Source organism: Aotus nancymaae, unplaced genomic scaffold (genome assembly GCF_030222135.1).
Source record: "Aotus nancymaae isolate 86718 unplaced genomic scaffold, 86718_ANA_hifiasm-v0.15.2.pri h1tg000029l, whole genome shotgun sequence".
In the NCBI taxonomy this organism is placed as follows: Eukaryota; Metazoa; Chordata; class Mammalia; order Primates; family Aotidae; genus Aotus; species Aotus nancymaae.
The window spans coordinates 50,957,097-51,245,454 of record NW_026988442.1 but is presented as its reverse complement, the minus strand read 5'-3'; the positions used below and the strand labels follow the sequence as shown (position 1 = coordinate 51,245,454).

Sequence of the window (288,358 nt, the reverse complement as noted above, 5' to 3'; positions counted from 1 at the left end):
CTTCTGACTTACCCACTCCCATCTCCTCACTCCCTCCAGGGTACACTTTCACACACACACAGGTAAGCACACTAGTGTGCCTCCAAGCATTAGCCACAGAGCCAGAAGAAGACGTGGGGTTGCAGACCCAGTCCAGCCTGCCTGATGTTCCCACCCAGCAGCCAACTGGGGCCCTAGAGCAATGTCTATAGTTATTTCTTTTAAACACTTCTGACCATGACAGAGATAACTAAGTAGATGATTCAAAATAAATAAAGCTCCCCTGAAAAAGTTCTGATTAGAATTTCATGAAACTTATACACGAATTTGAGGAAAGTGATCATCCTTATAGCATAGAAACTTCCTGTCTGAATATTCTATTAATATGTTTCTAATGCGTTAAGGTCTCAATAAACATAAAATTTATTTATTTATCATGAAATGTATTCCAATATATTTTGTTTGTCTTCTTGTGTATGTAGTAAAGGTACTCGATAGGGATATTCATTCCACTCTATTTTCTAACTAATTATTGCTGGCTTCTTAATTTCACAATTTTACCTTCCATCTAACCATTTTATTTCCCTCATTTGTTCTAAATTATTTTAGGAATTCACATGTGATGCCTAGACAGAAAAAATATAATTATGTATTATCCCTTTTTATCCTTGCCACATTGGCCAGAATTTCTGGAACAGTGTTTAATGACAGAGAAGAGAGCAGTCAACCTTGTCTTGTTTCTGATCTCAGTGGGAATTTCCCTAGTGGTTAACATTAAGAATGAGGTTGGCTGTTGGTTTGAGATAAGTACATTTATCATAAAAACCAAATAATTGCCAAGTACTTTGTTTACTAGAGGCTTACATAAGAAAAAAAATAGAGACTTCATGTTAAACTATACTCAATGTCTTTTTGGTATCGTTAGAAACAACAGTATGGTTTTTCTACTTCAAACTGTATAGTGCTCTGTTGTTACACGAGGCAGTCATTGCATTTTTTAAAACTCCATGTCATCAAAAATACTGTTATAAAAATGATTGCTTTGGTAATGAAGGTAGGTTTATAGTTATAAACTATGTTTTGTTGTTGCTCTGATTAAAATAATAAATTGGTAGTTCAAAAGAAGCCAACCAAACCTACACATTTCCTCTTTTTCTTTTCAATCCACATGCTTAGACACCTCTTCTCTATTATTTTGGCTTCACAATTCTGTTCACAACTCAAACTAACAGAAAAAGAATGAAAACAATGTGACATAAGCCAAGGAACCCTATCCAGGCAGAGCAACCAGATAAACAAGCAGCTGTTCCTATGCTTTGTGCAAAAAGCCTTCTTCCTATGATGACAGTGCTAGCTGCAGACTGCAATTCAGTTACAACTGTGGTAAGCAAAATGTGTGTCCAAATCGATTAATCTTATATCGAAGTTATAATAAGAAAATGTATGCTAAAGAGAAATGTTTGAAATTTGCTGATAATTTCTAATAGTCATATTCACAATTAGAAATTTAGTCTGTATTTTTATTTTTGTACTCGTAAGTCTAAAAATTAGTCTGCATTTTTATTTTCTAGAACATATCACTGGTAGATTTCGGTATCAAAGTGAGACTAGCTTAATAAAGCAAAATGATAAAAATACCAAAATGTTCCAGGTTCTAAAACAAATTCAATAGGAGTTATCTGTTCCTTGAAATGTTTAAATAACAAATCCATAATACTGTTGGGCCTTGGCATCCCCTTTGAAAATAATTCTTTAAATGTTTTTACAATGTCTTCTATTATTATTGATCTACTTGGAGTTTACGCTATTTTTTCATGCAGCTTAGTTTATTTGTTTTTGCTTAGAAATCGTGCTTTTAAAAAATTTTTCAATTATATTGGCACACATGGTTTTCTCTTGAACTCTTTAAACCATCTCCAAAACTATGTGGGTAAACCTTTTTCATGACTCATTTTGTCCATTTATGATTTCTCTCTCTTTTTTTTCTGATTGGACATGTCCCAGAACCAATCTCTTGGATCTATTTCTTCTATAGTTAGCTCTTTGTAAAACTGTTTTTGCTTTACTTTATTAATATTTTCTCAATGTCTTTTTTAGACTATTTTACTTTTCTAAGTTTGTGAGTTGAATTCTTAGTTCATTTATTCTTTTTCTTCTTTCGTAATGAAAATATTTAAGGCTAGGAGTTTTTTAGTACTATTTTAACATCTTACAACTTCTAATATATACTGCTTTCACATTTTTACTGTTTTACAGTTTTTAATTGAAGTTTTATTTTCCCTTTGATCTGAGTTATTTAGGACAGTAAAGTGTTTTTTTTTTTAATGAATAGTCTATCTTTTTTAAAACCATTTTAGATTTAGAGAAAAATCAAGTGAACACAACAGAGAGTTCACATATACCACCCTGCCTTCCCCCACCACTCACAATATTCCCTATTATTAACAACTTGCATTAATATGGTACAATTGTTTCAATTTATGAACCAATATGGGTACATTATTATTAACTCATGTCCATAGTTTATTTAGATTTTCTTATTTTTTCCCTTTTTAAAAACTGAGGTGAAATTCACATAACACAAACCTAATCATTTTTAAATGAACAATTCAGTGTCATTTAGTACACTGACAATGTTGTATAACCACCACCTCTAGCTAGTTTCAAAAATTTTTACCACCCCAAAAGGAAACAGTGTACTATGAAGCAGTTGTTCTGCATTTCTCGCTCCCCTCAACCCCTGGCAACCACAAATCTGCATTCTGTCTCTGCATACATCTATTCTGAATATTTCATTTAAGTGAAACCATACAGTGTGACTTTATTTTCTTTATTATTTTACTTTAAGTTCCGGGATACAAGAGCAGAGGGTATAGGTTTGTTACATATGTATACGTGTGCCATGGTGGTTTGCTGCACTTACCAACCTATCTAGGTTTTAAGCTTGCGTGCATTAGCTGTTTATACTTCCCTCCCCATACCCCTCAAACCCTGACAGGCCCCAGTGTGTATTGTTCCCCTCTCTGTGTCCATGTGTTCTCATTGTTCAACTCCCACTTGTGAGTAAGAACATGTGGTATTTGGTTTCCTGTTCCTGTGTTAGTTTGCTGAGGATGATGGTTTCCAGCTTCATCTATGTCCCTGCAAGGGTCATGATCTCATTTCTTTTTATGGCTGCATAGTATTCCAGGTGTATATGTACCACATTTTCTTTATCCAGTCTATCATTGATGGGTATTTGGGTTGGTTCCATGTCTTTGCTATTGTAAATAGTGCTGCACTGAACATATCTGTGTATGTGTCTTTATAGCAGAATGATTTATATTCCTTTGGGTATATACCCATTAACAGGATTGCTGGGTCAAGTGGTATTTCTGGTTCCAGATCCTTGAGGAATCACCACCCTGTCTTCCACAACAGTTGAACTAATTTATATTCCACTAACAGTGTAAAAGCATTCGGATTCCTCCACAGCCTCATCAGCATCTATTGTTTCTTGTTAAAAATCACCTTTCTGACTGGCATGAGATGGTATCTCATTATGGTTTTGATTTGCATTTCTCTAATGATCAGTGATGTTGAGCTTTTTTTCATATGTTTATTGACCACATAAATGTCTTCTTTTGAGAAGGGTCTATTTGTATCTTTTGCCCACTCCTTGAAGGGGTTGTTTTTTGTTTGTTCGTTTTCTTAATCTGTTTAAGTTCCTAGTAGATTCTGGACATTAGACCTTTGTCAGACAGGTAGATTGCAAAAATGTTCTCCCATTCTGTAGGTTGCCTGCTCACTCTGATGATAGTTTCTTTTGCTGTGCAGAAACTCTTTAGTTTAATTAGATCCCAATTTGTCAATTTTGGCTTTTGTTGCAATTGCTTTTGGCATTTTTATCATGAAGTCCTTGCCCATGCCTGTGTCCTGAATGGTCTTGCCTAGGTTTTATTCTAGAGTTTTTATGGTGTTGGATTTACATTTAAGTCTTTAATCCAACTTAAGTTAATTTTTGCATAAGGTATAAGGAAGAGATCCAGTTTCAGTTTTCTGCACATGGCTAGCCAGTTTTCCCAGCACCATTTATTAAATAGGGAATCCTTTCCCCATTGCTTGTTTCTGTCTGCTTTGTCAAAGATCAGATGGTTGTAGACGTGTGGTGTTATTTCTGAGGCCTCTATTATGCTCCATTGGTCTATATGTCTGTTTTGGTACCAGTACCAACCTGTTTTGGTGACTATGGCCTTATAGCATATTTTGAAGTCAGGTAGTGTGATGCCTCCAGCTTTGTTCTTTTTGCTTAGAATTGTTTTGGCTATATGGGCTCTTTTTGAGTTTATATATAAAATATAAAGTAGTTTTTTCTAATTCTGTAAAAAAATGTCAATGGTAGTTTGATGGGAATAACATTAATCTATAAATTACTTTAGGCAGTATGGCCATTTTCACCATGTTGATTCTTCTTATCCATGAGCATGGAATGTTTTCCCATTTGTTTGTATCCTCTCTTATTTCCTTGAGCAATGGTTTGTAGTTCTCCTTAAAGAGGTCCTTCATGTCCCTTGTTAGCTGTATTCCTAGGTATTTTGTTTTCTTTGTAGCAGTTGTGAATAAGACTTCATTCATGATTTGGCTCTCTGCCTGTCTATTGTTGGTATATAAGAATGCTTGTGATTTTTGCACATTGATATTGTATCTTGAGACTTTGCTGAAGTTAGCTTAAAGAGTTTTTGGGATGAGATTATGGGGTTATCTAAATATAGACTCATATTGTCTATAAACAGAGATAATTTGACTTCTTCTCTTCCTATTTGAATATTCTTTTTTTCTTTCTCTTGCCTGATTGCCCTGGCCAGAACTTCCAATACTATGTTAAATAGGAGTGGTGAGAGAGGGCATCCTTGTCTTGTGATGTTTTTCAAAGGAAATGCCTACAGTTTTTGTCCATTCAGTATGATATTGGCTGTGGGTTTGTCATAAATAGCTCTTATTATTTTGAGATATGTTCCATCAACACCTAGTTTATTGAGAGTTTTTAACGTGAAGGAATGTTGAATTTTATTGAAGGCCTTTTCTGCATCTATTTATATAATCATGTGGTTTTTGTCATTGGTTTTGTTTATGTGATGGATTACATTGATTGATTTGTGTATGTTGAACCAGTCTTTCATCACAGCGATGAAGTCGACTTGATCGTGGTAAATAAGCTTTTTGATGTGCTGCTGGATTCAGTTTGCCAGTATTTTATTGAGGCTTTTTGCATGGATGTTCATCAGGAATATTGGCCTGAAATTTCTTTTTTTGTTGTGTCTCTGCCAGGTTTTGGTATCAGGATGATACTGGCCTCATAAAATGAGTTAGGGAGAAGTTCCTCCTTCTCAATTGTTTGACTAGTTTCAGAAGGAATGGTACCAGCTCTTCTTTGTACCTCTGGTAGAATTCAGCCATGAATCCAATTGGTCCTAGACTTTTTTTGGTTGGTAGACTATTAATTACTTCCTCAATTTCAGAACTTGTTATTGGTCTATTCAAGGATTCAACTGCCTTCTGGTTTAGTCTTGGGAAGGTGTATGTATCCAAGAATTTATCCATTTCTCCTAGACTTTCTAGTTTATTTGCATAGAGGTGTTTATAGTATTCAGTGATAGTAGTTTGTATTTCTGTGAGGTCAGAGGTGATATTCGCTTTATCATTTTTTATTGTGTCTATTTGATTCTTGTTTCTTTTTTTTTTTTTTTTTTTTTTTTTTTTTTGAGACAGAGTCTCACTCTGTCACTAGGCTGGAGTGCATTGGTGCAATGTTGGTTCACTGCAACCTCCGTCCCCCAGGTTCAAGCAATTCTCCTGCCTCAGCCTCCTGAGTAGCTGGGACTACAGGTATGTGCCACCACACTCAGCTAATTTTTTTATTTTATTTTTTTTTGGTAGTGACAGTGTTTCACCATGTTGGCCAGGATGATCTCGATCTCTTGACCTCGTGAGATGAGCCACCACACCCAGTGTCATTTCTTTTTTATTAGTCTAGCTATCCCACTATTTTATTAGTCTAACCATCCATCTATTTTGTTAATTTTTTCAAAAAACTACCTTCTGTATTCATTGAGTTTTTGAAGGATTTTTTGTGTCTCTATCTCCTTCAGTTCTGCTCTGAATTTAGTTATTTCTTGTCTTCTGCTAGGTTTTGAATTTGTTTGCTCTTGCTTCTCTAGCTCTTTTAATTGTGATGTTAGGGTGTCAGTTTAAGATCTTTCTAGCTTTCTGATGTGGGCATTTAGTTCTATAAATTTCCTTCTTAACACTGCTTTAGTTGTGCCCCAGAGATTTTATGTTGTCTCTTTGTTCTCATTGGTTTCAAAGAACTTCTTGATTTCTGCCTTAATTTCATTATTTACCCAGGAGTCATTCAGGAGCAGGTTGTTCAATTTCCATATAGTTGTGTGGTTTTGAGTTAGTTTCTTAATCCTGAGGTCTAATTTGATTGCACAATGGCTATAATTTCAGTTTGTTATCGTTTCAGTTCTTTCACATTTGCTGAGGAGTGTTTTACTTCCAATTAGGTGGTCAATTTTAGAATAAGAGCCATGTGGTACTAAGAAGAAGAATGTATATTCTGTTATTTTGAGGTGGAGAGTTCTGTATATGTCTATTAGATCCACTTGATCCAGAGCTGAGCTCAAGTCTTGAATATCCTTGTTAATTTTTTGCCTCATTGATCTGTCTAATGTTGACAGTGGAATGTTAAAGTCTCTCACTATTATTGTGTGGGAGTCTAAGTCTCTGTAGGTCTCCAAGAACTTGTTTTATGAATCTGAGTGCTCTTGTATTGAGTGCACATATATTGAAGATAGTTAGTTCTTCTTATTGCATTGATCCCTTTACCATTATGTAATGCCCTTCTTTGTCTTTTTTGGTCTTTGTTGGTTTAAAGTCTCTTTTGTCAGAGACTAGGATTGCAACCTCTGCTTCTTTTTTATTTCTTTCCATTTGTTTGGCAAATTTTCTTCCATCCCTTTATTTTGAGCCTATGTGTGTCTTTGCACGTGAGATTGGTCTCCTGAATTCAACACACCAATAGGTCTTGACTCTTTATCCAATTTGCCAGTCTGTGTCTTTTAATTGGGACATTTAGCCTATTTAGATTTAAAGTTAATATTGTTATATGTGAATTTAATCCTGTCATCTTGGCGCTATCTGGTTATTTTGCACACTAATTGATGCAGTTTTTTCATAGTGTTATTGGTCTTTGTTGATGTTTATATTTTGTGTGTTTTTGCAGTGGCTGGTACCAGTTTTTCCTTTGCATAGTTAGTGCTTCCTTCAGGAGTTCTTGCAGGGCAGGCCAGGTAGTGATGAAATTCCTCAGCATTTGGTAGTCTGGAAAGGATTTTACTTCTCCTTCACTTTGAAGCTTAGTTTGGCTGGATATGAAATTTTGAGTTGAAAATTCTTTAAGAATGTTGAATATTGGCCTCCACTGTCTTCTGGCTTGCAGGGTTTCTACTGAGAGGTCTGCTGTTAGTCTGATGAGCTTCCCTTTGTAGGTGACCTGCCTTAATCCCCAGCTGCCCTTAACATTTTTTTCTTTATTTCAACTTTGGAGAATCTGATAATTATGTGTCTTGTGGTTGATCTTCTAGTGGAGTATCTTAGTGGTGTTCTCTGTATTTCCTGAATTTGAATGTTGGCCTGTCTTGCTAAATTGGGGAAGTTCTCCTGGATAATATCCTGAAGTGTGTTTTCCAACTTGGTTCCATTCTCCCTGTCTCTTTCAGGTACTCCAATCAATCGTAGGTTTGGTCTTTTTACATAGTCCCATATTTCTCACAGGTTTTCTTCCTTTCTTTTCATTATTTTTTCTCTAATCATGTCTTATTTCAGCAAGATGGTCTTCATACTCATATCCTTTCACTTGGTCGATCCAGCTACTGATAGTTGTGTATGCTTCATGAAGTTCTTGCACTGTGTTTTTCAGCTCCATCAGGTAATTTGTGTTCCTCTCTAAACTGGTTATTCTAATTAGCAGCTCCTGAAACCCTTTATCAAGGTTCTTAGCTTCTTTGCATTGGGTTAGAACACACTCCTTTAGCTGAGTAGAGTTTATTTTTACCCACCTTCTGAAGCCTACTTCTGTCAATTCATTCATCTCATCCTCCATCCCATTCTGCCCCCTTGCTGGAAAGGCACTGTGATCATTTGGAGAAGAGGCACTCTGACCTTTTGCGTTTTCAGAGTTTTTCTGTTGGTTCTTTCTCATCTTCATGAGTTTGTCTATTTTTTATCTTTGAGGCTGCTAAGCCTTGGATGGGGTATTTGTGGGGGATTTTTTTGTTGATGCTGCTGTTGTTACTGTTTGTTTGTTTTTCTTTCAAAGGTCTGGTCCCTCTTTTGTAGGGCTGCTGTGGTTTTCTGGGGGTTCAGTTCAGGCCTTATTTATCTGGTATTTGCTCCCATACCTGGAGATGTCACTCAAGGAAGCTGGAGAACAGCAAAGATGGGTGCCTACTCCTTCCTCTTGGATCTCTGACCTCAAGGGGCACCAACCAGATTCCAGTAAGAATGCTTCTATATAGGGTGTCTGATAACCCCTATTAGAGGGTCTTACCCAGTTGGGTGGCATGAGGAACAAGACTCATTTAATGAAGCACTTTGTCTCTTGGTGGAGAGGGTGTGCTTTGCTGGGGGTAAACCCATTCATCTGGGCTGCCTGGATTCCTCAGAGGAAAGATTAAGTCTGCTGGTCCATGGAGACTGTAGGCACTATTCTCCCTAGGGGCTCAGCCCCAGGGAAATCAGAGTTCTGTCCCTGAGCCCCCTGGAGTTAATGGGGCTTCTGGAGGGAGGCCCCACCCAGTGAGGAGGAATGGGTCAGGGTCAGGCCTGAAGTGGATCTGGCTGCAGTCTGCCACAGCTGGTGTGTTGGGCTGTGGGAGATACCACTTGGGACCAAGCCATCCAGCCTCCCTGACTCCAGCAGGGGAAAAGTGCAGCTTGGAGCTATAGAGATGGCTGCCACCCTTCCCCCGCCCTAGGAGCTTAATGTGTTAGATGGCCATCAGTCCCAGTGTTGGCTGCCACCCCTCCTCCAAAGAGCTCAAACAGCTTAGACAGCAGGCAGCCCCAGCTGTGGTGCTGCTTGCCCCTCCCTGTGGGAACTCAGCAGGCTTAAGCAGATTCTAGCTGAGGGGCTGTTGAGAATCTGTGCAACCCCATGGTTGGGACCCTAGGTCCCTGGTGGTATGGGCTCACAAGTGAGACCTTCTGATCCATGAGTTGCACAGTTCCATGAATAAAGCATGGTTTCCCAGGCTGGGTAGCACACTCACTCACTGCCTCCCTTAGCTGGGGACTAGGGACTCCCCTGAGCCATGTGGCTTTCAGGTGGGCCACCACACCATACTGCTGTTCTTTCCACTCCGTGGGTGGAGTGCTCTAAATGTCTGCTAGGTCTAGTTGGTTTATATCATCGTTCAAGTTATCTATTTTCTTTTGGATCTTCTGTTTTTCTATTTATTATTAAAAGTGGCATAATATAGTCTCCAGTGACTATGGTAGTACTGGCTATTTCTCCCTTCAAGTCTGTCAATGTTTCTTTCATATATTTTGGGGCCCTGTTCTTTGATGGATATATATGTATAACTGCTATATCTTCTTGATGAATGTTTTTGTCAATATATAATATCCTTCTTTGTCTCTTGTAACTGTTTTTTTTTTTTTTTACTTAAAGTCTATTTTCTTTAATATTAATATAGCCATGCCATCACTCTTTTGGTTACTATTTGCATGAAAAATATTTTTCCATAATTTCACTTTAACCAAGTGGTCTTTGCAGCTAAAGTAAGTCCTATGCAGATAGCATATTGTTTGATCATTTGATCATGCTGTATTATCCATTCTGCCAAGCTCTGCCTCTTGAAGAGGTTAATCCATCTACATTTAGAGTAATTACTGATAAGGAGGGTCTTCTGCCATTTTGCTATTTGATTTCTGTATGTTTTATGCCATTTTTCTATTCCTCATGTCCTCCAATACCGTCTTATTTTGTATTTAGCTTATTCTTCATGGTATACCATTTTATTCCCTTCTCTTTTTCTTTTGTGATTTTAAAAAATATTTTCTTAGTCATTACCATGTGAATTACAATTAACAACCTAAATTTATAATAACTTAATTTGAATTGATACCAACTTAGTTTCAGTAACATATAAAAACTCTACTAATAGGTAGTTTAATCACCCCTTATGTGTTATTGTTACAAATTATATCTTTATAAGTTGTGTGGAAGATTTATAATTATTTTTAAGCATTTGCCTTTTAAATCGTGTAGGAAATAAAAAGAGGAGTGACAAACCGAAACATAATTATCCTAGCTGTAATATAGTTACCTATGTAGTTGTCTTTATTGAAGTTCTTTATTTGTGTGACCTCAAATTATCTCCTAGTAGTCAGTCTGAGAGACTCCCTTTATCATTTCTTTAGGCTAATTCTGCTAACAACAAGCTCCTTCTGCTTTTGTTTATCTCAAAATTTCTTAATTTCTTCTTTATTTTTGAAGGATAGTCTGGCCAGATATAGAATTATTGGTTTACACTTTTTTCTAGCACTTTTTATATGCCATTCTACTGTTTTCTGCCCTTCATAGTTCCAAAGCAAAATTGGCTATTAACCTTATTGATGATCCCTTGCACATAATGTGTCACTTCTTTCTTGATGCTTTCAATATTCTCTCTTTGTCCTCAATTCAAAAATTGCCTCAAAAGTTGAGAGTATCTGTACAATGAAATAATGTATGAACAAGACCTGGCCTACAGAAGGACCTCAAGAAATATTAGGTAATATAAATAATTTGTGTCATTTAGTGGGTGATTCTACATGCAGTTGATTTTTAATTTAAATAAATAGTCATAATTATCACTTAAAATGTCTTTAAAAGTTCACACTGAGAAGGTCTAGATATTAGGCTTACTAGAAAAAGACTTTCAGTCAATTGTCTTAAGTATGTCCAAAGAGCTAAAGGATAGTTTGATTATAATGTGCTTCAATGTGGATTTCTTTGAGTTCATTCTACTTAGAGTTAATTAAACAACTTGAATAAGCTGGTTCAGACTTTTATCAAATTGGGAAGTTTTCAGACATTGTTTCTTGAAATATTTTTTCTGCTTCAGTTCTGTCACTTCTCCTTCAAGACTTCCACAATGCATAGTTGGTAAGCTTGGTATTAACTATCTTATCACAGTCTCTGACTCTTTCTTCTGCTTGCTGAAATCTGCTATTGAACCCCTATAATTAATTTTCCATTTGTTATTGTACCATTCAGCTCCAGAATTTCTATTTGGTTCTGTTTTATAATTTATATCACTTTTTTGATATTCTCCTTTTGTTCATAAATTATTTTCCTGATGTCTTTTAGTTCTTTGTCCATGGTTTTCTTTAGCTCTTTGGGTGTATTTAAGGCAACTGATTGAAAGTATTTTTCTAGTAAGTCCAATATATAGACTTTCTCAGTATGAACTTTTAAAGATACTTTAAGTGATAATTATGACTGTTTAAATTAAAAATCAGGCTAGGTGTGATTCCAATTCACACCTGTAATCCCAGCACTTTGGGAAGCAGAGGCAGGTGGATCACTTGAGCTCAGAAGTTTAATACCAGCCTTGGAAACATGGTGAAACTCTGTATATTCAAAGAATACAAAAATTAGCCAAGCATGATGGCGCATGCCTGTAGTCCCTCCCAGTTACTCAGGAAGATAAGGTGGAAGAATCACATGAGCCCAGGAAGTCAAGGCTGCAATGAGCCAAGATCATGACACTGCACTCCAGCCTTGGTGACAGAGCAAGACCCTGTCTCACAAAAAAAAAAAAAAAAAAAAAAAAAAAAAAGAAATCAACTGCATGGCATGTAGAACCACCTACTAAGTTATAGGAATTGTCTATATTACCCAGTACCTTAGGATTTGCTGCAGTACTCCTGTAGGCTAGGTTTTATTCATTTATGATTTTATTGTACAAGTACACTCAACCTTTGACAGGAGAAGAAACTGAGGCACAGGATTAGTAAAGTCATATGATTAGTTAATGGCAATACCAACATATGAATGAGCCAGCTTTAACACAGAACTCTCACTTACAATCATCATGCTTTAGCTTCTCTCAGCTGCAGCTTGCCTTTGTGGAGGCAATGATAATCTAGGACTCTGCCTAGTCAGTGTAAGTTTCTTTAACATCAGTCAATTAGACTATCCTAACCTTAAAAAATCCAAATATGTATCTTGAAATTTCAAGCATAATGCATGTCATAAAGGGGAAAGGACAGGGTGAAACAGGAGCCCATAACTGAGCCCACAGTCTTAACCTGAAAAGGAAATCAAGTGTGGCCTAGCTTAGAATCATATCCTTCAGCAGAGGCCTCAACAGACCAGGTTAAATATAAGGGAAACATGTTCTAGGCTGAATAAAGTAGCAAATAACTGAAAGGACAAAACAGGTATCATTTGAGGTATTAAAAGAGGCCCAAAATCACCAGGAAGAAAAACGAGACGTAAGTCTGGAGAGTTAGGAAGACACCTCATTCCAGGAGTAAGAGTTTGGGTTTTATCCTAAAGGTGGGGGGAAGACATTTGATGGTTGTAGATGGTAAAGAAACATAACAACATAGAATCAGACAAGGGAGAAAGTGAGGCTAACAATTAGGAGGCTAGCATGGTAACTATGAGTTGATGGTGGCTTGAACAAGGGGTAGGAATGGAGATAGAGAGTGGCAATGGGAACATAAAGTGTTAAGTGTGCTAAAAAATACTGCAGAGGATTACTCACATGATATACCTGATTGAGTGACTGATTGAAAGTTGGGAATTAAGACTTGTAAATTTTTGGAGAGAGATCCAAGATAGCTGATTACTAGCAGCTTAGGATTGTAGCTCCCAGTGAAAGCCCAGAGAACGAGAGGACACCACACTTTCAGATGAATTTTTGTTGCTCACGGACCAGGAGATTCCCAGCGGAGGAGCCTCACGGGTCGCCAGCGCGACTCTTGTGGCCGGCACGGCGGTTCCCGGTGCAGAGTAAACAGGACTGGGTCCCCTTTTGGTCAACGTTTGGAGCTCCGGGAAGGCAGAGTCGCCTATTTAACTGATTGAAAAAGGTACTCAAGAAGGAAGCCAGACCGGAGATTCCCAGGCAGAAAAGCACCATGAATCTTAATGCCATTGTTTCAGCCGGAGCAGTGGGTTGCTCAGATTTCGGTGCTGGGAATCAACAAGTTGGACGTCTACTCAGAGACATAATTTGAAAGTCGGTAATTACAAAGACAACAGGTGGATAAATTTACAATGATGGGAAGAAACCAGCGTAAAAAGGCTGAGAATACCCAAAACCAGAATGCCTCTCCCTCTACAGGGGATCACAGTTCCTCATCAACAAGGGAACAAGGCCTGATGGAGAACGAGTGTGTTCCATTAACAGAATCAGGCTTCAGAAGGTGGATAATAAGAAATTTCTTTGAGTTAAAAGAACATGTTCTAGCCCAATGTAAAGAAACTAAGAACTTTGAAAAAAGGTTTGACGAAATCCTAAGGAGAATAGACAATTTAGAGAGGAATATAAGTGAATTAATGGAACTGAAGAATACAATATGAGAACTCTGTGAAGTATGCACAGGTTTTAACAGTCGAATTGATCAAGCAGAAGAAAGGATATCAGAGGTCGAAGATCAACTTTATGAAATGAGAAGACAAGATTAGAGAAGAAAGAGTAAAAAGGAATGAGCAAAGTCTCCAAGAAATATAGGACTAAGTGAAAAGATCTAATTTACGATTGATAGGTGTACCTGAATGTCACGAAGAAAATGAATCCAAGCTGGAAAATATTCTTCAGGATATTATTCAGGAAAACTTTCCTAACCTGGTAAGGCAGGACAATACTCAACTCCAGGTAATACAGAGAACACCACAAAGATATTCCTCAAGTACAGCAACCCCAAGACACATAATCATTAAATTCACCAGAGTTGAAATAAAGGAGAAAATTCTAAGGGCAGCTAGAGAGAAAAGTCAGGTTACCCATAAAGGGAAGCCTATCAGACTCACAGCAGATCTCTCAGCAGAAACGTTACAAACTAGAAGAGAGTGGGGGTCAATATTCAATATCCTCAAAGAAAAGAATTTTCAACCCAGAATCTCATATCCAGCCAAACTAAGCTTCATAAATGAAGGAAACATAAAATTTTTCGTGAACAAGCAAGCATTCAGAGATTTCATCACCACCAGGCCTGCTTTACAAGAGCTTCTGAAAGAAGCACTATACACAGAAAGGAACAACCAGTATCAGTCATCCCAAAAACTTACCAAAAGGTAGAGTATCTCCATAATGAAGAATCTATATCAACTAATGGGAAAAATAGCCAGCTAGCATTAAACGACAATATTAAACTCACAAATATCAATATTAATCCTAAATTTAAATGGATTAAATGCCCCAATCAAAGACACAGACAGGCAAATTGAATAAAAAGTCAAAACCCATTGATACGCTGTATCCAGATCTATCTCATAAGCAAGGACACACTAAGACTCAAAACAAAGGGTTGGTGGAAGACTTACCAATCAAATGAAGAGTAAAAAAAAAAAAGAAAAGAAAAAACAGGAGTTGTAACTTTCGTCTCTGACAAAATAGACTTTAATAGTAACAAAGGCTAAAAGAAACAAAGAAGGACATTACGTAGTGGTAAAAGGATCGATGCAACAACTGGAGTCAATGATCATAAATATATATGCACTCAATATAGGAACACCCAGATACATAAGACAAGTTCTTAATGACTTATAAAGAGCCTTGGACTCCCGCACAATAATAACGGGAGACTTTGACATCACATTGTTAATATTTGACGGATCAACGAGATAGAAAATTAACAGGGACATCTATGATTTGAACTCAGACCTGGAACAAGTAAACTCAGTGAATATTTATAGAATTTTTCACTCCACGTCCACAAAACATACATTTTTCTCAGTATCACATTACACCTATTTGAAAGTGACCACATAATTGGAAGTAAATCACTCTTCAGCATTTGCATAGCATTTCACAGACTTAAGTGAAATATTGTTTGGCTGTTTGTTTGTTATTTTCTTCCCTTATTCCTTCCTGTCTCCGCTGTTAAGCACAATTATCAGCATAAAAGAGGTTTTTAATACCTATTTTTAGATTGCATTCCAGCCTGGGCAATAGAGCAAGACTCCTGTTCTCTCTCCCGCTTTCTCTTTCTCTTTCTTTCTTTCTTTAAAAAAAAAAAAGAAAGAAATCCAGTGTTTTTTCCGTGGTGCTCTGGGATTCCTCAGAGCACAAGTCTGGGACTCACAGCCTCAGGGCTCAAATGCCAGAAAAAAAAAAGACTTAAATTTTTATTATGTAGACAGTGTTTTCATTTCTGTCTTCCTCTGTTAACATAAAAATTAAACATATACTTTTTTTTTTTGAGACAGTCTCACTCTGTTGCCCAGGCTGGAGTGCAGTGGTGCCATCTCAGCTCACTGCAACCTCTGCCTCCTGGGTTCAAATGATGCTTGTCCCTCAGCTTCCTGAGTAGCTGGGATTACAGGTGTGTACCATGACACCTGGCTAATTTTTGTATTTTTAGTAAAGATGGGGTTTTGCCATGTTGGCCAGGCTGGTCTCAAACTCCTGGCCTCAAGTGATCTGCCTGCCTCAACCTCTCAAAGTGCTGGGATTACAGGCATGAACCACCCTGCCTGGCCAAAAACAAGTGTACACTTTTAAATTCTACTTGTAGTTATTTATCTTCACGTTAAAACAACTAAAATGATACATCTTCAATTACTATACTTAGAATGAGATTCTATCATTTTCTTATTTCTATATGTAGAAGATGAGAAAATGAGTAAAATAACAGAACACGTTTACTTCCTGCCACCTCCATCCCACCCACCTGCATATTTGTTGCTGTAATCAGGAAATGGTGACCATATTATTGTTATTATTAAATTATTTATTAGGTAATAATTTGTATCTTATGTGTCAAAAATTACATTTTCTCATTGTTTTGTAATTGCAACATGTTTTTACTTGATCTATGTTTAAATTATTTCAATTTTTTTCTATTATTTATTTTATAGCAGAATTTCACCTTTCTTGAGTTTTTAATTTTGACTCCTTCTTAAGGGAAGTATATCTTCAATTCTTTCAGAAAATAGGTGGTATGATTTTGAACCTTGAGGTATCTGAGAATGTCTTTGTTTTCCTTTTCTTGAATGAATGATAACTTGAGTAAACAGATGCTATAGGTCAAATCTTTGCCAGGCAACTGTAGATGTTGTTCTATTCAGCTTTTGAAGTTTAATGCTGAAGACAAGTTAGGTTCTTTTTCCTTTGCAATTAATTTATTTTTTTCCACCTAGATTCTTATAGAACTTTTTCCATACTTTAGATACCAGAAGCCTTCCCTCTCCCTCTCAAGGCTGGACTATGTCCTTTCCAATGTGTTTTCAGAGTACTATATATTACCCTAGTGTAATATCATAATACCACATTGTATAATAATTGCCTGATTCTTGTATGTATGTCACCCACTACAGACACCAAGTTCTTTTAAGGATCACTAGGACTGTGTCTTAGTGATCCTTCTATCCCTAATTCTTAGCATATAGCAAATATTCCCAAAATATTTGCTGAGTAAATTAATGAATTGATAGAGCATTTAATAGTGACATTTTTAACATGATAGGTCATTAATGTATTTCAAAACACACTGAGTCCTTTTCATTTCTAGGAAGTATTATATTGATTCAAAGTATTACTTCAGATAGGTACTGATATATCTGTGGTTGCCATCTCTGTTCTATTTATCCCAATCTCTTCTTCAGGAAGAAGTTGGAGCATAATCTTCCCGCCATTTCTCTTAATGGTTGTCACCTATTTGTACTCTCCATTCATAGTTTGAAAGAGTTTTTCAAGCTTTTACTCTAATCATTGATTTATTATTCTGTAATATTGATTCTGTCTTTGATTATGTCCAAATTATATGTGAATGTTGCCATTGCATGTTCTGTTTACAGCTTAACTTATCCAACTTTGGTTTTATTTCACCTTGTCTTTAGTTCCCTCCTTATCTTAGTCTAATAGCTTATATTTCATCTCTTTTTGCACAGAAAATACAAAGCAGAGTCTCTCAATATACTTCTGCTTCCGGCAAATCATTTTCCAAAGTATTCACTTTCTTTGCATTTTAAAGACTCTCTTTCAGACAGCATAATCTTTTCAAAGGGATGCTTTCTCTTGTATTTACTCGTTCCAAGTCTTGTGTCACTCTTACTACATGAATGTGTGGATTTTGGTTCTTGGGTCTTCTTATTATCTCTCTGATTGCTATTAGTTCCTCAGCATAGATGTTGAGCTGGAAGACATATAGACATGCACAGTCAACAGCGAACTTTTTGGCTTGAAGCTGACATTTCTCAACTTTGTCACTGTGGGTGTTGGGCTGAGGTGAGACTCCTTACCTTTACTAGCTAGTTACTTTACTGTTAAGAGGAGAATTCTTGGTTAATCAGAAATTATTATTCATTTTTTTCTTGATAAAAATCATATATAAAAAACTAAACCCCAGAGAAATAAATGTCTAGTTCTGTCTGCCCAACCCCTTTCATTATTAGCTTCACAAGCTTAGATACAGAGCATCACACCTACCCACTCCCTTTGGGATATTGCTGGTATTTACCAGGCCATAGCTAAAAAATGGGTCATATAGAGAGGTACTAAAGGGAGAGATTAGGGCAAAGAGGTGTAAAATACTTCTTAGCTGTCACACATACTAGTGGAGTTACCAGTAGGGGCCATACGGCAGGTAGCTTCCTTACTATCTTCCATACTAATGCCTTTGCTTGCCTTCCAGCAAAAAAGTACATGTTCATTTCAGCTTCACAGTTCTTGCAATAAGTGCAATATTCTCAAATTCTGGAATTAAGGTGTTTGTCAACAGGGTTCCAGCTGCTCTTATGGTACCTTTCTGTGAGTTAGAAAAAGCACCTCTCTGAGAAGACACAGGCTGAAGGAGGCAAGGCTTGGCAAGTGAGGACAGCCTACTCAACCATACACAGTAGCCCTGGTTGTCAGTTGTCAGTCTGCCTTCTGAGGCCATTATGAGTTCTCATGTTTTTCTGATTTTTCATAGGCATTTTAGTTGGAGAGTCTGCAACATAAACAGCCAGTCCAGGTGTCATCGTAAATCAGAAGTCAACCAGATTCCATTAATAGTAATATTTCATATCAAAGATTTGACTGAGAACATACCTGACATTCCAAGTTGTAGTAAGTGTTTATATTGGCAGGTTTTTGTCCCTAGATTTATATTCAGAACTCTCAATAAAATATTAAGCAGTTTTAAAACTAGATTCTAAAATATTTTTGAGAGAGTCTCTCTTTGTTGCCCAGGCTGGAGTGCAGTGGCACAATCCCAGCTGACTGAAATCTCTGCCTCCCAGGTTCAAACAATCCTCCCGCCTCAGCCTCCCGTATAGCTGGGATTACAGGTGTGCACCACCACATCCAGCTAATTTTTGTATTTTTAGTTGAAACAGTGACCCTCCCAGAGGGTCACGGAGGGAGTGGGTGGCCAAGGCAAAAAGAACAGAAGCAAACCCCGCCTGCAGTGGGAACCCAGGCGTTAGGTAGAGTCCCAACGCCGGTATAAAATGACGAGCTCGTCTTGAGCTCCTGACCTTAAGTGATCAGCGCACCTTGGCCTCCCAAAGTGCTCAGATTACAGGCGTGAGCCACTGCGCCCGGCCAGATTCCAAAATATATTTAAAAGGCCTGCAATTCCCCCATTTTATTTTAATTAATTAATTTATTATTATTATTTTTAATAGAGACGTGGTCTTACTATGTTGCCTAGGCTGATCTCAAACTCCTGAGCTCAAGTGATCCTCTCAGTTCAGTCTCCCAAAGTGTTAGGATTACATGTGTGAGCACCACACCCAGCCAGTTCCCCATTTTTATCCCACCATACCCAACCTCCAATGCCACATCACTGCTCACTAACTTGAGGTATGTAATAATTTGAGGGAAAGAAAATTGCAATAAAATTATGTCATTATTTAAAAAGATTATTCCTCAAATAAATGTCTCAACTCAATTTCTAACCTTTATAAAACGTATTATATGTAAATTCTTAAAAATAATCGTTATAGGAAGTAGAAAATGTTTGATACCATTTTAGCATTATTTAGAAAATAATTCTACCAGCATTTATGCAGATTTCACATATAGGGGAATTATGCAGCTACTTCTTTTTATGACTACATCATAGGAGTGGAAAGAGAGAAAAATATGTATTTAAGAAATGTGCATATCTAGCTTATTTCCTTATACAAAGTTTTTAGCACCTCCATATTTCAAAATGCCTATGCATTCAGCTTTAGATTCTGAGTATATTACTAAATTCCACTGTTTCAATCAGAAATCTTCAAAGCATCCTATTTAATTTGTTCAAGCAGTGCTGAATAAACTGGACTTTATCAAAATTAAGAATTTCTGCTTTGTAAAAGATACTGTCAAGAGAATGAAAAGCCAAGCCACAGACAAGGAGAAAACTTTTGCAAAAGACATATCTGATAAAGGATTGTTATCAAAAATATACAAAGAACACTTAAAACTCAGCATTTGGAGAACAACCTGATTAAAAAACGAGCCAAAGGCCTTTACAAATACCTCCCCAAAGAAGAAAACCAGAGGCAAATAAATAGGCATATGAAAAGATCCTCCACATCATATGTCATCAGGGAAATGCAAATTAAAACAACAATGAAATACCACACAGACTTATTAGAATGGCCAAAATCCAGAACACTTAACAACATGAAATGCTGGCAAGGATTTGGAGTAACAGGGAACTCTTACTCATTCCTGGTGGGAATGCAAAATGGTATCCACTTTGGAAGACAATTTGGCAATTGCTTACAAAAGTAAACATTCTCTTACCTTATGATCCAGCAATCATACTCCTTGGTATTTACCCAAAGGAGATGAAAACATGTCCACACAAAAAACCTGCACACAGATAGTTATAGCAGCTTTTTCATCACATCAGGGTAAGGGATGTTGATAATGGGGAACTGCTATGCTTGTGTAGAGGCAGAAAAATATGGAAAATCTTTGGACATTCCTTTCAATTTTGCTGTGAATATAAAACTGCTCTTTAAAAAAAGTTAAAAATATTTTTTTAAAGCAGTACTGTGTTGTCATGTTTAACTCAATTACTTATTACAAGAAAACTATTCAGCTGGTCAAAACGTTATAGATGAGAAGTTTCTGTTTGTTAAAAAGATTGTTTCAAATATATTTAGGCTTTGACTTTTAAAAGTATAGAGCAACATTCAAGATAACTAGACAAAATGCACTTCAACTTAGCAGGTTTTCCTTAGCCTAAGGAAAGATGTGTAAACATCCCATGATTCAGAAGTATAGGGAGATATTGGGGCAGCCAGAACCTCACTCATCCCTTGCTCTAAAAGGAAACGATATCTTTCTTGCCGTATCTAAGATTTGAATCTTAGAGAATATTCATACATGGCTAGGAATTGGAATAATGGGGAAGTCTTAATTCGTGGGAAAATTTCTAATAAAGTTGTACCTCCATCTCCGGCCATTCCTTTTTAACAAGTACATTTAGTGAAAAATATTATTAGTTGGGGAGAAACCAAATGGGTATGCGTATATGTAGTGTTTCTCAGAGTGTGGACTTTAACAACCTTTAATTACATACATTCACGAGGATCTGTTGAAAATGCATGTTCCTAGGCTTCACCCCAGTTGCTCTGAAATGAAACCTGTAGGAGTAGGTTGGTGAAACTACATCTTGTTTCTCAGGTGATTCTTGTGTAGTTTAACTCATATATAGTTTGATGTCATTTATTTAGTGGTTATTTATTTATCGGTTATTTATTGTTTGGCAAAAAATCTAGCAAAGACCCGCAAGTGACCTTTAAACTTCACATAGGATTCCCTTCCTCGGCTGCCTTACTTTCCCTAAGAGGCGGGGACTTGGCTGGACGGGGCGGGGAGGGGCGGGGCAGAGGAGCCCTGGACTGGGCGGGGCAGGGTGGAAGGGCCCTAGCCTGGCCTTGCCGGGTGGAAGAAGAGTTAATGGCTCTGCGCGCAGGCGCTGCCCTCTGAACTGGAACAAAAAGCAACTTCCGGTTGGAGTCACTCGGCCGGTCGCCGGCGACCTGACGCGAGAGGGAGCGTAGCCGAAACCCTGGATTGTGTGAGTAAGAAACTTTATGAATTGGTGGGTCCGAATCCGTCAGCACGGTGACAGAGAATTTGTGTGCGTGAGCGAGAGAGACGCGCTGACAGTAGGGGAGCCGCAGGGAGAGAAGCCGAGGAGCAGCGAAGACGACCAATTTGCAGTTTGGGGATTTTGTGCAGGAGAAACCACGCGAGTACTTCCTCCCGAGCGGACTCGGCGGGGGTTTTCCGAGCCCGCGATGCCAGCATAGCATCGTCGGCCCCTGCCCCAACGGCTTCAAGGGAGGGACTCGTCCCGGTTGCTTTGCCCGGGAAATGGGAGTGGCAGGGCCTGCCATGTCGAGATGAGCAGTGGACTCGCCAGGAGCGTCCCTGACTTGCCTTTGAGAGAGGGACTGCCTCCTAGAATCAAGTACTATCGTGGTTACTCTTTCGAAAACTTAATTGGTTCTTTCTGTTGTTTTCCCAAGGTGGTTGCACAATTCCCCTCTGCCTTCCTGTGGGGTGTCATCATAGCCTGGTCAATGAGAAGTTGGGTAACTTCCCAGACGGTCACGGAGGGAGTGGGTGGCCAAGGCAAAAAGAACAGAAGCAAACCCCGCCTGCAGTGGGAACCCAGGCGTTAGGTAGAGTCCCAACGCCGGTATAAAATGACGAGCACCGAGTTACAGGCAAAAAAACCTGTGCTTGTCAAGAAGTAGAAAGGGGGAGGATAATCAAAGAAGAGCTGTGCTTTTATTGCTATGCTGTAACGAGCAAAAGTAAAGCAGCTTTGCTATGTAAAGTGGTGTTTATCTCACCTCACAGGAGATGCTTTTGATAAGTTATAATAAGGGAGAGATGGTAGTAAAGGAAGTGAAGAAGTGACATGAAATTGAAGGAAAAGAAAACGAGCTGCCTGCCTATCGCAGTTGGAATACACTCAAATAAGAGGTAGCAGAGAAGCAAGCAGTGTATTCTGTTAAAAAGTACTGTGTCCTCATTTGAGAAAGGAGGGACTCGCAAATAATACAACTATATATAAAGCAGAAAGTGAGATCCTTCTCAGGCCTCTCCCCAATGATATGTAATCCAAGCCTTCCACATCTTTCCTGTATGTGCATAATCATGTTATTTCACCTTCTTATGAAAATGAGATTATGCATACTGTTCTGTAATCTCTTTCAGATTAAATATATACATATAGTGAAAGCCTTGCCATATGTAGCTCTGTTTTATTGTAATGTCAGCATGGTATTGCATTGTGTAGATGTACCAAATTATAGTTAACTATCATTTACTACGTCCTGCCCATATATATTGCCCAATATTCTTCAAAATTATCTGTTACTCATTAGAATACAGATTTATTAATCCTTTATGAAATATAGCAAATATTTTCAAGAATTATCAATGCTTTGGTTTAAAATGCCCAGGTTTTTAATCTCATATAAGAAGGTCATCCCCACTCAAAAATTCTTAAAATCTGCTCCTATACTGTCAATTCTCTTTTTATGATTTACTCATTAAAACACCTGAAAATTATTTTTGTATAGTGTATATGATAAGGATTTAACTTTTTTTTATGAATGGGCAGCCATTTTTCCTGAAATCATTTGTTGAAATCATTTCTCTCCCAACTGACTAGAAATACTTCCTTAATATAGTAAATTCCCATGTGTACATGCATTTTTCTTTAGACTTATCTGTTGCTTTTATCTTTTTGTCTCTTTCTTTACAAATACCAATCTGCTTTGACATTACATTTTCTAGTAATTCATAGGACAAGTCCCTCTTCATTTTTCCTTTTCCAAATTTTCTTGAACATAATTGCATTATTTTTGAGATAAAATTTAAAATAAACTGTTAATACTTCATTAAAATAATCTTTTTGGGATTTAACCTTTTTTTTTATATTTTGTGACTAGTATGTAGATGAGTGTTTATGTATCTGGCCAACTTTCTAAATTTATTAGTTTTAATAAATTGTTACACTTGAATTTTCTAGGAAAACAATAATCTAATTATAATAATCTTATCTCCTTCTTTCTTTGCTTTGATGAATTGCTGGCTTCCCCAGAACAGTGGTAAATAATAATAGTGATTCTGGCCATCTTTTATCTTGTTTCTTAGTTTGGGGATGTTTTTACTATGTCACTGTTAAATATGAAGTTACCATTAATTTCTAATACATTCTATTTATCATGAAAGTTTAATATTTCTAGCAAATGATATTTACAGAGAACTATTTGGATTATATCCAAAGTCATTTTTGCTACTGGAGATGGGGAGGGTCTATTGCATTAGCTAGCACTTTGAGAACAATTTTGAATGATAGATACTGGGTATTCATTTGGTATGTATATATATTTCTTGTCGTGTTAAGATAATGTCTCTTCATTACTTATTAACTTTTTTTTTTAAATCAGGAATGGAAGTTGGATTTTGTCAAATGGCTTTTTGACATCTATCATAACATTTGTAGGTACTTTTCATCTTTGACTTAATAAGATAGTGAATTATTTTAGTATATTTCCAGTTTGTGAACCAATCTTACACTCGGTCATGGTGTAGTGTTTAAGTATATATTGGTTCCTTTGGTAGCATTTTTATTTAAAATCAATAATTGAGATTCATTTTATACTCACTTTTTTGTTATCTTTGCTAGGTTTTGATGTCAAGGTTATGCTGGTTTCCTAAAAAGAACTGGGAAGAGTTCCTCTTCCCTACTCTGATGTAGTTTAAATAGCCAAAGAACTCTCTTCTTTGAAGGTTTGAAATAATTCACTCATGAAACCATCTAGGTCTGAGAGTACATTGTTCTCAAGACAGCAACAATATTCAGCAAAATGGTCCAGAACAAACAAACACCCCTTGGAGTAAATACAATTAAATGAAAGAGTCTGGGACACCAGTAATGTCAAGAACTAAAGCATGGCTGCTGTACTGATCCTGGTTATTTCCCCCCGCCACACAACTCTTTTTCTCCTGGGCAAGGAAATATGCTATAGGTAGGCTGAGGCTGTTAAGTAAAATGTCTTGCTATTCTTTATCTTCCCTTTTGCAGTTATGTTACAGAAGCAATGGTATTGTTTCTACATAGACAGGTTTGTCTATGCCCTGAAAGAAACCAAGAGTGAAACTCAACTGGGAAAGTATCAGTTTCACTTTGTTGTCACTAGCTTCCCAATTTTGCCGGGAAATTTCTTATTTTAAAGGTAATAACCAAGCTGACATTTTACTGTAGCCAAATCCTACAGAGAGTTTCAAAATGAGCAGGTGAAAAATATACAAGCTTAACATGGTTAAACTTATTTAATATGAAGTGAAAATCATTAGCACAGTTCAGGTATGTGCATGTACATGGAGCACTGCTATTATCTAACAAAAGCCCACCTTTTTACTTGACTAGTAGTTTACCGTTAATGTATAGATAATAGTGTAAGTAATCTTTAATAGACTTTTATAAATGATTATTTCAAATGCTTTTTGATTGCCTTCAAAAATATGACCTGAGACAGGTAATGTAATTTAGCAGTTTGCATCTGTGAACTATGGAGGATACCTACAGACACTCAAGTGTTATTTACACTAGGATGCAGGCATTATGTGAATGCTTGAGTATTTATTTCCATTTATGGGCTATTATAGCAAAAGTAATTGGGGACTCGTCCTGTGATGAAGAACGACTACATGTTTTTTTAAAACCATACCCGTTGTCCAAAAGCAAATGGTAAATAAAAATAGCCTGTTGACATAAAGCTTCACTATTTTGATGGTATGCATTAGCTGATTGACTGTTACTACTATTTATCCTTTTTGTTTTCTAACACCTTATAAACATAAATATTATGGTTTAATTGCAGTTTGTTTATGTTCGGTTATGTAAAGCCTAGTTTTAGTTTCTATTTTCTGTAGAATTTATGCTGTGGCTGCCATTTCCCACCTGCTATCTCCTATGCTTGCTGCCATGGTTTTGAATCATGAATACAGGGAAAGAGGAATCTATTATTTAGATACGTAACAAAAATCTCTTATAGTTCAGAACCAAGATTATGATTACTTTCAGGAAGGGATGACATTAATATGAAATGAACTACCTTTTCAGTGAGTGGTTAATTAATTTTCAGAGTCTTTTAAACTAGGTGCAGTATTTGGCCACTGTTCAAATAAGTTGAGAGGGACTGGTACTACGCCCTATGCAACTGAAAGCAAAGCTTTGGGACCTGTGTAGTACATGTGTCACATTTTCCAATTCCTAATCTATAAAAGCTTTTTAAATAGTGGTAAAATTCACATAACATAAAATTTACCATCTTACCCTTTTTAAACTATGTGGTTCAGTGTTAAATGCATTCACGTTGCTGTGCAGTCCAAAAAAATTTTTAAAGGGACTTATTTTTCTTAAGCAAAAGAGTTTCAGAAGTAAATAGTGGCAATTGTTTGTCTCATGGAAAATTTCCTGGACAGTAACTTTTTACCTTCAGAGATATATTCTCTACAAATGGTAATTATTAGTAGTAAGTTATGAGAGTAAACAGTTTGAGTACTAATGATCTGTAATAGCTTTTACTTAACATCGATAATTTTTCTTTGCAAAAAAGAAGGGTCTACTGAAAATAGATTGCTAACATTGAAAACAAAGTCTTCTAAGTCATTACAGTAAGGAATTAATGGAGATTGAGTAGACAAAGAAAACTAATATGAGTTCCATTTTGATGGTTACTTAGCAAGTTGAAGTTATGAGTCTTTGAAATATTTGCTGGACAAATATTGATTGTTTTGCTGGACAATAGCAAAACGACCCAATCAGGTAATAATTTTGCCAGAGAGTGACTTGCTATAAGAGACAGAAGTTAGAGACTTAGTTAGATTCTTTCAAAATAAAGGATATATATTTTTTAATTGCTTGAAGAAAGATTTTTGGAACCAGTCAGCACATCAACTGTTATTGTGAGATATTCAAGTGGTTTTACTATTCATAACCATTTATTGTGTGGAATTTACTGGAATGTGATTTCATAACCTCAAGTATTTGGAATCCCAAAAGTAGAATGCCTTTCCCTTGATATTGTTATTTCTCAACCTTTAAAAATTCATATTTCCTTTCTGATAAACATTAAAATCTCACAAATTCTAGAGGATTGTAATACATGTTCCTTCCCATACAATCCTACTCCTCCTCTACACCTCCCCATACTGACTACTGACTTTCTCTTCTAGTTCCCTCATCCGTGATTATTATGCAGGGTACTTCTTTATATGATTTATAATAAGAGAGTTTTAATTATTAACTGTTTTAAAATTTGCATCCTCTCTCCTCCATCTTTAGATTCTAACATTGCCCGTACGCAGAGGAGAGGATACCCCTTAAAGATTACTGAATCGAGCACAGCCAACTGAGCAGTGCCATGTTTATGTTCATCCCAGAGGAGGAGAATATCACATGCCTACTTTCCCTTTTGGTGTTATACTGTTTAGTTGTGCACTTAAACCCATAACATTTGATAAGTAGTCTCAGAGAAAGAAGTATTACTGGAGAAAAAAAGGAAGTAAGGCCAAACTGAGACTCATGGGTGTGGTCTTTGTGAAATCTTTTAGCTCTTGCAAGATAGCGTAGAAAATTTCACCAAATTCTAACATCCAGCAAAATGGAGAACATGTAATGAGGAGCTTTGGGTTTAACCAGTGAGATTATCTTGTTTGTCCTATTGCATTTAGCCAGCCAGCTTATGGAAAAATACAAAATTCAAATTCTAACACTGCTGGATTTATGGTATGTAAGGTTTCTATTATAACAGCTGGCTAGGTGGAGCACAGAAACAGTATAGTGCAATATGCTATGGGTATATTCATGACAAAAGCTTACAATGTAGAAAGAGAATAGAAATGCAAATTGTCAGTTGGGGTGTTGGCTGCTTGTGTTGTATCACTCCTTAAAAGTGGAAAATGATCATAAGTAAATGTGAGTAGTGACAGTTCTCTTCAATTTCCTTTCTTCAGGTATGGAAAACACACAATATTTCTGAGACCTTTAAAGGTCTTCCTAACCATCCAAAAGAGAAGATGCCTTATTTATGTGTATATGCCATGTTGTTTACTGATTTGTTTTTTTGTTCCTGATGCTTTTTGTGGGTGAGAAGGCAAACATATAGCTAAGATACAGAAAAGACAAGATGTAGTGGGGCACAGTGGCTTTATGCCTAAAATCTCAACTACTCAGAAGGCTGAGGTAGAAGGATTGCTTGAGGTGAGGAGTCTAGGCTACAGTGAGCTATGATTGCACTACCACACTCACTACACTCTAGCCAGCGGGGACAGAATAAGGCTCTGTCTCAAAAAAAAAAAAAAAAAAAATTAGATTGTGTTTGTCATTCACTGATTCACCTCTTCATGTGCTACAGTAGCAACTTTTCTGAAACAAGAGTATGAACTCCTTTTATTATTCATAGCCCAAGGGGTTGGGAAAGGCTGGTGGTTTTCTTTTCTAGAGTAAAGTGGAAGGGGTAGCAGTTACTCAAGGTGATTTCCTTTCCCCATCCTGAAACTGCTTTAGATTTGAGTTGGTCTCTCACCGCAAGTGTGAACTCTGGCAGAACATTTACCCAGAAACAGAATAGGCTCAGCAATTGGGGAAACCCAGCAGAGGGGCCTTGCCTGTCTCCCAAATTACTCACATTTGTCTCTACCACCTACAAAATAGTAGACCTTACTAAAGAATTACTAATCATCCTGGGGTGAAGATGACCAAAATTCTGCCTTTAAGCCTTTGATTCTCTTCCAACGTGGAATGTGTGTGTGTGTGTGTGTGTGTGTAAAACTGATCAGAGTTCAGATGTTCTGGTTGAACAGGCAATTGGAGGTAGAATATCGTTTGACTGAGACACTCTCAGCCTCAGTGCAGCTTCAGAAGCACCACTAACCTTGATTACTACTTTATCCAGGATTGGTTGGCTATCATTTGACAGCATAATAATGGCTGCCAAAGACAGCAGACTTAAGATATTGTATCTATTATCAACCTAATGAAACTGAGGCAAAATAAATATAGGGAGTTTATTCAGGTAAAGGTTGAGGGCAGCTGCTCCATGGGACACACTTCCAGGTTGCCTTGGGGAGTGCTTCCTTTGGCCTTCGTTGCAACCCGGTTTTTAAAGGCAAAAGAGGACAAGGAATGGGCTGAATTACTTGATAGGAGTTCTCATTGGTTTACAGAAATAACATTGATTAGTGATTATACATTGTTGAACTATAGGGTATGAGTTATGGTATCTAATATATGGCATTTTATGACTACTTAGCATCACATAGTAGTTGGCTTCAAGAGGGTTATTTAGTTTACAGGGGAGAGTGAGACATGACTGCTGTCACACACTCACATTTCAGTGCCTCTCTGGGCCTGATAGTTAAAAGGGGTTTGTACTCCTTACATTAAAAGTTTTTCTTTCTCACTATGAAATAAGAAGAGAAGTTCATTTTAAAAGGGGTGGAGGAGTAAGGAGAATTACAGAACCAGTACAGAAGATTCAACACCCAAATAGTAGAAGTCCCAGAAAGGAATACAAAAGGAAAGAAATTGCCCCAAAAAATTTTCAAGAAAATTTCCAGGAACTGAAGGATGAATTTCCAGATTAAAAAGGCCCACCAAACACCTATTGCTATGATATAAATAGTTCATGGCCAGGTATGGTCCTGAAATTTCAGAATCCTAGGGATAAAGAGAGAAAAAAAAAAATCCTAATAGTTTTCAAAGAGAAAAAAAAATCGGTTAATGGTAGGCACAAGTGGCTCAGGCCTATAATCCAACCACTTTGGGAGGCTGATGTGGGCAGATCACCTGAGGTTGGGAGTTCAAGACCAGCCTGGCTAACATGGTGAAATCCAGTCTTTACTAAAAATACAAAAATTAGCCAGGTGTGGTGGCACACGCCTGTAATCCCAGCTACTGTGGAGGCTATGGCACAAGAATCGCCACTTGAACCCCGGAGGTGAAGGGTGCAGTCAGCCGAGATCATGCCCTTGCACTCCAGCCTTGAGCAACAGAGCGAGACTCGTCCAACATCAGGAATCAAAATAAATCTGATCTTCAATAAAAATAAACAGAAGCTAGAAGACAGCATAGCAAAGCTTTCAGAATTCTGAGGAAAAATTATTTCTAACCTAGAACTCTTAATCTGGCCAAACTATCAGTTAAGTCAGAAGGTAAAGATACTTTCAGTTACGCAAAGCCTCAAAAAATTTACTTCCCAAACACTTTCTTAGGAAGCTGCTGGAGGATTTGCATCACCACATGAGGATATAAAACAAGAAAAGATTTGGGAGACCGAAAATGAGGGATTCAATTAGAGAAAGATGGACAAAGGGTATCCCCAAATTCAAGGTAAAGAAGGTCCCAACATGAAAGTTTTCCATCAGGCATAGAGAGCAACTAGTCTAGATTGGGGCAAGCCAGAAAGCTTACAAAGTGATTCTTCTAAAGAGGCAGAATACCTGAAGTGTCTGAATGTGTTGAAGAGTTCCGTTAGTGGTAATAGGAAACAAAGCAAACAAAAATTTTCAGGGAAAAAAATTTTCAGGAAAGGAACAGCATCCATGGTATATTATGTTGTTCAGCAGTGCATAGCATTACATAGTAATAAGAATGTAAAAGCTGAATCCTTTAATGAAAAGTTAGATATGACTGTATTGGAGAAATGGGAAGAATAGGAAGTAGGGGTTGTTTAAAGAGAACTGAATCCTAATTTTCCATGATGGGGAGACAAAAACTGAAAAATCAGTAGTGACAATATTAACTGTTATTTAGAGATACAGAGATAAATACAAAAAAGAATAAGTCAAAAGAATTGTTGCCAAGGTGTAGCAGGAAATAGGGAGGGGAAAGTAGTGGACTACTGTTTTTCTTGTCTTATAGAACTACTCAAGTTACTAAGATTATAGGTATGAATAGCTCTGATTAAAATAAAAACTAAATTAGAGGGTACAGAGCTAGAGGTTTTGCTTTAGCAACAGAAAGACCTAGATTTATCTGGTTCTTCCATTTTCTAATTCTGGGTGTTATGCAACTTACTTACCCTTTTGAAGCTCAGTTTACTCCTCTGTAAAGAGAAGACAATATATGCTTCTACAGAGGGAAGATTAAAAATGAGGTAGTCTATGTAAAGCACCTGCAAATAGATCTTTGTTCCTGCCCCAACCCCACTGCTTACCATGATCAAATAGGGAACCTCCTTCTGTACTGTTGGGATGATTGCCATTCAACCAGAAGACTAGTATTGTCTTTCTGGTCCATGACTGTGTGCCTCTTTGAATTAAAGGCATGTCTTTGAGATCTGTCTTCTCTCTCAACTATCTATAGATAGTTTGAGAATTTAAATAGAATTAGAATGATAAGAGTATTGGTAGGGGGAACATCAAGTTAAAAATGTCATTGCTACTTAGTGGGAGATGGGCTATGGTCACAGTCAAATTTCTCAACAAGAATTTTAGTGCAAATGCCATTAATAGAGAAAACATTTGTCATACAGGCTGATGAGTTGTGGAAATTTTATGGAACCATGATCAACAAAGTGCTGTTGCTCTGGGCCATCTGCCAAAGTATCAAAATACCTTTATTTATTTATTCTAGAAAGTCTTCTACCTTAGCAACTGCAATTTTTGTTCCTGAATTCTATATACTTCTTGTAGAATAATTCAAAAAGCAGATCACTGTGGGAAAAAAGGCAACTTTATGAAAACTGAAAACCTGTTTCCCTGCATTGGTGCATATTTGTGTAGTGTTTTCCAAGCTATGACTCTACCTCCTATGGCAGTAATTTTAAATCCATCTTAAGTCTCCTCCCCGTCGAAAATTAGATCAGGAGTCTTGGACGGGGTTTGGTATTCTATTTTTTAAAACCATTGTGGGTGATTCTAATGTACTGACAGGTTGCGAACCAGTGTCCTGTAGCCAGACTGTACCCCAGATTCTAAATTGGGAGAGATGGGGAAACAGAGGTCCATAGAAAGGTTAAATGACTTGTTTACTCCCATCTATCTCCAAGCTTGTCTACACTGGACATGTGTTATCAACTTCAACTCTGGTTTTATCATCTTTAGTTGACTAGGCTTTAATTTAGATTACTTAATCTAAATTGCTTTAACAGACAAATTAGTACATTTTACACAAGATGTGGTATAGTTGAAAATTTGGTTTGCAGTCTTTATTTTATAATGTCTTTTTATTTTTTTTCCAGAGACGGAAGTAAAACAGCAAATCTGAGTTTCTAATCAACTATTTCTTTCCCACAGTAGGGTGGCACAGCAAGTATTAAAATATACTAGGTCTGAATATTCATATTTGAGGTAAACTGGTGTGGCCTTGAAAAGGGTAGAAAGTTAGGTAATTTTGGCACAGGTGCAGGTTTGAAAGGTTGGTCTGTTGGACTACCCAAGGATTTTTGTAGTCTTGTCTTCAGGAATATTCAACAGTCTGAAGAAAAGAACTCGTTGCATGGTACTGGATTAAAAATATTGGATCTGGTTTTAAGCTAATATATTAAAGTCATAACCTAAACATCTTGGGAATTACTGGAAATGGAGATCTGGAAATCTCTGAAACCTTATTTAGTTTTTCATTCGAGTTCTCACAATTACTTCTAATAAAACAAGTTGCGACTTGCAAACATTTGCCCAACAGCCTCTAGGTGTCCTCAGGGAAATTAAAAGCAAGGAGTATGAAGAGCTGTAGAGTCCTGTGCCAGTGGTTAAGAGCTTTATAATTATGTGGGCTTTTGTCTGTTCCTGTTTATCATTGAGAATGTTTGCAAGGCTAAATGGCTGCTCAGCAATTTTAAGCTGTGATTTAAGGAGAAATTAGGCCCTTTTATGAAAAGGTCTTCTATCTCTTGAAATTTCAACTCTTTTTTTTTCAGATGGAATCTCACTCTGTCACCAGGGCTGGAGTGCAGTGGTGCAATCTCAGTTCACTGCAACCTCCACCTCCCGGGTGCAGGTGATTCTTCTGCCTCAGCCTCTTGAGTAGCTGGGATTACAAGCACCTGCCACTATGCCCAGCTAATTTTTTGTATTTTTAGTAAAGACAGGGTTTCACCATGTTGGCCAGGCTGGTCTTGAACTCCTGACCTTGTGATTCGCCCACCTCAGCCTCCCAAAGTGCTGGGATTACGGGCGTAAGCCACCAGGCCTGGCCAAATTTCACCACTTTTTTCATGGAAGAGCTCTCTTTGTCCATAGCTGTTTTGTTCTAATACAGTAAATGACTCAGGGATACTGGAGGGGCACCTAACCTGTTAACTCATAAGATTTTAACTACTTTCTTTCAAAACAACTTTGCCATTTACGAATCTTGTGCAGCCTGTGACTTCTCCTATGTCTTGTGTATGGGGGACCTTTTTGAGATTACTGAAAATATTTTTTTTCAAACTTTTCTGGTTAAGACCAGAAGATAAATACAACTCTACCACTCTTTTGAAAAATTATTAGTAATACTACCTTATTATTTATTTATAAATTTGTAGAGTAGAAGATACTTAAGGAAAATTATGCATTCAAATACTCTGCCAGAGTTGTTTTTCGTGTTATTTAACAGCATATAAAGGTTAATAAAGCAGAGCATTAGATAACATTTCTACCTATTTGATTAAGTATTTTTACATAAAATAACAGAAATAAAGTGTCATATACTATTTTATGCATTTGCTAGTTTTCCTTCTGACCTTCAAATAAGTAATAAGTGGGCTTGTCCTTTTTTTGGTAGGAAAAAAACGTACATTTTGTGCTATAAGGTGGTGCAGTAAAGCATATTGTTTTTCTCTATTGTTTTCTTTTCAAAAATATAGTTTTTTTCTGCATTTTTTTTTGTAAAAAGATTGTGGCGTAATTGACCATTCAAGGATGCACTAGTATCAGAGGACATTAAAAACAAGACTTCCAGAATACAAACAATAGGGAAGGCGTAGTTAGCTTTCATTTATTTACTATAGATAACAATACAGTTGGTGCTTTCTTCCTCCTTATTATGATGTCTCTTCTAGCACTGGTGTCCAAAACTGGATTCAGTGTCTTCCCTCTCCCACTGAAAATTTTCTTTCTGTCTCTTTATGTCTGGCTAACACCACTGTCTATTGGATGTTTTGAAAAATAATGGCTGGTGAACCATCTGCAACAAAATCACTGGAGGCAGTTTGCTAATTAGGATGTAGATTCTGGCAGGCTTGGTGGCTCACTGTAATCCCAGCACTTTGGGAGGCCGAGATGGGTGGATCACCTGAGGTCAGGAGTTATAGACCAGCCTTACAAACATAGTGAAACCACATCTTTACTAAAAATACAAAATTAGCTGGGCATGATGGCGCATGCCTGTAATCACAGCTACTTGGAAGGCTGAGGCAGGAGAATTGCTTGAACCCAGGTGGAGGTTGCGGTGAGCCGAGATCTTGCCATGGCAAGCCAGCCTGGGCAACAAGAGCAAAACTCTGTCAAAAAAAAAAAAAAATAGAATGTAGATTCCAAGGTCCCATTTCAGGCCAACTGATACGCAGTCACTGGTACCTGAATCGCTACCCTCTTGTCTATTGTGCATATCCAGTTGGCTACCAAATCCTATTAATTCTTCTCTTGAAATGTCTCTTGAATCCACTCATCTTTCATTTCCCCTGCTCTAGTTCAAGTTCATCTTTTACCTAGAATACGGCAATAGTTGCCTGTGGGATGACCTCACTTTGTCTCCCTCACTAGTTTGTAGTCCATGCTGGTATCCATTCTACCTTTCTAAAATGTGTCCATCATCTCCTTGAAAACCCCTCATTACTCCTTGTATCAACATGTTAAAGTCTAAATTTCTTAGAGTGACATTTGAGGTCTACTGTAGTCTAGCCATAACTGAGTCTGCTTTATGCGGTTCATGCAGTACAATGTACTCTCCAGCTCTATAGGATGCCATTCCAATCTGGTCTTTATGTATGGTCTTCCCTAGGATTTTTGTAGTACAGCACAGTCATACATGCTGACCCCGACTGTAGCTTATCTTGGCACCCTCACCTCTGTATCATCTCTGCACACATGCTAGCTAGACTTACATAAACAGAGTATTCACTCCAGTTGCTAAATGCACCGTATTAGTGACTTTTCAGGGCCTCTGCTCTTTCAGAATGAATGTACTTTCTCCGTTCATTTTCTATGTGTTGAAACTCTTCTCATCTTTCAGGACCTGTTTAAGTGTTAGATCCTTGGTGAAACTTTCACAATCCTTCTTATTTTAATTGTTTCTTCTGTTGAGCCTTTATCTTGTTTACATTTTTTACTCAACAGTTTTATTCTTTTTAGGAAACTTAAATGAAATGAAACAGTTCACTAAATCTCTAGTGAACTGTTGGGTGAGGTCCTACAATGCTTATACCTGTGCTACCCAGACCCCTATGAAGATGTACCCAAACCTTTTTTTTAAACATTTATAATTGACCTTCTGGCTAATTATTTTCATGTGTGTCTGCCTCACTCGATTATAAGCTCTAATTGGAGAAAAAGGCAAAGACCATGGGTATTTTTCTCTTTCCCAGGGAGAAAAGGAGTGCCTACTCTGTGTTCAACACTGAACCAGTCTTGAATGTTGTACCAATCAGGTACAGCTCAGCTTCTCCTTTAGGGACAAAACAGTAGTTAAACAAGTGTTGCCCGCATCACAGTGTTCTAGGTGGCTTACCACCATGACATTCCATCCAGCTGGTAAAGAGAAAAAGGTGAAAGGGAAAGCTTGTTATGGAAGTTACACCCATTTGCCAATGACTAGCACATAGTCACATGACCACACCAGCTAAAAATCAGAAGTACCAGTACTATAAGAGAAGGGGAGAATGGATATTGAGGAACAAATAACATATTTTATATATAGTCTCACTTAATTTTTACTGTAACCCTACGAACTATATATGATATGAAAACTGATGTTCAGAGAAGTTCAGTAAATGGCTAGGAAGTTGCAGATCTGGGGTCTGAATTTAAAGCCTGTATTTTTTTTCACTCTGCTTAGTAAAGTGTTTAGGAGGGAATACATAAATGTTATTGAATAAATAAAAGTCACAGTAACTTTCACAGTATTATTTATAATCACTTATTTTCATATCACATATTTTTATAGTATCATATCATCTCTTTTCTTCTAAAACATGGTATATAACTTTACTCCTTGCTTCTCACCATTGTGAAATGAAATGCCCTAGCACTGGTTTGCAATCAATGCTTAATTTATAACACAAATGAAAATAAAACACCTACTCTTTTTAAATATATGATATCATTTTTGAGGAAAAATAAATGACTGTATTTGCTGAGGAAAAGTTTTTATGCTCTGTATAGTTTGGTAATGCTGTATAATCATAAAATTGAAGGGGACTTTATTATCCAAAGTCTTTGTCTTAATAACAAAGAAAATCAAGGCTGAAGAACTTGGCTTTTCTTTATTTCCACTCCTACTTGCTTTCAGGCATCATGGGAAAAGCTTTAGCCTAATCTGTCATGTTTATAGTAACCGTCATTGTTATGCTTAAGAATTGTCTCAGGTTTGCCGGGTTGTCCTGATCAGGAAAATCAAACGGAGTGATGTATAAGAAATGCATATAATCCTGGCCTGTTTTAGTGAAGAACTGATATTATTTAATATTAAAAACATCTTTATAGCAGTGGGAAACTTGTTTGAAAAAGGATGACTGCTATTTGATAGTTAAATAAAAAGAATGGGTAAGATCATTCCCACGTATATTTCAAAACCTTATTCAAATACCACCTACCTTTCAAAGCCTTTCCTAAACTTCTAGATGAACTTTCCTCTCCAAACTCTATAGCCTTTTGGATATCTTAGGATATTTATATACTATATACTTCAAGTTACAGTTAATGGTGCCTTCATGGGAGGAGATTTCATGTCTGTTTTGTTCTCACTGCATAAGTGGTACCCAGCACACTTCTGCTCAAACAAGCATGTTGACCATAACACCCTGGGAGAGTACTTTGCAGCTGGCTTTAATGAACAATCCTTGAACTAAGAATTTTGAAGATTTACTCTAGTTTGTAACACAGCTTTATAGGTATAGGTAAGTTGTTTAAGCCTTCTGAGCCTTATCAGTCAGGAATATTAATATGTAATAGGAAATGAATAATTGGTAAAAATACTTTGTGAAAGAAACATAACTTTAAGATAGCACTATATCTGAATCCCTTGCTGTTCCCCAGATGGTGCCTTATACGTAATAAGCCAGCAAATACTTTGTTCTAATTGAATTGAATGGTAATGGGATATATTTTATTAAAATCAAAGGTTTGTTAGGGCTGGGAAGCTTTACCAAAGGAAGAGAAAATTATCTTTCTTGCTCATGCTGCCTCTCCTACCCCAGGACAGTTTCATTATTGAACCAAGGATCAATGAAAGAGGAAGCAAGGCTTTTCTTGGTGTTTCTTTGTGGACAGGCACACGACGGGCAATCACTAGGCTGGAGAGGTGGGACAAGAACCTGCTGCCCTCAGTTTTGCTTATCTGAACCACTGGTCTGGGTAGGAAAAAAGGAATTACTGCTAGAGGGACAACAGTGGGTAGATGAGAGTATCCAGGCTTCAGAAGAATTGCAGGGGACAAGGTTGAGGTGATGATTTGCATTGAGCTAGCCCTGCTACTTTCTGGGATGTCAGAATTTTTTTCTCGTGTAGTGGAAGAAAACTAGCAAACCAAATCCAGAAATAAAGCAAAACCCTAACTAGAAGAATGTTTTCAAGGCAGAGATTGCTATAGCTTCAGCCTCCTGGGTTTGGGGAAGGAGCTTGGCCGTGAGATTTGGGTTTGAGCATGCTTTCTATAAATATAAAGCATTCTCCTGGAGTCTGGCAGATTTTGCAGGAGGTGTACTGAAATATAATTGAAATGTAGCTGCCTCTTTAATTTTATGCTTAACAAATGCTAAAAATAAATAAAGAAACAAATAGCTTTAAATTTCGGGGTGTTAATATTTGAAATCTGTCCAGTTTAATTAACTGAGTCCCAGAGACTTTCCTTATTTTCTGGTCAGCGTCACTGATCTGACACCTAATTCTCTTCTTGGTTGTGAAATAGGAATTAAAAGTATCATTTACTTGTTTGTATCAACCTGGAACTTATTTCTTCAGCATACATACTTATTTTAGGAAATAGGATGCATCCATGTGGAATTTACTCAGTAGCTCCTCTCCTAGTGACATTTGTGTGATCTAATTCAAGGACCTGAAGTTATGGCTCCACCTGATTTACTTGCATGTGATGCAGCTATTTTTAGAGCTGCATTTACATTTTTAAAAACAAGAATGCACCTTCTTGATGGAACAGACATGCATTTTTAACTCACAGACTCAAGAACTGTAGAACAAGGAAGTTTGTTAGAAATTGAGTCCAAACACCTTTTTCATACTGAAGAAAAATAAACTTTGGTCCCAAAAGATTTAGTGGTTCTTAACTAAGGGTCAGTCAGTAACAGAACAAAGCAAGGAACTAGATGGATTTCCAGTTAAAGATTCTTATTTGTCCCAGATCTAAAAGTACTGGTATGGTTTACATTGACAATTTTTCATGACATGCCGCTTTTTAAGGCAGTAGTTCATGACTTAGCCACTTAGCTACTTAAAACCTCTAATTTCTGCATTAGTGTATTATAGTATATTATAGTCCCTGTGACTACCTATACTTGCTTTTCCTTTCCTTTTTGCATATTTATTTTTAATCTCATGTATTTATTTTAAGTAGCCTTAGTATGTTTTTGAATGAAGTAGTGTCTGAAATACTCGTGATGCTTTATATTAATGTTAATTGCTTATGTTTCCATAGTGTCTATGTCTGGGCAAAGATCCTAGCAATATTAATTATCCTAATAGGATTTCAACTTTTTCATCTACCAAAGTATCAGTAGAAACTAACTTCCTAAGTGCAATGCATAAAGAATTGCCATTTTTGGCCAGGCACAGTGGCTCACACCTGTAATCCCATCACTTTTTGAGGCTGAGGCAGGTGGATCACCTGAGGTCAGGAGTTTGCAACCAGCCTGACCAACATGGTGAAACCCTGTTTCTACTAAAAATACAAAAATTAGCTGGGCATGGTGGTGCACACCTCTAATCCCAGCTACTCAGGAGGCTGAGGCAGCAGATTGCTTGAACCCAGGAGGCAGAGGATGCAGTGAGCCGAGATCACACCACTGCGCTGCAGCCTGGGTTACAGAGGGAGACTCTGTCTCAAAAAACAAAAAATTGCCATTTCTTCAGTTTTTCAGAAAGTAATGACATTGTTATCTAAAACAATTGTTTTATTAAGCCTGGTAAATTGTTTTTATTAAGCCTGGTAAATTACTTATAAATGTATTTAGTATCTTAGAATGAAAGATTTTGGCTGAATGATTACTTGTATGTGAGTATTTAAAAGAACATTGTGATTTATGATCAGTTGATTTTTAGCAAGGGTGTCAAGGCTATTCAGTGGGAAAAGAATAACCCTTTCAACAAATAATGCCAGGACAATTGGCTAACCTCATGCAAAAGAATGAATCTGGACCCCCGCCTCACACCTTATACAAAATTAACTCAGTATAGATCAAAGACTTAAATGTAAATTATAAACCTCAATTATAAAATTCTTCATCACCCTGGATTAGGCAACAGTTTCTTAGATATGACACCAATATATAAGCAACAACAACAACAAAAAGGTAAATTGGACTATATCAAAATTAAAAATGTTGTGTGTCAGAGGACGCTATCAGGAAGTGAAAAGGCATCTACCAAATGGTAGAAAACACTTACAAATCATATATCAGATAAGGGTCTAGTTTCTAGAATATATAAATAATTTTTAAAATATAACAAAAAGACAAATAATCCACTTATTACAAGTGACACAGGATCTGAATGGATAAATTGCCAGAGATACACAAATAGCCAATAAGCTCATGGAAAGATGCTTGTCATTAGGGAACTACAAATCAAAACCATGATAGAGTACCACTTCACACCCACTAGGATGGCTGTAATGTTTTTAAATGGACTATAAGAATTATTGGTGTTGATGGGGAGAAATTGGAACCATTATACATTGCTAATAGAAATGTAGAATGGTATGGCTTCTGTGGAAATTGGCAGTTCCTCAAAAAGTTAAACATAGAATTACCATCTGATTCAGCAGTTCCACTTGTAACTGTATATCTGAGAATATTGAAAATGTGTTCACAAATAAATGTATACACAAGTGTGCATGGTAGCTTTATTTATAGTAACCAAAACATGGAAGTAACTCAAATGTCCATCAACTGAGGAATAAACAACATGTTGTGTATCCATACAATGGAATATTATTTAGCCATAAAAAGGAATCAAGTACTGTTACATGTTACTTCATGGATGAACCTCAGAAATATTATTCTTTATGAAAGAAGCCAGACACAAAAACCATATATGATCCCATTTATATGCAGTGTCAAAAATAGGCAAATTCATAGAGACAAAAAATAGTTTAATGGTTTCCAGGAGATGGGGGAAGAGGAGAATTGGGACTGACTTAATAGGTATGGGCCTTTTTAGGGAGGGTGATTAAAATGTTCTAGAATTAGATGATGATGATGGTTGCACAACATAATGAATGTTCTAAAAAATACCAAAGTGTACACTTTAAAATAGTGGATTTTATACTTCATGAATTGTATCTCCATTGAAAATGTGAAAATTTAAAAAAACTCCATTCCCAAAGACATAACAAAAGATGTTATGACAGATTAGAGATTGAAATTATGAAGAATTCTGAGAAATGTGAATAACTTGGTACCCAATATAACTAATAGAGAACTTTGTCTAGTCTGTGGCTTTTAGAGGATTAAGAGAAATGTCATGTGTTGTGGTTTTTACAGTTGGACAGGAAGAATCAAGAGTCATTAGTCAGCCTTCTGCTCAAAGCCAAGGAATGTCATTAAGAGATGTTATGCAAACTGAGATTATAAAACCAAATTACCTCCACTGAGCAAATCACCTGTATTCAGAAACATCAGGGAAGTTGGAAAACTAATAGGTAGTGGGGGTAGGACTGAAGGGATGTGATTTTTCTTTTTTAATGTACAATGCAACAGCAGCTCTCCCTAGATTTTGTGCTAAAATAAGAGCATTTTCACACATTTTAATTGCTCTGTGATAACAACAGTGTGAACTCCATCCACAAACATTTATTATCTATTTAATTTTGCTCTAATTTCAGTGTAGCAAGAATTCACCTCATAAGTAGGAGTAAGAGTCCATTTAGTAAAACAAATCCCTTCCCACATTGCTGATCCTATTGTACATATTTATGATAAAGAATTTAAAATGGCCTTTTATATTTCCTCATTTTTAGGTTAAATTTATAGATTACTATTCTCAAAGTAGCATCTTCCTGAACTGGAACCCCACTTGCTCCTTGCACATTAGAATAAGAATATTTTTAAATTATAGAACTTAAGGTTTTATAATATTTCTAGTCAGGATTTTAGATGAAACTTTTATGTTTATAGTACTTGGTGCTATGATGTTTGTGGTAAACCTTATAGACCATCTTTAAGATGTATTTTTAAAATGAGATTTATGTAACTTAGTAATTATCTAAATTGTCCTGATCATTTTGCAGACCTGTCATTTACTCCGTCCTTTATAGTGATGCTACAGGACAAAGAGGAATGGATAAAAACATTGGTGAGCAACTCAATAAAGCATATGAAGCCTTCCGGCAGGCATGCATGGATAGAGATTCTGCAGTAAAAGAATTACAGCAAAAGGTGTGTGGTTCTGGTTTTGAAAGTATTTTTTTATCTTGGTACATGGAATTTTGGGGCCTTTTGCATCTGAAAAATATTGTATTGTTAGAAATTGCCCTGAAGAACTATAATTACAGAAACACAGATATATATTAATGGATGAAATTTGAGGTTTTTATTTGTTGTTTTTTTAAAAACATTGCACCCTATAGGAAGAGTTGATTTGATGGGCTCCTTTTCAGGTAATTGTGAAAGATTATGAATGTTGTCTTCCATAAATAATTTTTAAATGTCACTATTTATAAATGAAGAAATAACTATAAAAGCAGTTTTATGACAAAGAAGTATGACTGTCTTCATTTGTTTGGTTTTACATTGTTATTTGGCTGGCAGGAAAACTTTACAAATCTTAAAATCTTCTAGAAATAAATTTGTTTTTAATTTATAATACTCTTCCATTCTTTATAACAAAAATACACTATTTCAGTGAAATTTTTAATGATTTACTACATGTTTCAGCTTCTAAAATTATTCCTGTACACATAACATTTCTTTTTAGTACTTTCAGTTTCAGAAGACAGTAAATTGGAGGAAAGGCATATCCAGGCAAAAATTAACCTAATAGTTCTTAAGCACATGTCCGTTACTGGTTCATGATGAGATTTTCACTGATCTGCAACAAAATGAGAAAAAATAAGTCTGATAAACTTCTCATAATGCTACATTTATGCCATTTAAAATTCTGCCTTCTATTCTGATATTATGTTCCATGTTTCCATACAATCAACATAAAGAGCAGAATTTTATTAACATATACTTTTGTGAAACGATGATGATAGGATTCTCTCCTTGTTTAATGTCTTTACCTAATAGTGTTTCAGAAGCCTCCATTTTCACCTACATGTTCTGTGATCCCCTGGAAGGATTCATACAGCTCAACATTCAATCATTCTTATAGCTAAGATTTATTACAATGACATGTTAAAGATTCATAGCCAGATTATTAATGGAAGAAAACATCAGGAGGAGTCTAGAGGAATTTATGTTGTTCAGCCTTCCTATATACCTTTTATCCTGAACTTTAAAATTCAGTAACTTGTGCAGTACATCAGGAACTCCATTTTAGTTTCAGAGTTCAGGGTTTTTTAAAATTGAGGATTGGTCACATAGGCACCTCTTATCAATCACAATTCCAGACTCTTTCAAAAGGAAAGATGTACATCCTAAATCTCATTTTACAGTCTTAAGTGGGCTGGCACAAGCAGGTACAGCCTTATCAGTTAGGAAAGGTTCTCAAAAGCCAGGTTCCCAGATGCCAGCTGTATTAGTCCATTCTTACACTGCTATAAAGAACTACCTGATGGCTGGGCATGGTGGCTCATGCCTGTAATCCTAGCACTTTGGGAGACGGAGGTGGGCGGATCACCTGAGGTCAGGAGTTCAAGACCAGCCTGATCAACATGGTGAAACCCCATCTCTACTAAAAATACAAAATTAGCCAGGCATGGTGGCACATACCTTAATCCCAACTACTCAGGTGGCTGAGGCAGGAGAATCTCTTGAACCCAGGAAGTGGATGCTACAGTGAGCTGAGATCATGCCATGGCACTCCAGCCTGGGCAACAAGAGCAAAACTCCATCTCAAAAACAAAAAAAAACTACCTGAGATTGGGTAATTTATGAAGAAAAGAGGTTTAATTGACTCACAGTTCCACAATCTTAATAAGAAGCATGACTAGGAGGCCTCAGGAAACTTACAATCATGGCAGAAGGCAAAGGAGAAGCAAGTACCTTCTTCACAAGGTGGCAGGAGAGAGCGAGCAAGTGGGGGAAGTGCCATATACTGTTACCATCAAATCTCATGAGAGCTCACTATCACAAGAATAACATGGGGAAAATCCACCTCCATGATCCATTCACTTCCCACCAGGTCCCTCACCCAACATTGGAAATTATGATTCATCATGAGATTTGGGTGTGGACACAGAGCCAAACCACATCACTAGCCAAAGAACAACCTTGTATCTAAACCTTTCTGAAGATAACAGCTTCAGGGACCTGCTATGTTAAATTACTTCTGCACAGGCAGTTATAAGTGGGGGTCTTATTTTGGTTTTCTAAGTTAAAAAAAAAATTATTAGCCTGTGAAACTCTGAAGTCTAATATTCTAATATTTTTGGAAAACCCTCAATCCTTGTGTTTCTTCTAATCTCACACCACAATAATAATCATCAACACAGAATAAGAGAACAGGAGAAAGTCAGAGAATTGAAGTTTAGAATTTGAATTTTTTTTTCCATTCAGGTTTAAGGCATAACCATTTTTGTAAAAAGAAAACAACAACAAACTCTCAGAGTTTATTCTTCTTATTTTGGGATTAGCTTCATTAAGAAAACTTGACAATTGTGACCAAATGTGTGTGGGTTTCTCCCCACATATTAAGCAGTGGACACCAGCTAGATGTCCTCCAATTAAATTCCGACACTATATACTCAGTGATAGTGTTAGATCCCACAAGTAAAGGGTTCAGTCCCACAAGACCACCCTCTCCCCTCCCCATATTGCAAGTCCAGGCCTCCAGAACTTCTGGTTTCCAGTTGGAGTTCCCACAACCCCCTCTTTGGGTTTGATTAATTTGCTAGAGTGGCTTATAGAACTCAGGGGAACCAATACTTACTTTTACAAGTTTATTTTGAAGGATATTTCACAGGATATAAACAGCCAAATGAAGAGACACAAAGGGTGAGGTCTGGAAGGGTCCTGAGTACAAGAGCTTCTGTCTTCGTGGAGTTGGGGTGCACCACCCTCCCAGCATGTGGATGAGTTCTTCATCTTTCTGTCAGTCTCTACATGTTCAGCTCCCCAGAAGTTCCCTGAACCCTGTCCTTTGGGCTTTCTTTGGAAACTTCATTGGTTGTACGTGATTGAAGTATGCACAGCCATGTCAAAATGTGATTGTACAAAAAGGGTATGATCTAAACCCAGCAAGTCCTGTCTGTTCAGATTCTTCTTGGTCATTCTGTGCAGCATTCCTTCCTCCAGAGTATGCAGCAGGACCCTACTCTGGAATGAAGGACTGATGACCCATAGTCACGTTAGAGACTTGTCTTCTGGAAGTGAGAGGAGGGTAGAAGAAAGAAAGAGAGAGGCTGTTTCTTGAGGCCTGCTTCCAGAGACTGAAGCACCCTAACAGTGTAACAAAAGACTATAACAAGGGTTGTGTAAGTTATGAGCTAGAATCATTGGACAAAAACCTAATCATATGTCACAGCTAGCCACGCAGTTTTTAGCTTCATCCATAAATAGAGGAACTACACAGTTTCATTCTCCTTTCTAGTTGATAAATCTATAAAACTGACTGTCATTTATAACTCACTCCCTTCTTCCGAAATCATTGTTATTCTTTGTGAGTCTCCTCTTGGCTTACAAAAGAATACTGCATTATGGAATACTTATGAATTCTTATGAACTGTAAGTCTTCATTAGGGGTGGATAGGAGGAAAGAGTGCACAGTATGAGAGAGGACTTTCTAAAATTATTGAAATGTAGTTTAGAATTTGAATTTTTTTCAGTTCAGGTTTAAGATATAACTACTTTTGTAGAAAACAAAAAACTCAGTGTTTGTTCTTCTTAGGTTCACTAAGAAACCTTGACAATTCTATATTTCTTCTAGAGCAGTATTCAAATATCTTTTGGATAAGACAGAGGAATTCTTGTTAACTCCTTTTTGCACTAGCTGTTGGTAAGCAACTGGGAATTTAACCCCTTATCTGCTGTGGAAGAAGCCTTTGCTCATATTAGCATATATTCCAAAGAAGGAAAAAAGAAAATTTTTTTACATTTAGTTTTCAAAGCTAATATTTGTTAAGTACTCAAGAATGGATGAAGAAATGTCTAATATGTATTCTTACATGTTAAATTCAAAGTATTCTGGTAGACTTATTTAATTTAAGAAACAGTTATTGAATATCTCCTAAGTACTGGGCCCTTGATGAAGTTTTGAGAATACTGAAAAAAATAAAATATCATTTATATCATTAAGGAACTTTAAAAAGTTCAGATAAATAATAAATACATCTTTTACTATATAATAGAATAAAAAAAGAAAAGAAGACAGTAGTTATTACCATAGTGTACTATGTGCTACAATAGAGATGAGCATAGAATAATAGCACAGAGAAGAGACACTTGGTTTGTGAAGATCAGTTTATAAGCTCAATATGAATCGATATTTGAACTAAGATTAGGAAGCATTTAGCAAACTGGGGAAGAAGCAGGAGGAGCACTATATATTTAAAAACTCAGAAGTGAGAGAGTGTATGATACATTCCATGTACCACAAGGAATTGTATAGCTTCAAAGAGGATGACGGGACATTCAGGAAAAAAAGCTGTAAAGGTAGATTATGGCTCAATCATGATTAGTATGGCTAAGTAGTTTGTACTGTATCCCTTTTCAATGAAGTTATTACTGAAGGATTAATATGTGCTTTGGAACAGTCTTCCTGACAGTGGAATGGAGATAGATAGGATACAGAACAATGTGAAATTGAACTCAACAAATGTATATTAAGAACCTGTTTCATACTATGTTCTAAGAGCAAGCAATATAAAACAACTGACAACTATTCAGTTGCACTTTATGCACTTTAATACATGTATTGATATAAAATTATATATTATGTAATTATATGATACATAAAATATTAATATACATACATAGTAAATGTTTACACATATGTTATACCTAAATTTAAAAGAAAAAGTGAATGGCAGTCATTTTAAGCATTCAAAACGGGACATAAATTAAGCATTAGAGATGAGTTGGGGAAAAGATTTAAGGTTTATTTAGGAGATAAAATGGAAAGCATGGGCACCTGAATGCAGGTCACATCTGAGGGTGATGGAATAGACTTTAAGATGGTACCCAGGTATCTGGAATAGTTTACTGGATTAATGGTGGTTCTGATGACTGAAACCAAGGATGGATAAGAGTATAAATTTGGGGTGGGGAAATAAGATCTATAATTAGGTTTTAATTAATATTTTTAGTATCCCATGAGGCTTATAGGTGAAAATGCCAATGGATGGTTGTAAATACAGATCTAGGCCTAGAACTGGAAAATATTGATATGGAAGTAATGGATTTTGTTGTATCCTTAAATGTGGATAACATCTCCCAGTTAAGAGTGTATAGGTTGGAGGAGTATTTGAAGGATAGAAGTGGGAGAGGGAGAAGGAAGGGAAGAAGGTCAGTCACTAGGCCTCTGGAGATTCAGAACACAGGTTAAGCAATTTGAGAGACATAGGAAGAGTACTTGGAAAATACCAAAGTTATGAACAAAATTTGGGCATGGTGATACGCACCTGTAGTCCCAACTACTCAGGGTCTGAGGTGGGAGAATAGCTTGAGCCCAGTGATTCTGGGAGATTGAGGGAGATTGAGGCTGCAGTGAGCTGAGGTCACACCACTGCACTCCAGCTTGGGTAACAGAGCGAGACCCTGGCTCAAAAACAAAAAACAAACAAACAAAAAAAACCAAAGTCCCTCCTATGGCCTACTAAGGCAGAGCCTAATCTGGCCCTTACCAGACACTCCATTTATCTCCTACCACTGTATTCTCTCACATGGGCTTCCTGTTGTTTTTCAAATATATTCTTATTTCATGACCTTTGCATTTACTATCCTGTTTGGCTGGAGTGGTTTTTCTTTGGATATTTTCATGGTTTTCTTCCTTATTGTTTTCCTCCCTTATTGCTTTCAAGGACAGTCTCTTCAATAAACATTGCAAGGAAAACTAGATAAACATATGCAGAAGAATGAAAATAGACCCCCATTTCTCACCATATAAAAAAATGAAATCAGAATGGATTAAAGATTGTATATAAAACCTGAAACTATGAAACTACTAGAAGAAAACATGAGGGAAATGCTTTAGGGCATCAGTCTGGGCAAAGATACTTTGGATAAGATCTCAAAGGCACAGGCCACAAAAATAGACAAATGGGATTATATCAAGCTAAAATTACACAACTAAAGAAACAGTCAGCAAAGTACAGAGACAACCTACAGAATGGTAGAAAATATTTGCAAACTATCCATCTGACAAGGGATTAATACCCAGGATATATAAGGAACTCAATTCAATAGTAAAACAAAACAAAAACAAATCAATTTTGAAATGGGCAAAATATCTGAATAGACATTTCTCAAGACATGAAAATGGCCAACGGGCATTTTAAAAAATGCTTACCATACTAATGATTAGGGAAATGCAAATCAAAACCACAATTTGGTATCATCTCACCCCAATTTAAATAGCTTTTTGATTAAAAAATTTGACAAAAAATAACAGTTGCTGGCAAAAAGGTGGAGAAGGGGAACACTCATACAGTTGTTAATAACCGAAGAGAGCAAGAGTGAATATACTAAAATTAGAAAAAACAGACTTAAAATCAAAAATTGTTCCAAGCCAGGCATGGTGGCTCATACCTATAATCCCATCACTTTGGGAGGCTGAGGCGGGTGGGTCATTTGAGCACAGAAGTTCTCAAACTTGTTGGTCCAGCCTAGACCAACTGACGAAATCCCATCTCTACCAAAAAATAAAAAAATACATATACATACACACACACAACGCACACACACACAAATTAGCCAGATGTGGTGGTAAGCTCCTATAGTCTCAGCTACACAGGAGGCTGAGGCAGGTGGATCAGTTGAGCTCCAGAGGTTGAGGCTGCAGTGAGCCATATTTGCACCACTGCACTCCAGCCTGGATTCCAGAGCAAGACCCTGTCTCCAGAACAAAAGAACAAAACAACAAAAAAACTACTACAAGAGACAGGAAAGGGACATTATATAATGATAAAAGGGTCAGTTTATCAAGCAAACATTAACAATTATATATGCATCATATATCAGTGTTCCAAAGTATATAAAGCAAACATGGACACTATTGAAGGAAGAAAATTACAGCTCTATGATAATAGTAGGAGAATTAAAGTATTACACTTTAACACTTTAAATAATGGATAGAACAACTAGACAAAAGATTTATATGGAAATAGAGGATTTGAACAACATTATAGAGCAGTTTGGACCTAACAGACATATGTAAAACACCCCAACAACAACAGAATACACATTTGCTCAAGGGCATATGGAACATTCTCTGGGACAGACCATATATTAGGCAATTAAAAATGGCTTAATAAATATAAAAAGTTTGAAATCATGCAAAGTATATTTTCTAATCACAATGAAATGAAACTAGAAATCAGCAAAACGAAAAGTGGGAAATTCATAAATATGTGCAAATTAAATAACGCTCTTAACCAGTGGGTCAAAAAAGAAATCACAAGGGAAATTAGAGTGTATCTTGAGACAAATGAAAGTGTAAATACAAAATACCAAAACTTGTAGGAGGCAGTGAAAGCAGCTCCTAGAGAAATGTATAGCTATAAATGCATATATTAAAAAAGAGAGATCTCAAATTAATAACTTTATGCCTGAAAAACCTTGAGAAAGAACAAGTTAAACCCAAAACTAGCATAAAGAAGAAAATAATAAAAATGGAAACAAATAAAAATAAAAAACAGAAAAACAATAGAGAAAATCAACAAAAACAAGTGATGACTATTTGAAAAGATAAAGAAATGTGACAAATCTTTATTAGCTTGACTAAGAAAGAAAGCGGGGAGACAAATAACTAAAATAAGAAAATGGGGGCATTACTACCAACTTTACAATAGTTAAAAATATTATAAAAGTGCTATGAACAGTTGTATGCCAACAGATTGGATAAGCTATTAAAACATCCTAGGAACACACAACCTACTAAGAATGAATCATGAAGAAAATGAAAATCTGAATAGACCTTTACCTAGTAAGGAGATTGAATCAGAAATCAAAAACTTCCCAACAAAGAAAAGCCTAGGACAAGATGGCTTCACCACTGAATTCTGTCAAACATTTAAAGCAGAATTAATACCAGTCCGCTCAGTCTCTTCCAAAAACTTGAACAGTATGTACACTTCCTTACTCATTCTGTGAGGCCAGCATTACCCTGATTCCAAAGCCAGACAAAGACACTACAAGAAAACTACAGACTGATATCTCTTATGAATATTTGCTATGGTTTGAATATTTGTGCCTTCCAAAACTCATGTTGAAATGTAATTACCAGTATAACAATATTAAGAGGTGGGACTTTTAAGAGATGAGATGATTAGGCCATGAGGTCTCTGCCCCCATGGGCATTATTAATGCTATTCCAAAAGGGTTAGTTTGTTTCCTGCTGCCCTTTTTCTTTGCCTTCCACATGATACCAGACTTGCCAGATGCTAGTGTCTTTGTTTTGGACTTCCCAGCCTCCAGAACTATAAAGAAATAAATTTCTGTTCTTCGTAATTTACCCAACCTGGGGTATTCTGTTATAGCAGCACAAAACAGACTAAGACGATATTGATGCAAAAAATCCTCAACAAAACATTAGCAAATTAAATTCAATAGCATATTAAAAGAATTACATACCATGACAAAATGAGATTTATTCTTATCATGCAGTAATGGTTCAACATACAGAATTAGTCGTGATATACCATGTTAACAGGATTACAAAGAAAAAACATGATCATCTCAACTGATTCAGAAAAAGCATTTGATAAAATTCAACACTTTATAATTTTAAAAACATTCAACAAACTAAGAATAGAAGGAAACGAACTTGACAAAATAAAGATCGTCCAACATAGGAAAAACCCACAACTAACATCATACTCCAGAGTGGAAGACTGAAAGTTTTTTGTCTAAGATTGAAATAAGACAAGGATATACTTATATTCAGTATAGTACTGGAAGTCCTAGACAGAGCAGTTAAGGAGGAAAAAGAAATAAAAGGCATCAAATTGAATAGGAAGAAATAAATAAAAAGAGGACTTGAACAACATTATAGAGCAGTTTGGACCTAACAGACGTATGTAAACAACATGATCTTAAATATAGAAAGCCCTAAAAATTTCACACACGCACCCAAAAAAAACCACCTGTTAGAACAAATAAACAAATTCAGTAAAATTACAAGATGCAAAATCGACATGCAAAAAAATCAGTTGTGTTTCTATACATTAACAGCAAACCATTTAAAGAAGACATAGACATAAGGAAAGAAATCACATTTTTATGAATTGGACTCTTGCCTTTCTTCATATACAAAAATTAAAACAGATCAAAGAATTAAATGCAAGAGGTAAAACCATAAAAGACTTAGAGGAAATCATAGGGGGAAAGCTTTATGGCATTGGATTTGGCAATGATTTCTTAGATAAGACACCAGAAACACAGGCATCTAAAGAAAAAATAGATAAGTTGGACTTCATCAAAATTGAAACTTTTGTGCATCAAAGGACACTATCAACAAAGTGAAAAGGCAACCCACAGAATAAGAGAAAACATTTGCAAATCATATTTGGTAAGAAATTGATATCTAGAATATATAAAGAACTACAGCTCAACAACAACAAAACCTGATTTTAAAATGGGCAAGGGACTTTAGCGATTTCTCCAAGAAGTTATATAGATGGCCAATAAGCATATGAAAAGATACTCAGCATCACTACTCATTACTAAAACCACTGTGAGATTCTACTTCAAACCCATTGGTATAGCTGTTATTCAGAAAAGCAAAACAAGTGTTGGCAAGGCTGTGTAGAAATTAGAACCCTCATACATTGCTAGTAGGAATGTAAAATGATGCAGCCATTGTGGAAAATGGTATGGCAATTCTTAAAAAAAATTAAACATAGAATTATCATATGATTCAGCAATCCTACTACTCTTGGTTACATACCGAGAAGAAGTGATAGCAAGGACTCAATCGGATATTTGTACAGTCAGGTTCAGAACAGCATTATTCACATTAGGCAAAAGGTAGAAACAACCCAAGAGTTCATCAGTAGATGAATGGATAACTATATACACACAACATAGTAGTATTTAGCCTTAAAATGGAAAGAAAAGTTTACACGTGCTATAAAGTAGAACCTTGGAAATGTGATACTAAGTTAAATAAGTCAGTCACAAAAGCACAAATATTGTATGATTAACTTATGTGAGGTACTAAGAATAGTCAAATTGATAAAGACAAAGTAGAAGGGTAGTTGCCTGAGGTTGAGAGGTAGGAAGGAATGAGGAGTTAGTGCTTAATGGATACAGAGTTTCAGTTAGGAAGGATGATAAAAGTTCTAGAGGTAGATGGTGCTGATGGCTGCACAAAAATGTGAATCTTTTATTTGATATATATTTTAACATTTTCTTTAAGTCTATTACAAAAAAAAAAAAAAAGAATTGTCTAGCCTAGATTCTCTTAGTAGGCATGTTTTATTGCTGTTCATCTGTCATCCATCAGTTTATATAAACTCACCAGCCTTTTACCACTTAGCTGTCTATAGTCCAAGTCAGTTCTCTCAGTGTTTCTTCCAGTTCACTGCAATTTGAGACTCAGAAGCATCTCTTTGAGAATTCAGTATGCTATATCCATTAAGGAGCATTCTGTTCAGGAAAGATATCTAAGTATTCCAAATTGATAAGGAAGGTAAAGACAAAACAGATAAGTGATTTTTAAAATATTATTGGCTTAAATTACAAAAGCAGCACATGCTTATTTTTTTTAAAGTAAATAATTCAAGATGTACAGAATATAAAGTGATAGTCCTCTCTGTCACTCCCTAGGGCTATCCATTGTTAGTAATTTGGTATTTATCCTTTCAGAGTATGTGAATCATGTTTTTTCAAAAATGGAATCATACTAATCTGAAAAAGGTTTTAAATTTTTTAATGTCATCTTCACCGTTATCATCACTAAGATTTATTGAGGCTTGTTTGCCAGAGAGCTTTACAGTTATTTAATCCATATATAAATCTTATGAGGAAGTATTATTTTCATTTTTTGGATGAGGAAAATGAAATGCAGAGAGATGAAGTAACTTGCCCACAACCACATAGCTAGTAAGTTAGTAGAATTAGTAGAGCTAGAATTTGAAAAAATGACCACAAACTTCATGTCTATAACTCTCTGCCAGAAATCGTCAAAAGCCTTTCAGGTTTGTACATATAAACCTACCTAATATCATGAATACCTAACAATACCTTGTAACACCCTTCCTTTTTAAAACACAGTTTTTCACCAGGCGCGGTGGCTCGTGCCTGTAATCCCAGCACTTTGGCAGGCTGAGGCGGGTGGATTACCTGAGGTCAGGTTTTTGAGATCAGCCCGGCCAACATGGTGAAACCTTTTCTCTACTAAAAATACAAAAACTAGCCAGGTACGGTGGCAGGTGCCTGTAATCTGAGCTACTCGGGAGGCTGAGGCAGGAGAATGGCTTGAACCTGGGAGGTGGAGATTGCAGTGAGCCGTGATCGCACCATTGGACTCCAGCCTAGGGAACAAGAGTGAGATTTTGTCTTGGAAAACAACAACAACAACAAAACAATATTTCTCTTTGTTTTTGAGATGTAGTCTAACTCTGTTGCCCAGGCTGGAGTGTAGTGGCACTCACTTGGCTCACCTCCACCTCCTGGGTTCAAGCCATTCTCCTGCCTTAGCCTTGAGAGTAGCTGGGATTACAGGTACCCATCACCATGCCTGGCTAATTTTTGTATTTTTAGTAGAGATGGGCTTCACCGTGTTGGCCAGGCTGGTCTCGAACTCCTGACTTCAAGTGATCTGCCCACCTCAGCCTCCCAAAGTGCTGGGATTACAGGAATGAGCCACTGTACCCAGCCCTTACTTTATATTCTTATATGAACCTTTTCATTTTTTCCTGTGGCTTGAGATATCTGTGACAATAACTCCTAAATCTATAATCCTAGTCTAAACCTGCCCTCTGAACTATAGACCCATATGTCTCACTGCTACTTGGAAACCACATTAAACTGAATGTCCAGACCTGAACTTACATATTCACCATTTTTTCTCACCTGTACCATTGCAAGAGAGTAATGAGTTTAATAAGCTGCTGTGTGAAATAATACTACCTTTTATTTACCCTAAATTTACTTCACATAAATTTCAAAGGATAATCTCTCCTCCTCCTACTAGTGTCCTGCTATTGATCACCACGTATATTTATTTTACCTGGCCCCTAAGTAGTGTTTTTCTCTTTTAGTTCTAGACCAGTTTTTTCATTGTTAAACCTAGGCTCTCTTGCCACCATACTGTTAAATCATTTTTTTTTAGAACCTCTAGTCTTAAAACATGGCTCTTTTTAGTTTATCCTTCTGGTATAGCCCTCATTCTAGACCATACTAAAATATCAGACAATTTCAGATACATTGAAGCAGTGCACTAATCTCAGATACACAGAACCAGTCTTCTTCCCTTCTTCTACATTTAAATTCATATTACTCATAAATCAGAAAGGAAAATTAACATTTAATGAATGAGCATATTCTACAAGTGTTACATACCCTACATGTAAATCCTCACAGCCCTACAAAAGCAGGCATCGTTAGCTTTATTTTCAAATGAGGAACTGAGACTCAGAAATGTTGATTTTCTAATCTAAGTTGCAGAGTCTATACAGAAATTAGATTTATCAGACCAAAGACCATACTCATTATACTAACCTAGCTCATTCCAGGTTTTCAAACTGTTTTCTTCCCATTACTAGGAATAACTTTGTCTCCTCTCTTCTTGAATACATCCTTACTTTGTGATTTATACATCTCTTTTTACCAAGAGAGACTAGAGTGTAAAGTTTGCTATTAATATTTCCTTTACTCATTCTTCAATTTATCATATGCCAGGAACATCATATATGCTAGCAATTAAAAGATAGATAAGTGGCTTGTCATGGTGGCTCACTCCTGTAATCCCAGCACTTTGGGAGGCTGAGGCTGGCAGATTACAAGGTCAGGAGTTAGAGACCAACCTGGCCAACACAGTGAAACCCTGTCTCTACTAAAAATACAAACATTAGCCGGGCATGGTGGCACGCGCCTGTAGTCTTAGCTATTCGGGAGGCTGAGGCAAGATAATCACTTGAACCCAAGAGGTGGAGATTATCATGAGCTGAGATCACGCCACTGCACTCCAGCCTGGGCAACAGAGTGAGAGTCCGTCTCAAAAAAAATATATATGTGTGTGTGTGTGTGTGTGTGTGTGTGTGTGTGTGTGTGTGTAAAGGTTCATTTAAAAGGTTCACAGTCAAATATTGCTTATTCCATTTTTTGGCATGTGTAAGCATTCATACACATACCCATACCCATACTAAGAGGTCTTCTGTTCATTCCAAAGTAGAATCTTTTAATCACAATAGTCTCTAACTTTTAATATGCTTACAGAATAAGACAAAAGATTATTATAGAGAGTATAGGGTGGTAGAGTTGGCTTGACCCCTGAATTGGTTATTATATAGGATAAGCTGTTACAAAGAGACTAAGAAATGCAGTACATAAATATAAAAGTTGACTTCTGTCTCTGCTTGGCACAAAGACTCATGTCAATAATCCCAGCACTTGAAGAGGCCAAGGCAGGAGGATTGCTTGAGCCCAGGAGTTCAAGACCAGCCTGGGCAACATAGTGTGACCCTGTCTGTATTACAAAAAAAAAAAAAGTTCTCTTTTTTGTAGCAGTCCACAGGTGAATAGAACAGGGATAGTAAGGCAGCTCTACAATTCTTAAAATATGGTTTCCCTCTATGAAATCACAGTGGCTGCTCTCCTTATTTCCTTGCCAGTGAGAAGGGGAAGAGAAGTGAAGAGCAGACAGCTTTCTTTTAATGATATTGTCCAAAATTTATACAGATTATTTCCGTTCACACCCTTTAGCCAGAACTTAGTCACATGATCACATCTAGTAGTGAAGAAGGCTGGTAAATATATCCTGTAGCTGGGTGACCATGTGCCCAGTTAAAACTCTGTATTACTAAAAGAAAGAAAATGGATATGGGGAATAATTAGCAGTCCTTGCCATATCTTTTGGCTGACTAGGCTAAAATTGTCTGGTGAGTTTTAGGTATCACAAGATTCCATAATACATAATTAAATATTTAATCAGTTTATTACTCATGCCAAGTTACTTGTCATCAATTTCTGCCACTGTTCCACGGGAAAAACTTCTGTTGCTTCTTTGACCATCTTTCCAAGAGAAGAATCAGTAATAAAATAATTAAGACATCCGAAAATGTTAAAATTGATTACCATTTACAAGTCAGATTACCATAATCATAAATGATTAGGTTATAGAAAACCTGCAGCTGACCTCTCCTGCTTGTCCCAAGATCCTTTGCATTATGTAATCAGAAAACAGAAATCTCTTTGTTGAGAAAAGAAATTTGAAATGAAATTTTTCTCTTCTTGCCCCCTCTTGATTAAAAGAGAAAAATCGACAAAGTCTTGCATAGAAAGGAAGCAATATCCTTAATTCTAAAATGGTTCAGGTGCTATGATATTAATTGCTTTTTCTTTGTACTGAGAAGAAATGTGAAGGATACATAATATCTAAGCAAAGAGTCTTATTGACTAGCCAGTAAGGCTGAAGAGAAGGCCTAAAATAAGAGTAAATTTGACTACGACTTGTCTTCTTATCATAAATTACAGATCTTCTCTAACGTTTATCTGACAATAAATGTAAAGCAGTAAGGACTGTTTTATTGTCACATGACTTTATTCAAGAGCTAGTCTTGATCCATCTGAAATGTAAACCTTAAGTCTATGGCTTATGTTACCTCTAAAAGCTTGTAAAACATATTTTAAAGGATTGCAAAAGGCATAAAATACCTTTATTGTAGGTACTACATTTAAAAAAATCCTTCATTTTCACATAAGATGTAAATGGCCTCATTACTGTTTACCACTCTCTTTTTTTTTTCCTTTCTTTTTTCCCGAACAACATATATACTCTCTGCAAGTGTTGATGGGGGAAAGCAGTTCATTCTGTATTTTTTTTTCCCTAATGAAGCTACTGATATTAGAATAAAAGTGCTCCAGGTAGTTTCTGATCAAAGCTTTATTTCTTCATTTTACATTGTCAGTACTTTGCCATAGATTTATTTTCCACATATCAGAATGTAAAATATTTGTAACCTTTCTTCCAAGGTTTTACTTCTAGAAATATGTCCTGTTAAATCTTTTAGACAGGTATGTAGGATATACGTTCAAGAATATCAGTTAATAAAGAATTAATGATATTCATTCAAAAATATATTGAGCACCTACTATGTGTCCAGAACTACACAAACTACTAAATCTACAGTGATAAGCAAACAGACATGCTTGCTTCCTGCTTCATGGAATGGTGGCACAGTCTAGTAAAGCAGAGACTAATCAAACACTCTCACAAATATAGCTTGAAACTCTGATTAAAGTATCAAGAAGAAAGGTAAATTGCTATTAGAATGTCTGTTGGGGATTTGACCTAATTTAAGAGGTCAGAGAAGATTACCATTATGTAATGATTTTTGAAAGGGCAGGTGTGGAGGGCTTTTTAAGTACAAGACCTGCATCATAAAAATCCATTGGCCTAGGCCGGGCGCGGTGGCTCAAGCCTGTAATCCCAGCACTTTGGGAGGCCGAGGCGGGTGGATCACGAGGTCAAGAGATCAAGACCATCCTGGTCAACATGGTGAAACCCCGTCTCTACTAAAAATACAAAAATTAGCTGGGCACGGTGGCGCGTGCCTGTAATCCCAGCTACTCAAGAGGCTGAGGCAGGAGAATTGCCTGAACCCAGGAGGCGGAGGTTGCGGTGAGCCGAGATCGCGCCATTGCACTCCAGCCTGGGTAACAAGAGCGAAACTCCGTCTAAAAAAATAAATAAATAAATAATAAAAAAAAAAATCAATTGGCCTAAAAGAACTCAACGTATAAGGAAAATAGTGCAATGAGAAGAGTTGGGGCTATTAGTAGGGACTTGGAGACCATATTAAGGACTTTTGGTTCTTTATTCTAGGAGTGTTAAGAAGCCATTTAAGGTTTTTTGAGGGACAATGGCGAGGAGTAGGAAAAAAGTATAGAGTAATATGATGACATGTGCATTTTGCAAAGAACACAATGACTGCTAGAGAATAGTTAGGCTATTGCAGCAGTCCATTAAGGTTGTGGTAGTAGATTTAAGAGATATTGATAGTTAAGATTAAAATTGATAGTTGGGGCCAGGTGCAGTGGCTCACACCTGAATCCTAGCACTTTGGGAGGCTTAGGCAGGCAGATTACTTGAGGTCAGGAGTTCAAGACCAGCCTGGCCAACATGGTGAAACCCCGTCTCTACTAAAAATACAAAAATTAGCCAGGCATGATGGCAGGTGCCTGTAATCCCAGCTATTCAGGTGGCTAAGGCAGGAGAATTGCTTGAACCCAGGAAATGGAGGTTGCAGTGAGCCTAGATCAAGCTGCTGCACTCCAGCGAGCAAGACAGAGCTCTGAAAGAGTAAGACTCCACCTTAAAAAGATAAATACAAATAAATACAATAAAATTGATACTTGGTAATGGATTGGCTATACAACAAATAGATGTCAAAGATGGTTACAGCTTTCTATATAGATAAGAACACCATACACCAAGAAGAGGAATACTAGCAAAGAACCAGACTTTTGGAGGATGGAGAGGAGAGATGAGAGGGAATGGTAATTGGGGGAAATCATTTGTGTTGAATATTTGAAGTGCTTCCCCAATAACAATTGGCCACATAGATCTATAGCTTAGAAGAGAGATCTGAACTAGACAAAAAATTTAGCCACTGGCATGGATGAGATTACCTAGAAAGAGAATATAAAGCAAGAGAGGGCCTCAGACGAGGTAGATGTACTTATATGATATGGCATAGTAGTTAGTTAGGGGCTTGGGCTTTGTATTCAGGCAAGCCTGGATTCAAATCTTAGCTCTGCTATCTACTCGGAAATCTTAATAGTTAAGATTAAAATTGATACTTGGGGCCAGACGCAGTGGCTCACACCTATAATCCCAGCACTTTGGTAGGCCAAGGCAGATGGATTACTTGAGGTCAGGTGTTTGAGACCAGCCTGGCCAACATGGTAAAATCCTGTTAAAAAAATTAGCCAGGTGTGATTGAGGGTCAGTGGGGTGGGCACCTTTAATCCTAGCTACTCGGGAGGCTGAGGCAAGAGAATCACTTAAACCTGGAAGGCGGAGGTTGCAGTGAGCCTAGGCAGATTATTTTGTACCTCTTTAAGACTCAGTTTTCTTATCTGTAAAATGTGGGAAATAGTCTCCTGGGAAGGTTGGTTTAAGGATTAAATGAGATTAAGAAAATAAAACTGATTTTGGTACATAGTAAGTATTTAATGAAATTATCACATGATGATAATGTGTTGCTGAATTGAAAAATTTGGTTGCAGAATAGTTCTCATTTGTAAAAAAGTATGGTATATATACACACATGTATATAGGAGTTCTGAAAGGGTATATACCAAAATGTCAATAGTAGGTACCCTTGAGGAATAATGGAAGGCGAAGTAAGGGAGAAGACTGCCACTTTTTACTTTGTACATATCTGTACATGCTTGTATATTATTTTGTTGTGTTGGTGATAGTGGTCATTTTGTTATTTGAATTTTTCAATAAATGTGTGATTTATATAACTTTTAATAGCCATTAATCTTTAATCATTTTGTCTATTTTGTCTCTTTGTAAACTTTTAAAATCAGGGTTTGTTTTTTTTGTTTTGTTTGCTTGACAGAATGTTTTTGATTCAATGGAGATACCATACTGATTTCTCATAAAGAAACATCTGAGTCCTAGGTTGCAATGAACTAGAAAAAAGACTGAGAGAGCTGGCTTCAGTGATAACCAGAGCTTTTGTTCATAAACATATGTACTACATGCTGTGTGTCTTGGGCCATTCATATTCTATAACAAAATATGTTATGCCAGATAATTTATAAATAATAGAAATTTATTTCTCACAGTTTAAGAGGCTGAGAAGTCCTAGATCAAGGCTTCAGCAGGCTTGGTGTCTGATGAGGGCCAAGTCTCTGATTCCAATATGGCACCTCATTGCTGCATCATCTAGTGGAGATGAACACTGTGTCCTCATATGACTAAAGGGATGGAGGGCAAGAAGGACTGAACTCTGTGTGAAGCCTCTTTTATAAAGGCCTTCATCTTATTCATGTGAGAGTGGCCCATATAACTTAATCACCTCCTAAAAAGGCTCTACTTCTTAATACCATCACAGTGGGAATTAAATTTCAACGTGAATGTTGATATTGAATGTCAACATTCAAATCATAGCATTTCACCCCTGGCTCCCCAAGATTTATATCCTGCACACATACAAAATATTTGAGATACATGTACGTGATATATATTTATTTCATCCCAAAAGCCCCAAAAAGACTTAGCTTGTTCTAGCATCAACTTTAAAGTTTCACCTAAGCAGATATGGAGATAACACTCAAAGTACAGTTCATCCAGAGACAAATTTCTCTCCAGCTGTGAGCCTATGAAATTACACAGTTATATGCTTCCAAAAGACAATAGTGAGACAGACATAGGATAGACAATCCCAGTACAAAATGCAGCAACAGGAAAGAATAAAGGGTTAACAGCTTCTAGCCAAATCCAAACACCTCAGATAAACAAGAAAAAAACCCAATAGGGCAAACATTAAATCTTGAAGCTTGAGTATAGTCTTTAGCTCCATTTCTCACTTTCTGGACACATTGGGTGGAAGTTAGGCCCTCAAGCCTCCAGGCATCCCTACCCTATGACATTGCTTACTGCATTTCTTGTGTGTTGGAGTTGCAGGTCTTTAGTTGTCTCAGCCTGGAGTTGCACACTGGTGGCTCTGCTGGTCTGGGGTCTTGGGATGGCCTTGACTGGACAGCTCCTCTAGGAATTGCCCAGATGGCGACTCTGCATTGACCTCACTCCTACAGCTTTAGATATGTAGATGCCTTGCTCATTGTTAAAAGACAGGAACTAACTTTTGCAAAGAGCATATTGTGAGACAAATATTTTATATATTCTGTCTTTCTCAATCCTTCAGGTAAGTATAATTTTCATTTAAAGAGGAAGAAGGCAAAGGCTCAAAGAGGCAAATAAATTAATCAGGACCAAAGCACAGGATTGTAAAATAAAAAAAGTTTGTCATTGTTTACCATTTGGCATGCTGAGAAATTGGTGGCAGCACTGTCACCTAAAAGTAGATAATTAGATTGGAAATCTACTCTGTCAAATTGGAGATCTTCTAGATAAGTCTTGGTACTGGAGGATGGGAATGTACAGGGCTTTTAACCTAGTAGGCAGAAAATGGTTGAAGAAAGACCTGTGTGAGCCAGGATCTCTAAGTTGCTGATCCTGTTTGATCCTGTTTGAGTTTTGAAGAAAACTCAAAATTGAAGTTGATTCTTACCTTACCAGAATTTCAAGATGCATTTTAATTAGATTGTGTCTAAATTAATTAGTTTCTGTCTAAAGTGTTATGTATTAGGATAATTAATATTTAATTATCTTCCTTCATAAACTGTGGAGCTTCCTATTGAGAACATTTGTGATATCCAAGCAAATCCCTCAGTAAATCTTTCATTCTCTTTGTTAACCTTGGAACAATTTGAAAGCTTTTTAAATTGGGACTATTTCATTTTTTTTAATCCATTCCACATTTATTAAATTCCTTAATAAATCATTGGAGGAAAGCAGTCATATTTTTTAGAATATTGAAGTTAGTTAATGAGGATGAGCAGAAATGTTTGACTTAACTTAGAAAAATTGTAGATGACCTAAGGGCACTTAAACTTTTTTTTTCCCCTATGTAAGAAATAAGTGCCTTGGAAAATACAAAAAAAAAAAAATGTTCAATGTCAGCAATAGGAAAAAATTCAGTTTATGAAACTCTATTTTAATATTTATGATACTCATGAAAATTTAAACAGCTAAATATACAAAATTATAGGAAATATGCTGCCTTAGTTTTGAAGAGGAAATATTGAAATTTCGTCTGGATAAAAGGGCAATTTTTAAAAAAAACTTTTTGTTTCGTTTATCATAGTCAAGAATATGGGCAACCATTTTTAATAAATTTAGGATGTGTGCTATACCTGATCATCAGTGTTTTAAGTTTTACTTTTGAACACTAAGAAAGAATACAAAGTTAACCTTATGGACTAGGCGTGGTGGCTCATGCCTGTAATCCCAGCACTTTGGGAGGCTAAGATAGGAGGATCGCTTGAGCCCAGGAGTTTGAGACCAGCCTGGGCAACATAGCAAGACCCTGTCTCTTTACAAATAACATAATAATAAATAAAATAAAAAACAAAGTACCTTATAGCACAAGTATGTAAGTACCTGTTTACCTCTTTCGATGCGGTAGACCACTTGTTTTGCTAGTCTTTGAAATTGGAAGGAGTGTCAAATACACAGAAGCCAGAGTCATCTTGGCCAGATGGTGTTTGATACAGATGGATGGTTAGTTGTCATGCAGATCTCCTAGTTGGTAACTTGTTGCTGCCATCTGACTCAAAGAATCATTCACACACACTGGCTGTCAAAAGCATCTTCTCTTCTGTCTGTTTTAGCTGTCATGTCTGTGCTCTGTACAGAAGTGTTGACAAGACATTGCTGTTGTACATTTTCAATGTGGTTGTTAGTGAGTTTTCTATTTTGTAGGGTCTTTGATAGTGCTGGAATGTACTTGCTTTGTAATTATATTTTTTAAAAAAATACTATGACTGTGCAACAATAATCTGACCTTGTAAAAGGACTTTGCAGGTTTTAAGCTTAAGCAGATATGTTCAGTGAACAAAAGCATTTTATAAAATGAAAAAAAGACTAGTTTCATTTAGTTTCCAAACAGCAAATAAACCAAATTCTACTGGTTATTTCCCAATTTGAGAGAATATTTCCTTTTGGACGTTCCCTCTCATAATCCGTGATCAAAATCTTTATGCTCTTTTCTGAATATGCATTTTCTCAAATTACTACCTTTTTTCTAACAGTGTAAGCTTCCATTGTTTTAAAAAAAAATCTTTAAATGTTACCTATCTTTTGCATCTATTTTTCAAACCTAATTTCCCTTTGTCTTATTTACCTGATGACCTTGTTTCTATTTTTCCTGTTTCCCTTAGAGAAATATAAGCAAAGTCATTTCTCCATTCCTTCAGATCACTTCTGAAAGCATATCTGTTCCTCTGATACATTTTTTTAAGTGAAAGCAAGTTTATTAAGAAAATTAAGGAATAAAAGAATATGGCTACTTCATAGGCAGAGCAGCAGGATGGGATGCTCAATTCTGATATTTCTTTAACAACTTAATTAGCTTGTTTATTCAACTAATATTTACTGAGCATCCCAATATGGGAATATGGGCCAGGCACTCTGTAATATTCTGGAGATACCAGGAGGAAATAATCTCCACCCTTGAGGAGTTCAGTCTAGATGGAAATCAGACATTAGACAATTAGACTAGAATATTATAATTGCTATAACAGAAGTATGTGAAAAGTATAGGAGGAAAACATAGACTCTTGCTATTTATTTCCCATAGCAGGGAAAATAGAACCATTGCTGTTGACCTTTATAATACTTTATTAAGTAGCTTAAGAAGTAGTTAAAACTTCAACATGAAATAGATATTGATCCTTTAATTTTTCCTAGCTATTGAATATATTTTCAGTATTATTTATTTATTGTAATATCTTATATGCAGAGATGCTAAAGTATGTTTTTTAAGCCAGAGAATAGAAGATAAAAATGAACTGGCAGAAGCTTTCTGAGTTGGTTTCAAAAGAAAATATATTCATTTCTTCATTAAGGTGGGAAAAAAAGACATAGAGACTTGAATAACATAGACATTTATTCTGGGCCTATCTCTAACTTGCTACGTTTTTTGTACTGGTTACTTAATCTCTGGACAGTAAAATGTATTTACCTATCAAAATAAAGTGAAAAAATCGGTACTTATTGATTGATGTTAGTGAAGAACTTTGAGTTCTTGGAGACAGTTTTAATTAACACAGAAATATATAGAGATGACTGTAACTTGTTTGCTGATTCTTCAGCCCTGGTGGCACTGTGTAGCCCAAGTAAATCTAAGATATTTAGAATTTGCTGTAGATTTTTGGATCCTTCATTTAGTCAGCTTACCACACTTTCTCTTTGGGGTTGGGTGTGAATTTATACAGGAATAAGATGTCTTATCCTGGGAAGCCAGGCCCTAGACTAGACTTGGGTATCAGTGATCAATTCTGAGACATATTCATTGGGCATATGCTTCAGATAGACTCACATGATTCATTCTTCTGTTCATAATAATAAAATTTACTTAGAATCTGTATTACCTTTTTAAAATTTTCATTGAGCATGTACTGAACACCTCCTTTGTATAAGTCACTTAATCCATATGAATTCTGTGGGGAATGTCAAATTATGTAAGACGGCCTTTAGGCAATGTGCAAAGACAGTACACTACATGGATTGCTTATCAGCTTTGTCAGTTATTCATATTTGAAGTGTATTACTGATAAAAGTTCACCTTTTATTTGGGAAAATGTAGTATTTTGCTTTAATTTCTTAAGCTAATTTATATTTGCTAATCTATGAACAGCTATGTAATTTATTAAAATTTTTAAGTTGGCTGGGTGCAGTGGCTCATACCTATAATCCTAGCACTTTGAGAGGCCGAGGCAGGTGGATCACGAGGTCAGGAGTTCAAGACCAGACTGGCCAGCATGGTGAAACCCTGTCTCTACTAAAAAATTCAAAAATTAGCTGGGCATGGTGGCTCATGCCTGTAATCCCAGCTACTTCGAAGGCGAGGTAGGAGAATTGCTTGAACCGGGACCTGGAAGGCGGAGGTTGCAGTGAGCCAAGATCACGCCACTGCACTCCAGCCTGGGCTACAGAGTGAGACTCCATCTCAAAAAAAAAAAAAAAATTAGGTTTATTGGTCCCTGAAAATAATAGAGCTTCACTAATTTTGAACTTTAAGAATCAGTTTAAAGTCAAATGTCTAGTATCTACTGAATGTCATTCTGAAATTATTAGGACTCCATTTTATATTTCAAGGAATTTGCAACTTAGTCATTATTGATTTGTCCCTCCCGGGATAGAAATTGGTATTTAAAAAAAAAGTTCTCTGTTATTGTTTGGTGATATGTTTTTAAGACTGTACTAATTTGGTAATTGTGATACAACAGTTTCAAATTTGCTTGAAGGTTTGCAGCATCTGTATTCCTCAGTACAAACTTGTGTCTCTTGTCATTGCTTTATTCTCACAGCCATTGCAATAAAATAGCAAAATGAATGGATTAACAATATAAGGGAAACTATGGCATTTAAGATAGACACCAAAGGGGTCAACCATGGTGTTCTCTTAATTTTTTTTCTTTTCTTTTTTTTTTTTTTGAGATGGAGTTTTGCTCTTGTTGCCCAGGCTGGAGTGTAATAGGACAATCTCGGCTCACCGCAACCTCCGCCTCCCAGGTTCAAGCAATTCTTCTGTCTTAGCCTCCTGAGTAGCTGGGATTGCAGATTCCTGCCACTATGCCCAGCTAATTTTTGGTATTTTTAGTGGAGATGGAGTTTTCACCATGTTGGCCAGGCTGGTCTCGAATTCCTGACCTAAGGTGATGTGCCTGCCTCGACCTCCCAAAGTGCTGGGATTATAGGCCTGAGCCACCATGCCCAGCCAGTGTTCTCTTAATTTCTGAAAACTTAGCAGAGAAGTTTCTATCAGTATAATTTTATAATTTGTATTTGCCCCTTTGATTTTCATAGTGTCTTAGTTATAGCTACTTCCTTAGTATTTGTGTACTCTAAAAATAAATTCAGAAGTGTGTTTATTTGAAATATATAAAATCTGATTTTTTTAAGTTAGTGTGTATTTTTAAAGAATCACTTTAATATAGCATCTGTTGTATCATTCATGCTTTTGTTTCATTAAGGAATAATGCTAAATTACAGTTTTGATCCTTACTGAAGGATCAGGAAATCAAAGATTGAATCCTTGACTGAAATGTCTTTAAATAAGATAATTTTTTAAACTTTTACAGTGCTTTAAGTCTTAAATCAGTGATGTTTATAACAATTACAAGTACGTTTCTGAAGCTAGTTTGTATCTCATAAATAAATCCACAATACCTGCGAAATGACAGTGTGGGCAACTCATATCTATTTCTATTATTAATGGATGGTAAATATATGTTCATTTCTGTCAGTAAATATCAGGCTAACTAGTTTTTATGTCAGCAGACTGAGAACTATGAGCAGAGAATACGTGAACAACAGGAACAGCTGTCACTTCAACAAACTATTATTGACAAGCTAAAATCACAGTTACTTCTTGTGAATTCCAGTCAAGGTATGTTCATGTTAATTTTTTATATATTTCTAGAACCTCTTGGAGAAAAGGAAGATATAAGCTGAGTTTTTCTATTTTATTCCTTCCTTGTTTCTCAGTAGTTATGATATTATAACTGTGGTACCGTTATACGTTATGTTTACTTAAATGAACACTTGCAGGATATGGGAAAGTAGATTTTCACATGTACTATACTATATGGTAGAACTCTAAGTTTATAAAACTTCCTAAAAAGCAATTTGCTAGTAAATAGCAAAAGCTTTTGAAAACATCTGTGCCTTTTGAACCAAAAACTCAAGTCCTAAGACTATATCATAAGAAAAGATTTGTTAAAGCCTTGAAACTATATAGGCAGGGATGTGTATCACAGTATAATTTTTAATCATGGAAAACTAGAAACAAATATTCAATAGTTAAGTTACAGTGATCTATATGAATAGCTATGTAGCCAAGAAAAGTAATGATAATAGGTATTAACTTGTAAGAATATGTTCACAATATATAGCAAATGAACAAAGCAGGATACATAAATACGTGTTATTTTCATTTATGCAGAAAAAGATGTTCTTATGTGAATTTATATGCTTAGGAAAAGAAGAAATCTGATAGAATATATGAATCAAAATGTTAACAGGAAAAATTCACAACTGATAAAAATTTGGGTAGCATTTACTTTTTATTCTTTTTGGCATGTCTGCATTTTCTAATTTTCCTATAATAAGCATGGAGTCATAATACAAATAATTAAATAAGAAATGCATACCTGAAAATATGACATAAAAAAGTTGAATTGTTACTGACAGATACAAAGAGCATATTTCTAGTTTTCTAAATTCTGTATATTTTACATACTACTGGCTTTCGGAGAGTAGGGGTTTTGTGTGTTTAGTGGGAAGGAAAAAATATAAACGGACAACTTGTCAAAGTAACTATTCTAAAATTCCTACCTTAAAATCTATTCCGTTGCCGGGCGCAGTGGCTCACATCTGTAATCCCAGCACTTTGGGAGGCTGAGGCGGGCAGATCACAAGGTCAAGAGATCGAGACCATCCTGCCCAACATGATGAAACCTTGTCTTTAATAAAATACAAAAATTAGCTGGGGATGGTGACATACGCCTGTAGTCCTAGCTACTCAGGAAGCTGAGGCAGGAGAATTGCTTGAACCTGGGAGGTGGAGGTTGCAGTGAGCTGAGATCGCGCCACTGCACTCCAGCCTGGCGACAGAGTGACACTCTGTCTCAAAAAAAAAAAAAAAAAATCTATTGTCTTTATGGTTTCGAGTTCGTATTATTTTTGCTTTTTCACGTAGTACCAAAAATAAGGGTTTTCTACTAATGTCCAAGAGGTTTTTGTCTTGCAGATAAGAGTTGTGGCTGTGTTCCTCTGCTTGAAGACAATGAAACAAGGAAGAATAATTTGACTCTTGATCAGCCACATGATAAAGTGATTTCAGGAATAGCAAGAGAAAAACTACCAAAGGTAGACATTGCTTCTGCAGAAAGCAGCATCCAAATGCTGATGCGTAACATAGCTTCCTCATTTATTTTTCTGAAGTGGTCTACCACTGGAATTCTGAATAGAAGTTCCATGTATACAAATATGTGACTTAAATGTTTCTAAATAGAAGAACTATTTCCAAGTAAAAATAAAGGCTAAGGTTTTGTATTTTCTATTGACCTTTTTTCTATATCACAAGCATTTCCACAAGCATTTCAACAAAGAAAATATTTAACAAAGAAATTAGACTGGGCACAGTGACTCACTCCTGTAATTCAAACACTTTGGGAAGCCAAGGAGGGAGGATCACTTGAGCTCAAAATTTGAGGCCAATGGGAAATACAGGGGACCCCTATCTCTACAAGAAATAAAAAAATTAGCTAGGCAGGATGGCCCATGCCTATAGTCCCAGCTGCTCAGGAGGCTGAGGTGGGAGGATTGCTTGGCCCTAGGAGGTCAAGGCTGCTGCAGTGAGCCTTGAACTGTATTCCAGGTTGGGCAACAGAGTGAGACCCTGTCTCAAAAACAAAAAATGCATGCATATGTACGTGTACGCGCGCGCGCGCGCACGTGTGTGTGTGTGTGTGTGTGTGTAAATATACAATGAAATGGAAGATTAAAATTGGGTAAGTAGTAAGACACCAATTAGAAAATAGCTTTCTAGTTTTTTCTTCAATTGTCTGTGCTTAGTTTAGAAGAAGAAAAACCTATTCAACTCTTATTTCTCATAAGCAAAACTCTTGAAGTAATATAGAAAGAAATACTACATATCTTCAAAGAGATATATACAAGGACATTCATGCTACATGGGTTAGAAACAACCTAAGTATCCACCAATAACAGAATAGTCCATCTTTAGAAACTCTTTAGAAAAATTAAAATATATTAAATATAAATTTGCCTAAATTTCATTAGCAATGTGGAGTAAAGATGGAAATTACAAAATGATAAAATGGGAATACTTTATGTAGCTCGTTGTCGTTGTTGTTGTTTTGTTTTTGTTTTTTTGGAGACAAAGTCTCATTCTGTCGCCCAGGCTGGAGCGCAGTGGCACGATCTCGGCTCACTACAACCTCCACCTCCCAGGTTCAAGTAATTTTACAGGTGCAGCCTGGCTAATTAGAATACTTTGTGTAGTTTTTAAAACATAACATTAACGTTTGTCAAAACACAACTATTTAATAAAGTTATAAAAACCTGGACAGGAAGGTCACAGATCTTCTTTAGAAAAACGATCACCTCTAGAACTGACAAGAAAAAAGACTGGGATATCTGAGAAAGTACTAATGGGGGCTTCAGTTATATCTGTAACTTTTTTTTTAATAGGAGAGAGTTAAGCAGGTATGCAAAATGTTAACCCTTATAAACTTGGTAGTATATATATATGTATCTTATATTGTTCTCCGTGTTTTCACAAGTCATTGAAATTTTGTAAGTTTGAAAAGGATATTTTTAATGAGATGAGTTGGCTTTTAGTGAGATGATACATATTTTGAATAAAATAGCTAGCAAATAAGCTTTCTTAATATCAACAAGACCAATTAAGTCAAGAGTGCTATAGTTATTTCTTTCCTTCTAAATAAAGTAAGAAATTTTAGCTTTGTCAGGGTTATTTAGTTACTGATTGTATAACTAAGGCTATCTTATTATTTAACACCAAATTTGAGAAATCCAATTTTGAGAGCTTTTTCTATAAATAAAAATTTTAGACTAAGAAGTTCTCCTGGTACCCCTTAGTACATATATTTTTATTTGAAACAATTCTTTGAGTTATTCAGTTTTCTTCACCCCCATTCAAATTTTCATTTATCTAAAAATGCTGATAAATGCAAGAAACCATGGCATTGAAATAATTTATTTCATTAATTTAGGTTTATTTTGCAAAAGAGGAAATTGAGAAACAATGATTCTGACTTTTTGAAATACGATTTTGTTACTAGGCCTGTTGTAGTACAGTATAAAATTGTTGAATTACTATAAATGCTGACATAAATTTAGTGCTTAACTAAACAATATGTATAATCTTCCTGTTTCAGTGCCTTCCAAATGCCATTATTTACCATAAATTTAATAATCCAAATTCCTATTCCATTTATAACATTTATTTGAAAGTAATAGAATATCTCCAGTTTAAAGTATGTAGAAGGTAGTTTTTAAAATAAAACCTTGGTTAGAACAAAAGGGATGATGTGAAAAGCTCTAAGATATAGTAATAGTTTTGTTTATTTTAAATTTGGATAATTTGTCATTTACAAAAGTTTATTGTCAGTCAGTAAGTATCCAAAGTAGACCTTCAACAGAAATCTTTTAAAAATTATGTTTGCTTAAATTCTGTAAGATAAGTATTTTGTCTGTGAAATATATATCTGGATACCTGGAATGAAATTAAGTAACAGAAATCATTTCAGAGATAGTCTGTGTGCCAAGAATTAATAATATTGCTTCAACTGTAACTATATTTGTGGGCAGACAGTAAGAGAAAAATCTCTGAGTAAGGAGTAAAGCTCTGAGAAAGGAATAAATCTAACTTCAGAGAGTTCTCTTAATTATCTTTACTAATAGGGGAAAGGTTTATGTTATAGCCACATCTTTATACTTTGAATAGCTCATCAACTCAATTTTCTTTGTCTGTAACCGTTTAATAAAAATTAACTGTCTTGTATTTCATCTTTCTCTTTTCCTTTTATATATCTCTAGCCAAAGTGCTAATGAGCACTAAACATATAAGGGATTAAAGAAAAGTAAAAATATATTCTAAAAGAATGGATAAATTAGATTTATTGAATATTGGAGAGTTGGCTGTATCCTTAGTGTAAACAATTAGGCCTATTTAGAAAAAATACTGGCCATTCAAGCAATGGAAATTAAAATATGTTCCATTGGCCTATGTGTTGATCTATGCGTAATATGTACATGTTCCAAGCAATGGAAATTAAAATATGTTCCATTGACCTACGTGTTGATCTGCACTTAAGTTATAATTCACCTTTAGCTAATACAGGTGAAACCTAAATAACTCTGAATATATGATTATATTCAAGTTTCTTCCACAATGAAAAAAATCCATGTTGGTTGGTTGCAATTTTTTTTTTTTTTTTTTGGTTTCGCTCTCGTTGTCCAGGCTGGAGTGCAATGGCGCGATCTCGGCTCACCGCGATCACGGCTCACCACAACCTGCGCCTCCCAGGTTCGAGCAATTCTCCTGCCTCAGCCTTCCTAGTAGCTGGGATTACAGATGCCCACCACCATGCCCAGCTAATTTTTTGTATTTTTAGTAGAGATAGAATTTTACTATGTTGGCCAAGCTGGTCTCAAACTCCTGACCTCAGGCAATCCACCAACCTCAGCCTCCCAAAGTTCTGGGATTACAGGCGTGAGCCATCGAGCCTGGCTCAGTTGCTTGCAATTTTATAAAAGTATGCACCCACATGGATGAGAACTAGAAGGCTTTATAGAGAAATGGTTAAGGTGATGGTATGATTCTTTTTTAATTCTGTTTTTATGCTTTAATATTATTGGTCTTCAGCAAAGCTAATGTATTTCTAGAAATCACATTCCCAGTCAATTGGCCTAACTTCTATAATGAATTAGTAAGTTAATAGAAATGCTTTGAACCAGTAACAGAAGGAAACCACTACAAGCCACCCACAGTCCTTTCCTCCTTCTGTTTGGTGGGTGGTTTGAGAATGTGTTTTCTTTAGACTATTTGTTTTGTTTAGGATTTTGTTTTGTCAGGATATTTGAGTAGGGAAAGACTTGTGGACATTTTGGCAAATGACCACTCTGGCTGCCTTAGAAAATGAGACATAAAGTAGAGGAAAGAGGGATATTTGAAGGGGAAAGAGAGCCTTTTAGAAAATTTTACTTAAGAAACATGAAATTTATAGTTCAGTCTCTATTCATGTTATTCCTACACAAAAAGCATGCAAAAATCCTTTGACTTCTAAAGGGACAGAAAAAGGTAAAGAAGAAGCCTCTGTCATTAGATGACCTGTAGTACTCTACTTGAGACGGTAGGAAAGCAAATACTCAGTTTAATGGAAAACCTTAGTTTTGTCTTTTGTACATCATGGTAGTTTGCAGTCTTTTGCATTAGCTATCATATTATTCCAGACCGACCCTAAAACTTAGGGCTTAAAACAACAAATTTTATCTGCGTTTCTGTGGATCAGGAGTTCTGGAGTGACTTAGCTGGGTGGTCCTGACTTAGGGTCTCTCATGTTGAAGTCAGGATGTGGGCAAGGACTGCAGTCATCGAAGGCTTAACTGGTTGGAGGATCTACTTCCAGGATGGCTCACTCACATGACTGTTGGTAGGAAGCCTTTCCACATGAGCCTCTCTACAATCTGACAGCTAACTTCACTCAAAGTAAGGAATCTGAGAGAGAGAAAGGTACCCCCTGTGATGTAGTCTCAAAGTCACATTCCTTCACTTCCATTTAATTTTGTTCATTATTAGAAGCAAGTCACTAAGGAGTGGGGGAAGAAATTAAGCTGCACCCCTTGAAGGGAAGAGTATCACAGTTTGATAGATATATTTTAAAAGCAATACAGGTATTGTAGATTTTGGTGTACAGAAGAGGATATGAAAGATCAAGAGATAAGGGGGCTATTTAATTTACCTTATGACAAATATTGACGAAAGGTAAGAGACCTTAATATTCACTTAATAGTGATTTAACTTTCTGAATCGTGTGATTATTAATCTTAGAGGAAAAAATATCATAGCCTGTCATCTTAAGTACAGTTTCAAAAATTCTAATATGAATATACTTTCCAGAGAATAATAGCAATGCTTGGAGAACCAAGAAATTGTTGCATATTACTAATTCTTTTTTATAACCAATGTTAAAAATTGAAAATGCAGACAGGAAATCAGATAACAAAAAATGCACACAATTATTCTTGACAAAGACTATTCATCTCTTGTTTACAGAACACCATTGTCATAGTAACTTATGTCCATGTCAGCAGTTACTATTTAAATAACAAGTTTTGTATTTGTGTAACAAATATAAAGGCATTCTATAAAAATACAAACTATAAATTGTCAGTTTAATTCACTTTTTTAAAAACCAGGATTGTAATGTACTGTGTCACTTTTATAATCTCAGAAATGAGATTTTTGTAATTTGCTTCTGGGAGATAGTTTGGTTGCCAAACTAAATACTATCTTGAGTGTCTAGGTTTTGACAGAAATTGTTTGCCCTCATCTTTCTGTGCCACTTTTTCTTCCTGTGGAGAATTACATAAAATTCTTGAGTGGTTTTATGCAAGGAAATATGTAGAAAGTAATAATATAGAACAGAAAAACAATTTGATGATATTGGTAAATTATTTTTCTTCACTTATCCAGTGATTCTGAATTCAGGCTGTACACTTAACACTGCCAACCCCTGGAGAACAAAGAGATGTTGTCCCTGTCTTCCAGCTTAAAGTCTTGATTTAATAATAAAAATTAACATTATTGAATTTTGAAAAGTTATTTCAGATTCTAGGATCCAAAACATGAAGTGAACATTATAGGAGTTCACTAGTTAGAGTTTATGTGTTCTCATGTCTATATATTTCTAATTTATTCTTTATACGTTTTTATTTTTCATCTGAGTTAATGTGACTAGTGCAGTTGTTAATGAAAGATGTCAATTAAACAGTTTGCAGATTTCAAATATAGCTATCGTTGTGATTAGATCAGCAGATATAGTAGCTTTGAGGAGCAGGAAAGATTTTTTAGGTTTAGAATAGTATAAACCGTGATGTAGCTGTGGAGCTGGCAATTGCAAGCAGTAAGATGTGCTGTACCTGACAATTGCAAGTAAATATAGAAGCTCTGACATGTTTTAAGAAAGCTGTTGTCTAAAAAGTTATTTGTCAATCACTTACACAAAAGGTAGTTATTGAACTCCTATTTGCCAAGCCTTGCTAGTCATTAACAGAAATACAAAAAACAAAAGAGTAGTAATAGTATTATAGTAATAGACAGTATCTATCCCTTTTAAGGAGCTGTAGTCTGGTTGGGGAAATGATGATTTGGAGACCTACAGCAATTAGCAAGCATTATACAATAATGTAAAGTCCTAATTATATAACAAAACGAAACTAAAAATACCAAAATTAGCTGGATGTGTGGCGGGCGCCTGTAATCCCAGCCACTTGGGAGACTGAAGCAGGAGAATCACTTGAAGTTGGGAGGCAGAGGTTGCAGTGAGCCAAGATCACACCACTGCACTCCAGCATAGGTGACAAGAGTGAAACTCTGTCTAAAGAAAAAAAAAAAAAAAAAGAAATTCTAACTATAATTTTATGGCACAGATAAAACATATAAGACCTTAAGTTAAAAATTAAAATTCTCAATAAGCTGAAGGTAAGCTTGATCAAGGGTCCAAAATTTAGGTTTGAGTACAGAAAAGAAGACAAGTTCTTATTTGCCTTTATCTTGATTATGTGTGCATAGATACGTAAAGTTAAATTTTCTACAAGATTTGAATGGAAAAAGGATAATTTCTAGACAAGAACCAAAATCATTCTAGATCACTTTGGGAGAACATTATGAAAACAAATCAAAACTGAGGGTTTTGAATGAGCAATTTTATTTACCATAACCATTTTTAGGTGGCATAATCATGGCTTCAGAGAAGAAAGTGCTTCCTACCTTTTTCTTACTTTATTCTATGGACAGTCCTTCAGTGAGCAGCATTTATGCATGGTCTGTTCTGATGCATAGCAGTTTTGGCAGACATACATGAACTTGAGCTCTGTTTTGCTTTCTGACCTTAGCTAATAAAATCCTAATCTCGCAGGTCTGGATCGTAGATGGCATCCCCATCCTTACACTGTTCATATCTTACATACTCTGGAGTTCAGGTGCAATGCCCACTTAGGGATCTTCATCTGAGTTTTGGGCCCCCATAGCTTCTCTCGAAACTCCAGACACTTTTTATTGCAAGTCTCTTAAACTACATTTGTTTATTACGTTGCTGTATATTGTCCAGGTACCTGGTTTTATACACATTGTAAAAGCTTTAAAATGATTTATAGGTAAATGATAAATATGTTTTTCATCATTTGATCAAAAGATAAAAATTAGGCCTTTAGTCAAGATATTTAACTACTAAGCGATTTCTATGGAAAAGTCAGATCTGATGTACATCATCTAAACACATAGCACCTCTTCTAAGAGAGGAACTTGAAATAAATTTGACTGCGTATATTTGTTACTCAACTTTTTAAAAATTTGCCCCTGAATTCTTTTAGTGCTTAATCTTTTTTTTCCATCTTTTATCATACAGAAATGATGATTATGCACACTGTGCAATGGCACAGGCCAATCTAGGCTGAGGCTTAGAGACCTGGAGAAAAACATGTGTTTATGTGTAGCACCTCAGGTAATCCTTGCCGTGCAGTCCAGAGCAAGTGTACCGCTTCTCCTGGTTTTCCTTCTAGAAACTGCATTATATATACCCTATTTTTATAATAATGCTTCTATATTACTCCTCTTTAGAGACCAGCCTTTTTTATAGACTTTCTGGTAGAATACTAATAAGAAAGGAAAACAATAACCAGTTTATTCATTAAAGTTCAGTTTTTTCCAAAGTGTCATAATACACAAACTTTTTTTTTGTTTTCAGACAGTGTCTCACTCTGTCACCCAGTCTAGAGTGCAGGCGTGATCTTGGCTCACCGCAACCTTCGCCTCCCAGGCTCAAGCAATTCTCCTGCCTCAACCTCCCAGCAAATAGCTGGGATTACAGGCATGTACCACCACACCCAGCTAATTTTTGTATTTTTAGTACCGATAGGATTTCACTATGTTGACCAGGTAGTCACAAACTCCTGACCTCAAATGATCCACCCGCCTCAGCATCCCAAAGTGCTAGGATTAAGGGCGTGAGCCACTGTGCCCAGCCAATACAGAAACTCTTAAGAAAAAAAAAATTGATATCCAAAGCATTTTAATAATTACATTGAAATTTTCTATCGCAGAAACTGTTTCCAAGTCTAAATTATCAATTTATTCTAACCTTTCCTGCTCTGGGCCTGTGTTTTTTAATTCAGTACATCATTTTACAGTTTTTGCTTTTGGTAAAATACTGGAAAAATTTTGAAGAAGAAAAGAAAATGAGAAATAATATCTAACCTTCTAAATTCTCTTTCCTAACTTAGAAGCAAATTTGAATATCTCTTGTATGGCTTTCTCTTTATTTCACCCTTTTCTCACACATCCCTTTAGGTAAAACTCTTCAAAGCACACAAAATAGAGTTGATAGAGTCTATCCAGCCCTGATTTCTCTTGGCCAAGACATGTAAGGATGTTCTGTCACTCAATAGGTAAGGAATAGCCCCCTGCCCACCTCCATTTTTGTTTGTTTGTGTTGCTGTAAAGGAATACCTGAGGCTGGGTGATTTATAAAGAAAAAAGATTTACTTAGCTCATGATTCTGATATCTGGAAAAGTTCAAGATTGGGCATCTGTATCTGTCAAGGGTCATAGGCTTTTTCCACTTATGGCAGAAGGTGAAGAGTAGCCAGCATTGCAGAGATCCCATGGTGAGAGAGGAAGCAAGAGAGAGATGGGAGGTGCCAAACTTTTTTTAACAACCAGTTCTCTCAGGAGCTAAAAGAGTAAGAACTCACTTAGCCATAGCCCCCAGGATTTATCTATTAATGAGGGATCTGCCCCCATGACCCAGACCCCTCCCAGTAGGCCCCACCTCCAACATTGGTGATCAGATTTCAACATGAGATTTGGAGGGGGCAAATATCCAAACTATAGCACCCATAAACAATCTTTTATTATTATATTATAACCTAATAATAACCTGTCATCCTAAGAGTTCTCAAAATCTGACTGGGTACTGTGACACTCACGCCTGTAATCCCAACACTTTGGGAGGCTGAGGTGGGTGAATCACTTGAGGTTAGGAATTCAAGACCAGCCTGGCCAACGTGATGAAACCCTGTCTCTACTAAGAATACAAAAATTAGCCAGGCATGATGGTGGGCACCCGTGATCCCAGCCTGGAGGCTGAGGCAGGAGAATCTCTTGAACCCCGGAGGTGGAGGTTGCATGAGCCAAGATTACACCACTGCCTCCAGCCTGGGCAAGAGAGATTCTGTCTGAAAAAAAAATTCTCAAAATGTTTTGAAGGTAGTTGGTTTTTTTTAGTGTTATGAAATGCTTCTACATTCAATCTGCTGTATTTTTTTTTGGTTGAATTATGTGATGAAAATTCAGCCTCAAATAGATAATGTAGTTGAAAAGGGGAAGAGTATTTTAATATCCTTTTTAGCAATTGTGGATATTCTTTGATGCTGCACTAAAACTTGGTACTGTCTTAAATATTAGCTGCAGTATGGAATCTGAAACCATATCAATGAACTTTCTGCTATAGTAAAAGCTGTTGGTCTATCTTGTACTTTGTGTCTTTTACTTATGTATGATTCTGTAACATCATGAATCAATCATTTGGAAAATACTGGCTCACTAAGTTGTATAGATCTTCCAAATGTTGACCTATTATATAATATTTTCAAATGACATTTAACATCATCACTGATCTCATCAGAAAAATCTTTTAAGTATTGGGCATCTGTCAAGCTTACTGTGACAGGTACAGGTTTTCAAAATTTTAATTTTCACTTGAAAGCTCAAATTTTATCATTGGCAACAAATCTTGTCAGTTGCTTTCCTTAACATGACAGGCTAACTTCATTTGTTTTTGAGAAAATGTCTGAATAACCATAGCTTGCGTGTCAGTCATTCTTTCAAGCCAAAATGGCATTCCATTAGAAAAGTGACTAGTTTACTTGCAACTCAAATAGTTGCACGAGTACTTTTCCCCAAGACAGTGATTGTACTTTAGTATGCAGCAGAAGTCCTTTTGTGTATACTTCCCTTTTTGTCACACAAAATATTAAAAATATGATGAGGTCAAGTTTCAATAAAATTTATCATTTTTACTGCCTTATTAAGGACATTCTTAGGTTAAACTGACTTTTTTTTTTGGCTGTTTGTTTTGTTTTGTTTTGTTTTGTTTTTACTGAGTGTGTGACGTTGAAGAATACAGTGACAACACTTTGATATGGCCTTCGTCATACTCGGGCACCAGCAGTTTTACTCACCATTGTTTTTGCATTATCAGTCTAAATGTCAACACAGTAAAAAATCCAAATATTAATAATATGTTAATTGTGACAGTGGTTGATTTCAATTATATCAGGGTCTAGGATTTCATTTTATTCTACTTACAAGCTAATAAGTTAGCTAGTTACTGTTTCATGGGTACTGGAGGAAAACAGAAAAGTGAATCAGAGAAAAAGGACTTTATTATTCACAGTAAAGCAAGTAGCAAGAACATCATATTTTCATTGGTCCCGCCTCAGAGGTAACACATATAGACACAGATGATGCAATGGTTACATTGAAGGAGAGGCATATTGAGCTTGGGGAACCCACCATGTTATAGCAAGCATTAGGCATGCCTGCTCTTTGTCCAAGAGGGAGACATTGCCTAGTCTTTCAGGTTTGATCTTTGCAAACACAAGCCTGAGTAAAGCCCCAGGTAATGAATAGTAAGATTCTCGTATTCTTGACATGAACAGCAAAAAATGTGCCAGGATGCTCAGGGGCCATGGCAGATTACCTCTTCCAACAGTGGATCCCTTGAAAGCCTCTTGGGACCCTCAAGGATCCTGGACCATACTTTGAGAAACACTGATTTAACCAGATTATAATTCCCTGTTAGAAAAAATCATATTGCCTTTTTCTCAGCAAGTTACTTTTTATCCTACTGAAAAAATGTCATGTTCTAAGAATACTCTAGCATCTCCTCAGGAACCTTTATTTGTACATGAAGGTCCTAGTGCTTCCTCATCAGTTCTTTTCACATACATTGGATAATCAGTTGTTTCACAGCTTCGTACTTTAAATCATGATGCTTGTAATCTAAAGTCTAGAGCAGACTCTGAACTTTGACTCTAATTTGTTAAAAGATAATTTGATAGCAAATTTCTTCCTGATGCATTTTCTAGTATGTTCCATGAAACACTAGGACTGCGAAGTGCTGCATACTAGGTACTCTGGTAATTTTTTAAAGGCACAAGACTGTATCTAGGATCTGAAATCAGTAGTAGGAAAGCCACTTAGCTTTGTTTAAGTACAGAATCTTCAGCTAACACTCCTCCTAGTGTTGTATTTTAACATCCTCTAACTGGATTTGTAGTTCCCTCTAAGATACTGCTAGATTTTAAGGGTAGAGAAGGGGGAAGAGTCCCCTAATTTTTCATTTGCACCTGTACACTCTCTGAGCTTCTCTGTTGCTTGGTTAAAGCAGTGTCTTGCTATGTTATGAAAGCTGATTTATTCCCTGAAAGATTTTTTTCTTTGCCAGTTAGTCATCTTTCTATATACTTATGCTCTGAGCTATATATCTTAGAATCCTAATAAAACTATTGTATAGCAGTTTCCACACATTCTGCATTGTCATTAACCTGTGGTTTTTTTTTCCTCCCTCCCTGATAAGTCCCTTTTGGAAACAAACAATTCTAAGATGAGTATCTTTTGTTGTCTCTCTTCTATTATGTTGATCAATAGTAGTGTGATTTTTGCATTTAAGCTTAGTTTCCTCTAAGTAATTCTGTATTTGATGGATTTACTCATTGTTATTTATACTCCTGATTTCTCTTGACTACTTAACATTAAAGACAGTATGTTTTCTTCTACATCTTATCTTAATAATACTATTGGGAGCACTGACTTGTCTGTATTCTCTAGAAGTTGCACCTGGATCATATGTCTGCTAGATGGCCAGATGGCCAAATGGCCACAGTGAATCTCCTTGCTTGCTTTCTTGCTGCTACTAATTGAACATTCTCTCCTGTCTTTTCTTTTTCACCTATGCTGCAGCCTGAGACTTCTCATTCCTTTCCTCAGCTCTTGCTTCTCATCTTATCCTGAGCCCTGAGCACAAAGTGATAACTTTTTGATAAAGCTGAATCTGAAACTCTTCTTCCGACTATTTCTTTTTGATAAACGTTCATTCCCCTTTAACCTGAAGAAGATACTAGGTCTTGATCATTTGCTTATTTTTTACTAAGTCCTTTCTTGACAAAAAATAAAAAAATTGCTGAGGCCCTCAGATTTCATTTGAATTTTACAACTCAGCTAAAGTCTAACCTCAGTTTCTTTAGGGTTCCTCCTGCCCTAAGATTTTTTTATGCTAACAGAAAAGAAGACAAGTTCTTATTTGCCTTTATCTTGGTTATGTGTGCATAGATATGTAAAGTTAAATTTTCTACAAGATTTCGATGGAAAAAGAATAATTTCTAAACAAGAGCCAGAATTATTGTAGGTCACTTGGGAGAACATTATGTAAACTGAAATCAAAACTGAGGGTTTTGAATGAGCAATTTTACTTACCATAACCATTTTTAGGTGACATAATCATGGCTTCAGAGGAGAAAGCGCTTCCTACCTTTTTCTTTATTCTATAGACAGAATGCTGCTGTTAAACATTTGTATACAGGTTTCTGTGTGAACATTTTTGAAGTGCCTGGGAGTGCATTTATTGGGTCATATAGTACTTACATGTTTGGAGTTTTTGTTTGTTTAAGAAACGGATTAAGTGTTTAATTCTAGAGTGGGGAAGGGTATTGGTAGTTTCGTTTTTACAGGCAATGAACTGGATTAGCTCAGGCTAACTATCACTCCTATGGAGAGGGGCAGCTCTAATCTCATTTCAGTCCTCTGAGCTTTAGCTGCAAAGCTTTTAGTTTTGCCTAACTTGGGGACTGCCAGAGACTTGGGCTGAGTTTAAACTCAGAACTTTGAGGTTCTCAAATTCTCTAGGGCTCCTTTCCTTCACTCTCTGGTGACCATGGTTATGATCTCATTCTCCTTCCTGGTTCTTCCATCCAGAATGTTAGTGGGCTTTTTTACTGAAATTTCAGCCACTTCTGTGCCTCTGCTGCAATATGTGTACCATCAGGACAAAACCATAGAAAACTGGGCATACACTCTAAGCTAATTACTTCCTACACATTTTTTACTCTCCTCCAATATAGGCAAAGTTCATTCTCCAGTGTTTTCAGGTAGTTGTTGTTTTTTTGTTTGTTTTGTTTTGTCTTTTTTGTATGCTGTCCAAGTTTTTAACTGTTATTTGCAGAAGATGATTTGTTAGGTGCTTACTCCTCTACAATTGATTCTGAGCTCCTAAAGTCTACTTTTTTGTTTTTTTTTTTTGGCTGAGTATAGTCAGGATATCGTCCAAAATCACCCAACATATAAAGAACCCAGAAAGTGTGACCCAGTTACAAGAGAACAGACACCAACCCTAAGATAATTCAGATACTGATATTATCAGACAAGGACTTTAACAGCTACTATAACTATACTCAGTCTTTTATTAAAAGATAGCTGGGGAGGCAGGATGGGAGTTAAGCTTTTGAGAGAGGATAGAATTAACAGTAGGGTACTCCACCCATTGTCATGCTTTGTCAAATGCTTAACTTCTATGCCAAGTTCGAGAAATACTATGAAATTTTATCAAAGAAAATAGTGCCAAATTGCCTATGTTAACAAGTGACTGGTTTGGCAAAACTTAAGTAAATCTATCTTAAGTTATTTTTGGATGTATATTTCTATTTGTATGATACATCCTTGAGAACAGAGTGAAAAAAAGGCTATACCAAAGGTTTCTCCTCCCACCCTGGGCAATATTTAAGCATCAGAATGTGGCCTGTAACTGCTTCTCAGTGAGAAATGTATTTATTATTGTATGACGGGAAGAATTTAGAATCTTAAAATTAGTTTGCCTTGGTGCAATATGTAAATGTAACTATTCTTTATCCCCATCCCTATGCTGGATAACTGTATCACTTAGCTTTTTCAGCAGCCAAGCATTATTGCTAAGTAGTTAAAGCTACTGGGGCAGAAAAGCTTGTGTTCCAATGACAGCTACTCCACCTGCCAACCTATACACAAATTTTTTGATCTCTTCAAAGCAAATTTTAAATTCATAATTAAGTACATAATTCAGAAGATTTTGTGGCTTGCCAGGCACAGTGGCACGCACCTGTAGTCCCAGCTACTTCAGAGGCTGCAGCATGAAGACTGCTTGAGTCCAGAAATTTGACTCTAGCCTGCTCAACATTGCAAGAACTCCATCTCAAAACAGGCAGATTTTGTGATTTAAGTTAAATAAGTAATACGTGTAAATTGCTTAAATAATAGCTATTTTCAAGAAGATAGCTTCTGTTCATCATGGTGTAGTAGTACACTAAATTTGTGGTTAAAGGATTTTTCCAAATCAGTTTTTCTTTTTTGAGACAGGTTCTTGCTGTGTTGCCCAGGCTGGTCTCAAACTCCTCCCCCTCAGCCTTTCTAGTAGCTGTGATTACAGGAACATGCCACCATGCACAGCACAGACTAGTTCATTTTAAATGTAGTGTTTGGGGAAAGAGTGAAAGGAGTATGAGAAATCTTAATTATGTTGATCACTTAAGTTATGCAATTTCCATTTTTCATAAAAAAGCATCTCCACAATTAAATATTTTTTCCCTTTAAGAAAATAAATTCAGAAAGATATATGTAAAGGGTACCTAATACAAAGTGAAAGACTTAAAAGACAGACAGTAGGAAAGTATTAATCTCATTCTACAAATTAACTTCAATAGAATTGAAATTACAGTAATTGTGGCAGTACTGGTAAAGGATTTTACCTTTTCTAAAGCAATATGTTTTATTGTAGCATTGAATCAGTAGAGATTGTGGGGATGGGTTATGTTAAACCAGAACCCGATAAAGAACTTGGAAGTAATTAGGGTGTTTAATTTTATTTTTATATTGTTTATTTTCTTGCCACTTCCTTCAGAACTCTGGGATGGATCCCATTTTGCCCTGGAGTTGTTCCCGCACTGGCAGTGGGTTTGCCTAGCACACTGTATCACACAGAACAGACAAGGCTCCTAGGATTTGTGTTTCTCTTGCTTTGCTAGATTTTCAGGAATGTTAATGAGGGTGAGAGAATCATAGATTTTATATGGCCATAAGTTCTTTTAGATTAAATACAATTTCTTACAATTTTTTTTACCTTTTGTCCTCAAATTTTTATTTTACTATGCTTTTATGTTTATTCTTATCAAGTATCTTTTTGTAATTTTTTTCTGCTCCTGTTTGTTAATCTTTTACTGTCTCAGCCCTTTTTTCACCTTCTCCCTAATTCAGCTGTATACAGTGCTTGACTTCACCATAACAATCTTTTGTCTCAGTATATGTAGACTAGTAAGGAAATATTCAACCTCAGTTTCTCCTTGAACATTTCATTCTTATATCTCAAAAATCTAAGTGACAAATGAATCTTTATTTTCAGTTTTTTTCCTACTACTTTTCTTTTTTCTGTAGTGAATTTTATCAAGCTAACATGTATACCTATTCCATAGTTTATATTCCCTCTACTAATCCATCCCATCCCGCCTTGGCTTATTTCTTGGTTTACATTGATCCAAGTAAGAATTCTCATTTCTGTTTTAAAAGCATAATTCTAGTTAGCCTCATCCAGAAACGAAATAAAACATTGACTATACTCATTTGCCTGAGCTAGCTAAAAATAAATATTCCGTTGCATGCAAGGATCCTAACTAAAGTTTAAAGAGATTCTTTGATATGAACACTGGAGTAAAGTGAAATATGTATCATTGAATATTTACCTTCTTTACTTAATAGCAGCCTTTTAAAGTTTAGGTTTCTTACATACATATGAGAGAATATACATCTTATTAATGAATTTAGTCAGAATTAAATTTAACAATTCCATAACTCAGCTGGGCATAATGACTCACACCTGTAATCCCAGCACTTTTGGAGGCTGAGGCGGGCAGATCACCTGAGTTGAGAAGTTCAAAGCCAGCCTGGCCAACATAGCAAAACCCCGTCTCTACTAAATATACAAAAATTAGCTGGGCTTGGTAGTGGGCACCTGTAATCTCAGCTACTTGGGAGGCTGAGGCAGGAGAATCACTTGAACCCAGGAAGTGGAGGTTGCAGTGAGCCAAGATTGCACTACTATACTCCAGCAAGAGTGAGACTCCATCTCAAAAAAAGAGAAAAAATTTCATAACTCAATTTTATTTTACTGACTGCTTAAAATTTTTAAGAAAAAATATGATTTTGAATTACTATTTTTATTTCTTTTCTATATCTTTCTTTTTTTTATAAAAGGAATAAAATAGTTTCACTTTTAGTATTAACTATAACAAAAGCAGGTGTTAAGGAAAATGTACATTTCTTTCTTTGAGAGGTTGATATCTACCATATCCTAGAATGCAAAATGAAACAAAAACATTTTGCATTATTTTTGCATCAAGAATAAAGCCTGGTTTGGGCTAATGAAATATTAACCACTTTTTTTCTCCTTAAATATCATTGCATATTCAACTGTCCCTTGAACGTGTATTTTTTATATGATACCCATCTATGAGAAACTTAAATTGACTTACACTAAATCAGAATTCTCCCAATTCACATAAGAAATTTAAGGAAACATTTTACATCTTCCAACTGTTTCAGATGTGTTTATCTTAATGGATTTAGTTGAATGACTTACCCAGCGACATACTGGAAGTGTATATGAAAAGTATGATGTGTAAAACTCTTATTTCAGCATTCATTCCACAAGTTCAGCATTTCCAAACTAGTACTTGGAACAGTTTATGATGTTAAGTATTTTAAGTTTTAGTATCTCAAAATAAATTCATTTTTTGAATGATTTAATGCTTAAAATCTCCTAAAATACAATGTTCAAAATTCCCTTGCTTTCTTATTTGAAGTTACAACTTCATCTTCCTGCAGTACAGGGCCCAGTTGGATTATATTTGAGAATAGAAAGAAAAATACAAGTTATTCTTATTCTCTGAGATGCTCAACAAACTGATTAATCTTTATTAGTTAAGAATGCATTGAAAAGAAAGTCTGAGTTTCTGGAAAAGTGTTGAAGTTGCCATTGACTACATTAATTCTAAATCCTTTAAAAAATTAATGATTGTCTTCAGAAAATTGTATCAGACTGCTATAATGGAAAATAGCATTAACATGTAATGCACCATTCTAAATAAATTCAACTTCAGAAAACTGTTTACCTTTCTTTTTTTCCCCAAGTAACATGTTAAGAGGTTCCTTTCTGAAAATTTTTCTTAGGTACTGGGAACTCAGAATTTTCATTTGAAATATATTAACATCTTTATTTGGCATGAACAATAGAAGTTACAGTGTATTGCATAGTACAACCACTAATACTCTTTTCAATAATAATAAAAACAAAAATAATAGTAAACAGAGAGAGCTGTGTTTCTAACCCCAAAGAAGTTGAAGACCTTAGTTTAGATACTTCATAGGAATTCCTTATGGAGTCCTCCTTTACCTCCTGCCAATACACCCAGGGAATCTTTTCTTGATAAATCCACCCACACTAGCTATCAAATCTAAACATGACAGAAGTAAGTTAGCATCAATTATTTACCCAAGTGAGACAAAGGTTTGTCATTTTTTTTCCTATTTTTCCTTCAGCCCTCCCCATCCCATTAGTTTTTAATATTTCTTTAATCTCAGAAACAATCATTCCTAGTTTATGTCATTCCTATTTTTCCTTCAGCCCTCCCCATCCCATTAGTTTTTAATATTTCTTTAATCTCAGAAACAATCATTCCTAGTTTATGTCAAAGTCAGGACTTTGGAATTTGGAACATTATCTTTACCACTTTCTGTAACTATCTCATTTTAGGCTAAAACTACAAACCATTACTCTTTTTTTTGAGACAGAGTCTTGCTCTGTCACCCAGACTGGAGTGCAGTGGTACAATCTTGGCCCACATTCCATTTAATATAATCACTTATTTTGTTATGATTTGTTTGACATATTAAATTGTCAAATATAAGTATTCTCTTAATATGCCTCTTCTCTGATTTTATGATACAGACTCAATGATAAAATCTTTTCAAGTTTGTTTTCATATTTGTAGTGTTCCGACTGGCTGGCTAGCTGTAAAATGTAGCCTTCCTAGTCCACACTAAAATCCATTGAGTGTTCTAATTGCACAAAACACCATAGAAAAACTTTGTCTATCACTTTAAAAAACGAACTGTGAATGTGAAAATATCTCTGATGTGACTGCTTTATAAAGCTCAATAAAGCAGTTTTAATCCAGAAGAATATATGACCTGAATGTTTGTTAGACTCATGATATGTAGCAACAGAATCATCTTTATTTTACTTCAATCTGACAATATAATGTATAAAATCACAAATTATTTGGATTGGCAAGATTTTATTTTACTAATTCTGAGATACTATAAAAATAATACTTTCTATATATTTTTAAAGTATTTTTTAGAAAAAACTGGGAAATAAATTGGAGAAGATATTAATTTTAAGAAAAACAAACTGAAATCAAGTCTTTGTCTTAGGGAACAAATAAGACTGAAGAAATTGGAAGAAATCTTTTGAAAAGCAAGAGAGACAAGTGATAAGACACAATGAAGTAAAATCTTCCATTTACAATAGCTACAATGACTTTAAATGAATAAAATCTAAATGTCACTAGAGATAGATATCCACTGAATTGGAATTGAAATTTAAGAACACAATTTTGGATGAATTATAACTTATGATTCTATATTAGGATTCTTCAGATATCTGGATTTGTCAGTTTATAAGCTTTAGAAAGTACACAACACTTTCTAGGTATGATGTAAAAATGTTTAAATATCTAAACCGTAGAATACGTTATTACAACATGTTCCTCAATGTTGATTTTTAAGTCAGAATAAATGTAATACCAGTGTGAGCCACACGGTGGGAGTGAAAGGCAAGAACTTGTGTTGAAGGAGCTTAAATACATAATTGCACCGTCTTTATAAACCTTTTAAATGCTTGTTGAATTATAAGGAGCTATACCTTGGTTTTCTTTCTTCCTCTAATACAGATGCATTCTTCAGGAAAGAATCTATAACAAAAGACAAACACATTGATTTAAATATATAGGCCATTTTTGTTGAATATGAAAAGAAGTAAACACATAGATTTCTTTTTTTTCTTAAGTTTCTGGGCATATGAGGTACGTGGTGAACAGGGCAGCAATTTTGATCAATAGTTGAATTTGAGAAATTTCTTGAATTACCAGTACTGGAAATAGTAATCGAAGTTACCAGAAATATTTCATCTCTTCACACTTTCCTGCTTCGTTTTCCTTTTTCCTTGATTTTGCTTATTTAAAGAAAAAAATCAATTGTATATTACATATAGATCTATAAGCTGCCTCAAGTTATTTTTCAGTAGGGAAAGTAAATAAATTTTCCTTTGTGTTTTCTCTTTACTTGATCTCATTTGAATTTGGAAGCAATTTAAAGTGGTAATAATCATTTTGTATCTTTAAGGTAAGAAGACAAGAGGTTTCTTCTCCTAGAAAAGAAACTTCAGCAAGGAGTCTTGGTAGTCCTTTGCTCCATGAAAGGTAATTCTACATCTGTCTTCACCAACTCTTAAAAATTATCAATACTGAAATGTTTTATATTTATATATTTTTAAGCTTTAACAATTACAAGAAAATAGCAGCCTTTTACGATAAGTGGAAGTGACCAACCCCAGAGCTCTTCATGTTAAAAATGACCTAAATAAGTCATACTGTTAACAGCAGAGCTGATCTAAAACTTGAATTCTCTAAAGCTCTACTATTTAAATAGGCAAATATTAAGGCCATATTTCTTTATATGGATGAATCCTAATGTGAACTTTACCAAAATGAGGAATATTTAATATTCTATTTAAGATGTTTGCAGAGAACAAAAGTCAGTGCATTGAAATTTCTAATGTAGAATAAGACATCCAGCATTAGCATATATATGAATAAGTAGATACGCTAGGCTATACTACATGTACGTACTAGAACTTTTAATTTATCACTTAATTTGCTCCTGGCTTTCTACAAACAAGCTGGTTTTGGGGACATTGTCTAGGAATTTAAAATAATTTAACTTTTAAATAATTATTTTATGGCACATAAAATAGTACTACATAAGTTTAATTATTTAAGAAACTTGGAAGTTATAGCTTTACATTTTAAAATATTGATTTTTTTTTTTTAGGGGTAATATAGAGAAGACTTTCTGGGATCTGAAAGAAGAATTTCATAGAATATGCATACTAGCAAAAGCACAGAAAGACCACTTAAGCAAACTTAATATACCAGACACTGCAACTGGTAAGATTTAGTTTAATTTACAGTAATATTGATTTCATTGATTGAAATTGATTTCTTTTTGAATGTGAAAATATTTTTGAATGCCTATTAAGTGTGTGGCATCTGTAAGTTACCCCTCATCCACATATATTTAAATGTGTACATGCTGTGTAAGTTCTGTAATGTATTACATATGTAATTGTTGGTTTTTTTCTCTTTTTATATATGGTACTATGAAGATTGAATTGAAAGACATAATTACTAATTATCTTAATAAGAAATCCCATCTTTAAAAAATATGAATAAATATAGAATATATCCCTGGAAGTTTTTAGTTGTTGTTTGGGGGTCTTATTAAACATTAACTCTTATGTTAATAAGTGACTTGAAGCCACACTACCATATTATATGAGCTAAGTAAAACTATAACATCAGGTTTGCTTGTAACTTCTGCCTGAAAGTTCATTACATACACTATGGATAGATGTGGGGTTTTTTGGGTTTTTTCTTTAATTAAATACAAGATCTTGCTGTGTTGTCCAGACTGGAGTACAGTGGCTATTCACAGGCATGATGCCACACTACAACCTTGGACTCCTGGGCTCAAGAACTCTTTAAACTAATTTGGTTCAAGAATAAAAATGTGGCACTCATTTATTTCATGAGTGCCAGTCCTGTTGAATGCACAAAATACACATTTAGTATAAAATACAACTTGGAACATTTGTTTTACACACGTGTTACAGTATGTTTTTTAAATGCTGTACCCTCCCCTAAAACCCCAGCCTGGCTTCCTGGTGTTTGCTTTAGTAGTTCAATATGAATAGCAAAATATAAGGGATTAGGTCTGGCAACCAAACACTTCTCTAAACAAAAGGAAGGTAAACTGATCATTTATAATGATAAATTCTCCTTTACCCTTGTAATTTGAGCTATTCTGAAGACAATTCCCAAGAGATATGATTTACAGTTTTCACTCTGAAAGATGTTGCAGTCTTGGTGACTAACACCCTTTTAATTAAAGATCATTTTCTATTTCTTATAGCTCTTACATCTAGGCTATTTAAAATCATTTTATAGTATAAATTCACTTTTTGCTACTACTACCATTTTATTTGCAGAAAAGTTACATAATGTGTTATTAGAAAAGCCAAACAGTCTTTGTAGACAGACATAATTTGGTTCTTTCTTTCCCTTCCCCTACCTCCCCAAAAACTCTCCACCTTAATTTTTGTCATTTTCATGAGAAATTGATCTTTTGTATGGACTAAAGATAATAGGTACCTCTGAAGTAAATGAATTATTTCTGTTTAAAATATGCTAGCTATGGAGATATAGTACCTAGAATTCATAAACATGCTTTTTTGAACATCAGCATCTTATCAAGGCATTGTAATGGTGATATATTCTTTGTTACACAGAAAACTTACCTCATTATCAATGGCTTAATACTTTTACCATTTTTAAATTGCACAGATCTAAATCTGAGTATGTATCTGTCAACTAGAACACTGAGTGTTTAACTTCAATTTCTTCTCCACTAAAACTGCTTCCTTATGCTTTATTTTTATGCTTTATGTTAACAGTGTCACAAATAATAAACACATTATTCTCAAAATATTTTAGATATTTTGTGCTACAGACTCTAGTGAAGTTTTGCTGGGGTCCAAAGACAAACCAAAATAAATATTATGCTCTGGCAGTAGTATATCAAAAGGAGAAAGAAAAAAATATTTTTTAAAAGATGCCTATTCAGGGTTTCCAAGTATGTATGCTACACTGTATAAAAATATAGAAGAACTATTTCAAATATGATTTGCATACTATATCTGGGAAAAGGCATGTGTATTGTCTCTGTGTTATTTTGTATTAAAATTTTATTTTTCCTTTTAAATAACCAGATATGATTCATTTGAAAATACTGAGTTAGGGCCGGGCGCGGTGGCTCAAGCCTGTAATCCCAGCACTTTGGGAGGCCGAGGCGGGTGGATCACGAGGTCAAGAGATCGAGACCATCCTGGTCAACATGGTGAAACCCCGTCTCTACTAATACAAAAAAAATTAGCTGGGCACGGTGGCGCGTGCCTGTAATCCCAGCTACTCAGGAGGCTGAGGCAGGAGAATTGCCTGAACCCAGGAGGCGGAGGTTGCGGTGAGCCGAGATCGCGCCATTGCACTCCAGCCTGGGTATCAAGAGCGAAACTCCGTCTCAAAAAAAAAAAAAAAAAAAAAAAGAAAATACTGAGTTAGTAGAATTATACATTTCCTTTTCATTATTAAATACTTTGTTTTTGTCTACTCATCTGCATATGGCAATAGATTTCAGAAAGGATAAAGATAAAAGCTATATATGTTTATCCATATATAGCTTCAAAAAAAGTACTGTTTGGTTCATAAAGGAGTGTCCAATTTCAGTGGAGATGAGGAAAGAAAAATATAGGATTAAGAGTAACAAACAACCATGAAGTCTTTTTCTTTTGTCAATATACAAAATAATTATACTGAGAAGTAATCTAAATGGATAAGCCTGTATTTAAAATTTGGAAATCTAAAAATGTTTCTCATTTTACTTTTTTCCTTATAAAAATAGGTATTCTTAAAATAGACAAAATAGAAAAGCTATTTGCTCACCTGATCATGTTTCTCAATATGGTGTCAGGATGACAAGTGCTTTCATGCATCTCATTTGAGTTTTAAGTTGTCTCAGCTTAGATTTCTAGTAGCATTAGGAATCTTAGGTTTAAAATTTTTAATAGATATTAACTCTCACTGCTTGAGCAGATTAATTCAGATTATTTTAATGTGGCTGAGGTTTTATGCCAGCTAGCTTTGCTGAAAGAAAATATCTGCTTTTTCAGAGCCATTTCTTTTTTTTTTTTTTTTTTTTTTTTTTTTAAGAGACAGAGTTTCACTCTTGTTACCCAGGCTGGAGTGCAATGGCACGATCTCGGCTCACCACAACCTCCGCCTCCTGAGTTCAGGCAATTCTCCTGCCTCAGCCTCCTGAGTAGCTGGGATTACAGGCATGCGCCACCGTGCCCAGCTAATTTCTTGTATTTTTAGTAGAGATGGGGTTTCACCATGTTGACCAGGATGGTCTCGATCTCTTGACCTCGTGATCCACCCACCTCGGCCTCACATAGTGCTGGGATTACAGGCGTGAGCCACCGCGCCCGGCTCTCAGAGCCATTTCATTTCTCCACATTTTGTTCACAAGGGGGATAGATCAACTGCTAGAAAAATAATTCAAAGCACATTTCTGTCAGTTTGGGGACTTCTCTCTATATAAAGTAACCAACATGTTCAATTTAACATAATGGTTCAGAGCACAAATCTAGAGTTAGGTTGCCTGGGTTCCAGGTGCAGATCTACCACGTACTATTATAGTTGTGTGGCCTTTGAATTAACCTCTCCAACCAGTTTCTTCACGTGGAAAGTGGGGATAATAATAGTGCCTACCTTGGGATTACTTTGAGTATTGAATTAATGTACATACAATGATTATAATAGTGCATGCCATGTGGAAGTGCTATTAATGTTAATAGTCATTGCCATTAGCAGCAGCAGTTGATTCTTCGGCATTCACCTTGTTCTCCTTGTGAAGATCATTTGATAAGTCTCTCCTCTTCAGGTGTTACAGAATCTGATTACCTCACCAGTTAGTTTTCCTGATTTGTTGTTTGCAAGTAGCAAATGCCATCTCCAAAGACAGTACTGTTTCCTAGACTTTTCTGCCACTTTCAAGTCTACTACCAAGAAAAATGACTACTCGAGAGTTAATGGACTTTAAGAACCTCAGAAGCTAAAGAAATCCAGCTAAACAATTAAGCTTCATCACAATTACTATATCATTCCTAGTCACAGAGTATCTGGTAAATGTTTATTATTATAGTAGGCTCTGTAGGGGAGAGATTACAGATTCATTCATAATTCATTTGTTAGGGGCATACTATGTGCCAGGCACTGGGCAAGGGTCTGGAGTTAGAGGGAAACAAAACATAGTTTAAGACCTCAAAAAGCCTACTTTAATGGGAGAAAGAGAGTTAAACTTGGAAATACAGTCATGTGCCGAATGACATTTTCAATCAACAACAGATTGCATATACAATGATGGCCCCATAAGATTATAATGGAGGTTAAAAGTTCATATCATCCTAGTGACATTGTAGCTGTCATAACATTGTAGCACACTTTTTTTTTTGTAAATTTAGTGTAACCTAAGTGTATAGTGTTCATAAAATCTACAGTGATGTACAGTAATGTCCTAGGCCATCACATTCACTCACCATTCACTTGCTGACTCACTAAGAGCAACCTCCGGTCCTGCAAATTCTGTTCATGGTAAGTGCTCTATACAGGCATACCCATTTTTTATCTTTTATGTCATATTTTTATTGTACCTTTTCAAAGTTTAAATACACAAATACTTACCATTGTGTTACCTACAGTATTCAGTACAGTAACATGTTGTATAGGTTTGTAGCCTAAGAACAATAGGCTATACCATATAGTGTAGGTGTGTAGTAGACTATACTGTCTAGGTTTTTGTAAGTACACTCTATGATGTTTCCACAATGACGAAATTGCCTAACAATGCATTTCTCAAAATGTTTTCCATCATTAAGCCACGCATGACTATATAACAGAGTGTTTCAGTCCTCAAGGCATCCAAGAGTCATGGGAGAGTCATCCAGAGAAACTATGTCCAAGCCAAGATATGAAGGATAAATAAGAGTTAGACAAAGAGTAATGGGAGGGGACACTTAAGGCAGTCTGCACAGCATCTGCAAAGGTGCAAAGAACAAGAGAGTGTGGCTATTTTGGAGAACTATACAAAGTTCATTATAGACAGAGTATGGAGTGAAAGATGAGCATGGAGAGGTAACTGGAGGCCAGTTATGGACAGTCTTATAAGCCTTTTCTGAGATCTGAGGGCCTTGGCAAGTCATCAAAAGATTTTATTAGGAAGGTAACGTGATCAGATAGTATTTTAGAAAAACTACTCTGAGAATGAGGGATGGAGGGGAAGTTGCAATGAAGAGAACAGATTGGATATGAGACAAATTTAGAGGCAAGGAGTTTAAAGGCTGTTATAATAATCCAATAAGAAAGGATGGTATGAAAAGAGGTATAAAGAGAGGCAGTTGACATATAGCAAGATGAACCAAAGAAATTGGTTGCATTGTACTACACATATCCAAACAGAAAAAAATATATTATATTGGAATGTGCTGTGGCAAAAGACAGGTGTCATGAGACTGCCAAGACCAAAGGAATGTAAAGGGACTGATGTTTGTTAAGTGCCTGGTAACCTGTACAGACATTTTGTACACCTTGTGTTCTGTATAACCTGTCTACCTAAATTTGTATCACTGGTAATGTCTCTATTTGTGGATGTTCAACAGTGTTGATAACAGTTTTTAAAATAAAAACTTTAGTGCCTTCTTTAAGGGACATTGTGGAACTTAATTTACCTTTTTCTAATGTCTCAGAATCATCAACATGGAGAGTACTTTGACTATTGTTTTTTGTATTAAGCGCTTCTTGGCCCTATACTAACTAGACCTAGTGTGTTCTAAGTTCTTATATCAGCTTTTTTTTTCTTTTCTCTTCCTATGTTTTTTTCTTGTTGATATCTGTGTCTGCCTTTAGCAACTCATATTCCCTTTTAATTTGCTGTTTCAAACCAGCTATCAGGGAAAAACCATCAAGCTTGTTAGAATAAATCTAAAATGAGAATAGGAGCAAAATTCTTATATCTGTGGACCTTGTGGCTCTAATTCTGGCTCCTCAGAAGCTCTACTTTCTTTCTAGATTTTGAGTTTGTCCTTGAAAGCTGAATTTGTTGGATAAGTGGTTCTAGATAAATGAGCTACAGACGCCTTTTATCTACTAGATATTTACCTGTTATTTACAGAGGCCTTTAAAAAAAAAAAAAAAAAAAGATGTAAGATAAGAGGGTACGGTGGCTCACACCTGTAATCCTAGCACTTTGGGAGGCCGAGGCGGGTGGATCACCTGAGATCAGGAGTTCGAGACCAGCTTGACCAACATGGTGAAACCCTGTCTCAAAAAAATGAATAAATAAATAAAAGATATATGATGAGAAAATAATATATGCAGTTTTCTTAACATGTATCACAGTATTTCATCCTTCCTTTGCCTTCACTTTCTTTCCCTAATTCCTACAACCACCCGTCCCTCACATGGATTATTGAGAGTAGACAGTGGCTAAACTCATTAGTGATATACTTAGACAGTGACATTAATAATAAATGACCTAATTTTAGATATACCTAGTAAGATTTTCCCTTTTAACAACTTGTCTAAGCAAACTCACAGTTATAGCTTCTGTTAATGACAAAATGTTTAAATGTATATACTATAAGCAAATGTTTTTTAAGTACGGAGCAGTGTAACTGTGAACAAGATGCAAAGCTTACAGCAAAAGACCTAGAAAAAGACAAAGAAGTTAAATTGCAACTAATAAGCTATGTTTCAGTTCACTAGCCGGAGACTGCTAATATTCTGTGTAAGATGGTGGCAGATTTTAAAATCCCAGTTGTCTTCATTTTCTATAAAAACCAATAGAAAAAATAATAATAATCTGTCCAAAGCTGATTGAACAGATTTTTTTAAATGATTTGAATGCGTCTGTTTCTCTTTTGTGTTCTTCTCTCTGCAGAAACACAGTGCTCTGTGCCTATACAGTGTACGGATAAAACAGATAAACAAGAAGCGCTATTTAAGCCTCAGGCTAAAGATGATATAAATAGAGGTGCACCATGCATCACATCTGTCACACCAAGAGGACTGGGCAGAGATGAGGAAGACACCTCTTTTGAATCACTTTCTAAATTCAACGTCAAGTTTCCACCTATGGACAATGACTCGACTTTCTTACATAGCACTCCAGAAAGACCTGGCATTCTTAGCCCTGCCACATCTGAGGCAGTGTGCCAAGAGAAATTTAATATGGTGTTCAGAGACAACCCAGGGAACTTTGTTAAAACAGAAGAAACTTTATTTGAAGTTCAGAGAATTAACCCCATAGCTTCAGCTATACAAAACCTTAAAACAACTGACAAAATAAAACCCTCAAATCTTGTAAACACTTGTATGAGGACGACTCTGGATAGAGCTGCGTGTTTGCCACCTGGAGACCATAATGCATTATATGTAAATACCTTCCCACTTCTGGACCCATCTGATGCACCTTTTCCCTCACTCGATTCCCCAGGAAAAGCTATCCGAGGACCACAGCAGGTAACTTTTGTATTAATAAATATATTATTATATGTGAACACACATTTTGCCATACATACACAGATATGCATCTTTTACGTTATCAGACATCCTTTTTAAACTACTGACTAGCCAAACTTAAGGCTTTCAAAAAAAATATGCAAGTTCTGTAATAAATGACATGAAATTAGAAAAACTGAATATGGTAAAACTCTATTGTAAAGCACCTTAGAATTTATGTCAGATTTAAAAATACATCCTAAGCCTTATCCATATTTATCATGGTGTCACTTTCCTAGTTCCTTGTTTACTCAGCATTAATAGTATAAGAAGATTATTAAATTTCATAGTGTGAAACAAATGCTGTTTTATTTAATAGTTTGTATATATATTCTTTATAAGAATTGATGATCTTTCATAAGTAAATAATTGCATCTTACATTCCTATTTATAAAAATAAGTGAACCATCTTTCAACTAATACTTCTACTACATTCTCAGTTATATAATACATAGATCTGTAGGGTTTAGTTTTGGTTTTGGTTGCTAATCTGGCAATGAACGTGTAGCCTAGTATATTTTTAAAATAGTCTCTGCATGTGTATAATATCAAATATTTTATTTAATGTTTCTACAGCTCACAGACTAGTATCCCCCAAACTTCCCTTTTAGATTCAAATTCTATCACAGAATAATTCTTCTAGTTAAAAAAAAAAAGTTTAATGTCTGAAAGCAAATGAAAAATATATAATTTTTACAAAAGGCAGAAGCTTATGGAAATACAGATTGATGTAAATGTCTGTGTAACTTGCAAACATTGTCTGATTTCTCTTTGCCTTGAGCTATTTAATTTTTTTTAAAAAAGTGTTATTAATACCCTTATGCTTTAAGTACACTTATAGGTTATAGACTTAAATCAGCATGCAAAGAAGGCAGTTTGTTAGCTGTGGTATATTTTAGTAGTGGGAAAAACTAGGCATGACTGACAATAAATTTTAATTACAACCTCACTTATGTTCTTGTTCATTATACTTTATTTCACATCATAGTTTCAGTTATACTTACTAGTAAATGAAACAAATTAAACAATTTCATTTATTGCAAGGAGAATTCCTGTGGAGTTGTGAAGTGCATCAGTTCTAATGCTTGTTACTTTTTTCTCTATTATATGTCTTGCTTGTTCTTTTACTAGTCTGTGCATTCATGTTTCAGTAGATGGCACCCTGCATTGTACATTTGCTTTCTATACTACAGCAAGGGAAACAGCTGGTATGTGATTACAACTTGATGAAAAAGTATTCAGCTTAAAAAATGCAGGAGAATTAGTGTTGAGTTGTCACAAGACATGGGGCATAAGGTTAGATAATTGATATTTTGGCAGAAAAAGCAAAGAAATCAGTTTGTTTTGAAGACCATGTTACAGTTCAGGATGGAAAGAATATTTCTTAAAGTCGGTTTTTAAAAAAACATTTTAAGCTATTTTATTTGTATTAATAAAGCTAGCATGATAAGTACAAAATTCCTGAGTTGAGCCAGGTACGGTGGTTCATGCCTATAATCCCAGCACTTTGGGAGGTTGAGGCAGGAGGATTACTTGAGCCAAGGAATTTGAGACCAGCCTGGGGAATATGGTGAGACTTGGTGTCAACAAATACATACATATGTAGCTGAGTGTGGTAGCATGCCCTATGGTCCCAGCTACGTGGGAAGCTGAGGTGGGAGGGTTGCTTGAGCTAAGTAGTTCGAGGCTGCAGTGTGCTGTGATGGTGCCACTGTACTCCAGCCTGGGTAACAGGGCGAGACCCTGTCTCAAAATAATAATAATAATAATTTTTAAAATCCTGAGTTGTTTGTAGATAGAAACAAAGATAAGTGAAATTTTGGGCTACGTATTTCAAAATTTTACTTTATAGCAATCATTACTACTAAACACCTATTTTATATATTAAGCTACCATAACAAAGACTAAAGTATATCAGCTTATTATTGTTCTGTGTGATTTTCTTCTTTTTTACTTTGCTGAGTTAGTGATTGGAATCCCAACTAAATTCTATGAAGAGATCAAATCTGAACTAAATGTTCTTAATAGACAAGGATGAATATGGACTTAGAAGGTAAATTGAGAGTGGAAGATTGCCTTACCAACTTTAGAAGCTAAATTGCTTCTGATTTAATTTCTTACTATTTTATATATCTTAATTAAGAATTATCTTTGAAGTAACAATTTTTATTTTTGGCCATATCAATTTCCCATTACAGTGATTTGTACTTTCTTAATTTACACTGAAAACATTACAATTAGAATAAGGTTAAGTCTAACTAGATTTTTATTTATATCTTCATAATTTTTAATATTTTTATCAAAGAAGTTTTTCCAAAGAAAGGTATTTTACCCTAAATTTTATAACATTTATTTTAAATATTACTATTTTTTGTAATAAAACTGACATTTCTTATGAAAGAAATTGAGTCAGCATTATTATAAGTCCTCCATACTGATATTTGAACTTATCTGGGTGCCTAGACAGACCTTGTATATTTACACCAATTGTACACAGCAGTAAACTGCTTATAAGAAGACAGTGAAACCCAAATGCTTCAATTGGTAATATACTATTTATGTAAATGATTGGTTAACCAGAATGAAAGAAGTTAGGGGAAATAACAGTAACACTTGTATCAGGTGCTGGGCTAGGCTTGTGTGACTTTAAAAACATACTAGTAATAGGAGGATAAGGGGTCTCTTTAAATTTGACTTTATGAGGTGATTCCTCTCAAAATATCAGAATTTAGCTGTGTCAGAGTAATTTACCTGTGATTTTCACATATGAAAGAAATTTTAAAAAATAATTTGGTTTACACAATTCAGGAAAATATTTTCCAATTAACAAACATGTATTATATACCTATTATTAAACTAAATGCTATTTCTTGTCCTTCTAGAAGTTTTTTTAAAAAAAGAATAAATGCACTTATGAAAGGGTATTTATGTGCTGGTTATAGTGGAGGTGGTTCTGTTAAATTATGATTTTCCATAATTGTTTAACCAGGCAACTATTGACAAATTTACTTTATTCGGCCATAAGAATGAGTAGGGCTAAACTATGTATTGCATCACAGAAGCAAAGTAAGAAGTCAAAAGACTGCATGTGTTAGATTTTGTTGAATGATTAAATATTTGCATTTTTAAAAACAAAAGATAACATCGGTGAAATTTGTTAATTAGTTTAAAAGAAAATTTTTCTCTTTAAAAATCAAAATAATGCTGATTCATGTATAAGGTATTCACTGTGTTTGCTTATAAATAGTAGTGAAATTGATTTTGATTCAGAAAAAATGCACACACACATCATGTCTTGTATATTATGTAATAAAGCCCCTATAATTTAAGGTTTCTATTGTAAAATAGAAAAGAGAGAATTTAATTTAAAAGTCTAGAGTATCAACTATTGTTCCATAACTACTGCTGTTGTGATCATTAGGTTTTAAAAATTGCATGCTAAAGCTGCAATTGTTTTAAATATATAAAGATAAAATGTATGTGTATGTGTGTCCCAAGTGATTTTTAATCAAAGTTTCGTTGTGCCCTTTATGAAACAAAGAATTGAGTTGTGTCCTCATGCTAACTTTATGGAAAAGTAATTTGCTTTTATATTAGAGAATTAAATATATATGCTCATATATAACTCATTCAAAAATTCAGATTTGGAGTTCAATGCTATTTGAATTTAAACACAAGTAACAAGATATTTTTGTTTGTTTCCTGCAGCCCATTTGGAAGCCCTTTCCTAATCAAGACAGTGACTTGGTGGTACTAAGTGGCACAGACTCAGAACTGCATATACCTCGAGTATGTGAATTCTGTCAAGCAGTTTTCCCACCATCCATTACATCCAGGGGGGATTTCCTTCGGCATCTTAATTCACACTTTAATGGAGAGACTTAAGACATATCTGAAAACAGACATATCAAGTTGTATGTGATGATTCTGGGTTTGTAATACTATAAATACTTGATTGTAAACTAAATTCAAGATCATTTATAGGAAAATCTAGTTTCACAGCTATTTGAATTTTTTTCTAGGTTTACTGTATAACTCTTATTTTTTAAAAAGATCATTGTGTTCTTTCTTGGAGAGATAAGCCCAAAAGAAGAAAAACAAAAAAACATTCTATATAAAACTATCATGTTTACAGTGTTATTACTATAATTCAAAATTATGTCTGTGACTTACAGTTATATAATCATAATTTATGTTTATTTCAAATATCTAAGTTTATTGCTTGGATTTCTAGTGAGAGCTGTTGAATTTGGTGATATCAGATGTTTCTAGGGTTTTTTAAAATTTGTTTTTATTGAAAAATTTATATTATTTATGCTATAGGTGATATTCTCTTTGAATAAGCCTATAATAGAAAATAGCAGACAACATAAACATCTTTGTAAATATCAAACCTAATACATTTTTTTGTCCAGTGATAAAAAACTGGTAGAATTATTTAAACACTTTAGATTTTTTAAAATAATATACATGGCTTGAATTTTTACTATGTGTATAGCTACATGATGAAATTAATTAAATATTAAAAGAGTCACTTATGTTGTGATCATTAGTGTGTTCTTTGTTCTTGAATTAAAAAAAGAATAAGAAAAGGAAGGAAGGAAAGAATCACATTTTTAGGGAAGTTTATACAATTCATGTTTTCATTTCAGTAACCTAATAGAAGGGTGACGACCAGATTCGGTGGCATTTATTACAATTAGTGAATCACTTTGAATTTTAAAATTATTTTTCAAACTAAACTTTCTAAAGAAACATTTGTTTTTAATGAGAGCAAATCTAAAACCCTGTAAAGACTATCCATATTTATTAACTTAGATTAGAAATGTTCATATTGTTGAGAAATTTGTTATTCATTGTTAGCAGCCTGATTGATGGCCACTGAAAGACATTTGAGAGAGTGGATACCAAATTCGGAAGGCTGCAAATTTGTTTAAAATGAGACTTCCCTTTCATTTTTATTCTCTATGATTCTCGCCTTTTGGGTTTCTCTTTTCCCCTGATTCTTAAAAGTGTTTGAGGCATGGCTTCCATTTTATGAAGTAAGCATTGATTTGCAACTCTCAGAAATTTAAGCCTTCTTGAAACAAGTGCTTTAAACTGGGGGGTGTGGGATGGGGGAATATGAGCAGGCCTCTCTGTGCCACAGTGAAGAACCTTAACTTGTGGAAGAATGAGAGTGGTGCCTCGACTTCTCCCGGTGCCAAGCACATCATATTGACATCTTCCTCACCAAGGTGACATAGCGATTATTAGGTATTCACTGCGAAGGGTTCTGAGGCATGTACATCTTTCTTTCATTGCCACTAAGGCTGAATGGAAATGCCTAGACAATTATCCAAGTTTCTTCCCTTCCCCCCACCTCCCGCCCACCCATATTCCCCTCTCACTCCTCCCACACACACACACATACAAAATTAAAAATAAAAAATTCCCAGCGTGTACCAGCCAGAATATACCACTGTATCTATCTCGTGAAAGGGGATTCTTCTTTTCCCCTGTCCTTTTCTAGATAGGAAAACTTCCTCTCAATAGTTGACATCTACTAGCTTGCTGACAACCAGAGGAGACTCTGAAAGTGACTCAAATTAAAGTGTACCATTGACCTTCCTCCCCAGCCCATCCTTTCTCACCCCCACCACTTTTAGCAGGACTAGCAAACTCGGTTTTCTTTTGGGTTCCAGCGGCACTTTAAGCTCCACGTTCTGAGGGACAGAGACCTTCTGGGGCCACAGGAGAGGCTGCCTGGAGAGCCGCCCCCTGCCCTGCTCTCAGAGGGAGCGCGGGCCACCGCTCGAAAAGTGGAGTGGGCACCCGCCAGGTCTCTCCCTGTCTCATGACTGAGTCGTGCAGGGGCTGGCTTTTGGCATCTGCTAAGCGTGGCCGGGTAAGAACAGCTCCCAGGTAAAAAAGCTGCACACGCGAAACGCCGAGTCTGAAAAGCCACCCCCGCCGAGGCGAGGCAGTTGTGAGCGGGATGCCTGAGAAGTGGGAGGTGAATGTCCTCGGGAGGGCCCCCCCGGTGCAGCTTTCCCCGGAGGCTGAGGCTGCTGCCAGCGGGGACATCTGCTTTCTTACACTCCAGCCTGGCTCACCCCGCCCCCTCAGCCCCGGGTTGCGTGGTTATTTTACCAACACGGGGGGAGGGAGAGCTCGAGGAGGTAGAAAAGGGGTGGATGGAAGCTTAGAAGATTTTCTTCCCACTCCCCCACGTCCCCTCCTTTCTTCACATCTTTTAACCTTCAAGGTAAAGACTTTATAAATAGGAAACAATAAGCGTGTCCGCCGGCTCGCAGGCCCTCCTTCGGCTCGCCGGGCTCTCGGGCGCCGGGCCTGGCCCCTTTCCATCGTCCCCGAGTCGGGCCGTGCTTCGGCGGTTCCGCTGGGCGCAGTGGCCGGCCGGGTGCACCCAGCCTGTGGCGCCTCCTCTCCCGGGCTGCTGCCTCGACAGCTGCTTGTAGCTACAGTAATTAGGCTGTCAGTGCTTGTTAGAGGAGAGAGGGGAAAACACGCTTCTGACAGCAGATTCCAAGACTCCCCAGTTTGTTAATTTCTAAGAGATCTTTAAAGCATTAATTGAGGTCTCCCCAACTCTCCCCTCCCGTCCCTCTCCCCAACTCCTCCCTTCCCAAAAATATCTTTAGAAGAAGCAAATTCTCTCCGCGTGGAAGCAGTGTTTCCCGCAAAACTGCTAGCCCGCCCCCCGCTCACGCACAGACACCCGATTTCCCATATACAGATATGTGCACACATGTATACGCGGAAGGTTAACTCGGCGGAGGACTCGCCCAAATAGGCACCGGGATTGCATTTAAAATAATAAATAAATAAATAAATAAATAAACTAGGAAGGAAAGAGGGGGAGGGAAGCAGAAGTCGGGAAGAAAAGAGAAAAGCAGCAGGCTGATTACGAGGTGTCAAAACTGCCAGGAGCAAGAAGGTGATAGCAATCAGGGGTGAGAAGAGTGCGGCATTCGTGCGGGGCAACTAATTATCCGTCTCATTTGAGAAGAGCAGCATTTGAGGCAGCAGCGTTCGCCTGCTGAACGGTGACAGATTGGCGCGGAGGAGAGGGGAGGTGTTAAAACAATGGAGCCGGGCGCGCGAGCGCTGCTGCATGCTAATCAGCCCTCCCTCCGCCTGCCTGCCGCGCTCCCTCCTTCCTCCCGGCCTCCCTCCTCCGCGTTCCCTCCTCCCGCCTGCGGCGCTCCCTCCTTTCCAGCGGGCCCTGCGCCGCCGCCGCCACCCGCTTCCTGCTCCCTCGCTTTCCCGCGCGTCCTTCCCGCCGCTGGCGAGTGGAACCCAGCCACCGCCACCGAGTCCCTCGCGGGCCGGGAGCCCCCGTGCGGCCCCCCATGCCGGCCGGGCCGAGTACAGCCTCGCGCGGGTTCGCCCGAGGGCGCAGCCTGCGCCGCGCGCCCACTCCGCGGAGCGGTGAGGTGAGGGCCAGCGTTCCAGGATCCACGTCTCGGGGAAGAGGCCGAAGAGCCTGCTTTCTCACGCCCACTCGCTTTCTGGTGAATCGAACGCGTCGACCAGCGAATGGGAGTCCAGGCGAATTCAGAAAAGGCTAGGGGCAGCCAGGGCTGGAAAGAGTGCCAGGGCCACAAAAACCAAGGGCTCCAGTACTGACGGCAGATCCACTGCCCTGCCTGCCCCAGCGAGGCCGCCACCCCGAGGCCTCCAGCGGCCCCCAATCTGTCCTGCAGCGGCCGCGCCCCGCTGGCTTGCGGCGAGGTCAGCTCCCCGACCCCCGTAACGCCTCCCACGCTGCGGCCCTTAGACCCCTGCAGCCCCCCTTTCGCCAGAGCCACGCGTCCACGGTTTAAATGATCGCAGCGAAGACACAAAAAGGGCCTTAGTATTAATTGTGCTTCCAAGGCCTGACCTTCTGACCCCAAGACTAGAATAAGGGGCCGTCTGGGCCTCCAGAGTTCCCTCGAAAGACCGTCGCGAGGAGAGAAGGGCCTGGACAGAAGCGGGCCGCGCTCCCCACTGCCGCGGAGACTGCGGAGCCGCCGGGGCCGGGGCTGATCTGGAGGCCCAGCTCCCCGCCCATCCGTTCTGTTCTATACTTTGGCCTGAGAGAAGCTGGTCAAAAACAGCAGCGCCCTGGCTGCCCCTGGACCAAGAGTCCATCAGAACCCGAGTCTGCTGAAAAGGCCTTTCATACCTGTTGAGGCAGGCGGGGACCTGAGATTTGATACAACCTCCTCCTGCTTTTTGACCGTAAAAGCTGATTGTTGCGCTTAAAAGACACTTTTATTCCTACCATTAAAATATTTTTAGTGTTACGGGTTTACATAAACTACCTTATAAACATCATAAAACTTCCTTCCCACTAAAGCCGTGGATGGACCGCCAGAGTAAAAACCTGTGCAGTGTAATTTTTTCTTCTGCTGACCCTTACCTTTGCATAACTTTATACACACCATTGTTCCTTTTTTAAAAATCAATTAAAAATAAGATTTGCTGAAGCTCAGTCATATATACACCCAGCTTTCATTTATATTATTTTGCTTTGTAATATTTCATGATAAAATTACACAAAAATGAAATTAAAATGAGTATATTTTGATATTTGTATACCATCCTCATTGATCCTAGTCATGTGAAAAACTACACAAGTACACTGAATGCTTCATTTTTCCTTTTAGAATATGGCCAGGCATACCAGTAGAGTAGCTGAATGCAAACTTAAGATCTACTAAAATCATTCAGAATGTTCTAAAGTTTTGAAGTTGAAAAATCCTAGAAGAGTTACATAAAAGATTTTGTGTAAGTAAGTGTTAATGCTTTCTGTTTTCCACTCTGGAAAACCACTAAGCAGGCCTCTGCCCTTAGCATATCACAAGACTTTTTGGTGCTACAGTATTAGCTGGCATTTGGAAAATTCCCTTGTGTCTGAATCTGTTAAAATAGCAACCTATCTAACAGCAAAACAAATTTTAACTTTATATTTATTCATGTAAACGTGGAGATTTAGACGTTCCATCGGTGTCAAAATTAAGCAGCCTTTGCTTCATTAACCAATTCTATATAAGCAATGTCTCTCTAAAGCTGTGAACCTATAGAGCTCATATAAATTTAGTTCAATTCCATGTTGTTACATATCTCACCAAAGTCTTTGTCTTCCAATAACTTGGTTTTTATAGGTTTAGTGTAATTTTTTCCTCAGTCTACAGACCTCAGAAATTTGCATGACTGTTTTAACGGTGTATTTACAGATAAGTTTTTATTTGCACATAAGGACAAAAAGGTGAAGTGAAATTTGGTCCCAATGGAAACCTGTTAGGTTCCCTGAACATATGGCTCATTGGGCTGTTACTTCCTTTTTGAGATCATTTTCCAAGATTTTTTAATATATACATCAATTTGACACCAGTTATAAAAGAAAATATATTGGCTTTGAAGATTCCTCCACCTGGGGCATATCTCTTAATAACACACCATGTAGTCAGGTGTACCTCTGAATGTACAGGTTTCCAGTCTCTGAAAACAGGGCATAATTTGAAACTAGTCAGAGCTGCCAGTTGATTTACACTGTCTTTGAAATTAGGTAGTTCTTTGGATTCTTAGAATGCCACATTGATTTGATTAATACAGTTTAGGGGTGACTGCCTAAAACTCTTTTTTGGAAGGCTGTGCATTTGGAATCCACAGTATTACAATGATTTCTCTCAGTAGATAGAAGTGATGTAAGTCTCATTTGTTGAAAGTGTGTGGTGCCAGCTTAAGACTTAAGGGGAAAATCACAGCACTTTGAAAAAGATGTAAATGTTCAATTGGTAAAAAAGGGGGAAAAACTGTGCTAAAACATGTGCCTATTTCCATTATGCTTAATTTACTATTCAAAACAAGTTTTTCCTAATAAGCTCTATTGTTTCTTTCTGTTTTGTAAAATTTAATATGTGTGAGACAAAAACCAGATTCAGAATGTGAATGAAGTCTGTTGAGTGAAAGATTGTTGGAGCTTACAGTTCAAGAAGGCCTCAAATTAAAAGAAACATCACCTTCTATCACCTAAAAGATATAAAGAAGCAAGTTTCTTGGGTCATTTCTAGAACCAGTTCCTAGATTGCCAATTTCCTCCATCCTCAGAGCTCCTCATGGATGAATTCACACACTTTAAAGTGCACCAAGCACTAGCATATTCAGAGTGATTATGCCATGTTTATTTACTGCATAGCTGTAGCTTTCATTTTATTGTGGTCCTCTTTTTTCTGAAGCATCAGTCCCCTAAAAAGACTGAAGTAAGTTCTCAAACATGTTATCCTCTTGTCCTGTCTATACAGGATTATGTATATCTCAAAGTCACTCACACATCTCCAGAGACTCTTCACCTGATTAGACAGCCCTTTGATGTTTAACCCATCTCCCATGGTTGAATGTCCCCTTGGAATCGAGAATGCCTGGATATCCTGGCACGTGCCCATGTGTCCTTTGTTGTTTAGGGCTCTACCATGAATACATTCAAAAACTATCTTGTTAATATCCTTTGGAAGGAGTGTATAAATGATGACTTCTCACTTTAAAATAAGTCAGGGCATAGTTGTTTTTAAAATAAGAAAATATTAAAGACTGCCTAATTCAACTTTCTTTTTGTGGACAAAACAACACACACACACACACACACACAAATACTGTATCTAAAGAGAATAAATGAGTCCCTCACACCTACTCAAATAGTTAGAACTCAACTTATGCTCTCCAGCCTTTCAAACTACTGTTTTTTTCCACTGTTTTCCATAACCAGCCCTTGGCTTAAAGAAAATATACTTTTTCACTGACTTTGTACATTGTTTCAGAAGAAGCCTAAGTCCTATCCGAAATCTTTTTACACAAGACTAAACCACAAAGAGAGTAGGGGTTCTGACATTACCTGACACTTGGAGTGGGGTTTATTTTTTAAAGGTTGTTGTCCAGTCAAGGTGGCTCATGCCTGTAATCCCAGCACTTTGGGAGGCCAAGGCAGGTGGATCACCTATGGTCAGGAGTTCGAGACCAGCCTGGCCAACATGGTGAAATCCCGTCTCTAATAAAAATACAGAAATTAGCCAGGTGTGGTAGCGCCTGCAGTACCAGCTATTCAGCAGGCTGAAGCAGGAGAATCATTTGAACCTGGGAGGCAGAGGCTGCAGTGAACTGAGATCACCCCACTGCCCTCCAGTCTGGGTGACAGAGCCAGACTCCATCTAAATACATACATACATACATACATAAAGGTTGTCAATTTATCACCACTCTAACAAGGGCCCCAGTCCAGTTGCAGTGAGCCAAGATCACACCACTGCATTCCAGTCTGGGCAACAGAGCCAGACTCCAAAATCAATCAATTAAAAAGGCTGTTAATTTATCACCACTCTAACAAGGGCCCCAGTCCATTTCTGCTCAGCGAAGAAGCACCTGGTGTTGAGCATCTTTCAGGCCTGCTCCAGTGAGAGAAGAGCAAGTCATGGAACATATTTTTGTAGTTTGAGACACTAACATGCGAGAAGATAAAAATGATTTGTACCGCTAGAGTATGGAGTTTAACTATACCATAACTGCCAAACCACAGTGCTAAGTTTTTTAACAGTCTGAATTCTAAACCAAAGGTTAGAGATTGTCTGGGGGAAATAAAGAGCTAACCAGCATGAACTGGAAGTGAGCTTACGTATTTTCTAAAACTATTGATCTGGAACTAAAACATTCTCTAAACCAACCAAATACTGCATTTGGTTCCAGAGCTGGCCTTCACTGTCTGGAGAAGGCTGTGCAGCTCAGAAGGAGGCCTCAGCCTTTTATTATCTTCCCCCCAGAGTGTTGGTGAATCAACTCTGAAAACTGCACTCATTAGACAAATAGTTTCTCCATTTGCAGTTGTTAAATAGCTCTACCCACCAGTGATAAAGGGGCATCCTGTGCGGGTGTATTCAGACCACTTCAAGCAACTGGCTTAAAAGGCAGTCTAGCTCACTGGGAATCCAAAGTATCAGTAAGGGTGATAAAGCTTGCTTGAAAAAGCTCTCTCTAACTGGGGCTGGGGAAGCAATGTAAGCAGCAGGCTTCCTCCAGAAAGCAGCTTTCTGACTCCTCACCCTCTCACATACATTTCAATATGCAAAGACCCACTGTTTGGTTGCGTTTTCCTGAGGTTTTACAATTGGCATTGCAAAAGCCTTTTCTTTCAGCATCTGTAAGACTCTATTTGATTAAATCTATTTCTAGATTTAAAGCCTTTGATACATCTCAAAACAGACTCTGCCTTTAAAGTTTTTAACTCAACTTTTTGTTTTTGTTTTTTCAAAATAAACTAAATACCAATGGATAATGTGGCTCTATAGTCAAGGTTTAAAAAAAATGTCTACACTGGGGGTGGGGCACGGTGGCTCACGCCTGTAATCCCAGCACTTTGGGAGGCTGAGGCAGGCCAATCACGAGGTCAAGAGATCGAGACCATCCTGGCCAACATAGTGAAACCCAGTCTCTACTAAAAATTAAAAATTAGCTGGGTGGTGTCTGTAGTCCCAGCTACTTGGGAGGCTGAGGCAGGAGTATCACTTGAACCCGGGAGGTGGAGTTTGCACTGAGCCGAGATGGAGCCACTGCACTCCAGCCTGGCAACAGAGCGAGACTCCCTCTCAAAAAAAAAAAAGAAAGAAAGAAAAAGAAAACAAAAATGTATACACTAATGCCAACATGGTAACCACCACAGCTAACTTGCAGACATGCTAGGGTACGCTCTACTGGCTAGGAAGGGAGGGTTTCTGTGGGTGAGACCCAATCAACCAACCTTAGGGAAGGAACTCAGATCCATTTCCTAGTGAAGTAGCAACAAATGACTGCCACTTCCTTCTCAAATATAATGTAAGGACATTTCCAAGTCGCTTCAGTCATTTCTTCCTCCTTCACCATACCATGTGCTTACAAAAGTATGCTGTAGAATCAACTCAGTTTCTTTTTCCAGGCAAGGTTCCATTAAAAATGTCCCCAGTAACCTGATTACATCAGACAATGAGCTTTCCTTCTTGTATGGTTCCTTCAGCAAAATATTTTTTAGTTAGAATTGCCAGATTTAGTTAATAGAAATACAGGATACCCAGTTAAATTTGAATTTCAGGTAGATAACAATGTTTTACTCTAAGAATGCCCCACGCAGTATTTGGCAACCCTATTTTTAACATCACATTGATTATATAGATATGAAATTGAATCTTAGCAGATTATCTCCTAGTTTGGGGCTGGGGAATTGGATAGGTGTGGAGCTAATATCTCTTCTTCCGCCCGGAATTTTCTTTCTTCCTTTTTCATTCCGCAGGAAACGTCTCGGGGCTTCTTGAACATCTCTCAGCATTCACCGTACGCCCTCCTCCCCTTGCTTTTGCTGATAAAATGGTTTGTGCTGTGTTTAAAGTGTTTATGAAGTCTCCTCCGTAATAACATGAGCGTTTGAGAGAGAGAATTCGTGGCACACCGCTTCCTCCCCTCCGGAGTGCCCCGGCGTCTCTCAAGCCTCCGCCTCGGGCGGGTTAGGAGGTGACACTTGGGAATCCTTCCCTCTCGCCCCTGCCCCTGCCGGAAAGGGAAACTGAGATGCGGGCAATGGGCCCCTGAGAGGCCTGGGGAAGAGGAAAGCAGAAAGCTGAAGCGCTTTTAGGTCCCTTCCAGTGCCACACTGCGGGGCGTTGAGGGGCCAAGCGAGACAGGCCCTTCCGAGAGGCCTGGACACGAGGCCTCTTCCAGGCGCTGGCCTGGCCCGTCTGCGGCCCTGCAGGGGCCGCACGCCCGGACCCCAGGACCTCTTTGCCGGCTGGAGGCCCGGGGGACCGACTGCTCCGGGCGCCCAGGGTCGGGGGACGCCGGGAAACCTCGGCTCCCGGGCGGGAGGCGCTCAGGCCGGTCTCAGCGCCCCCAGCAGCTGCCGCGCTGGGCCTCGCTTCAGCCGGGCGATTCTTCCCCTCATTTGTTGCATTGTTTGCATTAATATGAATATCTTGTTCTGTTTGTTTTGTCTCCTGAGAGCCAATAAAGCTGTGAGTTTTTTCTTTACACCAAATGCAGCTCTACGGGCGATCAATCAATGGGTAGTCTTCGGATAATCTGTGAGAGTGAGAAATCTAATAAAGCTAGCGACTAAAAAAGGAAAACAAAATCTATTTTTCTCTTGGGTTAACTACGTCAGGATTAATGTGTTCAACTTCTGCTGCCTGAGGTGGGTTTAACTCTTGTTCTTTTTTTTTTCCCCCAACAAATGGATTTAAATGTCAAGATGGGAGGGGAAGAGGGCTGAGGAGAGAAAGAAGAAAGAAAAAGGATGTTTAGGAGCCTTTTAAATTTTCTGATGGTTGGCCGATTCTTTCAAGAAGAAGAAAGACGATACTTTCTAACGTCCCAGAAAATGAGAGAAATGGAAGATTCTAACAAAATGTAATTTGGCAAAGAGGCCCTTCCTCAATTTTCCGAACAGACAGGAAATGTAAATTAATAATGAAGTTAAAAAAGTGATGATAAATCAAGTTATTATTAGTGCCCCCTGCCCCAGCACTTCTTTGCTTTTGCTAGATGCTAAACCTAACTCCCCAAATGCATTTTTTGGAAGGGCCCTCAATCATCCTGAGCAATGCAGGAAATAGAGAAAGCTCATCTGCCTGGGCTGCTGCAGTCCTCCTCACAGCACAATGCAACCCAAATCATTTATAAACAGATCAAAATAACAATCTGAATTATCTAACATTAGCAGCTGAACTGAAGAGCCCAAGATTATGTGATGAATTGTTAAATTTCAGTAGCATTGTTTTGGATTGCTAATTAAAAAAAATAAGCAAACCCCATGACTCTAGATATGACAACTGAAAATACCCACAAATTATTTAATAAATGAAGCGTCTAACAACTTTAACACTTCCTGGTCGCCCTGTTAATAAATGTAATTTGAGGTAGATTTTTAAAATCTTCAATCTAAACAGTGAATTCATTACACACCATTCAGATCTCTGGATGCCTATGGACTTCTTGGAATTAGGTGTTAAATAGACAAAAGTGAACCAAACTGCCTTTAAAAGCACAGCATGACCATGTAATTCTTTTTCCAGTTTGTGGTAAAAAATGATGAAACTTCTTTCCAAGTAGCTATCACCCAGATTTAGTGTGAAAAGTAGTGTAATTGTAATTCACGCCATCAGGGTCTATCGCTGATAGACGATCAGCTGTTCTGTAGAGGGGAGAGGCTTTCTTTTCAAATAGGAAAGCTGCCAAGTGCTCTGCGATACCTCCAGCAAGCTTATCGGATTGAGTTCAGAGCCAAAACAGCAGCTGCACACATATGCAAATTGGCAATTAATAGTATAACATTCTGTAAAAAAAAAAAAATGTTTAAAAAAATTTTTAAAGAAAATAGAAAGAAGCTACCTGAACATTAACCTTAACTGTAACTGGGACTTCTAAGATGAATGACTAAGGATTAATCACCCTCTGGAGAGGACTTGCTCTTTAATACCTTCTCTCCTGCAGATCAAGTCTTTGTTATCTTGCTGAGTTTTGTCTGTTTCATGGAACACAACAATACGCTCTACAGGAAGAACTTTAAAATTACTAAAAAGCCCTTATATTTTGATTCCAGAAAACTGAGAAATTAAGTCCTTTCCATGGATCATTCTTTCTGTACACAGAGATCACAAAACAAGGGCTTTAGCATCCTCGTGAAAAAGACATTTTTGTTCTGGGTGTCATCATCTCCTTCCACTACAGCTTGCAATTGGAAGAAGCTTCACATCCTGGGGGTGCTGCCTATCTCTGTCTTGATTTCTGTCTGTCTCTTCCTCCCATTGACAGGAATGTCGTTTGTATCCTCCACGCAGCAGTTTGCAGAAATCCAGCAAGGTTTATGGTTTATGTTGCCCAGCATGTATAAACACAACACTCTCAAATGTTTTTTAAAAATCTATGAATTTGTTAGATTTCTTAACATCGTGGTCCCCCTACCCCAATTCTCACACACTAAGTAATCTGTTGCCCTGATACAGTCCTACAGTAGTTCTGACTAGAAGTAGGTTGATGGCCTAAGCCCCAAGAAGTGCCTGGCATTTACATAGCAGGCTTCCCCAATGCCTTGAGTCTTCCTCTCCCACTCTTCTTTTTCTCTTTCCCTCTAGCTCAGAGGAGGAGGGGATGTTGGGGGTAGGGGGTGATTAGCAAATGTTTTAGATAATCTGTGAATTCTTAATGATCATAATTCCATGGTGGAAGATCTCCCTATTTCTCTGATGTGACAGGTTACAGAAACCTTGGTGTTGGGGGTTTTACAGATATTTCCAAGTTCTAGGAGTTTTAACTTTGGGTCAAGATGTTGATTCCTTTTAATGTGTGAGGGTGAAGGAGGTTTTATTTTGCTTTATTCTTTTGGATGTATGAGATAAGATTGTATCCAGTCTTGGCTGTAACCTATACCATAAATACAGAGTTACAACCATTATCGCTCTCTCTTTCTCCTTTTATCACCTACACTTCTGGAGATATTACTTTCAGTTTTATTCCAAATCAACTGTGTCTTTATTTTAAACCATTATTTTTCATATACCATAGGCACACTTTTCTTATAATGAGACAAATTTTACATTATTAATGTTCCACCTAAAAGGATACTGCACATTTTCATTGCCAATATGGGCTTTGAATCTTGAATATCAACATTTTTATAGGAAATTTACACATGTCAAATTTAAATATATTTGCTTATTTCTTGGAAAAAAGATTTTGGATAACTGTCAATTAAGCGTTCAATTCCACTTGGGGTGCAGAAAATTTTGAGCCCCTTGATAAGCAGGAAACAAATTTTCTTCTAAATAACCAACTCTGGACCAGAAAATTGAACTTTTCTAAACATTTATTATTATCAAAACTTTTTTTTGTCTGATTCCACTAGAAGCATCCTGTGTTGTGAATGCCATAAAGGTATGAGGGGAAAAAATGTCAAATCTAAATTTTATTTAGAAGTAAGATATTGCTTTTCTTGACTTGCAATCCAATTTGAATGCATCGTTAGACTTTTCTGTTTTCTTATAATTAAATAACAATGGCTTAAAATGATAGTAACTCAATTGAAAAGTTGCTTTGGAATAAAACAAAAGCGGGAATGCCGACTTTCTTTTCTTCTCTATAACTTCATTAACATGGTTGTATAGACATTTGCATGTAAAATGTAGCTAACAAAAATTACACAGAAGTAAATTTAGTCCTCTAGTGCCTACCTCTATGGTGAAATCAGACCATTTGGCATAGTTTGAAGTCTTCCAAGAAGCCTGGTTTCCACCTGGAAAATAAATTACTAAATTTGAATGTGTTAACTTATACTATGGTGAGTTGTCTATCTGTTACATTTTATTTTAGCGCATATACTAGAAATTGTATTTAGGGTGTTCTAAAATTGTCATCTGTCAAGGTAGAGTATTATAATAATATAATTATACCCAGAAAGTGTTCTGACTTTAGATTATTTTGGCACTGTTACAAATATGATACAATTTTTAAAATTCAGAATGTTTATTACAAATTCATATGTTTAATTGTCAAATTTTGAGATTAATTTAGATAAGCTATAACCAAAGTTTATTTGCATTTATTGGTACCTAGTTAATGCTTATACACAGGCTTCAGTGTAATACATATACACTATTGAAATATTTAGCAGTACTTATTTGCTTTATCTTTAAATGGTACTTTGTCCCAAAATTTTCTAAGAGTTTGATAAATATCTAACATTTATCCAATCACTGTTGCATTCTCCATTTATCAGTACATTCTGTTTTAAATCATAAACAGTTTGATTCTGAGTTATAAAAAATATTTTGAGTAATCAATGTTGTATAACATAAAGTATCATAATGAGATTATTGATGAGATGTCACGAACAGTAAAGACCATACTCAGTAAATTTACGCAGAGAAAACTATGTGTTATAATGCTGCAAGTGTACGCAGAGGGAGGAGATAAAGGTGCGCTATCATGGCTCAGTAAAAACTCCTTACCACAGGTAGTGATAAGAACAAACAATGTCTTCTTAAAATGTGTAGGTTTTTCTTCATCTCAAAGGATAGTGCATTAATCTCCTAAAGAAAGTAATTTTTCTCTCTGAAATGTATATTAAGTTAAATAACTAGAACAATTATGGTTGTGGAACTTTATTTTCTCAAGCTCAGAAACTTTTAAATTTACTACAATATACCCAAATATGTCTAATTACTATACCACCGTTGTAATGATTACAATTTTGATGTTTGTCATTTTTTACATCCTAAAGCACTTTGTGAATCCCGGTGATTATATAATGGATACCATCTTCTGTGGGAGTGAAAAGAAGAAAAACTTGATTCATACTTAAAGGTGCTATATTTGAGGAATGTGATGTTAAAATATTTTCTCTTAGCATAAGGCATTTCTTTTAAAGAATGTATGTGGAGGACTCAGGACATTTTCTATATAGTAAACTGAATGATGAACATTATTTAAGATGACAAATGGGAATAAATTTTAGAAAGTCATACCTCTAGGAAGTTTACTTGAACACTGGATTAATAGTCTAAGAAGTGATGGTGATAGAATTATAATAAAGTCTTGGTTAAGCCCTTTCTCTGTGCTAGACACTTCACGTACATTCTCTCACTCAATCATTAATAATCACCTAATGAACCCAACATGATTTTGTTTTACTGATGAGAAAAATGAAGCTAAGTTTAAGTCACATAGCTTGTAATGGATGAGGCTTTATAGCTGTCAGACTCTAAAGTCTATCTTATGTGTTGTAGTTCTACTCTGGTTTCTGAAGGACAGAGACATGGAGGAGGTTTGAAAACTCTTTCCCCTCTTAAAATTCTTATCTTTTCCTTTACTAAATCCAAAAGAATAAGTGAAGTGGTCCAAGAATTTAGCAATGTAGTCAAGGTCCATTTGATTAGGAAGTCTTTATATGACTAGAAACAGGATTGCTTTGGCACATACATAAAGACTGGGAGATCTACACATCCATCCTCAAATTTAGCAATTTGAAGCAGTTAGCTACACGGACAGTTTTGTATGCATTGCTAAATGCAGACACAAAAACTGCATTTGCAAAAAGAGGAAACCCAGTTAAACTAGGTTGCAAATTTGGCCCTAATTTAGCGTAGCATTTGTGATACATATAGGTTAGAGTGACATTTATATAATGGTGTGAAATATGAGAAAGTTCCAATGCTAGACACAAAGACTTTTAAAAATTGCTTTTGCCTACTTTGGTTAGTTTAAGAAACAGGAGGAAGAATTTGGTTTTTCAAGTGATGGGAAGCCTTTAAGGATGTTGGAACACTGTTCAGTCCCCTGGGGTTCTGCCTGCTGTACAATTTTAAATGTCTTTTAGCTAAAAAATTGGCCAACAAGGGAAACATAGAGATGAAATCTCTTCTTTCTTATCTGGGAAGTGAGAAACTATAGGTGGCTAACATAATCCAATTTTGATAATCAAATAAATGGTCAGCTTTGGGGTCAGAAATTCATAATCCTTCTTGTTAATATGTCTATCTAACTGGAGTAACTACCTATTAGAATTTATCTTGGAAATTTTGTCCTTATGCGCAGTTGTAGATGTGTTTCAGCTTAAGAAGTACAGCCAAAAATGAGACTAGATAAATACACCATGTTTCACGTAAATGCTACTATCATGGTACCTGAAACTATTTCCATTTCTTCATTGAAGACCACTGGAGGGCAGTGTTTTCTCCTTTGGGAACAGCACCTGGTTTCACATGGAGACTGCATAGATGTGTTCAAAACGCATCTGGGTTATGGGAAATAAGTTGTACTTCTCATTCAGGCTGTGCTTGGAATTTATCCCCTCCTGTTTACATGTCATTCAGATTGTTCCTTATCATACTGCCTGTCAAATTAGTCGTACCTGAAATCAGATTCCAAAAGATCATGTTACAATACATATTTGCTGTTTTAGAGCTTTATATTCATTAACTATTTGAGGAATTATGTAAAGTTTATTTTGCTAATATAAATAGAAAATAAAAAAGGATATATGAGCAAGAGTAGGCAGTTTTAACCAGATGCTTTGCACTTAAAATTTCTTTTTTAATTTAATTTTATTTTTAATTTTTTTTTTTTTTTTTAAAGATGGGGTTTCACCATGATGGTCAGGCTGGTCTTGAACTCCTGACCTCAGGTGATCCACCCACCTCGGCCTCCCAAAGTGCTAGGATTACAGGCGTGAGCCACCGCGCCCAGCCTGCACTTAAAATTTCAATATTTCATTGATTTTATTTTCAGGATAATTTTATTACATATAATATGTATACATATATTTGTCATCAAATCAGCAAATTTGCATTTTCTGGAAAGAACAAATAAAGACTTTTCCTAGAAGCTTATTTGTTATATCTTATGATATGCTTTGTTCCCTAAGGATGGTATATGGAAAAATATTTAGTTTCCTCTATTTTAAAATTTGATCTATTTCTGAGTATTAAATTATAAAATTATACTAATTTGTGTTCCCATTAGTTAAAAATGAAACTGGATTACATAGTAATTTGGTATGTGAGGGAGGTCCATTTAATCTTTATTTAAAGGCATATAATGCAAATTGAATTATTTTAATTATAATAGTCATGTTTCATTGTTAAAAATGAAAATATATATTTTAGCTCTTTGACTTGTACTTTTAGTCTAATGATTTACTTGATTTGTTTTTCAATCAAGTGCCCAGAAGCTTACCTGGGACTTGGGCAAACTAAGGCAGAGCAGCCAATCACTTGAGGAAAAACATAAATAACAATATCTGTATCATAAATGCTTTTTAAAAGTATTTTATTTTTATAACATTATTTCTGATTACAAAAGTAATACATGTTCATGGTGGAAATTATGGAAATATAAAAAATAATTAAATAAAAATAATTACTCTGTTAATCTGTTAATCCTCTAGAGTTTATCCTTATATATATTTTTATGCTCTAGTATGTATTAAAAATAATTAGGATACATAACATTACTCATTTATGAGTGACGCTTCACTTAAAATATATCACACTTTCTCCCATGTCATTAAATACTAACTATAGTATTCCATAGTATAAATGCACCATAGTTTTATCTAAGAAGTTCCCTAACACTATGTATTTGGTAATAGCCTTTTTTTTTTTGAGACAGTCTCATCTGTCACCAAGACTGGAGTGCAATGGTGCGATCTCGGCTCACTGCAGCCTCTACCTCCTAGGCTCAAGTGATTATCCTGCCTCAGCCTCCTGAGTAGCTGGGACTACAGTCACGCGCCACCACGCCTGGCTAATTTTTGTATTATTTAGTAGAGATGGGGTTTCACTATGTTGACCAGGCTGGTCTTGAACTCCTGACCTCAAGTAATCCACCTGCCTTGGCCTCCCAAAGTGCTGGGACTACAGGCATGAGCCACCATGCCCGGCCAATAATTACTAATTTTTCTATATCATTAACAATGCTATGGGAACATCTCTGTAGACAAATATTTGCATACATGTATAATTACTTCCTCCAGATAAATTTCTAAAAGGGGAATTTTATGGTCAAAAAGATTTTTAAAAATAAGTTTTAATAGGCTGAAGTGCCTTCCAAAATGGAAGTAGATGAGATTTTCTATTTATCCATATCTTCACCAACACTAAATGTTATCAGGTTTTTAATGATGTCTAATTTAGTGTTTGAAAAAAATTTGTTCTTTTAGTTATTTTGCTTACTTGAAAAGTTTAATAATTTCATAAATTTGTTTATCATTTATATATTGCTTTACAGTGTACTTATTCCTATACAACATCCAGTTTTTTCTGTTGGGATGTTTGTATTTTTTAATTTTTTATATAGAAAGTTATTTATGTAAAATTAGCATAGTAACACTATGCTATACATCTTACAAGTATCTTTCTAAGCTAAACTTTATCATATTTTGTTACTTACTTTTTCACTTTTAAATTGTCAATTTCTAGAGTGTTTTCATTAAAATGTCTACCTTTAGTGGTCCATTTAGAAAATCTTCCTCACGGCCGGGGTCGGTGGCTCACACCTGTAATTCCACCACTTTGGGAGACCAAGGTGGGTGGATCACAAGGTCAGGAATTTGAGACCAGCCTGGCCAACATGGTGAAACCCATCTCTACTAAAAAAAATACAAAAATTAGCCAGGCTTGGTGGTTTGCACGTGTAATTCCAGCTACTCGGAAGGCTGGGACAGGAGAATTGCTTGAACCTGGGAGGTGGAGGTTGGAGTGAGCTGAGATTGCGCCGGGCACTCCAACCTGGGTGACACAGCAAGACTCCATCTGGGAAGAAAAAAAAAAAAAAAGAAAATCTTCCTCACAAAAGGTTAGATAAATACTCACTTTTATTATTTTTAATTTACTTCTTTTTTATTCAGAGTCTTCCTCTGTCACCCAGGCTGGAGTGCAGTGGGACGATCATAGCTCAGTGGAGCCTCGACCTCTTGGGTTCAAGTGATCCTCCAGCCTCAGCCTTCAGAGGAGCTAGGACTACAGGGAAGCATGACCACACCCTGCTAAAATATTCACTTTTGTTTTCTCCTACATATTTGGTGATTTTTTTGTTTTCATTTTGTGCATTTAATGCTTTAATATGTCTGCAGTTTGTTTTGGTTTATCATGTGAGGAGAGGATTTGATCTTTTTTTTTTCAACTGTTAAACAATTGTCCCTGCAAGTTTATTGAATAATATACTTCTTTCCTACTGATTTTAAGATTTTTGAATTTAGTTGAAAGCTTTAACTTCTAGGGTCCTCTCCTGAGATTAATTTCCACTCCACTGATTTCTCTATTCCTCTACCTTTATCACAATATTTTAATAATATAGTCATATATCTGGTATTGCAAGTCCTTCAGTAGTTTTCCAAAATTTTCTTTGTCATTCTTGACTATTCTTTCATTTTATACTGAATTACATTAAGTTAAAAAAACATTCACTTAAGAACATATGTTTTGCTGTGAAAAAGTACTCAAGCTATATTAAGCAAAAAAAGTAAATTGTACAACAATATATATATTAGCCCTCTTAAAGTTAAAAAATGTCAGAAAAAGTGTAGAAGTGTATGTGCATGCCCATGTGTATGTGAGGCTGTTCCTTATTGATACATACAAACATTCTAGAATATTGGTCAAAAAAGTATTAATAATGGTTAGCTTTGGTGAGTGGGAATGGACATTGTGGAGAAGAGGAACTTATGCTTTTTTTTTTTTTTTTTTTGAAACGGAGTTTCGCTCGTTACCCAGGCTGGAGTGCAATGGCGCGATCTTGGCTCACCGCAACCTCCACCTCCTGGGTTCAGGCAATTCTCCTGCCTCAGCCTCCTGAGTAGCTGGGATTACAGGCACGCGCCACCATGCCCAGCTAATTTTTTGTTTTTTTAGTAGAGACGGGGTTTCACCATGTTGACCAGGATGGTCTCAATCTCTTGACCTCGTGATCCACCCGCCTCGGCCTCCCAAAGTGCTGGGATTACAGGCGTGAGCCACCGCGCCCGGCCAATGATGTTTTATTTTATGTATATTTTACCACAATTTTTTTTAAAGTTGATTACAATGATTTACCTCTGGGGAGTTGGATGGAGGAGTCAGGATGTAGGCCAAAGACAATATTTTTCACTTAACACCTTCTGCATGGCCTGAATTTTTCAGGAGAAGCCCGTGTTATTTTCAAAATAAAAAATTTTTAGGACTCTCTCTAGACCTATTCTGATTCAGAGGGCTGCCCAATTAAAAGAAAGGTAATGTCATAGCTAATTTAAAAACGTATTGGAAATCCTAAGCAGAATTACATTAAATTTATAAATGATGGGACAGCTTTAAAATATTGTTACTTTTTTTTTTTTTTTTTTGAGACGGAGTCTTGCTCTGTCGCCAGTCTGGAATGCAGTGGTGCAATCTCGGCTCACTGCAACCTTCGTCCCCTGGGTTCAAGCGATTCTTCCGCCTCAGCCTCCCGAGTAGCTGGGACCACAAGTGCGTGCCAGCACACCCGGCTAATTTTTGTGTTTTTAGTAGAGATGGGGTTTCACCATGTTGGCCAGGATGGTCTCGATCTCATGACCTCGTGATCTGCCCACCTTGGCCTCCCAAAGTGCTGGGATTAACAGGCATGAGCCACCGTGCTCAGCCTGTCAGTTACTCTTATAGAAATAGTTTTCAAAAATTTTTGCAATCCTTTGAAAAATTTGAAATTTCATCATATGGGTCCTACACAAGTTCTGTAGTTTATTAGTTTAACCCTGGGTTTTTTATATCTATCACTATCTATAGACTGATAGAGATATATATAATACTGTATCAATTGCCTAATTGCTATTCTTTGTAAAGTTAATTTGTCTCATTGAAGACTTTTTTCTAACTTTTTTCTTCTAAATAACTGAAGGAAACTGTTAATTTTTTATAATTTTCTTGACTTTAATCTTAAAAATAATCCAAAAGTAATTGGTCCATTCCAGTTGGTCAGTACAGGTTCAAGCTAAAATTATTGGTTTGTGTAGAAATATTAAGAATTTAGCCAATGTAACTGTTTTTTGTTTATGTGATTTTTTTAATCATGTAAACATGGCTTAAGAAAATATCTATTATGAAGAATATTCTATAGTATAAATGACTGCACAGCATAATACCTGTCACTCTCTGAAAAGGAATGCAAAGGAGTAATGAACGAAAAACAATTATTAGTACAATAGGATTTCCATGAATAATTTATGAGAGCCTAGACAAGGAGGAAACAATAGGTATCACCTATTTTGAGTCCTATAAACTTTCCCATATTTGCAGAAGATATTGCTTGTATGTAGTTTTTCATTTCAAAAAGGAAAGTGTTTTGCTTTTATTTCTGACTATATGTTATCATTGTAGAAAGCATTCAATATTATAGACTAGAAGTATTTTCTTATATGAAGATCAATCATAAACCTATCATCTAGAAAAAACTACCATAGTTTTTTGCCTATTCCTCAAGAATTAATTATATTAACATATATTTCACGTATTTATAAAAATGGGACCACACTGTACATGCAGTTTTATAGCCTTCTTTTTTCCCTTAATATATAATCACTGCTGTCTTTTAATGTCCATAAATACAGATCTTCATAATTCTTAATGGCTACTGTTAAAATGAATATTTTATTTTATGTCTATTCTATAATTTATTTGATCAATCCTCTGTTGATTAATATTTAGGTAGTTTCAAGTTTTTTACTTTGAATATTGTAATACATCTTTTCACACTTGACAAGAATATTCCTTAAGAAATGGAAATGCTAGATCAATGAGTCTGCATAAGACAAAAGTCTTAAAATTAAATGTTTTTTCTTAAAGTTAAAATATGTGTTATTGCTGAACTGTCCTCCAAAAGAAGTCATAGTCATTTTGCTCTCACAGCTTTTCTACACTGGTTTTTCTTTTCTTATTTTTTATTTTCAAATTCTGCAAAGTCTCAGAATACATTGTGTTAATATTATCTTAAAAATCATTTACATTCCAATAGGTTGGAAATTATATTTTATTCTTTCTTTTAATTTCCAGAATTTAATTACTAATGAAGTTTATCATGTTTCCATGTGTCTATGGGCTATTATCTTATTTCTGCTTTTCTTCTGAAGTATACATCTTATTATTATTGGCTTGTAAACACTTCTCAAGGATTACAAATATTATTTTTTTGTTTGTGATATGTATTTTTTAGTATGTCGTTAGTTTTTTTACCTTATGTCATTTTCATCATACAAAGTTTTTATGCATTCCAATTAATGCCTTTGATATCACTCTTAGACATTCTTTATAACAAGATTAGTGAGAAAAAATTCTGTATTTTATTCTAATTATATTATCTTTATCTTTTCATATTTTTCATTTATATCTCTAACCTACTTAGAGTTTCTTTTTTAAAAGTATACATTAAAGATTTAACCATATTTCTTCCAAATGGTTAATTACTATCCCCACACCACTTTTGAGCAATCCATATTTTCTCTGTTAAATTCTTGGATACATTGTTACCTAGTTCCAGATTTTCACCTCTGTTTCATTGATCTTAGCTGTGTAATTCCAAGGTATTGTTCATTGATCTTAGCTGTGTAATTCCAAGGTATTGTTCAGGTTTTTCTGCAATAGTGCTTTGTAACAAACACTTCCTCAAATCTCAGTGGTATACAACAACAAATATTTCTTTCATGGGTATCTGGGTCAGCTGTCACACTGCAGTGTTCTTTGGGACACAAATGGACCCTGCTCCAAGCTACAGGTCAGATTTGAGTGCTACACATTTTTTCTTTTTTCAGACTGTAATAACAACAGCTTCCTGGAACAAATTCTTCTTATAATGTATGGTAAGAGTACAAAAAGGCTGGTGAAACTTGCCATAGTCTTAAACCTCAACTCCAACACATTCTTTTTTCTATCCACACCGCATTGGTCTGAAGATCACCCAATCTACCCTAAGTGAATGGGAAAGGAGAGTGCATTGTCTCCACAGGGAAGGCTTGTCAAGGACAAAAGAATGAAGAACTGTAAGCAAATAATAATATCTACCACCCTGAGCTAGTTATATTTTCTAAGGCTCAGTTTCCTCAGTGTCAAATGGGATAATTGTGAAGATTCAACTATATAGATGATAAATGTCAAACATATTGTTCCTGGTATTTAGTCATTCAAAAATTGTGTATCTGCTTCCTAACAGTATATCACTTAAATTACTATTGTTCTGTGATACATACGCATATATACAGAGAGAGAGAGAGAGAGGAGACAGACAGAGAGAGAGACGGAGTCTTGAACTGTTGCCCAGACTGGAGTGCAATGGCGCAATCTTGGCTCACTGCAACCTCCGCCTCCTGGGTTTGAGTGATTCTTCTGCCTCAGCCTCCCAAGTAGCTAGGATTACAGGCACCTGCCATCATGCCTGGCTAATTTTTGTATTTCTGTAGAGACAGGGTTTCATCATGTTGGTCAGGCTGGTCTTGAACTCCTGACATCAGGTGATCTGCCTGCCTCGGCCTTCCAAAGTGCTGGGATTACAGGCATGAGCCACCGTGCCGGCCAAGATTTTTGAAAATGTAGAAGGGTAGATTAGCTCCTACCCCATCACTCTTTCTTTTAAAGGATTTTTCTGACTATTCTCTACCATTTTTTCCTCTAGATGAATAAATAGATTTTAGATTCCATCACATATGTTCATCTTTTTAATAAGTGAGGAAAATATCTTCTCAGTCATACTACTTTTAGACTGATGAGCAAGTTGTTCCACAGCCTTACCAAGAGGAGGTTGAGGAATGACTTGGAACCCATAATAATCAACATATTTTCTGTTTATTCAAAAAATTCAACACTATACTGCACCAACTTGCAAATAATATTGAATAAATTGGAGTGGTTAGTATCCTGGAAAAATAAGCTAAAATTTAAATTAGGATAAATATCATTTTTTAAATGAGGCTCAAAAGAAGCAAATGTGAGATGTACTCATAAACAATAACAGAATTATGCAGGAATGTCTAGGCAAACAGCATAGAAGAAAAAGACTTGAGAGTCTATCTAGAATGCATGAATGGTCCCCAATGCATACGAAAAAGTTTTTATGATTTCTGAAATATCTCAAACAGGCCGGAAACAATTTCTCCTCTGTTTCATGTGTTTTTGTTTTGTTTTGCTTGAGATGAGGTCTGGCTTTGTTGTCCAGGCTGGAGAGTGATCTCCATGCACTGCAACATCTGCCTCCCAGATTCAAGCAATTCTGCCTCAGCCTCCTGAATAGCTGGGATTACATGTGCGCGCCACCATGCCTGGCTTAGTAGAGATGGGGTTTCTCCTTGTTGGTCAGGCTGGTCTTGAACTCCCAACCTCAGGTGATCCACCCACCTCGGCCTTCCAAAGTGCTGGGATTATAGGTGTGAGCCACTGTGCCCGGCCTGTTTTTACCTGTTTTATCATGAGAAATATTTTAAATAATGAGTAAGGAAGAGATATGCTGACATATAATGAGAACTTGCCTTCCTAAAAAAAGTAAATTTTTAAAATGTTACAAATCCTTAAACTTACTTGTTCAGTCTCACTAGATTTCAGCTACAGGTTTTGATCTCTACTTTAAAAAATCCTGAATATGTAAACCAAGTCTTTCATTATTTTTTCTCTGAAACATACCTTAGTCTTAACAGAAATCTTCCTTGACAAGAGGAAAGTTTTTTATGGTTGAGGCCTGAGGTTGTCTCATTTAAGGCCATTTTAAGCTGACTTCTAATATTAAGATAGTTAAGGAGAAAATATAGGCATCACTTATCTCACATGGCCTCTACAGAATCTGATCTGGTCAGCAGCATAACTGCAAATAAAAGCATTATATCCTAAAGTTTACTGCAATTTTCTCTTTTCCCCCCACCCCTCACCTTTTTTTTTTTTGAGACAGAGTTTCATTCTGTTGCCCAGGCTAGAGTGCAGTGGTGTGATCTTGGCTCACCGCAACCTCCACCTTTCAGGTTCAAGCAATTCTCCTGCCTCAGCCTCCTGGTAGCTGGGATTCCAGGTGTGCATCACCATGCCCAGCTGATTTTTGTATTGTTAGTAGAGATGGGGGTTCACCATGTTGCCCAGGCTGGTCTTGAACTCCTGACCTCAAGTGATTCACCCCGCTTGGCCTCCCAAAGTGGGATTATAGGTATGAGCCACTGCGCCTGGCCAAATTTATTGCTATTTTCTGAATTAAAAGGTATTATACTAATAAGATGGAACAAAATCTAGTGATAGTTACCGCTTTAACGATTCAGATTCAGAAATAGCCACTCATCCTCCCAGGAAGAAAAGTTTTTAACTCAACAAGTAGAAAATAGAGCTGCTTTCATACATTTTTTTATAAATGCTTCAAAGAAAGAAATAGGCAGGTAAAAACCTTAAAGCACAGGAAAATACAGCAAGAAATAATGTGGCTTTTTGTTTGGTTTTACTAATTCATATTACTTTCTTTGTTCCTTAAATCTACTTCTCTTTTTCTTCTTATTTCTAAAGTCAATGGAGAAAGGATACATTGTTGTAGAACAAGCAATAAAAGACATGTTAATGATATAATAGGTAAAAATGTAAAAAATCTAACTTAGGTCTTAACAGTCCTGCAGGACATTAGCCTCTCCTTACATTCTGTTTTGTTTATGCTTTTTTCTTTTAGAGATTAGGTCTTCCATACTTATCTGGCAGGGGAGATACCATGATCACGAAGGTGGTTTTCCCAGGGCGAGGCTTATGCATTGCACTCCGGATGTGCTGACCCCTGCGTTTTCCCCAAATGGAGGAAACCCGACTGCAGAGTTTGTGATAGTGGGGACTACACTGCAGCTTTCCCCTGATTAAAAAGAAAAAAAGAGAGAGAGAGAGATTAGGTGTTCCTAGGTTGCCTGTACTGGGCTTCAACTTCTCGGCTCAAAAGGTCCGCTTGCCTCAGTCTCCTGAATAGCTGGTACTAAAGGTACACACTAGTGCACCCAGCTATCTTCTGTTTTCTTCTCACGTCTCACCACCTCCATTTTTCATCAGCACTGTCATCTTAACTGAACACCAAAAGAATGAATGATGCTATTGGGAGCTACAACTTTTATTTAAATGTACAGTAGTTCTATCTTTTAAATAATTGACGATCTAACAGAAGAGACAAGATAACTCTGAAATGAATTCACTTAAAATAAACTAATATGGATCGTTTAGTTATTCTAGATATTTACTTGTAGATTTGCTTATTATATAGATATTTGTATGCATCTGTTACATAAATTATTACATATAAACATATGTACATGAAAGGGAGGAAGTCATCATTGTTCTGTATTAGTCCAGAGATGGTTTCTGCAAGAAAATATTGATGGCTGATAATTCCCTGCTTTTAGAAAGCTTTAAGGTTAGAATGGGCCAAAAGACCACCTGAACTTTTTACTTCTAGAAACCGCAATATTGTCACAAAAATAATTGGTCTCTATTGGACAACTAAGAATACACATATATAATATCCAACACATATCTACACACTCATTACTACTAGTCTCTTTGCCTTAGGGTGAAAAAAACTTTCTTTCAAACTGAATTTGGATGAACTAGAAATAAATTCATTTATGAAGAAAAAAACTTATTTCTGTTTTCCATTTCCGTGTGTAGTTTGATAACTGACTTCTACTTTAGAACTATTTTTCACACAAATATAAAGAATACACATTGAAAGAAATGTCCAAGTTGTCAGCAGGAATGAAATTTCAAATCACTTTACTGGAAACATAAACAGTCTTCATGTAACCTTCACTCAAAAGAGCTAATAGTAGTTAGTATAAATGCATCCCATTTACTGAAACTTCAATTTATCTTTCTAACTTGAATGACTTTAGTAATGTTATACTTTCTTAAAATTAATAAAATTGTTATACTTACCTGTATCTCTATGAAGGAATAAATGTGGCTATACAACTAAAGTTATATATTTGTTAGCTATCCTACATTTTTACAGGGCCGAGCTCCAATACATCTGTTCCTAATGATCTGGAACTTCTTGTCCTTGGTAGGGTGAGTTGGAATACCATTTCTGATATTTTTCTACTGAGGATACTTTCTTAGTACTTCAAAATCCAAATAACCTTGAAGATCCCATCTAGCACAACTTTGGATAAAGATATATTACCTACCTGTAACTTAACAACAAAGATAATTTTTTTCCTCAACAGCAAAGTGGGAAAAGTATTCTGAGTTCCATCTGAAACTTGGTCCATTTCTTTTTAGGGTACACTGGACAATTAAATAAACTATTTTCAATTTTTTTGGTTAAGTGAACTTTTAATAATAAAACAAGCCACCTAAATGGTTTTCCATTGAGATGAGAAGTTTTATAAAGACCTTGGGTTGTTTTACCCAACACTTTATGCTGTGAATAACTCATGGTTATCTTGAGAACTAGGCTGTAACGTGCCTTTCATGGTCTAATTTTAAAGGTTTTGCGGAATGGAGCTTCCACTACTTTCTTGGGAAGACACTTCTCCAGTGTAGCCCCTCTAATTATTTAAGGTAGGTTTCCATTGCTTTAAAATAGCTGAGTTATTCAAGTTTGAAAAACAGCTACTGCACAAGCAGCCTGACTTAAACTGACAAAAGCAAGGAAATTCTGGATCCATAATTCACCTTCCACCCCTTGACCTCACAAACCGCCATATTAGCGTGATCACACCAAAATACCAGCTTGTGTTTACAGTTTCAGTCCTCCTGATGGCGGACGGGCGCGTGTACACGAGCACTCGCTCTGTGTGCACTGAATAGGATCACGATCCGGAGAGCTGAAAATGTAAACACAAGCTGGTATTATGGTGTGACTGGCGGTTTGTGGTTCTTTGTTTGAATACTTTAAAAATGGGCACCCTGGCAAGAACAAAAGAGGCATAAAGCAGAACTGCTTTTAAATGGCTCCTCTCATCTTTGTCCCTCCTCAGGTAGACCCGAAATAACTTATCCACTTGACGGGGTCCCCAGGAACCATGTGTTTTTGCCTAGTTGGCTATGCTTCAATGCAACAGTTTTGTTTTCAAATGCAGGCCGTTAATACTTTGCCTTTGGTAGTTTAAAATTATTTTCTGAGTATCTGCAAGCACTATACCTTTCCAGTTATTATTTGTACCAAAATCTTCCACCTTGCAAATTCATTGCAATGTTTGATATGTTGGAGCAAGAACCTAAACGTCTTATATGGCCTTTTTAAAAATTTACAAGTTAACAATGGTTCCCTCACCCCAAATGAAGACTGGCACCAACCTAACTCTATTAGACAACATATCTACCTACCGCTCTTGCTTATGCAATTTTAGTCATTGATTTTGAAGTGTAGATGTTGACCTCAAGAGAAATGTAAAGGGTAAAGTGTTAAAAAGTTAAAATTATAAGCTTTATTTTAGCACAGCACTTGGTAGCATAGTTGGTCCATCCGCTTCCTCTGTAGTCTTTGCCATTTCTCTATCTTTTTTTTTTTTTTTTTTGAGATGAAGTTTTTGCTCTTGTTGCTCAGGCTGGAGTGTAATGGCTTGATCTTGGCCCCCTGCAACCTCTGCCTCCTGGGTTCAAGCAATTCTTCTGCCTCAGCCTCCCGAGTAGTGTGTGCCACCACGCCTAGTAATTTTTTGTATTTTTAGTAAAGAGAGGGTTTCACCATGTTGGCCAGGCTGGTCTTGAACTCCTGACACAGGTGATCCACCCACCTTGGCCTCCCAAAGTGCTGGGATTACAGGCATGAGCCATTGTGCCCAGCCCATTCGTCCATCTTAACATGAAGTAAGTTTCATCATTATTCCCTTCACTGTAAACTTTGATTCTTAAATAGATTGACTTGTAGAGTGAAGAGATTACCATATCATTGCAAGGGGAAAATTCAGACATATAAAGAATAAAGTTTGAAAAAAATTTATTTCCTCAAAAATGTCAATATAGCACATGATATGCTTGACTTGGTGGTAAAGTACTGTTTTGATTTTTAAAGAACAACATTCTCCCTTTGGAATTAGGTATATCATTGCTATCAAAAAAAAGTAACTAAAGGAACAGTGGATAGTTTGGCAGATCCCTTTTGTAAAATAAAAGTTATAAATTGATTTTACACCTATTGAAGCAGCCATTCGTCACTGTAAACTTATTTCTGACAACTGTTTCTTTTAGAATCCAGTAAATAATTGAAAAACAAAAGCGATTTTCTCAATACAATTGAAAAGTAGTTAATGTAAAGACATATATACAAACAACTCCTGGTTGTAGACAGTTTTGATGTAGACTCTGGTTCTTAATAAAGGAATAAAGAGGAATCTTAGCTTGGGATGTTTTAATGAAATGCCACTCAAATGGAAGCAAGTGATTTCAGAAGTGTTGTCAGTCACTTTAGACTGAAGAGAAATAATAAGAAATAGCTTTTAAGATATCAAATAATTTACACTAAAATGCTATACCATAGCACCTCACCTTTGAATAGGTCAACAATTTGCTTTGTTTAAAACATACTGTACTTGATCACTTCATGAAACTGCACAACTTGATTGAACTTTGTCATCTTGTATCTTGATTATCTCTCTCCACGTGAGATCCCTCACTAAGACAGCTTGCAAGCATTTCACAAATTATAATAAAAGAACCACCTACATGTACGTCAATACTGACATATCTGAATTTTGTTATTTTCACCTGGGGTATGTTTAGGCTCAATTGAAAACTAAATTATGGAATGAATAGATTTCCTGGAAGAGTGAGTTTGGCCTTATTTTACAAACACATTTTCAGAACAACCGTATGAAGCTGTTTTGGAGATTCATTACCCATGGTAATATGTTCATATATATAAATAATTAAGATATAAAGAATTAACTTTTCACAAGTTTTATCCCCAATATAATATAAACTCATATCTTTTGTGCCATATTTCATATTCTAGAGAAAAAAATTCTATGCTACAGGAATTCATAACTTTAGCTTTTCATTTTAGTGGTTTTAAAAAGTTTTTATTTCAAATATGATTATAATTTTACAGATAGCTCAAAACATCTATGAGCTTGCAGATATCCTTATTATTCCTCAAAATTTGCATTGGCCCATCCACTTTTTGATGTCATCATTTTTCTTAGCTACCTAATAGTATTAGCATTTACAGATAAATGAGGCCTTTTAAATTAGAAGGTCTTTGGCAAATTTATCTTGTGGAAACTAGCTAAGAAACGTAAAGTAGGGGTCACAAATGCTGCAACAATTTCTTACCTCTACATCTAACAATAAGGGTTTTTAAAAAGATGAAAAAGTTCTAGAGATGGACAGTGGTGATGATCGCGCAGCAATGTGAACAGTTAAAATGGTTTCACATTAAATATATTTTACAACAATAAAAAGTAGAGTTAAGATTAATTTGAATGAGAAATTAGGGACTGACTCTAAGAACCTATTTGCCTCACAAAAAGCAACTATACTACAGAAAAGATGCAAAAATAGTTGAGAGAGATTAAGCAGGAAAACCAAACATTCTTCCCAATTCATTGGAGCAAACACTTAGGAATTTTTTGCCATTGGAATTCATTCAAATTCAAATTAATCATGTAAAGTAGCCAAAATATAATATTAAAGTAAGGCAAAATTTATTAAATAGTCTTTATTCTCTCCTCTATATTTTTTAACTGGCCGTTTTTATTTTTCCAGGTTGTTATTTTTTAAGTTCATGCACATGAGCATATAAGTTATCTGTAAGACTACTTCTAAAAATGAAAATGAATAAAGTAAAAAGAAGTGAAAAATAACACTGCCTTAAATACTAGTGAATTTTAAGTAGTTGAATTTTTTAAAGTAAACTCTAAGTCATACTTTAGGGCCTACTTTCCCACTTTTTAATAGCTTTCTAAAAAAATTCAAACCTTGAAGTGCATGCAATTAGAAACATGCAACAGTGAGGCTAGGCTTAGTCACAGTACTATTTCAATGCAAGTGGCTTCTATTTTTGTGTCCTACGGAAAAATAGGATTAGAATGTTCTAACCTCTGCTCATTCTGTAGGTGAGAGTATTAAGATGGCTGTTTAAAAAATTAAAGAATTGGTTTCTTTTTAGTCAGTTCCTTCTCATGTTTTAGTTATTCGGTGATTATTTTACTATAATTTGGAGCATTAAGGGCATACAATTAATTTTATATTCATAATCGGCTCCAAACTTTCCTGGACAGACTACTATGGATGCGACTTATCTCTGAGTATCAGGACATGGTTTCTGTCTCATACTCATATTGTTCTGCTGGTTTTGTGCCCTAGCTGTATGGTTTTAATTCCATTATCTAAATCAGCGCAGTGTTATATAAATGTATAGAATCTCAGAGCTGGATGAATTTTGAATACATCTAGTTCAAGCACCCATCTGATGATGTTTGAATCACTTCAAGTACTTACACAGCCTTAGTGTTAATAAGGGATAGTAGTACTTTCTGTTACTGGGGCATATACAACTTAGAACAGAAAAACTAATAAGCCAGGAATAAATTACTATTCCTCATCTGCAAAAGATGTATAGGATTGAAGATTAAATGAAATAACCTATATAAGCATACCTAGCACAGTGCTAGAAATATAATACATATTGAAAATAGTTATACTTAAATCCATTAATCCATTTGCATCATACTCATGACTCTATGTTCCCGAGTGTCTAGTGCTACTTAATGTCACATAGATTTTTTTTTTGCACTTGGTTGTCTATTATGATGTTAAGGTTGAAGTTGTTAAAGTGTCATTAATCTAATATTATGATATAGAACCAGTTCACAGCTTTTTAAAATGAAAGAAAAATGAAGATACTTTTACTACATACTAGATTCTTGTGACATTAGGGCTTTGGCTATGTCAAGATAAATTTACATAAATATTTACTTGTTCATTTAATTCACCTTCTCATTCACTCACTCTAATGCTAAAAGCTTAGTGACAAACTGTAAACATCACTAGAAATTTTGGAGTCTTATCACAGCCTCAATGAATGCTTATCTTTATAAATTCAAAACTCCTCTTCCACTTCATTTTACATTTTGGTTGACTAGATAATGGAGGAGTATGAAAACCTGTTAACTTCTAAATCTAAAATACCTCACATGTCTATTTCTTAATTTTATATGTGTATATATAAAACTTCTGTCTAGTAAAAAGTCAGATACCTACATTCAGCTAGGTATTATAGTCTTTGAGACATGTTTTCAAATGTTCTTAAATATTTCTTGTTCTATGATTATTATTACAGCAATCTGATTATAAGTAGTTTTGTTTAAGGTAAATTACTTTATATTATGAAGATGTGACTTAAAAAACTTTAAAGTAATTAGCAGCTCTGGTTTACCTGAAAGACACAGATATTAGAAACATGTAATTTAGTATCAGTACATCTCTAATATCAATGTTATTTAAAGCTATACATTAAGCTCATAAGCATCTGTAGTGACAGAAGAAGCATGCAGCAAAGTACTGCAAAACTGGAATAGAATTAATTGGTTTTGGTCTACCCACTTCAAATTAGAAAATAGCAACAGAAAAAAAAATTAAACACTAAATTTATTCGTTAGGCAGGATCAGCAATCATGCTGCCCACACATGATCTGCAATGAATTTGTAAATAAGATTCATCACCTGGAGGATAATAAACTCTAGTTTAATGGTCCAAAAGACTAGACAAGTAAAAACTACTAATGAATGTACTATATAAACACAGGGGCAAGAATGTATATTGGTTGAGCAAATAGGATAACAAGGAGACTCTGTTTTGTTATTAAAGTAGACCAAAAGATACACGACACATATCTGGAGATTTTTCTGAGGTGTTAACACTGCTCAAAACAGGGTCACTTAAAAGGAATGGAAAAGTGTTAGTACTAGGTAAAGGGGGCAGAAGTTGATTTTTAGAAAGGAGTTGGCATTTTAAAAAGTAAGGATCACTGTAAAAAAAAAAAAAAACCTGAGACAGTTACCTTAATTTTAGTTAATTTTTCATAATTGCATATTGAAAGTTTTACTAATAATAATCTGAAGTGATTTTAGCGCACTATCTCAGATGTGATTTCAACAATGAAGAGATATCTTCAAGTATTATTTATTGGGATAATAATTATAAAATAAAATTGTCAGTATTACCTTACTTTTTAGTAGAGACTTTGATGTGAAAAACATTTCCTCTTGTAAGTTATAGTTCTATAACACATCTTAATTTTGAATACAAAACAAAACATTCAACTTCACATCCATTCAAATGAGAATTTCTTCCTTAGTGCAAGCTGAGAACCTTGAGAAGCACAGAGGTAAAAGAATCAATTGCAATATTTATTTAAAATTCACAGTTCTGATCTCTACCTCATACCAATTGAAACAGTCTCTGGCATTGTAACCCTGAAATCTGTATACAATTGTAACTAGACCTCTACTTGATTCTTATGCCTACTAAAGCTTGAGAATTACTTTACTAGTTAATATTATGCTTGTCGTAAGTTTCTTTAAATATTTCCCTTTTATAAACAAAATTATTTTTTCAGTAGTCATATAGAAATACATTTGCAGGCCAGACATGGTGGCTCAAGCCAGTAATACCAGCACTTTGGGAGGCCGAGGTGGGTGGATCATCTGAGGTCAGGAGTTTGAGATCAGCCTGGCCAACATAGTGAAACCCCGTCTCTAGTAGAAATACAAAAATTAGCTGGGCATTCTGGTGCACACCTGTAGTCCCAGTTACTTGGGAGGCTGAGGCAGGAGAATCACTTGAACTCAGAAGGCAGAGGTTGCAGTGAGCCCAGATTGTGCTACTGCACTGCACTTCAGCCTGGGTGACAGAGCAAGACTCAGTCTCAGGAAAAAAAAAAAAAAAAAACAGAATGAAATTACTTATATAAAGTAATTAAGTTGTCTGACCTGCAGTCACTTTAATGGAATCAATAATATTATTAATGCTAAAATTAAATGCAACAGAAGTCAAAGGGAAATATTAATAAAGGAAGTAACATTCAAGTTTTTGAATGCTGTAGAACTCAGTTATTAATTAGAAATATAATCAATATTTAAAATATACCACTTTTAAGCAATTTATCAAAACATCTCAGTATCTCAAAGAATATGTCATAGATCACTCAAAACAGATTTCACAAAATATTGTAAAGCCCATGTAATTCACTAATAAGACTTGTATTAGACCCAATTCTAATAATTGATCTGGTTTATTTGATCACAGAACATGAAAGGAGGCAATATTTCTGAATGAAAGTTGAAGGAAGAAGATGTTTGTTATTAGTAGTTGCTTTTAAAAAGTAGTATCTGGAAAAAAGGAAAAAATGCTTATTTAAAAACAAGCCTCAAATTACAATACTACTAAAATACTGTAAAGAGTTATCTCAAAATATATAATTATCTCATTTAATGTAGGGTCAAATACTAGAATAATCTGCATGTCATTGTGTAGTACCATGATTGATGATCCCTATTAATCATCAAGAAACAGGTTTATAAACCCTAGTTTAGGAAAGGAGAGAAATGTGTAACCTCGTTTAGATGGATTGCTTAAAATGAACAATTCTTAAGGAATTCAAAATTCTTCTATTTTTTTTTTTTTTTGAGCCAGAGTCTGGCTCTGTCACCCCGGTTGGAGTGCAGTGGCCTGATCTCAGCTCACTGCAACCTCTGCCTCCCAGGTTCAAGCGATTCTCCTGCCTCAGACTCCCAAGTAACTGGGATTACAGGTGCCCACCACCATGCCTGGCTAATTTTTGTATTTTTTGTAGAGATGGAGTTTCACCATGTTGGCCAGGCTGGTCTGGAACTTCAGACCTCAAGTGATCTGGCCATCTCAGCCTCCCAAAGTGCTGGGATTACACGTGTGCACCACCATGCCTGGCCTCTTTAATTCTTAAAGAGATACATTTCACCTATCATGAAAAGTCACCAGTTGGATTTACCTCAAAGGAAGACAAGGTTTTTTCCCAAATAGTTTAACTTAAAGAATAGGGATTGTTACTTAGACATAGGCGCCATCTAGTGGCAAAAAGTAATAGGAATCTGGCTTTCATATGGTAGGTTGTCAGTAAGCATTAGTTCCTTTAATTCTTTCACCTTTTCATTAATATAGATGAGCAAGTCTAGTCAATAGTAAAACTGAACAAGCACTGAAGGAAAATACTGTAGATGAAATATGATTAGACAAGTAAGGATTTAAGATGTTTTGAGTATGAGAAGAGTGGCAGATATAAAATGACAAAGAAGGAGCAAAAGGCATATAAGCTGGGAGCACAGTATCCAGAGGACTTGCTAAAATATTTTTTTAAATTGTCTATTTAAAATTGCACAGATTAGGCCGGGCGCGGTGGCTCAAGCCTGTAATCCCAGCACTTTGGGAGGCCGAGGCGGGTGGATCACGAGGTCGAGAGATCGAGACCATCCTGGTCAACATGGTGAAACCCCGTCTCTATTAATACAAAAAAATTAGCTGGGCACGGTGGCGCGTGCCTGTAATCCCAGCTACTCAGGAGGCTGAGGCAGGAGAATTGCCTGAACCCAGGAGGCGGAGGTTGCGGTGAGCCAAGATCGCGCCATTGCACTCCAGCCTGGGTAACAAGAGCGAGACTCCGTCTCAAAAAAAAAAAAAAAAAAAAAAAAAAAAAAAAAAAAAAAAATAAAATAAAATTGCACAGATTGAACTGAAGATTGTTTGTTTAACTTCAAAGGAATAGAGATGGCTGAAGATCACAAAATAAGGAAGAACTCGAAGATGATGGAGATATTGTTAACAAAAATAGGGAAGATATAGAGCATACAAAATGAAAGTCAATACCAATAGAGTTTAAGAAAAAACTTCGTTGAAGGTTGATTATACAGTTTTCTTACATTTTTATTATTGCTTTATATTTTATTAATGGGGGTAGAATTCTCCCTTTGATGAGAGTTGTTACATAGGACATTATTACACATTCAAAAATTAGCCTGTCATAAGGCAAACTGGGTTTTCTGATTAATTACAGTTAACTCATAAATATGTATTAAATAACTACTTATAGCTAGACAAATTCTAGGGAATGGGTAACACTGAAAGAAAAAATAATCTCTGCTCATAATCTAACAAAATATAGCTGAAATGACAAGGAGTTACAACAGATAATATTTCATAGAAAAAAATAATATAAAAGGCATTCCAAACTTATGACCACTGTCTAATCAAAGCTCACGGAAGGGGATTCTTGCTTATCCTGGTGTTTTGTGCCAGCCTAAGAGGAAGTAACTCTATTAAAAGTTTATAGTGTGGACTTACTATTTGGTTTGACATATATTTCTATATTTTTGGGCATTGCTATGTTCAAACATAAATACAAAATACATTTTTTCCAAAGTAAAAATAGGAATTCTTGTTTTAATCAGCCACCATTTTGGATTAGGAAGCAGGATATGAGATGAAGAGTAGATAGGGTTTAGAAATAGATGGCCATGGATTGAACCCTAGTTCTGCCAATTTTTAGTTTTTAGCCTGTTTGCAAAGTATGCAAATTCTCTGAGGTAATCTTTTGTTCTATAAAGAGTTAATACTCTCAATTATGTAAAACCATAAATGGCATTGCTGGACTATGGTAAGTTTTCGATAAGCTTTAGTTCCTTTCATTTGTTGACCCTTTTGTTACTATAGATATACAAGGCTAGTCAATAGTAAAATTGAACAAGTACTGAATGGAAATATGTTAGATGGAATATGATTGGACAAGGAAGGATTTAAGATGTTTTGAGCAAGAGCTAGAAGAGAATGACAGACTTAAAATGACAAGGAGCAAAAGGCATATAAGATAGAAGCATAAACTTGAAATTAACATGCAATGTTGATGCAGAGGCCAAGGTAGAGAGTAAGAAGAAGTAGCACAAGAATGGCATTAGGGACATGTAAGAAATTATTCCTTTAAGATCTATTTTATATGATAGACAATAGGGAACCAAAGTATTTTCTTGAAAAATAGTGAAATACACTGAAAATCAGCTGGTTTTCCACCTTATTTTGCCATTGAACTGACTCAATCTAAATGCAGAGTGATTATGATATGTGAGTCTAAAAAAGAAAGAAAAGAGGGTCAAGTACCTCATGTCTATATGTGGTCGGAACCCCTAAAGGAAAATCTAAAAGATTTGTTGAAATAGTTATTTTTTGGCTGGGCGCGGTGGCTCATGCCTGTAATCCCAGCACTTTCGGAGGCCGAGGTGGGTGGATCACGAGGTCAAGAGACAGAGACCATCCTTGCCAACATGGTGAAACCCCGTCTCTACTAAAAAGTACAAAAAATTAGGCGAACGTGGTGGTGAGTGCCTGTAATCCCAGCTACTCGGGAGGCTGAGGCAGAATTGCTTGAAACCGGAAAACCGAACTTGCAGTGAGCTGGGATCGCGCCTCTGCACTCCAGCCTGGCGATAGAGCAAGACTCTGTCTCAAAGAAAAAAAAAATATTTTTTTCCTAGACTCCTGCAGTACTTAATATATATTTGTAGCATTTTTCTTTTCTATTTCTGTGTTTTTTCTTTTTCTTTCTATTTCTCATTCACCATCTTTTCTGTTTTGATAGTTTTTAAAAAGGCAAATCTTAACATTTTAATTTTTATTAACAAGTATATCACAATTCTTAGGGATAAAATGAGTAAGCAGTTATTCAGTTTTACCTCCAGTATCTGGAAACAAAATATTTAGATATGTTAATCTTCCTCAGCTATCAAAACCACTAATCCAGGCTGGGCACAGTGGCTCATACCTGTAATCCCAGCACTTTGGAAGGCTGAAATGGGAGGATCACTTGAACCCAGGAGTTCGAGACCAGCCTGGGCAAAAACAATGAGACCCCATCTCCACAAGAAAATGCAAAAATTAACTGGGCATGGTGGCATGGGCCAGTACTCCCAGCTACTTGGGAGGCTGAGGTGGGAGGATCACTTAAGCCTGGGAAATTGAGGCTGCAGTGAGCTATGACTGCACATTGAACTTCAGCCTGGGTGACAGTGAGATCTTGTCTCAAAAACAAAACCTATGAATCCATTCATATACTTCTAAGCTACCCTATTTAAATTTTATATCAACTGATATCTATCATTATAAAATTCCTTTTATAATTTTAATTTTTAATTTGTATGGCTACATAATAGTTGTACATATTTATGGGGTACATGTATTTTTATACAAACATACAACATGTAATGATCAAATCAGGGTAACTGGGATATCCATCACCTCAACATTGTTATTTGGGAACATTCAACATCCATTTCTCTAGTTATTTTGAAATATAGCATAAATTATTGCTAACTATAGTAATTATTGTTAACCATGGCTACTATAGTTAACAATAATAGTCTAGTGTGCCACCTAACACTAGATCTTATTCCCACTATGTAACTGCATTTTTTGTACCCATTAATCCTTCTTTATCCACCCTTAAAAGTATTTGAAGTCATTCTACCTAAATTTGGCCCTTGTCTTAGAAAAATAAAATAAAATAAGAAAAACAACTATCTCTAGGTAAATTTTTTATATATTGATTCTTAATTATCATAAATGACAGTAGGTTCTGTCAAAAGTATTATAGTTTTCTTCAGCAGAACACAGACATAATTGATCATTCATAATTTTTCCTACCTCTTATAAACTAAATACATGGGACCTCATGCTTGCACACTTCACACTTAATATTTTAACAATGTAAATAATCAGCTAAATTATGTAAGCCTGAGAGCTGTTGTTCATTTTCTTTTTTTGAGACAAGGTGTTGCTCTGCTGTCCAGGCTGGAGTGCAGTGGTGCGATCACAGCTCACTGCAGCCTCAGTCTCCTGCCTCAGACTCCTGAATAGCTAGGACTGCAGGTATGGGCCACCATACCTGGCGATTTATTTATTTATCTTGAGACAAGATCTGACTCTTATCACCCAGGCTGGAGTGCAGTGGTGCAATCTCAGCTCACTGCAACCTCTGCCTCCTGGGCTCAAGCCATCCTCTCACCTCAGCCTCCAGGGTGGCTGAGACTACCGGCATGTGCTACCACACCCAGCTAATTTTTGTATTTTTGGTAGAGACGGGGTTTTGCCGTGTTGCCCAGGTTGGTCTCAAACTCCTGGGCTCAAGTCATCCTCCCACCTTGGCTTCCTAATGTGCTGGGATTACAGATGTGAGCCATTACTCCTTGCTTTTTTTTTTTTTTTTTAAATCAGAGACAAGATCTGGCTATGCTGCCCAAGCTACAGAGCAGCTGTTCTTAACCTCCATGCTGAAATTGATTGGTTGGTGTCTCATGGTTGTGAGATTTGCCAAAAGTAATATGTTACTAATAAAGAATAAACAGCATTTGACCTTAAAGCTTCACTGGTTAAAGATATAAAAGAGGCCAAGAAGTGGCTGGGCCCATTGCTTAGGCCTGTAATCCCAGCACTTTGGGAGGCTGAGGAGGGCGGATCACTTGAGTCCAGGAGTTCAAGAGCAGCCTGAGCAACACAGAGAGATCTTATCTCTACAAAACATGAATCAAAAATTAGCCAAGTTGGTGGTGCACACCTGTAGTCCCAGCTACTCTGGAGGGTGAGGTGGGATCACTTGAGGCCAGGTGTTTGAGGCTGCAGTGAATTGTGATCCCACCACTGCACTCCAGCCTGGGTGACAGAATGAGACTTTGTCTCAAAATAATAATAATAATAAAATATAAGAGGCGAGGCATGGTGGCTCATGCCTGTAATCTCAACAGTTTAATAGACTGAGGCTAGAGGATCGCTTGAGGCCAGGAGTTTGAGACCAGCCTAGGCAATATAGTGAGACTGTCTCTATAAAAATAAAAATAAAAAATTTGCAAGGTGTGGTGGTGCACACCTGTAGTCCTAGCTACAGGACTGCAGCTAGGCTGAGGCAGAGGGGTTGCTTGAGCCCTGGAGTTATAAACTGCAGTGAGCTACGATCATGCCCATGTCACTGCACTCCAGCCTGGGAGACATAGAGAGATCCCATCTCTAAAAAACAAACAAAAATAAAAAAGAAGAAAGGGCCAAGTGTGATGGCTCACACCTGTAATCTCAGCACTTCGGGGGGCCAACATGGGTGGATCACTTGAGGCCAGGAATTTGAGACCAGCCTGTCCAACATGATAAAACCCCATCTCTATTAAATATACAAAGATTAGCAGAGTATAATGGCGGGCATCTGTACTGTAGTCCCAGCTACTCAGGAGGCTGAGACAAGAGAATCGCTTGAACATGGGAGATGCTGGTGCGAGCTGCTCCTTTTTTTTTTTTTTTCAGAGTGAAATCAAGTGCAGTTTTATTTATTTAAGAACTGGAAAGAATAATCAGTATCTGTGAAAGAAAATCCAATTTAGAATATTTAAATAAACATTTCTGTATGTAAAAAGAAGAGTAGAATAATTACTCCATTAAGTTCCTCTCCTTGCAATGGGATAGACCGCCTCTACTGCAGATGGCCGGGTCTTCCAAACCCATGGCAGGTGCCACGTCTTCTGCAGCAGGCGCCCAGAGAATAAGCACTTCCCACCACGACAGAGAGGTCGAGGTCTTCTAACCTTGCCAAATTACTACAAAAGCAAACTATGGTGGGCAAGCCCAACTACCTAAGGCAGGAAGAAAGTGCAGTGAAGGGACAGTGATGTGCTGTGCTTGTCGTGGGGGGACTGCTAGCAGCCAGCTGTGGCCGAGATCTTACCAAGCCTGATTGGTTAATGCAACTTCCTGGTTCAGGAACGTTTTCCCTGTCAAATCAACCCCCCAGGTTGGTATATAAACAAAAGGGATGAGTAAAGCCTACTTTTTAGGCTTAAGGAGCAGCTCGCACCAACAATGAGGTTGCAGTGAGGTGCTGGTGCGAGGTTGCAGTGAGCTGAGATCACGTCACTGCTCTGTAGCCTGGGTGATAGTGAGACAAAAGAAAGAAAAGAAGGGGGAGGGGAAAGGGAAAGGGAAAAGGCAGGGGAAAGGAAGGAGGAAGGGGAGGAGGAGGAAGAGGGGAAGGGGTGGGAAGGAAGATGAAGGAGAGGGAAAGGAAGGGAAAAAGTTTGCAAATAATTTTTCAAAAACATATAGCCAAAATAAATTTACCTTTATAATGACATAATTCACTTGAGTTCACAGATTATTCTTAAAAGGAAAAACAAAACAAAACAAAACCAAAACAAAACAACGGGGGGCACTAAAATAAACTTCTGTTCCTGTTTCCAACAATTGTGTGCATCCTTCAAAATAGGGCTGCATTGTTACAGCACAGATATAAACTCTTGTTCAAGTAATGTACAAATTCCTTCACTCTCCATCCTGCAGAATCGTTTGTGGTTAACATCCATTTATTCTTTTATTTATTCTACTTCTTGAGAACCATGCAAGATACTAGGGTTTTAAAAATGGGTAAGATTAGGTTTATGTACTGAAAGAACTCACAATAAACTAGAGTGGGAAGATGCTGGATGGCCAAAATTACATCTTACAGCGTTGGTAGGAAGGCGATTTGAAAGATAAAATACACTGATCACCTTATTTTTAAAGTTTATTCAGTTCAGATATAAACACACACATTTCCTGTTTTTATTTTTAAAGTTTTAATTTTAATTAATTCTAAAGTGATTTTTAACTAATCTCAGGGAAGACACACATGGTCCCTTAAATTGAGTGAATATCCCAGCATGGTCTGCTAAAATCAGTGCATTTTACCTAATCCTTATAACTTTTAAAGTGATTGTCAAGGTGTGGTTTGGCCATGAAATTCCTCATTAGATGTCATTTGTTGACTTAATTTTCTAGAGCAGGATATGTTTAGACTTGATGAGGCTTGCACTGGATATTTTTTTCTGTTGGTCCCTCAACATCCATACTTCACCTTCCCCACCTTCCCCACCCCACTCTCTGCCCTGAGAGGTTGGCCTCTAGAAGACTTCCTTGCCTTCTGGCTTCTGGTTGGGTTTGGCTAATTGCAGGAGGTAAGAGAGCAGGAAAAGAAAGAAATTAGCACAGGAGTATCCAATCTTTTGGCTTCCCTGGACCACAATGGAAGAGGAAGAATTGTCTTGGACCACACATAAAATATACTAACACTAATGATAGCAGATGAGCTAAAAAAAAAAAAAAAAAATTGCAAAAAAAAATCTCATAAAGTTTTAAGAAAGTTTACGAATTTGTGTTGTGCCACATTCAAAGACGGCCTGTAGCCCTCGGGCCTGTGGATTGGACAAGCTTGAATTAGCGTATTCAGTTTTCTGGCTCCCTCCCTGCCAGGTCTCAGCTTGAGAATGTCTGAATTCCACTAAGACCATAGTTCCTGTCAGATGGTCCATAGCATGTGGCTACGGATCTCCTCTCAGGTCCCGGTAACAACCACTTCCTTTGCCTCTGTAAGTCTAAGGGTAGTAATGGCTTCCTACCATTGATGAACCTAATTCCATCCTAACACTATCCCTTGTTGAGTTCCCCTAAACTTGCCCACATCTCTTAATGAAGTCTTCGTTAAACTCTCTTTTAAATATGCATCTGTTTCCTACTGGGATTCTGAGGGATAGAAAACTCCTAGTCAGAGTCCCAGCAAGAAGATTTTAGAAAAGGGGGATACTAAGCAAGAAAGACCACTCTGGAGAGACTACGTTTATGTTGCATAACAAACAACTAAAAAATCTTAGTGGTTTAACAAACAAAAGATTAACAGCTGGGCAAGGTGGCTTGCACCTTTAGTTCCAGCTTCTCAGGAGACTGAGGCGGGAGGATTCCTAAGGCCAGAAGTTCGAGGCTGCAGGGAGGTATGAACACACCACTGCACTACAGCCTGAATAACAGAGCAAAACTCCATCTTTAAAAAAATACATATGACATATAAAATATGTGTTAATTGACTGTTTATATTATAGGTAAGGCTTCTGTTCAACAATAGGCTATTAATAACTAAATTCGGGGAATATCAAAAGCTATGCACAGATTTTAGATGGCACAGGGCTCAGTGCTCCTAATCTTTTTCACTCCAATTGTGCAAGGGCCAACCGTATATCTCTAATAGCAGTTACAGATGAAAGGAGTGGAGAGAAGTGGGGGGAAGCAAAGAAAAGAAGATGGCTGAGAATTTTTCAGAATTGATGAAATACTTGAATTCCTCAAACTGAAGAAGGGCACTGAAATCTGAAAAATTAAATTAAAATGAATCATTGCTATATATATATATATATAAATGAAACTCCAAATATTAAATTCAAGGACAAGAATCTCAGAAGTAAAACCAAACAAACAAAAAGAAACCATCACCAAACCAAAAAAAAAAAAAAAAAAGGAGTACCTACAAAAAGTAGCAAAAATAAATGACTGAAAACAGAACAGTATTTTTAATATTCTGAGGGAAAATAACCAAAAACCTAGAACGTAGTAGCTAGTTAAATTATCATATAAGAGTAAGAAAAAATATATTTTCAAAGTCAAAGGAAGTTTACTATTCACAGATTTTCACTTAAAGAATAAATGATGTATTTCAACAAGAAGGCAATAAAGTCCGTATGCAAGAAACAATGGTAAGCAAAGAAATCAGTAATCATGAAGGTAAGTCTAACATTGACTGTGAAAAAATAAATATAATGATTAATCATGAGAGGTTCAAAAGCAAGATGAAACTGGACAATAATAATTTGAAAGATGAAAGAGAAGTTTATTGGAGTTCAAGCATGTTAAGGTTCCTGCTTAGCCAGAAATGAGAGAGATACTGATTAAATTTAGACACTGATAAGTTAAATAAGCATATTAAAAATTCAAGGGAGGCCAGACTGAGGTTGGAGGATCCCCTGAGCTCAGGAGTTTGAGACTATCCTAGGCAACATAGGGCGACCCCAGTCTTTACCAAAAAATACCAAAAAAAAAAAAAAAAAAAAAAAAACAGCTAGGTATGGTGGAGCACACCTGTAGTCTCAGCTAGTTAGGAGGCTGAAGTGGAAGGATTGCTTGAGCCCAGGAGACCAAGGCTGCAGTGGGCTATGATTACACCACTGCACTCCAGCCTTGGTGAGAGAGTGAGACTTTGTATCAAGAATAAAATAAAATAAAATAAAATAAATACAATAAAATATTTAAGGGTAGCAACTTTTAAAAAGATAAAATGTTATCACTAACAAACTACATAGATTGACTTATAGATTATATGCAACAATAAGACATAATGCTTAGTAGTCTACAAATATTATGTCATTTAATCCTCACAATAACCCTACTGAGTATCATAATTAACCCTACTGAGTAACATAATTGTCCCATTCTGACTCCAGAATTCAAGCTCTTAGCACTCTAATAATAATTTATATGTAGTAGTCTCCGCTTATTGGCAATTTTGTGGCTAACCATGGCCTGAAAATTTTAAGTGAAAGTTTTCAGAAATAAATAATTCTTAAGTTAGAAACTGTACACCATTCTGAGTGGTGTGATGAAATCTCACATTGTCCCGCTCAGTCTTACCCAGACGGGAATCAGCCCTGTGTCCAGCATCTCCATGCTGTAGGCTGCTACCTGTTTATTAGTCACTCAGTAGCCATCTTGGCTATAGATGGACTGTTGTGGTATCACAGTACTTGTATTCAAACAACTTTTATTTTATTTAATAATGGCCCAAAATGCAAGAGTAGTGATACTGGCAATTTGGCTATGCCAAGAAGAAGCCATCAAATGCTCCTTTTAAGTGAAAAGATGAAAGTTCTCAATAAGGAAAGAGATAAAATCATATGCTGAGTTTGCTGTGATCTACGATAAGAACAAATCTTCTATCTGTGATATTGTGAAGAAGAAAAAAGAATTTGTGCACAGTATATATATATAGCTCCCCCCCCCCCACACACACAGACACATATATATGGTTTGGTATTGTCTAAGGCTTCAGACATCCACTGGGAATCTTGGAACATGTCCCCCTTGGATAAGGTGGGGGGGACCATTGAATGTCTTATTTGATTGCAGATGTAATATAGAAGACACTATTTTTTACACAGTTGACAATGAAGAATGGTAAATGTGACATGTGAAGTTAAACAAAGCTAACCATTTGTGTATATAACTGAAAGTCTTCACATAAGAAATAAAAATAAAAAGTAAAAACAGGACTACAAGATATTTGTCCTTCTTGGTTATTGATGAATGGCAGAATGGGTAGAATGGGGAGAGATTCCTAAAACTTAAGTACCAGAAACTAGAAACAGATTCTATGTTATGGACGATTTATTACATAAGAAAGTTGACATTTCAAATCAACAGGATAAAGACAAATTGCTTAATAAATGGAGGAAAAACTAGGTAGAAACCTCAAAAAATGTGAAGTTGGAGCCCTTACACTAAAATAAAATCCAGATCAATAAAGGGTTTGACTATAAAAATTTTTGAAGAAAGAAGAGATGTTTTAGAAGTTTTACACTATATTTTTCTGATTATACACAACCCAGAAGCAAAAGCAAAGCCATTAAATGTTTTTTGAAACTTTTATACAGCAAAAAATAGCATCAACAAATCTGGAGAGGGCTCCAGGTTTTTCCCACCCACCACCTTAGCAGAGCAGCTCTGCATTTATCAGTTTTATATATTGGTGCCCTATGTAAGATTCCATTTGACAAAATGTTCCAGTGCTAGAATAAGAGTGAGAATAAGAATAAGAAGTTAAACACCACTCTCTCTGCACACTGAGGCCCAAAGCTGGTAAATGACCTAAAGTCACAAAGGTAGTAGCATAAGGTTTCCAGATTTTTGTGCTGTTTTTTTTCCCTTTTACTATCTTTTTGGGAAGATTAAATGAAACATTAGACAAACCATTGAAATAAATCCTTTTTACACTAACAAAATAAACAGTATTTTTTTTGTTGTTGTTATTGTTGTTTTTGTTTTTTTGGTGAGACGGAGTCTCTGTCACCAGGCTGGAGTGCACTGGCGCGATCTCGGCTCACTGTAACTAACCTCTGCCTCCCTGGTTCAAGGGATTCTCCTGCCTCAGCTTCCCGAGTAGCTGGGACTACAGGTGTGTGCCACTATGCCCAGCTAATTTTTGTATTTTTAGTAGAGAGAGAGTTTCACCATGTTGGCCAGAATGGTCACCATCTCTTGACCTCGTGATCTGCCTGCCTTGGCCTCTCAAGGGGCTGGGATTACAGTCATGAGCTACCTTTCCCAGCTGGGTTTTTTCTTTTTCTTTTTTTTTTTTTGAGACGGAGTTTCGCTCTTGTTACCCAGGCTGGAGTGCAATGGCGCGATCTCGGCTCACCGCAACCTCCGCCTCCTGGGTTCAGGCAATTCTCCTGCCTCAGCCTCCTGAGTAGCTGCGATTACAGGCACGCGCCACCATGCCCAGCTAATTTTTTGTATTAGTAGAGACGGGGTTTCACCATGTTTACCAGGATGCTCTCGATCTCTTGACCTCGTGATCCACCCGCCTTGGCCTCCCAAAGTGCTGGGATTACAGGCTTGAGCCACCGCGCCCGGCCTCCAGCTGGGGTTTTTAATTTGTATAGTTTTTAGTAGTTTTAATTGGTTTTAAATCTTTCTCATGTGTCGCATTATTATTTAATTACTTACTATAGCACTACAGAGTCCATACACATGCAGGGTAGAAAAAAACTGAATAGATTTTTTAAATATATGCAATATGCATGTTTTTAGAGTTATTTTATTTTATTTTATTTTGAGACGGAGTTTTGCTCTTGTTGCCCAGGTTGGAGTGCAATGGTGCAATCTCGGCTCACTGCAACTTCTGTCTCCTGGGTTCAGGTGATTCTCCTGTCTCAGCCTTCCGAGTAGCTGGGATTACAGGCATGAGCCACCATGCCCGGCTAATTTTTGTATTTTTAGTAGAGACGGGGTTTCTCCATGTTGGTCAGGCTGGTCTCAAACTCCTGACCTCAGGTGATCCACCTGCCTTGGCCTCCCAAAGTGCTGGGATTACAGGCATAAGCCACTGTGCCCAGCCTAAAGTTATTTTTAAACTCCTCCTGCATTTCAAAATTCACTAGAAACATTTAACATACTAGTGAAATCTAGTGTAATGCACTGATGTCATCCAAATTTCCAAAGCATTTTATTATAAAGTATCACCTTTGAAGTGATTCCATAGCAGAGATACTATAGTTAGTATCACAACTCAAGCAAGCCTTTTTGCATTCTAGTCTCATTAAAGTTGCTTTATGAAAAAATATATAAAAGCATATATGATTTGATGTATTATATGTAAATGTTTTTCAGTCAGAACAATTAATAGCTCAACTGCTCTTGTATAAGCATTAATGGCTCATTTTTTTTTTTTTTTTTTTTTGAGATGAAGTCTTACACTATCACTTAAGCTGGAGTGCAGTGGTGCCATCTCGACTCACTGTAACCTCCGTCTCCCGGGTTCAAGTTATTCTCCTGCCTCAGCCTCCCAAGTAGCTGGGATTACAGGCATGTGCCACCATGCCCAGCTAATTTTTGTATTTTCAGTAGAAATGGGATTTCGCCATATTGGCCAGGCTGGTCTCGAACTCCTGACCTTAAGTGATCCGCCCACCCTGGCCTCCAAAAAGCGCAGAGATTACAGGTGTGAACTGCAGCGTCCAGCCCAGTTATGTTTTGAAGCATAAAATAAAAAGTTATCTCTCATTAAGAAAAGATAATCTTCCCTTTACTTATTAATCAAGTTTTTTGTAGTCTCAGAATTACCACTTTTGTGCCTTTTCATTCAACAGCTGAGATTTTAAAAGCTAACGTTTATCTGTAAAAAATTCTTGTCATTTTGTGAACAAATATCAAATTGTCTCCGTGAATTAGTTCATTTTCACCCGACTGTTAAGAAATGACTGTTTTACACTAACATCTTAAAGCATTAAGATTACTGCTTAATTTATTACATTCACAATAATTACATAAAGAAATCTCAAAGTGCTCAGAAAACTAATAAAAAGATTAGAAAAGATTTACAGTGAACTAGTCTACAAATTAAGTTCATTATAAAAATAGTTATACTCTAGAAATAGAACTCTTTATAGACCCAATTAATATCATTCAACAAAGATGATCTTGTTGAAACTACCTCATTAGGGGCTAAGAAAGCTTTTGAAGTTTAACTAGAGCAATATTCTCTGGTACCTAACAAATTTCTGTTTAATCTTCATGTTTGTAAGTGGATCAACTTTATTTTATAAAAAGTTTAGAAGCTTTATGTAAGTCCTAACCAATGAGTCACAAATATTTTACTCTTAAAATATACTTAAAAGTAAACTTAAAGTATTTTTAACAGTAAACTATCCAGTAAAAATCCAGTGCAGAGTAAAAATCCAGTTTGAGGAATTTATTTATTAATTTTTGGGTTTTGGGCTTTAAAGTGTTTTATTTATTTTTAGTTTTGTAAATTATTTATTTTCCAATTTTTATTTGAGGTTCAAGGGCTACATGTGCAAGTTTGTCACATGGGTAAACTGGCTGTCAAGAGTGTACTGATAATTTTGTCACCCAGATTATCACCATAACAGGTAGTTTTTCAATCTTTACCCTCCTCCCACCTTCAACACTCAAATAGGACCCAGTTTGAGGATTTTATGAAGTTAAGAAAAATATTTTTACTCCAATTCTTAAGAATGTAAAATTTCATGCAAACAGCAATTGGGCAGGTTGAAACAAAAACCAAGTGACAATACCATACTTATCTGAATCCTGGAATAAAAACCAGTTTGTTAAGAGTCTTGTGGTAGGGATTTGATGTAGCTAACTGTCTTAAGCAGTAAGTCACATAAACAGTGTCTCCAAGTGATCACTGATGTTAGTTCAAAAAAAGGTCTCCATGGTGCATATGTGCCACATTTTCTTTATTCAGTCTATCATTGATGTTGGGTTGGTTCCAAGTCTTTGTTATTGACAATAGTGCTGCAATAAATATACGTGTGCATGTGTCTTTACAGTAGAATGATTTATACTACTTTGGGTATATTCTCAGTAATGGGACTGCTGCGTCAAATGGTATTTCTGGTTCTAGACCCTTCAGGAATCGCCACACTATCTTCCACAATGGCTGAACTAATTGACACTCCCACTAAGCGCGTAAAAGCATTCCTATTTCTTCACATCCTCTCCAGCATCTGCTGCTTCTTGACTTTTTAATGATTGCCATCCTAACTGGTGTTATGGTTTTGATTTGCATTTCTCTAATGACCAGTGATGATGTATACCTATGTAACAAACCTACACGTTCAGCACATGTATCCCAGAACTTAAAGTAAAATTTTAAAAAAATTATTTTTTTTTTAAAAAAGGTCTCACGGTGGTGCATGTCTGTAATCCCAGCTACTTGGGAGGCTGAGTCGGGAGGGTCACTTGAGACCAAGTGCTTTTTTGTTTTTTGAAACGGAGTCTTGCACTGTCAACCAGGCTAGAGTGCAGTGGCACAATCTCGGTTCACTGCAACCTCTGCCTCCCAGGTTCAAGTGATTCTCCTGCTTCAGCCTCCTGAGTAGCTAGGACTACAGGTGTGCGCCACTATGCCCAGCTAATTTTTTGGATTTTTAGTAGAGATGGGGTTTGACTATATTGGCCAGGCTGGTCTGGAACTCCTGACCTCATGATCTGCCTGCCTTGGTCTCCCAAAGTGCTGGGATTACAGGTGTGAGTCACTATGCCCAGCTGAGACCAAGTGTTGGAGGCCAGAAGGGTAATAGAGCGAGTCCCCCATGTCAAAATTAAAAAAGAAAAAAAGAAAAATCATAGTCCAGATATACTGGGCTCTTCTACTTTCTTTGACTGACCTACATCCTAATAATTTTAGGGGAGGTACTTCAGCTTCTTTCATCTATACAACTTCTTGACTAATGAATAGAACGTTATTATTATTCAAAAATTGGGTACCTCCCCATTCATCTTTTTTCAAAGCTCTTAAGAATCAAAATATTTTATTTATTTATTTATGAGACAGGTCTCACTCTGTTGATCAGGTTGGAGAGCAGTGGCACGATCATGGCTCAATGCAGCCTCAATCTCCCAGGCTCAAGTGATCCTCCCACCTCAGCCTCCCAAGTAGCTGAGACTACAGGCATGCACAACCATGCCTGGCTAATTATTGCATTTTTTTGTAGAGACAGGGTTTCACCATGTTGCCCAGGCTGGTCTCAACTCCTGAACTCAAATGACTGACCCACCTGGGCCTCTCAAAGTGCTGGGATTAGAGGCATGTGCCACTGTTCCCAGCCCTGAAATAGTTTATTCTATCCTTATAGTTGATAAAACCTTCTTTATTTATAATTAATACAGCTCTTCATAATTATCATTCTGTGTCTTCTATGGAATAGAGGACATTCAGCATTTTTCTTGAAATAATTTAGTATTCATTTGAATCCATCCCTTAGTTTTATTTTCTAGGTTAAAAACCCCAAATTATTCTCATCTTTAGTCATGTGCTCTATTACTAAAACAATTATTATTGTGGCATTTTCTTTGTCACAAAGTGTGGTGATAAAAGTTAGATATAAAATTTTATAAGAAGCCAGTTGTGGTGCCTCACACCTGTAGTCTCAGCTCTCTGGGAGGCTGAAGTGGGAAGACTACTTGAGTCTGGGAGGTCAAGGCTGCAGTGAGTCATGATTGCCCACTGCACTCCATCCTGAACGACAGAGTGAAACCCTCTTTCAAAAATTTAAAAAAGAAAAAAAAAGATATATCACAGATCTGACATGTTCTATTTTTCTATTATACATCAAAATAAGTATATTCCCATTAATATAGAAAATGTTCATGAACCGTCTGAAATTATCTTGTGTACCACCTGTGGTACTCATGACAAACAATAAGAAATTCATTTTATTTTGGTTTTGTGTCTCAATCACTTTAGACAGTGAGTAGATACATTCAAAGTAATGGAAAAATCAGACTCACATGGGCATCTTTATTACACTAGACAGTTTCACACTCCATCCCCCAAATTTGAGTTTCCAGGATTGGTGGAAAGTTTGTTTGGAAAATTTCCTTACTTATTTGCCAATATAATTAATGGACCTGTGACTTCTTAATACTCACTATGAGGGTAGCATCCCCGGAATAGCATTCCAATCTCATTGGCCTGCAAAGCCCATATGTCTGTCTGGCTCAGAAAGGAGGTGATCATATGCAATCTGAAGTGTAAAATACAATGTTTTTGTTTGTTTTTTGTTTTTGTTTTTTTCTAAGACAGGGTCTTACTTTGTCACCCAGGCTGGAGTACAGTGACTCAATGATGGCTCACTGCAGCTTCAACCTCCCTGGGCTCAGGTGATCCTCCTGCCTCAAGTCTCCAAGTAGCTGGGACTACAGGCATGTGCCACCACACCTTGCTAATTTTTTTTTGTTTGTTTTTGTTTGTTTTGTTTTTGTAGATATAGGGTTTCACCATGTTGCCTGGGCTAGCCTACTCTACTTTTTTGAGAAGGCTATCCTGGCCAGGCATGGTTCAAGTGATCCGCCCACCTTGGTCTCCTGTGCTGGCATTACAGGCATGACCCACCATGCCTGGCAATACAATCTTAAGTGTAACTGAAACCTAGTATTTCACTTGTGTTTACTTTAGAAAAAAAATATAACATAGAAAGAAATGGCATTGATTGCATATAAATTGCTTTCTTCCCCAATCCCACATACTGGTTACTATGAATTTTAAGTTCTGCTACTAACTACATTACCTTTCCCATGTAACATATCCTCATTGAGTTTCATTTTACTGAAGCGTGAATGAAGAGTTTGAAAGTATGCAAAAAAAGATGGATAACTCTAGAGGTAAAAATGTGCCCAAGTCATGAACTGGAATTTCAGAAAAGAAAAAATATAAATGGCCAACAAATATGAAACACATTCAATCTTATTAGTAATTAGAAACATACAAATTAAAACAAATAATATATCACTCTATTTTCATTAGATTGTCAAAAATAAACAAGCCTAACAACGTTGTTAGTGATGGCACAGAGTAATGAGGTATTTTGAACATCATGTTGGAATACAATTTGGTACTATCTAGTAAAATAGACATGTATGTCTTATAAGGATATATAAGATTTTACTTCTAGATCTTTTACTTGAGAATCTCTTGATCGGATACACTAGGAGACACATAAAATATTCACAGCAGCATTGTTCATAAATAGCAAAAAAATTGGAAACAACCCAAATGTCCATCAACTGGAGAACAGATAGTGACAGCCATATAACAGTGAAAAGTCTGGAGAAGAGAGATGCACAGACAATATAAATTTGCAAGTCTTCAGCATGCAGTTGGTAATTCAGATTTTAAGCCTGAAAGATATAATCTATGGAGCCCTGTAGCGTGAGAAGAGAAATAGGTGAAGGGTGACAGAGGAAGAGGGGCTGAGATATCCTCTCTTTTTTTTTTTAAATCACCAAAGGCACTAGACTGGATTTTATTTTTTACAGAGATGGCGTTTCACCATGTTGGCCAGGATGGTAGCAATCTCTTGACTTTATGATCTGCCTGCCTCAGCCTCCCAAAGTGCTGGGATTACAGGCATCAGCCACAACACCCAGCCAAGATATCCTTATCAAAAAAAGTAGAGTAGAAGAAATAAAGGCACATAAAATCTCTGTTTTAATAATCATCTAATATCAGTTTCCTTTTTCTATTGTAGATTGAATGCTATTTTCTGTGTCTTCCTTAATGTTTTTTTCATTAAACATCTTTTTTTTAAAGAGGAAAATTGTTTTGTAAAATAGTCACCCTCTTTTTTTTTTTTAATCTTAAGAATATACGGGGCCAAGCGAGGTGGCTCATGCCTATAATCCTAGCACTTTGGGCGGTCGAGGCGGGTGGATCACTTGAGGTCAGGAGTTCAAGACCAAACTGGCTAATATGGTGAAACCCCATCTGTACTAAAAATACAAAAATTAGCTGGGCGTGGTGGCATGTGCCTGTAACCCCAGCTACTAGGGAGGCTGAGTCAGAAGAATCATTTGAACTCAGGAGGTGGAGGTTGCAGAAAGCTGGAGATTGTGCTACCACACTCCAGCCTGGGCAACAGAGTGAGACTCTGTCTCAAAAACAAAACAAAACAAATAATATACCAGTTTCTGAACTTTAAGGAAAATCAATCTGTAATCACTTGATTTACTCTATATATTTTATCCACTTTACTAGAATATAGGAAATTAAATTCTAGAGCTTCTTGAAAACAGAGGTTATGCTTCTCGCCTAGTAGTAATTTGAATATATACTCTGGATTCTGATTTATCCACTGTATGGTGTACTTTCTTTGTAGATGCTAAGACAATTCTTCATTGAATTATTAGATCAAACAGTCGAAGATAACTAAGGAAATTACCTGAAAAGATTATATTTTATCGACACTAAGGATAGACTATATCACCAAAAAAAAAAAAAATTATGGCAATATCAGTAGTGCCTTTTCAATTAAATGACAAATTGGAAGTGTTTAACAACATATGGTGGCTTTTCCTTGACATATATGATTAAGAATATATCTTTTTATCAAAATGTAAAATACCATCTGGCAGAAGTAACAATTATTCTATTGGCCTTATATATTAACTTAATTCACTGTGGTTTAACATGTAAATATTTTCCTATTTTTTTCTTTTTCTTTTGCTGGATCTATATGTATTTACAATACTCAAAACCTGTATAACTCAAAAACCATAATTAAATATGACAAAGCCAATTTTAAATTTTGAACAGAAAACAATGTGTTTCCTAAAAATTCAATTTCTTAAACATTTCTTAAAAATTTTAATGGCAACAGTCCTTTTTGATATTCATAATTGTAACCGTGGGTAATCTGAAAATCTACTCTTACAATTTCGTACTAGACATATAGTCATACTTTGTATATGAAAGGAGCTGTCATTAGAGCTCTTTATAAATAGGAAGAAATATTTACAGTGAGGTTGATACATTTTAAGGTTTTGAACATGTATGTAGTAATGCCACTAGTCAGTCATTCATTCATTTACTAAACCTGTCCGATTCAGTGGATATCAAATGAGCAGGAAGGCTTCTCCTTGATACAATACAATGTACATTATAAATTTAATAATGTGGACTCTTGTCATTTTATGATTTTAGAAAACATATTAAATATTTCACAATTCTGTGCACTGTTGTGGTTTCCAAAGCCACCTTGGGAGTAACCCAAACAATAACTGCTTTAAGCATTAGCATGTGGGCTGGGCGCTGTAGCTCACATCTGTAATCCCAACACTTTGGGAGACTGAAGTGGGAGGGTCACTTGAACCCAGAGTTCGAGACCAGCCTGGGCAACATGCTGAAACCCTGTCTCTACTAGAAATATAAAAAAAATTAGCTGGCTTGGTGGTGCACACCTTTAATTCCAGCTACTTGGTAGGCTTAGGTACAAGAATCGCTTAAGTTGGGGAGGCAGAAGTTGCAGTGAGCCGAGATCGTTCCACTGCACTCCAACCTGGGTGACAAAGTAAGACTCTGTCTCAAGGAAAAATAAAAAAAAATTAGCATATAATATTTGTATCAGTTATGTAGCTATATAAATTGCATAAATTTGCTTGTTTTTTGTTTGTTTTTAAGGAATCAATTATTTCAAGAGGGGTTATCTCTGGATTAAAATGGTCCTGATCTTTTAAAGTATTCTTAGAAGCAAAGTACCTGGATAAGTACCTCCAATACCTAAAATTAATTGTAAATATCTACTATGTCCAGGCCATGCTCTCTGCTTTTAAGAATTTTAAAGTTTAGATGGTAAGGCAGACAAGTAAATCAAGAATTACAGAGTAGGGCTATAGGACAGGATTATATGGGAGGGTATTAACTGATCAACACCCACTCCAAAATCTGGGATGGAGTGTGGGGACAGGAAATGAGAGAAAAGACATTCAGACTGAAGAAACAATAGGTCTGAAGATTGTAAGGCATATGACAGCATGATTTCATAGCAAATACTTTGGTATGGTTAAAAGAATGGGGGAAAATAACAAATTTGACTTTTTATTTTAAATCAACTTTATGGAGGTATAAATAATCTACCATAAATGTACTCATTTTTAGTGTACAATTTGATTAGTTTTGACAAACTATCACCAAGATAAAAATACAGAATACAGGATAACTGTGCAGTTAATCCTCCCACCTAACTGTACTATGAACCACAAAGACAACAAGTGATCTGCTTTCTGTCACTGTCTATTTGATTTGATTTGTTAAGAGTCTCTTTAAGGGGTATTGTGTAGTATGCACTCTTTTGTTTCTTACCTTTCCTCAGTGTGATGTTTTTGAAATTCATCCATTTTCTTGCTAATATTGTGTTGTAAAGACATACCAGACATTATTTATTCACCAGTTGGCAAACATTTAGATTGTGTCTAGTTTATGGCTTTTAGTAATAAAGTTGCTATGAACTGTTGTGGTTAAGGCTTGGTATGGACACATGCTTGTATTTGTTTTCGGTAAATATAAAGTGGACTTGCTAGGTCAAATAGTAATTTTTAAATTTATTTTTTAAATGCCAGAACAATTTCTAAAAGTGGTTGTGCTATTTTAGTTACTATGCAGATGATATGATTTTTAATCCTTTTACTTTCAACCTGTGTCATTGAATCTAAAGTGTAACTCTGTGAACAGATATAGTTAAAAAATTTTTTTAGCTTATTCTGCCAATCGCTGCCTTTTAATTGGAGTTTCTGTTCCATTTATATTTAATATATTGACTGATGTGAATCCTGAAAGAGCTAATCCTTCAAGATGGATTCTGAGTGACTAACTGGTCCTAAATTCAAAACGGAGCCAAGCAGCCATTTGCTGACTAGAGGTCACACACATACGTACTCTGCATTCCAAGAGAAAGTACAAGCTTATGAGACTTTGAGTTATTCATAGCTATCTCTTCTCGTTTACACTGACTCAATCAACAACTGGTAGAAAGTCTCATTTCACCACAGGGACCTAACTGATAGACTGTGACATGCATCAACCAATGAAAACTAAACAAGCTGTCATTCCTCATTTGCATAGCAGACTAGAGGGGGAACCTGGGTGGGAACTTTCTCTAAAGAAGACAATCTGTTTTCTTGGACCATATCTTTGTTTGGTACAAAAGACTGCATTGCTTTGGTTTGCAAACTGTTCAATGGAATAAATTATATATATATTTTTTCTTTCTTGAGACAGGATTTCACTGTGTCACCAAGGCTGGGAGTGCAATGGCATGATCAGGGCTCATTGCAGACTTTACCTCCTGGGCTCAAGTGATTCTCCTACCTCAGCTGCCTGAGCAGCTGGGACTACAGGCAGGTGCCACCATATCCAGCTAATTTGTTGTATTTTTCAGTACAGACAGAGTTTTGCAATGTTGCCTAGGCTCGTCTTGGAACTCCTGGACTCAAGCAATCCTCCAGCCTTGGCCTCCCAAAGTGCTGTGATTTGAGGTGTGAGCCACTATGCTCAACATTTTTCTTTTTCAAGGAAAATCCTTTGAAGTGGATTGTTGACACTGATAAGGTAGGATTCACATTTGCCATTTTGCTATTTGTTTTATGTCCTGTGTCTTTTTTATTCCTCCATTTCTTAATTACTGCAGCCCTTTGTTGTGTGGTATATATTTTCTAGTGTGCCATTTTAATTTCCTTGTCCTTTATTCATGTATGTTAAAAGCATTTTCTTAGCAGTTGTTCTGGGGAGTATAATTAACAAGTTATAACAATCTAGTTTGGATTAATAAATTTATTTCAATAGAACACAAAAACTTGCTACTATATGGCTTCATTCCTCCATTATTCTTTCCCTCCTTCCTCTCCCTTCTGTTATTGTCATATTAATATCTTACAATAAGCCCATAAAGACTTATAATTATTGCTTTATGCAGTTGTCTTTTAAATCAAATAGAAAAAGAGTTACAAATAAAAAAAAAATTAGACTTTTATCTTTACTTATGTAGTTACTTTTACATGTGTTATCAGTCCTTCATATGGACTTGAATTACCGTCTAGTGTCAACTTAATTCTGAAGGACTCCTTTTAGTATTTCTTGCAAGGAAAATGTCCTAGCAACAAATTCTGTCTTTGTATACACATACGTTTTGGGAAAGTATTAATACCTCCTTCATTTTTGAAGGATAGTTTTGCTAGAGGTAAAATCCTTACTTGCTGATCTTTTTCTTTCAGCACTTTGAATATGTCAATAACAGAAGGGAGAGGAACAGTCTTTCCCGAGGGGTTTAGTATCTATGTTGAGAAATGCCTCCAACAATCAGCCAAGCACTTTATATTAGGTAATTGCATTGAAATGACAAAACCACAATTACTCTGGCACCAACCAACCAAATAATTCTGCCTTAGCTTTCACTTCTTGATTCTGTAGTGCTTCAAGGTCAGCCAGAGGTTAGAGCTCAGGGCCTTCTCAGGCTTTTCTTGAGTGTTCACATGACCCTAGGTATGTGCACGCCCTAAGCACCTTCTACAGTCTCAGGAATATGTTAAGAGTTTTTCAAAGCCCTATGAACATCCTATTCTCCAACTAAATATTTTAGTATGGCTGGAGCAAAAGGTGCTCTGAAAAGTTTAAGGGTTTTTTTTACCTTTATAATGAATGTTACGGGGAGCCACTAGTGGAATTTTAAGAAAGAAGGAGCATGACTATGTACAGTACAAAACTGTTTTGTCAATGAGATGGAGAATGGATTGAAAGGGAGCAGACTGAAGGCAGAAAGATCAAAGAACATTTTAAAAAAGTAGCCTGGGGAACACGGTGAAATCCTGTCTCTATTAAATAAATAAATATATAAATACAAATTAGCTGGGCATGGTGGCAAGCGCCTGTAGTCCTAGCTACTTGGGAGGCTAAAGGGGGAGGGCTGCTTGAGCATGGGGAGGAGGAGGTTGCAGTGAGCTGAAATGGTGCCACCGCACTCCAGCCTCGGTGACAAAGCAAGACTCTAATTAAAAAATACAGACATAATATAAAATAAAAAATAAGTGATGAAGGTCTGAGTTAAGGCCAAAGTGGGAGTATTTAGAAAGGGAAGTGGTGGACTGGAAAAACTGTTACGGAGATTATACATTTCATAGTTTCTACAGTGGTTAATTGGGAGGCCAGTAGGGAAAGGTGAAAAAGAGGCGAGTGTTTATACTCTTAAGTTTCTGATTAGGAAAATTATTTGGAGGATGGGTTATTCACCCCTCCTCCCAAAAAAAAAAAGAGAAAGTGAATAGAGAGGCACAGGTTTTTGGGGGGGGGAAGCATAAAGATATGGATCCAAATATTACTTATGAGTAAAATAATTTTCGTGGTTTTAGAGATATGAATATCTTAAAGGAAAAATTCAATGCAATTGTGCTACTCAAATCACAGTTTGGATCCAGGAGCTGTAATTTTTCCTCACCCTCTGTCCATTCTCGCCATTCTTGATTTAGGAATGCTTTAAAGACGGTTGTTATTTAGAATATATTTGGGAAAGTGAGAGGAATGTGGCAAACAAGCTGCATTAAACAGACTGTACCTAGACCTAGAATGTGACATCAACTTGTCAAGTCATATCCTGTGCAATTTTGCTTTTTGAAAACCTAGCACAAAGTAGATCATGAGTAAAACGTGACTGCTAATTACATGGAGAAATGTGAATAAACGATTCTTTAAACACCGTAAGCTAAACTCGGCTTAAAATAGGTGGTTTGAACATTTGGGAAACATTAGTTTTACTTGAAATCCAATCCTTGCAAAGCAATGACAAGAGGTGGGGATAAAGCGGGCTTACGGAAAAGAGCGTCTTACCGATCCCGTCTAATCACACCACTCCCACTGTTTTTTAAAAATTGTCTTCTCAGATAACCAAATTAAATCTAGTTCAAACGAACCTTTTAGTTTTTGAGGAGGGCCGTAATAGTAGTGAACACCAAAACGAAAGGGGATCTGGGCTTCGCAATACTAACAGTTCCATTTCCTAGCCAGTAGCCTCCCGGGCTGGATGTGCCGCCGTCCCACATCTCTGCGGTGGCCGGAGAGCTCAGAGGTGGAGAGAGAAAAAGGAGGCGTCGCGGGGCGCGAGCGGCCCGACCTCTAACTTCCGCCTCACAGTCTAGCAAAGACAGGAAACGCCCGGCGGCCCGCACCGTCTGTCCGGAGCGCTCCTCCTGGACACCCGCCTGACTCTCAGTCGTCTCCAATTGGCCGTCGGGGAACGGAAGCCGAAGCAGACCAGTGAACCCGGAAGTGCTTCGCGGCGGAGGCCCGGGCAACTCTTTTGAATGGAATCGGGCTGATTCATCGCCGGTTCGCGGAGTCAGAGCCGGGTCGGGTCTGCGCCGCTGCTGCTGTTGCCTCTGTCTTCGCGTCACTGCAGAGGCAAGACAAAGGTCCAGATCGCGGCATCCGGCTCCCGCCCGCTGTCAGGTAAGACCCAGAAAGCAGGCCTGAGAGGTCCGGGGAGGCAGCCGTGCTAGGCCGCCGCCAGCCCAGTGCTTTCCTGAGTCACGTTGCCCAGCTGAGTTGCCACTGGAGGCCTGGGCCGCGAGGGAGGAGCCCAGACTCCTTCATACTCTTCGCCTGCTGTCGGGGGTCTCTGGCAGGGTCAGGTCTGGATGTTGTCTCCTTTCTCCATTCTTTTCAGTTTGGCCGAATTCATATCATGGGAACTTCTACTCCCTATATAGAGAGAATCCTTGTTTATGGCCTGTTTATCTGTGCTCATCCATAGTTGTTCCTGTCTTGAGAAACTTCAAAGCAGACTGGGGAAACGAGAGAGAGAGAGAGAGAGACAGAAAGAGAGAGACAGACAGAGAGAGAGAGACAGAGAGAGACAGAGAGAGAGAATTAACTTTCCCATTGAAGACGTTTGTTTTATCACTTGCCCTTCCTGTAAGCCTTGATCCTTTTTCTGTTAGTGTTAGGTTTTCAATTCCTTCCAAAAAATTAACAAAAGTCTTGCAGATACACTGGTTTTTGACCTCGAATATTTTCAAAACAAAGTGTGCTGCTATGCCTGTTAACTTACTTTCAATATTGTCCTAATTGAATAATTGTTGGTGAATTCATTACATTTCCCGTTTTCAGTAAAGCAGAAATCTGCTATCTCGTGTTACATCTTGAAACTTAATTTTCCTGGAGATATAGCTCTGTGTCTGTCAAAAGAAAAAGCATGTAAACTTTTCGAGTCTATAAACTTAGTGACTGAACGAAAAATTCTCGAGAAAATAAATGGTAACCAAAAGTTGATAAAAATTTTATGGAAAAGGCAGTGGAGAGAGTTTAACAACTTTTAGCGTAGAGTTTTAGTGGGACAATGATTTTGTTTCACTGGTCACAAGTATGTTTTTAGTGCTGCTGACTTAATGTGTTTGAAAAAAGCAGCAAGACATGCGTTGGTACTGTTGAAATAACAAAAAAATGAACACAGTTTTTGTGGAGATGATTAATATAATGATGGCCTTCCTGTCACATAAGGCTACCAACTGACTCGTTTCAAGTTTAGAAGTTAAGATATGTATTGGTTCTGAATTAACTACAGTTAAGGTGTGTTTAGTGAAGTGCTAATTAGTGAAAAGCCTGAATGTTGTCTTGAATTTGTCCCTAAATCTTGCCAAGGGAAGAAAGTTTTCAAGTCGTGATCTTTCGTTGATGCTTCACCTGTTGACTTTGGGAGGTTTTTTTTCTGCCTCAAGTGCTTGATAAATAATATATTGCCAGTTTAATTAAATAGCTGGATTTTAATCTCTTTGACAGGTTCATCTTATTTTTATACTGGCCATATAAACTATGTGCTTATTAGTATGTAGTTTGTGAACCATATGTATAAAAACAATAAATGTTATTATTGCTGTTATTGTTATTGTCATTTTAGAAGTGGAAGAGATTATTAATCTAGTTCTCTTATTTCAGTAACAAGAAGCAATTGTGCTTTTTTAATTTTCAATTTTATAATAATGTTCATGTAATAATTCAGTGTCCACATGTGAAACCCTTGCCTGAATATCCATGTGATTTATTGCTCACGAACTTATCATATGCCCTGTTTGTTGCACTCATTTTGACATTTCATATTCCATTTTGTGTGTGATACTTTGGTGAACCTATTTGCGAAATGGGAGAACTGCATTAAATAATCTCTTCTAGTTCTAAAATGATAATAATAACAATTTTAACGATAACAATAGTAATGGCAACATTTATTGAGTACCTTGGATGTTCCAGGCGTTATAAGTTGCTTTGTACTTTTTTTTTTTTTGAGATGAAGTCTCACTCTTGTCGTCCAGACTGAAATGCAATGGTGGGATCTCGGCTCATTGCAACCACTGCCTCCCAGGTTTAAGCGATTCTCCTGCCTCAGCCTCCCCAGTAGCTGGGATTACAGGCGCCTGCCACCACGCCCAGCTAATTTTGTATTTTTAGTAGAGACGGGGTTTCACCATGTTGGCCAGGCTGGTCTGAAACTCCTGACCTCAGATGAAAATTGATTTATTTAAATCCAGCATGGACATGATCTAACAATATCAGGTTCAAATCAGACGTTAAGAGAGAAAGAAAAAGTAGAAAGTCATCAACCTTTGAAAGTACTGATACCTTTTCTGTACTGTTTTTACCAATTAGGATTCTAAAAATTACTGTATGTATGACATTATGTTAGGTATAAACCCTTTATTCATATTGTCTGATAACATTTTCCATGAAGTTAATTATATCTATCATGAATGAGCTTTTGAGTCTTCTGCTTTTTGATAGCTATAAAAACTTGGTTTAGATCCATCGACCTTTTTATTGCTTTTATTTCTAGAATTGAAAGTATTCCCTTTTATGTTAAGCATACACATTCACTTTGTGAATCTTTCTGCTAAATTCTGCTAATGCAGGTCCCTATCTCCAATGTGATTTAGTACTGTGAAATATGCCCTGCATTTGAAACCCAATAAGTGGCAAATTATGTGAGGAAAAAGGATCTGTGTTTGTAGCCATGCTCAGGATGGGGGTGCTGATGACAGTAGGAGGGCCATCTTTGCTTCATAACTGAAAAACGTTTTTATTAGATTTATAGGCACCATTTAGAATTAGTCCAATGACTTTTACAATTTCTACATTATTCATTTCCTTTCATTCTTGTTTGTGTACACTTTAGCCTTTTTCCATGTGTAAACTATATCAACATCATAAAACATGAAAAAATATGTCACACATCTCTTTAGAAAACAGGTTCTTATTGCAAAATTTTGTGTGATGAAGTCCTTTCTTGTTGAATAAGTAACTGAATAAGAATGTAACTATTTTGGTTTTAAAAATATATTGTTTACTTATTGACCCTTTAAACAACTCATCTATTGAGAGGAAATTAACATAATATAAAACTAGCCATTTTAAAGTGAACAGTTTAGTATCATTTAGTCCATTCACAGTGTGCCATTACCACCTCAATTTAGTTCCAGAACATTTCTGTCATTCCAAGGTAAAAAGTCTCTTAGCCATATAGCGGTTTCTCCATTTTCCTCCCTTCCCCACCCACTGATAACTACCAGTCTGCATTCTGTCTCTATGGATTTATTGGATAGTTCATATACACGGAATCACATAGTATGTGACCATTTGTGCCTGGCTTCTTTTACATAGTGTGATATTTTGAGGTTCAGCCAACTTGTGACATGTGCAATAGTACTTTATTCCTTTTTATAGCTGAACAGTATTTCATATTACAATATTCCCTTATGTATATATAGTAGAATTTGTTTATCCATTCATTCTTTGGTGGACATTTGGACTGTTTCTACCTTTTGGCTATTGTGAATAGTGATGGTGTAAACATGTATGTATATAAGCTTACTTTGAGTTTCAGTTTTATGGGTATATACCTATGAGTGGAGTTGCTGGATCAAATGCTAATTCTATGTTTAACTGTTTGAGGAACTGCCAAACTGTTTCCAGCACTTATTGGTTCTTAATTTTCAGAAAATTAATCTATCATCTCAAGATAGATAGTCTGAGATTTTGTTTATATCAATGGTTCCCAATTGAGAGTGATTTTTGAGACAATCAAAAATGTCTCCAAACATTTGCCCCCAGGGGACATTTGGTAAAGTTTGGAGACTTTTTTTTTTTTTTTTTTTAACAATCAACAGCAATAAAGCTTGTCTGGAGACATTTTTGATTGTCACAACTGGATAGGTGCTGTTTTCTAGTGGAGCTTAGGGATGATGTTCAACATCCTATAATGCCCAAGACAGCCTCACAAGCGACAACAAATTATCTGGTTCTGAATATCAGTAGTACTGAAGTTAGTAAATCCTGGCTTGTACCATCAATTTTATTGTCATCATTAGAGACTAGACAGCCATAATTTGTCTCCTTCGCATTAGCTTTGATTTTGTAATAATGTAAAACATTTTGTCGCTTTTCTTCCTTTTGTCATTGTTAAAATGAAAAATTCTGATTTCTCAACTGTGCTAAATGAAGACTGAAAAAAAAGACCACAAAGATGAAGTCTCCAATGTTCTATGTCTTTTTGAAAGATGGATCAGTGCTTTGGGCAACACAGTAGGACCCAAAGGATGATGCAGTAACTATAATTTTTTTCACCATTGCATTATTTTAGGCAATTCTTGTTATTTTTCCATATTCTTGTCATTTTAGTCTTTTTTGGCGTAGTTGGGAATAATTGATTAAGAAACAATGAACTAATACTTCCTAGTATGATAAAATAGCAAATTTTCAGGATATAAGAAAACCACTAACATTCCATAATATTTGATAGATTTATAATAATATGTAGTTAAGCAATATAGTAATTGCATGATAGAATGAATTGTTCTATTTGAAAATATAAGTAAATTTTAATTTTGGTTGTTTGTTTATTTATTTATTTATTTATTTTGAGATGGAGTTTCATTCTTGTTGCCCAGGCTGGAGTGCGATGACACGTTCTTGGCTCACTGTAACCTCTGCCTCTCAGGTTCAAGCGATTCTCCTGCTTCAGCCTCCCAAATAGCTGAGATTACAGGTGCCCACCACCATGCCTGGTTAAATTTTTTGTGTTTTTAGTAGAGATGGTGTTTCACCATGTTGGCCAGGCTGGTCTCCCAAAGTGCTGGGATTACAAGTGTGAGCCACCACGCCTGGTCTATTTTGTTCTTTGGAAGATGCCTGGAAAGACTAAAAGTTTTGAAATGTCTCTTCAAAGTTAGTGTTCATGAAAGAAACATACAAATAAAATTTGAATACAGCGTTAATCACTATGCTCTGTAGCTCCCTGTAAGGTAGATCATTCTAAACTCTCAGGAAATGATTATTTAAAAAGAGTTTTAATTTCTACTTCATTTTTAGGAATTTTGATTCTTTTAAAGGTTTTGGTATGAAGTTTTCCCCCTTAAATTGTCAAAATAATTATATCATATTTTGTTTACCTTTTATAGGAGAGAAAAATATATATACTTGGGGAAATTGTACCTGCCAGAATTAGCAAGAGCTTTCTTTAAGAAGCAATTTGTCAAATTCAACAAATTGAAAGTTAACACCTTAAGAGTTGTAGTTACTGACCAGGTAAGGTTTAAAATGTATTTTACTTTTAATTATTCTTTTAGGGACGGATAGAGAGGTAGTATGAAAATGTATTACTTTTAACAGAGGTCAAATTGTGAATATGTATGATAGATAACCAGATTTTGAAAAGTGGTATGATTTGGAATATGTATCAGTATGCTTAATCCCCAAATTATTTTTATTAAACCTGGTTATCTTATCTTAAATGTTTTAATTTGTTAAATATATTTCCTCTTTGCTGAGACTATCTGCTAGATTTTCTTTCTCTCTGCTCCTTGTATCACTCATGTATATTCACAGCATCTGGAGTCTGTGTAAAGTCATCAGAAACAAAACAGAGGGCTAGATAAACAATACAGCTGGGAATCAGTTTTGGCCTAGAATATATGTATACTAATATATATTGTTATGTTATTTGTTTTTTCTGTTGGTTCTTTAAGTTTGTAAGCTTGAAATGGTCCAAAAGAAATTTTTTTTGATAATATATCCTAGAGAAATGATTGAATATTATAAAATATGCAGGATTTTCCCCCCCAGTTCTTAGGCATTTAAAAATGCTCTGTGTTGAATACCATATTTTAGTTGAGGAATTTCAGTGAGGATTTGATGGAGATTTTATTTGTAAATGTTGCTATTAGGAGAATGAGTTAAGATTGTAAAGTGGAAATTTTGTCTGGACTACCACGTTTTTTGTGCAAATTCATTTTTTAAAATGAATTTAAAATGAATTTTTAAAATTGTGAATCTCATAAACATGTTACATGAAACAAGCCAGACATGAAAAAATATATTGTTTCATTTACGTAAAATTCAAAAAGAGCAGAACTAATCTATGTTGTTGAAAGTTGAATTTTACGTTTGCAGGGTGGAATAGACTGAAAGTCAGGCTTGGGTGGCGTTTCTGAGGTGCCAATAATGTTCTGTTTCTTGAACTAGGTGATGGTTACATGAATGTGTTCCTTTTGAAGATTCCATTTGTGTTTTTTTCTGTATGTGCACTTGAATAAAATTTTTTTCTGTATGTGAACTTGAATCAAGTTTGCAATATTTACGTTGTTAAATTGTTACCAATATTCAATAAACATGATTGGGGATGGGAGGGTAATGTAATGAATTTGGAATATAATTTGTAGTAATACCATTTTCTAAAGCATACACTTAGGAAGAAGAGGAATTTAGGATATGGCAATTTTCAAGTAGAAAAAATCCTTTATTGTCATTTTAAAATTACTTAGTTGTCCTGCTATTAATTTTTAAAGTTTGATTACTTCTTTTTGTTATTTGAGGCCATGTAAGTACACTTGATAGTATTAATTTCTTCTGTGATGTTTTCAAGCTTGTAAGAATATCTTCTGTAGTTACTCTAAACCTTAAAACTAAATCAGATTGATATAATAAATCCACTTTGTATTGGTTGATTCCAAAATTATAATTGAGAAGCCCAGCTGAATTTCCTTAGTGAAAAAGGTGTATATCTCTACAACATCTGAAATAACACAAAATATCTGTGTAGGTTCTAGAACACTATCTTAATAACGTTTAATGTTTACGCTATAGTATTTCTTTTAGTATAATGAGTTCAGTTTTTAAAAGCCTTTGATGCTAATTCAGAGATCCATAATCTGCTCACAATGTCTTTCACATGCAGTTTTGATGATAACTGACAAGCTGTAAGTTAATTAGCACAGAACTTACTAATGAGTATGTTAAAATTTAATTTAAAAGTGAGGATTTTTATTTGTACACTCTGGACAAATTGAAGGAAATTCAATCATACATATGATAAGCATTTCAGGCAATTTTTCCGCATTCAGGTACTTTATCAGATAACAATAAGAAAATATAATTAACTTAATGATAGCAAAGTTTTGAAAGTATGCTAAGATTGCTTGTCTTTAAAACTGGGGATAACCCAAAACCAAAGCAGTAAAATAAGGTCTGTTAATTAGCATAGAAGACAGCTTTTTGAATTAATATGTGGTGTTAATTAACAGGAAGTCTGATGTTGTGTTGTAATTACCACCAATATTTTTGACATACTGAGTGACTGAAGGTGAATTATATAGATAGCAATTGAGTAAACACTTTTGTGCTTAGGAACATTTTTTCTTTGTTTCTGTTTTCTAGAAATATGGACAGACTTCTTAGACTTGGAGGAGGTATGCCTGGACTGGGCCAGGTTAGTATATAGTCTCTTGAGTATTTCCTTGTGTGTAAACTACAGCCTTTTTGTAGTTATCCAAAGAGAAAGAAATTACCCCCAAAAAAATCACCTAACATAACTTTACGGTAAGAATCTTACCTTATTGATGTTTGCTATCTTGCAACAGTAGACAACATGTGGAAAACATTTATTGTCTTAGTTTACTTTTCTCCTGGGAATAAGAATTTTCTGGTATTTGCTTTGTTTAAAATTTTGAGATATGTGAGATTATCAAAGTTGTCTTTTAGGGAAAAGAAATCCTCAAAATAGCTTATTTACTGAATTTGCAATGTAAACTTCAGCTGTAACACCAGAAGAAGTAAGCATGTCATCCTGTTTGCCAGATCCAGAAAACTGATCCTTAGAATGTTTGTGTGTACAGTCTTAACACTGGCAAATTTCTGCTAGTAATTATGATAGATAGATGGATTAGTAAGTGATCTCTCTCCTTTCCTTTAAATTTGGTATAAATGGTTTCTTTTATAATCTTTTTAAAAATTAAATAAGCTTTCAGTTGTTTTAATATTGTTTGTCTTGTTTCATTTGCTGTTGGGCAAATGACCTCTAGATTTCTGCCTCAGGATAGTCTATCTGCTTTCAGGTCAAGAATTCCTGCCTCTTAAGAGTTCTACACTTTTGATCTTTGCAATCGTACATTGACTTAATACTATTTAACAAAAGAAATGACTGTTTTTCTCTTCCTCAGAGTTTTATGTATACAATGTATTGTTTTATGACCAAATATTAGAAATATTTTTATAGCCCCTTTTAAAATCCCTTTAGTCTTCAGCTTTCCCACATTTTGTATTGCTATCAATGACTTCATTTTTCTTCAAAGTAATCTATGTTTACTGTAAGAAGCAGTTTTTGTTTGAGACTTCATGAAGTTCTCAGTGTTTTAGAAGCATTTTTATAAGAACTGTTTGATAAGGTCTATTATGGTTTATGACTTTTAGGATGTTGAAATCATTTTGTGATTCTGTATTACATCCTTGGATAGATTTTATTGTTTTTCATTTACTTTTGTTAGTTTTGATGATTTCTCATGTTTCTTTGTGTCAGCCTATTTCTTCATGATTCTTCATTTTTGTAACACCTGTATAACTTATTCTCTCAAGAGGCCTAATCCTCTTTGACCTTGATCCTGAACCTGTTTCCATTCTTTTGTAAACATTCTAGAGAGCTTCTGGAATTTCTCTTAATATATTCTGAAATTAGTAGTAATAATGTTCAGGCATATGAAAATGTGAGATGTGAGCAGAGGTTGTATGTAGATACTGCAAATTTACCTCCAAGTTATAGGCGAAGATGTTGCCTTAGAATTCTTAAGGGAATTTGCATCAAATTTAAATATAAAAATAACTTTCCTTAAGCATAGATACAATAAATTATCCATTTGGAAATTCATGCTGGAAAACTCCTGGACATGAAATAATGGTTTTACTGACCACAAATTGAGCTATATTATATGCCAACGGTGACTGCAAACCTTTGTATCAAGTGGAAAACTTAATGTTTTTTCAGTAACCTTATTGGTTTCTGATTATTTAATCAGCCATTGTGTCCTTAGTTTGTACTCTTTTTTGATATTAAAAACCTGTTGCTTAAGAATCATTTCATATATATATATATATATAACACATATATATTTCATCTCAATTAGATGACAAACTCAAAGAATTAATTTGTAGAACTCTTATTTTTATGATATCTCCCTTATCCTATACTAGGTGTTTAATCTTTTTCTCTAAAGTTTTATTTTATCTTGTTATAGGAATAGTTTGACAAATACTTATGATGTTACTTTTGCAACATGAAATGTTAAGTGTGTAATTTTTTTGCATAAGAATATGTTGTTTATTATTATTTTTTTTAACAAGAAGTCAAAGATCTTTGGATTGATAATAGCTATCTTTTCATTAGATAAGTCATAGCCACCAATAGTAGTAGAAAAGGATACACAAATTGGCCTTTCCCTCTGAAAATCAGTGGGAAATGTTATCTTACCATTTACTGGAAAAGGCAGAATTCCTTCCCAAATAGGAGCAGGTCACTTGCTGGTAAGTTTATAGATGACCCTCTTAAAACGTGGCGGTAGATAGGAACAGAACAGGTAAGGGCCTCACATAATTGACAGTCCCTTATGGTTATTTTATTTCCTTGATTGAAGAACAAGAACCATGGACATTTTATGAGTTAATAGACTAGCTTAAATCATTATCTATACAAATAACCTAACTTCCATGAAAGAAATGTCCATGACTATTTTTTTTAATATCAATGCTACTTTGCTGGCTTGAAGACATTTTGTTTCACTCCCAATTGACACTAACCTGGTGGTTAGTGTCAGACTCTGCAAGTTAAAGGGTCACTTCTCCGCAGGACTATCTTTACTTAAGATGCCAGCTACACTTCATGTGTCCCCAAGCCATTCACACTTTTGACCGACCTTTTGACCTGACTATAAATTTGGAGGTCCTCACCACATCCTCAGGTTTGATAATTCAGTAGAACAACTGACAGAACTCAAGAAAGTGCTGTGCTTATTATTATAGTTTTGTTATCCAGGAATACAGATTAGGAGGACCAGCGAAATGAAGACACACAGGACATGGTCTGGGAGGAGATGCAGAGCTCCTGTGCCCTCTCTTCGTGGAATTAGGGCATGTCACTCTCCCTGAACATCAATGAGTTAACCAGACGGGGAGCTCCACCCTGGTGTAGCTTTGGTGTCCAGAGTTTTTGTTGGGACTTGGCATACATGGGCTTGATGATTAAATCATTGACTGGGTGATTGGACTCAAAATTCAAAATCTCCAGCCTCCCTTCCCTCCTTAGAAATGGGCCTGACTCAAAGTCTTAGCCCTCTAATTACCATGTTGGTCTTTATGGTGATCAGCCCTCATCCTCAAGCTATCTAGGGGTGTGCACTGAGTTACTGCATTAGCATAACAAAAGAAACTCCAAGGGTTTTTGAGGCTTTGTGCCAGAAACTCAGGATAAAGACCAGATTATACAACAAAGACTTGTTTTCAGCCTTGACTTCATTATTTGTAGAAACAATTCAACATTTCATTTGAATTTTTATTGAACTATTATTTGATACTGATTTTTGTACCCTTTCCAAGAGACACGATCCCACCTTGGGTCCTAATGCCTTTAATATAACCCAGTAGTAATAAGAAGGTATTTGGGCTTTGCTCTGTGTGCTAATTGGTCATGTTATTCTATTATTATTATTATTATTATTATTATTATTACTATTTTTTGAGTCAGAGACTTGCTTTGTTGCCCAGTCTGGAGTGCAGTGGCATGATCTCGGTCACTGCAATCTTATCCTCTTGGATTCAAGCAATTCTCCTGCCTCAGCCTTGCAAGTAGCTGGGATTACAGGCATGAACTACCATGCCCAGCTAATTTTTGTATTTTTAGTAGAGATGAGGTTTCACCATGTTGGCTGGGCTGGTCTTGAACTTGTGACCTCAATTGATCTGCTCACTGCGGCTTCCCAAAGTGCTGGGATTACAGATGTGAGCCACTGCAGCTGGCCCGGTCATGTTTTTTTAATGGCGGAATTCACAGTAATAATATAGGAATATCAGTATTATAATCACAGTTGATACTGATATTTCACTTGGCCAATTAAGGTCACTTGGCCTTAATTGTTTTATTTGGCAGTTATAGTAGGGCTAGTAGGTAAAAAAGGAACTTTTAAATAATCAAAGTCCCCGTTCATTCTAGTCTCTTAATTTTCACTAAATAGGAGGTGACTTTTCTTTTTTCCAAGGCTAATCCTTCCACTTATTCTTGGATCTCATTCTCTTGCCACATTGCTTATCTCCATTGACCTCTTTCTCTGCCTACAAAGATGTTTAAGTCTCCTGTATCCAGAAAAGAAAACTCCATTAAACCTTTTCTTCCATTGATTTCTAGTATTCCTGAAATAATAGCTTACACTCCATAATCTACTTAATTACCTCTGTTCACTCTTATGAGAATGCATTCTGGCCAACTCCTGTATTACTGTACTGGACTTTTTTAAACTCCCAAGTCTATTGTCCTATTTTAGTTCTCTTTTAACTAAACTTCAGTATTCTACACTTACTATCTTAAGCCTTTCTCTTCCATTAGTTTTTATCATGCTGTCTTTCCCTATTTCTCATTATGGTATCCATTCTTACAAAACAACTAAGTTTTATTTTTTGTAATATCACATTTTAAAATGTTAATATTGGCTGGGTCTGGTGGCTCACACCTGTAATCCCAGCACTTTGGGAGACTGAGGGGGCAGATTACATGAGGCTAGGAGTTCAAGACCAGCCTGGCCAACATGGGGAATCCCTGTCTCTACTAAAAATACAAAAATCACCTAGGTGTGGTGGTACACATCTGTAATTCCAGCTACTCAGGAGGCTGAAGGAGGAGAATCATTTGAACCCAGGAGGTGGAGGTTGCAGTGTGCCGAGATCGTACCACTGCACTCCAGTCTGGGCGACAGAGTGAGACTATGTCTCAAAACAAAACAAAACAAAAACAAAAACAAAAACAAAAAACAGTTAATATTTGAATAGTGATAGGCTAAAATAATTAAATTTGTCCCCAGTCCTCTACTTCAGTATAACTTACCAGCAGTTTGAAGCATAAATAAAGATGTTAGTGCTATTAAAATTGATGAAATAATAGCTTTAAATTTCAAATGCGTTTTTGGATTTTCTTTGGTAAAGTGCTTACAAACTTGAAATTACTAAAAGGTATGAAATTATTGTAATAAAAACATACATTGCTATAATTTGGCTACTTCATTGTCTTTATAACAAACTCCACCTAGGTCTTGGCAGCTAAACAACTTCCAAAAGCAGTGGGAACAGAGCCCAAGGGATGAGAATAACCGAAGCATAGTGTGCCGTTTTTAAAAATTTTGGTTTCTCTCTGGGTTCATTTTAGCTTTGGAATAGTCAATATTAGCTTGAAAGTAGATGGAACTTAAGTATAATGTCAGTGGCATTTAGTAACTTGTCTTCAGTTTTAATATGTTATGTCAATATTTTGAGTTTCTGTGAATCATGTTTTCTTTTTTTTTGGCTCTGTCACCCAGGCTGGAGTGCAGTGGCATAATCTCTGCTCACTGCAACCTCTGCCTCCTGGGTTCAAGCAATTCTTCTGCCTCAGCCTCCTGAGTAGCTGGGATTATAGGTATGCACCACCACGCCTAGCTAATTTTTGTATTTTTAGTAGAGGCAGGGTTTCACCATGTTGGTCAGGCTGGTCTTGAACTTCTGATCTCGTGATCTGCCCGTCTTGGCCTCCCAAAGTGCTAGGATTGCAGGTGTGAGCCACCATGCCCAGTCCAGGTTTTTTTTTTTTTTTTTTAAATTTATTAATTATACTTTAAGTTCTGGGGTACACATGCAGAACATGCAGGTTTGTTACATAGGTATACATGTGTCATGGTGGCTTGCTGCATCCATCACCCCGTCATCTACATTAGGTATTTCTCCTAATGCTATCCCTCCCCAATCCCCACACCCCCTGCTATCTCTCTCCTAGCCCCCCACCCCTGACAGGCCCCGGTATGTGATGTTCTCCTCCCTGTGTCCATGTGTTCTCATTGTTCAACACCCACTTATGGGTGAGAGCATGTGGTGTTTGGTTTTCTGTTCTTGTGTCAGTTTGCTGAGAATAATGGTTTCCAGCTTCATCCATGTCCCTGTGAAGGGCATGAACTCATCTTTTTTATGGCTGCATAGTATTCCATGGTGTGTACGTGCCACATTTTCTTTATCCAGTGTACCATTCATAGGCATTTGGGTTGGTTCCAAGTCTTTGCTATTGTGAACAGTGCCGCAATAAACATATGTGTTTTTGCGGTGTCTTTATAGTAGAATGATTTATAATCCTTTGGGTATATACCCAGTAATGGGATTGCTGGGTCAAATGGTATTTCTATTTCCAGATCCTTAAGGAGTCACCACACTTTACTGTTGAACTAATTTACACTCCCATCAACAGTGTAAAAGTGTTCCTATTTCTCCACATCCTCTTCAGCATCTGTTGTCTCCTGATTTTTTAATGATTGCCATTCTAACTGATGTGAGATGGTATCACAAATTCCAAGATGAACAAGAATATTAATAGCTAATCCAGAGCCTTATAATAGACCCATAAACAATTATGTTTTAAGTGCCTAGTACACATTAACTACTTTGAATCAGTGAAAGCTAATGCTCATTGTAAACAACGTGATTGTAAGTACAGTGGAGGTAGGGTGAAATGAGACTAACTTGGGAAAAGTGAGACTAAATCGAGGAGTTGATATTTGAGCTGAGTTTTGAAGTATGTGTCAAGGCATATTCAAAAGGCTAAAGAATAGATATATGAGAAAATACTGGGAAAAGAAACTGGTAAAGGAATCTGAAGTTGGTTATGAAAGGTGTTGAATGCCATACTTAGTGATTTTTACTTTTTTCCCCTAGGTGTTGTTATAGTTTCATGATTTTCTTTCTTTCTTTCTTTCCTTCTTTTTTTCTTTCTTTCTTTCTTTCTTTCTTTCTTTCTTTCTCTTTCTTTCTCTTTCTTTCTTTCTTTTTCTTTCTTCAGATACGAAGATTTTTTTTCTTTCCAATAGACTTGTGAAGTAATTCGATCTGTGTCTTTGAAAAGTAATTCTAGTGGTAGTTTGGAGAATAGGTAAAGGGGAAGAGATTAAAGGCAAAGTCATCAATTATATGAATATATGTGTCTTTCAACCTTCCAGGAATATAGTAGGATTATATTTTTCTGTCATCTTGGTAGTTAGCCTTATCATGATTTTGCTTTGACCAATAGAATGTGATTGGTTTATAGGTCACTTTTAGGTGGAAGCTTTAAGAATTAGCGTGTGATTTGTCTGCTCTGATAATAAACAACATGATTTATCGTGATGGAGCCTCTTTTAGCCAGATCCCTTAGTGAGAATGACATACAACCTGTAAGTTTTAAAGCAGAGTTAGAAATCATGTGATTTTTGTGTGAAATACCCTGATTTTTTTTTTTTTTTTTTGGTCTCCTGTTTTGTTTGTTTGTTTGTTTAAAGTACACTGTGTAGGGCAAACTAAGCATGTAGGCAGCAGGCTATATAATGCCTGTAAGTTGTCGCTTTGTATCTCTGGTACAGACCTCATTAATTTTAGGATGCAAAAAGAAGGGAAAATACTGCTGGTGAGTGATCCCAGAAGGCTTCCTGAATGTGATGAGATATAGTGTACATTTTGAAGAATTATTTCAGGTGGCTAGATTAAAAAAAAAAATTCGTGAATTGAGTAGGATGTGTTTTGTTATAACTCCCAAATCCTCACAGTGTATGAATTTTTTTGTATATTCACTAATAACTGTTTTTCTGGTTTCTTATTGTGGTTGTTGGAACAGAAATGTTGTTTCAATTGTTTGTCTTAGGGTTTGGTCTAATGTTTGGTAGAGAGGATTAATTTAACATAGCAATGGAAAAAATGACTGGAATAAATGAAAAAATAATACTATTTTCATGGATGAGGAGTCTTTATATTACCACACATCAATTCTTTCCAACTAATCATAAATTCAATGCAGTTTCAGTAAAAAATCAACCAGAATTTTCATGGAAATAGGCAAACTTACTCTAGAATTTGTATAGAAAAAATACTTCAAGAATAGCAAAGAAATTTCTAAAAAGGAAAAAGAAATTTGCTATACCAGAATTCAAAATATATTTTAATGCTATATGATTGAAGTAGTAATATATTGTTACAGAAATAATCAGGTAGACCAGTATAATAAAAAAAAAAACCAGAAATACATCCATCAATATGGGAACTTGGTTTGTAATATAAGTGACATTAAAATAGTAGAGGAGAGGCCTGTTCATTAGATGATGCTGAAGCAAGTGGTTTCTAGTAAGGAAAAAACTAAAATTAGATTCCTGCCTTATTCTATATACAAAAATTTGTACCAAATGGATGGAATATCTAAATATGAAATCAAATTTTATAATTTTTTTTTTTAAGACAAAGTCTTGTTCCATCACCCAGGCTGGAGTGCAGTGGCGTGATCTTGGATCACTGCACCCTCTGCCTCCTGGATTCAAAAGATTCTCCTGCCTCAGCCTCCTGAGTATCTGGGATTACAGGTGCCCACCACCACACCTGGCTAATTTTTGTATTTTTAGTAGAGACGGGGTTTCATCATGTTAGCAAGGCTTGTCTTGAACTCCTGACCTCAATTGATCCGCCCACCTTGGCCTACCAGAGTGCTGGGATTATAGGCAGGAGCCACCATGCCCAGCCCAAACTTTATAATTTTTGAAGATATACCCATTTGGATGGCTATTATTCAAATTAAAAAAAAGTATTGGTGAGGATTGGAGAAATTAGAACTCTTGTATATTGATGGTAGAAATGTAAAATGGTACAGATAATATGGAAAACAGTAATTTTCCTTAAAAGATTAAACATAGGATTACCATATAATCCAGCAATTCTACTTCTGAGTATGTGCCCAAAAGAATTAAAGGCAAAGACTCCAACAGATGTTTGTACACCAATATTCTTAGCAGTGTTATTCATAATAGCCAAGGGGTGGAAACAACCCAAATGTCCATCAACAAATGAATGTATAAATAAAATGCAAATACACTCATTCCTCAGTATCCTCGGGGGATTGATTCTAAGACCGCTGTTCATACCAGAATCTGTGACTGTTCAAGTCCCTTAGATAAAATGGCATAGTAGTTGCATATAACCTAGACACAGTGTCTCGCATACTTTAAATCATCTATAAATTACTTATAATGCTTAATACAATGTAAGTGCTATGTAAATACTTCTATTTAAAAAGTTATTCTTATTTTTTATTGTTGTATTATTTTTTATTTTTTTATTTTTTTGAGACGGAGTCCTACTCTGTCGCCCAGGCTGGAGTGCAGTGGTGCAGTCTTGGTACCCTACAACCTCCAACTCCTGAGTTTAAGTGATTCTCTTGCCTCAGCCTCCCGAGCAGCTGGGATTATAGGCAGCTATTACCACGCCCATCACCATGCCTGACTAATTTCTTTGTATTTTTAGTAGAGATGGTGTTTCACCAAGTTTACCAGGCTGATTTCAAACTCTTTACCTCAGGTGATCTGCCCGCCTTGGCCTCCCAAAGTTCTGGGATAACAGGCATGAGCCACCATAATAGGTGTGAGCCACCAACAATACAGCCTGGCTGTATTGTTATTTTTTATTGTTCTTTCTCTGCAATATTTTCTATCTATGGTTTATTGAATATGTGGATGAGGAACCTGTTGATATGGAGGACTGATCGTATATACAATGGAATATTCTTAAACTTTAAAGGAATGAGATTCTGACATATACTACAACACGAGTGAACCTAAAAGATATTTTGCTAAATGAAATAAGCCAGACACAAAAGGACAAATGTTATATGATTCCACTTATATGAAGTACCTAGAGTATCAGATTCATAGTGATAGAAAGTAGAATGGTAGTTGCCAGAAACTGGGAAGAGGAGAGAATAGGGAGTTATTGTTCAATAGGTACAGAGTTTCAGTTTGGGATGATGAAAAATGTTCCGGAGCTGGTGTTGGAGATGGTGAAGTTGGTTGTGCGACATTGTTAATGTAAAATGTCACTGAATTGTTCACTTAAAAACAGTTAAAGTAGCAAATTTTATATTTTTACTACAAAAAAAAGACATTTAAAAGTTCAGTTATAATACCTTTAAAATGAGGTTAATAATACCTACCCAGATGGTTCTTTATGAAGATTAAATAAACTCACATGTGAACTAGTCAGGTGCAGAGCAGATAACCTTCCCCCAGACACCACCCCCATTTTTTGGGAGGGCAGAAATTTTTATGTCTTCATGACCTCAAAATAGAAAAGCACAACTTAAAAGATTCTTAATTTGATTACCTCAAGACAATATTACTAATTCTTGTCCCCAAAAGACAACAGAAACAAACTGATAAGACAAGCAAAGATGGAAAGAAGTTACTGGCAACACATTAATCTGCAACACTATGTAGTTCATTCAGCAGAACCGTAGATGAAGAAGACAAAAAATGATGACTTCATTCAAAAAAAGAATGTGAAATAAGAATGGCCAAATAAAATTATGAAAAGATTCAGTGTTGCTGCAGGGAAATGAAAACTAAAATAATGATTAGATTGTTTTTTAAAAAAAAAAACCTGTTGAATTAAGTATTAATGAAAATTTAGGGAAGCAAGAATTCTCATGTAAGCTGTGTTTGTGTGTGTGTGTATGTGGGATGGTTAGAGATTGTAGCTCAGTGCTTAGGTCATTATTGGCAAATAACAAACAATAAATATATGTTAAATTGACACATCATATGTGGTAAATGGTTAAAGTCACTTTGGAGAGCAACTTGACAATATCTAGTAAAGTTGAAAATGACCAAACTTCTGTCACTGAACAATTCCATTTACTCACTTTAGAGTAACTTTTATACATCTAAATCAGGAGACATGTTTAAGAATATTGTTACAGCATTGTTTGGAATGTTAAAAATTGCAAAATATTTAAATGTGTAAATGTGTTATGATGAAATTCATGCAGCAGCTAAAATGGATGAACTAGGTTCTAGATATCAATATGCATAATAGACCTTGTAGACATAGTAAGAGAAAAATTCAGGTGTAAAAAGATACATACATCATAGAAACATGTAAATTTAAAAAACATAAAGTAACACCTTTTTTTAGGGTTACATAACTCCTAAGTAAAAATATTACAAGTTGTTCTACAGAAGCACTGTTTAGTACAACTTTCTGCAGTGATGGAAGTGTCCATATCTGTACCGTTCAGTACAGTGGCCACTAGCCACATGTTTGTTAAGTACCAGAAATGTGACTGGAGCAGCTGAAGAACTGAATTCTAAATGTTATATTACTTAACTTTATAGAGTCACATGTACCTGTTGAGCCCATTGATATATCTTATATAACTGAAGAACTGAACTTTTAATTTTATTTAAATTTAAATAGTCATATCTATCTAGTGGTTACTATATTGTACAGTGCAGTTCTAAATAATTCACAACAAATTCATGAAAAGGGAGGGAGGCAAAAGGAACTTCAACTTTATACATAATGTTCTGTCTTTAGTACACAAACATAAAACCAAAGCAAAATAACAAGTCATAGAATAACACTAAATAACATTAGATAACATTAAATAACATTTTTCTTTAGTACTTTTTAAGAGCCACCAAATAAAGTCAGAAATTCATTTGAATTTATTTTATAGTACTTTTTTATGACTTACCTAGTTATTCCACTTTCTCTCCCAGTCTTTAATTTGAAGATGATAATACTAGAGAGGTTACCACAGTATAGATCTTGCAGGGCCCTATAGAAAATTCTCTTCTGAGTGAGTTGAGAAGCCCTTAGGGATTGCTGAGCAAAGGAGTTATGCTTATCAGACTTACATTTTTAAAGAACTTGGATACTCTGAAGATAAAGCTACTACAATAATGTTTTAAAATAAATTACAAGATTGTTATGTTTTATTTTTATTCTGTATCGGCTAGAGCAATCCTGCTGTGTAATGAACCATCATAGCTTAATGTGTATAATTAATCTTTATTTATATCTGTCACGTTTGAAATACAAGCTTTAATTTTGCTCTAAGCACTGGCATAGTGGTATGCAAATGAGCAGGCCTTTACAAAATGCTTTTTTGTAGATTTTCTTTATATTCCTTGAGTTCTTTAGCTTAACTATATTCACAGTATTTATATGCTCATGAATGTTCTGGTTACCTTTTTCTTTCTTTGACTCTGAGTATCTGATGTAATCCTTTGTACATTTATGAAAAGCCTTTCTAAACATTGGTAGATTAATTTGGGCATTTTCCCTTCTATTAAGAAGTAGAGAAGGGTCAAGAAATTTTAATTGTTTTATTTCTTAGCTTAATGACAAATAATAATGATTTTGCTTTAGAAACAAAGCAAAAATACAAGATGCCTTTAATGTTTTTCTTATTTGCTGCTCTTGTGAAACTATAATTTTATTTGATATAGTTCCTAATTATTCTATTCATATATTCCGATGTTTATATGATAGAAAATTAAGAAAGGGGTCAGGTAAAAAACAAGCCAAGTAGAGCATATTCTTTCTAGTTGTCATTGTAGTGTAATTATTCTGAATGCATATTAAACTCTGTGAAAAACAGGGTGCTTCTAAGAAGTCTCAGATCTAGTCTTGAGGGTTCTCAGTCAAGTAAAAGGGACATAAATTTTCTGTAGGTACGTTATAGTTTACCTGTGTCAGTTTGTTTGAATATTTTAGTTGTGACTAGTCTTTTGAGAGGAAAGGTCTTTGACATTTGTGAATGCTAAATTTCTATTTTGATATGCAATTGTGATAAACAATTTTGTTCAAGTTCTTTAGAATGGAAGGGGATTGGTGATAAATTTTCAGTTACAGTGAAACTATCCTTCAAAATTAATTACATTCTGATGAAATAAGAGAAAAAATCAAAATTGTGAAAAATAAATGTTTAAAGTTTTAAATATAAAGTCAAAGTTATGATGGATCTATGACATCTGATACCATTTTTGGTAGAAAGAGTATATGGGAAGGAAGACAAAAGGAGATATCTCTGTCTAGTATAGGAAACTAAGACATTGGAAAAGTTACACTGCTGATTTGGCACATTGATCTTTGGATTTTCTATCTCAAACTTGCATAACTTAACTTGTAATTTTTTAGTTCGTGTTATCATTTGGGAAGTTCTCCAATTATCAGATTCATTTAAAACCCAGGCAGGTGGGACTGATTCTCTTACAACACAGACTCAAAGTGGTTCTTTGTGGGATGTTTTCTGGGTTGAGTGTCCTGAAAGTGTGTCACCAGAGCAGGGCAGTCGTCTCCACTGGGCAGCCTCTCAATGCTGCTTTTTAAACTGTTGCCAGTGATTGCACAGGCTTTTCCCTTCAGAAGACTGAATGCCTGTGAAGGGCATAATGGCTTAAGGACGCTAGAGTAAATAATAATAATAAAAATTATGATAGTTGTACTTTTCTCTTACTCATTGTACATTTCCCCCTCTTTTTACTCAGTTACATTCTTAACTGCCTGTGGTAATTCTCTGTTCCCTAGTGTTCTAAACACCAGAGCCTGAGTTATTGGAAGGAAAATGCTTACCAAAAGTGGACAGTAGAATGACAAAACCTAGTTTTTGAAAAGTGCACTGTTCTGTTTTATAGAAAAGGAAAACTCACTTCATAGGAAACAATGTATTTCACTACCTAGTAGAATACATTTTTGTTGTCATTATATAGCTATATCACTATAGGGAGATGATTTTGATTTTGCTTTAGTTTGCACCTGGTTTCATGGTTTCTGGGTTATTTCTCTCTCATTTGTGATTTCTGGTTACTGTATACATTTCCTGATTTTAACTATAAAGACTAAATGATGTCTTTGGATATTTTATAGCTCAGCCATTCTATGAGGCTTTTGCCTTGGGAGCTTTCAACTTGAAAGGGTATGAAAATTGTAGTAATATAGGGAGACAGCCCCATTCTGTGAATAGAGAATGTCATTGTAACATCTAGAACAAATGTATGGATCTATAAAGAGAACCCACATATTTTGAAAAGTGTATTAAAATTTTCCCCTAGTATTTTAAAAAGTGGGATGGGAGAGCAGAGGAGAGCAAAATGGACTGATGCTGAGTACCTTCTTTATTCTGATATGAGGTGTTTATGCACTTGATCTTTTAATCCTCACAATAGTCCTACATGGGTAGGGATAATTATTTCCATATTATAGGGTCAAGTCACAGAACTAACAAGAAGTTGAGCTAGAGTTGGAACACAAATTTTACTGGTGTCACAGACCTGTTTACATCAGCATTTCTTCAGGTAGATCAAATCAATAGTGTCATGGCTACTTGTTTCATAAATTAATAAAATTTAAATAGTCTTATAATTTTTATTGTAATCAAAGGTAAGCTGCTTGCTTTTTAAAATTTTTGGGAAATTAAAATATTTAGGAGGGTTTTTATTTATCCTGACATGTAATACTTGGCCCATATTTTAAGAATATTTAAGGAATTAGTGAATATTTCATCTTATTCCCTATGATAATGTGTGTCTTGACACATTGGTAAAGGTAGAGGTTACAAATAGTACAACTTTTAAAAGGTTTACAGTACTTACTTTTTTAGGTTCTTAAAACATTTTTCTTACTGTTCAGAAGCTGATTAGCACTTCTGATTGCCAAAATACATTGTTTTACTTAAAAAAATTATTTTGGGAAAAAGGCTTCTCTTGTTAAGCTAATTTCAATGACCAGTCTTCTTGTACCTTGACTTGTAATAATGAAAAAAGAGGTACAGAGAGCTGTTTTATTTGAATAATAGACTTGCCAATTAGCCATCAAGTGCTTCCATCTGTGAAATTGTTGATCAGATGGGTTAGCTGGGATGTTTCCAGACTAGGGCATCATAAATGGCACTTAAAAACTGTCACTTTGATGATGAGGTTTCAAGTATTACACTGCTTGATGCTGTGGAACCTTTTTCTCCTTTTGCAAGTACCATGTTTTTTTAGAACATACTGATCTCATTTATGAATTCTGTGGCATCAAGAGAATTTGGGAGACCTGCCACTGATGTAAAGTTCTGCCTAATCTGCTGCTCTGGCCTGTGCTGGGATTACACGAGAGTGCTAACAGCTTCTTTCATAGCCTTCACAGTAGTGTTGGTTGGGCATCTGACTGTCACAGGCAGGCGATGCTCATTGCTTGTGGGCCATGGAGCTGGCACACTTTGGCAAGTTTCTTTGCACTTTCTGATTAATATAAACTCATTTTCAAATCTCTCACTCCCGTAAATAAATGTATAGTAGCCTAAGGCCACATAAGTGTTGAGATTTTTACATGTACCCCTTGTGTGAAATGACTTTAGCATCTGTCTTGCATATTTTTGAAGGATTTAAATTGCTTATTGGTAATTATTACATTTTAAAATGTGCTTAGTAATAGCATAGAAATATAAATTTCTGGAAATAATTGTTGTCTTTCCTCACTGTTCCATATCTTCATTGCTCATCCTTATATTTTATAGGAAGTTTATTTTTTTTAGTAAGTTGATTTCCTCAAATGCCTGTGCATATGATTAGATGTTAGAGTCTCTGTGTGACATTTTTCCTTGGTAGGACTGTACTATGCTTTTCTTTTCCTGTAAATCCAAATTCCTTAAATTTGGCCAGGCTTCTGGGTTACCAGTCTGTGTGGGGTCAAATTCATGGCCCATGTCACTTTTTGGACAACACCATGGCCTTCTGCCTGTCTTGCACAGGTCTTTGTTTTTTGTTTTTTGTTAATTTTTATTGCATTTTAGGTTTTGGGGTACATGTAAAAAACATGCAAGGTTGTTGCATAGGTGCATACGTGGCAGTGTGATTTGCTGCCTTCCTCCCCTTCACCTATATGTGGCATTTCTCCCCATGCTATCTCTCCCCAATTCCCCACCCCCCGCTGTCCCCCGCCACTCCCCCGCAACAGATCCCAGTGTATAGTGCTCCCCTCCCTGTGTCCATGTGTTCCCATTGTTCAACACCCATCTATGAGCGAGAACATGAGATGTTTGATTTTGTGTTCTTGTGTCAGTTTGCTGAGAATGATGGTTTCCAGGTTCATCCATGTCCCTACAAAGGACGCGAACTCATCGTTTTTGATGGCTGCATAATATTCCATGGTGTATATGTGCCACATTTTTCCTGTCCAGTCTATCATTGATGGGCATTTGGGTTGGTTCCAGGTCTTTGCTATTGTAAACTGTGCTGCAATGAACATTCGTGTTGCACAGGTCTTTGACCTACCAACTCACTACAAAAGGCAGTTTGTGTTGGGCAGTGGTAAAAACCCAGGGCTCTGGAGTTAGGCTAGATCTAGACACTGGCTGAGATCCATGGAAGAGGAAGAGAGAAGGAGAATGCAGTGTGAATGTGCAAGAAAATAGATAGTTTGAGATCTTGTTCCTATTCTTCTTCCAGAGCAGGTCATAATTTAGCATCATTCCCAGACCCTTCAATCTCCTCAAGTGGATAAGCTCCCAATGAGAGAAAAGTATCAATTAAAAAAAATTATGTAATTTTGCCTGGGACAGGGGCTAATGCCTGTAATTCTACCACTTTGGGAGGCTGAGGCAGGCAGATCACTGGGTCAGGAGTTCGAGACCAGCCTGGCCAGCATGGTGAAATCCTGTCTCTACTAAAAATACAAAAATTAGCTGGGTGTGGTGGCATGTGCCTGTAATCCCCACTACTGGGGAGGCTGAGGCAGGAGAATCACTTGTACCCGGGAGGTGGAGATTGCAGTGAGCCGAGATCATGCCACTGCACTCCATCCTGGGACAGAGCGAGACTCCTTCAAGAAAAGAAAAAGAAAAAAGTCCAGGCACAGTGGCTCACGCCTGTAATCCCAGCACTTTGGGATACCGAGGTGGGCGGATCACCTGAGGTTGGAAGTTCAAGACCAGCCTGACCAACATGGAGAAACCCCGTCTCTACTAAATATACAAAAATACAAAATGTGGTGGCACATGCCTGTAATCCCAGCTACTTAGGAGACTGAGGCAGGAGAATCGTTTAAACCTAGGAGTCGGAGGTTGCGGTGAGCCGAGATTGTGCCATTGCACTCCAGCCTGGGCAACGAGCAAAACTCTGTTTCAATTAAAAAAAAAAATCATGTAATTTTTTTTTGGACTGCCTGGCCACAGTGTTTTTTTTGGTCTCAAAGATTTGTGTGTTGTTCTCTCTCCAAAGGAAAAATGTCCAGTAGTTAATAGATAAACTTGATTAATCAATAGTTTCCCTTTACAGGTGAGGAAATTGAGGCATATAGAAGTTAAGTAACTTCTTCAGTATATTAAGACATTAAAAAAAGTGTCTTCAGAGCAGAACTGGCAGACTATTGCTTTTAAGCGCTCCTCAGTAGAGCATTAAGGGAAATAGAAGAAAATGAAAATGAAAACAGATATGACCATGTTGATGGAAGAACAGAACTTTCTCTTCTTGAACACTACCACTTTTTCATACTTTTAAAGTATTTTTTTTCTGATGTGTTTTCTTTTTTTTTGAAAATAGAGGCAGGGTCACACTATGTTGCCCAGGCTGGTCTTGAACTCCTGAGCTCAAGTGATTCTCCTGCCTCAGCCTCCCAAAGTGCTTGGATTATACAGGCATGAGCTACCACTCCTGCCGTCTGATGTGTGTTTTTCTATTTCTGTTCCCTTAATTCTTCAGAAATAGGCACTATGTCATCTTTTGTGTGGTATCTTAAATAGCAATGTGAAAAATGAATGCTTAATGAAATTAGGGTAGTGGTCAGCAGTATTTCTAGGAAGTCTTAGAGATGACTTCTATCCCTTAACCTCTATCATGCCTCAAAACTGAGCTTTTTATGCTTCTAATTAACAGAATTCAGGGAGGTTTTTTGAGAAACAAACAAAGTATTTTTAAATAGGTAAATAGTTATTTTTAAACAGGTACCAGTGTATGACATGTTACTTCATAATTCAGAAGTTACAAATGGGCATATGTTGAATACTAAGTTTACCTGTTGTCTCTGTTCCCTTTCCTAGAGACAACCTCTATTACCAGTTTCTTTATGTCCTTCCAAAGATAATTCTATGTTAGTATTGTCCAGTGGAACTTTCTGTGAGGTGGAAATATATTGTACTTAGCTGCCCAAGATGGCAGCAGTTAGCCATATGGTGCTACAGAGTCCTTGAAATGTAGCTGGTATGACTGAAGAACTAAATGTTTAAATTCTATTTAATTTAAAATAAATTACATAGCTGCATGTGGCCAGTGACCACTATATTGGACAGTGCAGTGTATGTAAAACTAGATCCTGGAGATTATCCCATCCCATATCCATAGATATAAAACTGCTTTGTTTTTTCTTAAAGGATGGCTTGCTTTCCCATTTTTTAGCTAAACCGTGATTTACTTAACTAGTGCTCTCCTGATACACACTTAGGTTGTTATCTTTTGATTTACAAACCATGTTGTAGTAAATATCTTTTTGAAAACGTTATTTCACATGCATATTCCCAGAGAAGAAATTTCTAGAAGTGGAATTACTGTGTTTAATCAGTGTAGTTACCCTGATATGGTAGAAAGAATACAGGATTTGGCTTTGAATTTAGCCTTTACTCCTTAGTCACCTTTTAGACATTGATTAACTTCTTTCAACTTCAACTTCCCCATTTATAATATAGGCACAATAGAATCCACTTTGCCAGGGTTATATTATTATTAGAAATAATATATATAATGGCCTTCTTAAATGGTATTAGGAGCTTAAATTAGGAATGGTAGATAATGAAAGCCCTACTATTACTTGTTTTACTAATAAGAAGATCATTATAAGCCTAGAGACCTATGTTTAATGCTGAATTGTGGCAGAACTGTCAGAATAGCTTTGCTTAGCCCATTTTAGGTTTTTAAATATGGTTCCCACTTTTATTCATTTAACTTACCTGAATTAAATATATATATCCATCTATAAATACTTTTCATGTGCTAATTTAGAACTTTTGTATATCAGCTGGCAAAACTGTGGTGCCTTGCCTGACAGCTGATAGTTAAATGAAAGCAGAATAACCATCCTAATAAAACACTGCTTGTATTTGAATATTTTATGGCATATTGGTCAAAAACAGGGAAATGAAGAATCTGATACTATTTATAAACAGCTATAGGTTCTAAAACTGTATAGATTATGGAAACATATTATGAGTTTGGATATCATTTTTTTTTTTTTTTTTTTTTTTTTTTTTTTTTTTTTTTTTTTTTTTTTTTTTTTTTTTTTTTTTTTTTTTTTTTTTTTGAGACGGAGTTTCGCTCGTTACCCATGCTGGAGTGCAATGGCGCGATCTCGGCTCACTGCAACCTCCGCCTCCTGGGTTCAGGCAATTCTCCTGCCTCAGCCTCCTGAGTAGCTGGGATTACAGGCACGCGCCACCATGCCCAGCTAGTTTTTTGTATTAGTAGAGACGGGGTTTCACCATGTTGACCAGGATGGTCTCGATCTCTTGACCTCGTGATCCACCCGCCTCGGCCTCCCAAAGTCATTTTTTACTTTAGTATTTTCAGTGATGTTACTTATTTGAAACAAAACCCTTAGAATTACAATGAAGAAGTAAACTTTGCAACTTGATTTGTTGACCATAGTTATTTGTCATTTATTTATTTATTATTTATTTTTGAGACGGAGTCTCACTCTGTTGCCCAGACTGTAGTACATTGGCGTGATCTTGACTCACTGCAACCTCAGCCTCCCAGATTCAAGTGATTCTGCCTCAGCCCTCTGAGTAGCTGGGACTACAGGCGTGTGCCACCACCCCCGGCTAATTTTTATATTTTTAGTAGAGATGAGGTTTCACCATGTTGGCCAGGCTGGTCTCAAATTCCTGGGCTGAGGTGATCCACTGCCTCAGCCTCCCAAAGTGCTGGGATTACAGGCATGAGCCACCATGCTCTGCCTATTTGTTATTTTTATATTCTTAATACACTGGCAACTATTAATAAGCTCATCTTAAGTTTCGCTTGACTTCATTTTTCATAAACATTAAGGAAGACCTTTTTTCAAGAATTTACACTTCATATGAATGGTTTACTTTAGAAGTAACTTATTCAAAGTCATTTAATGAAAAATTAATCTTTTAAAAACCATTAAATGGCTGGATATGGTGGCTCACGCCTATAATCCCTGCACTTTGGGAGGGTGAGGCAGGCGAATCACAAGGTCAGGAGTTCGAGACCAGCCTGGCCAACACAGTGAAACCCTATCTCTACTAAAAATACAAATATTAGCTGGGTGTGGTGGCATGCGCCTGTAGTCGCAGCTACTCGGGAGGCTGAGGCAGGAGAATCACTTGAACCCAGGAGGTGGAGGTTGCAGTGAGTCAAGATCACGCCATTGCACTCCAGCCTGGGTGACAGAGTGAAACTCTATCTCAAAACAAAAACAAAAACACCAAAAAAAAAACCAAACCATTAACCGAGATTTTTAGAAGTATACTGATCAAGAATCAGTTTCAGAAATGCTCTACATCTGTATGAGCAAGAGGGAAATGTACTTTGCTTTTTTTTTTTTTTTAATCTGAGTACCTAAAAGGCACGTTTGTGAGTGAAACTCAAGGGGGAAAACAGTGTTAAATTTTATACCTAAATTTAGTATTTGTTTCTAAATCATATATAGTATAGTGAAATATGAATTGCCTTTTTTTGATATCAGTAATCTAAATAGTAAAAGAGGTTTATCGTTAAGAGTAGTGGTAGTAGCAGCTATGTGCCAGACAGTATACTAAATGCCTTACATATGTTATCTCATTTAATCTGTTTTTTTTTTGAGACAGAGTCTCACTGTTTCCCAGGTTGGAGTGCGGTGGCGTGATCTCGGCACTGCAACCTCCGCCTCCCGGGTTCAAGCAATTCTCCTGCCTCAGCCTCCTGAGTAGCTGGGATTACAGGCGCGTGCCACCACGCCTGGCTAATTTTTGTGTTTTTAGTAGAGACAGGGTTTCACCACGTTGATCAGGTTGGTCTCGAACTCTTGACTTTGTGATCTGCCCGCCTCAGCCTCCCAAAGTGCTGGGATTACAGGCGTGGCATGAGTGGCCATCTCATTTAATCTTTACATTAACCAGTACCATGTGGTATGATTAGCACCATTCACAAGGGAAAATGGGTCTTAGCTTTAAGTTTTTAAGATAGGATTAGACCTCAGACTTAGTCTTTCTAATTCCAAAGTATCTCTGTACCTAATCAATATTTTAGTTTGGGAGAGTGTCATTCAGGTTGTTGATAGGCGTTGCTCTTTGTATACTGAACTTAGAGGAATTATACAGTGCAGAAATGATTGTTCTTAGTTTGTGGTGATGGTCCCATGGCTGCCAGTGCACATGACTTTTAACAGTAAGTAGTATATTTTTCAAAGTGTATAAACAGGTACATTTGCAGTAATTGAGATGATGTACGTAGCAGGAAGGGGATTAGACTGTGGGTCAGGAGATACTCATTCTGGTTCTCAATGTATGTCTTGATCTGTAGCTTGCACAAGTTATTTAATTTATATACATTTATTTTTCTATCCGTATGCCTTTGAAAAGTATTATACTCTCTGACTACTTCATTGTTACAAGAATTAATAAAAAATGATGAGAATATCTAAAAACATTTTGTAAAACCATCTAGCACTCAATAAGTAATTTAACCTAAAAGATGAAGGTCTTCAAGGACATAGCATTGTGGTGAGTTGTAGAGCCTTGATGAAGCATCCCAAAGGGAGATTTGTCCTTTTTGCCCAGAATTTCTCTCAAAGAATCCTTGGAACTGTATTTAGAGCTATAAATTATGAGAAATGAAGTTTGGAAACTGCATACATGTGTGTGTGTACACATAAGCATGAGCATGTATCCACAGGTGCTATAACACAGTTATATTGTAGGTAAGGTTAGGAGAATTTTTTTTTTTTTGAAGGAAAAACTTCTCTTAAAATGTTTTCAATTGGACCTTTCTGAAAGAATACTATTTTTGGCAGTGATAACCTGTATTTGCTGAGCTGCTGTAATCATATTATGTACTCTATAAGCCTTTTTTCTACTCTTTTAGACTTAGAAAAGCATTTTATTTTGTAATTACTGTATATGAGAATGATCACAAGAGGAAGTACTGAAAAAGGCATTAGGTAACTTTATAATATTTTTTGAATTTTGAGAATTTCAGTATAGGAGTATTTATGGGCATTTGGTTTGTTTTTAATAGGTTTAATGAGATATAATTGACAAACAGTAAACTATACATATTTAAAATATATAATTTGTTAAGTTTTGACTGTATTTAGGAAATCATCACTACAATCAAGATGGCGAACATCCATCACTCTCAGAATTTACATATGCCCCCTGGCGTAGTCCCTTGCACTTCTCTCCCCATCCCCAGACTACCACTGATCTGCTGTCACTATACATTAGTTTGCATTTTCTAGCATGTTAATAAATGAGATCATATAATAGGTACTCTTCTTTTTGTCTGGCTTTCATTACTATAATTGTTTTGAGGTTCTTCAGAGTGTGTATTAACAGTTCATTTTTGTTGCTGAGTAGTATTTCATTGGATGGATAGAACACTTTGTTTATCCATTAATCTGTTCATGGATAATTTGGAGTGTTTTGGTTTTTGGCTGTTAAAAAAAAACTGTTATAAACATTATGTATATGACATTATATAGACAGGTGTTTTTATTTCTCTTGCTTAAACACTAGGAGTAGACTGGTGTTTAATCTACTGGACCATATGGTAGGTATATGTTTAACTTCTTCAAAAACTGCCAAGTAGTTTTTCAGATTGGTTGTATTGTTTATATTCCCACCAGTAGTGTGTGAGAGTTCTCATTCTTCCACATCCTTGCCAGTACTTGATATGGTTAAGTTTTAAAATTTAGCCATTTTCTAGTGGGTAATAGTATCTGGTTGTGGTTTTAATTTGCATTTTCTGGATGACTAATGATGGTCAACATCTTTTTATGTGCTTATTTGCCATTATATATATATATATATATATATATATATATATATATATATTCATGTGTTGCTTAGTTTTTACTGGGTGATTTATTTCATTAATGAATTTTATGAGTTCTTTATATGTTCTGGATACCAGTTCTTTGTCAAATGTATCATTTGCAGATATTTTCTACCAGTACATGGGCTTATCTTTTTATCTTCTTAACACTCTTTTGAAGACCAGAGTTTTTAATTTTGATAGTTTAATTTATAAAAATTTGTGTCATAAATTATACTTTATGTGATAATTAAGAAGTCTCTTCCTAACCCAATATCACGTATTCTCCTATTTTCTTCCAGAAGTTTTATAATTTTATTTATTTATTTATTATTTATTTATTTATTTATTTATTTTTTATTGCATTTTAGGTTTTGGGGTACATGTGAAAATCATGCCAGGTTGTTGCATAGGTGCATATGTGGCAGTGTGATTTGCTGCCTTCCTCCCCTTCACCTATATCTGGCATTTCTCCCCATGCTATCCCTCCCCAACTCCCCACCCCCGCTCTGTCCCCTGACTCCCCACCAACAGACCCCAGTGTATAGTGCTCCCTTCCCTGTGTCCATGTGTTCTCATTGTTCAACACCCACCTATGAGTGAGAACATGTGGTGTTTGATTTTGTGTTCTTGTGTCAGTTTGCTGAGAATGATGGTTTCCAGGTTCATCCATGTCCCTACAAAGGACGGGAACTCATCGTTTTTGATGGCTGCATAATATTCCATGGTGTATATGTGCCACATTTTTCCTGTCCAGTCTATCATTGATGGGCATTTGGGTTGGTTCCAGGTCTTTGCTATTGTAAACTGTGCTGCAATGAACATTCGTGTGCATGCGTCCTTATAGTAGAACGATTTATAATCCTTTGGATATATATCCAGTAATGGGATTGCTGGGTCAAATGGAATTTCTATTTCTAGGTCCTTGAGGAATCGCCACACTGTTTTCCACAATGGTTGAACTAATTTACACTCCCACCAACAGTGTAAAAGTGTTCCTATTTCTTCACATCCTCTCCAGCATCTGTTTTCTCCAGATTTTTTAATGATCGCCATTCTAACTGGCGTGAGATGGTATCTCAATGTAGTTTTGATTTGCATTTCCCTAATGACCAGTGATGATGAGCATTTTTTCATATGCTTGTTGGCCTCATGTATGTCTTCTTTTGTAAAGTACCCGTTCATATCCTTCGCCCATTTTTGAATGGGCTTGTTTGTTTTTTTCTTGTAAATCTGTTTTAGCTTGTTGTAAATTCTGGATATCAGCCCTTTGTCAGACGGGTAGGCTGCAAACATTTTTTCCCATTCTGTTGGTTGCCGATTCACTCTAGTGACTGTTTCTTTTGCCGTGCAGAAGCTTTGGAGTTTGATCAGGTCCCATTTGTCTATTTTGGCTTTTGTTGCCCATGCTTTTGGTGTTTTGGTCATAAAGTCCTTGCCTATGCCTATGTCCTGAATGGTTTTGCCTAGGTTTTCTTCTAGGGTTTTTATGGTGTTAGGTCTTATGTTTAAGTCTTTAATCCATCTGGAGTTAATTTTAGTGTAAGGTGTCAGGAAGGGGTCAAGTTTCTGCTTTCTGTATATGGCTAGCCAGTTTTCCCAATACCACTTATTGAACAGGGATTCCTTTCCCCATTGCTTGTTTTTGTCGGGTTTGTCAAAGATCGGGTGGTTGTAGATATGTTGTGTCGCCTCCGACACCTCTGTTCTGTTCCATTGGTCTATATCTCTGTTTTGGTACCAGTACCATGCTGTTTTGATTACTGTAGCCTTGTAGTAGAGTTTGATGTCCGGTAGTGTGATGCCTCCCGCTTTGTTCTTTTTGCTTAGAATTGACTTGGCTATGTGGGCTCTCTTTTGGTTCCATATGAAGTTTAAGGTGGTTTTTTCCAGTTCTGTGAAGAAGGTCATTGGTAGCTTGATGGGGATAGCGTTGAATCTGTAAATTACTTTGGGCAGTATGGCAATTTTCACGATATTGATTCTTCCTAACCATGAACATGGAATGTTTCTCCATCTGTTTGTGTCCTCTCTTATTTCGTTGAACAGTGGTTTGTAGTTCTCCTTGAACAGGTCCTTTACGTTCCTTGTTAGTTGTATTCCTAGGTATTTTATTCTCTTTGTAGCAACTGTGAATGGCAGTTCGTTCTTGATTTGGCTCTCTTTAAGTCTGTTATTGGTGTATAGGAATGCTTGTGATTTTTGCACATTGATTTTGTATCCTGAGATTTGCTGAAGTTGCTTATCAGTTTCAGGAGATTTTGGGCAGAGATGATGGGGTCTTCTAGATATCCAATCATGTCGTCTGCAAATAGAGACAATTTGACTTCCTCCTTTCCTAATTGAATACCCTTTATTTCTTTTTCTTGCCTGATTGCTCTGGCTAGAACTTCCAGTACTATATTGAATAGGATTGGTGAGAGAGGGCATCCTTGTCTAGTGCCAGATTTCAAAGGGAATGCTTCCAGTTTTTGCCCATTCAGTATGATATTGGCTGTTGGTTTGTCATAAATAGCTTTTATTATTTTGAGATACATTCCGTCGATACCTAGTTTATTGACAGTTTTTAGCATAAAGGGCTGTTGAATTTTGTCGAAGGCCTTCTCTGCATCAATTGAGATAATCATGTGGTTTTTGTCTTTGGTTCTGTTTATGTGGTGAATTACATATATAGACTTGCGTATATTGAACCTTCCTTGCATCCCCAGGATGAATCCTACTTGATCATGGTGGATAAGCTTTTTGATGTGTTGTTGCAATCGACTTGCCAGTATTTTATTGAAGATTTTTGCATCTATGTTCATCATGGATATTGGCCTGTAGTTTTCTTTTCTTGTTGAGTCTCTGCCAGGTTTTGGTATTAGGATGATGTTGGTCTCATAAAATGATTTGGGAAGGATTCCCTCTTTTTGGATTATTTGGAATAGTTTCAGTAGGAATGGTACCGGTTCCTCTTTGTATGTCTGGTAGAATTCTGCTGTGAACCCATCTGGACCTGGGCTTTTTCTGGGTGGTAGGCTCTTAATTGCTGCCTCGACTTCAGACCTTGTTATTGGTCTATTCAGGGTTTCGACTTCTTCCTGGTTTAGACTTGGGAGGAGGCAACTGTCCAGGAATTTATCCATTTCTTCCCGGTTTTCTAGTTTATGTGCATAGAGTTGTTTGTAATAATCTCTGATGATGGTTTGAATTTCTGTGGCATCTGTGGTGATATCCCCTTTATCATTTTTTATTGCATCTATTTGGTTATTCTCTCTTTTCTTTTTTATTAGTCTGGCTAGTGGTCTGTCTGTCTATTTTGTTGATCTTTTCAAAAAACCAGCTCCTGGATTTATTGATTTTTTTGTAGGGTTTTCCATGTCTCTATCTCCTTCAATTCTGCTTTGATCTTAGTTATTTCTTGTCTTCTGCTAGGTTTTGAGTTTTTTTCATCTTGCTCCTCTAGCTCTTTCAATTTTGACGATAGGGTGTCAATTTTAGATCTCTCCTTTCTTCTCATGTGGGCACTTATTGCTATATATTTTCCTCTAGAGACTGCTTTAAGTGTGTCCCAGAGATTCTGGTATGTGGTGTCTTCATTCTCGTTGGTTTCGAAGAACATCTTTATTTCTGCCTTCATTTCAGTGTTTATCCAGTCTACATTTAGGAGAAAGTTGTTCATTTTCCATGAAGCTATGCGGTTCTGGGTTGGTTTCTGAATTCTGAGTTCTAACTTGATTGCACTGTGGTCTGAGAGACTGTTTGTTATGGTTTCCGTTCTTTTGCATTTGCTGAGGAGTGATTTACTTCCAATTATGTGGTCAATTTTAGAGTAGGTGTGATGTGGTGCTGAGAAGAATGTATATTCTGTGGATTTGGGGTGGAGAGTTCTATAAATGTCTATTAGGTTTGCTTGTTCCAGGTCCGAGTTCAAGTCCTGGATATCCTTGTTAATTTTCTGTCTCGTTGATCTGTCTAATATTGTCAATGGGGTGTTGAAGTCTCCCACTATTATTGTGTGGAAGTCTAGGTCTCTTTGTAATTCTTTAAGAACTTGCCTTATGTATTTGGGTGCTCCTGTATTAGGTGCATATATATTTAGGATCGTTAGCTTTTCTTGTTGCATTGATCCCTTTACCATTATGTAATGTCCTTCTTTGTCTCTTTTGATCTTTGTTGCTTTAAAGTCTATTTTATCAGAGATGAGAATTGCAACTCCTGCCTTTTTTTGCTCTCTGTTTGCTTGGTAAATCTTCCTCCATCCCTTTATTTTGAGCTTTGTGTATCCTTGCATGTGAGGTGGGTTTCCTGGATACAGCACACTGATGGGTTTTGGCTTTTTATCCAATTTGCCAGTCTGCATCTTTTGATTGGGGCATTTAGTCCGTTTACATTTAGGGTTAATATTGTTATGTGTGAATTTGATCCTGTCATTTTGTTGCTAGCTGGCTGTTTTGCCCATTGGTTGATGCAGATTCTTCATTGTGTTGATGCTCTTTACCATTTCGTGTGTTTTTGGAGTGGCTGGTTCTGCTTGTTCTTTTCTATGTGCAGTGCCTCCTTCAGGAGCTCTTGTAAAGCTGGTCTGGTTGTGATGAAATCTCTGAGTTCTTGCTTGTTCACAAAGGATTTTATTTTTCCTTCACTTATGAAGCTTAGTTTGGCTGGATATGAAATTCTGGGTTGAAAGTTCTTTTCTTTAAGGATGTTGAATATCGGCCCCCACTCTCTTCTGGCCTGTAGGGTTTCTGCTGAGAGATCTGCAGTGAGTCTGATGGGCTTCCCTTTGTGGGTAACCCGACCTTTCTCTCTGGCTGCCCTTAGCATTTTCTCCTTCATTTCAACCCTGGTGAATCTGATGATTATGTGCCTCGGTGTTGCTCTTCTAGGGGAATATCTTTGTGGTGTTCTCTGTATTTCCTGGACTTGAATATTGGCCTGCCTTGCTAGGTTGGGGAAGTTTTCCTGGATAATATCCTGAAGAGTATTTTCCAGCTTGGATGCATTCTCTTCGTCACATTCAGGTACCCCTATCAAACGTAGATTAGGTCTTTTCACATAGTCCCATATTTCTTGTTGGCTTTGTTCATTCCTTTTTACCCTGTTTTCTCTAATCTTGCCTTCTCGTTTTATTTCATTGAGTTGATCTTCTACCTCTGATATCCTTTCTTCTGCTTGGTCAATTCGGCTGTTGAAACTTGTGCATGCTTCGCGAAGTTCTCGTGTTGTGTTTTTCAGCTCCATCAATTCACTCGTATTCCTCTCTAAGTTGTCCATTCTCGTTAGCATTTCGTGAAGTCTTTTTTCAAGGTTCTTAGTTTCTTTGCATTGGGTTAGAACATGTTCTTTTAGCTCACGAAAGTTTCTTATTATCCACTTTCTGAAAGCTGATTCTGTCATTTCATCACACTCATTCTCCATCCAGTCTTGTTCCCTTGCTGGTGGGGAGTTGTGCTCCCTTGTAGGAGGAGAAGTGTTCTGATTTTGGGTGTTTTCATCTTTTTTGCGCTGGTTTCTTCCCATCTTTGTGGATTTATCTGCCTATTGACTTTGTAGTTGCTGTCTTTCTGATTTTGGTGATTTTAAGACTGCAGCAGCAGAACTCATAAACTCTCTTTTTCTTCCCTCCCGGTGTTCTGTCCCAGGGAGTTAGGGCTTTATGATTTTCCGCTGTCTTGTTGTTGCTTTCCCTGCCCACAAAGTGGCAGCCTAGTCGCACTCAGCCTGCAGAGGCTTTGCTGAGCTGCTGTGGGCTCCGCCCAGCTTCCTTGTGAACTTCCCTGCAGTCCTGTTTTTATGGGTGTAGTTAGAACTGCTTCCGCTATGTTGGCCCGCCCCTGTAGTGATGGAGTCTCTGTAGTGGCAGGTTGCCTTGGTTACGGCAAATTGCCCTGGGAACTGCAGGGTGTGTCCTAATGGAGGACGCCCCTTCCCCACAGAGCTGGACCAACCCGGGTTCAGTTGTGTTTCCTGTGGTGCTTTCTTTGCCCTGGAATCTCCTGGCTTGACTCCTTGTTTCAGCTCCCCTTGCTGGCTTACCGGGGACTCGGTCTCACTCACTCTGCAGGAGGAGCCACTGCCCCTGCCTCAGGGCGCAGGCCGAGCGGCTGAGCCAGTCAAACCAGCCGTGCTGGTGACCTGTGGGGCTCTTCTGCCTGTGAATTTCCTGGTCTGTGGGCAGTTAAAATCCGCTGCCCTGTGAGCTGTTGCGTCAGCTGAAGCGGCGGCTCTGAGATTCGTGGTGCGTTTTTGCCCGGGGAATCTCCTGGCTTGACTCCCTGTTTCAGCTCCCCTTGCTGGCTTACAGGGGACTCAGTCGCACTCACTCTGCAGAAGGAGCCGCTGCTCCCTGCCTCAGGGTGCAGGCCTAGCGGCTGCGCCGCTCAACCCTGCAGTGCTGGTGACCTGTGGTGCTCTTCCCCCTGTGAATCTCCTGGTCTGTGGGCAGTAAAAATCCGTCTGGAAATGCGGCGTCCACTCACCCTCTGCACTTTCTCTCGGAGCTGCAATCGCGAGTTCCTCCTAATCAGCCATCTTGGATCGCTGCTCAGTTTTATTATTTTAAATGTCACATTTATGTCTGTGATCCATTTTGAATTTTTTTTATATATGGTGCAAGATATGGGTCATGCTCAGTTTGAAAAAATATTTTTTGCATGTGGATATCCAGTTACTATAGCACCACTTGTTTAAATCCTGATGGCCCTTTATTTCCTGCCTTACTGATCTGACTAGAACATTTAATAAAATGTTAATAGAAGTGGTGAAAGTGAGCATTCCTGTCTTGTCCTGATCTTAGGGGGAAAGTGTTCATTCTTTCACCATCAAAGATGATATTAGCTGTACATTTGTCACAGATACTCTTTATCAGTTTGAAGAAGTTCTCTGCTATTCCTACTTTGCTGAGACTTTTTTTTTTTAATCAGGAGTGATTATTGGATTTAGTCAAACACCTTTTCTGCATGTATTGAAATGATTACATTGACTACTTTATTGTAATAAGATGATCTTTATTCCTTGTAATAATTATTTGATCTGAAATTGGTTGATATAATATAGACATTTCACCTTTCTTTTGATTAGTGTTAACGTGGTATATCTTTTACTGTCTACCTAGTTGGATCTTTATTTAACCTATTTGAAATACGTTTCTAGTAGGAAGCATATAGTTAGATTTTGAGATGTGTTTTGCTTTTTTTTTAATCCAGTGTGATAACCTCAGCTTTTTAATTGAGATATTTATTTACATTTCATAAAATTATAGAATATGGTTAAGTTTAAATCTTTCATATTGCTCATTGCTTGATAATTTTCTCATTTGCTCTTTTGTCATTTTTTCCTTTCTCTGACTCTTTTGAGATTAATTGGATATTTTAATGATTCCATTATATCCCCTTTGTTGGATTTCTAGCTGTAATTTGTTTTGTTAGTTTATTTTTTGCTTTAGGGTTTATAGTATTCATCTTTAATTTACCACAGTCTACCTTCAAGTGATATACTACTTTATAGCATGTGAATGTTATAACATATACTCCATATATACTCTCTGGACCTTTGTGCCATATATTGAAACTCCATGCTTTATTTTCATTACTTTTGTCTAAATAGTCAATTGTTTTTTAATTGTGGTGATACATATGTGCCATAAGCTTATCATTTTAATCCTTTTTAAGTGATCAGTTCAGGTATGTTTACATTTTTGTGCAACCATCACTGCCATATGTGAGAACTTTTTCATCTTCCCAAACTGAAACTCTGTACCCATTAGACCATAATTTTTCGTCTTTCACCCCCTTGTCCCTTGTGGCCAACATTCCACTTTATGTTTATTACGAATCTCACTGTTCAAGGGACCTCACATATATGGAATCATTCGATATTGTCATTTTGTGACTGGCTTAGCATAATGTCATTAAGGTTCATCCATATTGTAGTATGTGTCAGAATATTATTCCTTTTTGTGGTTGAATAATATTCCATTGTATGTGTCTATACTACATTTTGTTTATCCATTCATCTATTGATGAGCAGTTGGGTTGATTTCACCTTTTATCTATCGTGAATAATGCCGCTAAGAAAGTAGGTGTAGAAATATCTGTTTGAGGATTGGGTGTGGGGGCTAATGCCTGTAATCCCAGCACTTTGGTAGGCCAAGGTGGGCAGATCACTTGAGGTCAGGAGTTTGAGACCAACCTGTCCAACATGGCAAAACCCTGTCTATACTAAAAATACAAAAGCTAGCCGGAGTAGTGGCACACCCCTGTAATTCTAGCTCCTCCAGATCCCAAGGCTGGAGAATTGCTTGAGCCTGGGAGGTGGAGGTTCCAGTGAGCCAAGATTATGCCACTGCACTCCAGGCTACGTGATGAAGTGAGACTCTGTCTCAGGAAAAAAAAAAATATCTGCTTGAGTCTCTGCTTTTAGTTCTTTTGGGTGTATAGTTAGCCCTTCCTTATCCAGAGGGTGTTCTGCATCCATGGATTCAACCAACGTTTACATTTGTACTGAACATGTACACTTTTTCTTGTCATAATTCCCAAAACAATATAATAGCTATTTGTATAACATTTACATTGTATTAAGTATTATAAGTAATCTAGAGATTATTTAAAGTATATGGAGGATGTGCATTGGTTATATGCAAATACTAGGCTATTTTATATCAGAGACTTGGTATCTGAGGGAGGTCCTGAAACCAGTGCCCCAAGGGTACTGAGGGATGACTGTACTCAGAAGTGAAGTTGATATATCATTTAGTGATTTACACAGTTGGGTCTGTTCTAACAAATTACCGTAGATTGGGTGGCTTAAATAACAAACATTTCTCACAGTTCTGGAGGCTGGAAGTTGGAGATCAGGATGCCAGCATGATTGGGTTCTGGTTAGGGCCTGCTTCTGTGTTGCAGACTGCTGGCTTCTTGTTGTATCCTCACATGGCAGAAAGAAAGCTAAGAGTTTTCTGGAGACCCTTTAAAATAAGGGCACTAATCTCATTAATGAGGCTTCTACCCCAGATGTCAACATATGAATGAGAAAGTGAGGCACAAATATTCAGTCCGTAATAAAAATTAATTTTTTGAGAAAATGTCATAATGTTTTTCACAGCAAATGGTTATCTTTTAAAGAGATTTAAATAAGAAAAAATAGTATTTAACTACATAGTTAACGTTTCTGGTGTTCTTCTTTTTGTTGTATAGATGCATTTTTTTTTTCTGGTATCATCTTCCTCCTGCTGGAGGGGTAAAACATTTTTGTAATGCAGGTCTGCTGTCCATTTAAAAAATTAAATTATTTTTCTTTTTATTATTGAGTTGTAAGAGATCTTTTTATCTGTGGACATAAGCCTCCTCATATGATTTGCAGATATTATCTCAGAGTTTATGGCTTATCTTTTCACTTTCTTGAGGGCAGCCTTTAAAAAGGTCATCATTTTGATGAAGTTCAGTGTATCAGTCTTCTTCTCTTTTTTGACTTCTGGTTTTGATATCGTGCTGAGAAATTCTTGTCTAACCCAAGTTCATGAGGATTTACTCCTCTTTTTGCTTCAGGAATTTTATTGTTTTATCTCCTGTACTGAGTTTTGTGAGCCATTTTGTCCATACTTTGAGGTGGGAGTTCAAATTTTTGTCTCAGCACCATTTGTTGAAAAGACTGTTCTGTTCTCATTTAATTGTCTTGGTCCCTTTGTTAAAGATAAATGGACTATTTCTGAAGTTTCAATTATATTCTCTTGATCTATATATCTCTATTTTATTTTATTTATTTATTTATTTGAGACAGGGTCTTGCTCTGTCACCCAGGCTGGAGTATAGTGGCATGATCTCAGCTCACTGCAATCTTTGTCTCCTGGGCTCAAGTGATCCTCCCACCTCAGCCTCCTGAGTAGCAGGGACCAGAGGTGCACCCCACTATGCTCAGCTAATTTTTCTATTTTTTGTACAGACAGGGTTTCACTATGTTGTCCAGGCTGGTCTTGAACTACTCACCTCAAGCAATCTGCCCACCTCTGCCTCTCAGAGTGTTAGGATTATAGGCATGTGCCACCGTGCCTGGTCTCTGTATCTATTCTTATTGTTATATAATACATTTAAGACCCTTTTTCTTTATCACTGACTTTGGGTTATGATATGCATTGATGTAGTTTTCTTCATGTTTCTTGTGCTTTGGTTTATTGAACTTCATATGTCTGAAGGCCCATTGTTTTCATCGCATTTGGAAAAATTTTGATCATTATTTCTTAAATATTTTTTCTATTCCACCACCCTTCCCAGGAATCCCAAAGATATGTATATTTTTTCTGCTTATAGTTGTAGATGACTTTATTTTTTCCCAGTTTTTTTGCCCTGTGTTTCATTTTTCTATTGCTACATCTTCAAGTTCAATCTTGTTATTATTATTTTTATTTTTTTCTGAGACAGGGTCTCACTCCTGTCACCCAGACTGGAGTAGATTGGCATGATCACAGCTCACTGCAGCCTTGACTTCCCAGGTTCAGGCAATCCTCCCACCTTAGTCTCCCAACTACAGTCATGTGCCACCACACGCAGTTAATTTTTTGTATTTTTAGAGGAGAGAGGGTTTTGCCATGTTCCCCAGGCAGGTCTTGAACTCCTGGGCTCCAGCTATTCGTCTACCTTGGCCTCCCAAAGTGTCGGGATTATAGGCGCAAGCTACCGTGCTTGGCCCATTTTATTTTTGTTAAATCTTCTATTACCCACATCTAGTATATTTTTTATTTTGCATTTTCTTTTCTTCTGGCCAACTACTGACAGCCTAGAGATAAAGTTTTATCCTGCCTCTCTCAACTCACCCCCTGCTTTATCCTATTACTAGTGGTACATTGTCATTTTCATTCCAAGAAGTTTGATTTCAGTTGTTTCCATGTTTTCCATATGTCTCCTTAACTTTTTGATAGTTTTAAAAACTTTTAAATGTCTTTGCTAATTTTAACACCTGTGTCGGTGCTCAATTTCAATTGACTGATTTATCTCCCTACTGTGGGTCATATTTTTTTGCTGCTTCAGTTGACTGATTTATTTCCTTACTGTGGATCATATTTTTTTTGCTGCTTTGTATGCCTGGTAGTTTTTCCTAGATGTTTCACATTGTGAGTCTTATCTTATGTGCTGGCTACTTTTTATTCCTACAAATATTATTGATATTTGTTATGAGATGCAGTTGAATTACTTGGAACCTGTTTGATTCTTTGTAGTTTTACTTTTAACACTTGTTATTAAGACTGAGGTGGTCTTATTTTCTACTGTTGAGCCTAGACCCTTCTGTCTACTCTTAATTTTGTGAATTCTGAAATTTTCCAGTTTGGCTGGTGGGAACAGGAACTGTTTCCAGTGCTGTGTGAGAGGTAGGTACTCTTCTCGGTAATCCTTTTGGATGATTCTTTCCCCAGACCGTGCACTGATTCCTCACATATATGCACTGATCATTATTAAGCTGAATACTCAAGGAGGACCCTGTGAAGATCTCTAGGGTTTTCTCTCTTTGCAGCTATTTTTTTTCTGTGGTACTCTGTCCAGATTACTAGCTGTTTTGGTCTCAGTAATCTCAGCTCTGTCACCTCCAATCAGAGAGTCCACTGGCCTCTGCCTGGTTTTCTTTCCCTCTGCACTGCAGTCCGAAAAGAGTCTTAAGGCAGTAAGCTAGGGTAGTAGTGAGGCTCACCTCATTTGTTTCCCAATTCTTGGAGATCACTGTTCTTTGTTGCCTGATCAGTATCTTACAAACTATTGTTTCATAGTTTTGTCTGTTTTTTCTTTGTTTCAGATGGGAATGTAGATTTAGTTTCTGTTGCTCTATCGTGGACATAAGCAGATGTCCCTTTTATCTACTTTTATTTATTTATTTTTTGAGAGAGGAGGTCTTGCTATATCAACAGGCTGGTCTTGAACTACTCAAGGAATCCTTCCGCTTCAGTCTCCTGAGTAGCTGGGGCTACAGGCATGTGCCACTGTACCTGGCTTCTTTACTTTTGAATGGGAAAAATTTGTGTTGGAATATTCTAGATGAAATTCTGTCTCTACTCAGACTTTAGAGAGGTCAGTATTAAGATAGTACTGAGATTTTAAGAAAATCTGTTCAAATTAAGTAGTTAATTGAAACCAGATTAACAGAAAATGCTATTCTTACCATTCAGAAGTAGTGAATACATACGATGAGGTTGAGATTTATATTGCTTTATGGATACTTAAAATTGAGTATGTAGGACAGGATTTCTTAAGCTAGCACAAATAATAAAGGATGATTGATTTATTTTCATGTAAAAACACTATAAAAATAAACAGTATTTTATGGAGCACTTACTGTATAATCTTTACAACTCTTTGCAGTTTGGTTATTGTCACAGTGCTCATTTTTCAGATGCAACTGAGGCATGAAGTGTAAAAAGCAAACAGTGAGCTACGGATTGGGAAAGTTTTATCTAACATATAATTGGCAAGGTATTAGTCAATTATATGAGCTTTGACAAATCAATAAGAAAAAGATATCCATTTAAAAATGGGTAAAAGATACAAACATTAGTAGAAGCATGAATGTTCCATAAACATGTATAAGCTAGTGAGAGTATACAACCCTCTTGGAAAAAGTTTTGGCAGAATCTATTAACAATGAAGATTTGACTACCCTACAACCCAGCAAATCTTCTCCTAATTACATTCCCTAGAGAACATCTCCCACATGGATACTAAGACATTCGTAACAGCATTGCTTATAACAGAGGTTGATCATCTTTTCTTTAAAGGGCTCGACAGTAAATATTTTAGGCTCATGGATCATATGATATCTGTCACAACTACTCATTCTGCCATTGTAGTGCTAAAGCAGACCTATATGTTACAAAAATGAATGGGCCTGGCTGTGTTCCAATAAAATTTCACTTTAAAAAACAATCAAGTGGTTTGCCGATAGGTTGTAGTTTGGAGATCCCTAGTTTATAATATCAGGAAATTGAAAATGACCCCACTGTCCATCAACAGGAGAATGTGTACTTAATTGTACTTAATAGTGGAATTTTGTAAAGTAGTGAAAAATGAATAATCGTCACATATTAATGTGATTAGTTCATACTAATGAAAAAGCACTTGGAGGAATAATTCTATACGATTGTTTTTATGTATAATTTTAAGAGACTCAAAATGATACTGTATGTTATCTCTGTATACTAATATAGTAAAATATAAAGAAATGCATGATAATCACTTAAGATTAGAATAGTGGTAACACCTGAGGGCGTGGAGTAAGGGATGCAATCAATCAGGGAAAAGGATATAGGAGCTTCAACCCATCTGCTTTAGTGATGTTTTATTTCATAATCTGGGTAGTGAGTTTATTGTATTATTCATTAGACCTTTTTGTATTTCTTAAATATTTCATAATAAATTTTAAAAGAAATAAATAACGGTGGTTAGAAAAAAACATTTGTTCCCACTGCAGGTAGTTGTCTCATGGGTCTTTCTTCCTCTCTGCTGCTCACACATGTGCTTCATTGGCCTCTCACGCCCAGAGAGGCATCTTTCTATAGGCCCAAGACAGATCAGCCTTCTAAGTAAATGACCGCTGTGCTCAGTCTGCTGCCAAATTGGCTTACTATAGGTTGGTGAAAAATTCACTGCAAATTTTGCTATTGAAAGTAATAGCCAAAACCGCAATTACTTTTGCACCAACATAGTATCTACAGTCTCTTGTTTTGTAAGTATGTGTCAAATCCTAATAATTCCTCTTCTTCTAGCCTCTCATTTATTTTGCCTTTTGGAGGTACTTACTCTTCCTAGAGAAAGGATCTAAATTTCTTAATGGAGACCACACAGGCAAAGGATTGCCTTTGGCATTTTCATGTATGCCTGGCTCACAGAGGCATCAGAATGCCTGCTTGGCATGTTTGTGGGTGAGATAGTGAGTCAAAAATAAAAGCTAAAACTGCATTTATTTATAAAGAGATTGAAGAGTTATTTATTGAGCATCTTTTTTGTGTGTGTTTGGTAGTCTTTCCTGGTGTGGAGTTCTTTCAGTTATTTCGGTACCCTTCTCTAAACTTTTTGACTTTTAAGATGTTTGATCAGGTAACAGATGTAGTCTGTGGAGCACTGACCTAGATTCTGTGTGAAGTTACAAACAAGTGAATGCCAAACCCTTATAGAGTGTTTGTCTTAATGGAGACTTAATGACATGATGAGGAGAAGAGTTGTAGCAGAGAATATGTAGGGCAGCTGAGGAGCATTGCTCAGAGGAGGGAGGAGAATCTGCTGTGAGCCAAACTAGCAGGGTGGGGTTGGAGAGACCAGCAGGGCTTGCAAGGTGTGGTGTCTAAACTGTGAATGTTTTCTTGCCTAAAGTAAAAGATATATTTGTTGGTTAATGAATAATTATGTTGACATTTGGAGAGAGAAGATACTTCAAAGTTGATATTGATTTTCAACAAGATTAAAAATATGATATATACAACATTGAGATGTAAATTTAGTTTGTATTCTTTTCATAAGAAGGAACTGGGAATGTCCATTTGGTGAGGGTACTTTAGTCTTAAAAGTAATGCTTATTTAAAGACAAATACATGGTAACATTTTTAAAGAAATGTTGTTATGTTTAGTAACATAAAGTTTCCTTTGGCTTAAGTAAGCTAGGCAGAATAAATAAAATATGTAAGGAACTTAGAATAGAAAGTACTTGTAGTTACTTGGGGATAGGGTTGCCAGATTTGGCAAATAAAACTACTGGATTCCCAGTTACATTTGAATTTCAGATAAGTAACCATTAATTTTTAATGTAAGCGTGTCCCAAATACTGCCTGGGATGTACTTAATAAAAATACTTCTTTATCTGAAATGCAAATTTAACTCAGTATCATGTATCTGGCAATCCTATTTGAGGATGAAGAACTTCAGTAATTTATACCAAGAAGGAAGTTAACTAGTCCTAAAACTAGATGTGATGTTTAATTTTGAGTGAATGAATTACTGCTATAATTGTTTTGAATAGTCTTAAACCATTCCATCTGGAGCAGGGCCTAACCAGCCATTTGCAGATAAAATGTTATTACAGTTCTGTTGACTTAACTTTGAACTTGGTAATATTGTGTCTTGATTAATCAAGGTAGCAGGAAGAAGAGGAAATCTCAGATCATTTTGGATAAGAGTAAAAACAAAATTAACTGAAATGAGGAATAAATGGATTTCATGTTGACATAAATACATTTATAGTTAACACTAGATTGCAGTAATGTGGATTTTGGAGAGTTTGGAAATGGCCTGAAGGTATTCCATATCTTGATTACTGGTATTGGTATTTACCCTGCTGCCTAAGGCAAAACCTGCAATCATACTGTACTTCTCCATTTCCCCCATGTGTAATTAGTCTTCAAGTATTATACTGTGGAGTGTGCTTTGAATTTTTCTTCTTGTCATTGCCTCTGCTTATTTCAGGCCTTTATATAATGCTGCCTGTGTCCTCCTTGTCACCAATCTCCCTTAGTAAATCTTCCCACCACCAGAAATTCTATACTTCCTTTTAAAATGTATAACTTATTACTTTATTCATTTGTTTAAATATCTTTAATGACGCCTCAGTCATTTTCAGTTTACGATAAAAATTATGGTCTTCAGGCCAGTGTAGTGACTCTCAAGGGGATGGGAAAGAGAGGGCCACCTATCCCTTTTGGGCGTGATCAGGATAATCTGGGAACTCTCTAAAATGATTTGTATGGTAGTATGTCATTGTTGCTGGTGAAAGTGGTCTTTTTTTCTCTTCTTTTTTTTGAGATGGAGTCTTGGTCTGTCGCCAGGCTGGAGTGCAGTGGCACGATCTCAGCTCACTGCAAACTTCAGCTCCCTGGTTCAAGTGATTCTCCTGTCTCAGCCTCCTGAGTAGCTGGGATTACAGGCATGCACCACCACACCCAGCTAATTTTTGTACTTTTTTTTAGTAGAGATGGAGTTTCATTCACCATGTTGGCCAGGGTAGTCTCGATCTCCTGACCTTGTGATCTGCCCGCCTCAGCCTCCCAAAGTGCTGGGGTTACAGGCGTGAGCCACCGCCCCCAGCTGAAAGTGGTCTTATCATTTAGCTTATACTAGGGCCGAAAGAAGGTTGCAGAGTAATATCGCAAAATGGCCCCTTTGGCCCTTTTATGGGTTGGTCTACTGTCTGGATTTTCTGTGTCCTTCATGATTTGTCTCTTTCTGCATTCATCTTTGCTCTGACCTCGTATCTCAAACTAGCCATATTGTACTCTGTGAGGCCTCAAGTTTCTCATACTGTTCTGCTCATCCCTTATATGACTTTTTTTTTTTGTACGGTATTCTCTTTAAAGGAAAGCCCTTTGCCCCATCGTGTGTTTAATTAATTTAATACTTTTTTTCCAGATTGCTTAAATGATCCCTTACCCTTCTCTTTCCCCTGAAGTCTCTTCTATGGTGTGCTAGTCAGGAAAGATGGATTATGTTTCAGGAACAACCCCCAAATCTCAGCAGTTTAAAACCAGTAAGCTTTCTTTTTCACTCATACTATATGTCTACATGGGTCATCTGGGCTCTGTTCTGTGGTGTCATCTTTACTGTGGGACTCAAGCTGAGAGAGCACTATCACTGAACGATGGCTCCTTAAAAAGCTTTGATCAAGTGACATGGCCACTCTGCTTACATTTCATTGGCTGAAGTGAGTCACATGTTCATACCTAACCTCAAGAGGTCAGGGAAGTGCAGTCCTGTTAGGTACCTGAGAGAGGAACCAGAAATATTTCATGGAGAGCAGTAATTAGTACGTATGATGTCTCTAGCCTGATTAATCTCTCTACTTCATATTTCTGTAATAATTTGTAAACTTCTGTATCTCACTAAATTGAAATTATAATAAACGTTATAGTAATACAGAATTTGATGCATTTGGTGATTGGCTCTAGACGTCTGAAATTCCTAGACAACTGTTTGGGCAAACTAACCCTAGCCATTTTATTAACCTCATAATAATGAAATCCTTTCTTTATAAGTTTACATCAGTGTTTTTCAACCTTGGCTGTACTTTATAATAACCTGGGGAGCTAAATAAAAAAAAGGTTCCTGAGCCTCAGTGCAGAGCAATTAAATCAGAATCTCTGAGGGTGGGCCCAGGCATCAGAATTTTTAAAGCTCTTCTTGTAGTTAATTCTGAGCTACAAATATGGTTAAGAACCTCTGGCTTACATTCATTGCTTATTTGCTTTCTGGGGAGGCTCTTTGAAACAGGGCCTTGCTTTTACAATATTACCAAGACTTACCTCTTTTCTATTATTTTGCCACTAAAATAATAAACTACACCAAGTTACAATCAAGTATTAATTTTTATGTATACTTGTGTATTGTCTGTCTTCTATACTACTTTTTAAGGACTAGGACCACATCTAACTGGTTTGCCATATACCCATTGCATGTCATAGTATCTGCCACCCAGGTTTCCTGTCTTTTTTTTTCTTTTTTTTCTTTTTGGATAGTCATGCCCAGATTCACCCATTTTTTTGGATTCCCTCTCCTCCGTGTGGTGCTTTCTTTTTATTGTATTGTTCTTTGTCTTTCTCTTCTTTCATTAGATGAGGCAAGTAACATTTGAAAAATAAAGCAAAATACAAATATATTTGAAAAATGTAAAGCAAGGTACACACAAACCGGAGGTTATTAGTATTCTGTGTTAACACCTCCAGAGCCTGGCTTTTATGGCTGCTTAGTGGTTCTAACAGCTGATCACAGTAGCATCCACTTAACCTTCAGCTCCGTTGATCCGTGATCCAGCTAATCCCAGTCTTGAACTCTGTGTCTTCTCATCTAGTGAGAAGTGTCCATTGCTTGGATGTCAGATAGCTTTTTATAATATCATTTATTAAAAAAGTATTTTGTTCTGAGAACTGTATATTAAAGAAGAATAACCTGGCTTTAAGACTATGAGTCAGATGTAATATTTGTACAAATTCTATAAACTGAAGAGATGCTCTATATCATAATAGTGAAGTCTCGGGTCCTAACACTTAACATTTTGTGTGGAAAAATATGTCATTTTATCCTTAAAATATTGTCTTGTAACTGTGTATTTGTCTTAGGCATGTCATGGAACTCCAAACTGATTTATATTCTTAAGTACTGAAAATTTTTCATAAAGGCAAAAGTGTGGATAAGGAAAAGCATGTCTACTTTAAAGATGACCTTACTTATTTGAAAAGTCACATCCTCAGAAAAACAACCATTGAAAATGAAAGAGTATTCACTCATGTTTCACTGATTAGGAATCCATGCTTTAGTTAGTCCATTTTATTGTTTAAAAAGCTTTGAGTGGTAATGTGTTTTATGGCTCTATGCCTTTCAGTGTGTCATTTTTCTCTTTCCAGAATCCCTTTTCCTGCCCTTCCCCCTGCCCCTTTTCTTACTTGGAAAAGGTCTATATGTTCCTTAATTCTTAGCATAAAGGAAGATTTTTATCAAATAGATTGCTATCACTTATGTGTTTGTTCCCTATTTATGCATCTATTTTTTTGTACTTAATCTATATTGCAGTTATGGTTCTTCTCTTTCTTGCCTGCCTTCTACTTTGTAAACCTTTTTAGAGAGGGGACCTTCCTACTTGTGTGTAGCCAGTACATGGCATGTGGGTTGTCAAGTCTAGTTGTTGAGTGAATAAATAAAAATGTTGATTCTTTGTATGTCTCTTTGTGTGTAACATTTCATACATGGCTTTGCATAGTATAATTTAGAAGATGGGCTAGTTAATGAATTATGAATTATGGGTGCTTCCTAAAATAACCAGTTAATTTATTTTTTCATTTTTACATGTTTTGTGATTTAAATACATAAATAAATAGTACCATAGTCGAACAGTATTTTAAAAAGGGCCACTGGCACTATAAGAACTCTAAAGCCAGTTGCAGAGTCTTTTGTGGAACAATTCTGATACCTTAATGTTCTGGTGTAAAGACATGCAGGTTCTGCTTGATTCTGGGCCCCTCTTTCCAGTTTTGAAAGACAGTATGTTTTTGCCAATCTTAAATGTTTATATTTTCTGGTTTCTCAAATTGAACCGATCTCCATGAATGATGCTGCCTTTTTGTATGTGTGTCAGGTGGGGGTGGGTTGGTGGAGACAGAGTCTCACTCTCTTGCCCAGGCTAGAGTGCAGTGGCACAGTGTTGGCTCACTGCAGCCTCCACCTCCCAGGCTCAAATGGTCCTCCCACCTTAGCCCCCGAGTGGCTGGGACCGCAGGTCTGAGCTACCCCACCTGGCTAATTTTTGTGGTTTTTTGTAGAGACTGGGTTTTGTCATGTTGCCCAGGCTGCTGAATGATGCTTTTTTATAACCAAGGTAGTCGAGCATTGTGCTTGGTCCTTTCTCATTGCAATGGAGCAGAGTGATTGTTACCCAGAGTAGGGGACAGTTATTTCCTATTCTGATGAGACAGATTTCATAGATATCTGAAGCGATTGGTGTTCATGGTATATTTCTCACACACGTATTCACTTTTTGGTTTTAGCTTTTGTGGGTTGATAGTGGGTATATATATTTATGGAGTATACACACATATTTTTTTAAATAGGTGAAAATAGTTCCAAAGTGAGTACCAAGGGCGGTCTTAAAGGGAAAGAAATGTCATAGGCATTGTGCACTGGACTACCAGTTCCTATGGTACTTTGATTGGGTCTCTTTATAACCTGATAATGGTGTCATTTCCCTCTCTCCCCTGCTATTACATTGCTTCACCCCACTGCCTGCTTCTTGCTGCAATTTTTATATTCTCAAAATACTGGCTGCAGGGCCACCACTTAGATTTGCTGTATTAGAGGAACTCAGTAGGCCTAGGGAAAGAAACTTTTCAGAGAGGCAGGAACTGAATTTGTCAATTAGGAAACTTGAGAGGAGGTGGGTGAGATAGGAAAGGGATATAGAGTATGGTATAGGAGTATAGTATAATTCTCATTGTTTGACATCCTTGAACCATTATATTTCCCATTGTTTTCTTGTTCCTTGCTAATCAAATTTTTAATAAAGAAATATATTGTTGGCTAAAGTTACTCAAGAACCTAGGTATATTTCAGCAGTGGGTAAAATTATGTCTCTACTGTCATGTTGGCAATTATTTATTGATTTAGTATACAAAGTACATAGTGTTAGGTATGTTTTTTTAATGTTTAATTCTTACTCTGATATGAGTTTTTACTAAAGTCAGTACTTTCAAGATTACTCCGCAATGAAAGAGGTAGTATATATATATTTTTATTTGTAATATTTGTAATATTATATAATTGCATTTTATTTTAAATTTCTATAATATTTAAAATATATGGCAATATTAGTATTTATAAATGTGGCATTTGAAAAGCAATGCATCATTATTTTGACATTTCCATTCTTATTTTCTTTCCTTCTTTTTGTCTTTCTTTTTTTCTTCTAAAGAATTAATGCACCATCTGGAAACCTCTGAGATCATGCCATAAAAGGAATTTGGGTTTTTTTGGCAACCAGTCATCAGGCTATGCTGTGATTATGCACCTTATTAGAATAATGAAACATAATTAGAAAGGTGTATTAACTCGTATATGTTTCAAAAACACTTTTATATTGAGGATTATTGTATGGACATTATGGGAATAAAAAAATTACTACTACTCTATCCCAAGGTTAAGATAATTAATAGGACAGTTGTTGGATCCGCAAACAGAAATGTAAATGGAAACCCTATGTGATTAAATGGTTCTGAGCTATTTCTAAACACTATCTCCTCTATCTTCTTTTCAGTGTTAAAATAAGCAAATACAATTAGTTTATATGTTTTTCTGAGGGGAGAGTTGCAGTATGACATTGCAATTAACTTGCTCTGTTCTTCTCTTCTGAATAATATAGTCATTGGAACTGTCAGCCAAAGGATCTTTTTTTTGGAACATTTTTTTTTTAACTCTAAAAAGTAACAAGTTTTTTAAATTAATTGAAAGAAAACAGCTGAAATCATGCATTGGAAGGGTTAAGTCGACATGAAAGAATTCATTTCCACTTTAATGACCTAGCCTTGCTGGGTTAGGACGATGGGGAACATGCTTCTGACTTGTACTCCTATTGCCAATTAACACCTCCTATAACAGGTTGCCTCAGCTAGTCATTGAAGCTCATGCAGTAGAAATAGTTTACATGCAGCTTGTTTTTCACACTAGTTGTTTAATACTCACAAAATTAAAGTATTAAAAGGTTGTTTCTTACCTTGCTGGGTAAGAGATAAACAATACAATGGTAGTTATTTGTATGCGTTTGAATTCATTTATATTACATTTTTTTAAAGGAATTTTTAATTGAAGAAACTGAATATAGTGGTTTCATCAAACATTTTGATTTTATGATAAAATTTGTTGAACGTTATATTAGACACCATAAAACTAAGAATTATTTTCCATCAAGTATTCAACAAATTATATGTTTAGGTTTTGTTTTAAAATATATAATGCCTATTTTCTTTTTTGGTATAAAGCATATATTTTAACAGACTTCTAAAAATAATTCTAAAACACAGGACTCAAGTAGTTTTAAAAAGACATTATAAAAATAAGCCGTATGTAATATTTAAATACTCAAACTCCTTTTTTTTTTAACAAATTTTGAAATGTTTAATGTCATTTCCTGAGATAACTTTGTATTTTTAGATATTTTTGGAATGTTGCAGTTCAGTGATGCTATTTATTTTACAATTTCTTTTAAGTGACACTTTAGTTCATGTTTAATCAGCAGGTATTTTAATAACATAATAAAATTGGCTAAATAATTGATACCAGTTCACACTAAGAGAAAGGTGGAGTAATATAACTAATAGTGTTAACAAATTTATTAAAAGGCCTGAGTAGGTAACACTTTGAGGCGTTAGTTTTTATGCTGTTATAATGACAAATGCCATTTTTTTTTTTTTTTTTTTTTTTTTTAGCACTTAGTCAACAAGGGCTACCCATGTAAAAGTCACAGATTTTTATACTGGATCAGATTTTAATCTTCTAAATGGAAAAAAAAAATCCACTTCATGTCTCAGTTAATTTAGCCACATTTAAAATTTGTGAAGATGATAATATCTGTAACTAATACAGATATTTTTATAAACTTATTAATAAACAGATATTATAAACTTATTAATGAACTTACTGTACTGAGGTTTGTTTGCCTTTGTGGAATCCATAACACGTTTTATATCACTGATTGGGTAGATTTTCATGAATGAATAAAGGCTGGTCACACTGCTTGTGCCTATGGCTCAGCTCTTTACCCTACAGTTCTGTTAGATCACTGATGTATGGATTTGTTTTCAAGAGTCAGAATTACTTAAGTGATTTCAAAGTTGCTTGTAAGAATTGAGTATTGAGGATTTATATAGCAAAAGTAATTGTTTCAATTCCTTGTTTTTACGAGGGATATGTACATTTTAGTTTCATATTTTTACAGAAATATATAACTATAAATCATATTCCAATTTTCAAATGGTTAATATTTATTTAAGTTTTAGCAGCAGACTGTGAAGCTGCAGAGTATTCAGATGTTTCTTATTTACTTTTCTATTGTCAGTGATGTATGTGCTTATGTTGTTGTGGCATTGTGTAAAAGACCAGGCTATTTATTTATTTATGTAGCTTAAGTACCTCTTTAGTTATACTTGTGCCTTCAGTTACTCTAATAGTTATTATTAAATGACCTTGAAGTTTAAGTTACATCACATTCAATCCCCAATAAATGACTCCCTGTTCTATTTTTTTTTAATGGTGGTGAAATAGTTGTTGTAAGGTCAGCAAAGTAAACTTGAATAGTTCACACACTATATAAGCTGATAATTTTAGAACTGTGCTCTTGATTAAGCACCAGAAAGAAGACATTTTTTTCTGTTACTGTTTTTTATAGTAGTAACAGCCTAAACCAATTTTAAAAAAATTCAAAAAGTATTTGGGGGCCAGGTTTTCATTTGATTTACATCATATATAATTTTTTTAACCTAACTTTACCCAGCATTTCACTGACTATCTTAAACATAATATTTCTCAATAAATCAAAGATGATTGAAGTGATTGACACTCTAAATTTATTCAGGTCTTTTTTAGCCCTATAAATAGGACATGTATAATTTATCCTCATGTGATCACTTAGTCCATTTTAGTTGATTGTAAACACAGACTAACAATAGAATAGTTAACTGAAGTCTAACTTGAGAAAACATGTTATCAGTTTCTACTTGTGAAATCTTTAGTTTCTCACTGAAGTCTAGGATTGGAAATATGAGACATGAGGGTAGGGGTAAAGGGACTTGGAAACTTACTGTGGGTGAGGGATAAAAACCATGGGCTATCTCTGTTCTGCTAGGTAGCTCCTCCTAATCCTGAGACTTTGTGTTTCTGCCCGTTATAACCTCATTAGCCTGACCACTCCTACTCTGTACATTTCCCCTTACTGAAACTTTTGACTCATATGTTTTTCTCCTTTTTCATATTTAAAATAGAGCCAAGCTGGGCCGGGCGTGGTGGCTCACGCCTGTAATCCCACCACTTCGGGAGGCTGACGTGGGCAGATAACGAGGTCAGGAGTTTGAGACCAGCCTGGCCAACATGGTGAAACCCCATCTCCACTAAAGATTCAAAAAATTAGCTGGACGTGGTGGTGTGCGCCTGTAATCCCAGCTACCTGGGAGGCTGAGGCGGGAGAATCACTTGAACCCGGGAGGCGGAGGTTGCAGTGAGCTGAGTTTGCACCATTGCACTCTGGGGTGAGAGGGCACGACTCCATCTCACAAAAAAAAAAAAAAAAAAAAAAAAAGCCATACCTCAATATCTTTATTTGCTTGGGCATAGCATCTAGCACATGAAGTATCTTGAAAATTCTTCATATTTGAGGCTTCTGTTTCTATAATGAATTAATGTCCTATTTTTGTTGTTTATTCAGTTCTTTTTTTTTGAGACAGGGTCTTACTCTGTTGCCCAGACTGCAGTGTGCAGTGATACAGTGATGGCTTCCTACACAGCCCCAACCTCCTGAGCTGAAGCAATCCTTCCACCTTAACCTTCTGAGTAGCTAAGAGTACAAGCACACACCACCTGCCTGGCTAATATTTTAAAAAAATTTTGTGGAGATGAGGTCTTACTATGTTGCCCAGACTGGCCTTGAGCTCCTGGGCTCAAGTGATCCTCCAGCTTTGGCCTCCCTAAGTGCTGGAGTTCTTACTATGTTGCCCAGACTGGCCTTGAGCTCCTGGGCTCAAGTGATCCTCCAGCTTTGGCCTCCCTAAGTGCTGGAGTTATAGGTGTGAGCCACTGGGCCTGGCCCTACTCAATTCTTTAAATTACATTAATACTAAGAATATAATTTTATATGATTATATGTATGAATCCATGATTTAATTCTTTGAAAAGGTAATATATTTGAGAATTGTGCTTGCCTGGCTTTTATTTTTCTATCATTTTTATGCTGTGACTTTTAAAAAGTCCCAAATTCTTTGTGTGACTTAAATTTCCCATAGTTTTTAATAAAAAGTTATTATTTTTTTTTAGGACAAAGACTTTTTTAAAATTGGACTTGGAAAAAGGCATATTTTTATTTTATTAATATTTGTACAGTGTTACAAGTAAATTCGGAAGGGCATTTTTCTCTCTATAGCCCACTGTACCCATCTAGACTTCAGGAAATATGGAGGAGACACTGAAATATTCCCTGTTCCCTGTGGGCATACTAACTACTTTTGAACAGGAACGACATCTCAAGTTTTCTTTCCATTTTCTTTAATAGGAAATGGCTCTAGGCGACAGAAGATTCTAAAATTATAAACAATGGAAATGAACTAAGCTCCCAAAATAAAAGTAGATTTGGGGATCTGAAAATGGGATGATATACTCTACTAGAAAGTATATATTACTAGTGTCAGAAATTGCGTTTTAGCTGTGATTGTGGCCTTTGTTTAACCACACAACTAAAGTGCTAGCACATGGTGCATACTTAAGTATTATTTGTAGCTTGGGTTTGGTATCTATCATAGATTTGAAAAACAAAAAAAACAACCAAAGATGTGTTTTTCCAGAGCCGGAAAAACTCCAGATTTTCTCTGATAGGACTGTGTGACCCCTGGAATGATTTAGAAAACTTCAGGTTAAACAAAGATAAACAGATTTATTCCACCCTATAATATATATATGTATGTATTTTTTTTTGAGACAAGGTCTCATTGTCTGGACTTTTTTTTTTTTTGAGACAAGGTCTCACTGTCTGCACTCCCGGACTGGAGTGCAGTGGCGAGATCATGGCTCATTGCAGCCTGAACTCAAGTGATCTTCCGACTTCAGCCTCCCAAGTAGCTGGGACTACAGGCATGTGTCACTGCCTGGCTGAGCCTTTCATATCCTCGTTGTTTTTTTTTCACCCACTCTTTCACCCAGGCTGGAGTGCAGTGGCATGATCTCAGCTCACCGCAACCTCCACCTTCTGGGTTCAAGTGATTCTCCTGCCTCGGCCTCCCGAGTAGCTTGGATTACAGACGCCAACCACCACACCTGGCTAATTTTTCTATTTTCAGTAGAGAGAAAGGGTTTTGCTATGTTGGCCAGGCTGGTCTCAAACTCCTGACCTCAGGTGATCCACCTTGTCCCCAGAGTGCTGGAATTACAAGTGTGAGCTACTGCACCCGGCCCTATTCTAGCATACAATACATTTTGGGGGGTAGAGTGGATACACAGTGTATTCCAAACTTAACTTGCCTAGGAGTGAACTCTTTGGATGTTATTTTCTTGCCACTCATTTCTCAAAAATGAATATTTAAAAAATCTCTGCCACACTGCAGAATAGCAAGTAATTGTGGAAACTTGGTGATATGTTGAATATAAGGACTGAAGGAGAAAGTCAAGAAAATTTTTGCCTAGATTCATAGTTTGAGACTCAATATATTAATTAGAATAAGTTGGGAAGTTAATGTGTAGAGAAACATGGATGAGTTTGAATTTTGAAGGCCTTGAATTTGAGATCTCTCCCGTAGGAGAGAATATTGATCATAGTAAGTTAGAAGGGAACCTTAAAAAAATCATCTGATTTAATCAGTCATTGAATGTATAAGCTTTTCCTGTAATACTTTTACCAATTTGAATAACTGTGTTTGATTAACTCCAAATATGGGTAGCTCATTAACTTTAATTCTTCTTTACATAGCTTGGACCAATACAAAATTTTTCTTAAATTGAACCCAAATTCACTGTCCTGTAGCTTCTTGCAATTAGCTCATAGTTCTACATAAAATGTAATCTAAATCAGTAGTTCTTACACTTTAGCACCGTAATCACCTGGAGGGATTTTTAGAAACCCACACGTGTGGGCTCTGCCTCCAGAGCTTCTGATTCAGTAAGAAGGTGCATTGCTAACCACTTCAGAGGTGATGCTAATTGGGATGGGTTCCGGGACTACACTTTGAGAACTGTTAGTCTAAACTTTGACAACTTTTCAGATATTTAAAGAGAAGTGTTTTGTACCTTGAGTCGTCTCTTTTCCAGACTTCATCAAGTTCTTTTGAACATTTCTTATATATCATGAATGACTTTAAGTCACATTCCTGTCCTGGGTAGCTCAGATTTCAAGGGTGAAGAACTCTCTGAAGTGGAATCTCTAAAGAGTCAAGATTTGCCCAAAAAAGGCTATATCCTTGTGAATGCCTAAAATACTTTGCATGAGTAAACATAAGCCTAGCTGGTTATTATATGAGTTACTTTGTAATTTACCTCTTCTTGTTGTAGTCTCCAAGTAAGGAGAGAAATCTTCCTCCTTGTGAATGTACTTGGCAGCAAGGCTTCTCTTAGCTTTTTTTTTTTCTTCCCTAGTTTTATCGAGGTATAATTGACAAAATTATATAATCTTAAGATATACAATGTGGTGATTTGATATACATGTATTTAGAGATGTGATTATCACAATTAAGTTAGTTTACATGTGTCACCTCATTTGATCCTCTGAATTTATTCATCTTATGATGAATAAATAACCCAAGTTTATAGCCTTTGACCCACATCCCTTTTTCTCCACACCGTTGGCTCCTGGTAACCACCATTCTACTCTCAGTTTCTATGTGTTCAACTTTTTTAGATTCCGCATATACGTGAAGTATGTGTTTTTCTTGGTCTCGCTTATTTCATTTAGCGTAATGCTCTTGAGGTTCATCCATGTTGTCACAAATGGCAGGATTTTCTTCTTTATGGTTGAATAATATTCCATTTGTGTGTATATGTGTGTGTATGTACATACATCACAATTTCTTTAGCAATTCATCCATTGACAGCCACTTAAGATTGTTTCCATATCTTGGCTATTGTGAGTAATGCTGCAGTGAGCAAGAGACTGCAGATATCTTTGCATGGTGCTGATTTCATTTCCTTTGGGTATATACCCAGAAGAAGAATTGCTGGTCATATGGTAGTTCTGTTTTTAATTTTTTGATGAACTTCCATACTGTTTCCATCATGGCTGTCTTCACTTATGTTCCCATCAACCGTGTACAAGGTTTCCCTTCTGTTTACAACATCACCTTTTTCAAGTTAGAGGAGGATGCCTTCAAGATTGTAAGTTAAAATATTCAGTGTAACAGTAGGTTAGAGTTCTTTTAACTTAAGGTGATATTGCCGGTTAAAATGGCTAGAGCCGACCAGATGTGGTGGCTCACGCCTTTCTGTAATCCCAGTACTTTGGGAGGCCGAGGCGGGTAGATCACGAGGTCAGGAGTTCGAGTCCAGCCTGACCAACATGGTAAAACCTGTCTCTACTACAAATACAAAAATTAGCTGGGTGTGGTGGCGCGCTAATTAAAGAAATACCAATTAACACAATAAGACATTGTGGGTTTTTTTTTCCTACCAAACAAGCTTTACAAAGCCCAATTTTAGAAAAGTTGTAACACAAGAAACACTATCAGCACTGTTGATGGAATGTAAAATTGGATAGTCTATCAGAAAAGCAACCGGACAACATATATCGAGAGCCTTTAAACTGCACAAACTTTTTGACCTACTTTTTCACTCCTAGACATTATTTGAGTAAATAAGCAGAGATATTTTGCAGAAACCAGAATGTTCATGATAGTTCTTTTAATAAGGCAGATAAATCTACAAACTTAACCTATAATTAAATAATATTGTTGAAAGCCTCCTTATCTGAGATCTCTGATGACTCTAGCTTTTTTTTTTTTTTTTTTTCCGAGACGGAGTCTCGCTCTGTCACCCAGGCTGGAGTACAGTGGCACACAATCTTGGCTCACTGCAACCTCCACCTCCCAGGTTTAAGCGATTCTCCTGCCTCAGCCTCCTGAATAGCTGGGATTACAGCGCTTGCCACCGTGCTCGGCTAATTTTTTGTATTTTTAGTAGAGATGAGGTTTCACTGTGTTAGCCAGGATGGTCTCTATCTCCTGACCTTGTGATCCACCCACCTCGGCCTCTCAAAGTACTAGGATTACAGGCCTCAGCCACCACACCCGGCCTTCATATTTATTTTATCATGCATTTCTTATGTAGTTAGTCTGTTTATTATTCTTTGCCCATGCTTCCATTATGGTTTTAGTGTTTTTTTATTTGCTTGTTTACTGACTTTTTGTCATATATGGGAAAACTATTTTTTCAGGGTGTTTTGTTTTACTTTTAAATTCTTTAAGTATTTAGAAATTTAGATTATTCTGTCAATTTTATGTTCTTGTATTTGTTTAGTTGGGTTTGTACCTAAAATGTGTTCCTTTACCCAGATCAAATAGATATCACCAAAATTTTTGGCATAGCATTTGTTACACTTTAATTTTTTAAAAATCAAGTAACTCTTTAATCCATCTGGGTGGTGGTATAACATGATATAGGGAAGGAATTTAGTTTTAAATGCTTCCAGTACTACAAAAGATGAAAAATTAAAATAGAATATGTTCAATTCTATGGTGATAGCTTTGAAAGCTAAATGAAATGAAACTTTCTGCAACACTGTAGTAGTTCATCTAGTCTCAAGATATAGATAACCTGAACTTACCAATACCACTAAGAGGGTTATAACAATTAGCCACAGAACAGAGCCAAATGCTTTAATAATGAACACCTCAAAAATTTAAAGACATGGATAGTTTTTTATTCACACACATATTATTAGAATATAGAAAATCGAAAACTTTGTAATTGGGAAACTTGTAAATTTTTCAGTTTGTTTTATAACTCTAGCATAATCATATCAAAACCTGGCAAATTTCACACACAAAAAAGCCAGAACAGTCTCATTTATGAGAAACAAAAACCACAAATGAAAAAATACTAAAGAAAACATGAACAATTAATCTAGAAGTACAAAGATTATTTAATAGTGGGAAATATTAATGTAATACATCACTGAAGAAAGGTAAGGTGAGTGAACCAGTGGCCGTTGTGGCTTCTTTTGCACAAAAATGTTGGTATCTCATTGACAAATTTTGCTTTTTCTTTTTGTTTTAATTGTTATTCGTAAGCAGCATACACATGAATTTCCATTTTAAGCCCATTATGGGAGGCTTTTATCTTTTAACAAGGGACTTTAATCCATTTATATGTTCTCATAACCAGTATATTTGATCTTACCTTATGCTGCTTGGTATTTTTGTTTTTCTTCGTTCTGGATTTCCTACTGTTGTTTTACTGTCAGTACTGTGTTTGCTTTTTCTTCCCCAGTGACTTAGTATATATACACTGCTTTTTAATTTTAATTAAAAAAATTTTTTTGAGACAGGGTCTCACTCTGTTGCCCAGGCTGGAGTGCAATGGTCAACCATGTTTCACTGCAGCCTCAATCTCCCAGGTTCAAGCCATCCTCCCACTCAGCCTCCTGAGTAGCTGGGATTACATGCTTTTTAATTTTTATAGTGATTAAAGCTGTTCAAAAACTAATTTATGTTTCTAGAATAATCAAAGTCAGCACTTACATCTCTATTTTCCCCTTCTATATAAGATAGAGAATATTGTGTACTTCATTTCTCACTCCTGCCTGTATAGTTACTTGGATAATGGTGGGTTTGGATTCTGATTATTTATATCTATATCTTTTTAACTGCATTCAATGGTTGTGACAGACAACTCTTTCATTTTTTAGCTTCTAATTTTTATTTGAGGAGTGGGATGCTCAAGTGGATCTTTTATTTAAGAAGCTCTTTCAGGGAAGATATATGGAATCTTATTTTCTGAGCCCTTGTATATTTAGTAATGTATTTGTGGACCTTTGAATGTTTTTTAAAAATTAAGTGTAAAATTCTTTACTTTCAGTTCCTTAAAACTTTGAAACTTTGCTTCATTATATTCTGCCATTTAATGTTGCAAATAAATCCAAAGTCAACCTGTGTCGCATTTTTTTTTTCCTATCAGACTATTTGGTTTCCCTATCATATGGTTTTAGATGTTTTACTTTATGTTATTGAGATTTAGCTAAGATTTTTCAAGATACAGTTCTTTATTCATTGATTATTGCCTTACGTATGGTGGTCCCAAAGGTGAACTTTTTTTTTAAATTCAAGAAAATTTTCTTTAGCTTTGTATTTGCTTATTGTTTCTATTTATTTTATCCTTAGAAACAACTATATTTTTTTAGCTTTGAGCTCATTTGTCTGTCCCATAATTCAGGTGTCCCCATATAAATTCATGACCATAGAAATTAGGCCGCACAGCAGGAGGTGAGTGGCAGGCAAGAGAGCATTACTATCTGAGCTCCATCTCCTGTCAGATCAGTGGTGGCATTAGATTCTCACAGGAGCACAAACCCTATTGTGAACACCCATGTGAGGGATCTAGGTTGCATGCTCCATCTGTAATGCCTGATAATCTGAGGTGGAACAGTTTCATCTTGAAACCATCCTCCCTGCCCCAACACTCGAAAAATGGTCTTCCATCAAACTAGTCCCTGGTGCCAAAAAGGTTGGGGACTGCTGCTCTAATTTTATTATATTTCTAAAAGTTTTTATCTCTAACTTTTTACTGTACATTTTGGGACATCTAGAAGTTTATATTGTATATCACTGAATTAAATTTGTCATAAGGCTTTTACTCTTTTTTCTCCTAGTGTGATTTTAATTCTTAATTATTTTTCATCTTTTTATCTTGGTCTGTCCTCCAGCTTTCCCTTTCAAAGATAATGTTTTACTGATGTCAAATAGTTTTCTAAAATTTTTTTCATGATTCCTATATTTAGGTGACTTTCTTTCTTCTTTTTGAATCACCATAATACTGTCCCTCAGGAATATTTGCCAAAAGACAATGTGTGTAGATTGTCCACAGCCCCACATTTTTCTCATCTTTGGAGCTAATTGTGTCATCTTTGATCTGTAGCTGTGAAACGAGAAAAGTTCCCTTGCCCCCCTCGCAGGGTGTATGATGGAGGAGTGGCTTGCTTCTTCAGTGCCCCGCTGCTCAGACCTCTAGGGGAGCATACAGATAGGCAGGTTTTGGGGCTCCAACCCTATAATAGCAGTGTCTAGGGGTGAATGTTTACAGCTGAATCCACAGTGTATGTGTTACAGGGTGCTCTTTTAGTTTAGCCATCCACAGGTGGCTTGTGTTAGACAGCTCAATTAGACCCCCTGCTTTATCACAAAGGACAGAGGGCTTTCTGTATCCTGGAGTTCTTGCCTTGGTGTACTGGAAAAATCGGATCACACGTGGGCTTGGAGAATGAGTGCAAGGTTTTACTGAGTGGAAGTAGCTCTCAGCAGATGGAGCCAGAAGGGAGATGGTTTTCTCCTGGAATCAGGTGCCCTCCTCTGACTGCCCTGGCCAAAGTTCGCATCATTCAGCTGGTTGATGGCCTACTTGTGTGCTGGTTTGCTCCTGTGTGTACCTCCAGCTGCCTGTGTGTTCCTCTGCTGATGTCCTCCTCTCCACATCTGGCACCTGTGTCTTCTTCTGCTGATGTGTTCTTCTCGACGTCCAGCTACTTGTGTCTCTGCCTGCTAGGGTCTTGGAGTTTTAATAGGCACAGGATGGGGGAGTGGCAGGCCAGGATGGTCTTGGAAAACACAACATTTGGGCAGGGAAACGAAAATGCCTGTCTTCAACTAGGTCCATGGGCGTAGGGCTGGGGGTGGTGCCCTAGCCAGGGGCCACACCCTTCTCTACCCGGCACTACCCTGTCCCCTTTTCTCCCCATATCAGCTGTTCATGTTCTTACATAACTGTCTGAGCTCAGTTTCCAGAGTCTTTAATGGGGTTTTCTTCTGTTGCCTGGTTTCTGCTATTCTGAACCAGTGAGCATGTAGGAAAACAACAGCCTTAGATATTCACTGCTAGCCAAAGTCTTTAGTATCTGTCCCATTGACATTGTATTATATGGATTTCTTTCTCTTTCTCTCTCTCTCTGGCTGCATTTCACCACTACCAACCTTCTCTAATTCTTGCCAACAGTAGTGAAAGGGGCAGCACTCATGGCCCGGCATGGTGGCTCACGCCTGTATTCCTAGCACTTTGGGAGGCTGAGGAGGGTGGATTGCCTGAGCTCAGGAGTTCAAGGCCAGCCTGTCCAACGTGGTGAAATCCCATCTCTACTAAAATACAAAAAATTAGCCGGGTGTGGCGGTATGCATCTGTAATCCCAGCTACTCAGGAGGCTGAGACAGGAGAGTTGCTTGAACCTGGGAGGGGGGAGTTGCAGTGAGCCAAGATTGTACCATTGCCCTCCAGGCTGAGAACAGAGCGAAACTCTTGTCTAAAGAAACAACAACAACAACAACAAAAATCCCCAGCACTCATACAATAAACAGCTGCATGGTTTTCTCTTAGTACATGGCTTTCTTGTTAGTATGTTTCTGAATCAGAAAAAATCCATTGAGAGTTAGTATGTTTCTGAATCAGAAGAAAGGCCACTTACATGTGTCTTGCTCCCTCTCAAGGTAACTGGTTGGTATTTTTCTTTTTTGTTCCATTGGCTTGCAGTACCTTAATTTATTCATTCATTCTTTCAATCAGTACTTATTAAGTTCTTACTATGCCCCAGGCACTTTTCTAGGTACGGGTTATATATAAAATATCGAACAAAATAGTGTTTCTTCCTTCTTTGGTGGCAGAAATAGTTTCTGGATTCTGTCAGTAACGCATTTTGGTGATGGTGTGATGTTTTATTTCCCTTTTTTCTAAAAAAAAATATTTTTGGGCAAGTTGAGAAAGGCTGTATTAAAGCTACAGTCAAGATACCAGTTTAACTTCTTTCTCCATATGCAATGTTTAGGGTTGCTGTGGATCCAGGAATAATTTTATGAATACAGTGTTCATTAATCTATTTTTCTAGTTTTATTATATTTTAAACTGACAAATAATTATATATATTGGTGGGGGGTGATGTTTTGATAAATGAGTATGGTGTGGAATGATCAAATAAGGCTAATATCCATCACCTTAATAGTTATCATTTCTTTGTGCTAAGAACATTTGAAGTCCTCTTTTAGCTATTTTGAAATATACATTATTATTAACTATAGTCACCAGACTATGCAATAGATCATCAGAACCAATTCTTTCTGTTTAACTGAAACCTTATCATTATCCTAATATTTTAAGATTACTACTACTTCCCCCAAACCTCTCATCATAACTGATTTACTGTTTTCCTCACCTTTTCCTTAATCTTTTTTAACTTTCTAATGTTTTTTTCTTTCTTTTTATAAAAGGGCTGGAGAGCACCTGTGGGTCTCGAACCATGCAGAGTGGTTGTTTTTAACCATAGAAAGCATTGTTGAAGTAACTGCTGAGCTAAAGCCAGCCCCAATCTTTTTTAACTTTCTAAGTGAAATGAGTAAAATTATCGTATCACTAAAATTAGGTTTATGTGTTGATCAGCAAGATGCTTTTGCCTGATATTTCCTTAATTTACTTTAGCAGAGTTTTCCTTCTGAAAGAGATCTTAGCTATTTGAAAACTAAGCAATAAAACTGCATTAGGTAATAATAGATGAAGAATTTGGTCAGTTTCCAACATTATTTCCTGGCATTTAAAATAAAAATTAAATTTGAGGGACTTGATTTTTTCCCACCACTTTGAACAAAAATAAAAACAAATTTCTTTTATTTAGAGAAAACTTATTCTAGAACCTTTTATACCATGCTTCCAGTAAATATTATTAACTTTTAAAACAATACGAAGTAATAGAATTTAACACACACACACACACACACACACACACACAGTACACACAGACCTATAAGTATGGAATTTAAAGCGATTGTTAATTTCAATATATAAAAGCATAAATTGGAGAGAGAACATGGCTTACAATGTGGATAAGGAACATGTTGTTTACCTAATTTGTAACAGAGTTATTGTCAGGGAAAGCAAACTTTAAGGAAAACAGGACCTGGCAATTATAAGTCATATCTCATAATTTTCCAGATTGTCCAGTATTAAAAAACAAGAAGCTTCCTATGTGCACTAAATGTGGGGCAGAATCGAATTTATAAGATTGTAGGCATCTTGAGGGAAAGAACTATATGTCAGTTACCTTGTGCAGCTGAATGTTATAGTCAAGAGAAGTTTGCTTCCTTTCAGGAAGAGGATAGAATCCTTAAAGGAGAAACATGATGTCTTCCTTAGCCTGTAATAAGATTGGTAGTAATAGTTGTTTTAAAGATAGTGGTCAGGGTTTTGGAAGTATTTTCACGTCAGCTATACCTGTCTCAACTGGTTTGTTCACACCTGGGGCAATTGTGTTAAATTTGTTGTTGTATAGGGGGAGGGGAACAGCTTCATTAGGTAACGTGCAGAGGATGTTGTTCACAGCTCTTTCACCCAGGGATTAGAAGTCTTCTTTCCCCTTCTCTTCCACTGTAGCGATGAATCAGCGGAGGAATCCCATAGCCTTAATCTATTAATACATGCTATCTTTACCTGAAAATCAAGAAGCTCAGAGAATTTGCTGTTTGTGTTGATAGTTTACTTAATTGTGCTAGTCCAACTGCATTTCACATACACACACTGTGGTAACAAATGTGACTAATTGGTACATTATAGCCAAGGCAGATTGGCATTGCTGAAAGACTTAAACTTTATGTCCATTATGCCCTTGGCAGAGAGTATTAAGTTTTATCTGTTTTCTACAGGTTTGGTATTTCAAATGTGTTTTGATTATGTTGTAGCCAAATAAAATGATACTTGACATGTTTTTCAGAACTCTTTTAAAACAATCAAGTTTATACCACATGTAGGTTGAAGTTTAAACTCATAAACTCTGTGTGTGTTTATAATAATTGATGTATTTGTTTCTAGGGGCCACCTACAGATGCTCCTGCGGTGGACACAGCAGAACAAGTCTATATCTCTTCCCTGGCACTGTTAAAAGTAAGTAATCAATGTAGTTACTTGCTTTAGAGAACTCTGAACTCTGTTGCTTTCCTTGTATCTTTTACTTTGGAATAGTTGTCCACCTTAATCCTCTTGGTTTAGGTACATTTATAAAAGAAGTTTTTAATTTTCACTGGAACAAAATTTGGTTTTTGTTTTATAAAGAGGAACCAGAGACCTCAAAGAAATTTGCTTTGTGTCCACATCTCTTCCTCTCTACAGATGTTAAAACATGGTCGTGCTGGAGTTCCAATGGAAGTTATGGGTTTGATGCTTGGAGAATTTGTTGATGATTATACCGTCAGAGTGATTGATGTGTTTGCTATGCCACAGTCAGGAACAGTGAGTACTTTTATGGTTGCCTGCTGCAAGTAAATGTGTTTCTTTTCATTTTTCTTTTCCTATGCAAACTAACTCTCATCATATTACATTTTCTTTTTCCAATAGGAAAAATTAATTATAAGTTTGATAGAAATTTTTTGATTGTGTTGAATTAAATCATTAATCTTTAGAATGCAGCATAACTTCTGGTCTGTAAACTGAATGATGCCAATGCTAAATTTATTTTCTCATTCCTTCAGCTTAAACTGGCATAAAATACTGGACTTAAAAGTTAGTTACCCTATAATAGCGGAGTGTTAGTTTGATTAATTTGAACATTTGATTCAAAAGGTTTGAGATTCTCTTATTTAGATTTTCAATTCATATACACTAGTTCTTATGTCTTGTTCCATTGTTTTGAAATACGTCATTTTAAAAATGTTCTATATATGGTGATGAATGACTTTTAAGCTTTTCTTATTTAAAATTTTCAGTTAAAAAAACAATAGCAAACCTGAATTTTTTTGCCCGGGCATGGTATTTTGTTTATATGCACCGTATTCCATATACCAAATTACCTGTGTAGAATACATTGTTCTTTCTAGAGATTTTTGTTTTGTTTTGCCTTTTTGTTTAATGCATTAGACTTGTGTTGATAAATGTGCATTCTGACGGAAATAAAATGGCCAAAAAACAATAACCATTCTATCTGCCTTCCAAAAAAATAACACATACATCCTTCTCACCTGTTTGCTTAGAAAAATATGCGTGTATTTTTCTAAGGGATATTTCTTCTTTGATAGGCAATATTTCTCTTACTGAGCCTTGTAAAAGAACGATTAAAGAAGTTGTTATAAAGCTGTTTGTTCTATTTGAGGCTCTATAAGTTTACTTTGATAAGGTAGATGCTAGAGAACAAATTACAGTTTTAAATAGTGTAATATATATAAGTATGTATATTAAAAATAAGCATTTAGAATGTAATATTTGCTACAGAATGCAATATATTTATAAATAATGTAAAATTTTCTCTAGCTGAATTTGTTGAGGTAAACTAATTTGGATCTACTGATTTTATCTATCTCAATATCCATTATATTTATTTTATTTATTTGGAAATAGAGAAAAACTCTACATGTTAACCAAAGGTTTAGATTTAAATCTATAGACTATTACTCTATCTTTTTATGTTAGGCTATATGAAACACATAAAACTAACATATATGTTATGGGTGCTTATGTAGATATTCATTATAATACATAGTTCTTAGGCTTTACTATCCTTACTTCCATGTAAATACTTGTTTGACAATATAAAATAGAAGATTTTGATCCCCATATTCACTCTAATTCTATTTTCTAGTGTCATAGAATTAGAAAGTTTTTCTTCTGGCCCCAGAGTCAGTAAACTTTTTCTATAAAGACATATGTCTCTGTTGCATATTCTTCTTCTTTTTTAAGACCATCATTTCTTTATATATATATATATATATATATATATATGTGAAAGAAAAAAACCAAAAACATTCTTAGCCTATAAGCAGCAGATTGCATACCCCTGTTCTTGAGGATGTACTCTCTATTGGAATTCAGTATGCATACTGTTTGTTTTGGTGGGAAGGAAATGCTTATGTTAACTAGTGTCTTTAAGTACATTAGATTTAGATTCCTGAGGTTAGAAGAAAGCCTTGGGAGCTATAATGACAGTAATCTATCACCAGGGAGATGATCTGAAACTTTTAATTCTTCCATGTTTAAATATCTTATTTTGGTTGAACTAGCAAAACAATGCAGTATGTAAGAGACTTGAGGCTCTTTAATTATGATAGCTGAATATTTGTAGAACTTTGAATGAGACTCATTTTAGTCATCAGTTATGATAGGATGGCATTAGGAAGTATGCTTGCCTATATAGGTGTAACCAATAGTTATGGTTGGTTCAGTTATTTCATACTTCTGGTAAATATGTACATAGCACTGGCCATAAACTCTTAAAGAACCCTGAAAATTAGCTTAAGTCATTAGCCAACAGCAGTTTGGTAGTTGGCAGTTTTAGAAGGTTGATTGGTGTGAGGTTTATAATTGAATGACTTGAGTAGGTATCAAATGTAGGTATCAAAACCTACAAAATGATTTTGATAACCCAAAATACTATATGTAGGGAAGCTTTTTTCCCCCCCAAAGTTATAAAAGCTAATAATTTTTCTATCCTTTCTAAACCAGGGTGTCAGTGTGGAGGCAGTTGATCCAGTGTTCCAAGCCAAAATGTTGGATATGTTGAAGCAGACAGGAAGGTAAGCATTGTAAATGGTCAGTTAAAGAAATAATGGGAAATATTTGTAGAAACATACTTCAGAGTTATAGATGGCTATCAATATCATTTCTAGAAAAAGAGATCATGTAGTTGACATAAAAGTATCTATAAATATCAGTGCCATGCACCGCCTGTCTAGTATCTCTTCCCTTTAGAACTAAAGACATTTGCCCATCAGAGAACTGCCTCATATTAAAATTCTTGACTGTCACATAGTAAGCTTGGGCTGTAGCTTCCCTCTGTTTAGCATATGGAGTTACTGTCTAGTCACTTATAATTGAAAGAGCTTGTATGTTCCATGTATTTGAGAGTTGCAACTGAATGAGATTATGAATATTTAATTATGTTTGTAGGCATAGTTTTAAAGACAGAGAAAGTATAATCCAAATATTCTAAAGTTTTTTTCCTCAGACCAAATCTCTCAATAGTTGTCATTCTCTTGCTCAAATTCTTCTACTGTGGAAAAAACTTCTAAATTAATGTTAGCAAAAGGCTCAGCAGCTGAGCAGAACAGTGCAAATTGGTTTTTGACTGAGTTCCTAGTTCTACTGCTGGTTTAATTGATATTTAATCCTTTCACAACAGTGGATCCTGGTGTCCATTGTTAAAAATGTACTCTGTGCCTGGAAAATCCAACTCCCAGAGCTAAGGAGTTAAAGAGTAGATATTTATTTGCTGAAAGGGTAAAAACTGGCTCTGAGAAACTGTGGTAACAAGGTGAAAAACTGAAAGCCTTATCTACCACTGCTAATGTGCATCTCTTAATGATAGCACTCCTTTGTCACACATATTCATTTCCATGTTTTCTGGATAATATGGTGTACAATTTCAGGGTTTCTAATGGTGCTTTTTCACACCTGTGTGTTTTTCATCTCTTCTTAATTTATACCCCGTTAGTGTGTTGTTTCTTTTCATATCATAAATGTATTACTTGTTCTGTTCTGAGCGTCTGAATGCCCTCTTTGTTTCAGGCCGGAGATGGTTGTTGGTTGGTATCACAGTCACCCTGGCTTTGGTTGTTGGCTTTCTGGTGTGGATATCAATACTCAGCAGAGCTTTGAAGCTTTGTCGGAGAGAGCTGTGGCAGTGGTTGTGGATCCCATTCAGAGTGTAAAAGGAAAGGTAGAGTAGATCCTATCTTTATTACCATCTCCTGCCACATTCTGTTTACAGATACAAAAAATAAAAATCCATTTTGTTCAAAACAGGATTCTTAGATACACAGAAAGCTACTCTCTATTTACTTGAAAAACAAACAAAAAACTATACAAGTCGATAACTGTGTTTTGATATTATTAGCAATTTATTTGGAAATTTATTTCTTCTTTAATCACTTATTGTCTAATTGTCATGAATATTTATCTTTAAATTTTTTGAATTTTATAAAATTAGGAAAGTTAAACCATACGCAAAGCCTGCTATAAACATTTTATTAGTATTTCAATAAACATTGCTTTATCTTCATTTTCAAATGATAAATTTGGAATTGCACAGCATTTAAAAAATCTATTTAAAGGGCATTGTTTTGCAGACATTGTGCAGGACATATTCTGGAGGTGTGTTTTCCAAATATTTTAGACAATGAAAACTTGCCCAAAGACTTGGTATCAACCATTCACGTTTTTGGAGTGAGGATGCAAATGAATGATTAAATATGCTAAATGATTCTGAGAAAAGATTAACTTGCAAAGCATATTGGGTTATAGTTGTTCTTTGTTGAAACCCCTTTTGTTCTTGTTTAGTTCTCTTTCCCTTTTTTTGTTCATTCTTTCTTTCTTTTTTTTTTTTATTTCTTTCTTTCTAGCCCCATATGCCATTTTCCTATTTCCTGCCTCATGACAGCAGGGAGCAGCTCTATTATCACCTTCACAGAGCTGTCTGCAAATGTGAGAGGCAATTCGATTTTGCTCAACCACAGGGAGAGTGGATTAGAAAAACTACAGAACATACAGAAATTGGCTAGGTGGTTACTGCTTTAAAATACTGCTGAGGTGTCTTGTTTGAGCATGTACTTCCATTGTAGTGTAGAATAATTGTTAAAATAAAATCACAATATATTTATGCAATCCTTTTTATGCAGGTTTTACAAATAATTTTTAGAGCACTTAGAAATAAATATTAGCTTGTTATGTATCAGACCTGGAGTTTGATAGTAGTGCAGATTACATTTATGTCTGCTCACCAGCTCAAACAAACTAAGCATGGCTGTTAAAATATGGAGTTTTTATCTGTCATAAATTTGAAGTTGAATGTTTTCTGATATCATATCATTATGATGTATAAAAATTGAGGTCTTCTCTAAATCATGATCCTATTAGGTGTGATTTAGCTTTTCAGAGGCAGAAACTATCCACAAAAACAATAATAGAAACTGATATACTAGACCACTCAGAATGGAGATCTGATTCTTGCTATATGCCTATATTTCAGTTTGTTTTTTTTTTTAACTGTTTTGTTACTCAACATATAGATAAAAGAGGTTGAAAATTCTTGATTGTTATTAGCTTTATGAATTATAGTATAATATCTAAGTTTAATTCTCTATTTGAAGGTACCTTTTTAGTAACTTGTAAATAATTCATTTAGGTAATAATTACTGTTTTACAAATACAGCAGTTACCTAATAAAGTCCCCTACCACAATATTTACAAGTAATAATTGAAGCTTAATTTAAAATATAATTAGAATTCTGTTTTGTAGTATTAGTTCAACTTACGTTTTATGATATCTTGACTCGTGATGGTGGCTACTTTCAAAAAGGAAAGTATAAACTTAAACACAATGAAAGAAAGTATTCTCAAAATAGAATGTAAATCAATATTTATTTTATTCTTGGTTATACTTTTGTAATTTTAAAATGGCATTTTAGTTTCCAAACCTAGTTTAAGTCTTATATAATATTGGAATTTTCATTATTTCTAATTAATTGTAATTTATATGAAAATGATGAATTTCAGTTAAAAAATGCATGTATCACATGGCTGTTAACAATGTTAAATTTAGTTTTAAAAAATAATATATCTAAAATTTGTGAAATCATATGTCTACTTTTGTATGTTAGGAAGAAGTCTTTTTGAAAAAATTTAGTGTAAATACCTATCATTGCTGATGTGCATCACTTGTTGTACCTAATGTCTAGATTCATACTATTATATCTCCTGAAATAAGGATCCAGTTCTTTGTCAATGATGCAACTTCATCTTTAAGGAGTCAGATTTTGATTATAATTTATGGTTCTTTCAGTGTCAAGTCCTCTTGTCACTATGAATCAGATTAAATGCTAGTAAATCCTTAGAGTGTTTTAGTTAAATCATACTTAGGAATATAAACTAAAATAACAAAGAATAGCATAAGAGTCTACCTCCCCCTTTCCTGCATATGATTTATCAAAGCTTTCAAAATATTTAGTAAGACAATCATTAGATCAAGAGTTAAAATGACACTTTATATATAAATGATTTAATTTGGGTCTCTGTTCACTGTTTTTACAACCTCTTGTACATTTTGTATACTTTCATTTTTATAAATTTCAATATTTCTGTCTTTGAGAGATTAGAAGCCTGGATTCTTTCTTGGTAATCTCAGTTCATTCACAATTAGTTTAATTTTCTTTTATGGTGACGTGATTACATTGTTATTCATTAATTGCTGTGAGCCAGGTATTGTGAATAACCATTTCAACTTATCTCATTTATTCTTTGTTATAATGCTAAAGATAGGCACTATTACCATTACGTGTTATTAGTGGCTAAAAAAAAAAATTAGGGCCAAGGAGATTGCTTTGCCAAAGTCAGACTGTCAGTTAGCAGCAAAACAGAGATACTAATCCAGGTCTGTAAAATTTCAGAGCTCAGGCTTTTTCATCGCTCTTTAATTCTTTAATATTAGACTGTTATGAATGATATAATCAGAGTGAGGAATGGAAAATGAATACCAAAGGTCATTGCAAGGCTATTCCTTAAGTTATTGTGGATAGGTGTCACTCTCTTCAGCATAAGTCAGGGGAAAGAGCTATACATTTTCTCTCAGTTCTCTATAGTTTTCTGTAGATATTATATATTATATATTAATTGATTTTAAAAAATCTGTTGTTCCATTAATTTTAAAAATAATTTAGACAGACTCATTTCTGTTGGCTTTTGGGACATCGCTGGGAGCAAACACTGAAACCAACATAAATAATTAAGTATACTGTGTGATAAAGAATCTGTAACCCTGTGTATATTGTACAATACTGTAAAGGTTTTAAAATGATACAGGTGAAAATCAATGGTAATTGCATTCATAATTTAAATGGAGAGTAAGCTCATAGAAGTTACCAGTGAGTTCTGCTCTAATCAGTGAAATAGTTTATGAGATCTGCTGCAGTATTTAGTTCATTTGTAAAATATACATATTCACAGATTTTAAACTTTAGTTCTCAAGTGGCATGGTGGGAACAGCTTGCTGAATGTTTTATTATCTTGTATACTCAGCCCACAACTAGATCCAGCGGCAAATTTAAGTTAATTCAACCTATAATGTGACTATACTTCTTGCTTAGGGCAAAAAGAATGGTTACTTTGGGCAAAATCATAAAACTAGCATACAACTTAATTATGATGTTTTAATATATTTATTAAAAAGCATTACTGCTTTAGAGAACTCATTTTCCTTGACAGCATTCCTATTAGTAAAGTGCTCAATTGTTACCAGCTAACTAACTCCTAACAGTCATTGTATCTGTTCTCTGTTTTGAAAACATAAAAAAAAAAAGTAATAAATATGTCCAAATGTGTCTTCACACTGGTTAGGTTTTCTTGAAACATTTTTATTTAATCTGATCAAAACACTCAATAAACTTTAAAAAATGTGATATTTATCTAACCGCAGGTCAGCTTATCTGCAGGTATTTCTTAAGTATACCTGATATGTATGCTAATGATTCTAAGATGCAAAATAAATTTTTAAAAATGGTCTTGGTCTTCTTTGAGAAGATAAATCATATGCATTTAGTGTTAGCAGTCAGCAAGATTTCATCCTGCCAACTGTATACTGATAACATACATTGTGTACTGATATAATACAAAAATATACTGAAATTGCTTGTTTCTGTAAGAATTAAATTGGTTGCTACAGACAGAAATAATTCAACAAATACTGAGAATTTTGTATGTGCCAGTATAAAGTACTACTTATATAGCAAACACAGTAAATGCAAATTAAAATTAGAAGAAGGGAGAAATCAGTGTAGGTTGCGCAAAGTAGATAAAGCTAGGGCTGAGCTTTGAGGGGTGGGCGGGGACATCACTCAGAAAAGAGGAGCTTGTACTGCATGGAAAGAATGTAGAAACAATGTTCCAAGTGGTACTTACTTCTTTGTTCATTGTTTTTTCACAGATACTAGAAGATAAAATGAGTGGTTTCATTGGTTTTAATTTTTTTTAAACAAGTAGCATTTTACAAAAGATGGAGCTTTGGAGAATAGATACAAATATAGGAAGAAAGTTAGGGAATGTGGCCGGGTACCATGGCTCACGCCTGTAATCCCAGCACTATGTGGGGGCCAAAGTGAGTGGATCACTAGATCCCAGGAGTTTGAGAACAGCCTGGGCAACATGATGAAACTCCGTCTCAAATTTTAAAAAATAATTAAAATTTTAAAAAAGAAAGTTAGGGAATGAATGTTGTGAGAGCATACCCTTTATTTTCAGATATCTAGATGGTTGTATCTTTTTTTTGAGTGGGTGGGGTGGGTAGCAAATACTTTATTTTTCCAAGAAATTTTATATTAGAAAATTTTAAGATGGTGAAGGTTTTAAAGTACTCAAATAGTAGTCTTGTTTTAAGCTTCTTATTTTATATATGTATGTGTATATATATATACCATATATCATATATATTTTATATTTATATATATAAAGGGAATATGTATATTAGTAGGGCTATGCTACTAATATATATGCCTTTTGCCCTACTAATATATATATGCCCTACTAATATATATGTATTAGTATATATATATACTAATACATATGCCCTACTAATATAATATATGTATGTATTAGTATATATATTTTTATATATATATTAGTAGGGCATAGCCAGGGCATAGAGTAATAAAGAACACAGACTTAGGGATCAGGCCTGCATTAAAATCTATTTTTATCTCCTCTTTACAGTGCGACCTTGAACAAGTTACCTAATTTTCTTGATCTTCAGATTTTTCATCTATATAACAGGAATCTTAGTACCCATTTCATAGTGTTATGACTGTTATGAGGTAACGTATGTAGAGATTAGAGTACACATGTCATATTAGAAGGTGTGCAATAAATGATACTTTATTCTGAAGAGTAACATAATTCATACCTAAAAGTATCAAGAACTAGAATATTTAAAAAAAAAGAATGTGAATGTCTCTGCAAATTTTGATAAGAACAAGTCTATAAATTAATCTCTAATTTCATACATTTAGGATGATGGTAATGACTACAAGAGAAATTAAGACTTTCCTTTTTGGCCGGCATGGTGGCTGATGCCTGTAATCCCAGCACTTTGTGAGGACGAGGCGGGTGGATCACAAGGTCAGGAATTCGAGACCAGCCTGGCCAACATAATGAAACCTTGTCTCTACTAAAAATACAAAAAATTAGCTGGGCGTGGTAATGTACGCCTGTAATCTCAGCTACTCAGCAGGCTGAGGCGGGAGAATCTTGTGAACCGGGGAGGTGGAGGTTGCAGTGAGCCAAGGTCGTGCCATTGCACTCCAGCCTGGGTGACAGTGCAAGACTCTCTCTCAAAAAAAAAAAAAAAAGAAAGAAAGAAAGAAATGAAGACTTCCCTTCTTATATTTTGTATATCCTAACTAATCTAGGAATACTATTCTGATTGGCCAACTTTTTATTCAGCACTTACATTTTCTAAGATGGTTTCCTTGGGCATGCTGGTGAAAAGGATGTGAATATATTACACTGAAACTTGGGCCTATGAGGTGATTAATGTATTGCACTTAACCATTTTGTGTTTTATTCATCTGTCTGTGTTGTCTTCCCCCCAAGACTCAGACTTCTTTGAGGGGAGATACGACTTCATGTCTTGGAATTGAGTGCATTGCAAAAATAGTTTCTTCATAAATGTTTATAAAATAAAATCAAGGAATGAATTTGCATCAGTGTTCAGCCATTACCAGTTCTATTTTTTTAACTTTTAGCATATCCAAAAAGCTGGAGTTAATTTTATGACATTTAGTAATTTTTTATATGTTAGCAGTTATAGAGTCATTTATTAAATGACTGAAACATGAGACTGACAAGGTAAGTTAGCCAGTTTACTCATGGACATTATCCTTGATGAATTTGAACCTTGTAAAATTATAGCTGGAGTTCAAGTTTAATATGTCATTTGTCTTCTGAAAGTAGGAAAAGATGTTTAGTATGACTAAATAATAATCTTATTTAAAAGATTATTTTTTGGTCAGTATCCCACAAGTATCAGCTAAGGCTGGGTAGTCCTAATCATAAATTGTACACGCCCATGCACACCCTTTTCTTTGTCTAGTTTTCCAGGTGGAAAGAGAAAAATAGGAAATAGAATACTTTAAAAAAATCTATTTCCATTCCTGACATAGTTCTGTGAGCATACCCTTCCAAGGTATTCTTGGAACAAATTTTGTTACTGTATTATCTTTTGTTTGCTTCCTGTCTTTCACTCTTAGTATCAGTTTGAAGTTTTATAACACTCTTGGGTCTTGTGAGGACACCTAAGAAAATATTATAGGTACTAATGTGCCTATACTATTTATGATAGAATAATGTGTAATAGTTTATCACATTTATTTAGCTGATATAAAAATTTGTCAGCTAGGAATGTAGAAATAATTTTACGTTTAAAATTCTAACAGCATAAATCTTTAGAGGTAACAGTTCCTATGGAGTTCTTTTAACCTAGAGCTTTTATATTAATAATATAATCTCTGAGGTAATTTGCTATGCATTTTGAATGATGTAAATGTGCTTCAAATTAGTTTGAATCCAACTGTTTCAGTAAAAATACATCATTAATTACCTGTAAGAATATTATTTATTGACTCTCACTTCTTGAATGCTTTTCTTTCTGTAGTCATCTAATTATCCCTGGTCACTGGTTCAGCAGACACTTGTTGATCACTACTTTGTGCCAAGAGTACATGGAGTTACAGAGAAGAATATGATCTACTCCCTGTCCTTAATGCCAGTTTTGTACCAGCAAGTAGAAATGTGGAAATTATGACTTCAACTGAGAGACCTTTTCAGAGCCCATATATTTTAATTTTTAAAGATCACATTCTAGATATGACATTAGCCATTTTTAGTTGTGAGGATATTTCTGGACCTGGGACTTAGTTTTGTCAGGTTTAATGTCTTCTTGTCATCGTAATTTCCTAAAGAGGATAGAAATGATGTGGTAAATTTTCTTCGAAGTCATAGTTGATTCCTCAGTTGTTATTTTTAGGCTGCTAGTAAGCTGATTAATAGATGCTTACAGCCACTTTTCACATTCCAGATAGAGGCCTTATGCAGTTTTTAATCCAAATTAAATTCAAGTCAGTGCTCTATGAGTTTTTCAGGTTAGCATGTCACAATAAGTGTTTCATGAATTCAAAACTGAGCAGTGATAAAGAAAGGCAATATTGTTAGCAAGCTAGTGATTAGATTTTATTTATAGATAATAGATATTTTTATTTTCCTTTTCTTAAGGAAACATAAACATAAGTGGTAAAATTTTTTATAGCGTAGAAACCAAAAGTGCTTTTTTTTGAGTTTCTCATTTCAATAGATATTTATTTTGCATTGTATTTTGTGTGTCACTCTGTTATAGAATGGATATTCAATGATGAATGAGACACAAACCTTGCTGTTGAGTAACTGAACCTAGTAGTAGTCTTTTCTTGCTTCTGTGTTCAGGATAGCTGTTATAACAAACAGCTTGATGATGAAAAGTACTGGCTTTAGCATGCTGTATAGGTACAGATCATAGTGGTATCATTTACTGGTTGTATCATTTCATTTAATTGATTTAAATCCTCTACACTTCAGTTTCCTCATCTATAAATTGATAATATTAATACCTACACTTGGTTGTTGAGAAAATTAGGCCAGATAATTTCTATATAGTATTTAATTAATAAGCAAAATAAAAATACACAAAAGTGATACACAGCAAAGTAATTGGCCTTTACATATTTTTTATACTAAAATGCCTTTGCCTATTGAGAGATAGTAGTTTGACGGATATAATTTGTATTTGAATGCGGCGTTACAGCACAAGCAATGGATATAGGTCCCTTATTCTCATCCACATGCCCTACTGCCATACTAACATGGTTTAGCCCAACTTTGTTCTCTAGGGCCCTTTATTCCTTTGCTTTACATGAAATTGCCAACAGGCAAACCATTTGTTTTAGTTTGTCTACTAGAAAGGGATCTGAAGTCACTGGTTCCATTTTATGTAGGCTGAGTAGCCACTAGATAAAATTGACACTCTTAAGTTGGTATCAGACTAGTGACCCACAGGTGCTAGTCTCTTGTAGCTTATCAGTAGTCCCCTGAGGCATTCAATGTTAAGCTCACTATTTATCTGTCACTTATGAGTCTAGAAACACTAATCATGCAGGAGTATCAAGATTCTAGACATATTCAGTCCTTTTTAAAAGCTAGATAATAACCTTCAGTATAACTATATACTTTCTTACTGTGATTAGGAATTTCCCTAAGGAAATACATCTTAAAGTGCCACTCTCTAATTTCCTATTGATTCTTTTTTTATGTGTCAGTTATCTCAGTGCAAAATTTATAATTCTAACTTGATTTTTAGGGTAACTTTTTTCTAATGTTAACACTCTTCATAATACCGGTACTTTGCTTTGTTAACTGTATCAGTTTGGGTCCTCTGTGGATCGGATGCCAAAATGAGATTAGACATACAAGAGATGTATTGGAGGAGACACTATGATGGAGAAAGGGGAGATTCTTTAGACAGCAGTGAAGGTTTGACCCTGCAAAAGAAGAAAGTGAAGGTAGATTGGGTAGAGAAGCCACAGAGTGCAGCTAGTGCTGAGAAAATTTCAGCCAGGCTGCTGGGGAGTCCTTGAGCCAAAATTAGCCTTTAGAGGAATCCCTTATTTGGCAGGAATGTCTAGGTTCTAGTATCACTGCTGTGTTCAGTAGTTGGCTGGGAGCTGCCCAAGAGAAGTATGACCTGGTGTGAATGCCCAGTGGATCCAAAGATGTAAAAGCTGGAGGTTGTAAGTCAGTCGTGCTCTCCATAGCAGGTTCTATTGAAAGATCTGAGCTGGGCAACTCCATCACTGTCACAGTTAGTAACACTGAAAACTATAGTGGCAGAAACACATTTATTATTTTATTACCAAGTCTATGAGGTATCATCATTCATGAACAAATGGAGAAATTGAGGGGTTAAATAACTTGTTTGAGGTCTCTCAGCTAGCAAGTGATAGACCCAGAATTCTAACTTAGGCAGGATTCTGACTCCAGAGTGCCTCAAGCATTTAAACCTCTACACCATACTGACTACATACATATGTTGAAAAAAATTCTGTGAAACTTTATTTTTATTATAACTTAAGTAAATTCTTTTCCCAATGTTTCATGAATCTAAAAATGTTTAATTACCTTTTACCATACTAGTTTCTAAAGATCGATTTGTTTTCATTAAAGCGTATATGTTCAAAACTTGTGGATTTACTCTTTGAATTTTGATGCATGTCTTCACTTGTCAAAAAAAGTAAATTATGCAAGTTACATCCCATCCCCCTTTTCTCCCAATATACTGAAGTTGTACTACAGATCTCTAGCTACAGTAAGCAATTCTCCGAGGATGAAGAAAGAAAATGTACATACACATAGGAATTTCTTTTCCAGAGCTAAAATTGACATTTTATAAATAATTTCCATGTTGCAAACTTGAGACTAAGAAATCACAGCAATTCAGTGATATGCATTTGGCATGAGTCAGTTTTAGTTCTTAGTGCTTTTCATTGGAAATGGCATAAAAAGTAAGATTTCTCTGAATTTTTTATGCTGTGGGCTTACAAGAGACATAAGATGTTTTTCTCTTATAGATGTCTGGCGGTGCATGGCAGCAGAAGTAACGAAATGGTCACAAACCCCAGCAGTACTTCCTAGGTCACATGCACTCTTAATTTTTAAACAATCTAGAAACAACCTAAGCAGTTGATAACAGGTCATTTCTAGGTGATAAAGAGTATTTGATATCGGTTGAGTGTTGCCTTTCTTTACACAACTTTTATTTTTATAGTCATTTAGAGATTTACTTTATATAGGATGGTTTTATATGTTTTAAAATATGTAACTAGTAACTGACTGAATTGTTGCTTTTTTTCTTTTTAGTATTTGACATTGATTTTGAAGTCTTAATTTTTTTTCAAGTTTTAAAAAAAATTATTTCAGTTCATATATGCAAGTTACAGTTCATCATATATATGATTAACTGAATATTATATATGATATACAGGTATACATATGTAATATATATAGTGAGCTGACCTGAGATTATGGAAGATTCTGATTGTTTCATTTTTAAGCTCAAGAAATGAATACATTATAAATTCTTAAAACATTAGTTCTAGTCTGTGTAAATACCCATAGTCATTGACTGTAATTTAAGTGCAATTGGACCAAAGGCAACTCCTGAAAAGAGAGAAATATTACAGCTTCTGCCAGAAGTGTATATGTGTTTTTCTTTAAAACACCTTCGTATTAAACTGATTTGAAGAGCTTGCTTAAAAATAGCTTCCTTCGGGTATAAAAATTGGGAACTATAGATTGGTGCTTTAGAAATTTCGTCTAGTCTTTCAGTGACCTAGCAGTTGATATGAAAACACGAATTTTAAAATAAATAGCATATTGGATGAACTGTACTCTACTCATGAAAGAAGCCAAAAAATTATGGATTAAACTGAGTTTTAAGTCATAAACCAGATTCGTCATTAAAATGAAATGATAGATCCTTGACCCTTGGGCATGCTTGGAATAAATATGAAACTCAGGATTGTTTTTAAAACTATTTTGCTTTTATAATCTAAGACAGATGTACAAAAAACATGCAGTTTTTATTTTGTATTGGCAGCTTCCAAATATTTAGTATCTATTTCCAAGAGTTGCAATTAGTAAAGCAACTATGGTACTGAAATCTGCACATCCCACAAGCTAATTATATTTGCAAGGTCAGAGTGAATACATATTTTCAGAAAAATAAAGGGTTATATAAATATGTGTCTTCTACTTGGCTGTTATATCACAGTTTGTTGATCTGGAGTATAATGTGTACAATTCACAAATTTGTCTGATAACAGAAAGTGGTGTGTGATTGTGTTTATTTTACTAACCAGTATATTCACAGCAATCACTTCCAAATATCTCTCCAGTAAAGATGTGTTAATTACAAAACAGACAAGGTCTTCTATTATATTAAAGCTACTAACAAGAAGACAGCAGGAATCACACATGTAAATAGCATCATCAACCCCTATTTTAGTCCTCTGTTTTGATCTGTGAGTTGCGCATAGACCAAAGGTGCTATTAAAGACTGAGTGTATGAAATAGGCAGCATTATATGAACAAAATTTATTCAACAAGAAAACAGACCTTTAACATGAATTTAACAAGCCTGAGAAATTATAAACTATCATATGCTGCAGATTCATGCAGTGATAATAAACAAAAAAGGAAAGTAAGAGGTTTCCCTAAGCTAGCCAAACTGCTAATGGTTTTGTTATAAGCTGTCTACTGTTGCAGTGACCTCTGAAAAGTCTCAAGGCACTTGTACCAGAAAAAATTAAATGGTCAGGCTGGTGAATAGAGATTCAATGTGGTGTGTAGGCCTTCAGCATGGAAAGGAATTTTTAAAAGTCTAGCATCATATTCCTGAAAATATTCTTCATACTTTACTTCAGAGGGTTTTGCTATTATATATTAAGGATGTAGTTTTTGTGAAAAGTTTTTTGGTTAAATTATTATTTGAGTTTATAAGATATAAACTGAACTAATTTAATGTATATATACTTCAAAATGAACTGTTAAGAAAATTCAGAGAGCTCCAAAAAATAGATTATTTCCCCTACCCACCCATACCTTAATTAATTCTTGGGGGTTCTTTTTTCGGTTTGTTATGTCTAAGATTTCTGTTCTTAACCATGGAGTGACCATTTTGCTGTCATTCTATTGCATCATGCTGTAAATACACAAACATGGAGAAACGCTTTCAGCTTATACACACCATTGAGTGCTCACTAGGGCTTTTTTTTTTTTAAATCTTACTGTGGCATAATTAACACCTTCTTCACCCATTGCTCATTAGTGCACTGGACATTAATGAGTCTATTTTGATAGGTTGCTCTAAAGGAGAAATCCACTTATTTTCACAGTGCAAAAAGCAATTATAAAATTATACAAAAATTAAAATGTAGACTATATCACCATGTTTACATTTTATTGCATACTAAATCTCATTTTGGTCTGCAGGTTGTTGAACATATTAGTTTCCTTAAGACAGTTGCTATAGTGATGGTAGCAAATTCCTTTAATCTTAGTGTAAACAGTCATTTTCTATAGGCTATCATTGGTACTCAGGAATTGTCAATGAAAGCATGTCATTTTTTTAAGTTCTTGAATTTTTCTCTTAATTTAAGAAAACTTAAAAATTTTCAGATCATGATATCTACTTAACTGGTATTTTCATTTCCTTTTAATGAAATTTCACACCTGCTTATAATATTTCAGAGAAATAATACAGACTTCTACAAGTAAAATAGCTATCTGCCATTTTAGTTTGAAAGCATTCAGTATAAACAAGTATATAAGAATTTCGTTGTGATACATAATGAAATTTTCATAGTTTTGTAGCAATTTTTTCTCCCCCTCACAAATGATTTTACTGAAATCTTGAAGTGGACCAAAATGATGCTTTGCTCTTAAATATTTACCATTAATAATTATGGTGGCAATTCTTAATTTTGTATTTAAGTTATATACCTATCTTTGAAAATGGTCACCTTCTTCCTCCTTTGCCAACATTTTATCTTATTTTATGTTCTTTAGTACAAGTGTGAGAACATTTTACATCTATATTTTTTAACAACTGTTTGAAGTTATTTGTGATAACATCTGATTAAAGTATGTCTGTTATTAGTACTTGTTTTTATTATTGCTTTTTGAAAAAAAGAGAATATGTTTAGAAAAAATTTTAAGTGTAAGCAATGTAGGCCATATATATTTATATGTAAGCGTGAAAGTTAAGTATGGATTAAGGTTATTGTATAAAAAGAAAAAAGTTTTCACAAACTATTAAATCATTCATGTTCCAGGTATGCTTCACTTTATTTTGAGACAAAAGGAATGAATCTTTGGGAAAATGTTAACTGTTTGAAATAAAAGCAAAATTCAGAGTTGATATTGTAGGCCGAATGAGTAGACAGAAGCTTAGATTGATTCACTTGTCATAATGTTTTAGTCTAGGTTTGTATTTTTTGTTAACTGGTTTTGGATCCATCATAGCACACTTTTACAAAGGGTGATTTTTCTTTCTTTCTTTAAATCTTGTTCTTTAGCATACAGCATCCAGTAATATTTATTACAAACAGAATTTTCAGACTTGATTAGATTTAGTTGGCTTAACTATTTTTGATCTCTTAGTATCCTCAAATAATAATTGTACAAATAAGAACAAATGTAGTTGACAAAGCTTTTAAAACATCGATAAATATTAATTATTCAGCACTTTTAAAGGCAAAAATGTAGAAATACTCTATTACTTACTATATTATCTTGCTTTAAGATTGTTTTATGTGATAAATCTATTGAGTTAAATTCCCTTAAAGCAGAAATCTGTCTTAAAGTCACATGACTTTACATAAAACCTTACAATGTTGAAAAGCTTTAGCAAGTATGTGATTCTTGATAATCTCTTTTTCTGTAAGAGCTAACAGATGTTATTGTATCATAGAAGAATTTGAAGTATTTCTGTACACACAAAAAGAAGATACCTATTGTAATTTCTTTACTATGAATTAGGACCATATCATTCCATACCATGTTCTTGGCTTAAAGCATGGATGACCTTGGTTTTCTTATTGTGCCTTCTATGCTTGACAGTGGCTTGGACATTTAAGGCCATCAGACAAGGTATAAAGTCTTTCATAGTCACAAGAAGTAAAAGGTATCTGACTAGAAGAGAATACGTGGGCAAGTGCCTTACTGGCTGTAATTTTGTTGTCATTTCAAGTACTGTGGTGGTGTAATTGATGTGACAGGGCTGGGCTTTAGATGTGGTCCCTTAACTTGTGCTCACTTTCAGTTTTAGTTTCTCTGTCATTCATTTTGATTAGGTAAAATTCTGGTGACAAACATATGCACACCAGTGAAGGCTGTTTGGTGTAAGTTTAGTAATGACATATTTCAATAATAAAGATGCAAAGTTAATTTTTGTCTTTACTGCTTCATGAAAATTGCAATAATTGGTGTCACCTTATATTACAAGATAGAGGGTGGTGTGCTGATGGCACAGTCAGCAGGAGGTTCTTTTTTATTAATATTATAATTAAATGATTTTCTGGAAATAGTCCAGAAACAGATGCAAGTTGATCATGCCTTGTCCACTGTTGCTTGGCATTATCACTTGCTTTTAAAAAAGAATTGATTTGACACCTTGTTTTTACAGGTTGTTATTGATGCCTTCAGATTGATCAATGCTAATATGATGGTCTTAGGACATGAACCAAGACAAACAACTTCAAATCTGGGTCACTTAAACAAGCCATCTATCCAGGTATTGCCTATATTTGATAATGTGTTAAAACTCTGTTTTGTATTTTAAAAGCCTGTTATAGTCTTTAAGTTCTAATTCTTAGCATTTTAATGTGCTTACAATTAATTTTTCTTTTGTTTTAAAAAAGAATTGTGGAAATATTGCAAAAGTTAGATTTGCTCATATGTGAGTCAGTTTTTAATGGGGGTCTTTAAATTTTCCTATCATATTTGAAGACACCCTTTTTGGGAACATAGTAGATCCTTTATCTTAAAAGCCTTCTGACTTTGCATGGTTAACATTATAGAAAAGGACCAATAGGAGTTTCAGGTGAAGGGCATAAATGCTATTATTGCTTGATTAGTAGATATTTTTCATAGCAGAAAACAATGGAGAAATTGCTGTATATTTTAAGATATCCCTGGAAATAATTCTTAAATATACTTAAAATTGTCTTTTTAAAAAAACCTACCTTTAAAATAAATCCTATAAAAGACATCCATATGTTACTTGTGATGAGAGTTTATGTCTTGTTTTTTATTGTGATATCAATTACCATTGCAGTTATTGGTATTCAGACACTTAATATCCTCTTGAGTGATTAATGTTTTCTTTGTATCATTCACGTGCCACAGTGTTTTTATACAAATCTTTATTGTCTGCAAAAATTATTTTAAATGTGTATTTAAATACACCACAGTCTGTGTCTATCTAGTTAATTACTTCTCTAAAGACTAATTAAAAGGACAGACATAACCATTGTTTGGTTAAATAGAATACATAAAACAAAGACATTATAGTAGCTATTGCTGCTCCCCTTCTGAAACCTTGCTCTGTTCTGAGGTTGTCTTTGGGGAGTTGTGGCTTTGATGGTTAACCATGGTTAAGCCTTGGTTACACTTTGATAACTTTATACTTTTAAATGCTTAATTTTGAAGCAGTCACTCATCTGAAATCTTCATCAAAGTGAAGTGTTTTGTTTTAAAGAATTGAGGTGTGTTGATTTGAAAAAAAAAATTTACAAGTCAAGTAGAACTGTAAAGTTTAATGAGTATGAAATAAGCTACCAGTGATTTTGATTGGGTAGACAAGCCTGTACTTGCATGTTCCAAGAGAATATATTATTGGACCTGTTTAGCCTGTGATAATGACCTTTCTTATAAACTCCCGTAGCATCATACTGCTTCATTATTTTTTGCAAAAGGTTAAGTAGCATCTCACAAGCCAAGATCATTGTGATTACTACATGGTATGTTTCTGCCAGAAGTTTTTACTAATTGCAAGTCACCCACCACCTGTTGCAAATTTCTTTTTTAAAATTAAAGCACTGCTTTTTAACCTTAAAAATCGACTGTAATCAATATTAAAAACCTGTTTTTTTCTATACCAGTCTAGTTTGTATTTTTTAATCCTACCTTATAGTCTGTAATTTATGGTCTACCTTATAAAGCAGATTCTAAACCTGTGTTAAACAACCTGCATATCTAACAACTACAGCATCATTAGTTTTCCTTTCATTTTAGTTTGTGTTGCCTTCCAATTAGAATCTGTAAATATATTTATTTCGCAGTTTATATATTGCCCATCAGAATGACATGTATCTGGATGTTCTACAGTTTTAAGACAATTTCAATACTAAAACACACAAATGAGACCAATCCAACAAGTAACAGAACAAACCCACACCTTAATACACTTTCTTATTTTTCTTTTTCTTTTTTTTTTTTTTTTTTTGAGACGGAGTTTCGCTCTTGATACCCAGGCTGGAGCGCAATGGCGCGATCTCGGCTCACCGCAATCTCCGCCTCCTGGGTTCAGGCAATTCTCCTGCCTCAGCCTCCTGAGTAGCTGGGATTACAGGCACGCGCCACCGTGCCAAGCTAATTTTTTTTTGTGTTAGTAGAGACGGGGTTTCACCATGTTGACCAGGATGGTCTCGATCTCTTGACCTCGTGATCCACCCGCCTCGGCCTCCCAAAGTGCTGGGATTACAGGCTTGAGCCACCGCGCCCGGCCACTTTCTTATTTTTCTAAGACAAACTAGAAAGCAACCCAGAAGAGCCTGAAGGGAATGGTAATATCTGTAATGGAATTTTACTTAATGTTAGCAGCATCTTTAACTCTGGGATCAGAAGCCTTTTAGAAATGTCATACGTTTTATTTTGAAGGGGAGATTAGCTGGTCTTAAGATGGGCCTTGGTCCTAAACAACTTTCAAGTAGTAGGGATAAAAGTCTGGTAACAGCCATTAGCACACATACTGGTGGTCACTAATGCTTTTCTAACAGGTTTTTTTTTTTTTTACTATTAAAGTAGTAGGGAAAAATTAATGATTTACTTTAGACTGCTATTTAATAATTTTGGGTAAGTTTAAATATGTTAAGTAAGAAAAGATTATAAAATAGAATATGTCAGTTCTCCATTCTGCAAGCATATATTTCATAGATGGTGCCTGTATATTTATACCAGGATATTTTCATTGGTTACCTTTGGATGGTAGAATTATGGAATTTTTTTGTTTTTCCTTGCCCATGTTTTTTAAACTTTTTACAGTGAAACATATTGCTTTTAGAAAATGTTATTTTTAAAGTACTAATGACAGTGTTGAAATAAGCTAAGAGACAGAGGTTATTTTCACTTTCATGTTTTATATAATAGAAGCCCCTAATAATCTTGATAGAGAGGAGAAAGTATAATGCCTGTACTATAGGCTTTTATATTAATATATGGTAATTTATATTATTTTGCATTTGAAACATTTGGCTATTACTGTCAAATCTTTAGAATTGAGAGTTAACAAGCATTTATTTTAGTAACTAAATTTTTAAAACTATTCCATTAAAAACTGTTCAGTGACATTTTGGATTCTTAAGTATCCCAGTAAATTTGAAGATTGGCAGTTATCCTCATGGAAATTTAGTAAATATTGATGCATAGATGCATGTGCTAGGGCTGTGAGCCTCTCGGTATAGTCTTCAGTACTGTTGCATTGTTTAATAGAGTTAAGCTATTTGGAAAACATTGTTTTCAGTAATTATTGAATATATAAATTGTAAAACAATTGCACTAGAAAGGAGCCATTGTAGTCATTTTCTACATGAGGAACCTAAGACCCATAAAGTTGAGTTGCCCAGGTTATCCAGTGAAGTAATGTAGGAACTAGTACTCATGACCAGATTGCTTCATTCTTTTATATTATTATTGGAAATTTAATTAATTAATTTTGCCATAGATTTTATATATATATATACGTTTTAAAAAAATTTTTAAGTACAAAGTCATTTAGCAAAAACTTTCCCTTCCTCTTTTGCCTTCTGCAACTCAGTTCTCCACTCTAGAGGGAACCACAAAACATTTTGTTTCTTTTTAGTTATTCTGTTTATACACAGAAAGCTTCATTTTAGAGTGTGATTTAAAGGATATCAGATGCCACTGTATTGTTTTCAGTTTATCAATATAAAATAAATTAAGGCAAACAAATTTGTCTTTAGATCTAAGCATACTTTTTCAAGGAACATGAAACTTTTGAAACTTTAAAAACTTATCAGGAACCTATGAATAGCTTATGTATAATTCATAAGTTGTGTGTTTTATAATGCATCTGCTTTTCCACAGCAGTGAGCGTATAGAGGTAAAAATCATAAGCTTTTATGAGCTTTTATCAGTTGGCCATGTGTAGTTCTACATGAACCCAAAAAGTACATGGCCGGTTGACTTATGATTTGGGATGAAGGCACTGGGGGCATACAGCAGGTGAGTGAAATTGAAAGACTACTTGAGGATGCCATTTGATTTAAACTTACCTTTGTTTTATTATGGTTATACCTGCTGGTCTTTCATGCTGTCTATGTTAGTTGTACTACTTTTATCTAAATAATGTAATTGAAAATCAAGTAGATAGTGCCTTCAGATACCAGTTGTATATTTCATTAGTACAGTTAATCTAAAAAATGTAGGGCCTAGTATCTGTGGGCCCATTAGCTGGCTTCTGTATGTATTGGCTACAGCAGTTACTAGCTTTATGATCACCATATAGAGTTGTGCAGTTAGTGAGTACATTGCACAAACGTGCTTGGATGAGGGAGCTTCCAACTCAAGCTCCACCCTACAGCCAGACTATGTCTGCTTAGAAGACTGAGCACCTTTTTCTGATTCTCTACCAAGATGATTCACCTCCTAATGTGCACAAATATGAGCACAGATTAAAGGAGGCCCTGATCACTTCTGCTTTTTGATCTGTACAATATAGCATTTTTATGCACTGAAATTTAATTCATTGCTCCTGATGATTATTGAAATGAATAAGGATTTAATATATACTCTTGGTACTTTACAATGAGTCACCACTTTCTATGGAATTTCATAGCTCACTTTTATAACAGACATTGGTAAAATAAGAATCTATTGTTAAAAGTACTCATCTAAAATATTTTAATACTCAGTGGAGTGGTTTTTGCTAGTGAAGCTTAAAAATTAACATAATGCTTTGTTTTCATCCTGATCCTTAAAGTACATATACTTAATCCAAGAATTTCCTGACATGTATTATAGCATAGTATGTTAGAAAGAACATAGGCTGTGGAATAAGAATGACCCAGGTTCAGATCCACATCTCAGCCTTTTACTAGCTGTAAAACTTGGACAAATTAATGTTTGTGTCATATTTTCTTTCTTTCTTTTGTTTTTTTGTAGAGATGGGGTCTTGCTATGTTGTCCAGGCTGGTCTTGAACTCTTGGGCTTAAGTCATCCTCCTGCCTCAGCTTCCCAGAGTGCTGGGATTACAGGCTTGAGCCACTCAGCCTAGCCCTGCCTTTTATTTTCATCTGTCAAAATACAAATTGAATTGGCCTACCTTACAGTATTGTGAAGATTAGAAGATGTAATGTGTAAAGCAGATACTAGGTGCTCATTAAATGTTCTCTTTAATGACCCCTTCTTCCGCTTTGTCTTAGATTCTTGAGAGTTAACCCCAAAGTTCTTTTTGTTTTTATATTGTTTAAAATATCCCTAAGATGTATTTCTGTACTTTCATGGTTTTCTAGGCTGCCAGAGGGTCCTTTAGGTCCACCAGAGTACTGCTGAACTTCATTTGAACACCTGATGTTGTTATTAGAGTTAGATATGGGGGCAATTGTGAATTGATTTCAGGATATCCAGGATTATTGTTTCTTAATAAAGCCATGCCATTAGCTTAAGATTTTATTATGATTGGCCTATTCATCTCCAAGATAGAGTAAGGTGAAAAAAATTCTGGTTAGTGAGATTGCATGTCACTGGATAAGAGCATGAGCTAGACAGATCCAGTAAAGACCAAAATCCACATTGTTTTGGAGACATTCATAACATAATTATTTGAATCAATCAAAACTGAATTAAGAAAAGGGAAACTCCAGATTAATGTGGCTAAAGAAACAGTTGTGTTATTATGACTTTTTAGGCTTTTCATTTGAAATACCAATGAGCCCCCTAGATATCATAAAATTAGATTTAATAAATTATGAATGATTTATAAACTTAGCTTATGATAAGATCAAACCTTATCTCTGACTGACCAAGGCTACTGAAATTTGTGCTCCTCCATATCATGCTTTGAAGAATGTATAACCCATTCCTTTGAACGTTAGTTTTAAATCTGTAGCTGAGAAAAATACTTTCATTTCATCTTGATTTACTTAAAATAAAATGCCTTTAGTAGAGGATGGTAAAGGTATTGTGTACAGAATATGTCAGTAGTTTCAAACATTTTTATTTTCTTTGATGAAAAAGATTAATTTGTGCTTTTTAAAATCATTTATCTATGTAGGCATTAATTCATGGACTAAACAGACATTATTACTCCATTACTATTAACTATCGGAAAAATGAACTGGAACAGAAGGTAAGTTTAAATTTTTATTTTATATGAGGAAAAAAATATTTTTCAAACCATTTAAACTATTACCTGGTTTGTGATTTAAATTAGAATTTTTGACCTCTTTCAATGTTTCCAAATACTGTTCCACTATTGATGAATTGCAGCATGTTTTACCTTATTGGTAGGTGCTGAAGTGGGAGAGGAAGTAGGAAATAAATCAAACATTCCACTTTGGTTTTATGAAAATCATAAAAATACTTATTTTAGTTCTGTGATTTTTCTGATTAATGTATCTTCTCCAATAAAAAGGCCTTTGTAATTAAATTAGTAAATATATTGCTCTGTGAATTTGAGAGGAATAACTTAAATTGCAGTTGTGTAGTGCTGTTTGTTTGTTTGAAGAGATAGGGTCTTGCTCTGTCTCCCAGACTAGAGTGCAATGGTGTGATCATGGTGCACTGCAGCCTCGAACTTTTAGGCTCAAGGGATCCTCATTCTTCAGCCTCTGGAGTAGCTGGGACTATAGGCATGCACCACCACACCTGGCTATTTTTTGGGTGGTGGGTGGGAGGTAGAAACAAAGACTTGTTTTCTTGCTCAGGTTGGTCTTGAACTCCTGTGCTCAAGTGATCCTCTCACCTCAGCCTCCTAAATTGCTGGGATTATTAGCACGAGCCAGCCATTGTACCCAGCCTAGTGGTTTTAGAAAACATACCATGTTTACCCTAAGAAAACTAAAAGTGAGTCAAAGGGAAGCAGTTATGGGATTTTCAGATAATTTGAACTAGATCCTTACCCCCTTTTATACCAGTTTTCGAGTTTGATTACTTTTTAACATTACCTAACATTTTGATGAATTAGCATTCTTGTTTGTTTCTACTATTTTAGGATTATTTCCAGTACAGTTTTTCTCTCAACTAATGCCAAGTATTTAACTCTGCCTGTTGTTTTTCGATATTTCAATCTGAACCACTTTCTCCCTCTTTACTACTACAATTAGTCATCCACCTAATTAGTTTCTTGTATTTCTCTCTGGGAAACAGTTAAAAGCATTTTTTTTTTAAGAACACTGAGTTTACTATTGATTGATATCCAGTTACGTTTCAGTTATTGAGTCCACTCTTAAGTCTGAAAGTGATAAGTAATCAGTAGCAAATAAGATCATTCTATCTAGCCAAAACTGTTTCTCACCAAGGTGCATTAGAAGGGGATCCTGGTGCATGGCAAGTGGCGGATGGAGTGAGTTGGGCTCTCCACACGTGCCCCCTCTTTCAACTAGATCACTTGCATTTTTCATCTAATCTATACACTTGGGAGGAGGATGTGCAATATAAGATTTTTTTTGAAGTAAGAATTCTAATTTTTTTTCTTAAGTTTGATAAACTGTGTTTTAAAAGGTCAGATCCACTCATAAACTCATCTGAAGGGCCCAGTGCTTCAGCATGTGATGAGTGAGGGTATAGGGGACCATTTCCCCCTTGGCCTGAGGGGATCCTATAAAGCTCTCTTCTAATTACATGCCTGTGTCCCACGGTTTACTTCTGCTGTGATAGATTTAGTTGATTGCTTTAAGTATATTTTTAACACTTATTTTTAATTTTACATGGAATGAGTACAGACTATGAAAAATGGCACCACTCAGGTACAAACAGAAAATTCATTCAGAATATAAATATTTTATCAGACTGATATTGGACATCCATCTATTTGGAAATGTCTAGCTAATTACATCAATTTTTTTCTTTCTCTTTTTTTGGGGAGTATCTCACAAACTTAGCTATTTTCCTTGGCATAAAAAGCAAATATATAAGCACTTACATCAATTAATTAATGTTATGTTTATGTTCTTAATAGCTCAGTTTAGCTGTTAAACTGCCTTCTTGATAACAAAAGCTCTGCCTTTACTTTTACCCGGACAACTTGTATACTTAACCCCAGGCCTTATCTGAGGGTCCCAAGGGTATCCTTGTCCAGGTATGGTAGGAATATCCTGCTGCTCCTTGGGAACTGTCTTTGTTTGCTTTTGAAATGGTAGGGAAATGCAGTTCTCGACACTTAATCATAGGTAGCTGTATAGCATAGGTAGTTGTAGCAGCACCCATATTTCCCAAAGATGTGTTTTTCTAGAACAGTATCAGTGGAGAAGCTAGGAAGCAATCAAAGAAACTGAAATCATCTGTGGAGGGTTTTCCTAATTTTTCTTGGCATAGTGTTCTTGCCCCTGGAGCCATAGTAAGGAAATGGGAGAATTAGTGACCTTGGAGCCAAAGGAAGGGAATGGAGGAATTTTGTATCTTGAAAAGCCTTATAGGTGATTTTGACAGGCAGCTTATTTTCCACTTTAAGATAAAATTTGTACCACAAATAGCTGTAAATTTCTAAGCAAGTAGGGTCATTTTTCTTTTCTTCCTTTTTTTTTTTGGGAGATGGAGTCTTGCTCTGTCACCCAGGCTGGAGTGCAGTGGCATGATCTCGGCTCACTGCAACCTCTGCCTCCTGGTTTCAAGCAATTCTTCTGCCTCGCCTCCTGAGTAGCTGGGACTACAGGTGCGTGTCACCATGCCCAGCTAATTTTTGTATTTTTAGTAGAGATGGGGTTTCACCATGTTGGCCAGGGTGGTCTTGATCCTTTGACCATGGTCTTGATCCGCCTGCCTCAGCCTCCCAAAGTGTTGGGAATATAGGCATGAGCCACCTCGCCCAGCAAATAGGGTAATTTTTCTAAACTAAACCAGCATATACCTCCAAGTACATCGTCAGATTCTCATGGCTCAGGGATCTCATTTAAAGTATAATGGTTCTATTGACAAAATAACAGTCATTATGTAGCCATCATTTTTTTTAACTTTTTGCAATTTTATGAATCATTCAAAGGGAAAAACTTCTTACTTAATCATAGTCCTTAATTGAACAAAATTTCTAGGATAGGACTTTAAGAAAAACTGTCTTAAAATATAAACTTGAAACCTTAGGAAACATCTAAGAATACTCAAAATTGTAAGTCCAATTTGAGAAACATTGAACTAAGGGGCTTTAGTTTCATGATCACTAATATACAGTCCAACCCTAATTTGCTGATGTGATTGCACACTAGATAATTTTTCTTGTTTTTGGAGTCTCACTCACTCTGTCACCCAGGCTGGAGTGTAATGGCACGATCTCACTGCAACCCCTGTCTCCCAGGTTCAAGTGATTCTTCTGCCTTAGCCTCCCAAGTAGTTGAGATTATAGGCGTGTGCCACCATGCCCAGCTAATTTCTGTGTTTTTAGTAGAGGCGGGCTTTCACCATGTTGACCAGGCTGGTCTCGAATTCCTGACCTCAAGTGATTCTCCCACCTCGACCTCCCAAACTGCTCAGATTATCGGCATGAGCCTGCCTGGCCTAGATAAATATTTTATTCTCAACTTCATGGCTTTTCATTCTAACAATAAAGAAGTTTTAAGTTTTTAAATTATGGATGGAATATCAATTTGAAGGAAACTTTGAGATTACCTAATACAAACCCCTTACTTCATAGATCTCTAAACTGAGGCTCAGAAAAATTGACACAAGTTCATTTAGTACATGGGGCATTTATCTCCTTATCTTGGCATTTGAAAGCTAGGCTGTATGAAAAATTAGAGGTACTTCGTAAAATGTTAATATGAGTTTCATTCATTCATTCATCAGATATTTATTGAGTGTGTGCTATTATTAGATATTGTTCTAGAATCTAGATCTTGGTGATCTTGAATAGGGCAAAGTCTCTGCCTTTTTAATTTCCCTTTAGTGGGAGAGAAATGCAATAAACAAGTAAACAAAAATTTCAGGTCTTTTTAATATAAGTGTTATACAAGTAATACAGCAGGTTAAGGGAAGAAAGATTTTTGTTTAAGGTAATGTGGTGGTTTGAAATTTTAGGTAGTGTTGTTAGGGAAGACACTATCTGTAAGGAAGAGAGGAAGGTAAGTTATGCAAAGATGAGAATAGCCTTCTAGGTAGAAGAACAGTAAATGCAAAGCCCTTGGTGTTTGAGTACTCCTTAAGTTATATTAATATAAATATAGGAGCATTCTAGTTGGAGTTTATTTGAATTAATAAAGTTAAATTTAAACTCATTAAGTAAAAATGGTTTTTGTTTTTAAATTTTTTTCCTCTAGACAATGAAGGGGATGTCCTCAAAGCAGAAAAAGAATTACTTTTTCTTTATTTTTTAGATGTTGCTAAATTTGCATAAGAAGAGTTGGATGGAAGGTTTGACACTTCAGGACTACAGTGAACATTGTAAACATAATGAATCAGTGGTAAAAGAGATGTTGGAATTAGCCAAAAATTACAATAAGGTAAAAGTTACTTCCGCCATTTCTTCTTTATAATCTTGGGAATACATATGATTAGATACCAAGCATTGTGTATGTAATTAAAAAATAGAGACGCCTGTTTTGTAAATAAGATAGTAAATATTTGCTTTGCAGTTCATCTGGTCTGCAACTACTCACCCTTGCCTTTGTTGTGCAAAGGCAACCATATATAATATGTAAAGGAATGAATGTGTTTGGCTTGGATTAAAACAAGCAGCTAGCCAGATTTGTCCCATGGGCTATAGTTTGCCAGCTCCTGTTGTAGACCATGCAATACGGTTGTACATTTGAAATCTCTTCATTATTTAGGGTGTTTTCTTCTTGAAAGGGACAGGGAGTAAGGAGATATAGATAACAATTATCAGCACTTGCTACTTGCTGTGCATAATTTATTTTATGAATGTTTCTATTTTTCATCTAATAATTATTTATTGAAAATCTAATGTGCCAGGCATATCACACATGTATACATACAGATTGCAACTCATTAATGTGTTGAAAACCTACAATTTGAAAAAACACATTTACACATTATGCAGTGTTATATTAACAAATATTTATTGAGCATCTCTTGTACAAGTTGTAGTAGAAAACGGATCCTTGCTTTATTTATAGGAAAACAGGAACAGTTAGATAACCTTATAAATAACCAGGGCATTAGTTAAAAATCAGTCTATACCATAATACCTTCATATTCAGATTATCCACAGACCAGCTACATCAGCATCACCTAGGATCTTGTTAGAAATGCAGACTTTTAGACCTACTGATTCAAAGTCTACACCTTAACAAGATCTCTAGGAGATCTGAATACTCTTGAAGTTAGACATTAGAGAAACACTACCATAGAGACCATAGGAAGCCCTGTAGGAGTTCAGAGGTTCCGACTTTCAAGCTAGTCAAGACCCACGTTGCTGTCTTACAGGAAAACAATATTCGAACTAGGCCTTAAAGCATCAGTAAGATTTGAACATACAAAGAAATGTTACCCTAGGCAAAAAAAAAAAAAAAAAAAAAAAAAATCACAGGCAAGGGCTAGGAGATAGAAAAGGCACAGAACAGATTCCGAAGTCCTACATCCAAAGGAAATGAAATCAGTATGTCGAAGAGATGTATGCACTCCCATGGTCATTGGAGCGTTATTCATAGTAGCCAAGATATGGAATCAACCTCAGTGTCAATCAACAGACAAACACAATGTGGTGTATAGATATACATACGATGGGATACTATTCAGCCATTAAAAAAAGAAATCCTGTCATTTATGACAACATGGATGAACTTGGAGGACATTATGTTAAGTGAAGTAAGCCAGGCATTGAAAGCCAAATACATCATCATCTCACTTATATGGAATCTAAACAAGCTGAACTCATAGAGGTAGAGAGTAGAATTGTGGTTACCAGGGATGTGAGGTTTGTGTGGAGCTGGGTGAGTTGGGAGGTGTTGGGGAGAAAAAACGACACAGGACATGTTCAAGAAACAATATGCTTGGGTAGCATGCATAGTATGTGAGGGTGAATAGTGGGGAATTAAGTTTTTGAAATCAGATAATAGCACTTGAGATGTCAGGATATGAGGTTTTTTTGAGATGGAATCTCCCTCTGTCACCCAGACTGGAGTACAGTGGTGTGATCTTGGCTCACTGCATCATCCGTCTCCTGGGTTCAAAAGATTTTGCTGCCTTAGCCTCCTGAGTAGGTGGGATTACAGGCGCCTGCTGCAATGCCCAGCTAATTTTTATATCTTTTAGTAGACATCAGGTTTCACCATGTTGGCCGTGGTTGATTTCAAACTCCTGACCTCAGGTGATCCACCCGCCCTGGCCTCCCAAAGTGCTGAGATTACAGGAGTGAGCCACCATGACTGGTCTAAGGTTATTTTTGATCAGAGGCATGCCTAGAACCTGACTTCAGAAACAGAATTTCACAACAGTATAGAAGAAGGAATGCTGTAAGAGAAGATTTGAAATGGAGATTCTGTTTAAGAGGAGCTTGCTACTACCCAAACAAAAAGTACAAAGAGTCTGTATTATCATGTTAGCAGTTGAAATGGGGTATCAGTAGGCAAATAAATAAAGCATGGCACTGGTTGGATAGATGAAGTGAAAGAAGGAGGAGGAATCGAAGAGGAATTCTAAGTTTCCTGCCTGGGTGACTAGTAGTATGGTGGTACCATTATCATTTTCAATGTAGGTATAAGTAGAAGGATTGAGGAAGGAGGTAAAGAGTTTATTTTAAAAGACGCAATTAGAAATGTGGGACTAGGAATTAATGGTAAGGGCTAGAGCTCAAGATTTTAGGATCATAGTTAAGATTGTTGTTGGTTAGTATACCAAAACTTAATATTTCTGTTTTAAAAATAAATACATCTTAAATAACTTTTATCTAAGAGACAATGTATAAAATATACCAAGTGTAGCAACAAGTCTTTTGAGAGAACTAAGTTTTAAAATAAAGTTGATGGGCCCATACAAATGAAATCCCAGCAGAATTAGGTTTGGCTTTGAAAAGTATGCCCTGATTATAGTGTTTCAACTGGAAATCCTCGTTAGTGCTAGATTGTAGGGAAAATATTTCTTATCTTTCTAGTATATGTTTTCATGGTGTGGATATTAGATAAAGAGAAATCCCTTACCATATTTTAAATAGTTAACCTTTTATAAGTAAAAAAGTTATGACTGAAGTTATCATTCAGCAGACTGTAGGAATGGTTTTCATTTCTCTGTAACATTACACGTTTAAGTAAATTTGTATTGGTATCACTGCCAGGAAATAACCTATTTATGGTTACTGCTGCCCATCTACAGAAGTTTTTCCTATTTTACAGTTTTAAAAAATCTCTGTAGTACTCAAAAACTTGTAAGGTTTGGTTATAAAATGAAAACAATGTGTAAGCTGTGATATGAAAGAGTCCAAATTTGGGAATGTAATTCCCTCTGTGATTGAAAGAAATACGGTGGGTTTTTTTAGTAACACTTAAAATATAAAAAGAAAGGCCCATGCTACCAATTCTTCATAGTATTCTTTTTAATTGGTTGGTGTTTTAAGCTAAGGTAATTACTGTTGGATGCCAGTTAGGCCCTAAAGTAAAAGAAGGTTAGAAAATAATTAAATTCTTATGTCCCAAGTTTTCAGTTTCAAGTTTGAATTTCACAGAAATTCTGCTTGATTATTATTAGTCATTTGTTTTTTTCTAATTACTGAACCAAAACACCCACAATTCTGTTATTCCAAGTCTCCTAATTTATTCATGCCAAGATGCATCTGCTTTTTTTAAAAAAAATTTTTTTGATAATATTTGATTACATATTTGTAAATGAATGTGCAGGTGAAAAAATGAATTGCAAAGAACCTTTTAAGAATAACATAGAAATAAAAATTTGCCTTTTTTTTTTTCAAGCATGTAGCTCTATATATTCTGAGATGTGACAGTTTACTGTTCAGGTAGAAATATTGACCTACTTAGTAACCTGAAAGAAAGTTTGAGTATTTATTTTATATACTTGCATATGAAATATGTAAATATACAGTTACTTTTGGTTTACTACAGTAGCTGTACTAAATGGAGAAATCTCATTTTTTTGGTAGTACAATTATGATAAAAACAAAAGACATAAATATTGGGGAAAACAGGTAAGATTATTATTATTTGCATATGATAGAATATGTTTGCAATCAAACATAGAAATCTAAGAGAATAAACTTAGAAAACTCTTAGAACTGTTTTAATGAAGAATTCTGTAGGTGGTAGACACAGTTACATAAACTGAAAACAGTTGAAAAATATAATAGGCAAATCAGTTCACAGTAGCATCTAGAATTATAAAATATTCAGGAATTAGCCATCACAAGAAATATAAATGTATAAGTGTATTTGACTTATGGAAGAAAACAAAAACATTTGTAATAAATTAGGACATACCATGTTTCCAAATGGGAAGACTAAGTATTTTAAAGCTGCTGTCAGGCTTCCCAAACATTACTATAATTCTAGTAAGAATATTAATATGGGGGCCGAGCGCGGTGAATCATGCCTGTAATCCTAGCACTTTGGGAGGCTGGAGCAGGCAGATCACAAGGCCAAGAGATTGAGACCATCCTGGCCAACATGGTGAAATCCCATGTCTACTAAAAATACAAAAATTAGCTGGTGTGGTGGCGCGTGTCTGTAGTCACAGCTACTTGGGAGGCTGAGGCAGGAAAATTGCTTGAACCTAGGAGGTGGAGGTTGCAGTGAGCCAAGATTACACCACTGCACTCCAGCATGGCAACAGAGTGAGACTCTGTCTCAAAAAAAAGAAGAAAAAAAATTAATGTGAGCTTTGAAAAATTTGAAATTGTGACATTAAAGTTTATCTTCATAAAGTAACAACTAACATTTATTGTTTGTTATAAGTCAAAATGGGAGAAAATTTTGTATCTATAACACAGTAAGCTAGTACCCCAAAATACATAATATTCAAAGAATTCCTATAAAATATTTATTTTAATTTTGTTTTTCATTTCTGTAAATTATTGAGCAACAGGTGGTGTTTGGTTCCATGAGTAAGTTCTTTAATGGCGATTTGTGAGATTTTGGTGCACCCATCCCCTGAGCAGTATACACTGTAACCAATTCGTAGTCTTTGCCTATAAAATATTTTTTTAAAATAGTAAGTTGAGCAAAAGCTAAACCTTACTGAAGAGAAAGACAAATATATATAAGCATGGAAAAGTTCTAACCTTTTTAAGTAGTCAAAAAAAAGTAAATATATTTTTTTCTTAAATAAAAAAGAAGACAAGAAAGAAAGTGTATCTCCTATGTATAAAAAAAGAACATAAGTTTCTTAAATAAAAAAGAATTTTTTAGGAAAATATACCACTAGTGGGAAAGTAATTGATATAATGTGTTTGGAGGCCATTTTTCAATTGTAAGTGCATATAACTCTTTAAATCAACATGTTCTCGTTAAAGGATTTACTATGAAAAATAAATTTCAGAAAAACTAAGGGAAATATCTACAATCTGTTGTTAGATGTACAAAATTAATTGTATAACAATGTTAAAATAATTCCTATCACGTTATCTTCTCACCCTTTTTCAAAAGTATCTCTATCTTGCATATATGTCAACATATTGTGTTGGTAACAGTGTGTGAGGCACTTTTACACTTTCTATTTTCCGTTTTTGCATTAAACAAGTAATACTTATATCTAAGGTTGTGTTAGCAATAACAGTCTCTTGAAAAAGGTAGGAAGGTATGTCTCATATTTCAAGGCCAATATAAAACTTCAGAGACATTAGAGACCCAGGTTCCTTCTGTCTTTCTGCTCTGCTTTCCTTGTATAGGCTTTCTTCCTTTAGGTCACCTCATGATTCACTGTGTTTACAATAGCTTCAGCCATCTCATCTAAGTTTCATGCAACAGGAAGAGAAGAAAGGGCAAAAGGGGGATAAATCAGTTTCCTTTCAGTACTCCTGATTACAACTGACCCTTGAACTATATGGATTTGAACTGTATAGGGCCACTTATACCTGGATTTTTCTCATAAATACATTAGAAATTTTTTTGGAGATGTACAACAATTTGAATGAATCCTCAGACAACCTGCATGGCCCAGAATTATAATTATTTTTAAAGACAAGGTCTCACTCTGTCATTCAGGCTGGAGTATAATAGCATGATCATGGTCACTGTAGCTTCCACCTCATGGGCTCAAGCAGTCCTCCTGCCTCAGCCCCTCCGAGTAGCTGGAACTACAGGCATGTGCCACCATGCCTGGCTTAGTTTTTGTAGAGATGGGGTTTCACTATGTCGCTCAGGCTGATCTTGAACTCCTTGGCTCCAGCAATCTGCCTGCCTTGGCCTCCCAAAGTGCTGAAATGATAGGCGTGAGCCATAGCACCTGGCAGCCCAGAAATATTGAAGAAAAAAAAAAACAAAGGTGTGTTACAAATGCATAAAATACAGGGGATAGTAGTCTATTTTATCACTTACTATTATAAAATATACACTAATCTATTATAAAATAAAAATCTGTCAAAACATATACATACAAACACAGATGTACATGGCACCATTCTCAGTTGAGACAGCTGAATTGCTTGATATGTATTATAGATTGAGGTCTACAGCTGCAGTTGCCTGCCATTTCAAACAGGCAATTCACCTTGCAAACAGATGATGTAAACTTATTGTATTAATAAGTATGGTACTGTAAATGTATTTTCTTTGCCCTACACTTTTTCTAATAACATATTCTTTTCTCTAGCTTACTTTATTGTAACAATATAGTATATAATGTATATAACATACAGAATATGTGTTAACTGTTTATATTATCAGTAAGGCTTTCAGTCAACAGTAGGCTATTAATAGTTAAGTTTGAGGAGAGTCAAAATGATACACAGATTTTCAACTGTGACAGGGATTAGCACCCATAACCCTCACCCCGATTTGTTCAAGGGTCACCTATATATCTCATTTGGCAGAATGTAGTTAAATGGACACAACTAGGTGCAAGAAAGTTATGTAATGTAGTCTTTTAGCTGGGATCATTGATACCTTTAGTAAAATCAGAGTTATGTTATAGAAGAAGAAGAAGGGCAAGATGGGTATTAAGGTGACGAGCAGATTCTACCATAGAAGTTTTTTCCGACAAGCTGAACCACAGTTTCTCTTATACACACACATACACACAAGCATGTGTGCACATAAATATATGATCTTTATTTTTCATCTCCATTTCATGTAATTACATTTTGAAATTGAGTTCTCTATGAAATTTTTATGAAGCATCTATGTTGTTTAGGCCCAAATGGGCCTATGTGAGATTATTATTATTATTATTATTCAGGATGTATCAGTGAAAAGTAATGATTTCCTCAATTGCCATGAATGTTTCTTTGAGGTCTTTGGAGATACATAGGACTGTGTTTAAGCCCCAGTTTCATTGCTTATTGCAGTATGGTATGGCTAGAGGCAAGTCAGCCTCTCTGCATTGTGTTTCCTTATCTCTAAAATGAGGTTAAAGATTGTAATATATGTGAAGCATCTGGTACATGATAGGCATTTAATAAAATGATAGCCACAACCACTTCTGATGTTATTAATATTATTCTTGACTCCTTTTTCTCACAACTACTCAATCATTAAACCATTCTGACTAAATTATAGAGTTAATCTGTTACTTTGCATTGCCAGTTCCATTGCCTTACCCCCAATTGGTTTTCTTGCATCTCCAGTCTTTCTCATTCAGTCAATTTTCCATCCTGTAGAATGATCTTTCTAAAATGCATATGGGTCATGCATCCAAGAAAACTGTTTAAAAAAGAGAAAAGACAACATACAGAGTTGGAAAACGTTTTTGCAAATCAGATATCTGATAAAGATCTAATATCTAGAAAATAGAAAGCCAGGTATGGTGGCACATGCTTGTAAGCCCAGCACTCTGGGAGGCCAAGGCAGGAGAGGATCATCACTTGAGCCCAGGAGTTCAAAAACTGGGCAACACAGGGAGACCCTGTCTCTCTACACACACACGGACACGTACATGCATGCACTTACACACAAAATTAGTTGGGTGTGTGGTCTCAGCAACTCAGGATGCTGAGGTGGGAGGATCGCTTAGGCCCAGGAGTTCGAGGCTGCAATGAACCATGATCATACCACTGTACTTCAGCCTGGGCAACAGAGCAAGCCTCCATCTCTTAAACAAAACAAAACAAAAATATAAGGAAAGTATAAAAGAATTAAAAATTGGAAAAAAATAGAAACTATAAAGAACTCTTGCAATGCAGCAACAAAAAGACAATCCAGTTCAAAATTAGGCAAGGACTCAGATAGAAATTTCCCAGAGAAGATATGCAAATGGTTCCAAATACAAAAAAAAATATGTTCAATCAATATTAGTAGTCATTAGGAAAATGCAAATCAAAATCACAATGGCTATAATCAAAATAATGAAAAATAACAAATGTTGCCAAGGGTGTGAAGAAATTACTAGTGGAGATATAAAATGGTGTAGCCACTGTAAACAGTTTGGTGGTTCCTTAGAAAGTTAAAAATACAATTACCATATGACCCAGCAATTCTGCTCATAAGTATATACCCAAAAGAACTGAAAATGGGTATTCAGACAAAAAATGTGTATATGAATGTTCATAGTAGCACTATCACATTAGCAAAAGGTGGAAACAACCCAAATGTCTATCAGTAGATGAGTGGATAAACAAATTCTGTTATATGTATACAACATACTATTACTCAGTCATAAAAATGGAATGCTGATAAACATGCTACTACATGGATGGACCTCTAAAACATGGTAAGTGAAAGAAGACAGATGCAAAAGGCCACATATTATATCATTCAATATATAAAGTCTATAAATAAAAATATAAATATATAAATGGAATATGAAAATTCATGTAACAAAAAACTAGACTAGGTAAATCAATAGAGACAAAAAACAGATGTGTAGTTGCCAGGGACTTGGGCAAGGTGGGAATATGGAAGTAGCAGTTTAATGGGTACTAGGTTTTCCTTTGGAGTGATGAAACATTTTGGAATACAGGTGATTGGGGCACTAAATGCGACTGAATTGTACACTTTAAAATGGTTAATTTTATGTTATGTGAAATTTACCTCATTTGTAAAAATGCAAATTGGTTCATGTTACTACCTTGCTTTTAAAAAGCCTTTGATGACTGACTTCTCATTGCCTTAGAATGAGGTCCAAATCCCATTTGGCTCCTGCTTGCCTCTGTAGCTTTATCTCTTATCACTGTTTTGTTGTTGAAATACTGTGTAATTTGTAGTTCTTCTAAATTATAATGCTTTTTCTTGCTTCCTGGCCTGAAGCATTCCTTACCACTATATCCCCAGCCCAACTCTTTTTCATTCAGTTCTCAGCTTAACTCTTTCTCACTTTTGAGACCCTCACCATACCACCAAATGAATGCTATTTACTCCTTCCTTATATACCAATAGAACTTTGATCTTCTATCATATGAATCACATTTTTTTTTGGCAGTAGAGTCTTGCTCTGTCACCAGGCTGGAGTGCAGTGGCACAATCTTGGCTCACTGCAACCTCCGCCTCCCAGGTTCAAGCGATTCTCCCACCTCAACCTCCTGAGTAGCCGGGACTACAGGCACTTGTCACCATGCCCAGCTAATTTTTATATTTTTAGTATAGGCAGGGTTTCACCATGTTGGCCAGAATGGTCTCGATCTCTTGACCTCGTGATCCACCCGCCTCGGCCTCCCAAAGTGCTGGGATTACAGGCGTAAGCCACCGTGCCCGGACAAAAAAATTTTTTTTAAGAAACCAGGTCTTGCTCTGTTGCCCAGGCGGGCTGCGTGACACCATCATAGCTCACTGCAGACTTGAACTCCTGAGTTCAAGCAGTCCTTTTGAGTAGCTGGGACTACAAGCACTCAACCACTATACTTGGCTATTTTTTTTTTTTTTAATATAAGATAAAAAGTCTTGCTATGTTTCCTAAGATGGTCTCAACCTCCTGGCCTCAAGTGATGCTCCCCCCGTCAGCCTCCTGGGTAGCTGAGATTATTACAGTTGTGAGCCACTATGCCCAGTCTAATTATTACTTTTTAATTTCCTGGTTTTACAGCTAGTCTGTAAGCTCTGTGAATTCAGATATCATCTCATTTAATTCTAGTACACTGCCAGTTAAATGGTAGATACTCAATAAGAATTTGTTGAATGAATGCAATTATGATATATTTATATTTTTCTACCAAAAATGTAACTTTATTAAATGGCCAATCATAAGCACTGTTAGTTACTAATATTAACATAATATAAGCTTCTAAAATTTAAAAAAATGCAGTGCCCTCTAAAGGGCACCTTTTTTCCTAATCTTCAACTGTTCTCTATCATGGCACACTTTGCTCCTCTCCCTTCCTTAAGGCCAACTGGATAAAATATAACCTCCTACGTCATTGATCACTTCCTTCAGCCTGCCTCCAGTGTTCTTGGAGGCATAACCTTTTCATGACAAGAGTATGGTGCTGATGACAATTTGCTGTTTCCAGCTTATTAAAAGAGATGACAGATTTATTTTCTTAGTGTACTGACACTTGCATCTCTTTCAGTTATTTTCCTTGTCCTCGTGCCTTCACATCATACCTTTGAACTTCTGAAGTCCCTTCTTTTTACTTCCATGGCCATACATTCCCATGGTTCTCCTGACTTTTTGGCAATACACTCTGCTGCCTTTGCTAGCTAGCATTGCTGTCTTTGCTAGCTAGCATTGCTGTCTTTGCTGTACCTTTGCTATGAGCATTTCCAAGATTCAGCTCTTGCCTTTCTGCTCTTTATTCCTTGTTTTTAAAAGTCTGTTTTCATGGTTTAGCAATGCCAACAACTTTGAATTCTCTTCCTTTCCTCTTATTTGAAATGTATTCTCATCTCCACTGTTTGAGACCTTTCCACCTACATGTTCATTACTTCAAATGCTGCTGTTCAATAGTAAACAGTATTATCTACCCTGCTTTTTACTTTTTCATGACAGTTCCCTCTACCAACTTGGTTATAACTGACACTCATTTTTCTAGGTATCATGTAGGCTTGAAACTTTGAACTCTTCTTCCATATTCAGCCATTCTCCCATGGTTTTTTCTTTTCCCTGTTACTACTAAGTATCACATGATGTGTTCCTCCCTAATGCATTCTATTTTTTTATTTTTAAAAATTTTTTTGCCCCCGCTCACCGACTCTCTCTCTCTTTCACCAGGTGATCCACAAGAAAAAGTTAGCTACATTCAGTTAACCCTTATGTCCCCATCATGCTTTGTATACACTACTTTTTTGTATGTTTCACACTGCATTATGATGTGAGATTTTGGGCCAGTAAATCCCAAATGTGAGCTCCTTGAAAGCAAGAAGAGTTTGAAAAATTCCTTTTATGTTAGAGATTTTGCTAGAATTAACATATGAAGTTTAGATTAACTTCTTTATTGAGATGTTTTAAGGATTCAGCAAATTAATATTTGTAAAAACATGTCTAGTATTGATATTTAATTAGTGATGGTAGAAAAACTAGTTTTAATGTCTTCAGATGTGTAATCTTTTTATACCTTCTCAACATTTTAATTCCTTCATGTTTGTTAATTTTGCTTTCTCAAGTATGTTTTATCAAAGCTATTTCTTTAAACTTATTCTCAACCCCCATAACCTGTAATGTTGTTTATATAGTCAATATCTTAAAAATCATGAAAGAAGTAAAATACATTGTCTTGAAATCCACTAGCAGCTATTAATTGATTGCTTAATAGTGAAAAATTAGTATATGCCATTTTAGCAGTTTGTGCTGTTTTATGTAAAAATTGCCATAATGGTGATATTAAAAAGCACATATTTAAATGGAATCATGGCATGTTATAGTGTGAACAAAGTTAACATGTTAATGTGGGGAAAAGAAACCCAAGGAATAGTGAAAGAAGCTTGACGTAGAATAAGAGACAGGGTGGCAATAGCAAAGGCTAAGGGAATAGAAGAGAAAACAGATGTTGGAGTAGCTCCAAGTACGTTCAGAACGTCAATAACACAACAACAACAACAACAACAAAAAACAAAACAACAACAAAAGTTCATTGGAATTGGCCTCCTGAAGATCCTTAAGAGTGTTAGTGAAGTGCCAAAGATCCCATCAATGTTTGTAAAAGGTAAATAAAGTGATGAAATTTGAGATACAGATTTTCCATATAAGAAACTTGACCATTAGCAGAAAAAAGAACGAGGTTAATGTGTTTAGTAAAAGCCTCGGTGAGATAGGGGGTATATTGGAGGGGATTATGATCATATAACAGACCAAATTCCAAGGATTTCTTAGAACTGTGCAGACCGTGCATGATGGGATAGCCATCTGGGGGTCTTTGTTGATAAACTGTTAAAAACGTTTCTAGTGTGAATAGCCACAAACATTTTCAGTGCTTTTTTGTTGGTTGAGTAAACCGAAGAGCACGAATGCAAAAGCAAAATTTGATGCCAAATCACAGAAGTTGCCATAAACACAGAAGTTCCCTAGTGAGGACACTGCCTGTGCCTGAATTTCATTTGTTTCTGCTGCAACCATTTCTTACATTTTTCCTGGTGACTAGCCAGATTAAAACTGTGAATGAAGACAAACTGGTCTTGCCCAGATGGTAGATGAGATACAGGTAACTTGGGTAGATAGAGAAAATATTTAGGCATTTGATTTGGAATATCTTAGAATGGAAGAGATATGCTTACTCTTTTGTCATGGGGGTTTGCAACCTTAGTATATGCCTAAATCTACAGCTGCTCCTCATTTCCCAGATGGCATCTATGGCTGGGAGTACTTTTTACCATCTGCACTTCTCAAAGAGTTTATGAACTCTCTCTTTTAATTATTGGGAATGGAAAAACTAATTGGTAAAATGGGTAAATGATGTAAAAGATTTTTAAAATTTGAATTAGCGCTTTTTATACCTATTTAACTTTTTCAAATAAGATCAGTACTTCAAGTGCTTTTTGACCTTCATTGTTCATGTATATCTACCATCTTTGTTGTTTGCAATACTCCACAATACTCTCTAATAACTATTTTGTACATGGATTAGTATTTTGAGCCAAATTCGAAAATTTTTGCCTCCTTCCAACAGTGTAGTAAGTACTGTTGTTGGCATGTACATAGAACAACTAACACTGAATGGGTATGGAGTCCAAACTTACGTGAATTGTTCCATTCATCTACATGCTTTTAAGTCAATAAAGTATAGTGTCACAATTTGTGACAGTAATTTAGAAAACCATACTCTTAATATGTTTTGTCAGTGTTTCCATTTATGTGAAACATTGAATAGTAGGGGAAGCAATTTCCCAGTTAGGAAATACTTTTATAACTGAAAATAATAGAATGACATCTGACTCTGAAAATGAGCATATTCTCTGTCTAGGGATTTCTACATTTGGATGTTATTAACTTTACTTTTTCTTTTGGGTTTATGAGTCATAAATGCATTTCCTAATGATGTGTTGTAAATAAGTATCCTCTGATAATCAGTAGATACAATACTTACTATCTTTTCTCTTTAGGCAGGTTCTACTGGGGAAAATTCTCTAGATAGTTTGTCCATTTATAAAATTAGACACTTGCCATCTTTGCTCATTTTCAAGTTCTCTGTTTACAAAACTATTAAGAAGGTGTGAAATGCAGCCAAACTTCCCAGTTTATGGGGAATGTCTGATGATTACATTTCCTACATGTTCATTGTTCGCACATGAAGAAATTTGGCAGCTGGGAGATTATTAAGTTTAGAGTATCCAAATCTAACCCTCACTGGGATTTTGGTTTCCTGCTTTCTGCCACCACCATCTCACCCCTTTTTATAACTCTCTTTGTGGTAAATGCTGTGGTAGCATTTCTTAAGGTTAGTGATCCTTAAATTTTCTTGTTTTTTTCATTTATCAGATGCTATGAATAAATCATAGACTAAAAAGTTCACCTGATACAGAGTCCTGTCTTCAGGCCATAATATACCCAAACTGTTAAGATTTCTTATGTGCAAAATTCTCAATAAAGAGGTTTTATATTGGTGCCATTATTGGGAGAGGAGGGCAATAGAGTTAGCTAATCTAAGTGTTACAATTATTTCAGAGTTACTCTGCCAGAAAGTTATGATCATACATAGAAGAGTTTGTAGCTAGCTTTGAAAGTAGTGGAAGATGGTTTTTGTGTATTGTTTGGGTTAATTTAATTTTGATTATATTTGGTTTTTAATTCAGGTAATTTTGTTGTTGTTGAAAACTTCAGTTGACTATTTCTTCATGGTTACTAAAGATCACTAAGTGTAGTAGTTTCAGATTTTTTTCTGAATACATGTATTAGTTTTACAGATTTAAGGATGTGAAGTTACTAAGAGAGAAAACCATGTGATTTGTTTAGTGAATCAAAAGTCAGTAGCTTCTTTGATCCTAAGTGCCATTGATAGTTAAATAGATACTGAAGCTATGGGCAGGCTGGATTGGTAAGAAAAAAGGAGACAAAGAAATAGGAATTTGGGAAAGAACTGTGCAAACAGGAAAAGGAGAGGGCAACAGAACAGAATTAGTACCGCAGTGCCATAGCTGCCACCTCAGGTGCTGTCTGCCATCTCCTGAAGAATTCAGTAACGGTTTGCAAATGGTCAGCACTACCATTTAGTTATCCTGTTTGATATTTCAGTGCCTTCTGTGTATTTCATGTCTATTTTAAAACGATGATACTGATTGTTTTATTGCCCTGAAGGTTATTCTGAAGTTTAGCATAATTTTATTTGTTCAGTAAATTCTTTGAATAAAAGTTCTGTGAATGGGGCCGGGCGCGGTGGCTCACGCCTGTAATCCCAGCACTTTGGGAGGCCGAGGCGGGTGGATCACGAGGTCAAGAGATCGAGACCATCCTGGTCAACATGGTGAAACCCCGTCTCTACTAAAAATACAAAAAATTAGCTGGGCATGGTGGTGCGTGCCTGTAATCCCAGCTACTCAGGAGGCTGAGGCAGGAGAAATGCCTGAACCCAGGAGGTGGAGGTTGCGGTGAGCCGAGATCGCGCCATTGCACTCCAGCCTGGGTAACAAGAGCGAAACTCCGTCTCAAAAAAAAAAAAAAAAAAAAAAAAAAAAAAAAAAGTTCTGTGAATGAACATTCTGATCATTATTGTCTTTGGTGATTTTTCTGCAGTGGGAATAGAGAATTTATAATTTTAAACTCTGTCCTTTGTGTTTCATTCACAGGCTGTAGAAGAAGAAGATAAGATGACACCTGAACAGCTGGCAATAAAGAATGTTGGCAAGCAGGTGAGGTGTACTGTTAATAAGTTGTGCAGTTGTAAAATAACATGTTCTTATAGAGTTAAAACCATTTTGGGGCCTATATAATTTTTTTTTCCTGTCCATTCTGCCTTTTTCTTCGGTCACATAAATGTGATACTAATTGTAAATTAGGTCACTAATTTATTTGATGTCAGGTTCTCTTTGCCATCTATGGAGAAGTAAATCACAAATACCTATGAGATACTATCTTTGGTGAAAATAATTTATTAGAAACAAATGAGGACACTTGTGTCCTGAATTAATTTTGCAAGTATTATTTTTACCTACAGATAAATAATAGAAGGGTAGATTTATTTTATATGTAACAAGTTTTGTTAATCATGTACTTTATACTTTATCAATATGTAGGTAATGTTCCTGAGAAGGTTAGAGCCTTTATTGGGTTATACTGAGTGAAGAGAAAGGGCTTTAAGTATTTGCTCTTTCACTTTTCTAAAATGAAAGATATATTTTAGCCTCTATTATCTGAGGGTGGGGGAAGACACCAACCAATTAAAGGCATCTACAGATTAATTAGACTGTTTTTTAAAGAATGTTGATTACATTTTTTCCCCATTTCATGGAACATGGTTATCATATTGCTGATGTTGGCAGAATCTTGATATTTCAGATGCAAGACACTAAGCTGTCTTTGCTTTCAGCCATCCTACCATATGCTCTGATCCCATCACATCTCACAAGCTATGTAGGTTTGGGCCAGGACCATTCTTGGATGGGAAATCTCTAAGAATCACCCAGCTGCCACAAGAAGTAATGTAGATAACTGAGGGAAGCATGTTACCAATTCACTATAAAATGAATTACTCCAACAGAGCAGTAGGGGCAAAGGTCTGACTTTATCATATGTCATAAATGAGAAAATCAAATTTCACTACAGTCTGAGTATTATAATTTAAAAACAAATACCCCCCCCAAAAAAAAGAAATATAATTCATTTTATTTTCTCACCTTATATGATATCACCCTTGTTATCTTTTCCACTATTTATTTTAATCATAATATTAGATCACCAACTTGGAGCCTTTATACTTTATAGAATTCAGTAACTGTTTTTTGAATAAATGCCTTTCTGAGGCCATAGTTTCTTGATACAGATTTAAAGTAGCAAATTAAAGGTCTAAATTAAAAATGAAACTGAAAAGTATGTAATTGGCAAAGTTTAATAATCATCAGAGTCATTTTTAAAAATATAGTTATTACCTCACTGGTTTGGCCTACTGCATGGCAAAAACAAAACTGTCTGTAATGGAATTAAACCAATATCTTTTTTCTCATGCCAGTCTTTCTCAGTCTTTTTCACCTAAAATGCCCTAAGACTTATTTCCGAAATTAAAAATATATTGTAGTCTAGTCACTTGAAATTATTTGTAACATGCTGTATCTCTGGGTTGTTTAAAAAAAAAAAGTGTATTAAAATAGGGTTAGAAAAGCACTGCCAAGAATTAATTCCAATAATGGAACATTGTTTAAAGTTAGGAGTCTTGGATATTTTAACAATAGCCATAAGAATATAATCTTTTAAATTACAGTTTTTCTATTGTATATAATGTATATCCCTTATTTCAAAGCTTTCAAATTTTGCCCAAATACTTAATTCCACTTTAAACATAAATACATACTAAACATTTTAATTTAAATTCTTTTATTTCAATACAATTTTAAGCCTCCTTTTTAACTCAGTCTATTTCAAAAATAGATTTGATCAGGTTTAAGTTAAAGGATTGCACCTATATAATGTTCTATGATACATTTTTTTTCAAAATAGCTGCATCAAACATTCTTAACATTTTAGAATTGATCCAAATTGTATTTAAATTCTTCAGCTACAAACAGTAACTTTTGATCCAAGAATATTTTCTGAATCATTTAAAGCACTACTCTTGAAATATTAAAATTGTACAGAATTATGAGTTTTGCTTATAAAACCTAGAAGTGCTGAGAATTCACACTGAACTCTTACCTATTGGTATGTCCACTTTGAATTAAGCATTCCCTCAGACTTTCAAACTATATGGATGGTAGAGAATATACACATATATTCAGATAGGTATAGATATATTACTGAACTTTAAAAAAATCAGATGATTGTGAGCTGTATAGAATTCCTTATAAAAATCTCTGGTACAGAGTCATTGCATATGTAAATCAAGCTTTCACTGTGTAATCTATTATTTTATTAGCTACTCAACTTTTTAACAGATTTAGAAATTCTAAGAATGTAATGATATACTAGTAAAGTTAAATTTGTAAAATATGTAAGTTAGGTCTGGCTTTCTTTACCAGTTTCATCAGCTACTGAAACAATTTTAAGTAATTTATCTACCAATAATATGGTTCTTTTTTCTCTTTCTTTCCTTACTTTTGTTCTTTTAGGACCCCAAACGTCATTTGGAGGAACATGTGGATGTACTTATGACTTCAAATATTGTCCAGTGTTTAGCAGCTATGTTGGATACTGTCGTATTTAAATAAAGCAACGAAAAACGCTATTAGTGATGCTTTCAGTGTATATTCTTCTGTTGCTCCTAATGCTCAAAATCAAGGGACCTCTGAAGGTGTACTTGGTTAAATATAAGACATCTGGCATCATTTGCAGCACTGTAACACCTTCAGTCTCAGTTGTGCAATTACTTTTGTTTCTTTAGTCAGGGTCTTTGCAGATTCTAAAGTTATACATGAATACATCAAAGTGGACAAATTTTGTTAAGATCTCATTTAATATTTGAAAAAATCAGTAGCACAAATATATTTTGATTGTTGCTTACAAAATAAAATACATTTACAATCTATGCCTCTTGAGGTCTTTTTGACAATGGGTGGGATTAATGGAATAACATTTGATAGCGGTCTAGAAATCTCACACAAAGATATATTTCCCTTTGCATTTTAAGATCTTATAACACATAAAACATCAGTGTGATAAAATTTCACAAATGTATAATGATTTACATTAATGAGTGGCTACCTAATTAGTGAGTAACTCAGAAAAAACTGTTGACATTTTATTAGCATTTGTCATAAGCTAATATTGTATACTCAGTATCTTATAAATATAGTATACTTTTAGGATTTTGGAGGAGTACATTTACAAAGAAAAAGGGAAGCAATTTTAATTTATACTTTATCATGTCTTGAAAGAGTACATTCTACCAGCAGTTTTGAAACTGGGAATTGGCTGTTGCAAACTCTACTGGACTTTCACCTAAAATAACCACAGAAAGTATATAATGTCTAAAAAGCAAAATGAGAAAAGTAGGCATAATCTGAGTTTAATATGAATTTATAAGCAATAATTTTGTTATTGTTTGGTCTCATGTTTTCTAAATTAGGACTACCCAGTTTTCTAATAAAAAAAAATGGCTAATAGCAGTTTTTATAGATGACTTTATCTCTCAACCTACTTCTAATGTGATGTACAAAAGTAACTGCCCCTGTTATTATGGCTCAGCACCATACTGGTTATACCAAGGAGTATGGCAAAAGATACGGAGACAAAGAATTCTAGTCTGCACCCTTGCTTGTGAAAATATGGTGAGAATATTACTAAGGCTTCATTAAAAGAAGGTTTTACGTGGGGACTTGGAATTTAACTTAATCTACTAGAAGTGTTATGAGTGCTGTGATAGATGAAATTACTGTCCTACTGGAACAAGTGTAGGCTCTTATTGGTTGCCTACTGAAGTCACCAGAAACTGAAAGTAGAAATGGCTTAAATTCCCAGTATGTTTCACAGTATCTTTTTTGGTGGACCAAGAGGTATTCTGAGCATTTCTTGCTTGTGCTGCAGTTTCTTGTTTTCAGATATAGTGATAGTATATCCTATGTAGCACATGTAATATGTATTAATTTAAGTCGTTGGGATTACATTTTAAAAATTAAAATAGAAGTGGAAGTTAGTGAAGTTTTCTTTTGCTTCATTCAAACGTGTGCAGACTTTTTGAATGTGATTTTTCTCTTTACAAATAAGGTTCTATAACTTATTTCACAGATGTTGTTAATTAATGCTAGTCAATTTTATTTTTTGGGGGTACAGTGTGTCCTCAGAAGAAGGCCTTAGTATTTCAAGAGCTATTCTCAATATTTGGATTAAAAGTTTTTTTTTCCTCCCCCATTTAGTCCTCTGAAAATATCCTGAGGCTAACCTTGCCTGTTTTTTGTCCTTATTTGATCACCCTATCTTCCTGGACTCCCTAGAGCCACACACCACATACTGTCAATTGGTTCATGTTGGTGACATTCCCAATTTCAGAACCTTGTCTAAATATTTCCTAGCAAAAACCTACATTACTTTTTGTAGATTTGGAGTCAATCAAAATCAGGATGCCCTGAGGTGAGGCTCAGTGAACACCTTTGTCTTGAACACCTTCGTCTTTTTTTACAGCTGTTTTCGCAGCAGCCTGATGTCCCAGGCCCAGTTAGGCATTGAAAAGATGTGTTTAATCACAAACTCAGTAAGCTGTTTAAGACTGTATGTGTGTGAGCACACACATGCACTCATGCAGGCATGTTTATGTGAGCATATCTACCCCTCCACCATGCAGAGGTAAAGCAGCTCTGTAAACAAAACTATTTGTCTCTGGTGCAGAAATGTCCCTGTTTTTCTCTCAGAGTAGTATGGGGGCACTGAAAGCTCTGGCCTCACTATTCAAAGTGTGATCTGCCTGGACCAATAGCATCTGGGTCTTATGAAACTCATTATGTATACAGAAAGCAAACCCCACCCTAGGCCTACTGAATCACAATCAAGAAATGTGTGGTTCATACACACTTTAAGGTTTGAGAAGCCCTGGTCTTTTGGAAGTATGGTTCACAGGCACGTGTGGTGATTCTAAGGAAAGCCTTCATTTTCTTTAGCATATATAAATTCAAGGCATAGCCTATATGTGAGCAATCACTGTATTTAGTATTGATAATCCAAAGTGGGTCAGAAGCATATTAATTCAATTCCTTAAAAACTCTGAAAAAGGTGCACTCTTTGCCTTTTCTATCCTTTAACACCTTAACATTTCATTTTAGCATTCTTCTTCTCCTCCTACTTTTTTTTTTTTTAAGCAGTTTAGGGTATTGAGAATGGCAAAGCCTCAAAAAGAGCCCAGATGATGTCTCACCTCTTTACACACTTAAGTCTCCGTCCCACTGAGAACGGAGGAAAGTACTGTCTTTCGAAGCCAGGGAGGGAGAAGCACTCAGGGACAGAAAAGTTGAAGATGGAAGAAAGAAGGAAACAAAAGTAGCCAAAAGTAATCAAGAGGTCAAAAGCCTCTCATGAAGGCAAATGGCGGTAGAAGGTCAAGGAAGGAAAACAAGTGTCAAATGGTGTTCCCTACTCCCCTCCCCCGCACCCCGAGTCAACAGCTAAGACTGCTTGTTTATGAAGCTTCCTGGCCAGGAGCTGAGGTTCGCTTTCAAAAGGAAAAAATGGGTCTCGCTTTCTTTTTTATCCCAGAAAATTGTCTCGTCTTTAGTCTGGGACATCTGGTCATCAACCTGCCCTGCCCAGGCCGCCCGCGCAGGGCCTTGCCCGCGGCGCCCTGATGGAGGCCGCAGCTGGTGCCCTCTGCAGCCGAGGCGCCCAGCCCGCCTCGAGGGGCGCAGTCTCAGCTCAGCGCTGACCGCTCGGCCCACTGAGGCGCCGCTCTGAAAATGCACCACAGTGGCGAAGCGGCGAGTTTGGTTAACCCGTCTCCGCCCATGTTCAGGACCCACTGATGTCTCTCAGAGCTGCTCTTCCTCCGGCAGCTGCCCCGGCTTGGAGAGGATAAGACGCGCTTGCTCCAAGCCAGAGGCTCCCCTGGCTGAAGTGCCCAGGCCGCGCCCCCAGAACGGGAAAAGCGTGTGCCCCTGAGGTCTGCACCAGACGCAGCTCACCCTGAGTTCCCTCAGTCCCCCGGGCGGAGCCCGCCCTCGGGCCGGCCAGCTCTCGGGGCCGAGTGGAGGTCTCGCTCCTCCTGCTCATTCCCGCGCGGCTAGGCGTCCGGGAGGAATGCCGCGGGAGGGCAGGTCAGCGAGCGCCCGGCTTCGAGAGGCAGCTTTGGGCGGATAAAAAGCCTCTGCCGCTCGTGGCCCTCTGACTTAGGCCGAGGGCTGGGCTCCTCTGTAGAGCCAGCGTTGGAAGACCTCCTCCCTACACCTCAAGGTCTCTTTGGGCCTCGTGCTATTTATTTGTGCCAACATCCTTTTAAATTGGTTCTTTTTTTCTATGCCTCCTTAGATTCTTTTTCCTTTTAAAATTACTGGCATGGATGCTTTTTCTCCCCTCCAGATTATATAAACATTAAACACACACACACACACACACACACACACACACACACACACACGTCTTCAGCAGCGATTACTGTGTTGACACCACTTCCACTCTGTCTCCCCAGATAAGCGCTTCTGACGAGCCCATTTGCACGGGACTCGGCCCTCTATTTTTCTGGCGAGGCTTTTGAACCTGTCGCCAAGCCAGTACCTCAGAGAGAAGGAAATGCAGAGGGACGAAAAGGATGCATGGCGCCTGCCCCCAGTTAGACGCTCTTCAGATAATCTGCAACCAAGTTCGCTGATAAAATATTTAGTAAAGACCCAGTAAACATCACTGCAAATACATTAAGGCGTTTCAGCCCGACAGCTTATGATTATTTCAAAACTTAAAAAGGAGATCATAGATTGTCACTGTTTCTGTGCTCAACCAAGAAACCGAACCTTCCTGAGGTGGGTGGATTGGTGGGTGAGTTGCTGCTTTTCGCCCCCTCTTCTCCCCCCTCCTGCTTATCGCTGTGGCTCTCAGCAGCAGGGATTTATTTATTTATGTTTGCAGTTTAAAAGGTGGGGGTGGGGGCGCCGAGGACAGGTAGGACTTGCTCACAAAGCACCAGCTCAGGTGTCGTGTGCTTTTGTATTAGCTGGAAAAGACAGACTCTGGAACTTTTACAGGGCGAGAAGAGGCCACCGGCTCGCGCTTTGTATACTTTGCACTTGAAATCGTTACATTCAACTGAATATTTGGCTCATTCAGATCCGAAAAGTCTCCTAGCATCGTCGAATTCCCTCCTCCGCCCCTCCGCTCTAAAGGGGGAAAGGGGGGGAAGGTAGGAAATGTTTAGTAAATTGCACATCTTTGAATCTTCCTAAAGCAGTGGTCACAAAGCTTAAAGGTGACACAACAGTGCTCACGTAAACCAACACATATTCCCCACCCCCCAAGCCAACAATAAAATCATCCCCTTCAATTTGCCATGATCGTCGCTACCAGGAGCCAGGTGATTATCCTAATTAATGTCTATCTAATTAAATTACTGTCAGCAGTTAACCAATGGCAAGAGCCGTTTCATCGGCTGCACAAGCAGCAAGATCAAAAGTGAGCCTTTTCTGATTGCTGCATAGTGTCAATTGGCCAATCTCTTCTCCCAGGGAAAAAAAAAAGTAAATCAAACCTTTGAGAAGCATTTGCTGGTTGAAGTGCTTTCTGTCTAGTGAGGGGGTCTGTGGATTTCTAGTTTATGATAAATAGGACTTTAAAAACCAGGGACGGGAGGGCGAGTGTTCAGGTTCTAGAGCTATGCAGCTGGAGCACTGCCTTTCTCCTTCTATCATGCTCTCCAAGAAATTTCTCAATGTGAGCAGCAGCTACCCACATTCAGGCGGATCCGAGCTTGTCTTGCACGATCATCCCATTATCTCGACCACTGACAACCTGGAGAGAAGTTCACCTTTGAAAAAAATTACCAGGGGGATGACGAATCAGTCAGATACAGACAATTTTCCTGACTCCAAGGACTCACCAGGGGACGTCCAGAGAAGTAAACTCTCTCCTGTCTTGGACGGGGTCTCTGAGCTTCGTCACAGTTTCGATGGCTCTGCTGCAGATCGCTACCTCCTCTCTCAGTCCAGCCAGCCACAGTCTGCGGCCACTGCTCCCAGTGCCATGTTCCCGTACCCCGGCCAGCACGGACCGGCGCACCCCGCCTTCTCCATCGGCAGCCCCAGCCGCTACATGGCCCACCATCCGGTCATCACCAACGGAGCCTACAACAGCCTCCTGTCCAACTCCTCACCGCAGGGATACCCCACGGCCGGCTACCCCTACCCACAGCAGTACGGCCACTCCTACCAAGGAGCTCCGTTCTACCAGTTCTCCTCCACCCAGCCGGGGCTGGTGCCGGGCAAAGCACAGGTGTATCTGTGCAACAGGCCCCTTTGGCTGAAATTTCACCGGCACCAAACGGAGATGATCATCACCAAACAGGGAAGGTAATACTACATTTTTGGCTGCTGCTGCTCCAGGCGCAGCCGGGAACAAGTGCACCTAGGTTGTGACTGCCGCGGCAGCGACAATTTGGGGTCGGGAGTGGAGTGGAAGGCGACCTAGAGTTGGCTGGTTTTGGAAACGGGGAAAGTGGAAGGGATAACCACTACGGTGATGTTGGTGGGGGGGGGGTTCCCGTTCTAGGAATGTGGTTGGAGAGCCAGTCAGTGGCCAGAGGAAGGCAAGAAAAAGGAAGAGCCCCGGCCAGCGGCTGGGCGATGGGAGGGACGCATCAACACTAGCATACACGGACAGGTGAACATGCAGGTCGCCAACCTCGCTCTCCACCTGGGCAGTGATACCTGCCGCCTTCCCACTCCAGCTCACCCGCCGCTCTCCCTCATTTGGGTCGCACTTCTTTTCTTCTCCCACCACCCTTTTTCTAACCTAGCAAATATTCGCCCCTATTTGCTGCAAGAACAAGTTTTGCTTTGCTATCTGGCGCCCCGCTTCTTGCATTTAATCTTTAACATTTATGTTTCTTTTTTCCTTGTTTTCTCCCCCCACCCCTTAATTTAAATAGGCGCATGTTTCCTTTTTTAAGTTTTAACATTTCTGGTCTCGATCCCACGGCTCATTACAATATTTTTGTGGATGTGATTTTGGCGGATCCCAATCACTGGAGGTTTCAAGGAGGCAAATGGGTTCCTTGCGGCAAAGCGGACACCAATGTGCAAGGCAAGTCCTTCCAATTAACACATTTTCCTGACACTTATTTAGGTGAGAATGATTAATTAAAGCCTTTGTGGACTGGCTCGAGCGACTTTTAAAACGATCGGCCAATGACTTCTAAAAGGAAACGAGGGGGACAGGGGGACAGACTGAGCTGCGAGAAGGGGGAGGATTATGCAAAAGCTATTTTAATCACCCCCAGTTAATAGGAAGAAAGAACGGCCTAAAAAAGCCCCAGCTAATGGGCCTCACAGTGGAGTAAGGTGTGTGTGTGTGTGTGTGTGTGTTTGTGTGGTGTGTGTGTGTGTGTCCTACGTGGTGAGGAGCTGGGACTGGGCAGTGCCAGGGGCATTTGTAAACAACGTATTTCTTCCTCTAGGAAATCGGGTCTATATGCATCCGGATTCCCCCAACACTGGGGCTCACTGGATGCGCCAAGAAATCTCTTTTGGAAAATTAAAACTTACGAACAACAAAGGAGCTTCAAATAACAATGGGCAGGTCAGTGACTCAAGCGCTCCTGTTCTCTCTCTGTCACCCCTTCCTCCCTGCCATCCAGTTCGTCAGTGTAAAGCAGCATGTGGAACTGGATACACATTTCTTAGCTTCATTAAAAATACTTAAAAATTATATTTCCACCCTCCAAATTTATATTAAATCTACAAAGTTGTTCTCATTGACAACACCCCCGTCGGCCCAATTTTGGAGTGCTCGACCTTTCCAAGTACTAATAATGATTGATTTTGGGAAGGAAACCCCACAAAATCTGCAGGTTGTGGAAATCTTTGTTACTCCTCCTTACAGGAGGACTAGGAGGAGGGCCCTGAGGATCGAGCGGTCGGGTTCCCCCTTTTCTCCGGTGCCCTAGCTTATCCTTGCTCCCAGAGGTGCGAAGGCCGGTCTGCCCCAGCCAGCCAGCCAGCCAGCCAGCCGCCAGCCAGGCGAGTCCCGCGGTCAGTTAGCCTGGGAGGCGGGCTGCAGGCTGCCTCCGCCGGCCCGGGCGCGCAGCCGGGCGCACAGCGACCGCGTTAACACACCACCCGGCGCTCCCCTTTCTTTCCACCGGACAGATGGTGGTTTTACAGTCCTTACACAAGTACCAGCCCCGCCTGCATGTGGTGGAAGTGAACGAGGACGGCACGGAAGACACCAGCCAGCCTGGCCGCGTGCAGACATTCACTTTCCCTGAGACACAGTTCATCGCCGTCACCGCCTACCAGAACACCGATGTAAGGAGACCTAGGGGCTGGGCGAGCAGCGGGCGGCACAGACAGCTCTCCCACCCTCCGACGTCCTCGGGCCTTGGAGGGCTAGGGTACTAGCAGCGCCAACATCAGTAACAGCTGGCTCTGCCGCGCGTTTTAAGGCCTAGGGCTAGTGGCCTGCACGACACTTTTCCTAAATACCAAGCCAGTGGGAAAATGCTATTTGTTTTCGTCGCGGGTCACCCGGGCCAACTTTGAGGTGGCCAGGATTTCTAAAGTCTCTTCTTTTGGGAGTTTTAATTTGGGCTTCAAACTAGAACAGATTAAAATCTCCTTTTTTTTTTTTTTTTTTAAGTCTCTTTTTCCTTTGGAAAACAAGCAGATTTCCCCGTGCATTTTATTCTTGGCAAGCTTTGGCATCTAAAAAAAAAAATCTTTTTTTTTCTTTTCTTTTTTCTTTTTTTTTTACATCTCAGAACTGATGGCTGAAATGAACAAACATCACTGTTCTGGGAGATCAAAAGAACATACACATTCATATATGTAAAAACAACAATAAATCAAATTACTGAGGGCTATGGATTGAGCTTTCTAGCACTTGAGCCTCTTCTGATTTTGCAAGTTTGCAAAAACTGATTTTAATGGCTAATATGACTACTAGGAATGATAGGGGTTTTAGTGTTTGTCTTTTTTTTTTTTTTTTTTTTTACTTAAGTGATAATATCAGAAATCAAAACATGCTTTTAAATCCAACCTGATTTAAGATGCAACTTGTGGTTTCTCAGGTTATGAATCAGAAGTGACAAACGTTTTAAAATGTAAAATACTTAAGATAATCAACATTTGGTGATGAATTCAAGTTCTTGAAGATTTTTGTCTGAATAAGTGCATTGTGTGTAACAGGCATTTAAAAAATGTGAGTTTGAAACAATTTAGAAAACACAGGAGAGCTCATTGAAAGCAGTCCTTTAGCTATAGGCATTATTAATTTAAACATGTTCTTCATAACTTTTATGGTATTTTCTCCTTTTTTCCTTTCCACCCAATCCCTCAAATTTTTCAGTTAGGAAAGCCTTGCTATTTAATAAAATTGTAGGCCTTAAGCCCCTGTAAAAGTGGCAGATGATAGATTCTCAAACACCCAGTCTTCATGTATAAAAGGTGAGATAACATTCATTTGTTTTTTCTCTTTGTCAGATTACACAACTGAAAATAGATCACAACCCCTTTGCAAAAGGATTTCGGGATAATTATGACACGTAAGTAATTTTGTATCTTCCTTTTCACATAGTTGTGGAATTGGGTTTTAGGTCAAAGGTGGATTGTTACGTACAAGGATTTTGAAAGCTGGAATGTATGAAGACAAGATTGTTTTAGAGGCTTTCCCTTTCTTTTTCTTCTTTCCTTTTTTTAATTTTTGTTGGCTCCCCGTTTCTCTGGTGACCTTGTGACTTGGTACTTGTGTGGTTTTTGATCAGACGTTTCCGCCACCTAATTTTAGCTTTCCTGTGTATTACAAAGTTGTTGGCCGGCCTCTGGGGCTGGCTGGCTGGTTGGGGAGGTTGCTCTGGTTCCGGGATGTGAGTGCTGTATGTGGTGCTGCAGATGCTCAGCTCAGATTGTCTATGTCTGAAACGGGCAATTCTGCCTAAAAGTGCATGTGGCTCCTCTGGCAGTTGTTAACAGTCTCCTTAGCATATGTGACTTTTATTTACCCATTTCCAAGTTTTGTGTAATAGCATTTCCTGTGCAAGTTTACCATGGACTGAATAAAAATGTGCACCCATCACAGGCGAGTTTGTGAGCAGAACCGCTGTTACGGTCATTTTGGGCTTTCGGAAAGATTCAGATGGTGTTGCTGTGTATTATTTACAAGCTTCAAAAGAAAATATATTTCCTCCTTCTTTTGTATCCAGGTGTGTTTTAATTAAACATGCTGGTGCCCTTTTCTTCAGGCCTCCCTTACCTATTTCTCTCTTCTATCAAAGGCTGTTCTCTGGGGGCAACAGTAGGTGTAAAGTGAATGCTTTCTGGGCTTATTCTGCAATTCTCATTCAGGGTCCATATTGTCTAAGAGTTCAGATAGCATTAAAAATCTAAATCTGGATTGTGGGGTTCCCCAACGTTCTCTGACCATAAAAGGAAAGGGTACATACCTCTTAATTTCATAGCTTACATTGAGCGCCTGAGACAGAGCTAAAAAGTTGAAGCTGTCTTTGATTAGCATAGATTTAAGGTGTGGAGAAAGAGACAAGTGACTGCCTCTATCCCATCTCCAAGCAGATACCAACCTTCCCTCCTGATACTTTCTAATAATTTAAAAGACAGTCATTGATATCACTGCCTATAACCACCACATATATTCTTCAAAAGTATTCCAAAGGAAGCAAGTCTCATCAATATAATTCCCCAGAATAAAAACTTGGCTACTCTATTCCTCACAATCTAAAAAGGTGTGCCCAGCACAGTGGAAAGTGTGTGGCCCAAGAGACTAGAGATGTTGGAGGAGAGTCCTGTAGATTTTGAGATTTTAATTCTGTTGTGAACATCTGTTCAAAAGCATTTTATTTTGCACAAATCAATTCAGTAATCCCAAGTGGGTGGGACCTGGATGGGCATCTAAACTGTACCTTTTGCAGACTGCTTTTTTCTTTTTAAAATATTGTAGTGATAAACAGAGAAGATATTTGCACCTTGCTAGTTATGTTCCCTTCCTGCCTTCCTCTACTTCTCTTATTTGAAACTGGAATTCAATTTCAGGAGGGAAATTTTGTGCACTAAACAGAATGGACCTGAGCAGCCACAGCAAAACTCTCACCTACCCCTCCTCCTCTGGCTGCCTTCTGTTGGAAAAGCCACTCTTCTTTGATCTTAAATCACTAAATTTTTTCATAAAAGCTTCTTTACCCCTACCAAAAAAAAAAAAAAAAAAAATACCTGAGATTTTTAGGGGATAAGGAAGAGTTGAGTGGTTTATGACACTCTCCCTTTCCCCTTTTAAGTTGGTTACTTGGGCATGGCTCAATTTTGGAGAAAGAAGGAGAGGTATAAGGGTTCATGGGGTACTAGGAGTTTGCTTGGCCACTCACCAGGGAATCTCCTCCCCAAAGGATTAAGGTCTGACAAGACTGAAGCTCTCCTTCAAAACAGTCTGTTGACTAAAGATTAAAACATTTATGTGTGAGCTAAATAAAAAGGGAGGCATGTGTGCATGTGTATGAGAAAACACTTCTACCAATCTTCATCCAACCCTTGGTTTCCTCTCAATTCTAATGGGATTTTCTAGGCCCAGGGCCTAAAGTTAATCTTTGATTATTTTATCTAAGGTAATTCCCAACAACACAATCACTGTCGGTGGTTGGGCAAGTTATTTAACTTCCTTTTGCCTCAATTTCCTCATCGGTAAAGTGGGATAATAAAAGTTATCTAGCTCATAGTGCCTGGCATATAGTCAAGCTCCGTAAAGATCAGCTATTATTAGTAGTGCATTGCAGGTTTGCCCCGAAGTTTTTTTCGGTAAGGGACCAAAAGCTAGGAAAAGAAGGTCAGAATAAAGAACACCTTTTCTTTTAAGAGAATATTTCTGATTGATGACTACTGTTTCCGAGGAGTAATTCTTGTTTGTATTAGAGGTGGGAGTGAAAGGTTCACACAGGGGAAACAGCAGACATTTAAGTACCTTGGAGGCTTCCAGCAGCAATCTTCGGGTTCCAGAACACGGGTGAGGGCCAGTCTTTGATGATTACTCCGTGCGCGGCTTTTTCCTAGGGGTTTCTGAAACACTCTAGAAAAAGGACAGAAATCACCTGAACAATCAAATGGACACAGGAGGTCTTAAAAGGGTGGAGGAGTGAGTTCTTTGCTTAGTATTTTAACTCAGAAACTCTGAACGCAGAAGAAAGGCCCACTGGGCAAAGAGCATCTTAGTCCCCGGGTAAATCTGCCTTAATGTGTACCCATGTTGGAGAAGTGGGATGAAAGCTCTTGCTTGTTCCCCTCTCTCAGTCCCCCAGAACACCTGATGAGAGAGAACAAGAGAAGAGGGAAGCGGTTCCCTTGATGTTCTATATCTTGCTCAGGTCCCTCCATGACAGATTGCCTCCTTTATAATTCCATGATTTATTTTGGGAAGGATACGGGTCTGTGGCCTCTCGTGTTCTCCAGGAAATCCTGGACTGCAAGTTTGTAGATAGAGGGTGTGGGGGTGGGCGAAAAGTGGAGGTGGCCTTCCCTTCTGCCCCCACCCCCACCCCAAGGGACCTCCGCGCCACCCCTCGGCTCTCTCTCTCTCTCTCCCTACCCCGCAGGATCTACACCGGCTGCGACATGGACCGTCTGACCCCCTCGCCCAACGACTCGCCTCGCTCGCAGATCGTGCCCGGGGCCCGCTACGCCATGGCCGGCTCTTTCCTGCAGGACCAGTTCGTGAGCAACTATGCCAAGGCCCGTTTCCACCCGGGCGCGGGCGCGGGCCCTGGGCCGGGTACGGACCGCAGCGTGCCGCACACCAACGGGCTGCTGTCGCCGCAGCAGGCCGAGGACCCGGGCGCACCCTCGCCGCAGCGCTGGTTTGTGACGCCGGCCAACAACCGGCTGGACTTCGCGGCCTCGGCCTACGACACGGCCACGGACTTCGCGGGCAACGCGGCCACGCTGCTCTCGTACGCCGCGGCGGGCGTGAAGGCGCTGCCTCTGCAGGCTGCAGGCTGCACTGGCCGCCCCCTCGGCTACTACGCCGACCCGTCGGGCTGGGGCGCACGCAGCCCCCCGCAGTACTGCGGCACCAAGTCGGGCTCCGTGCTGCCCTGCTGGCCCAACAGCGCCGCGGCCGCCGCGCGCATGGCCGGCGCCAACCCCTACCTAGGCGAGGAGGCCGAGGGCCTGGCCGCTGAGCGCTCGCCGCTGCCGCCCGGCGCCGCCGAGGACGCCAAGCCCAAGGACCTGTCCGATTCCAGCTGGATCGAGACGCCCTCCTCGATCAAGTCTATCGACTCGAGCGACTCGGGGATTTACGAGCAGGCCAAGCGGAGGCGGATCTCACCGGCCGACACGCCCGTGTCCGAGAGCTCGTCCCCGCTCAAGAGCGAGGTGCTGGCCCAGCGGGACTGCGAGAAGAACTGCGCCAAGGACATTAGCGGCTACTACGGCTTCTACTCGCACAGCTAGGCCGCCCCTGCCCGCCCCGGCCCCGCCGAGGCCCGGACCCCCAGCCAGCCCCTCACAGCTCTTCCCCAGCTCCGCCTCCCCACACTCCTCCTTGCGCACCCCCTCATTTTATTTGACCCTCGATGGCCGTCTGCAGCGAATAAGTGCAGGTCTCCGAGCGTGATTTTAACCTTTTTTGCACAGCTGTCTCTGCAATTAGCGCACCGACCTTCAACTTTGCTGTAAACCTTTTGGTTTTCCTACTTACTCTGCTTATGTGGAGTTATCCTCCTACAATCCTCTTCCCCTCGTCTTTTTCTCACCTCCTCTTTCTTGTAATGAAACTCTTCACCTTTAGGAAACCTGGGCAGTCCTGTCAGGCAGCAGCGATTCCGACCCGCCAAGTCTCGGCCTCCCCATTAACCATAGGATGTTGACTCTAGAACCTGGACCCACCCAGCGCGTCCTTTCTTATCCCCGAGTGGATGGAGTTGGATGGATGGTAGGGATGTTAATAATTTTAGTGGAACAAAGCCTGTGAAATGATTGTACATAGTGTTAATTTATTGTAACGAATGGCTAGTTTTTATTCTCGTCAAGGCACAAAACCAGTTCATGCTTAACCTTTTTTTCCCTTTCCTTTCTTTGCTTTTCTTTCTTCTCTCATACTTTCTCTTCTCTCTCTCTTTTAATTTTCTTGTGAGATAATAATATTCTAAGAGGCTCTAGAAACATGAAATACTCAATAGTGATGGGTATCTCACTTCTCAATCCGTTGCATGAAATAATTACTATGTGCCCTAACGCACACAAATAGCTAAGGAGAATCCACCCAAACACCTTTAAAGGATAGGTGTCTGTTCATAGGCAAGTCGATTAAGTGGCATGATGCCTGCAAAGCAAAGTCAACTGGAGTTGTATGTTTCCCCCCACCTTCCTTCTAAATAGAATAGCTCGACATCAGCAATATTATTTTGCCTTATTTGTTTTTCCCCAAAGTGCCAAATCCATTACTGGTCTGTGCAGGTGCCAAATATGCTGACAAACTGTTTCTGAATATCTTTCAGTACCCCCTCCACCTTTATATGCTGTAAATCTTTGTAATGAATACTCTATTAATGATATAGATGACTGAATTGTTGGTAACTATAGTGTAGTCTAGTGAAGATGAATTGTGTGAGTTGTATATTTTACTGCATTTTAGTTTTGAAAATGACTTCCCCACCATCTAGAAACAGCTGAAATTTGACTTCCTTGGGAGAACACTAGCATTAATGCAAGTAAGACTGATTTTCCCCTAAGTCTTGTTATATTTGATAAGGAGCATTAATCCCCCTGGAAATAGATTAGTAGGATTTCTAATGTTGTGTAGCAAACCTATACTTTTTTGTATTTAAAAATTAATGTGAAATATGCATCATACACAATATTCAATCTAGATTCCAGTCCATGGGGGGATTTTTCCTAATAGGAATTCAGGGTCTAAACGTGTGTATATTTTGGCTCTTCTGTAAATCTAATGTTGTGATTTTTATATTTGTTTCGTTTTGTCTGTGAACTGAATAATTTATACAAGTACACATTCCATTGAGAAACGTTTTGTTTTTTGCTCGTTTGTATCGTCTGTGTATAACAAGTAAAATAAACCTGGTAAAAACGCTAACTATGGTGTTTGAAAGCAGTTTACAGTTTGAAAATGATTTAATTATTATAGGTGATGACATTTAAGGGTTAAGGAAGACTAGCCCATCCCCACTCCAATATGGGCAGCCTGTTTAATGGAAACCGCCTCCCAATCCTCCCTTAATTTTGTTTTATAGTACTTCCAGGAATTACTTTTTTCTTCTTATTTATAATTATTTAGCTACCTATGAGCCAAGTTTCACTTTTCTGTGCTCATTTTCTTTTTTCAGGAAAACATATGCACTTTTCTCATATTTATCTGATTCTCTCTGAAGTTGGAAATAATGCGAGCAGGAAAAGGAGGTTCTTTAAATAAGGAGTTAAAAATTTCTTTAACTTTCACAGAGTAAGGCGGGAGGCGTTGGCCGAAAGTAGGGTATAATTTAAATGCATGTCAAAATAGGATGTTGACCGCAGATTTAGAAACTTATGGTTGTACATACGAGGCCTTGGAGGTGAGTGGCGAATATGTAAACGCAGACACAGAACGGCCTACATTTCTTGAGTGAATGGTTTCCTAGGATTGGACAGGGCAAAAGACCCGTAGAACAAACTCGCGGAAGGGTCGTTTTTTAACAACCGAGCTTAAAACTGCTTTGGGAGGTATCTGGGATGGGAGTAAGGACACTGCTCTGTCCCTTCGATAGTGGAATCTTGTGCCAGTCCCGTCCAGGCCGGATCCACACCTAGGGAACAAATTCAGAAATGCGAAATTCCAACCTGGGGGGCGCTGCGTGTTAGTGAAGTCCTCAGAGCTCTTTTACCTCGTGGAGAAGCGACTTTTATACTTTTGTCTCCAAGAAGAGGTGATCCAGGCAAGAGGCGGAAAATGGTTCCACCTTCTTGCTTAGTCTGGGCCAGCCCCAGGTTATGGGGCTAAATTTGCCTTCCACCTAGACATTGTCCTGTGTCCTCTCTGCAGTTTGACAGATGGAAAGAGGCCTCAAATTTCTAATTAAAATGAAAATTCGAGGGAGGATAAAACTGACTTGCCTTCCCTGGACAATTCTGCCACTAGACGGCGTTCCGTGGAGTTTTGTCTGCCACATAGAAAAGCGATGACTGAATTTCCTTTGTGTTTCCTTCCCTTCCTCACACCTAAGAACTAAGAGGACAAAAGTACAAGACACGGTGCAGGTGTGGCGAGTGAAGTGGGGCAGTGCATTCGTGTAATCACTCACCCGACCCCGGCTGCGCTCCTCCGACCCCGCCGCCCACTCCCGCCGCCCACTCCCGCCGTGGAGGAGGAGCACGTGCGGTTGGGAGGTCGCAGGGCCGGAAGCCAGGGGGTGCCGGGCTCGAGGCCGTGGGGGCCGCGCTCTGCGTTCCGCCGAGGCCCGGCCGCGGGAGGGCGGGAACCCGGCTCTGCCCGCTGCCCTCGGGACAGTCACAGTGAGCAAAAGAGTCGGTGTCATGTGCGTAAACGAAGCTCTTAGGCGCCGAGGATAGATTTCACAGGAACGTAGTGCCTTGTTCCGAAAGACGCGCTTTGGTTGATATTAGGAAGTATTTTTAAAAAATTGGGGAGGTCGTTTCCCTTGCAGCTCCGCCACCATCTGCTGTGTGGACTGAGTCAGCGTGAGGTAAATTTGCAGCTTCGCGCTCCGCTCGGAGGCATTGTGCTTTCTTGTCCCTCTAAAACATGATCATTTCTCCTCGCTTCCAAGAAGTCTTGGGTGTCTGGTGAAGTGACACTGTCAGTGTGTCTGAGAGGCTGCTGCTGTTCAAAGGAAATCAGAGTCTGGATTTGGGAGGCCCTTTGGGAATCAAAGTTCGCGTCCCCAGTTTGAAGAGAGTTGCCTTTTCTCTCCTGAGGGCAGGGGTCAGGGGATAGCCAGTCGGGAACGGCGATGCCTCTCCGTAAACTCAGATCTCCTCAGTTTTAACAGTGTATTTTCAAAAAGAGACAGGAAGAAAAGAAGGTGGCAAGCGTGCGGCTAGCACAGTCTTCTGGCTGGTGGCTTCCCGCCACTCGCAACCCGCGCCATCTTAACTCTTTTTCAGTGTCCCTCGGGGCTGAGCGTGCCGGCGGCGGTTGCTGCTCGGGCCGGGAGACGCTGCGGCCTGGGTTCTTAACCTTTCAGGTGGACGCCGCCCGTCGGGGTAGACGGAGGCGGGAACAAAGCGCACTGCGGTGAGGCTGCAGCTTGGCCCTGGTGCACCCGAGCTCAGAGCAGCGGGGACGGGCGTTCGGGAGCTCACCCGGGTGCGGGGCCGGTCCTGAGGCCTGGGCCGGGGCTCTCCGGCTTTGTCGTCTGGCGGGCTGCGGCCCCCAGGCTGTCCCAGCTGGGGATCCAGGTCAGAGGTCCAGGCCGAGAAGCAGGCTGTGGGGCGAGACTGGAAGTCCAGGCCCAATTCAGGCTGCGGGTCTCAGCCGGGGTCCAGGCAGTTCTCTGAGTACCCCCGACACCCGACCCCCGACCCAAGTATCGGGGGAGAACGGCCGTGGCCTGGTCTCTGGCCTAAGCGCGCAGCCTCTACCCGCTGCTCTTTCAGAGCCAGGCCTGGCAGCTGAATAGCATTTAGGACGGGGAAGCCTGTTTCGGACTAGCAGAAACTTACTCAACAGTTTGTTTCAAAAATCAGGTTGTTTCTATCTTTTTAGGACCGACTTACATCACTGGAGCTTTTAAAATGTAGTAATTTAGGGTCTATGGAGAACTTTCTGAACATTTTATCCCCTGCAGTTAACATTTTCTTATAAATTTCACTGCTACAACTCTTTGTGACTTAACCTTTTTTGGGGGTGATATTGAGTATTTATTTTTTTAGCACTGAGGCTTTAAAGGATGCTCTATTTTCTGCTTAAGATGCAGGTTTGGAACAAAAGTTTCATTGAATAGAGGCCGTTTGTATTCCCAGAGTTTAAAATGCTTCATAGATATTTGGACAACCTATGTGTTCATAAGTGATATTTATAAAATGTTCGGCCTGTCCTATCTGGTGCAGCACCTTTTGCGTGTGTGTATATCAGTTACTTTATCAACTAGGCATTTGGGTCATAAGACGGGAAAAAACGTAGAACCCATGCTCTTGTATGAAAACAAACCTACAAAAGAAACAGCAACAGTTATTATTTTCAGACAAACGTGCTTATGAAATAGCAACTTTAAAGCTAGTGATCAATTTTAAACATATTTAATTTACCCTGGTATGTTGGCGATTGCTTGGCTAATTTTGATGTTTGAAAGAGTAATATTTTAGCCTAACATCAGTAAAATCAGTTTTTAAAAACGTAACTGAGACTTTTTAAGGAAGTTGGATGTGTGTGATTTATTGAAGTTACAGTCTGAGTGCAACAAGATTTACTTTTGGACAGTAGGGTTTTCTTTTACCAGAACAAAATAAGAGTCTCTCAGAGAAGACTAGGCAAAATTTTAGGCATTGTGTTTTACTTGGTTGAATTCAGTTGTTCTGAGATTTGTGTGTTTTCCTGGTTCCCATCTTCAGTTTGTATGTTAGGTTGCCACACATTAAAAAAAATATATTCACTTGAAAGAAAACCCCATTGCTTTCACAATAAAGTAAACTTGATGGTGTACAAGTCACTGGTCTCATCTGAGCCGATTATATCTTCCTTACGTATATTTTACACCCACAGTATGGTTTGCAGTGGTGTTCAAGGCATGGCGTGAAAAATTTGATTTAAATAGTTCTGTTAAAGCAATGAAAAAAACACATGGCTTAATAGACCTTCTAGTGATAGCTCCCCCTCTTACTATGTTAACTCTGAAATAAATATGTAATCTAGTATTAGGAGCACGGGATTTAGAAGACCCATGCTGGTAATATTTAATTTGATAAACATACTAACTGTGACATTATTAATGCAATGAAGCTTGTACTACAAGCTGATTCTTAGAGGTTGTTTGACCTATTACTTATCACTAGATTCCTTATAAGTATGCGTTACCATTTAGAACTTGGATTGTGTATTAAAATTATTTTGAATTCAAATCCTTAAAAATATCTACATGACAGGGCATTCATTTTAATGCAAAGTATTTATACTTGGGTACCCTGGCATACCTTTTATGAGAAAGAAGAGGAAGTTTAGGAGGGGAGGGCATCTCTAGGGATATGTGTCTGGTTGGTTTAGTCAATATAGTTATTTTGTTCCAATATTAGTAGAAAAAAATATAAGATTAAATTTTGGAGCAAGAGTTGACTATATTTTGATGCTTATTACGTTTTAAGAAATGGCAAATTAATTAAACTTTCTGATTGAAAAAGAAAACAAATCGTGCTTATATTAGGTTTAGCACTTCTATTAGGTTTCTTTAGGTTTAGATTTCATACATCTCTTCATGTTAGCAAAAGGGTACTGTGTGGGTAAAAAGCCTTTACGTTACAGTCTTATTTCAGGTGTCTAAAAAAAGAAGAAAGCCAACAGTGTTGTTCTCAAACCACAGGGTCTTCCTAGCTCACATTTAAACTTTCAAGATGTATTTGTCATTTATTTTGCCATTCCTAGTATGAGAGGGAAGGCATTTTTCAATCTTAGGAAAAATTCAGAAGCAATTTTTTGGTTCTCAGTTAATTCAGTTTCATCTTAAAAGTTCAAATTTAGCAAAGCACATGTTCCCTTGTTCATGCCAAGTGTGATAAAAACTAGTCGAAAAATAAAACCATTGCAAACAAGTAGAGCACTGCACTTCACTGCACACTATACAGGCCACATCATTTCTAGGACTGATGTCACTGCCTGCTGGGTTGCCATTTGTGGGCACACATTAGTCTGCCTTTGAAAGCTAATAGAAGGCATTAGTATTTCAGATATATATGTCTGTTTGAATTGTGTATGTGTTTTAAATATCCTCTTTGAGTTGTGATATGCACACCCGTGAACATTCAAACATTTGCCATCTTTTATCAACAAAAGGTTATTCTTTTTAGAGCTTCAGGATGTTATTTTCTCCCTGTGCACTAGGAGATAATACTTTCTTTGTATGTAAAAGATGAATTTGCAAAATCACTTGTATCCCTTTATAATGTAGTCAAATTATAGGCTTCTTTGTGGAGTTACAACTATTTAAATTAATTTAATCTTTGTATTGACAATATTAAGCTATCACATATTTTTTTTAGTTCAACATCCTTGACCTTACTGAATAAAATACACATGCATGTTATGTAGATTCAGGTTAGGCCATAACAATCAATATAGATATTTTATGAGAACTTTCTAGTTCTCATACCTATTATTTTGAATGGCTTGCTCAATTGAGAATTTACTGAAGGCTGAAGTATTGCTTCTAAATATGTTTCAAAAGGTGGCTAGTATTTTTATAACCGAATGTGTTTTTGAATTGAAAAATTATAATTTCGGAGATAATTTTTACCAAATAATAGCAATGTTTACTACTTAACACCTTCTTTTGAGAAAATAGAAACTATAATGAGGACTCATCCTTTCACAGTTTACTTACC

At 36.6% G+C, this 288,358-nt stretch overlaps 3 protein-coding genes, 1 long non-coding RNA gene and 1 other non-coding gene across 8 annotated transcripts in view; 4 read left to right on the top strand and 1 right to left on the bottom strand.

The window, feature by feature from the left end:
• TANK (TRAF family member associated NFKB activator) overlaps positions 1 to 98,889 on the top strand; it is a 100,521-nt gene extending 1,632 nt beyond the window's left edge. Inside the window, exons 2-9 of one of the 3 annotated variants that reach the window (XM_012440566.2) lie at positions 1,156 to 1,362; positions 40,861 to 41,008; positions 65,199 to 65,307; positions 66,670 to 66,788; positions 86,233 to 86,309; positions 86,941 to 87,056; positions 93,721 to 94,301; positions 98,049 to 98,889. In XM_012440566.2, the coding sequence (XP_012295989.1) occupies positions 40,910 to 41,008; positions 65,199 to 65,307; positions 66,670 to 66,788; positions 86,233 to 86,309; positions 86,941 to 87,056; positions 93,721 to 94,301; positions 98,049 to 98,225 (1,278 nt within the window). In that variant the 5' untranslated portion in view covers positions 1,156 to 1,362; positions 40,861 to 40,909 and the 3' untranslated portion in view covers positions 98,226 to 98,889. Of the gene's footprint in view, positions 1 to 1,155; positions 1,363 to 21,136; positions 21,247 to 40,860; positions 41,009 to 65,198; positions 65,308 to 66,669; positions 66,789 to 86,232; positions 86,310 to 86,940; positions 87,057 to 93,720; positions 94,302 to 98,048 lie in introns of those variants that run through there. The other 2 variants (XM_012440564.2, XM_012440565.2) reach the window with 2 other exon arrangements.
• A 9,382-nt stretch (positions 98,890 to 108,271) lies between these two features.
• On the bottom strand, positions 108,272 to 114,341 carry LOC135276988 (uncharacterized). Its single transcript, XR_010344592.1, has 3 exons — positions 114,020 to 114,341; positions 111,569 to 111,630; positions 108,272 to 108,422 (listed from the first exon to the last, which is right to left on the bottom strand). It is a non-coding gene; the product is annotated as an uncharacterized LOC135276988 (long non-coding RNA).
• Positions 114,342 to 123,538: 9,197 nt separating this feature from the next.
• Positions 123,539 to 123,700, top strand: LOC135277160 (U1 spliceosomal RNA). The gene has a single exon (XR_010344753.1). It is a non-coding gene; the product is annotated as a U1 spliceosomal RNA (small nuclear RNA).
• Positions 123,701 to 157,026: 33,326 nt separating this feature from the next.
• On the top strand, positions 157,027 to 268,719 carry PSMD14 (proteasome 26S subunit, non-ATPase 14). Its single transcript, XM_012440539.2, has 12 exons — positions 157,027 to 157,212; positions 162,210 to 162,336; positions 164,464 to 164,515; positions 222,377 to 222,448; positions 222,674 to 222,793; positions 224,996 to 225,066; positions 226,058 to 226,208; positions 240,804 to 240,911; positions 246,694 to 246,768; positions 250,943 to 251,068; positions 265,832 to 265,894; positions 268,304 to 268,719. Exons 3-12 carry the CDS (start codon positions 164,468 to 164,470, stop codon positions 268,400 to 268,402), a joined length of 933 nt encoding a protein of 310 aa, XP_012295962.1. The 5' UTR covers positions 157,027 to 157,212; positions 162,210 to 162,336; positions 164,464 to 164,467; the 3' UTR covers positions 268,403 to 268,719.
• Positions 268,720 to 273,300: 4,581 nt separating this feature from the next.
• Positions 273,301 to 282,926, top strand: TBR1 (T-box brain transcription factor 1). 2 transcript variants are annotated; one of them, XM_012440537.2, is made up of 7 exons: positions 273,301 to 274,168; positions 274,368 to 274,478; positions 274,747 to 274,901; positions 275,275 to 275,396; positions 275,966 to 276,124; positions 277,298 to 277,359; positions 280,408 to 282,926. In XM_012440537.2, the coding sequence occupies exons 1-7, from the start codon at positions 273,477 to 273,479 to the stop codon at positions 281,264 to 281,266; spliced, it is 2,160 nt and encodes a 719-aa protein (XP_012295960.1). In that variant the 5' UTR covers positions 273,301 to 273,476; the 3' UTR covers positions 281,267 to 282,926. The 2 variants fall into 2 exon arrangements, with proteins under 2 accessions (XP_012295960.1, XP_012295961.1); XM_012440538.3 differs by lacking the exon at positions 274,368 to 274,478 and having other exon boundaries at positions 273,302 to 274,168.
• Positions 282,927 to 288,358: the final 5,432 nt, after the last annotated feature.

Excerpts from the sequence above, each read along its gene's own strand:
- PSMD14 (XM_012440539.2), top strand. The coding sequence starts at position 164,468 with ATGGACAGACTTCTTAGACTTGGAGGAGGTATGCCTGGACTGGGCCAG. Across the intron at positions 222,449-222,673 it reads CTTCCCTGGCACTGTTAAAA|ATGTTAAAACATGGTCGTGC; the intron begins GTAAGTAATCAA and ends TCCTCTCTACAG. Across the intron at positions 246,769-250,942 it reads AAAATGAACTGGAACAGAAG|ATGTTGCTAAATTTGCATAA; the intron begins GTAAGTTTAAAT and ends TTTATTTTTTAG.
- TBR1 (XM_012440537.2), top strand. The coding sequence starts at position 273,477 with ATGCAGCTGGAGCACTGCCTTTCTCCTTCTATCATGCTCTCCAAGAAA. Across the intron at positions 274,479-274,746 it reads ACACTAGCATACACGGACAG|GCGCATGTTTCCTTTTTTAA; the intron begins GTGAACATGCAG and ends TAATTTAAATAG. Across the intron at positions 274,902-275,274 it reads AGCGGACACCAATGTGCAAG|GAAATCGGGTCTATATGCAT; the intron begins GCAAGTCCTTCC and ends TTCTTCCTCTAG.